General features: G+C 39.8%; 6 protein-coding genes and 2 long non-coding RNA genes across 21 annotated transcripts; 3 read left to right on the forward strand and 5 right to left on the reverse strand.

Moving 5' to 3' along the window:
• Positions 1-5,526: 5,526 nt before the first annotated feature.
• Positions 5,527-181,834, reverse strand: LOC129732089 (anaphase-promoting complex subunit 7). 11 transcript variants are annotated; one of them, XR_008729163.1, is made up of 7 exons: positions 181,702-181,834; positions 180,495-181,649; positions 86,178-86,452; positions 85,442-86,106; positions 82,296-82,330; positions 78,275-81,827; positions 77,040-78,011 (listed from the first exon to the last, which is right to left on the reverse strand). XR_008729163.1 is itself a non-coding variant. In XM_055692601.1 (4 exons), exons 1-4 carry the CDS (start codon positions 181,768-181,770, stop codon positions 85,869-85,871), a joined length of 1,737 nt encoding a protein of 578 aa, XP_055548576.1. In that variant the 5' UTR covers positions 181,771-181,834; the 3' UTR covers positions 77,040-85,868. The 11 variants fall into 11 exon arrangements, 4 of the variants coding, with proteins under 4 accessions (XP_055548578.1, XP_055548579.1, XP_055548580.1 ...); XR_008729165.1 differs by lacking the exon at positions 82,296-82,330 and having other exon boundaries at positions 78,275-78,649; XR_008729164.1 differs by lacking the exon at positions 82,296-82,330.
• LOC129732090 (uncharacterized) lies at positions 12,871-14,370 on the forward strand. 4 transcript variants are annotated; one of them, XR_008729168.1, is made up of 5 exons: positions 12,871-13,071; positions 13,161-13,335; positions 13,761-13,889; positions 13,950-14,141; positions 14,196-14,370. It is a non-coding gene; the product is annotated as an uncharacterized LOC129732090 (long non-coding RNA). The 4 variants fall into 4 exon arrangements; XR_008729169.1 differs by lacking the exon at positions 12,871-13,071 and adding an exon at positions 13,076-13,090 and having other exon boundaries at positions 13,180-13,335; XR_008729170.1 differs by lacking the exons at positions 12,871-13,071; positions 13,161-13,335 and adding an exon at positions 13,072-13,090.
• On the reverse strand, positions 24,445-28,544 carry LOC129728767 (uncharacterized). The gene is made up of 3 exons (XM_055687223.1): positions 27,233-28,544; positions 24,542-27,168; positions 24,445-24,480 (listed from the first exon to the last, which is right to left on the reverse strand). Exons 1-3 carry the CDS (start codon positions 28,542-28,544, stop codon positions 24,445-24,447), a joined length of 3,975 nt encoding a protein of 1,324 aa, XP_055543198.1.
• LOC129732091 (uncharacterized) lies at positions 28,575-29,455 on the reverse strand. Its single transcript, XR_008729171.1, has 3 exons — positions 29,330-29,455; positions 29,187-29,266; positions 28,575-29,006 (listed from the first exon to the last, which is right to left on the reverse strand). It is a non-coding gene; the product is annotated as an uncharacterized LOC129732091 (long non-coding RNA).
• Positions 181,835-188,379: 6,545 nt separating the features above from the next.
• On the reverse strand, positions 188,380-189,878 carry LOC129731803 (uncharacterized). Its single transcript, XM_055692119.1, has 2 exons — positions 189,655-189,878; positions 188,380-189,591 (listed from the first exon to the last, which is right to left on the reverse strand). Exon 2 carries the CDS (start codon positions 189,583-189,585, stop codon positions 188,632-188,634), a length of 954 nt encoding a protein of 317 aa, XP_055548094.1. The 5' UTR covers positions 189,586-189,591; positions 189,655-189,878; the 3' UTR covers positions 188,380-188,631.
• A 24,654-nt stretch (positions 189,879-214,532) lies between these two features.
• On the forward strand, positions 214,533-215,171 carry LOC129728768 (uncharacterized). Its single transcript, XM_055687224.1, has one exon. The coding sequence runs from the start codon at positions 214,533-214,535 to the stop codon at positions 215,169-215,171; it is 639 nt and encodes a 212-aa protein (XP_055543199.1).
• Positions 215,172-223,010: 7,839 nt separating this feature from the next.
• On the forward strand, positions 223,011-224,618 carry LOC129728769 (uncharacterized). The gene has a single exon (XM_055687225.1). It carries the CDS (start codon positions 223,011-223,013, stop codon positions 224,616-224,618), a length of 1,608 nt encoding a protein of 535 aa, XP_055543200.1.
• Positions 224,619-257,069: 32,451 nt separating this feature from the next.
• LOC129728771 (uncharacterized) lies at positions 257,070-263,565 on the reverse strand. Its single transcript, XM_055687226.1, has 3 exons — positions 263,123-263,565; positions 259,253-262,943; positions 257,070-259,193 (listed from the first exon to the last, which is right to left on the reverse strand). Exons 1-3 carry the CDS (start codon positions 263,563-263,565, stop codon positions 257,070-257,072), a joined length of 6,258 nt encoding a protein of 2,085 aa, XP_055543201.1.
• Between the last annotated feature and the right edge of the window lie 24,793 nt (positions 263,566-288,358).

Here is a 288,358-nt window from a genome sequence, read left to right on the forward strand (position 1 = left end):
GTTTTACAGTCTACGCTATAACAGACCGCCAGATGGTCGCTATGAGTGTAGCCATCGTCTACCCTCCAGTTCGTGATCAGTCCTGGACTACAGAACGTCACATCGATGATCGACTCCGCGCCGATTCTACTGAAGGTGCTCTTCATGCCGACGTTGGCCAGATCTATGTTGAGCTTCGCCAAAGCCTCCAACAAGATCCGGCCTCTCTGGTTTGTGCGTCGACTTCCCCACTCAGTTGCCCATGCGTTGAAGTCGCCCGCCACTACCAACGGTGATAGACCGATCAGCTCCCCGGTGGCTCGGTCGATCATCCTTGCGAACTGCTCGGTAGACCAACGAGGCGGAGCATAGCAGCTGCAGTAGTACGCTCCGTTCACCTTGGCAACCGCGTATCCTTCGTTTGAAGTTGACACTATCTCTTGAACCGGGAACCTGCTCGTCGTCCATATTGCCGCCATACCGGACCCGTCCGAAATCCAGTTACCGTTTCCGGAAGGAATTCGGTAGGGGTCCGAGATTATGGCGATGTCCGACAACGACTTAGTGACTGCTTGGTATAGCAGTTGCTGAGCCACGAAGCAGTGGTTCAAATTTAGATGTGTCACTCTCACGCCCGTGGCTTGCTAGTCGGCTTACCGGCCGTGCACCTCGGGCCTCCCATTATGTGCTTTGTGTCACGCTTTCCGGCGCACGCCAAGCACTTTGGGGGCTCTCCGCAGTCTTTGCTTTTGTGGCCTGCAGCGCCGCACCGCCTGCATAGGGAGCTCCTGTCAGGCTCCTTGCATCTAAAGGACTTGTGTCCTTGCTCGAAGCATCGAAAGCAGACCTCCGGCGGCTGGTAGATGCTGAGTGGGCACATCGACCAGCCCACTTCGAGCCTCGCTACCTTTATTGCTTGGTTTGCGTCCACTGACGGAAGCCTGACGGTGGCGGTCTGGGTCCCTACTGGGCCTTTGCGCAGTCGAACTGCCTCTGGTGCCACAACCACTTCGCACTGCTCCTTGAGGGCATCCACGGCTTCGCATGCCTCGGTGACCTCGTCCAGGTATTTAATTTGTAGGGTTACCTGCGACGTGAGTGCCCGAACCTGCACTCTATCTCCAAGCACCTCTTTGGCCAATGCCCGATAGGCTGGGCCCTGGTTTCTGGCTACTTTGCGGAGCTCGACGATCATTTCTCCCTTGCGGGATCGGCGGATGCTACGCACATCTGCCCCCAGATCTTTGAGCTTCACATCGCCTCTCATTGCCTTAAGGACTTCCGAGTACTTTGACTCTTCTGTCTTAAGGATGAGTGCGTCGCCCTTATTTTTAACTTTCTTCGTCGCAGGATTTGTAACCGGGTGCGGTTTTTTTGCCACCACTTTTTGGTTCCTACTCCTTCCCGGAACCGTTACCCACGGGTTACCGGGAGCCTTCTGCTCCTTGGCTGCCACCGTGGGCGTTGCTTGCGCCACTCCTACACCGGTCTGGGGGCTGTTTGCGATTAAACGCTTCTTGGTGCCCCCGGGGGCCGTCTTTTCCGGGGACTGTCGCGTTCGTTTGGCAGCTGGTTCTGCCGCGCAAACCGCCGCAAACGTGCTGGTGTCCGTTCGGACCGACTTCGTCGCCAGCTCGGTCACCTTCGTCTCCTCTTTCTCCGCAGCCGCAGCTTTCATTTCGAGCTCGGCATGCTCCTTTTTCGCAGCATCGACGGAGGACCGAAGCATGTAGAGGGCCTGCTTCAAGTACTTCGTTGTATTGCTGCGTTTTTTCGCAAACTCGATTATAGCATCGAGCTGCTCAGACAGGGCCACTACCCTCGGTAGCGTGTCCCGCTGTCTTCCGGCCGCCTTGAATAGCTGTGGACCAGCCACCGCGATGTCTTGCGTAGATCCGGTAGGCGTACTGCCTTTACCGTCTTCGCAGGCGACCTTCACTGCATCCGTCTCCACTTTTCTCGGCGGCGACCGCTGGATGCCACCTCGCGCAAATGGGTTTTCCAACCCATCTGCGCCCATCTTTAGAGTTTTGTTCTGCTGCATTCTTGTTTATTGGGTCCCCCTACCAGCCGCTATCCTCGTCCATAATGGAGTAGTCGCCTAAATGGTCCCAAGGTAGTCTATGCCGGAGCAGTGAGGCCATGGCTAGGGGCGGCTGCCACAGCGCCTTATGGGCAACTATGACACCTCCGACCGGCACAAGTCAGGAAAAGACATCTGATCATACTCCTGCCTGGTTCCCACCAGGCAATGGACTCGGAACGTACTGGAAGGTCCGCCAGGTTTTACGGGACGGAGACCCCTGCACAGGTTGTAATCTTGCCGTTTCAAGCCGTTATCACACGACATTACTAAGGGAGCTCGGCGCAGGTGCCAACCCAAAATCGTGGTACGAAAACGAAATCCGACTCGTATCCTATAGTGATGCGACCAGTTGCCGTAATTGGGAACATTACTGGCATCAGTCCCAATGGGCGGTATAGTGCATTTGGGTGGTGGGAGCGACACTGCTTCCGGCCAGTGTGGCTTTTGCGAGAATTCAGCGGCCCAATGCCTGAATCTCGCCACGACCGAAGCTAGCTCCCGCTGATGGTCCGGGACTGCTTGCTAGCAGTGAGCACTTCCGTGGCCTTCGGTGATCGCCAATTACCGACCCGTGGTGGCATACAGCTCTGCCAAATATATATATATATATATATATATATATATATATATATATATATATATATATATATATATATATATATATATATATATATATATATATATATATATATATATATATATATATATATATATATATATATATATATATATATATATATATATATATATATATATATATATATATATATATATACATATATATATATGTATATATATATATATATATGTATATGTTTTTCAGAAACCGGAGGTCGCCATTATGGATTTTAAAATGGCATTTGGAGACAATTTTTGGACTCTGAGCGTCATTCTGGTTAAATAAACACCTATATTGTGTGGTATTTGATCATTCTCGGCTGTTTTCCAGACACCGGAGGTCGCCATCTTACAATTTAAAATGTTGTCTGAGGTCGATTTGTGGTTTCAGTGCATCATCACGATTTCGAAAATACCCGTATTGGGTGGCATTTGGTCGTATGCCGCTGTTTTTCAGAAACCGGAAGTCGCCATCTTGGATTTCAAATTGATATTTGGAGACATTTTCCGGATAGAAACCGGAAGTTTCCATCTTGAATTTAACAATGACGTCTGGAGTCGAACATTTTTCTTGCTCTCAAAAACCTGAACATATCAAATTTGGTTCCATTTACTTGATTATTTCTCGAGATGTGCAGAAATTTGTGTGGAACCCCTTCCTTCAGAAATAGAAGTGCCGGAACATTTTGAACATGTTTGTTATCCTTAAAAATATTCACCTGCCGAATTTGGTTCCATTTATTCGGTTAGTTCTCGAAATGTGCAGAAATTTGTGTTGAATTTGTTTGGAACCCCTTCCTCACATAAGAAGGAGGGTGTCGAACCATTATGGACATGTTTGCTACTCCTAAAAACATCCACTTGCCAAATTTGGTTCCATTTGCTTGGTTAGTTTTCGAGTTGTACATGAATTTGTGTTTTATTTGTATGGGACCCCTCCCTTTCAGAAGAGGGAGGGGTCTAGAACTATCTTAGTCACCTTTCTCGGCACCTAAAACCCCTATACAAAATTTCACGCCAATCGATATCTTATATATAAAATAAAGTTACATATGTGCGACCGCCCATAACTTTACAACGGAGCGTCTGATTTGAACTGGCATTGTTTTGTTGTGTTTGTCTTTGTCCAAAGCAAAATGTTACGGCGAGAAAACTGGGAAAATTTGCCTAGTGTGGTTGGTAACGTCTCCGCCAACCACGCTCGACGCCTGGGTTCGAATCCCACCGCCGACATAGGTGTCGATGGTTGTGAGGTGGCGTGATCCACTCACAACCAACCCAACTGGTCTAGATTCAATCCTAGCCGACACCGGGAGATTTTCTGAGGCGAAAAATCTCTGGGATCACGCCTTCCATCGCATGAGGAAGTAAAGCCGTTGGCGCCGGTCCGTTGATCCGCCACTGTTGTGGCCAATCACTGACGCCCAGGGAGGCGACTTCACACCCAGGACCCTAACTCACGACCCGTTTATGGTCGTGAGTTAGGGTCCTGGGTGTGAAGTCGCCTCCCTGGGCGTCGGTGATTGGCCACAACAGTGGCGGAACTAGACCGACGGAAAAAAAGCGAGAATAAAAAAAAAAAAAAAGTACGCTCGACTGATGGCTACCGTCACGGTGATCGGTTGAACTGTCTAAACAAATAAAAATGCAGCTCTGTTTGCCGGTCGATGCAAAGGAGCCAAAACTCGACTCCAGACCCCATTTTTAAATTTAAGATGGAAACTTCCGGTTTCTAATATGGGTATTTCCGGAATCGTAATGGTGCACAAAAACTAGAAATCGATCACAGACACCATTTTGAATTCTAAGATAGCGGTTTCCGGTGTCTGGAAAACTGCCAAAAATGACCAAATACCAACCAATATGGGTGTTTCTTCAACCAGAATCACGCACAGAGGCCAGAAATTTTCTTCAAATGCCATGTTGAAATCCAAGATAGCGACTTCCGGTTTCTGGAAAACAGCCGAAAATGACCAAATACCACCCACTATGAGTATCTCCGGAATCAGAAGCTAAAAATTTACCACAGACACCATTATAAATTGCAAGATGGCGACTTTTGGTTTCAGGAAAACAGCCGAAATGACCAAATACCACCCAATATGGGTGTTTCTTAAATCAGAAATTGTCTCAATTGCCATTTTGATATCCAAGATAGCGACTTCCGGTTTCGGGAAAACCGCCGAAAAAGACCGAATATTATTCAACATGGACATTGGACACTATTTTGAATTCAAAGATGACCACTTTCAGTTTCTGGAAAACAACGAAATTACTTAATACCACCCAATATGGTTATTTCCGAAATCAGATAACAGAAATTGATTTCTCAGGCAATTTTAAAGTCCAAAATGACGACTTTAAGTTTCTGAAAAACAGCCCAAAGTGACCAAATACCACCCAATATTAGTATCTACGGAGCCAGAATGTTGCGAGAAGCTAAAAATTGACCTCAGACACCATTATGAACTGTAGGATTTCAACTTCTGGTTTCTGCAAAACAGCAAAAAATGGCCGATTTCCGTCTAACATGAGTATCTCCGGATAGAATGATACACAGCAGCTGAAATCGATCACAGGCCCAATTTTGAATTGTAGGTTGATGACTGCCGGTTTCTGGGAAACAGCCGAAAATGATCGAATAACACCCAAATGGGTTTTTCTTCAACCAGAATGACGCTCAGATGCCAGAAATTATCTTAAATACCTGCAAAGACTTAGCTTTGCCAGGGACTTGTGATAAGCACGAAGAGTCCCTGTAAGTGCAGGGAATTAAAACATTCGCACTGATTCTACTTTGGAAATCGAATGTTTTATTAATTAACTTCAACTTAATTCTACCCTACCAAAAAGAGTCGGAGAGAAACAATTCTCTTGTCCGATTCTTCGTCCTGTCCTTGTTAATCCTAACACTTTTAATTAGTTAGTTATGCATTTGTATCTTCCGTCTCGCTCAATTTACTCGCGGACAGGCGTCACTTACTCAATCGAAAATCGTTCGGTATTCATTATTATTATTATTATTTTAGGTTATTTGCCATGTGGCCGTCATCGTTTCGTTCTCATCGGAAACGGAGCGTCGCATTTCGACTTCGAATGCTATAGAAAAAAAAATAATAAAGTATCGTTCTCTTGAAATTAATAGAATTGCTGAGTGCTTTAAGAAATGCTTATTAATCATACATGCGCGGTTATTATTTCAGAACCTGTCTGTGAGAACGGAATGTCGCGAATTATTCCTAATTCAAGAAACATGCATGGACAAGAATATTCCTGTCCATGGGAATGTAATGCAAGAGTTTATGAGAATCAAAAATGCTTATTAATTTCTTGGAAGGCCTGTTAATCTCCTCCCACTCAAAGAGCCGTGAGTCATCTAGAAGAGATGACTTACGTCGGTCTGCTGCTGGCATATGTATAATACAAAGATTAAAAGGAATGATTTCGCCATCCTTCCTGGTTTCCCATCATATCGTCGTTTGTGGAGTTCGTGAAAATGCTTGCAGGGTCTCGTCGTCGAATCGATGCATCGAGCCGGGGTGCCGGAGAAATTAAACGGGAGGGGCGTGTCTGGCCTACAAGGTTCTCATCAGCTGGTGGTAGAATCGTCTTATTGCTCCTGGTGGTGAAATCGTCTTATTGCGCCTGGTAGTGGAGTCGTCTTATTTGCTCCTTATATCGTCAAAACCGCACGTTACCGTGTTTCGTCGAATGATCTTCACGAGTGCACTCTTGTATGTTATGAACTTTGTTGGCTGGCGGACTTCTCTCCAAAGTGTATTGGCTATATAATCGTATTACGCCCGCCGAAAAAACAATCTCCTAAACCAAGTGGCAGCAGTCGTTTCGTGATTGCCAATGGTTTCGTTATATGGTGATAGTCAGCTGGCTTGACTTGACCGACTATACAAGGTTGCAAATAACTTGCTTGTAGAATAACTAGCTTGCACCCATGCGCGCATCTTGATTAGCAGCGCGAAAGGAAAAACATTGTCGTTAAAGCGATGCAAAACTGTGTAACGATGTTTTGCTCGTTGGGTTTTTAGTGATTGCGGCCCATGTTTTGATAGGTATGTGCTCGCATTCCACTCATTAGGTTTTCCCTCAAAATTTGGTGTATATCTAGCCCGACCGTGGGCTGTGTTAATTTTGGCCATGTCGTGGTTGACTTCCTTCTCGTCACAATTCGCTTCCTCGATATGCGTCATCCATCTCGGTATTGGTCATCCTTCTCTCCTCGTCATGCTGTTTAAACCGTTCAGCCTTCCACACCCGACCGTCCAACTCCCCTTACCCGACTCCTCGTTCTTTGTGATATATGAGAGTTTTTATAAGGAACCCTCTCGGCTGCTTCCTGGATAACTCGCTCCGTCTCGATTATTGAATTCAGAATGGTATCACTTCTTAATTTCTACTCCTACTAAGCAAGCGGTTATATTTTTTTTGGTGTAAATTCTTTTTTTTTTTTTGTGGGCCAACTTGCTGTTTAATAATAATTGCACTCGCCAACGGGCTTTTACGTTCTATTATTTCTCCTAATCTTCTACTTAAACACTATGCCCGTTTTTCTTTTTCTTCGATTAACATAATTTTCCATTTCCTACTAAAGTGTACTTTTTTTCTATTATATCGGATGCTATTGGTTAATTAACGTTTACATTATTCATTCTCAACGAATTTTTACTTCACAATTCATTTTTTTTCTTTTTTTTTATACTCGAACTCAATCCGATTTACAACAATTCTTTTTCTAATTCTCGTGCGGAGTACATTCCGCTATCAAAAAAACTTATCTTATCTCTTTTTCTTTGTTAGTCTTCGTTGCCCGTCGTGGCTCTTTCCTTTTCATTTAAACATTTCTTTTTTTCTCATTGCGATTATTCTTTTCTGTTATCGGATTCACAACTATTTTATCCGATTTACAAACAATTCTTTAGTCCACTTCAATTATGTCAAACTCCTTTCCTGAATGATTTGCAAATTCTCTTTAGTTATACTGCTGTCTCGGTCCGTGTGTATTCTTGTCATACTTACATTCTACTTACACATCTCTCATTATGCAGTTTGCTGCATATACCTCTCCCCCTTCCGTCCGAAGGTGTGACCACCTGTCCTAGGGATTCTGAAAGATAAGAAGGTTAGATATAGAAGGAAAGTCTCACACACTTAATCATCCTGGGTCGGTTATCCCCTTGTTATTCTTACACTCAGTTTGCATTCTCGAAACTTCCGGTTTCTAATATGGGTATTTCCGGAATCGTAATGGTGCATAAAAACTAGAAATCGATCACAGACACCATTTTGAATTCTAAGATAGCGGTTTCCGGTGTCTGGAAAACTGCCAAAAATGACCAAATACCAACCAATATGGGTGTTTCTTCAACCAGAATGGCACAGAATGGCCAGAAATTTTCTTCAAATACCATGTTGAAATCCAAGATAGCGACTTCCGGTTTCTGGAAAACAGCCGAAAATGACCAAATACCACCCACTATGAGTATCTCCGGAATCAGAAGCTAAAAATTTACCACAGACACCATTATAAATTGCAAGATGGCGACTTTTGGTTTCAGGAAAACAGCCGAAATGACCAAATACCACCCAATATGGGTGTTTCTTAAATCAGAATGACGCTCAGGGGCCAGAAATCGTCTCAAATGCCATTTTGATATCCAAGATGGCGACTTCCGGTTTCGGGAAAACCGCCGAAAAAGACCGAATATTATTCAACATGGACATTGGACACTATTTTGAATTCAAAGATGACCACTTTCAGTTTCTGGAAAACAACGAAATTACTTAATACCCCCAATATGGTTATTTCCGAAATCAGATAACAGAAATTGATTTCTCAGGCAATTTTAAAGTCCAAAATGACGACTTTAAGTTTCTGAAAAACAGCCCAAAGTGACCAAATACCACCCAATATTAGTATCTTCGGAGCCAGAATGTTGCGAGAAGCTAAAAATTGACCTCAGACACCATTATGAACTGTAAGATTTCAACTTCTGGTTTCTACAAAACAGCCAAAAATGGCCGATTTCCGTCTAACATGAGTATTTCCGGATAGAATGATACACAGCAGCTGAAATCGATCACAGGCCCAATTTTGAATTGTAGGTTGATGACTGCCGGTTACTTATTATTTTGTGTAATGAAAAGTGTCGTCCTTCTTCCTCTGCGATGGTGGCTTTTGCTCTAGTCGTCTTGGAGTCTTTAATATTTTCATTTTCCCAAATCACCTTACTAACTGGTGTATTTATTTCCTGGGACATTCCCAATTTTTCCATCACTATTTTGTGAGGCTCTGTTTCCCTTTTAACGCTTTTTCCCCGCTTACTGTGATCGCTACCCTAAATGTCTTGTTTGTTCATTTTAAATATGTCCTGTTTAGTTGTACTTGCACGGTCATTAATTCTTGGCCGTGATACTTTTTCTCTATCTTCCGTTCGTTCATTTGTTTAATTTTCTATCGTTGTTCTGCGTGCGCAGCATGAAATTCTCCCTTTGTATAGGCACAGGATTATAATAAAAGTTGTAGTGATCCCTATCACTACCGGTATACTTGTCCACGGATTTTCCAATGGGGCATAAATCAGATTCTTTAAACCGTAGCCTTTGGTTTTAATGTCTTTTACATCAACCCCGAGGTCAAATAAGGTTTTTTGATTTATATAGGAATATACTTTTTCAATTCCATTCCAAATTGGGACTTCTCTTAAGTCCACGTCCTGTGTTTCTATTCTGTTTATGTTGTCTGGTAGTAATGTAACGTTTGTGTCCCATTCATAATTTGTCTCGTAGTATTCTAGTCGTATAAAATCAGTGTGTACTACCATATGCGGGGTCAATCTTATAATGCCCGCACCGTCTACGGTTTGCTGTGTCATGTTTCCGTTTATTTCAATGGTAATGTTTGTTTTCATTGGTGCAAGGTATTTCCAATTATTTCTAGATCTTGTCGCGAACCACATAGTGTGGTTAGTCACCACTGCTTTTGCTTGGCACCGCACCGTATTTTTCTCTAAAATAATTCCAGTCGCACATTTTTGGGCCCTTTTCAAATTTTCCTGGGCCGTGCTAATGTCACATATTGTGACGCCTTTTAATTTAGTACATTTAGTGTATTCGTCGCTTGTTAGAGTGTACCCCCAATCACTCTCATATTTAAACATGACTATATTTTCCTCTATATGTCTAATGAGGACTGTAAAATTTGTCAATTGAGGCATAATTGCAACTCGGCGTGTTTCGAAATATTCTGTTCCTACAAGCGGTACGTAGAACTTAAAATTTATTTGTTCTTTGTCTATAAGCTCATGCTCATAATTGATATTGTTCAGCATATCAATCGTAATTCGTCCGTCTTTGTCATGCGGAAATGATAATCCTCCGTCTATAGTGGTTTCTAATAATTTTAACTTGTCTATTAGAGCGCCCGGTGGAACTAGACCTCTCAAAATATTATTTGCTGATGTATGCTGTGTTAAAGCCGCAACGAGTGTATCTAACTTTTTCTCCAGCTTGCTGCTGAGACTATTCAACCATAAACCCATTTCTAATAGTCTGGTTTCTAGGTTGATAATATTTTCGATATTTTGGGTGAAGTTTGCGTACTTGACCACTTCAAATTTTAATTTTTCAACTTTATTCTTCATGGCCATCAAATGTGTATCCATGTTCAAAACCGAAGTATTCACAAGATTATATGTGCTTTGCAGCACGTTTGCCTGGTGGATTAAATCGTTTTTTAATTTTTCTTCGTTGCCGCTAAGTTGGTCCATGTCATAGTCTAATCTAATTCTGTCATTTGAGTCCATTGCTCCCAACGCCGACCATATGCTGCGTTTTCGCTCTCTAATATTAAAATATGTTTTTATAAAATTACCCTTATTGTAAATTTCTTCCAACGTTCCTCGGAGATGCTGGGTCGCTCGCATGTACTTAATAGAGGTTATTTTCTCCTCCAGTTCCTTGCACGTCGTACGGAACTTTTGTTCTGCATCTTTCAGGAAGCTTTCTTCTTTATTGATAGTGTTGAGAGATAAAGTTATCTCTATAGTGTATTTGCCTCTTACAATTAGGGTGTTGGGTAGTCTATTGATCTCGACTTCCAGATTGGCCATAATTGGTCCTATCAATACGAGCCCCCTGTAAATTGATTTGATAGAAAGAAAGGATTTTTCTATCGTAAATAGCTCTCGTTCATGTGCCTACATTTAGTTCATTTTTGTGTTTATGTAAGCGATATATTTGTGGTCTTTAAATTATTATCTTTTACTACTGACATAGTAAACAACTGTTACGTGCGCGTTTTGCAAGGTCGGATTGCATATATTTCCTTGAACAGAATCGCAAGGAAAAGTGAATAAAAAAAAAAAGTGGCGTTATATTTCCGTGTGTCGTCGCTGTCGCGGAGTTCCAATTTAGTTTCCCTCTTTATCTTTTCTTCGCTCTAATTTCAATGCATGCATTTTTCATAGAATGCATGCTACTATTAACTACTACAACGAAACAAAGTTTTAAGTTTTAGCCGTGCAATTGTGGTCCGTTTAATTACTTGGTGCAAAATCTAATCATTCTGTTTTTTTTAACTTCAATCAGGTAAGCTCGACCACTTGTGGGTCAGATCTTTTATTTAATTGATGTTTTCTTAATTATTATTTTTTTTTAATTACTGTTGTTTTTTTCTTCTTTATAGGAAAGATTTCTTGTGTTCCAACAATCATGTGCATTCCTGTAATCGAAGATGGTCTGCCGGCGCGTGTGCGTCCCGAATTTCCCGTGCGACCGGCTCTCTTAGTGGATCGTTTAGGTGTATTTGAAGAAGAACCGCTCGCCGACGAAGAGTGGCAACCTTGGGGGATGGGGGAACGAGAACCGCAACTGGATGAAGACCGTCCGGAGTATGTTGAGCCCACGGTTTATGCCGTGGAGCTCATTCGCCCTATCCCACAACCGTTCCTGCCGATCTCGGAGTGGCTGCGGATGCAGCCGTATTTCTACCGCTTTCCGGAGGAGTGGATTTCGGAGCCAAACACCCCAACCGATCAATCGGGCATGACGGCCACCATCGGATTTCTCGGGCGGCTGGTGAGATACCTCTTTTCGGGGTATCTCGATTTTCGCCCGTTCCGGTCCGTGACACGCGAGGACCTCCAGTTCCTGGACATCCGCCTAGGTTAGGAGGTTCGAATAACCAACCTGCGTGAGCCGCCTCGTGGTTTGCGCCGTGTATGGCGCTTCTTATTCCGAAACTGGATAAGCGATATCATTGCTGTGGAGGGGGGTCTCTTTTTGAAGTGCGGCAAACACTATATCGCCGCTAGTGTTTACAAGAAAATCATGTGTGCAGAAAGTTTCGAATAAAATGGTGACTCTTTTTTTTTGTTTAAATTCGTTTTCTTCTGTGTAAATGGACAAAAAAGCAAAAATCCTTTAGTATTCGCGACCGTTGCAGCGCGGCTACGTGTTCTTTTATTTTCGTCGTTTCTTCGATCGTGGTGATTTTTATTTTCATGCTTGCCAGCGGGTTTGTTGCAGATTTGGGTGGCGCTCCCGGGTGACAAAAATTGATTCATATTAACACTGTCACCGATAGTTAAGAACCTCTTTTTAATTAAATATGGAATTCAATTAAATTCGTCTTGCCGGTTGGATTTTTTTTCCTATTGAAAATTTGTTAAAAGAGAATTTTTTTTACGATTAATGTAATTGTCATCATTGTCACATTTAAGTCAGTCGATTCGTCCACTTTATACATCGTTGACAAAATTCCTTGGTCAACGTCATATGAGTTGATTATGCGCGTTTGCGCTTGCAATAAAAAAAAATAGTGTCGAGCGCCCTATGATACTCTGCTGATAGGCGCTCATCGCTTGCGTGTGCGCATCAAATTTCTGTCTTTGTTTTGTTCTCGGCAATGAACTCTAATGGAATCTAATCCTAAACGATGTAAATAAATTCAATGTTGCATCTCGAGTAACTTCAACTCGATATGCATGTTTGACCGACTAAGAATTAATATTATTTTGCAACGTCTGTTCGCGGGTAGTGACGGTAAAATTAATCAAAGTATCGATTCTCGAATCGATACTGGTATCGAGAAAAAAGACTGATACTTTGATAATATCGCTTCCAGAGTATCGATTTTGTTAAGTATCGGATCGTTCGAATAGTTTTTCAAGAACAATGTTTTGAATAACGTTTAAAATAATATTATTGTTTATTGCAACTTAAGTAACATATATTTATTCTAATTAAACCATTCGGACTCATCAATACTTCCCAGAAAACAAAGCTTTTGTAGATATGTCGCCGATAAACGGTTGCATTTTTCCGATATCAATGACCCAGCTTTCGAAAACAGGCGCTCGCACGGAACTGAAGTAATTTAATCACTCAACGGTAATTTACGATAAACCGCTAATTCATCCCCCGCTTGGGTTTGTTTATTTGGCGTATCAAATGTTAATAGCTTGTGATGTTCCCAAAAGTCGTATGGTTTGTCATGTGATTTATGGTGTATCTGCGTATCTACACTCGCGTCAACTTCTTTGGCTCCATCGCTTCGCTCCATGACGTTACGGATTTTACTCAGCGCTTTAGCACAAGCAGCAGAATCCTGAAAATCACGGAGGAAAAACTAACTGGTTTGTTTTCAACATATATTTGGTTGATGTATAAACGAAAAAATATTTTTGCTTCAAATTAGGATTGTATGATTACAAATTATTATTCTAGTTTGAAACTAATCTAATCAGCCGTTTCAAATTAAGTGCACAGTTTTTGTTGAATCGACATAGAATGTTTGTTGTTATTACCTAAGAATTTGTTTATTTTGAATTGAAATTAGTTTCGATACAACAATAAAACGGTGTTTTTCAATCTGTTGTAAATAATATATAAATAAACCGTCATTGTTGTTTGTTTTCACTTGGCTTTGTAAGTTACCGATACTAAAATACTCGATATCTTGAAAAAAAAAAATCGATACCAAAATTTACGATCTTAGTATCGTCCATCTCTATCTGTCATAACTCAACGTGTTTTTCCGGTTTTTCCTGTCTTTTCACAGCGACTTGTGGTGAGTGTAAAAAAATCCTGCCCGGGCTCAATACGACGTAATTTTGCTGGTGTTATTGGTAACTCTAGTGCGTGCCGTTTAACTACACGGATAAAACCAGATATCGACATCATCAGTGGGGTAAGTTTTTTTTTCTCTGCGAGCTTGTTTCTTTTTCTCAAATCATCTACTGTTCTGCAGTTACGCAGTCTTGCACAATGTCAGAATCGTTTCCATCGGATGTTCCAAAACATGATGATATCAGTAACAATCAGAATCTTGACATAGAATATTTGGATGCCGATTCGCGATTCGTTCACTGGGCTGACAATGAAATTATACAATTGCTACAGTCGTCCAAAGTATCAACGGAAGTTATTCAGAAGTTCGTGGGTAAGAGTTTGTAAAAGCATTGTTCCTGCAAAAACTTAATAAATTTTATTACAGTCAACGAATACAGTATTATGTAATATAGAGAAGCATAAATCTAATGTAGCAAACATAAACGTTTTGCACAACAGATCAAACATTACGGAATATTCACGTATGTCTATCATTACAATGTCAATATAGATATGGAAGATGTAATGATTAGGATATGAATAAATAATTTGAAATTGCACGATGAAAATTTTTAATATGAAAAATGTTGAGAAATAAAAATAAGCAAAACTTTGTTCAAAATAATCAAAAATTTTGGTTTTTTTTTCTCATATTTATTTGACACGGCACAAATACAATTTAATGTTTAACGGTGCCAATTATATCTGAAGACTTAAAATCTTAAAGCAAATTTTTTATCCTCGCTGCCGACTACGAGCTGAAATTAAGTCCATCTTAAAACTAGGATGTATTTTTCAATCACTGTTTTGTAGTTTGATGGTCGTCTGATGCTCTTCGAATGGCCATGAATATGCAGCATGTATGTATTTGTTCTGCTGAGCCACGATGTCATGAGCTGGAAGAGGGGCTTGTAATCCTCGGGTCCTGAAGGTATTGTGCGGGGGCTAGTTGCTGGTTATGGTTCGTTGTTGTTGTTCGCTGGTGTTCAAGTGGCCTATGGTATGTGCCGCTGAGCCAAGATATCACTGAAGGCCTCGGGTTCTCAGGTCCTGGTGAATTCGTGTGGGGTGCAGTTGTTGATTCCAAAACCTCTGCTTAAGGTTCAAACGTGTTCTTGTCGTTTTGTTGGGTGTAGACGGAGGGGAACGGAACTAGACTAGGGCATGGATGGATTTTAGGAAAATGTATATAAGGGTCATGTAGGGTATGTCACGGCTCGCCAAGACATCACGAACAGGAACAGCTGGCCGTCTACCTCCGGCCTGAAGGGAAGCTACTAATTTAGACCTGGCGTCACGGTGGACAGGGCATGACCAAACAACGTGCTCTATGTCGTGATAACCTTAACCACAGGCACAGATACCGCTTTCTCCGAGCCCAATACGACGGAGATGCGCATCAAATCTATAGTGATTGGACATAAGCCGGGACATCACGCAAATGAAATCTCGACCTACATCCAACCCCTTGAACCACGGATTCGTCGATACTTTGGGTATAATGGAATGTAACCACCTTTCTAGTTCCCCTCTGGTCCAAGAATTTTGTCAACTGATGATCGTATTCTGACGTACAAATGCAAAAAATTCATTCAAAGCAATTGGTCTTTCATAAATTTCACCGTTTGTAGCGCCCACCTTAGCCAAAGAGTCCGCTTTCTCATTGCCCGGTATCGAGCAGTGAGAAGGGACTCACACTAAGGTAATCTGAAAAGATTTTTCGGATAAAGCACTCAGATGTTCCCGTATTTTCCAGGAAATACGGAGAGTGCTTAACATCTTTCATCGATCGGAGAGCCTCAATGGAACTGAGACTATCCGTAAAGATGAAATAGTGGTCCGTGGGCATTTTTTCGATGATCCCTAGGGTGTACTGAATTGCAGCTAATTCTGCGACGTAAACAGAAGCAGGATTATCGAGCTTATGGGAGACGGTTAAATTGTTATTGAAGATACCGAAGCCAGTGGACCCATCGATAAGTGATCCGTCAGTGTAGAACATATTGTCGCAGTTGATGTTTCGATATTTATTGGAAAAAATTTTGGGGATCTGCTGCACGCGTAAATGATCCGGGATTCCACGAGTTTCTTCTATCATGGATGTATTGAAAAACACAGTAGAATCAGAAGTATTTGATAAGTCGACACGATTTGGAATATTCGGAGAAGGGTTAATATTTTGTGACATGTGATTGAAATACAATGTCATAGATCGGGTTTGAGAATTAAGTTCGATTTCCTTTCAAAATTTTCAATCACGGGACGGTTCAAGACCTCACATTTGATAAGAATGCGAGAAGACAGGCTCCAGAAGCGGTTTTTCAATGGTAGTACTCCAGCTAAGACCTCTAAACTCATCGTATGGGTCGATTGCATGCAACCTAAGGCGATACGCAAACAACGATATTGTATTCGCTCCAGTTTGATCAAATGTGTGTTTGCTGCGGAGCGGAAGCAGAAACACCCGTACTCAATTACCGTCAATATGGTTGTTTGGTAAAGCCTTATAAGGTCTCCCGGGTGTGCTCCCCACCGTGATCCGGTTATTGTACGAAGAAAATTCACTCTTTGTTGGCTTTTTTTCATCAGATACCTAATGTGACAACCCCAGGTGCCTTTAGAGTCGAACCAGATACCAAGATACTTGTGTACCAAAACCTGAGAAATCGTTTTACCCATTAATTGTGGCTGGAGCTGAGCAGGTTCATGCTTCCTAGAAAAAACTACTATCTCAGTCTTCTCCGGAGAGAATTCGATACCTAGCTGTAGAGCCCAAGCAGACAAATTGTCCAAGGTATCTTGCAATGGTCCTTGCAAATCGGCAGCTTTGGCTCCTGTAACAGAAACCACGCTGTCGTCTGCAAGTTGTCTTATCGTGCATAAATTTGCCAGACATTCGTCGATGTCATTTACATAAAAGTTGTAAAGAAGGGGGCTTAAACATGAGCCCTGGGGAAGACCCATGTAGCTAATGCGAAAGGTTGCCAAATCGCCGTGCGTAAAATGCATGTGCTTTTCGGACAGCAAATTGTGCAAAAAATTGTTCAGAATTGGAGAAAATCCTTGTCGGTGAAGTTCGCCAGAAAGAATGTCAATAGAAACGGAATCAAAAGCCCCCTTAATGTCCAAGAACGCAGACGCCATTTGTTCTTTGCGAGCATACGCCAGCTGGATATCTGTTGAAAGCAACGCAAGACAATCATTCGTCCCTTTGGCACGGCGGAAACCAAATTGAGTATCTGACAGTAGACCATTTGATTCGACCCAGTGGTCTAAACGACGGAGTATCATTTTCTCCATCAATTTCCGGATACAGGATAGCATTGCAATCGGCCTATAGGAGTTGTGATCAGAGGCTGGTTATCCCGGTTTTTGGATGGCGATCACCCTCACTTGCCTCCAATCCTGCGGTACAATATTTTGCTCCAGGAACTTATTGAACAAGTTCAACAAGCACCTCTTAGCATTGCCGGGTAGATTCTTCAACAAGTTGAATTTGATTCTATCTAACCCAGGCGCGTTATTGTTACAGGACAGGAGGGCAACTGAAAATTCTGCCATCGTAAAAGGTGATTCTATCGCGTCGTGGCCCGGAGACGCATCGCGATCAAAGTTTTGCGCAGGAACAGAGTCCGGACATACTTTCCTGGCAAAATCAAATATCCACCTACTTGAAGACTCTTCGCTTTCGTTGACCGTTACGCGATTCCGCATTCTTCGGGCTGTGTTCCAAAGAGTGCTCATCGATGTCTCCCTCGACGTCTCGTTCACGAACCGACACCAATATCCGCGTTTCTTTGCTTTAGCCAAGCTTCTAAGCTTAGTATCAAGCTCCGAATACCGTATATAGTCGCCAGGTATACCTTTCTTCTGATAGGCCAAAAACGCGTCGGATCTTTGCGTGTAGACATCGGAGCACTCTTGGTCCCACCACGGAGTGGGAGGCCGTTCTTTGATCGTTACGCCTGGATATTTCTTCGTTTGGGCTTGCAACGCGGCGTCGAGAATCAAGCCCGCGAGGAGGTTGTATTCTTCAAGTGGTGGATGATGTTGACTCGACTCGACAGCTTCTGAAACCATTTCCTCGTATAACTTCCAATCAACATTCCGTGTGAGGTCATACGGAATGTCAATTGGCCGCATGCGAGTTGACCCGTTGGTAATTGAAATAAGAATAGGCAAATGGTCGCTACCGTGAGGATCGAGGATAACCTTCCATGTGCAATCCAACCGTAGCGACGTCGAATATAAAGAGAGATCCAAAGCGCTTGGGCGCGCTGGAGTTTTCGGGACACGTGTCATTTCACCGTTGTTTAGAATAGTCATGTCGAAGTTATCGCAAAGGTTATAAATCAAAGAGGAGCGGTTATCATTAGAAGGGGAACCCCAAGCCACGCCATGAGAGTTGAAGTCTCCCAAAATCAAGCGTGGCGAGGGAAGAAGTTCTATTAAATCAAAGAGCAGCCGTTGCCCAACCTGTGCTCTGGGAGGAATATATATTGAGGCAATACAAAGCTCTTTACCTTGTATTGTCATTTGACATGCGACAGCTTCGATGCCTGGAATCGAGGGGAGGTTAATACGATAGAAAGAATAGCACTTCACAGAATAGTACTCCTCCATATGGGGTGTCTCGATCAAGGCGAATAATATTAAAATCATGGAAGTTTAGATCAGTATTCGAAGTTAGCCAAGTTTCACAAAGGGAAAATGCATCGCATTTGTTTTTATTTATCAAAACTTGAAACGAATCAATTTTTGGTAAAATACTTCTACAATTCCACTGTAAGACAGAGATAGAATCCTTCACATAAGCAGATGAATTAGGCATCGAAGGATACAATCGCTGCAAGGAGGGGCCATTGAGCAGTCAACTGCTTCAAAAATGTTCTAACTGTTGGGAGGAATGCTGTAAGAAAATCTTTTATTGGATCGGGTACATTGAAAGTTTCAAAAATCCAGTCCACAATGTCAGAAAATTTCACCAGTCCAGCATTTGATTTTTCAACTGGATGTGCAAAAGGAACAGCTGGGGTTTTAGATGTTCCAGGAAGTGCTGGGAACTCCTTCTGGGACTTTAAATTTGCCAGCCCAGGAGGGGTTTGCTTCGGTTTTTCCGCTGCACTTTTAGGTTTGTTTGTACCATTCATTTCACTTTGGGAAATCTTAGGACCTTTTCGGGGAAGTTTAGGAGAGGAAATATTTTTCCTCTTTCTAGACTCCCCAGGATTGGCATAAGATGTTCCCGCTGGTGAATCGTCAGAATCGGTTTCATCAGAGGACATCAGATCGAAGCGGTTCGAAGTAACGGGAGAAGTGGTAACGGTCTTCTTCAGCATGTCAGCGTAGGAACGCTTTGAACGCTCTTTGAGAGACCGTTTTATTTTATCCCTGCGCTGCATGTACACCGCACATGTCGAGAGCTCATGCAGATTTTCCCCACAGTGAATACACTTTACAGCGTTAACACTGCAAGAATCTTCCGCATGAGTCTCCCCACACTTGCCACAACGTGCCTTATTGCAGCAGTTGGCGGCTGTATGGCCTAACTGCTTGCAATGAGTGCAGTTCATGACGCGGGGAACGTATAGCCTCACAGGGAGACGAACCCGGTGGATCGAGATGTGGCTTGGTAGTGCAGACCCGGCGAACGTAACTCGAAACGAGTCTGACGGAGTGTAAACTTTTTTGTCACCGACGATCGATACCGACCGCAATTGCTTGCAGTCGAGCACCTTCACATCGGGACATGTGTTGTTTTTAAAGCACCCTTTAGCACTTTTCAATATACACTCGACGGACAGACTCGAATCGGTCACGACACCGTCGATCTCCACATCTCTAGCGGGTACATAGACACGGTATTCCCGTGTAAAAAGCTCGGAGCAAGCTATATCGTTGGCCTCTTTAAGGTCATTGACCACGACACGGAGCTTGCTCGGCCTGATTTTTAAAATTTCAGTCACAGCTTTAAAGTGTGACGTCAGGTCTTTCGAAATCTGTAGAATGTTTAAAGATTTCGATTTCGGCCCCGCTTTAGGCCTGAGGTAAACTGCTACCAGAAGAGTCGATCCATCTGGATACAATCTGACACGTGGGGGAGCTGAGGAATTAATATTAGGAGGGGGGGCAGGAGGGACAGGGTCGAGAGGATTCGAGGATGGAGGTGCGGGAGGTGGGGGGTCTACATCCATCGCGCTAAACCTAGCGCGCCGATGGGACAGACAAGAAGCACGTACCTTCCTTTCTTATTCTCCTTCGTGTTGGAGTGCACTGCACTCACCACCAAATCGTTCGACAGCAGGCAGCTACAAAGCGACACAGTAACACAAAGGTGCTTGACCTTGCGATACAGCAATCTAGACAAAAGACACCGGTCAAAAAATGCCACCACTTGCACACACGTATTGAAATTTATCGGAGCGATTTCGAAGCACAACCGATGCTGATGCGTGTTCGGCACAGAATGAAAAATTTTGGTTATTATAACAAAAAAAAAGTCAATTATAAACAACAAAATTGATTATTTTCAACCAAATTTTGTTTTCTTAAAAAAACACTTTGGTTAAAACTACCATAGTTTTTATTTGTAGTTAACGGTGGTCAAAAATATAAATTTTTTTTGTTTGGATCAACCATGTATTTTGTTGAAACAATCTGCACTTGCTAGTTTATGATAAAACGAATAATTTATTTATTTCAAACAACCGCTATGGTGATGTTACCCAAAAGTTTGTTTGTCGCTGTTTGAAACTAAAAATCTGTTTGAGTTAACATGAAATTTGGTTGTTTTTACCAATTTTTTTTTCCGTGATGAATGTTTTTAAATCTCGGATCTAGGATTGTCGCGAATTTTCTGTTACCGTTAAAAAAACGACACGAAGCTAAAGCATATTATATAGCCTGCTCGCACCTACACGAAACTCTATAATAAACTATGTACTAAAAAGAAGCTAAATGTTTGCCTTCCTTTTTTAACACAAAAGTCAGGAGAACAGCAGAAGTGTTGTAGTCGCGAATTATTTTTTTCAATTCTAACAAAATGTATCGATATCTCAAAATTATCGAGCTCGAGCATCGATACCAATTTGTCGTGTATCGTGAAAAAAGAATCGATTATGGATCGGTATCGGCAGAATCGTAACGTCACTATTCGCGGGCCCGCGCATGATGATATTGCAACTTTTCACTTGCCAGCGGGTTTGCCGCTGAATTGTATGGCGCCCCCAGGGAGGCAAATTAAATTGCGCTCGCTTCTGCTTATCTTGTTCTATTTAAAATTAATGATTATACTTCGCTACAATTTATGCTTTACATAGAAAAAATCTATAAAATAATTCTTTATAAAATTATTATCTCTTTTTTTTTTGAAAATCGTTCTTATAGAGTTAAGTCGTCTTTTCAAACTTCTGTCGGCGTCGTTTATTTACTGTATATCGTATCACGCTGTGGTGCGTTTTTTTTAAAACTCATGTCGTCCGACAAAACATGTTGTCAAATCTATAGTCGGCTGTTATTTCTCTAAAAAAAATACAAATGCAAATTCGTGAATTTAGTCATAGTAACGCTTTAATCGGTTATTATGAACTTTCTCCAGACGATTGCCGTTTTTTATTACTGTGGTCATTTCGCTTGGAATTTCGACCACTTCATAAGGTCCTCTCCACATATTTTGGAGCTTTTGACCTGGACCAGTCGAAACATGTTTTACTAACATCTCCCCACATAGGTTTGAAGTCGTTGGAAGTCTTGTCGTAGATTAGCTTGCGACCTTCTTTACTTTTGATTGAATTGGCCTTCGCATTCACATGCAGGTCATAAAAGATCTTTTCCATCTCTTCAGCATACGTTTTGTAGTTAATGTCATCTAGGTTTTTTCGTTTGTATATGGAGGTCGGTATGCGTGCCGCACGTCCATATAATAGGTGGAATGGAGTATAGCCCGTGGATGAATTCACGGTTGTGTTATACTCGAACATAAAAAATGGGAGAAATTGATCCCATGTGTTAGGCTTTCCGCCGACAAACTGTCTTAAATATGTTTTCAGTTCGCGATTTGATCTTTCTACTAAATTAGCCTGTGGGTGGTACGGACTAGTTGTAATCTTTTTAATCTTCAAAATTTTGCACACGTCTTTCATTAGTGCGCTTACAAAATTTGTGCCGTTGTCTGTAACTAGTTCTAAAGGCGCACCAAATTTACATATATAATTTTTGACAAAAGTTTCCGCTACTGTATAGCTCTCTTGATTTTGCATTGGTGCAACAACTAAGTATCTAGTCAAGTCATCTTGCATGACTAGACCATATCGGTTTCCATTATCGGATTCGGGTAACACCACGATATCCATATATAATTTTTCAAATGGCTCTGACGCAGTCGTAGTGATCTGCATCGGAATCTTGTTTGCTCTGCAAATTTTATTCTTTTGGCAGGAGTCGCACTGCCGGACATAATTCTCAATATCGCGCCTCATATTAGGCCAAGTAAATAATGTGCCAATTCTTTGGCGCATACGCCGTGCTCCAATATGTCCTCCTAAAGGCGCGTCGTGAAATTCTGTCAAAATCGTTTCTACCTGTGTCGCAAATGCAACGAGAAAGACAGTTTCCGATTCAATAACGTTTTATTTAGGTTACTCTAGTATACGGTAACGCAATTCAAATTAGCGTACGTAATGTATCGTACCAAATTGGCGTTAAAAAATTCCTACCGGAGAAACAATCACGGTATAGCATGAGTATTAGGTTAAGTATATATCTAGTTTACATTTTTATATAGTTTACATCGGTTATTATAGTATTAAGTGTATATAATGCATGGTTAAGAATAGTGAGGTTATAAGAAGTGTATATAGTGCATGAATAACGATTAGTTCAGAAAACTCACGTTTAGTGTCCTTTCGTGTACCTATATCAAGCCAATCGGTAGTGGCGATACTACTAGCACTCTTAGGCAGCAGCGTAACGCTATAATTTAGAACTATATTAGATTTTGCTTACTTTTATAAATACCGCATGTTCCAACCGTACTTTAGTTCGTAAGTTCCAACCGTACTTTAATTCATAAGTTCAATTCACAATTTAATCAATGCGCTCACAATTTTATCTGTTTTCACTTAGTTTTAGTTAGGGTAATACAATTTCCAAATAATTTTAAGTAGAAACAGGTTTTCTTATATATAAATATTGTAAGTTTTAATAAGCTTTAGTCGCCGCACGTTTTACTTAGCACCTTCAATCGTCAGTACCTTTTTTTTTTCTTCCGTCCTTCCGTTCACTGACGTTTTGTTGCCCGGTCATTGGCGTGCGAACAGCTGGGGGCACTTCGTGCCGCCAAAGCAAATAGAGTTAAGGTACCTACCGTCGCTGTGCTTGGTTGAGTTGACGCGTCGCAAATAAATGGTTGCGACACTCCCCCGCAGTGCTTCGAGGTCATTGCTCCGAAGTACTCACGCTTGCGCCAACATCCAACACCGCAATCTTCACGGCTGGCCTCTCCAGAATTCCGGTCGCCGTCTGCACCAGTGCACGACGGACTTGCCCGTCCTTGGATCTGATCGCGTGGACAATCCGACCTTTCGGCCAGCAGTTCCTTGGCAACGTCTCGTCTACGATGACAACGATGTCTCCTTCAGCAATCGGTTTGGTTCGGCTGAACCATTTCGTTCTCCGGGTGAGCGTAGGCAGGTACTCGGCTACCCAGCGTCGCCAAAATCGATTAGCGTAGACCTGCGATGTCTTCCAGGTGTGCTTCAGTGCGTAGTTACTATCGTCGTACGCGATCGGGGGCTTAGAACCGTTTGACGACCCCATCAGGAAGTGGTTTGGGGTGAGCGCTTGGGAAAGCTCATCGTCTAGCGGTAATTCAGTCAGAGGCCGAGAGTTAACAATGAGTTCGACTTCTGTCAGGGTGTTTCTAAGGATTTCGTCAGTGGGTGTGCGAGTGAGTTGGAGGTGCTTCAGGGCTTTTTTCACGGATTGAACGAGACGTTCCCAAGCCCCGCCGAAGTGTGGCGACGCGGGCGGGTTGAACGTCCATTTCGTATCAGCGGTGACAAAGTGTTCCATCAGCTTGTCTTGGTTCACCTTCTGCAGGGCTTCTTTTGGCTCGCGACTTGCTCCTATGAAGTTGGTCCCACGATCGCTAACTATCTGAACTGGGGTACCTCTTCTGGCGATGAAATTTCGAATGGCCAGGATGCACGAGTCCGTGTTAAGGCTGTGAGCGACTTCGAGGTGTACCGCTCGGACAGTGAGACATGTTATTAGTACACCCCATCGTTTCTCGGTCCTTCTGCCGACAACCACGTGCATTGGTCCGGAATAATCGATGCCGACATAGGAGAAAGGACGACAGAAGGGTTGTAAACGTCCGAACGATAGACCAGACATCTCCGGGGGCTCTGGCTTCGCACGGCGAATCTTGCAGAGCTGGCAAAGGCCTTGGGCACGCCGATAGACCGATCTCAATCCTGGAACGTGAAATCGACGCCGGATTTCGTTAAGCGTCGTCTGGTGATTCATGTGGCAGAACTTTTCGTGGACACTTGCTATGATGAGATCCGTGACTGAATGTCGCTTGGGAAGTAGTATCGGATGCTTCGTACATTCCTCGACATGAGCGCATTCATCTATGCGACCTTGCATTCGTAGCAGTCCATCTTTCGCTAAGAACGGACTGAGCTTGTACAGCGGACTACGCTTCGGTAAAGCGTTCCTCCACGGTACCGGCATCGGCTTCTGCAGCAAAGCTTTCTCTTCGGCGAACTCAGTATCTTGTACCGACTTTAGGATGAATAACTCCGCGTTTTTTAGTTCTTCTTGCGTTAGGGGTCCGGTGACGAGGGGCTTCTTTGACCGCTTCCGGCGAAAATTCGACGGAAATCGACGGACAAAGGCTGCTAGCCGCAGGAGTCGCTGCCATCTAGAGAAGTTTTCCCAGCGGAATAGAGCGCGTTCGACGAAGTGATGCAGTACATGTGACCGTTCCTCCTCTGCAGTGTGTTCGAACTTAGACACAACGACAGGCCATCCTTCTTTCGGTCCCCACAGGAACTCAGGGCCACGGAACCAGCGGCTGGTAGGAGATAGATCCGGCAGCGTCTGCCATTTCGCGGCGTCGTCAGCGACGTTCAGCTTCGTCGGAACCCAGTTCCACTCCGTCGTCTCCGTCAACACTAGCATCTCGCTGATCCACACCGCTACGAACTGATGGTACTTTCGGTGATCGGAGTTCAACCAACAGAGAACGTTGCGTGAATCCGTCCAGAAAACCCTCTGCGTGGGCCTTATCTTGTGAGTCTCCATAACGTCGTTCGCTAGGCGGGCTCCAATGACTGCGGCTTGTAGTTCTAGTCTGGGAATCGACACAAAACGCAACGGGGCTACTCTTGTCTTTGCACGGACGAGTGCACATTCCACTTTTCCATTTTCTTCGAACCGCAGATAGGCGACAGCAGCGAAGCCGTTCTCCGACGCATCCACGAATACGTGCAGCTGAATCGTATTCCGCTCTCCCGTGCTCGTCTTCAGTCGGTAACACCTTGGCACACTGACCGATTCCACTTGCGGGAGTACCCGTAACCATGTCTGCCATTTCACTAGCTGTTCGCTCTTGACAGACTCGTCCCAGCCTACACCACTCCGCCAAATTTCCTGCAGCAGTATCTTCAGGAACATTAGGAAATGCGCCATTAATCCCAGGGGATCGTAGATCGTCATAAGCGTGCTGAGGATTTGCCTTTTCGTTGGGACGATGTCACCTCGCAGCATTTCACCGTTGATCCTCGGCGATAACTTGAAGGTGAACGTATCGGTCGCTGTACACCACCATAAGCCGAGAACTTTCTCCGTCGCCATCTCGCTCGAAAGGTTCAAACTTTTCTCACCGGGACTCGCCTTCAACTCCAGCAGCACTTGACTCGAATTCGACAGCCAGTTCCGGATCTCGAAACCTGCTTCCGAATGAACGTGTCGCACATCTTTCGCCAACTGTATCGCTTCCTCTTCCGTCTCTACGCTTGAGAGCATGTCGTCGACATAATGCTCCTTCATTATCGCCTCTGCTGCCCTCGGGAATTGGTCTTGGAACCGCTGCGCATTGTAGTTCTTAACATACTGCGCGCTGCTGGGCGAGCATGTCGCTCCGAATGTCATTACTCTCGTAACGTAAACGTCTGGGTTGCGGTCTTGTTCACCGTTTCGCCATAGGAACCTTAAACATTGTTGATCGCGCCGGTTCATCAAGATCTGGAGAAACATTTCTCGAATATCGCCCGTGATGGCAACGCGAAACTCTCGAAAGCGCTGTAGCACAGATACCAAGGAGGTTACTTGATCCGGCCCTGTCAGTAGAAATGAATTCAGGCTGACTCCCAAGACTTTAGCGGCTGCGTCCCACACTAAGCGCATCTTGTTTGGTTTGTTAGGGTTGACCACCGGAAAAATTGGGAGATACCAAACCCGTTCGAATTTCTCGGCTAGTTGGCTTGCCGTCAGTTTTTCGATGTAGCCGGCTCGTTCGTGGTTCCGAATCTTCTCCTTCACCGCCTCAGCCAACACAGGATCTCGCTGCAGACGCTTCTCCAAGCAGATTAGTCGCTTCATTGCCATTGGTTTGCTGTCAGGCAGTCGAACATCGTCACATCGCCAGAGCAGACCGGTTTCTATCCGTTTTCCTTTCACATGCGTCAATGATTTCAGTAACTGTTCCGCTCGCTCGTCGTCTTTCGATAACAACGGCTTGACGGGACTCGTTACCCCGGTGCTGTCCAGAGACATATACGCCTTCACTATATTATGAAGATCTACGTCGCTTCGCTCACAGCATGGGCACACGTGAAGGCTGTGGTGCGCAGTGAAGTTCGTCGTTGGATGAGATGTCTTTGAGCATGGTCCGAACACTATCCACCCTAGACGAGTTCTGGTGGCGATCGGTTCTTCCTTTCCTCCTTCTCTGCTATCCAACGCGTGACCCAAGCGGCAGTTGTCCATGCCGATGAGTATTCGTGGCTGAACATTTCGATAGGAATCGGTTGGCGCGCCTTCCAAGTGCCGATAGGCTGATGCTAGCTCCTCCATCCTCAATGTCTGCCGTGGTAGAGAAAGGCTCTCCACTGTGTGAACTTTCGACATCCGGTACATCTCCGCATCGCGCGTTCCAGAAATCTCCAGCGCTAGCATTATGGATTTCATCTCCTGACGTTGATGATCTCCCGTCCAGCCGAGACACAAGGGGAACGACTCGCCTTCAAGACTTAATTCGTCCAACAAACTGTGTTCCATCAACGTCGCCGACGAGCCTTCGTCCAAGAATGCGAAAGTGCGAACGAACTTGCCTCGTCCATGAAGGATAACTGGAACGTTCGGAAAAGAACTTTGCTGGCGTAACTGACGTGAGTGTTTCTGAGATTGAAGAACTCTCCGCTCGCCGGTATCGGGTATCGTCATGTAGTAGCTCGTGATGCATATACGGGCAGCCGTTTCTCCCGCAAGCTTGCTTAACCGCACACGCTCCGAAATGCTTCGCCAGGCACTTTCGACACAACTTGTTCTGCTTCAGCGCTGTCCATCTTGCTCCGACATCCAATCTTTGGAATTTACTACAGAATCCCACACTGCTACACCCTCCTTGGCACACCACACATTGCTTCGTCGCTGCTGACTTCGACCCATTTTTGGGAAACGCTGTAGAGCTCGACGACTCTGTTGCTACCTGACTGGAACCGGATTGGAGGTGAACGTGAACTTCCTCCTTCCGTACGCGTCTCTCAGATTTGCCGGCATACACGCTGACCGTTGACGGAATCGTTACTATACAGGCTGCTTCCACGAGCGTTTCAAGCCATTTGCTGAAGTCCTCCAAAGTAACCGCCCTTAATGTTTGACGATATTTGGCCCAGTCCAGCTTCACGGTAGGTGGCAGTCTCTCGACAAGTTCTTGAAGAAGTGCCACGTTGTAAAGATGCTCGTTCAATCCACAGGCTACGATCGTTGCACACATGTTCTGGACTGCGACACCAAAATCGATCAGAGTTCCTAACTTCTCTGTCTTCGGCGCTGACATTTCCCGAATCTTGCAAACTAGCGAGTGGACGATAACTTCTGGCCGACCGTACAACGTTCGCAACGTTTTGATAACACCTTCAAGTCCCGCTGGATACAGCAACCTGCTTCGGACGGTCTCGAGAGCTCTCCCCTTCAAGCTGCGCTGAAGGCGAAGTAAATTTTCCTCATCACTGAAGCCACACATCCTAGTGGTGCTCTCATACGTCGAAATGAAAAGCGGCCACTCTTCCGGATTGCCCGAGAATGTAGGCAGCTCCTTTGTCACTGCGTGTCGCGCAGCCAGCTGACTTCGGCTTAGTTCATTGGGTTCGAAAACGGGTAGATTTGGTTCACTTCTGTTGATTTCCATCGCCCGGATTCGCTCCTCTAACGTCCTCGTCTGCTGATCCTGCTTCTTCGACATTTCCGAAAGTTGCCTTTCCATATTCGCCATCACTCTTTGAATCTCATTCGATGAGCGGTTACTTATTCCTCCTACCGTTGTCGAATTTGCTACCGGTAGAGTGGCGCGAATACTGAACTCGTCTCGTATTTCCTGCTCTCTGGCTTCCATACGGCGCTGGAACTTAGTACTGAGCTCTGTAACCACGGACTGCAGTTCGCGATCCTTTTCTTCTAGTAGCTTCTGATACACCCGCTGCTGTTCCTCGAATTGTGCCTGCATATAATCTAACTTTTTCTGGAATTCGCCAAGTTGTTTAGTTTGCTCCTGTTCACCTGTCGACTTTGGATCCGTTTTATTCCGTGCAGAATCTGTGATGATGACCGATGGGTTCTGAGCTGCTCGTTTAGCCACGCACACCGCACAACTCCAATCCTCCTCCTCGATATCCTCATTCACGCCCACACACTCGAAATGAAACCATAATTCACAATCGTCGCAGCAAACCATCCGGTTGTTGTCCGGATTCTGGCACCCACCACAACTGACATTCGGCTTTGCCTTCGGCGGCATAATTCAAGCCTCCCCGATCGCGTAATAAACGAATTTTTTAAAATGTCGCAAATGCAACGAGAAAGACAGTTTCCGATTCAATAACGTTTTATTTAGGTTACTCTAGTATACGGTAACGCAATTCAAATTAGCGTACGTAATGTATCGTACCAAATTGGCGTTAAAAAATTCCTACCGGAGAAACAATCACGGTATAGCATGAGTATTAGGTTAAGTATATATCTAGTTTACATTTTTATATAGTTTACATCGGTTATTATAGTATTAAGTGTATATAATGCATGGTTAAGAATAGTGAGGTTATAAGAAGTGTATATAGTGCATGAATAACGATTAGTTCAGAAAACTCACGTTTAGTGTCCTTTCGTGTACCTATATCAAGCCAATCGGTAGTGGCGATACTACTAGCACTCTTAGGCAGCAGCGTAACGCTATAATTTAGAACTATATAAGATTTTGCTTACTTTTATAAATACCGCATGTTCCAACCGTACTTTAGTTCGTAAGTTCCAACCGTACTTTAATTCATAAGTTCAATTCACAATTTAATCAATGCGCTCACAATTTTATCTGTTTTCACTTAGTTTTAGTTAGGGTAATACAATTTCCAAATAATTTTAAGTAGAAACAGGTTTTCTTATATATAAATATTGTAAGTTTTAATAAGCTTTAGTCGCCACACGTTTTACTTAGCACCTTCAATCGTCAGTACCTTTTTTTTTTTCTTCCGTCCTTCCGTTTCACTGACGTTTTGTTGCCCGGTCATTGGCGTGCGAACAGCTGGGGGCACTTCGTGCCGCCAAAGCAAATAGAGTTAAGGTACCTACCGTCGCTGTGCTTGGTTGAGTTGACGCGTCGCAAATAAATGGTTGCGACAACCTGATCCGGCGCTACTAGTGTACGCTCGCTATCAGCATTGTATAAAATAATTTGCTTTTCTAGCTTACTTGCCAGAAATTGAATCATTTGGAGAATCTCTTGTTGTTTTATTTTTCTAAAAGAAATTAAATGAATAACCCCGGCAGCTTTCACGGCCGTGGGGCTTTTATTGAAACTTTCCAAAAATAATGAAAAGAATTTTCGGCAGTCGATTAATGAATTTCCACTACCAAGGACTTGTGCTAGGTTTTATTATGCCTTGCACCTTCATTTCTTCGATTTCTTTATTTATGTGCCTTTTCGTAGCCTCAGGAAACCGGTATTGCCGCTTATTAATTGGAATCTCAGATGAAGTTTCAATCCTATGTGTCGCGGCGTCAGTAATAGTTAGCCTGTCGCCCTCAAAAAATAAAACATCTGCATAATTTTCCTCAATTGTTTTGATTATTTCGAATTCTGAGTCAGATAAATGGGTCTAACACCTGTCGTAATTTTCTGATACGTTCCATGCCTCTTGACTCCGGTGTCAACTTGTGCTCCAATAGGTCACAATCGAGCCTTGAGTCTAGGTTTACTTCGCGCATTAGTATGTTCTCTGAATTTAATACATTGTCTTCTGGTATTTCGTCACGGCGGGTGAGGTGCTCTTCACAACTCATGTCGTTTGATTCAATTGATTTCTCTCCGTCTATAGTGAAAATGTCTCGCAATTCATTTTGTACTAGCACCCTATTTCGAGCTGCTAAATAAACATGCCGGCTAAGGACTTCTTCCTTTGGCACGCTTCATGGGCTCATATCGTCTGGACCTGTATTTCCATACTTTTTGAAAACGATGTAATCGAAATTATTTCCTACTTGTAGGGTATGCTTCTACAAAAATTCAACGCCGATTATTCCGTCAGATGGCAAATCATTTAATATGTGAAATTCGGTCGGGATTAGAAAATCTCCAACGATTAAATCTAGGATGACGGTTCCTAAAGTCTTTACGACTTCACGTCCGATACCCTCAAAAGTATTAGTGTTTCGCGTGTTAATTGATACATTGAATCGTCTTACTACATGTGCACTTAACATATTCGCACATGCGCCCGTATCTAGGATAAAATTTAATGTTTGCTGCACATTTTGCCGTGCCAGCAATGTAATCATAAGGTGTCGGCTGACATCAAAATAAATTCGTTTAACCACACAGACACTATTGTCTCGTATGTGGTTACACGCTGTCTCCCAGTCGAAAATTTCTATGTTGCTGGGTTCATTGGTACATCTCCGCCAGTCAACATTCTCGCATATTTCTGCAAAATCATCATTAAAATATTCTTTCGCGAATGGATCCATGATACCATGACTTTGTAGTCCGGTGTCAATCTTATTAAAATTACTTATTCCTAATGCTCTTTGGGGCGCTCGGTTTGCATTGCTGACGAGGCCCCCACTATTTAGTTTTTTGGTTGCTGATGTTGATTATAATATTGGCGTAATTATTGCTACCAGATGTTCCTGCTCTGGGACCATTCACATTGTTGCTATTATTATGTTCCCGATTTGATGCGTACCCTGGCTCGTATCGCCAATCCTGTGACGCGCGATTGTTAACTATCCCGTTCCACGGTGGCGACCCGCGTGTGTTGCGGTTCCACCCATTATTTTGTCTTTGATTGTCTCGAGAATAGTTGTCGTTTCTCTGATTATTTTGGTCGTAATTGTCATACCTCGGGCTGTCTCTATTTTGATTTCTGTTATTTCTATTTGCCGGTGGCGGTCCTGGATAATTTTCTGAATTTTGTCTCCAAGAACGCTCATTATTTTCAAAATTTCGTCGCCCACCGTTATCGCGAGCATTTGTTGCGTAATTAGCCCCTTGATAATTTTCGCGGCTAAAATTATTGTCTCGCCGTTGATTGTTATTGTTCTGGCTATTGAAATTGTTTTGATAAGGTCTATTACCATTCGAATTTTCACTTTGGCGAGCGTTATTGTTCGGCGGGCTAGATTGCCACCGTCTTCCTTGCGCGCCTCGCTGCCGCTCGAGTAAATCGAGACCACGCATTCTGTTTTCTATGTCAGCGAGCTGCTCACATTCCTCGCACTGTTCTTCTAAAAATTCCATAAGTCCATCCAAGCTCAAATTTCGCTTGCCACGGGCCATCTGTTTCAAGTGATTATTTCTTAAACCTCCTATGAAGTGCAATCGGAGACTTTTTTCCATGGCGGAGTTACCTCCACCGTCTTCATATACATCTAATAACTCTTTTATATCTGAAGCGCGTCTTTTGTATGAGTTAAATTCTTCGTTTGGCTCCTGTCGTAACGTCTCAATTTGCTTTATCACAACTTCTATCGCCTGCACAGTCCCGAATTCTTTTATCAGATTTCGCTTGACTGCTGGCCAGGTTACTGCCCTAATTCGTGGCAATGCTGCTGCAGCCTTGCCTTTTAATTTTAATAAAACTACATATATTAATGCAGTCTGAGGTTCATTCTCGGGAATCTCGTCTGCGAAATGTTGAACGTGGTAGAGGAACGCCTGTAGCTCGTCCTTAGACCCATTAAATTCGGGGATGCATTGCAATGTATCGGCTTTTGGAAATTCATAAGCCATATCGTCTGGGATGTTTTCGCCAAATTTAAGTTTTCTAAGTGTCTCCTCAAATTCTCGACTCGCTTCTAGAAAGCTTTGTTTTAGTACTTGTAATTGTTCCTGAGCTGCTGTCTCGTTTGGGTCCTCGTCACTGCTATCTGACCCGCTGTCAAAATTTCCTAAACTATTTCTTACGTAAATTAATCTTTGCTGTTCTCTAGAGATCTCTGCCTCCTCTGTCTCGCCAAATCGTGTTGACGATAGCACTTGGTTGGTGCGTGAACTGCTTACCGAACTTGGTGCTCTTAATTCTGCGTTAATGAAAGCTGACGGTACGGTTCTTTGAATCCGTGATTGATTAAGGGTGAGAAAATCAGTATCAGTGACTGAATTTGATCTCCTTTGCAATCCTTCGTAAAATCGGTTCCTACGCACGGCGTCAAATGCCTAATACAAATGCCTGTAAACCTAATCTCACGTCCGCGCAATTGAATCACTCGGTCGGTCATTAATAATGTTATGGTTAATAGCGCATCTGTTTGCTTTTATAGTTGTTATTGTAAAGAAAATGAAACAAAATCACTCGGGAAAATTTCCTATGCCCCTTTGCCTTGCGGACCTGATTCACCAATATGAACGAAGTTCAATACACTCGAACGAGCGGAAACCCACTCAAAATGATATAGTATCCGTGCAATTAAAAGAAAATGCATATGAAAGCGAAATAACATTCGAACAAACGTTGTGGTATCCAAAAAAAAAATTAAGAAAGAAAAACAAAATGCATCTAGAATTTAAAATTTTTTCCTCAATATTCAGGTTTTTGTTTAATTTGATTTATCGGTTATTTAGATTTGTGTTAGTATTCGCGCCTATCTGTGATATTTTAGCGGGTCGCTTACGGATGGTCCGGGCTTGCCGCTGTGCTATTAGTACGGTTTATAAGATTCGACACTAACTGCAAGCGGTGTCGTTTTATTTAAAAAAAAAAGCAGTATAATATAATGTCAAAAAAAAAGGTTAGTATTAAATGCAAGCAATTAGTTTTTTAAAAGCAAGCTGCTAAATGTAATTGACTGAACAATCATGAAAAAAATGAAAACTGCCGAAAAATCAATACCGCTGCCGCTGGCCAACCGCTGTTAGCAAACCAAAAACCAAGAAAAATTGAATCTGCCGTGCGGTTTTAATAAAATTATTTAATATTAGTGTTTCAAATGTTTCATAAATAATCTGAAAATCATGAAAAACATTCACGGCCGTACAACGTTACAACAGCTGACACTGCATAAACGTAGGTACACTTGCACTTGCCGTACGGCGGGTGTTTTGTTGGTTTAGTTTATTCACCGCTACCGTTGGTGAAAAATAACACCTTCGCTCGCGGCGCTGGCATCGCGCTGCGAGGAATAACTCTACGAAATATGCCAACAAACACTCGTCGGAATGTTCGCGCGTAAGATTTCTCTAACATGCCACGGACAAGAAGGCTGCTAGTGATAAATTCAAGCCAAGCAAAAGCAAAACGTTTTCAGTACTCACCAAATTAGCTGCGTCATCTTTTTGTCACTTAGGAATGTCACTCAGTTTATAATTTTTTTATTTGTTTGTTCGTTAAGAAACCACTGATCACTATTATTTAAACACAGAACACTCAACGCGCACACATAATAACAATTGATTAAATAACTGATTGTTGATTGAATAACTGAAATAACTAATTGTTGAACAACTGATGATAAACGTAATTGGCTCCGTAAAACATTAATTTGTATTGTGCCGTGTCAAATAAATGTTATGTGAACTGAGATTAACTTCAGAGAGTGGTTACACCCCACTTCTGACACCATAAAATGCAAAGACTTAGCTTTGCCAGGGACTTGTGATAAGCACGAAGAGTCCCTGTAAGTGCAGGGAATTAAAACATCCGCACTGATTCTACTTTGGAAATCGAATGTTTTATTAATTAACTTCAAACTTAATTCTACCCTACCAAAAAGAGTCAGAGAGAAACAATTCTCTTGTCCGATTCTTCGTCCTGTCCTTGTTAATCCTAACACTTTTAATTAGTTAGTTATGCATTTGTATCTTCCGTCTCGCTCAATTTACTCGCGGACAGGCGTCACTTACTCAATCGAAAATCGTTCGGTATTCATTATTATTATTATTATTTTAGGTTATTTGCCATGTGGCCGTCATCGTTTCGTTCTCATCGGAAACGGAGCGTCGCATTTCGACTTCGAATGCTATAGAAAAAAAATAATAAAGTATCGTAATCTTGAAATTAGTAGAATTGCTGAGTGCTTTAAGAAATGCTTATTAATCATACATGCGCGGCTATTATTTCAGAACCTGTCTGTGAGAACGGAATGTCGCGAATTATTCCTAATTCAAGAAACATGCATGGACAAGAATATTCCTGTCCATGGGAATGTAATGCAAGAGTTTTTGAGAATCAAAAATGCTTATTAATTTCTTGGAAGGCCTGTTCATACCATTTCGAAATCCAAGATGGCGACTTCCGGTTTGTGAAAAATAGTCTACACATTAAAATTTTTTTGCCGGGTCTTGGTAATTTATTGCCGAGAACGGCACCACTGAGTGCTCGGTTAAGAAAAAAATGACCGCTGTCACATTTTTTCGTAAATCTCGGTTCAACCTAACTGAATACTCGGATTTCGAATATTTTGTGCCAAAATTTCAGTTTGGTAAACGGAGATTTACGAAAAAATTTGACAGCTGTCATTTTTTGAAGTAGAATACTTCTCTCAGGAAGTTCGGCTACATAGGTATGTGAAATGAAAATCTAAAACCGAAAAAAGTGAAAAATATGTCCAATTTTAAATGCTAATAAATCGGTTAGTATTCGATTGTTGATAAGATAATTGTAATTTTATTATTCACACTATTGTACTATTGAAAATAGTCAAGCCTTGTCAAAACGAAAAATTCGACCTCTGATTGGTCGTTATATGCTTGCTTCCCAAGCACGGTCGACAGGATCATATACCTTGCAATTGAAAACATGCTATTTGGCCTCTATAAGAGCCTGTTCTAGCCAAAGCCGCTCATAATAGTTCTAAACAGCGACAACAGCAGTCCTTCCTTAGCAGCAGCACATTTGCCTGTGGTTGGTCACCACGTCTCAGGAGCAGCGCGGTTTTTTTCAGCGTGTGTCGCCAGACAGCCATTATTCCCCCGTGTTGGGGCAGCATGAAGATTGCCATCAGGAAATCCAATTTCGGAAATCAAAATCAAGTCATTGAAAGTTAACAATTTTTGTCAACGCAAGCAAGCATTCTGTGTTGCATCCTAGCAATTTAAATTTGTCGCACCCGTCTAATTTACTGAATGTGAAATAGCTTCCACAGTGCATGTTGTCCGTGTATCTTAATTCCACCAGTGTTAGGGCAGCTCAAAGGTTGTAATTAGCAACCGATTCTGAACCGCAACATACTTTTTTCAAGGCAAATAAAATAATAATTGAAGGTTAATAATTTTCTTGCATCAACACAAGCAGACATTCTGTGCGGGATGCAATCAAACTCTGTTGTAGTTGTCTAATTTTCACTTTATTTAGTAAACCCCCCACTGTAGGGGCAGCGCAAAGGCTGCGATCAGCATGACCAACTTTGAATAACAAACTGCCCTGTTAGACCGCATTCACAATGACGAAGATGCAACACGCAACAGCGAGCAAACGAAATCGCTTGATGTTACAAACCGCAATAAGATACGGGTTAAACCCGTCGCGTGTGTGAGAGCACCATCGGTGTTTATTCGCTGGATACAAAAATCATATGCGATTTGTGGAATTATTCGTCTAAAGAACATAAGGAAATGGTAAACCTGAACTGAAAGGCGTGGCCTATTACGTAGCACCCTTCGGCTATAAAAGAGTGTTTCTGGGAAAACTAGCTACATTCATTAGTCGGAAGGTGAACTGGATGGACCGTCCACAACGTTGACAGCAGTAACAGCAGATATCGGCACTCAGCAGTAACAGACCATAGCAGCGGGTCGCGCCTGTGGCTGCCTTCAAATTAAACAAATCACTTGCCCTGTGGTTGGTCATCACGTCTCAGGCCTCTGCCAGGCTGAAAGCCAACGCGAGCGATCACAGTTCGGGTGTTCTTAGACGCGCGTCATTTTTCGTACGATAGCGGCGGTATTAGCGGTAGATGCATTTGTCAACACTTACTCCAGTAAAGCCGTGTCTAATTTTCAATGTGAAAACACCTTTCTATTGTGTTGGCCGTGCGCATTAGGCCTCTGCCAGGCTAAACGCGATAAGCCGCGCGAACCGATACGCCGGCCGTAGGTTAATTTACAGCCGTAAGTAGAGCTGTGTAAAAGTATTCTACTTCAACCTTGCGGTCGTGGCTTTGCACACAAAACTCCTGTGATTTTTTCATCCGAGCACTCATTGGTGCCGTTCTCGGCAATAAATTACCGAGATCCGGCAATGAATTTCAAGTGTGTAAAATAACCAAATACCATCCAATATGAGTATCTCTGAAACCAGAATGATGCATGTAGCTAACAATTGACCTCAGGCACCATTTTAAATTGCTAAATTGCAACTTCTAGGAAACAGTCGAAAATGACCGAATAATGCTCAATATGGATATTTCCGTAATCGAGTAATGATGCATAGAAACCAAACATTGACCTTGGACACCATTTTGAATTTAAAGACGACCACTTTTAGTTTCTGGAAAACAACCAAAATAACTAAATACCTCCCCATATGGGTATTTCCGGTGTCAGATTGATGCCAGAAAATCCAGATTGATGTCTGAAAATGACCGAATACCACCCAATATGAATATATTCAGAAATAAGGCGATGTACAGAAGCCAAAATTCGAGGATGTTGTCATTTCGATAAAACCTATCATTTTAAACGATTTGTTATTTGACTTTGATCATATCTTATGGCCGATTCGTCGTGCATTTGCAAATTTTAAACACATCGCAAGGAATTAATGAGTTTGAAACGTTCAAATAGTACGATACCACATTTAAATTATGTTGAGGCCACATATTTCGATCAAAGCAGGTATAGTTTTAAGTAGTTATTGAATTTCCATAACTTTTAAGCCACATATCACATTGTTATGAAGTTTGTCATTTGTAAGTTTGAGAGATAACTCGTTCGTATGACACTAGTTATGTTCAAATAAGTCATGCAATCTTTGAGATAATAGACTTTTTATTTTTATCAATTTCAGAGCTGGTAGCGACTGAGTGACTCAAAAACAGGAACTTTAGAGACCAAATGACTGAAAAAAGAGACCAAAAAGAGACCAAAAAGAGACCAAAAGGTAACCGAAAAGAGACCAAAAAGTGACCATAAAGAAAATTTATAAGGAGGAAATTCAGACTAAGAATCAAAAACAATCTATTGATTTGTGAAGAGGGCTTGTAAACTTTAGGATAAAAATGATTACATTAAAAAGGCAATACAAACGTATAACAGAATGACCACTCCAAATCAAGTTTTGATTTCTCGCTTTTTCCTGGTTCTCCCAACAATATTTCTTAAATTTTCCCGTTGTTTTATGTTTGAAAATAAGGAAAAGACAATGGTAGAAAACTATGCAAACTATATTCAGCTGTTCGTCGACTCTGACAAGTTTCTACATAGAGTCCAGCACAATTTTCGCTCCTTTTATCTCCAAATCGTTCGCAAACTTCGCCTTATGGCGCTTTCTTGTTTTTTCCACTTCTTTGTTGTTGTTAACTTGCCGGTGAGCTTCCATTGCTTCTGTTATGGGAAAATTCTGACCCTCGAATTTCAAGTTTTAAAGTAGGCAATGTATGTGATTTTTCGAGGATGCGAATAATAAACACGGGCTGAGGATGTGATTTAGACTTAGAAAAAATTTCCCTCGTCCAAACGGGACACGAACCCGCAATCTCCGATGTCGCATTTCGTTTAGCGGTAGGATTCAAAAGCTTTGTCTTCTCGTAAAAAAATCCCCTTGCAAAATTGGACCTCAATCAAATTTTGGGAAGAAGACATCGAACAGTGGTCCTACTTTTACCTACTTGTTTAACCGATGAAAAAATAATGTCTTAGAAATGCACTAACCGTCGATATCTTTTGTTATCTCAAAAAAAATTTTTTTTCGAAAAACTTCGATATCTTGGACATACAAAATTTTTGAGCTATGGCCAATAAAATGTATAAGCAATTTTTTAAGGTCCTTAAATTAAGTTAAACCGACACTTCAAATAAATGATTAAGAAAACATACTGTTCTAAATAATCCAAGTAAAACACGAAGTCGCTCAAAAACACGGTAAAAATTTCATAAAAAGCAAACAAATCATTACGGTTTTTCGAGAATTCGATAAAGATGAGAAGGGTTTCGACTGAGGGGTTGGTAGTAGCTTTTCAGAATTCAAAGGATCTTTGCGGGTTTGTAGGTAATTTTGCATATTTTTTTTAAATTTATATGCATTAACATTTGAAAAGGGCTTAAGTTTTTTTTAATAAATCGATATATCTGAATAAAAACCGAGATAGAGGAAAGTTGCGAAGGGATGACTTTCAAAAAAGTTTAAAATATTGAGATACTTGAATTTGAGATTCTATACTAAAAAACAAGAAGTGATATTCAAAAAATCGATTTCCTCAGATTTTATCTAAATAAGTTTTTTTCAGACAGACAATTTAGTTGGCCAAAGTTCTTCTGAAGAAAAACTTTTTTTTCTCTTAAAGGACCCCTTCTTTCAGAATAATTTTGCAACAAGATGAAACAAGAGCCAACATCTCGGTCGTTGGTGATGTACTGCTATTATTAGTTTTCAATAGTGAATATCAATAAGCGCATCTTTCAACTTTCAAAACCAAGACCTTGGAGTTACTATGCGCAAGCTGTACTTTCGTTTCATGCCCGCTCTTCTTCAATTCAGTGCAAGCACTTTTACAAGAAGATTGTCTCTGTCTTATTAGTTTGTCTCTTTCATTTTCGCCCCTGGGGCAACTTTAAACGAGGATTTGAATCGAATATTTCCACATCGGAATTGGTTATTGTCATATAGAGTTCATCATGGTTCGAATTTGTGTTAGAACGACTCCTACACGTTCAAAAGAATCAGTAGGCAACAAATACCCGTACACCCACCGAGATTATTGTGGCACTAAGTAAAATAGACTCTCACATGTGTCGTTATGCAAGAGCAGGGCCCAGGCCCGTAGCTACCGGGGGGGCTAGGGGAGGCTTAGCCCCCACACGCGTTTGCATTGCCCCACCACGCAGTTTTCTCATATATTTGATTGATACTAGGTACAAAAAACCAAACGAAAAATCTGAAATACGAGCAATAGGCATTATTGAATAGTCTCCAGTAGTAGTTCATTAAATATCAAAAGAACCTTGTTTAAGTCCGAACAATCAAAACGGTCCAGCTCATATGGCAAAAAGGTTAAATTGCTCAATCTTTTGGTGAGCCCGCTTGATTCGCGGCGAAGTTGAAACTGACGGTTCGCTTACTTCCGTTTCGGATGTCGCGTCGGACCAGCGTCTGGGAATGAAAATGTCAGTTTTTTATGTGTCATTTTAATGAAAGAACCAATCATTTTAATGAAAGAACCAATCACAATATGTTTGATTTTATAAAAACAATGCAAAACAAGTTTTGCTGCAAAATTTTACCAGTTTCTCCAGAAGTTTTTATTTCTCACTTTTTGATTTCTTGGATTGAACGAATCGTGGACAAAAAATGACACACAAGACTTTTTTTTTCAAATATTGTGAATTCAGTTCAATACTGGATTCAACCGGTGATATTCTACCAGTTTTTTACATAGGGGTGATGCAACGAATCTCTAACTATAATCGATCACCCGTCGCAATCAGGGCTACCAAGTATACATATTTTTTGACCACGATATAAAAATGATACAGAATACAGAATTCATACAGAATTTTGATTTTTAATACAGATTGGTACAGAATTTCAGCAATCGATTGTTTTCAAGTTATGATGTTATGTTGCGTTCCCCACATTCGCTCTGACGGAGTTACGGCGCTGCCACCTTCAATTTGTTTAGTCTATGAGTGCAGAGGATAGGAATTTCTTCAAGGGTGAATGAAATAGCAAACACTTTGATAATTTTTCCTAAAGTTCGCATACGGTCAGTTCAATGCGTGTGAAGAAGATGATTTACATCCGTCAGGACAAATAGCCTCCAAACTGGCCGATTCGCATAAGGCAATCCACGGGTGGCGTTTCACTGCTTGTACGTTTGTTATTGTTGTTTTTCAAGTTGAAAAACCAAAATACAACCGAACATGACATATTTTAATGTCGGAGATAAAAATCTGAAGTAATATTATATTGTTGTTTAGAAGATTGCCACTTGCAATACTAGAGCAACCGATCGGACAACGTTTGTTTTTTACGTTTTTCGATCCGAATTGCATCCGAGTTGCGATCTCGAATATACCTGAGGCTGTTGAAATTTAAAAACAAACTGAAATCAGCTAATCGCAACTGGCTCGTGAATTGCCTTATTCACAGTATGCAGTGTATGCGTTGCGGATAATTTTGCACGAGAGAAAAAGAGAACAATATTTTTTGTTTTCTCGATTTTAACAAGCAGTCTGATTGTTCTGAATGGAATTTTGTATAGGTGCGAGCAGGCTTAAAAATCTGTTTTTTCGTCCAACGTGGAATATTTGCGCCCTATTGTTTATTGCTTTTAAAGAAAAAAAAACATTGTTATAGCCCAGTTACCCTAAACCCGAGTACTTGTAAGCACGAAAACAAAATACAGAGAATTACAGACTATTTAACGGATGCATTCAGATTCTTCAAAATTAAATCTGGCAGCTCTGCTCGCAACTTTGAATCAAAACAAAAACAAAGTCCAGAACAAAAACATTGCTTGTGAATGCAGCTACTGAAAAGTTTCGTTTCTTTTAAGAAAGTAGTTTCTAGTTTGTAAATTATGTTTCTAGTATCGAGCTTAAACGTTTCAAACCTTTCATTTATAGGATGCCAAATTCTGACAGTGACAGTGAATCGTCGGGCGAGCCATCGGGATTTCCATCGGGTGCAAAAAAAACGCAGGATTCCCGACGACTTTACCAACGTAGAATTTTTGGATATATCTAAAACTGATTTTGAAGACCTGGACAATTTGAACAACTACGATGATCAGGAACAGGAAAGGGACGGAATGTTGTCGCAGAAAAGTGGCTGCTCAACATCGCAGCAGAAGGAAAATGATTACTCCCTTCTGTACATCACCGTGAATGTTTCTGCACGTGAATTCAAAAATTAACAATTTCATTTTATTGGTGTGTTTGACGTGAGATTGTTCCGTTCGCAGCACTTGACGGATGTAGTGTGTTCAAAGGATGTGTACGAAAATTCCGTATCAAGTGTATTGCAGTGCATTTGGGGGATTGCCAAGGACTATGTTGGGCGAGATGTAGGCGTGGACCAAAATGGAAGTGAGCGGCAAATAAGATGGTCTTTCAAGGAAAATCCTGACGAGTCGGATGTGGACAAATACATCATGTTGAGGTACGGAAAAACCAAGAAGTTTTATACCATGGAGGACATTCGTGACAACGCAAAGCTGTTAACGCACTGGCGGGGTAAAATGTACAGGTGCATGTTTTCAAACACTCTTACTGTATCTCGACACAATCTATGTGGGAGAATGTGAACAAGCAGCTGCTTCATCCAGAACGCAAGGATAAAACAGGAGCTCCAGCAACAGAGGAAGTGTTCGATTGTGTTCAGCGATTGATTAAGTTGCATTCGCACTACACCGCTCATTTTTCGTCTTGGGAAAGATGGGCTAATTTTATCCTACCTCCAGATGAGTACATCCACTTGTTTCGTGCAGCACCGATTTCTGAAGCAAATCAGCTGAAAGTCACTCGACAAGGACTGCAGGTGGCGTACAACATCAACGAAAGTGTTTCAACCGCAGTAAATGGATTATGTACTCAAGTAGACTCCATGGCACAAGGTATGAATGACCTTCAACGTCAACTACATTGTCTGAGAGCGCAGGTGAACTCTGCAAGGTCTATGCTGGATGCTATGCAAGAGTCCTTGCCCCCTGAGGAAACTGAGTTCAGCCGTAAGCTGGCATCGTTTGTAACCGACATGCCTGATGTTGACCACGCTGAGTAATTCAACATCATTGTTATTAATATGTTTAATCGATTATAAACTAAAGAAAAATTTGGATTGAAAAGAAGAGAATACACTGGGGTCTGTTTTACGCAGTTGGTTGTACCGCGTTGAAAAAATCCGCGTATAAAACAACCGCGTAATTTTAAAAAATCGCGTAAAAAAACTCCATTCAATAATAAGATCCGATTTAAAATAATGGCACGTAAGTAAATATTAACTTTAAAAATGATATAAAAATGGTAACGAAACACACATAATGTGTTTATAGTGCTTCTAAAATGAAAATTCATTGAAGAACATGACAATAACTTTTTATAATAATTTTGCCACATGTTTAACCTTTCGTTCCTTATTCGGAAGCTAATCGCAACGACCCTGACTCGTATTGTTTTATAATTATTAATGTAGTTTTGTTCCTTCTTCCCGAATCAACGGGAATTGTCTATTTTTCGATAATATATTGAAAATATGCATTATTTAGATTAATAAAACAAAATATCTTGTCATGAACCATACGATTTATTTTTACTCTATTGGATTTACTTATACTAAACTGATTTGATACCGCGTAAAAATAATCTTCCAAATTGCGTGAAAATAATCCGCGTTATTTAAAAAAACGCGTAAAAATAATCCGCGTTATTGCAAAAAAAGTATCCGCACTTCCGGAATACACGAGTACAATTGTAGTGCATAAAATTTGTGAGAGCGCCGCCAACTGTTATTGAGAGTGGAGTAGAATCATTCTCCATATAATGACGTTTCAAATAGCGTTTAACCAACCCGAAGACAACCTCGATAGGATTATAGAAGGGGAAATACGCTGGTAAGAATATTGGAACAATCCCAAGAGACCTTAGATAGTTCACAATATTCTTATCGCAGTGTATACGAGCCCCGTCCATAATCCATATCGAGTGTCTTCCGGGATACCGCTCCACTTGTCCACTATGTAGGGCCATTTTCACACAGCATTCAAAAAAACTTTTGCCTCTTAAATGTACCTTCCGTTTCGATTGATTCGACAATCCCGGACTGTCCCAAGAAGCATAGACGCGAGACCCGCGGCTTGCGTCGGAACTCCCTAAGGCTCTCGCCAACATATCCATAGCCGCGATTCCGGAGCATTGTTTGGTTGGCGAAGGCAACTTCATCCAAAACCAGAAGCTGCTCTAGATCCCAATTGAAGCTTTTCAGTTCGTTGGAAAACCGCTGAATGTCCTTATGACGAATTTGAACGGCTATCCGTTCAAGATCTTTCCACGACATCCCGTGAGCGTGAAGTATGTTGCATATTGAAGATGCACTGATGGTCATACATAAACGATTCGCGAAGAGCTGCCGTGCTTCATCTAAGTATAAAACAGGTTGTTTTCCATACAAATCCAAGATCCATCGTCGTTTGGTCTCGTCAAACTTCCGGAATAGGTTGGTTTTCTGAGTATTAGTCAACGTTCCATCTCGCTTGTATTCGAAAATCCAGGAAGAAAAAGTAGTTTTGGATTTAGTCGATTTAGGTAGAGAGTCGCCAGATGCGTACGAGATAGACCCAAAAAATAGTAGTCATACAAGCAGTAATACTTAGCATTCATACTAGCCTGCTTATGACGAACGTTATGGATAATTATATTCTGCATTTGATGACGAGGTTTAAGCGAAATCTTTGAAATTTGATTCAATCAACGTTCACCGCTTTCAAAATCTGTTTGTATTTATATTTTTGTAGTGAGCGATTTTAGAATTGTCAATGACGAAAGGTCAAACAAGCAAACTGACAGATCTAGTTGTCAAATCTTCGAACGGCGATTTTCAAGGAGCGGTGATTTTGAATCGTCGTGTCCAGTATTGAAATCTCCGTACAATATTAAATATTCAGCCAGTATCTAAATTTCCTGCAGTGTGCTTCTTGTGATTCATGTTTATGTTCAGTTCAATTTATTTTGGCCGGACTTTTTCATACCTCGGAAGCATAACCCAGTCCGTTACCTAGCCCGGACAACTATGTTACAGTTCGGTCCAAAATAAAACCGGACATAAACATTGATCAAACAATGCGAATTGTGAAATTTAGAATTTAGGCTAACGGTTGAATCGCTCCATTCTCTCAGTGTTTCTTCGCGAATAGAATCTCTTAGTATCGTCGATTTTGAATGAGGCGACCCTCGAAGATGGGTTTCTGACGCTGTAATTCCTTCAATGCATTTGTTGCTTCAGATTAGAACTTTCTAGAACTCTCTACTGTTCTTAGTTTCTCGAACGTTATGTAAAAGGCTCTAATAAGTGTCATAGAATCGTCGTATTCCATCACTCATCCTTGTATTGCTTCTCTTGCTGGTTTGATCATTTGTTTAATGAATATTGAATTGGTCGGATAGCGGGTTCGTCACTGTAAGGCAGAAATTATAAAGTGTTTATCCCTGATTCCTTTCAAGGATATACACAATCGCAGTTTGGTTTTTTTTCGGAAACCTGATTTTCGGAAATAAGAAAATCCTCACGAGACACCACTAATGCTGGTTTGAAAATACATAGATGAGCTTCTGAATCTTTTGGTGCTAAAACTATCCACATAGGAGGAAAACTGCAAAACTTATAAGAATTTTGATTTCTGAGTACCTGGGTACTCCGTTGGACGCGTATAGGTACTTTTTTATCGAGCACATAACGGTTTGAATGGCTTTCTCTCCAAAATAACGTTTATTTGAAAAAAATTCTCTGCCCCCCACGTAAAACGGAGTAGCTACGGCTCTGGCAGGGCCTCCCCGATATAATTTTTTGGTCTCAGTTTTGGCACAGACAAACAGACGAGCCACTCGATGACGATTTCTTTGTCCAGCACAGTAACGATTGTTTTGAAGTTTTGTTTATTAGGCAGTAATGCTACTGATGTTGCTAAAAACAAGCGTACACACTTATTAGCAAAAACAAAAGCCGTTTTTACGAAAATTAGTTGCATGGCTGTTTGTCTGTGGCTTTAGTATATGATGCACAATTGGGTAAGTCCAATCGAAAATTTGAAGTAACAGAGGCATGAACGAACATTTAACACTTCAAAATTTAGTGCTTAAACCTACTCCACCTTTAAAGGTAAGTTGAAATGAGTCGTAGTTAAAAAAATCAAAATGATTGACAAGTTTCGAAACTGCAAGGTAAACCTTTTTTCGTTGACCAGTTAATAACCAGCTCAGCTAAAGTTTAGACAAATATTTTAAAAACTGCTTAGTTTCCCCTACTAAACCTACCAACCTACTGCTTGCTACTAAACCGCTGTCTATTTGGTTGAAACCAACAACCAGGTTTTCCATAACAGAGAGGATCAAGCCAATTGGCTCACAGATTTTCATTTTTGACTGTTTCCTAAAAGTTGCAATTTAGCAATTTAAAATGGTGCCTGAGGTCAATTTTTAGCTCATTTCATCATTCTGGTTCCAGAGATACTCATATTGGATGGTATTTGGTTATTTTAGGCTGTTTTTCACAAACCGGAAGTCGCCATCTTAAATTTCAAAATGGTATTTAAGATAAGTTCTGGCCTCTGAGCGACATTCTGGTTGAAGAAATACCCATATAGGGTGTTATTCGATCATTTTCGGCTATTTCCCAGGAACCGGAAGTCGCCAACCTAGAATCCAAAATGGTGTCTGTGGTCGATTTCAGCTGCTGTGTATCATTCTAGATCCGGAGATACTTATATTAGACGGGTATCGGCCATTTTTGCCTGTTTTGCAGGAACCAGAAGTTGCCATCCTACAATTCATAATGGTGTCTGAGGTCAATATTTAGCTTCTTGTAACATTCTGGCTCCGAAGATACTCATATTGGGTGGTTTTTGGTCCCTTTGGGCTGTTTTTCAGAAACCAAAAGTCGTCATTTTGGACTTAAAAATTGCCCGTGAAGTCAACTTCTGTCATCTGGGCGTAATTCTGGTTCCGAAAACATTCATATTAAATGGTATTTGGTCATTTCCGGCTGTTTGCCAGACACCGGAAGTCACCATCTTGAAATTCAAGATTGTGTCTGTGATTAATTTTTAGCTTCTGTCCATCTTTCTGGTTCCGGAGATACTCATATTTAATGGGAACCGTCCATTTCAGGCCGTTTTCCAGAAACCGGAAGTTGCCATCTTACAATTGTTGTCTGAAGTCGATTTTTGGCTCCAGTCCATCATTACGGTTCCGGAAACACCTATATTGAGCGATATTTGGTAGCTTGACGCTGTTTTTCCGAAACCGTATTAGTGGAGGTTGCCCTACACACTAATATCACCAACTGCAAAAGCAGTTGGCTACTCTTCGGGTTGCTTAATTTTGCCCGGCAGACCCTATTTTGCAGGGCGGCGTGTACCTCTATCGGACTTTCGGATCCTTGCTAGAGCACTAAGAGGAAAACAAAATAAATAAACCAAAAACTTATCGCGTTTATTCCTTCCTTCCTCTAGCTGTTGATGGTGGCAGCACTCCTAGGGGGGGGGGGTTGTTGTCCAAGCTGCTCCGGCAGGTCAGACAGCGGCAATATCCAACCACTTCTGCTTCAACGGTCCTCAGCGGGGTGGTGTCTTCTCTGTACCTTTACACTTAGCTGGGGGTAGCTAATCGCTTTGCTCTCCCTGTCCGGCGAGCAAACACCAACACTTGTAGCACTCGAATCCCGGGCCAGTGGAACAACCTTCACTGGACTTGGCAGTGGAACAACCTTCACTGCAAACAACACAAAAACGGGACACCAACTGCAAAAAAATACAGGTAAAACCGCGCCCAAAAATGAACCAGAACAAAACGCGACGTGTGTCCCGTACCGAGATCGAGGCTAAACTGCTTCTTCCCGCGATGGATGCCTCTGTTGCCGACCACAACAAACCCGCCGTGACGTCGAAGTCAGCATTCAGCACACCACTTTTCCACAGCTAGAGGGAAATTCCGACCTATCTAACCCTAAACATTAATTCACAAACATAAAATAAAAATTATCGGCCCTACTAAACGCGACAATATCGTTCACAAACGAAAAAACGAACGAATTTAAACAAATTTACGTGAACGATATTCAGCGAAAGTGGCGAGAACTATATTAGTAAGTAAATTTTCCACTCGATGCTAAAATTGTAACCGCACAGGTTACAATCTCGCCCACACCGAGTGTAAAAAAAATTTTCAGCAATTTTTTTTACTAACCTAACACCTAACACCGATAACAATGATAAACGGGGAATGAATAAGTTAATGAACAAATAAATAAATAAATAAATAAAGAAACAAATAAATAAATAAAGGGTACAAAATCTGCTATCCCTATCATTCCTTCCGTAATTTATAAGCAAACAATTCCAAAAACTAATCGACCGGAGCTCCGAATCGTTGAAATTGTTTGGTTTTGGTGTGAAGTGCTAATTCTGAAAGCATTCGCAAAGCGAGAAGCAGTCAGCTATCATCTGACCCAATCAAGGCCTGACTTGAAATCCAATTCTAATCCATTCTTCAAGACAACTCATCTTTCCAAAATACTGCAAGTCCCAGTACTAATTTTGTACGTTTCTGACTTGCAGGGGAACGGTTGTCGGTTTTTTATCGACTGTCCAACTTTCGTGTTCTTACGGTGCCAACACTAGATTCCTGAGCTAGAGTTAATTTCCGAACCACTCATTCTATTTCCTCCTTCAAACATATCCTTTCATTCCAATCGCCATTTGCAATTCGACTCACATTTTGAATTAACTCTAGAACATTGCTTCTCATTCAACCACACCAACTCTTATTCGTTTACTCATGCATATCCAATCACACATTCACGCACTCCGTCTGGCACCCATCCCACGTCATCGTCAACATTCTGGACCATGTCTTTCTGTCCCTGTTCAACTCAAAAGCATCTCCCATACTGAGACGTTTGAGAGGGACCAAAGAATGTCTCTCGCATAATGCGGTAAATAATAAAAATATTCCCTAAGGAATTCAATTTTATCACCCTGTTGGTTGAAATCTGAAACCCCTGTATTATGCAAGACTCCGAATACACAACATTCGGTTCCGATGACGCACATTCATACATATCCACATTCGGCCGCACCGTACATGCATTACATTGCCTCACCAAAAACGACCAGTTTCTAATCCGAATCCATCTAATCGTTTCTGGCAGCACGGCATCGTTTGGAGACGTCAACCGGCGATGACGTCATTCCTATGCGGAATGATCAATGAATATTCTATGTAAACAAACCGGAATGGAAACTCGCCGTTCACATTCCGGTTTTCGCGATTTTTTAGGTTTTCGCAACGGTTTCCCGTGGCGAAAATGCGTTGCGCGTGTGTGTTTATCCCCATAGAAAAGGGGAAAAGTGTTTTGTGCGAAGAAGAAACGCCCAAACAAGGCAAAAATTTGTAAAAAGTCCCCGCTGAAGAGGGGTGAAAACTAAATCAATGGCACCGAACAAGGTGAAGTGATGTGTTTTTGGTTGTTTGCCTTCTGTTTCCAAGTGCCAGTGCGTGGGTGTTTTTCCAAAAGGCGCGGAATTCTATTCCGGCAAAAAATTGAAATTTACACCGTCACGACTGATTTTGGAACAGAACGCAAAACTTCAGCAGAACGGTTTATTACTCCGCCACTAGTGCGAAGCACGCAAAACGTTAACGAAGGTAATGAAGAACCTTCTAACAGCAGTGTAAGTCTCGCTTTTTACTATTCACTAGAAGAAGGTAGAGTAACGCATAAATGGACCGACAGTCCAAATGTAATCCGGCGGTCGCCTTTGAAATGTTCCCAAATGAACAATCCGTTTAAAGGCAGGCCGCCGGTACAAAATTGTACCAGTTAATGCTGGTTTGAGAAGATTAGCTGGCCAGACACTAAGATTTGTTCCGGTAGGATCAACCAGCTCGTAGGACGAAGACCCCTTTTTGGGGGGCTTTAGCCGGTAAGTATTGTGGTCCAATTTTAGCGTTATAAGGTTCGAGAGCGTTCGACAGCTTCATGTTTCGTCGGTAAACAATTTGACCGACGGCGAATGGCTTCGCAAGTTGGCGATGTCGCCCGTTGTATTGCTGTCGAGCACTCTCGGAGGCCTTACTAAGATTTTTAACCACAATACCCCGAATTGTCTCTAATTGGTCCTATCTTGATTTCAGATCACCCTCCCCGGAAATCCTGGAGTAGTCATCCCCTGATGCCATTTCGCAACCATGAACGACAAAATGAGGACTAAACCTGGTAGAAGAATGAACCGTAGTATGTAGGATGCGCTCCACATCAGAAATGCGGGCATCCCAGTTGCGCTGGTCTGTGCGGGCGTACGCGCGAACTGCCGTATTTATAGAACGATTCGTTCGTTCTACCGGGTTAGCCTGCGAATGATATCGTGAATTCAGCCAATGTGTAACATTTGTTTCTTTTAAGAATCGGCTGAATTCTCTAGAGATGAACGTCGAACCATTATCGCTCAACAGGATTTCCGGACTTCCATGGCGGTTGATCCATTGTTCGCGAAGGGTCGCACAAAGTGAGGTGCTGCAAATTTTGCGAACGGGGGTCAACATTACGTACTTGCTGAAGACATCGAGGACGACTAGCAAGTGTTGATCACCCCGTTTGCTTCGAGGAAGTGGGCCTTTGTAGTCCACCGAAATCATCTGCCACGGTGCACCGGTCGTGCGTGACTGGCCCATTTACGGTTGGACTGAGGTAAATGGTGCTTTTATCTCTTTGCAGGTCCCACATTGGCGAATATATTCGCGAACTTCTGGTCCCATACGAGGCCAAAAATAGCGTTGAGGAACCTCGTGAATCGTTTTATCGTATCCCACATGAAGCAATTCATCGTGAGTACGCTGCACGATTTCTTCTCGACACTCGGGGGTTGGGACCAATTTCCAACTAAACCGAGAGTCGAATGGTACACTTTTCGAGGCCACGTATTTGAAAAGTTTACCATCTTTGACTTTAAAGTCAGGATAATCATCAGGATTTGCTGAAACTTTAGACTTCATGGAACAATACCAGTCTGAAGTGGACAATGCCGAAATAGATGCTACAGCACGGGATAAGGCATCCGGAACGACATTGTCCTTAGCTTTCCGGTGCTCAATGAACATGTCGTAGAGTTGTAGTTCCAAACTCCACCGACTCAGGCGCGAACTGGTTTTCCATTTGGTCTTCAGTATCCAGGTAATGGCTGATGAATCAGCGACAAGTCGAAAATGATAACCTTCCAAGTAACCTCTAAAGTGTTCAACCACCATAATCACCGCCAGACCTTCCTTTTCGGTAGCGTGGTAATTCCGTTGGGGAGTGGTTAGCTTATGTGAAAAATCAGCTACCACTTTTTCCCCCTCTGGATGTTCTTGCACCAAAACAGCCGCGACAGCAGTGTCGCTGTCATCTGTCTGCAAAATGAATTCCTTTGAAAAATCTGGCGCGACAAGCACTGGAGGAGTGACTAAAAGTTCCTTTACCTTCAGGAACGCGAGTTCTGCTTCGGAGTTCCAGCCAATATTCTTGGCCTTTGTTTTCAAGAGGTCGGTCAAAGGTGCTTTTACCTCATTAAACCGATCAATGAAACGCCGGTAGTAACCGCACATTCCAAGGAATCGGCGCAGTTTAGTAACCGTCACCGGCCGCTCGTAATCGAATATCGGCTGAATTTTGTCAGGGTTGACCTTTAGACCTTCCTGATTCAACAAATAGCCAAGAAATTTTAACTCTGGAACCCCAAAACGGGATTTAGCCAGGTTTATCGTCAGATTGGCTCTGGCTAGACATTTGGCCACTTCTTTGAGTAACTGCAGGTGATGCTCGAGCGTTTCGCTTACCACGACGATATCATCGAGGTAAACAAAAACGTACGGTTCCAGCTTTCCTCGTCCTAACACCTGGTCCATCAGACGTGCCAGAGTGGCAGGGCTGTTAACGAGACCGTAGGGTAGACGAGTAAATTGGAGCATACCCCTGCCGGGCACACTGATAGCAGTAAACTTACGACTGCCCTTAGCCAACGGAACCTGGAGAAAAGCCTCCTTTAAGTCTATTGTAGACAGGTACTTGGCTTAGGCAGGCTTCCTAAAATGCGCCCGGGATGGGGCAGAGGGTATGCAACACGTACTGTACGCTCATTAAGAGGCCGGGCATCTAGACAAAGCCGAATAGAGTCGTCTGGTTTGGTCACAGCGACAATATTCAAAGACCAATCGGAATCTGACTCTTCAATAATACCCATAGAACGCCAACGGTCGACTTCTTCCCAGACTTTAGACAGTTTTCTTGGGCTCATTTTATAAGGATATCGGCAAACAGGCGCGGCACTTTGGAATTCTTCCTTAATTACGATCCTGTGCTCTGTTAGCGAGATCGTATTCAATTTTCCGGGCACTACCGCCTGAAAACAGGTCGTAACCTGTTCAATACAGGCCATCTGTTCCGGAGTAAGTATAGACTCACTCGGAGCATCAATCTCTACTTCTTCGTCCCGTTCCGAACCTGAGTTCAACAGAGCACAAGTTTGCAACTCGGGTGTTATTCCAAAGGCGCGCCAAAAGTTCATACCGAGTATTGAAGAAACTGTTAATTGCTCCACTACAAGAGTGCAAATAACCTTTGTCTTGTTTTGGAAAGTGTACGGAAGATATATTTGTCCAAGGATCTGTAAGGTCTGTCCATTTGCTGAACGAAGTTCAACTGGTCTTTCCAAACCTTTCAATGGACTTATGTAAAACTTTCGGTACAAATTTTCGGTGATAATGGTGGCATTACTACCACTGTCGAGCAAAGCCTTGAAGGAATGGCCATATACTGCGACAAAAACGAAAGGACGATTATCGGACGGATCATCGAGGATGATGGTTTCAACGAACAACGGATCACGATAATCCTCATCATGAGCTGGTCGAAAACTGTTGTAAATTTGGGGTCTAATTTTAGGCTTTCTATGGGGCGCACATCCTTACACAACTGCGACTTTAGTTGGTACGAATCCCGTTTTTTAAGCAGTAGGGACAGCGAGAGACATCGAAACCCTTTAATCCACAAAATACAGAAGACTCGTCTTGGATTACTGCACGCCTCATGCTCGTGTCCAGTACCACCGCAGTTGTAACAGACTCCGAGACTAGGAGGTCGATGCTGTTCTACCAGATAGTCGAGACAAATCACCGGTTTTTGTTTGGATTCCGGTTTCGAATTTCTCTCGAAAAGATTCTTTTCCGTCTGAACACCTGGCTTTTTCTTCGTGTTTTCAGACGGCGATTTGGAAGCAAAATTATCCTTTTGGGAACTTTTGCTCCAAAATGTTTTGGTTTCAACGTGGCTGTTATTCGAACCACCTCCCTTTCTGTTTGGTTGGTCCTTTTTCGAGGTGTTAATTGGTGGATTTACCGAATAAGCAGCGACTTCCTTTTGAGAACCGAACACTTTTCGGTAGATCGGTGTTTTGTACGCATCAATCGATTTACCTAAAGTCATCAATTCTGCAAGCGTACTCACTGGCTTTGAAATTAGTATTTGCTTATAGTCCGGCCTGAGGTTCCGCTTGAGCACGTCGAGTTTTTCGCTCGGTGTCATGGGAACCGTCATAGCACGAAATATTTTTTCCATTTCCTGGAAATAGTCCAGGAAACACTCGTTTCGCATCTGCAGGCGCTGGGAAACCTTTGATTTGAGAGCGGCGTAAAGTTCCGGATGAACGAAATTTGCCTTAAGCTCACAAACCAAATGGTTCCAGTTGTAAAGCCTGTTCTGCGATCTCATAGCTCGATACCAAGTAAGAGCATTGTCAGTGAGTAGGTGCATTGCAGAATTGAACAGCTCCTCCTCTGAAATTTGCTCGCACTGAGCATAATTTTCAACGGAGTCCAGAAATTCATTCAGTCCTAGCCCATCATCTGTCCCAGCGTATTTCTCGATTTTCCAATCGGAAACACGCTGTGGTCGACGATTATAATGGTAGCTCGAGCAGGATGGTATTTCATTACCCGTATGATTGGGCAAAGGAAAACGCCCACCTGTCGGGCTAGACCTTCCATTCACATGGTGTTGTGGGGCCTGGGACTGAATGACTGGTAAAGCTGGTTCCGTGTTCTTAATCGGAAGTGACGGACATCGTTCTTTCAGGAAGTCCAGGAGTAGCTTTTCCACCACGGTTTGGTTTAATGTGGGCGCCAGTTAAGGCTGTGCGAGATTTCGAATGATTTCGTATAATTTCGCAAAACTCGAAATTTCCCGAAATTTCGCGAAATTTCGGTTTCGCGAAATTACCGAAAAGTTTCGTTGAATTTCGCTAAACTTCCAATTTCGACGGTTACGAAATTTCGCGAAATTTCGGACCAAATTTCCGATGCACATTATTCCATTATTTTCTGGTTTGTGCTCGTTGCGACTATAAATTTAATTGAATAAATCTCAACAGATATTTGGTTTACTACACCCAACGCAAACGGGGAACATTTTATTACTTTAGGGCAATTTTTTATTACTAATTGTGTCTTATGACTGCGCATTATACACAATTAGTAACAACTAAAAAGTAACAAAAATTATGACGGCCACACGCTTGTATGTGTTTCTGCAGGAGAACATACAGCCAAGCACCGCACTGCATGTGTTAGCAAGACTTCACTCGCTACATTTGTATTGATGCAAAGATCTGGTTTATTTTTGTCCCTTTCATCCATTCATAATCAGAATCTAAACCGTCAACCTCAATTGTCTAATTAGAAACACTTTCGTTTCGTCCCCCAGTGTTTACTTGAAATGGAAATATGTAATACTGTCTGACCAGAGTTGCCGAAGTTGCGAATATTGTTCTGGATGGGCACAAGTTTTGTATTTTCAAACAGGTCCAAATAAGTTTCCATGAACCAACGATTATGTGCTGTAGGTAGCTTGCAAGAAAGCGAATGTTTTTGTTTTTCTCTAACGCAGTTTACAGATCGTGATGTCATTTTAAGGCGCATTTCAAGTCTTTAAAATCATCAACGTTTGCTCACTCTATGACGGGGAAAATGCTGCTTGGCAGCTCTTGTCATATTTTTTCGCTACTCCGTATGCATACAACGAGCGAACTAATACACGCACACCGGATGAATTGGAGATAGAAGAAACTTGAAAGGCCTCTGCCAGGCTGAACGCCAACACGATCGATGGGGCGAGATTTCTGCCGAAGGTTAATGAACAGTTTTACTTACGGCTGTTTATTTACCGACGGCAAGAATCTCGCCCGATCGCTCGCGTTGGCATTCAGCCTGGCAGAGGCCTAACATGTGCAACATATGCGACGGTGTGTGATTTTTTTTTACTTGAAAGGGAGCATTTTGCGATAGAAAAAAATTTGCATGTGGTTGAAACGACCATTATTAGATAGTCGTTCTCCCGTAACACGTGCTAAATATATGACAGTATGTGTTGTTACTTGACTGGGGAAGAATTTTATTGCCTTTTAAGTAATAGGTTTGTTACCCAAAAGGTAATTTTGCGCTATTGCTTCTAAAGTAATAAGGAATAGTTTTGCGTGTAATAAAAGTCAGACATAGAAGACTTTTTTTTTGGATTCAACATTCTTTATTTTTCTTACGGTATTTTCATTATACATTTGTTTTTTTTTTTTTTTGAACATTGTGAGAGATTCAATTTTATCAACTCTGTAGACATAGAAGACGAAAAGACCACGTGGTCTTTTTTCTGACTTATGATTTTTTATTGCCACCAAGAATAAAGCTTTTGCATTTTTTTTTTGATTAATAAATTTACTTGGCACGACTTGATAATTCATAGGTGTCACGGAAAGTTTGCGATTTGTCAGCAATTAGCTGTGATCAAATTTTTGAAACATATTTCAAATTTACCCGAACGAAGAAAATATTTGTTCGGTTTTAAACAGGCTTTGCCTTATATGGCATTTACTTCCACAGAATAATAATTCTATTTTGCAATGCGCGGGGATTTGTGAAATTTTTCCTGAAAGTATATTTCAATACTCAATGACCGGTAAAAAAATCAACGCCTTGGTCTTGGAAACAATATATAAGACCTGGATGCTCGTGAACAGATAGAAGAAAGAAAGATGTTTATATTTTGTTCAACATTCAAAAAAATTGTAAAATTTATCGTAGATGATCAAACTGTTTAAATAAATTTTATTTATTTTTATACTGAACAACAAATTGTATTGAAAATCATTCTGAATATACTCAACAGAATAGCGTATTTTAATTACTTTCAGGTAATGAAATCATTATAGGGTATCGAACGTCTTCGTCAGTGGTTTTCTTCGGCAGTTTTTCTTCAGCAATCTTATGCAAAATGGGGCCGAAGAAAACCACTGACGAAGACGTTCGATACCCTATTTGTTAAAGATAATGAAATATTATTAAAAATTAAACAACCGTTATCTATTTGTTATTTTTGTTTTTGAGAAAATGATATTACCGAAAATTCTATTTACAATTTGCGCAATGACTAATAATCTGTTTTCGTTAACATTTTTTTGATAAATTTTACATACTTTATTATACATATATTTGCAGAATAAGATCATAAATCAATTCTTTTATGAAAATCAAAATGAGTAACATTTTGCTCTTCAAAGTTTCTGATTGTTTTTAATTAGATGTGGCGTTTTCTTTTACTTTATTTATCTTTATTTGTTCTGGAAAATTCAGGATAACGGGCCTATCCACAATTAGTATTAAAATACAATAAAAATAAAAACAACGAGATTTGAAGAATATTTAATTATTCAGTTACGGTAATGAAATAGTGCATTTTTGAAAGGCCCGTTCGTCATACATTTTAGGCAAAAAATTATTAATTCAAGCCCAAGGCAAAATCATTGTTAGTGTAGAATCAGCTAACATACAACCAAAGTTTCACTCGCATCGAGTTTGTCACACAAATATTGTCGTCTTCACTTAATCAATTATTCAATTTTTATCGGTATTGCGAACAGGAACAGTCTGATTAGAATTGCTTTTTCAAAATTTTACCTCACATGTATGTTTAGAGTATTTTTCGTTAGGGCACTTGGCAAATAAAAAGACCACCTGGTTAAAGTTGGAGGGGAACTGGAGGGAGGGGGCTTACCAAACGACCACGGGGGGGTTAGTAGGATTGAAAGGGATCAAAATATGACCACGTAGTTTAGGAATGGCCCCAAATGCATTTTATTATTGGTATCGCTGAAACTCACAGGGCATATTTTTTTAGGACAACATTTTTTTCTGCAACTTTACCAGAGACACTAGTTATGCCAGACAAACAAATCGATTTAGCTGAAAAAATATTTTTAATCTCCAATAGAGCACTCTTATACAATTAAAATATTTTTACAACCGAAACAGTTTGTTTGATTGGCATAGTGTCTCTGGCAAAGTTGTAGAGAAAAATATTGTCCTTCCAAAAATAAACACGCTGTGAAAAAAAATTTTTTTTGAACATATATAACTTTTTTTCTTTATATCTTCATCGTTCCGGTATTTTTCTTGTAATTTTTATACAAAAAAAAAGTGCGCACAAATATTGACAACTTCAAAGTTTACAGAATAGTTAACTTGAAGTTTATTTTCCTCGAATAGATGAAGATGTCACTTGGTCTAATCTGACTAAACGGTGTTAAAAAAAATTCAATAACACTGGTCGACAAAAGCGAAAAAAAGTTTCCCTAAAGCTCAAAATGGTTGCCCTTAAAAGGTGTTACAGCTTTTTAACCATTCCGGTGAATTTTGCTGCTTTTAGAGAATACAGAAATGCATCAAAAGGCGCCGAGTAATTGCTTATCGGATTCGTCGCTTCTACGTTTGCTTAGGGAAAAACTAAGTCAAGTCATTAAAAAAGTTATCTTTGCTAGGGACACCAAAACTCACAGGAATGGTTGAAAACCTACCTACCATCTCTCATGTTTTCCAGTTTGAGCTCTCGGACAAAACTTGGCTTTTGAATAATGAAAGTGCTATTAAGAAGGATTACTATTTTAAACATAGTTTCATTCAAACCAAAAGAATCAGTTCAGAAGTTTATTAAATTATTATTTACAAAGATATTTCAAGTGTGAACTTTAAATCGTTTGTATCTATCGCGCTTTTATTACCTGCAATATAATTAATATAAATGGATAGGTATATCCTTCAAGATAATAGTTTTCCATTTTTGATATTCTTGTCATTGTCGGTTTTTCGATATCTGATACCTACGTTACTCTTCGTCAACCAGGTAAGCACCTTGTGATTCAAATCATTGTAATGCTATGTTTCAAAAACATTTTTTAGATTTTTCGAAATTTCGCGAAATTTGGAGACCAATTTCGTTTCGTCTCGAGAACTCGAAATCCACCTTGATTTCGTTTCGACTAATTTGGCGAAACCGAAATTAAGGGTTAATTTCGTTTCGTTTCGTTTCGACACCAGAAAAGCCAGTTTCGCACACCCTTAGCGCCAGTAGTGGATCAGGTACTTCCGGTTCTTCTGGCTCTTCGATTTCGTGCGTCTCACGTCTTTCGTCCAGATCGGTCTGCAGATCAATCTCGGGAACGCCAGCTGGTTTAGAATGTACCAGCGCCCGAAGTTCACTGACGGATTCACGAAGTGAGACAACTTCTTGAACCGTCTTTCGCAAAACTGAAGCAATGGTGTTCAGTGAAGCAATCCCGCCCATTAGCGTCTGAGTAGCTTCCAAAAGGCTATCAGACCTCTCAGCCGCTAGAGCTTTATCTCGTTGGGATTGCTGACGTAAAAGTCGAATCTCGTCCCTTAACTCGCTCAAGACAGACCCAACATCTTCTCCTACGAGCGGACCAGATCCTACACTTTGCGGGGAAATGGGTGCCGTTTGTGTTGGTGGCACGTTCGTGTCCAGCAAATCACCCAAACATGCTCCACCTTCCCCAGTATTTTAAATTGGAGGAAGCACTGCTGACATATCAAAATATTCTTGATATGTAGCAGCAACTTCCGCCAACAGACCCAAAATTTCTTGATTGACCTCCCCTGCTGTGTTTTTGTGGACTATCTGGAGTCTAGACCCCAGGTGGAGTAACCTTGTTCGGTAGGCCTCCTTGTTTGGGCATCTGTAACGGAGATCTTCCTTAATGGAACTCTACTTCCCAAGGCAGATCTCCATTTCTTCCGCAGCATCCCCATGAAACACGCGCAAGCGTTCCACCGGAGAAGACCGTTCTTCGGCCAACAATCCCTGTAAACGACGCTGCCGCTGAACCCCAGATGGATCCGAATCAGCCGAGATGACAACATTCCGCGAACTTAACTCAAAATCTAGCTCGTCGAAATGCAAATGGTCGACCCGCATCAACCAATAAGCTCTATTGAGCTCTTCCACAATAATCGCCATTCTCTCGATGTTCTTGAAAAAGAACTCAAAGGCACAAAGCATAAATATTGACACGGTATGAAACTTTGTATTTTTTTTTATTTACACACTAACGATTCCCTTTTATTTTAGGAATGAGCGGAATTGGAAAAATGTTTTGAATCGGATTTAATTTTAAAGGTTGGCAACCACCTTGACTGGGAAAGACTCAAGCTTTCCACAACTCGTCTGGCAGTTCCACCAAAACCAACGCAAAATCACCGATTCAGAAAACAAAAATAATAAATAAATGTATATATAAATATTTAATAAATAATATAAATAACAATAAAATTTAAATGAACAATACGACCGTGAACAATATTGCGGAAGAAACCTCACCACTTGCGTAACAAAAATTCTAGCAAAAATTCATTTTTTGATAGGTACCCCACACTCGAAAAGAAAAAAATATTTTTTTCTAAGAAAAATATTTTTTCCAGTGTGGTTTTTGCGCTGTGCGCCAATTTTTAGTGGGGGTTTCCCTACACACTAATATCACCAACTGCAGAAGGCAGTTGGTTACTATTCGGGTTGCTTAATTTTGCCCGGCAGACCCTATTTTGCAGGGCGGCGTGTACCTCTATCGGACTTTCGGATCCTTGCTAGAACACTAAGAGGAAAACAAAATAAATAAACCAAAAACTTATCGCGTTTATTCCTTCCTTCCTCTAGCTGCTGTTGGTGGCAGCACTCCTGGGGTGGTTGTTGTCCAAGCTGCTCCGGCAGGTCAGACAGCGGCAATATCCAACTACTTCTGCTTCAACGGTCCTCAGCGGGGTGGTGTCTTCTCTGCTCCTTTACACTTAGCTGGGGGTAGCTAATCGCTTTGCTCTCCCTGTCCGGCGAACAAACACCAACACTTGTAGCACTCGAATCCCGGGCCAGTGGAACAACCTTCACTGCAAACAACATAAAAACGGGACACCAACTGCAAAAATATACAGTTAAAACCGCGCACAAAAATGAACCAAAACAAAACGCGAAGTGTGTCCCGTACCGAGATCGAGGCTAAACTGCTTCTTCCCGCGATGGATGCCTCTGTTGCCGACCACAACAAACCCGCCGTGACGTCGAAGTCAGCATTCAGCACACCACTTTTCCACAGCTAGAGGGAAATTCCGACCTATCAAACCCTGAACATTAATTCACAAACATAAAATAAAAATTATCGGCCCTACTAAACGCGACAATATCGTTCACAAACGAAAAAACGAACGAATTTAAACAAATTTACGTGAACGATATTCAGCGCAAGTGGCGAGAACTGTCATAACAAGTACACGCTGCTGTGGGAGTGTCCAAATGTAGGTAATTTTCACTTATACACTATCTCGCAGCAGCACCCAAAATTAGGGTAATTTTTACGCGTACACGCTCTTGCAGTGTTACACATAATTAAGTAAATTTTCCACTCGATGCTAAAATTGTAACCGCACAGGTTACAACCGGAAGTCGCCATTTTGGATTTCATAATGGCATTTGAAGACAATTTCGATCGATTTTAGCTACTGTGTATCATTCTAAATCCTGATATTATTATATTGGGTGGAAATCGGCCATTTTTGGCTGTTTTACAGAGACCGGAAGTTGCCATCTTACAATCCAAAATGTTGCCTCAGGTCGATTATGGAACAAATTTGTTTCTACTAAAAACATACACCTGCCAAATATGGTTCCGGGGAGCTCCGTAGCCGCAAGGTTACAGCGTTCGCCTTGGTAAGCGGGTGGTCGTGGGTTCGAATCTTAGTAGAATCAGGCCATTTGGTTGCCAAAGGACTTTAGCATGGGTTTATTCTCAGGCTTCCCACCAAGCACCTTTCCTTCAACCTGAATTCTACAGTACCTCTGTTGACACTCCTTCTAACAAAAATAAGTCCCTGTTATAATAAAACTGGTGTGAGTAACGTATGAAAGTTCTCTCCAAGGAATTAGGAGGGACAAAGGCTCGGTATAGTAGAGTAGTAAGCTTGAAACGGAAAGGTAAAACTTACACACAAGCACGGATATGAATGATAAGCGTATCACTTACCATCAATAGTGACACTGCCAATATTATGAAGTGCGGAGTACAGAAAACACTTGGGCAATATCTCAATAGATCTAATCTCTGGTCGCAGTGATGAGCCCACACAGGAAAAAAATGGTTCCATTTAGTTGGTCTCGAGATGTGCAGAAATTTGTGTTTCATTTCCACTTCCAGAGAAAGGAGGGGCGTCCAACTGTTATGGACATATTTGTTACCCCTTAAAACATCCACATGCCAAATTCGATTTCATTCGCTTGGTTTGTTCTTGAGTTGTGCAGAAATTTATGTTTTATCTGTATGGGACCCCTCCTTTCCAGAAGAGCAAGGGGTTTCAAACTATCATAAGAACCTTTATCGGCACCAAAAACCCCTACATACAAATTTTCACGTCGATCGGTTCGGTAGTTTTCGAGCCTATATGGATCAGACAGACAGACAGATCAAACTGCATTTTTATATGTATAGATTACAACATCAATATTTTAGAACCTAAAGAGTGAATATACATTAATTAGATTGAAGCGTTCATGTAAATCTATTTAAACAAATAAAAGTTTGAATGAGAAAGGCTGGGTCCGACCGCTAGGTTGATTAATTTAGGTTTTTTTTTATAAAAATAATATAACATATCATATCACTACATACATTTTATATTCACATTTTTGTTACACATTATAATAGAAAAGAAATAATAATAATATATACACATACAAGAATTCATTATACAACAAAATTTCATCAGTATTGTAAAGGCGACCAACAAGGCATCTTTTCAACAATTCATACGCATTATTGACAACAATTTCCGAATTTATTACTTGTTTTTAACGTCAGAATGATCGTTCAGATGAACCCTCCCGATCATTCTTGGGGAGGAGGTGTAGCCTGACACTATAAGGTTACCACAATCCCAAATTTCTAACGACTTTCCAACAGACCCGGAAAATATATTCCCACGGGCTGGATCGTCAAAACATCTTCGTTGGCAACAAATGATTTTCGATACAAGTGCTGCATACGATACTGACCATATGCAAAGCACTTAAGAAATCCTACCAAGTCAGTCAAATTCCTAACACCATGTTTCACCACAAATCCTGATTCCCATGCCTCCTTGCCAACCACTTGAGAATTAACCAAGTTGCATGTAGTCATATGAGATACAACCCAAACCTTACTCAACCCGCTTTTTCGTCACCTCATAAATTCCAAAGCGCTGCAAGCAAAGCTAGCAGCGTGCACCTTTTCTCATGACCCATTTTCACTCTCTTTCTATTTCCACACCTAAGCCGGAATCGCATGCAGCTAAGCAGAAAAGCGACTCCGCAATTATATTGAAACAGTGCTGATTGTTATACGCCTACGCGTATGCAATCAGCCGATGCTCGAAAGCTTGTGAGAATTAGACGCTTTCAAGCTATCACTACACAAGTCCATACCATGACAGATTATTGCCGTTGGCCACGCCTAGTTAGATAAAGCAAGATTATACAGACTACTACACTGTAGCAGAAAGTTTAGAATGTTTTAGGTAAAAGTTAGAGATTAAGAATTGACTTAGAGTTAAGTTAAGTTTTAATAAATTAATCCCGTTTGGGACTTAGATGGAACAAGTCTTGTTTTTTTACTAAAGTGAAAAGAAAATATCAGAAAACTATGCAGAAAACCTAAAATTTAAGCGAAAAAGTAAGCATCTTTAGCCGCTTGTCATCGACTTGCCTGCAAATATATGCAAATGGAACCTTTACCAAATGTTTCCAGAGTCCTCAGCCTTTCGTTTGGTGGTAATTTGATGATAGTATCTCGCGCGGATAACATTTAAAAGTTCACATGAATTTCAATATGAGTGGTGCTATCTGACTTTATTACTACGTTCCCTCTCACGACTAATTTTGATAACAGTTTAGCACATACCTATCCAAACAATATCGCAATAGCAAAACATACCTGTTTTCTGAAGGTTCATAATAAAAATAAATAGATGAAGCGACTGAACTTGTTCCTAAGTGGATATATACACAATGTATAAAACACGTACTGTTTAAGCTGATTTTGCAAGTGTCAAACACCATCCCTTATCTCGTGCTCAAAAGTTAACTGTTTATAAAATAGGCCAACAAAAACAGTTTTTCTGCATTCTCAGGTACATAACCGATCCATTAAATCGATAATAAGCAGAAAACCAAAAAACTTTTTTTCTATTTTTGACCTATGGGCGAACCACTGTGCAGCGTTACCGAATTTGTCAGTCTGAACATACTCAATAGAGAAATCGTAGGAGAGCAGCGATAATGCCCACCGCTGGAGTCGATTGGCTGTGTAGACCGGGATCCCTTTTTTCGACCCGAATATCCTCAGCAGTGGCTGATGATCGGTTTGAAGATGAAACCGCCTTCCGAAGATAAACTTGTGAAACTTCGTTACTGCATATATTATTTATTTATTTATTTATTTTTTTATAATACATGGCATAAGACAAAGTCTTTTTAATAACCATTGACGTGAACGATTATGCTTTAAAAACTAAACTGGCGGCACAAATACCTCTATAAACATTCCACTAAATCTTACTGAATATTTATTGATTAAAAAATGTCAAGCAGCCTTTCTTGAACATCGCAAATGAGTTAGTCAGCTTCAATGCAGGAGGTAACATGTTCCAGTATACCACACTTCTCACGAAGAAAGTTTGTCCATATTTTGATGTAGAACGGGAACCACCAAATTGTTTGTTCTAGGACTATGTGATGACATTAGCTTAGTGAAGACGTAGTTTGGAGCTCGTTGTTTTAAAACCTTCTATAAGAACAAACATGATCTCATGGCATAAAAACATCGGAAAGGGCATCCCAATAGCTCCTTCTGCAAATGACGCACTGAAGTTCTCCGATTTAGATTGAAAATGAATCTAGCGCAGTCATTCAAAGCTACCTCCAATTTCCGAGTCATGGCAGCACTCATGTTGAGGTGTACAACATCGCAAAAAATAAAATGTGGAAATATCAAGGACTTAAATAGCTGCATCTTGGTCCATTCAGATAAGTAAACAGATGTTAACCTCAGAGTCCGGAGGCAGGCGTAAATTTTACCACATTGTACAGAGACAGCTTTATCCCATTCAAGGTTGTCTTGAAAAATAAGCCCAAGGTTATTGGACTCACTGCTGAGTTCGATATGGCTACTTTCCACGGTAACTGCTGGAAGTGACGATATAGGCACACACCTTGGACCGAACAGCATTACTCTGGATTTTGCAGGATTTAATTTCAAACTGTTTTTTTTTGCCCAATTAACTACGCGTAGAAGGTCCCGATTGATAAGTCTGATCAACTCTTCTACTGTGACGTTGGGATTGATGCAAATTAGCTGGACATCATCCGCGAACATCTGAATACTGCGGTGCCTTAAAACGTTGGGTAAATCATTGATGTACATTGAAAAGAGCAAAGGACCAAGAACAGAACCCTGTGGAACTCCTGATGTTACAGCTAATTTACTCGAGTGTGCATTACCGCAAAACACATATTGAGTCCTTCCTGTGAGATATGATCGAATGAGTTCTACGGCTGAACGTTGGAGCTGAAAATAGGATGCCAGTTTCCTACACAAACACCTGTGCGAAATCGTGTCGAACTCTTTGGAAAAGTCCAGTAATAGTAAAATCGCATTCTGTTTTTTATCGACTACGACAGCAATATCATCATACACTCTCAATAGTGCGGTGCTAACACCTTGCCCTTCTCTGAAGCCAGCTTGTCGGTCAGAGAGTAAATTACTTTGTTTCAAGTAAGCACACATTTGACCCTTCAAGAGTTTCTCGAATGCTTTCGATAATCCGCTCAACAGACTTATCGGTCTAAGGTTGTCTAAAGAGTTCACACTTTTTTTCTTTTGCAGTGGTATAATCTTGGCATCTTTCCAAGGAGTTGGAAAGACTGACGACGAAATAGCTTTGTTGAACAGGAAGGAGATGTGATCGAGAACGAGTGGAGTTATAATCTTTATAAATTTCATTGATATTCCATCGGAACCGGCAGCGTTTGATTTAACATCAAAAATAGCGTTGATGACTTCAAATGGCTGTACGTCATGAAATGCAAAATGGCCTGCTGACCCTTGTGCGTCCAAACGAATTTCCTCTTCTGAAGCGAAATTTTTAGCAAAGACGGCGTTGATGTCATTAGGATCAAACCGGCAATTATCAGGTAGATTCTGTTTCCCGATACCAGATTTATCAGTTTTTTCCAGAGTACGCTAGATGAATTACAAGTAGCAATTAGCCTGTCCATGCTATGCTGCTTGCTACGTCGGACAAGGAGAGTAACGGACAAGGAGAGTACGTAGCCTGCAGAAAATCAATTTCTTGGCAATTTTCAATTCAACTGGTGCAATTTTCCAATCTTTATATGCCAATTCCTTCTCGACAATCGCTTTACGTATTTCGTCGTTGAACCATGTGTTGTACACTCTATGTTGTCTTACCTGGCGCATCGGAATACATGAATCGTGGGCCGAAGAAATATGGCTATTAAAAAACTCTGTAAGCTCACTTACATCGTCCATATCGTAGAACTGTTGCTAAGGAATAGCTTCAATCGTAGCACTGAGAGCTGTAGCATCAAAGTTGGTGTAGTCGCGATACGTGATCGGAGGGATGTCTTGCTGAACGTTCAGATCGTAGGAACCGAAAATCATATCATGTTTGGAGAGACATGAAACTGACACTTGATTGAAGGCACACACTTTCTCAGGATGATTCGTGGCGAACAGGTCGATCAAGGAGTAACCGTCGTCTGGAAAATGTGTAGGGTCAGTACCAATCACTTGTAAACCGAATGAGTGAAAAACATTATCCACGGTATCACGATGTGAGCCTACTCGTAGCCAATCGACATTGAGGTCACCGGTGAGTATTATGTGCTCATATGCAGGCATAAGGTCAGCGAGTTTATTTTGAATGTATGGTGCGGGGTTAGTATCCGGTGGGTTGTACATTGCAACTAACAAAACTGTCGCCCCGGGCACGCCAACTTCTACGCAAAGACATTCAGTTCGTTACTCATTCGTCGCATTAGAGGCATAAACAATTTTATGACGTAGCTTTCTCCGAATGTATAAAACAATTCCAGGTCACCGGTGAGTATTATGTGCTCATATGCAGGCATAAGGTCAGCGAGTTTATTTTGAATGTATGGTGCGGGGTTAGTATCCGGTGGGTTGTGCATTGCAACTAACAAAACTGTCGCCCCGGGCACGCCAACTTCTACGCAAAGACATTCAGTTCGTTCCTCATTCGTCGCATTAGAGGCATAAACAATTTTATGACGTAGCTTTCTCCGAAAGTATAAAACAATTCCACCACCCCTTTTATGAACACGATCATTCCTCACGATGTTAAATCCATGTATTGATATAGCGTTAAGAGGAATTGATTCATTGAGCCACGATTCACTAAAGCATGCAACAGAAACCGTGGAGTCCGTTAACATAGCCTTAATATCTTCAAACTTGCTAAAACGATGGGCACATAAGCTTTGAACATTGGCGTGACATACATTAAATTTGTCAATCTTCAGCACAGAATTCATCACGATTTTCGGTATACAAAGTTGAGGTAGTGTGGTACTCGCAAAGTCAATCATCGTTTGTATGGGAAGCAATGAACAGAGATAGGCTGCTTTACATAATTACGAGAACATACATTGCATATAATTTTTATACTAAACATTCTAACATTACGCTATTCTCAATAACAAATAATAGTGTACAGCAAAAATAACACACAAAATTTAGCTTCAACATTGATTCAGCATTTCCATGGACGTGACAGCAATTGAGGGTCCTTCTGAGGACGATTTCACATGAACAGCACCAAGCTTTGTTGTGACGGCGGATAACTTGTTTTCCTTTCGCAACTTCAAAGCCGCGCGTTTGATGGCCCGTGCGTTAGTAGTAAGGTTTTCATTAATAAACACGCGTCGGTTGGAATTCATGCCGAAGTGTACCAAACACAGGTCTCTCCTTTCCAAATACCTCGCGTTGAACTCATCTCTCAAACATGCCATAGAAAATTGCAGTAGGATGAAACATTGATCTCCGTCGGACAGATTTCTGGAGCGCAACCGCTTGGAAACGATGTGTGAAGTTTTGCTTTCGTCAAACCCAATAGCCCTAGCCATACTCAAAACACGACTACTAAGGTTCTCACTGGAAATGTACGGTATTCCAACAGCAATTAACTCGGTCCTATGTTCGATGCGACAGACAGTTTCCAATGTCGAATCCATACGACGATGCACCGAATCGACTTCGGAACGAATAGACTGTGATTCGGATGAACAACTTGACTTTAGCTCGCAGATTTCACTCTTAATATTGTCGATCTGTAGCTGAAGGTCCAGTTTAATTCCATCCAACTTCGCGTTCAGTTCGTCCTTCATTGAAGCAATTTTTGCGTTGGTTTCGTCGAAACGTTTGTTCAATGTGTGCACGATAGTGTCCAAAGAAGCCGAGGATTCAACAAGTTCAGCATCTTTCTTGGAAGCAGAAACTGAGCCAAGGGTATTGTTCTTCTTCTGCCGGGAGCTTCGTTCTTCGACAGACATTTTGAAACACAGTTAAACAATAGTGATAGCCTTTCAGCAGCAACGGTACGTCGAACTCAACTGATAAAATTGATGTTTCCTCGTTAAATTCGCGGTATTTATGCAAGATAACAAGCACAGAGCATGGTCACAGGGTACGCTATCCGTGGAATTGAGACCAGTTGGCGAAATCGGCAAAAACTACTAATTATTTGCTATTTTCGAGAGCTACACTACTCAAGGTGTTCGATAGATGGCATGGTTGCCAGTTGCTAATAGCTATAGTCCCTTTAGTTTTGATACCGTCTCACTGAAGCTGAAATCCTTTGGAGCCCTAGGTAGAATGTAACGAAACTGGCTTTTCTGGTGTCGAAACGAAACGAAACGAAATTAACCCTTAATTCCGGTTTTTGCCAAATTAGTCGAAACGAAATCAAGGTGGATTTCGAGTTATCGAGACGAAATGAAATTGGTCTCTAAATTTCGCGAAATTTCGAAAAATAAAATAAATGTTTCTGAAACATAGCATTACAATGATTTGTAACGTTGGAGCGTACGCTAACGAAGTACGAAGAGTAACGTAGGTATTCAGATATCGATAAACCGACAATGACGAGAAAATCAAAAATGTTAAAAACAAAAATCTTGATGCATTCATTTATACAGATTATATTGCAGGTAATACCTCGATAGATACAAATGATATAAATGTCAAACTCGAAATGTCTTTGTAAATAATAATTTAATAAACTTCTGAACTGATTCTTTTGGTTTGAATGCAACTATGTTTAAAATAGTAATCCTTCTTTCATAGCACTTTCATCATTCAAAATCCAAGTTTTGTCCTAGAGCTCGAACTGGAAAACATGAGAGATGGTAGGTAGGTTTTCAACCATTACTGTGAGTTTTGGTGTCCCTAGCAAAGATATCTTTTTCAAAGATTTTTCCCTATGCAAACGTAAAAGCGATGAATCCGATAAGCAATTCCTCGGCGGCCTTCTGAAGCATTTCTGCATTCTCTAAAAGCAGCAAAATTCACAAGAATGGTTAAAAAGCTGTAAAACCTTTGGAGGGCAACTTTTTTTCGCTTTTGTCGACCAGTTATTGAATTTTTTTTAACACCGTTTAGTCAGACTAGACTAAGTGACATCTTTATCAATTCGAGGAAAACAAATTTAAGTTAACTATTCTGTAAACTTTGAAGTTTTCAATATTTTTGCACATTTTTTTATATAACTTAAAATTACTTTTCAACTGAGCAGTTCCACAAAAAATGTCCCAGTTTCAATATTTTTTGTCATTTTAGATTTGGCCCTAACTTTGCATAAACGTTTCTATAGGCTGAGAAGCTATTTAAAATGCTATTTTGGGAGGGTTATTGTGATTATAAATATTTTCAGAGCCAAAAGTTTTTTGATCAGTGTGACGTCTCTGGAAAAGTTTTAGACAGTAATTTTATCTTTCCGATAAAAAAACTCTAAAAAATTCATTTTTTTAATGTAAAAGAAACATTAAAATTAATATAAAAAGGCTTATTTTTCAAAAATCTTTTTTTTTTGTATAAAAATTCAAAAAAATTACCGAAGCGATGAAGGACTCAAAAAAAAAATTATATTTAAAAAAAAATTTACAACATATTTATTTTTGGAAGGACAATATTATTATCTACAACTTTGCCAAAGGCACTATGCCAATCAAACCAACGGTTTCGATTATAAAAATATTTTAATTTACCACAGAGTGTCCAATTGGAGATTAAAATTATTTTTCCAGCTAAATCGGTTTGTTTGACTGGCATAACTAGTGTCTCTGGTAAGGTTGTAGAAAATAATTTTGTCCTAAAAAAATATGCCCTGTGAGTTTCTGCGAGACCAAAAATAATAAAATGCATTTGAGGCCATTCCTAAACTACGTGGTCATATTTTGATCCCTTTTATACCCCCCTACTCCCCCGTGGTCTTTTGTTTTGTGATCTTATTCTGCAAATATATGTACAATAAAGAAAGAAAAATTTATAAAAAAAATTAAGGTTCAAGAAAACTGATTATTAGTTATTGCGCAAATTGTAAATAGAATTTTCAGTAATATCATTTTCTCACAACCAAAATAACAAATAGATAATGGTTGTTTAATTTTTGATAATATTTCATTGTCTTTAACAAATATAATAATTTCCTTACCTGAAAGTGATTTAAAATACGTTTTTAGGTTGAGTATATTCAAAATGATTTTTAATTTGTTGTTGAGTATCAAAATAAATGAAATTTGTTTAAGTAGTTTGATCATCTACGATAAATTTTTCGCTTAGAGTTATGGTAAATTGTGTACTCATCTAGAAAAATATTTAGTTGATAATAAGTGAAACCTTACTTTTAGTGATTTTCAGATATCGAATTTGTAACTTAGTTTTTTTTAAATAAATTACAAAGTTTTTGAATGTCGAACAAAATATAAACATCTTTCTTTCTTTCTTCCTTCAGTTCACGAACATCCAGGTCTTATATATTGTTTTTAAGACCAAAACGTTGATTTGTTTTACCCATCGTTGAGTATCGAAATATACTTTCAGGAAAAATAACATAAATCCCGACGCATTGCAAAATAGAACTATTATTCTAAAGAAGGAAATGCCATATAAGGCAAAGCCTGTTTGAAACAAAAAAAAAAAATCTTCGTTCGGATAAATTTGAAATATGGTTCAAAAATTTGATTACAGTTAATTGCTGACAACTCTCAAACTTTCCGTGACACTTATTAATTAGTCGTGTCAAAAAAATTTATTAATTAAAAAATTGCGAAAGCTTCGTCTTGACTTAGTGGCAATAAAAAATTATAAGTCAGAAAAAAGACTACGTGGTCTATTCGTTAACCCCCACACCCCCCCACCCCCACGTGATTTTTCGTGGTCGCTTGATAACCCCCCCGTCTCCCTATATATGACTACGTGGTTTGGGAACGACCTGTTTGAAACAAACCGAAAATTATTTTTCTTTCAACCAATCAACAGTTAGAATGGAATGTTGTAATGTAACAAACAAATAGTTTTCTCTTTACTCAATTAAGTTATTCGTAATCATCTTCGTTCTCTTATTTCTCGTTCTTTCTAACCTTTCTTTTCTTCTACCTTGTATATTCATCAAGTGCAAAGTCAGAATCACTTTTATGCTATAATCTGAACTTGTTTTTGACATTGTAAAATTTTGTGTCCCCTAAAACAAGAGTTACATTTCTCAGTTATGTGTTCAACGAGAGCGAACCATGTACTTTTTATTCATTCAATGATAAAGTATACTTTTTTGGTACCACGTTTAAAACATTTTTGATAAGGTACCTGGCAATTTTGAAACCTATGCTGACTTTGAAGTCAAAGTGTTTTGAAACAATACTAAAAATTCAGGCAATTACAATTTTTTTTTTTAAGGGGGGATTCGTTAGTAGCTTAAGTATTTATGATAAATATTAGTAAATAATGAGTATGTGTGTCCAATCACAAATGGTGACTTCTCAACACTGTTAGAAATTTGTAATTCTAATTGTTAGGATTTGTTTGCTTTCGCAATTAGGACTTATCATTCGTAGGGATTTAAACCTACTTGTCAGAAAAGGGGAAGTAAACTTACAACTAACTTAATTTCTAACTTATTGGCTATAAAGAGAGCTTATCGTAGCAATTGAGGATTGCAACGATTTTTGTCGAAAATTGTTAATAATTTTATTTGACATAGTTTCTAATGGTCCAACACCAGTAAGTCTATGTAATTCGAGTGTACCAAACCAAGGAGGAAGCTTCAAAATCATTTTCAAAATTTTATTCTGAATCCTTTGGAGCGTTTTCTTCCTTGTTGAACAGCAACTTGACCAGATCGGTACAGCATAAAACATTGCTGGTCTAAAAATTTGTTTGTAAATCAAAAGTTTGTTCTTTAAACAAAGTTTAGAATTCCTGTTAATGAGAGGATATAAACATCTCGTATATTTGATGCACTTGGCTTGTATACTCTCAATGTGCTCTTTGAAAATAAGTTTTTTATCATAAATTAGTCCCAAGTACTTAACCTTGTCGGACCAACTTAAAATAACCCCATTCATCTTGACAACGTGATTATTGTTTGGCTTGAGGAAAGAAGCCCTAGGCTTATGCGGAAAAACTATCATTTGAGTTTTGGAAGCATTGGGAGAGATTTTCCACTTTTGCAAGTAGGAAGAAAAAATATCTAAACTTTTCTGCAATCGACTGCATATGACACGAAGGCTTTTTCCTTTTACGGAAATGCTTGTGTCATCGCAGAACAATGACTTTGTGCATCCTGGAGGCAAATCAGGAAGATCTGAAGTGAATATGTTGTACAGGACTGGACCCAAGACTGAACCTTGAGGTACACCTGCTCTGACAGGAAATCTATCAGATTTTGAATTCTGATAGACAACCTGCAGAGTTCGATCAGTAAGATAATTTTTTAAAATTTTGATTAGGAAAATTGGAAAATTAAAAGTTTGCAATTTCGCAATCAAACCTTTATGCCAAACACTGTCGAATGCTTTTTCTATGTCTAAAAGAGCAGCTCCAGTGGAATAACCTTCAGATTTGTTAGCTCGTATCATATTAGTAACTCTGAGCAATTGATGAGTAGTGGAATGCCCATGGCGAAATCCAAACTGTTCATCTGCAAAAATTGAATTTTCGTTGATGTGTGACATCATTCGGTTAAGAATAATTCTCTCAAACAGTTTACTTATTGAAGAAAGCATAACTCGATAACTTGAAACTTCAGCTGGGTTCTTATCCGGTTTTAAAATGGGAGTAATTTTTGCATTTTTCCATAATTTGGGAAAATATGCAATTTTGAAGCAGCAATTGAAAATTTTCACTAAAAATTCCATTGTGCTCTCAGGGAGATGTTTGATTAGTATATTAAAGATTCCATCGTCACCAGGTGCTTTCATATTTTTGAAATTTTTAATAATTGATTCAATCTCATTCAAGTTAGTTTCAATTATTTCTGCAGGTAAAAAATTCTGGGAAGAAATTAAATCAAATTGACGTGTGACTTCATTTTCAATTGGACTCACAAAATTCAAATTTGAGTTATGAACATTCTCAAACTGCTGAGCAAGTCTTTGAGCCTTTTGTTCATTGGATACAAGATAACGTTCACCATCTTTTAAAACTGGAATAGGCTTTGAAGGTTTCTTAAGAATCTTCGACAGCTTCCAAAATGGTTTTGAATATGGTTTCAGTTTTTCAACTTTAGTCTCAAAATTTTGATTTCTCAGAAGAGTAAATCTATGTTTAATCTCTTTCTGTAATTCTTTATAAATAGTTTTAAAAACAGGGTCACGAGAACGTTGATATTGACGTCTGCGGACATTTTTCAAACGAATTAGAAGTTGAAGATTTTCGTCAATTATTGGTGAATCAAATTTCATTTGAGCCTTTGGAACAGAATAATTCCTGGCATCAACAATTGCACATTTTAATGCTTCCAAAGCGGAATCAATATTCACTTCGTTTTGCAAATCAAGCTCATTATTGAAATTTCTCTCAATATGAGTTTTGTATCTTTCCCAATTAGCCTTGTTATAATTAAAAACAGAGCTCATAGGGTTTAAAACTGATTCATGTGATAAAGAAAAAGTTATTGGAAGATGGTCAGAATCAAAGTCAGCATGTGTGATCAAATCACTACATACATGACTTTGATCTGTTAGCACCAAATCAATTGTTGAAGGGTTTCTTACAGAAGAAAAGCATGTAGGACTATTCGGAGACAAAATAGAATAGTATCCTGAAGAACAATCATTGAATAAAATTTTGCCATTGGAATTACTTTGAGAATTATTCCATGAACGATGTTTAGCGTTAAAATCGCCGATTGTGAAAAATTTCGAACGATTTCTAGTGAGTTTTTGTAAATCACCTTTAAAATAATTTTTGAGCTCGCGTGTGCATTGAAATGGTAAATATGCTGCGGCAATAAATATAATCCCAAGTTCAGTTTGAACTTCAACTCCCAAAGTTTCAATAACTTTCGTCTCAAGATGGGGAAGAGCACGATGTTTGATTCGGCGATGAATAACAATTGCAACTCCACCGCCGGAACCCTGAATCCTATCATATCTATGAACCACGTAATTGGGATCATATTTTAATTTTATGTTAGGTTTCAAAAATGTTTCAGTAATAATTGCAATATGCACATTATTTACTGTTAAAAAGTTAAAAAGCTCATTCTCATTGGCCTTCAATGAGCGAGCATTCCAATTTAATATTTTAATTGTTTTATTTAAAATCATTGCTAAATTTTAAATTAGAAACAATTTTAATAGTAAAATTTGTGCCTATTTGAATGGCTTCAAACATTGATTTTGCCTGCAACATGGCGTTCATAAGATCGAACATTGCCTGTTGCAAAAAAGAAAGTTTACCTGCCGTAATAGGCCCCAGGCAGTTGACATTAGAAAAAATATTTTCGGCATCAATATTAGCTGGAGTGATAGGTGTACAATTATTTTCTAGCGTGTTTTGCTTACCCATATTAACGGTCATTTTCGAACTACCAACACTAGGCGGTATAATGTTCGAACTACCTGTAACCTGTGCATAAGTTAAACGGGTATGCAAAGGAGTAGTTTACTATGCGTCACTGGTACGCTTGGATAATTTTGTTTTGAAGTTGGTTTTAATTGAGAAGCTGAATTTTGTTTACCTTGCCTTGCCTTAACAATTGCTAAACGGACTGGGCATTGATAAAAATTTGACATATGGTTGCCGTTACAATTCGCACAGCGAAAATTTTTACTCTCTTTCACAGGACATGTGTCCTTTTTGTGAGAAGAGTCTCCACAATTAAGACATTTTTGGTCCATGTTACAGAATTGGAACCATGGCCATAACGTTGGAAAGTACGGCATGGGGTGATATGCTTTTCACCTTCACCATACTTCCTATAAATTTCCCACTTTACACGCACATTATACAAAGCATGTGCTTTTTCAAAAAATTTTAAGTTGTTAACCTCATTGCGGTTAAAATGAATTAAATAATTAACAAGGGAAATTCCAGCTCTCTGACTGTTTTCGCCTCGTGATTTTTGTTTCATTAGAAATACTTGAGTAGGGGCTATGCCAAGTAATTCTGTTAAAGTAAGTTTGATCTCATCAACGGTTTGATCGTTGGTGAGACCTTTCAAGACAACCTTGAACGGCTTGGCGTTCTTGGTGTCGTATGTAAAAAATTTGTACATCTTGTCAGTTAAATACTGAACAAGACGATCACGACCCTTTACTGAGTCGGCTAATAAGCGGCATTCACCTCTACGGCCAATCTGATAGGTAACTTTAACGTCAGAAACAAACGTTAAAAGTTCCTTTTTCAATATATTAAATTCAGAAGAAATAGGTACCACAATAGGTGGAACTTTCTCCTTTTTTAAAGATTTTATATTTTGTATAGTTTCAATATTAATAACTTCCATTTCACCAGCGTCTTGCTCAGGCAAAATATCAAAAGGATTGTCACTACAGACACTCGATGTGTCAGAAAGAGATGCCTCTCTTTTCCTCCCCGCAGCGATGCGAGGTTTCTTTTTCCGTCCAGCCATTTCAGGTGATACGAAAATAGTTAAAACAAATGTTAAATTCAAAAGTAGGTAGTCTTGAGAAAGACTGATGGGAAATAACTTTCAGGTAGTCTTTAAAAAACACACTGACAAAACACAAACTTTGAAGCTATAGGCAGTCAAAGACCAGTCCACAAGCAACCGAAAAAACGTCTGATCTGTAGGACAGTTCAAGACGCACTGCAGGCAATTACAACTTTTTCTGCTTGACACATCGATCACTAAGTCTGCACACTATAAGGCATGATATCCCGTCAGCCTAGTGATAGCAATGAACTATCTGAAAAGTACATTTAAATACACTACGGTGTGCGAAGAGGAGTCCTCTAACACAGAGAAATCCGAAAAAACGCTTGAAAATTTTTACAAGCCAAGTAGCTTAGAACATTTGGCCTGTAAGATAGAGCTTCAGAGCTTTAGTTTTGACAGAAATTGCTATGACCTCCTAAACGAAAGACTAAAAGTGACCTCTTTAACCTTGTGGGCTGCAAATATGACCACATTTTGATGTACGTAAAAGATGCGTAAAATTTATTCCTACAAACAAATTACTAGATACCTTGTAGCGCATTTGGACGGCTTCATATTCCTCGAATATGACTTCAGTGATGACATGAATTTTATGTTCTGCGTGAATGAAAAATACCTCCCGCATGATGTTACGGTTTTGTCTTTAAAAACAAAAATTACCGGCTGAGAGTTTATTCTTCTATGTCTGACTTAGTATACCAGATATCTGTTGAGATATATTCAATTTAATTTATAGTCGCAATGAGCACAAACCAAAATAATGTAATAATGTGCATCGGAAATTTGGTCCGGAATTTCGCGAAATTTCGTAATCGTCGAAATTGGAAGGTTAATTTCGCGAAATTTTAGGCGGAGTTTAGCGAAATTATACGAAATCATTCGAAATCTCGCACAGCTTTAGACGTACCTATAGTGCTCGTTTGTCCCCAGCCGTCTGAGAAGTAATCGCACTTTTGCTTCATCGTTGATCCTCTCAGCGTCTTTCGCAAAAAGATCCTGGTATCTGGCATACCATGTAGTGGAGGTAATTTGGTTTTCTGGATCGTATTGAAACTCCCGGATATTTCCGGCCAACGACGCCTCCGTCCACTCAAACGACTATTTCTTGCCTTGGATCATAGTGTGCTAGGACAAGCTCCTGCGACAGAATTTCCTTGAATTTGTTGAACGCCTACTGACATTCATGCGTCCATACGAACGCCGTTGTGTTTTTCAGGAGCTCATCTAGCGGAAACCTGAGAGCTCGCATGTTGGGAACATATTTCCCGTAGTAATTAATGGCTCCCACGAAGGAGCGTACTCCCGTGATGTCCTTCAGCGGCGGTACCCAATCCGCACAAGAGTCACAAATAAAATAAGGCTTTGGTCTCAATATTGTCCCCCAAACGTTTTAGAAAAAAATGGGGCAACAGTTTTTGTAATTGAGTAACTATTACTTTTTATAAAAAAAACTTTTGCGAATTTTCTCACAAGAGTCACTAAAGTTCCATTAAAAAAAAAACTTTTCTGATTGTTGTCTCTGTGATAATTGAAATAGAATTTACAAGTTTTTCTCTAAAGAATCACAGACCAAATTACTTTACTTTGGAAGCAAGGGTATTTTTATCATTAAGTAGTCACGGTGATAATTTGAAGAACAAAAGGCATTTTATCCAGGGAAATAGTTTTCCCAGATAGCCACTGTGACTTTCGAGAGGAAATATACAACAACAGTTTTGTTTGAAAGAAGGTGTGACCTTTTGAAAAACTTATAAGTTATTAGCATTGTCACAGTGATTTTGGTAATGATCTCTTTTGGTATCAGGAAAAGTAAGCATCAAGCTTCGACCGACAAATATCACTGTTTGATCACCGTGACTTTTGTCAGGAAATATATGTCAAATGTTGTTTAAGAATATGTGAACCTTTTGAAAAAAATATATTGTAGTTTCAATAGAGGACTGTAATTTTCACCGAAAGAAAACGCAACTGTTAACGTTTACTTCTAACTTATATTTCGCGATTCGTCTTTCACAAAGGATAAACAATGAATCACTGAATGAATGATGCGCGACGCACCCCTGTATTTATAGCACATTCTTACATTCTTATGTCGTTTTCCTTTTCGCAACTCAGTTACCAGAAAAACGTAGAACGTGTAGCAACTAACTTTTAGAAAAGTGTAGAATATTCGAACATCCTCCCACCGTTGAAATCAACATATTTCAACTATCAATCTCGTCGTCCAATGGAAGCAAGCATATATTTTCAATAGCCCGCTTAATGGTCGAATCCTTGGTCCGTATTGTTACAACACGAACATGGCCGTCTTTTCTAGGATGTAGGTCGGTTATTTTCGTCAGACTCCATTGTAATGGAGGAAGATTATCATCAACCACCAGCACCAGTGCTCCAATCTTGAATTTTGTAATCTTGTAATCTCGGTGTCGCTGCTGAAGCTCTTGTAGAAAATCGTTCGACCAGACACGCCAAAATTTCTGTTTCAAATCCTGAAAAATTTGCCAGCGAGTAAGCCTGCCATATTTTACACTCCCGTGTGAAGGCTCCGCAATCGATTGAAATTCTCTACCAATCATGAAGTGTCCTGGTGTAATAGCAGCAAAATCATTCGGATCATCTGATAATGGAGTCAACGGTCTTGAATTTAATATAGCTTCAATCTGACAAAGCACAGTATTAAATTTTTCGTACGATAGTTTGTGTTCTGCTAATATGGGTCGCAAATGAAATTTGACTGATTTCACACCTGCTTCCCAGTTTATTCCTCTCTGCACACAAAACTCATTCAATCGCTTCTGGTGTACTTCTGATTCAAATAGGTCTGCCAATTTTTTGAGCTCGTTATTAGCACCCACAAAATTTGTAGCATTGCCAGATGTGAAACTCCCGGATATTTCCGGCCAACGAGTCCAGAATCACCTCCTAGTTGAGAGGAACGGTCACCTGGATTCAATGGAATATAGAAAGGTAAGGAGATGGTTTGAGTCTCGGGTTTAAAGGGCTTCTTTTTTGTTAACAGTGATGACGTAGAAATCAAAATACAATGCCCAAAAATCAATGTTCGGTACATTTTTTTCAAAAAATTTTGACAGTTTGCGGCAGAAAATTTCTACCTGCGTCGTTAAACAATGCGGAACACAATTCCGAATGACTTTTTCTTGTTTTTGGAGATCTACGTCACGACCCCAACACGTGCTTCTGTTTACCTGTTTTTCGTTACAAATACAGACAAATGTCTTCTTCTTCCTGACCTTTGTATACCTCATTGACCTGGATTGCCGATGAGGCATTGCGGAACAGTTTCCTGCTGCTGCATGAACTCGTGTTGCTGCTGCTGAAGGAGTTGATTGGTGACGGCCTGTAGTTGGACCTGTTGCAAAATTAGCGTGATGATAGCATCCGTTCGTTGCTCTTGGGTCTGCTGCTGCATTCCGGGATGTTGCTGTTGCACGAACGGTGGCTGCTGCTGCCAATTGTTCTGACCGGGGGGATTTTTCGCTTTTTGAGCGGCGCACATAGGAGTATTTGAACCAAAAAGCTGGCCAGAAGTCCAATTCGCTCTATTTTGGTAGTAATTGGATCTATTTACATCAAAAACGTGTTATTTTCGTATAATCAACCAATAAAACTAGAGAAAGTACAAAACAAGGTGACATCCATTAAGTACGTCACGCAAATTTAGATCAAAATTCATTTTCACGTTTTGTCACACATTATTGACACATTATTGATCTATGACAAAGTATCAACAATTTCCAAATAAATCTTCATTTATCAAAATGTCAACGTTTTAAATATTGCAAAACATTCTCCTTATGTTGTACATTATGTCCCGTGAGAGAAAAAAAACTATTCGATAAAATTTTCCAATTTTACATGCCACCCGAACAATAGCACGTATTTTTCAAACTGATCAATTACCTGTGGAATAACTCTGGAATATAACCGTTTGGTGTATGTGATTAGGCACCGATGGGTTCTGGGATAGCATAAGGGTATGTTTCAACTGAAATCAATAAATTTCAATTTTTCTACTTCTTTGCATGCCCGTTTAACGTATGCACAGGCAACAGGTAGTTCGAACATTATTTTGCCTAATGTAGGTAGTTCGAAAATGACCGTTAATGGGGGGTAAACAGAATACGGAGATAAAAATACATTGATTACCCCAGCTAATATTGCTACCGAAAATATTTTTTCTAATGTCAACTGCCCAAAGCCTTTTACGCCAGGTAAACTTTCTGTTCTGCAACAGGCAATATTCGATCTTATGAACGCCATGTTGCAGGCAAATTCCATGTTTGAAGCTACACTTACACCTAAAATTGTTTCTAATTCAAAATTTAACGATGATTGTGAATAAATCAATCAAAATTTTAAATTGGAATGCTCGCTCATTGAAAGCCAATGAGAATGAGCTTTTTAATTTTTTTTACCAGTTCACATTGCAAATATTACTGAAACATTTTTGATGTCTAACATTAAATTAAAATATGATCCCAATTACGTGGTTCATAGATATGATAGGATTCAGGGTTTCGGCGGTGGAGTTACAAATGTAAGCCATCATCGAATCAAACATCGTGCTCTTTCCCATCTTAAGTTATTGAAACATTGAGAATTGAAGTTCAAACTGAACTTGGGATTCTATTTATTGTTGCAGTATATTCACCTTTCCAATGCACACGCGAGCACAAAAATTATTTTAAAGGGTATTTACAAAAACTCACCAGAAATCGTTCGAAAATTTTCATAATTTTTTCATTCATCATCATGGAATAATTCTCAAAGTAATTCCAATGGCAAAATTTTATTCAATGATTGTTCCTCAGGATACTATTCTATTTTGTCTCCGAATAGTCCTACATGTTTTTCTTCTGTAAGAAATCCATCTACAATTGATTTGGTGCTAACAGATCAAAGTCATGTATGTAGTGAAATGATCACACATGCTGACTTTGATTCTGACCATCTTCCAATAACTTTTTCTTTATCACATGAATCAGTTTTAAACCCTATGAGCTCTGTTTTTTATTATAACAAGGCTAATTGGGAAAGATAAAAACCCATATTGAGAGAAATTTCAGTAATGAGCTTGATTTGCAAAACGAAGCGAATATTGATTCCGCTTTGGAAGCATTAAAATGGGCAATTGTTGATGCCAGAAATTATTCTGTTCCAAAGGCTCAAGTGAAATTTGATTCACCAATAATTGACGAAAATCTTCAATTTCTAATTCGTTTGAAAAATGTCCGCAGACGTCAATATCAACGTTCTTGTGACCCTGTTTTTAAAATTATTTATAAAGATTTACAGAAAGAAATTAAACATAGATTTACTCTTCTGAGAAATCAAAATTTTGAGACTTAAGTTGAAAAATTGAAACCATATTCAAAACCCTTTTGGAAGCTGTCGAAGATTCTTAAGAAACCTTCAAAGCCTATTAATTCCAGTTTTAAAAGATGGTGAACGTTTCCTTGTATCCTTGCATATGAATAAAAGGCTCAAAAACCTGATTAGCAGTTCGAGAGTGTTCATAATTCGAATTCGAATTTTGTGAGTCCAATTGAAAATTACAGTTACACGTCAATTTGATATTTCAAAAATATGAAAGCACCTGGTGACGATAGAATCTTTAACATATTAATCAAAGATCTACCTGATAGTACAATAGAATTTTTAGTAAAAATGTTCAATTGCTGTTTCAAAATTGCATTCTTTCCCAAATTATGGAAAAATGCAAAAAATACTCCAATTTTAAAGACGGATAAGAATCCAGCTGAGGTTTCGAGTTATCGACCAATCAGTTTGCTTTCTTCAATGAGTTAACTGTTTGAGAAAGTTATTCTTAACAGGATGATGTCACACATCAACGAAAATTCAATTTTTGCAGATGAACAGTTTGGAATTCGCCAAGGGCATTCCACTACTCATCAATCGCTCAGAGTTACTAATATGATACGAGTTAACAAATCTAAAGGTATTTCACTGAAGCATTCGACAGTGTTTGGCATGAAGGTTTGATTGCTAAATTGCAAACTTTTAATTTTCCACTTTTCCTAATCAAATTTTTAAAATATAAAAATAATTATTTAAAGAGCTAATTTTTTACTAAATATTTATTTTTTCATGAAAAAATATTATCTAAACATCCAACTAATTGGTATATATGTATTTTATTTTTTGTTCTCGCTTATTTTCCGTCGGTCTAGTTCCGCCACTGTTGTGGCCAATCACCGACGCCCAGGGAGGCGACTCCACACCCAGGACCCTAACTCACGACCCGTTTAATAACGGACCGGCGCCAACGGCTTTACTTTCTCATGCGATGGAAGGCGTGATCCCAGAGATTTTTCGCCTCAGAAAATCTCCCGGTGTCGGCTAGGATTGAATCTAGACCAGTTGGGTTGGTTGTGAGTGGATCACGCCACCTCACAACCATCGACACCTATGTCGGCGGTGGGATTCGAACCCAGGCGTCGAGCGTGGTTGGCGGAGACGTTACCAACCACACTAGGCCCCCGCTCTGGTATATATGTAGTTTGATGGAATATTTTCTATATTAACGGCAATTTGAATAGGATGATGATAAATGAGATGTGATATATCTACTATATAAAAATGGAATTCCGTAACGCTTGATCTTATTGATATTATTCCCTCCGTCTCTGTGGTGTACAGTAATCATCATCATTTGAAATCGTTCTGAATCACAAAAATAGGCGGTGACATAAAGGTTTTTTAACCGGAAAATGTTCGCTGATGTTCAGGAAAGACATTCAAGGAAAAATAATTAGTATCTGATTACTAAACCTTGAGATATTATTCACAAAACTACGTAAAACATGCAAAATTATGACTTTTCAAGCTGAATTTGCCTCTAAATCAAAATTCAAAGCGATGACATGTGATTCTTTTTTCATGAAAATGTTTGTTAATGTTCAGGAATGACATTTGAGGAAAAATAATTAGTATCTGATTACTATAATTTGAGATATTATTCACAAAACTACGTAAAACATGCAAAATTATGACTTTTCAAGCTGAATTTGCCTCTAAATCAAAATTCAAAGCGATGACATGTGATTCTTTTTTCATTAAAATGTTTGTTATGTTCAGGAAAGACATTCGAGAAAAAATAATTGTTATCTGATTACTAAAACTTGAGATATTATTCACAAAACTACGTGAAACATGCAAAATTGTGACTTTTTATACTGAATTTACCTCTAAATCAAAATTCGAAGCGATGACATGTGATTCTTTATTCATTGAAATGTTTGTAATGTTAAGGAAAGACATTCGAGAAAAAAAATAAGTATCTGATTAATAAAACTTGAGATATTATTCACCAAATTACGTAAAACATGCAAAATTGTGACTTTTTGTGCTAAATTTACCTCTAAACCAAAATTCAAAGCGATGACATGAGATCCTTTTTTCATTGAAATGTTTGTTAATGTTCAGGAAACGACATTCGAGGAAAAATAATTAATAGCTAATTACTAAAACTTGGAATATTATTCACAAAACTACGTAAGACATGCAAAATTATGACTTTTTATACTCAATTCGTCTCCGAAACTCAAAGAGAAGACATATAATTTTTTTTCATTAAAAAGTTCGTTGATGTTCAAGAAAAACATTCGAGTAAAAATAACAGGTATTTGATTACTACCATTCGAGATAATAATCACAAAACTACGTGAAACATGCGAAATCATGACTTTTCATACTGAATTTGCTTCTAAATCAAAATTCGAATCTATGATCTGTGATTTTTTAAAAATGAAATTAAGGGAAAATAATAAGTACCTGATCATTTGAAATTAATAATTTTAATAAATCTACGTGAAAAATGCAAAACCAAGATTTTTAGGCTTAATTTGTCTCTAAATCATAATTCAAAGCGATGACATGTGTTTTTTTTTTCAATGAAATGATTGTTAATGTTCAGGAATGAAATTTGAGAAGAAATGTTAGGTATCTGATTACTGAAAATGTAGATATCATTCACAAAACTAAGTAAAACGTGCAAAATCATGAATATTTAATTAATTAATTTAATTTGTCTGCAATTCAAAATTCAAAGCTATGATATGTGATTGTTTTCCAATAAAATGTTAGTTAATGTTCAGGAAAGACATTTGAGAAAAAATAACACGTCTCTTATTGCTAAAAGCTGACATATTACTCAAAAAACTACGTATGTTCGAAGCATTTTTGAAGATGATTTTCTGCATACAAAGAAACACCTTAAAATACTCTCTGTGATTTTTGTTTTTGAAAAACATATAATACATGCAAAACTTTGACTTTTTAGGCATAAGCTCAAGTCGCATCTAAATCAAAATTCAAACGATGACATGTGATTTTTCTTTCAATAAAATGTTCGTTGTTTCTTTAATATTTCCAAGTATTTTTTTGTAGAAAATCCATGTTTTGAATCAGTGCGAGTCGAGCATAGAAAATTTATATTTTTGATATATTCGTAGATTTGTGAATAGTAACACATTACGGGGTTCGATTTACTTTTTTTCCTTTACCCAAACTAGATCTTGGAACATTTAGCTGGAGGAAAGGTCCCATTTCATTGGTTTGAACATAGATTGAGAGGCGACTTAAGCATTGAAAGTCATTTTTGAAGTAGAATACTTCTCTCAGGAAGTTCGGCTACAAAGGGATGTGAAATGAAAATCTAAAACCGAAAAAAGTGAAAAATATGTCCAATTTCAAATGCTAATAAATCGGTTAGTATTCGATGGATTTCCTTCGTTCTGGCAGCAATAGCTTGGAAAATCTTCTAAGATTCTTCCCAAATGAAGAGAATTGTAATTTTATTATTCAAACTATTGTACTATTGAAAATAGTCAAGCCTTGTCTAAACGAAAAATTCGACCTCTGGTTGGTCGTTATATGATTGCTTCCCAAGCACGGTCGACAGAATCATATACCTTGCAATTGAAAATATGCTATTTGGCCTATATAAAAGCCTATTTTAGCCGAAGCCGCTCATAATAGTTCTAGACAGCGACAACAGCAGTCATCCCTTAGCAGCAGCAGTAGCAGAGCAGTGGATATCAGCGTTAGCGGATAGCGACCACAGCACAGCTGTGGAGTAGCAATGGATAGCGCACTAGTTACAGCGGATCTCAGCATCGATAGCAGCTGGACCAGCTGATGCAGGGACAGCGGATACCAATGGCAGCGTATAGCGGCCACAACTGTGGCATGGCTACGAATAGCGTAGCAGTTGCAGCGGGTATATCTGACCATGAAGCATTTATGCAATAATTGAATGAAAATTGCGATTGCAGCAATCGGCCTTTTTCGAGGCTACTAAATGTTTTTGGAAGAGCATAGTGAATGGTTATTGATAAACTGCAACTGAGGTTTGATGCTGCTGCAAATGCACAACAATGTGATGTTTATTACGATTTGTTGATACTGTGCATAACAAGCGGTATATACGAAACAAATCCGATTTCAAACAGAAAAGTTCGGTACGTTCTGCTCACGATGCTGAGTCTGTTTTAGAAAATTCACAACACTTCATTAACAAGGATGTAGCGCCTTGAAGAAGACGGTTATGGTTAGACATCACAGCAGAATTTCGACCTTTATACTCATGTCTACCATCGGCAATATCAAACACGCAACAATTTACTTCCATGCGACACGGGAACGGGAACATTTTCTTCTTCCAAGCCGCACAAAACGACACAATACATATTATAGCTTAATGAATTGCCTTAATGAGAGCTCTATCGGTCCGGCTCGAAATAATGTCCACAAGAAATCGTTTTTGTATATCTGTGTTGCGAAACTGAGAAAATCTGTAGGAACTGAAAATAAACTGAAATGAATGAGATGTATTTTTCGTACATGAGTATTACGCCATAGGAAATAAAATTTTTCGAACGTTGTAGAATGGTATAACTGGAAACAATTTAGCCACACCTATTTTTCCAGTTATATCATGCAACTGAAGTTTGATGCTGCTGCAAATGCACAGCAGTGTGATGTTTATTACGATTTGTTGATACTGTGCTTAACAAGCGGTATATACGAAACAAATCCGATTTCGAAATGACTGACACGCAAGCAGCCAAGTTATATTTCTTGTAAAAGTATTCTACTTCAACCTTGCGGTCGTGGCTTAGCACACAACCCTCCTGTGATTTTTATTTTCTACATAGTTTTGTGGATTAAAGCACAATTGTTAGTTATCAGAAAACTTTCACTTCTTCTCAGACGTGTTCCTTGGACACCAACAAACATTTTCGTTTTTAAAAAAATCACAAGCACCTCTTTAGATTTCATTATAGAGGAGAAATAAGCATGAATGGTCATACTCAATTCTTCTTACTTACTCGAATTTCCTAAACAGAGCTTTTACTGTAAACGATTGTCAAATAGCCCGAATATCACCCAGTATAGGTATATTCGAAACTGGGACGACTCCACACATTTTCCAAAACGGCGGCTTCCGGCTTCAGAAAAATGACCTAAAGTGGTATTTGGCCAACTATTTCAATAATTCCGAAAGTGGAACTCCATACGTCGTTTGGAAATCCGATATGGCGACTTCCAGTTTATGTGTGTTCTGTTCTCAAAATATTGAAGTATTCAAACTGATGATGAACGCATAAGATGTGAAATATTTTTTAAGTAAGTTGTGCTAAAGCAGTAATGAATTATAAAAAATGATTCTTAAATTTAAAACCTTTGATCCCGAGCATCGCCGGGAACGTTCAACTAGTTAACACATAAATTAGATACAAGTTTTTAAAACATGTTCTATTGATTAATTTCAATCTCAACGTCAGACCACATGATATCACTTTCGGATTCTACATCGTTCTGAACGTTTTGATCATCTTCTATTATTTCCAACGGATTATCTGGAACGTCGCTGCCATCGTCGATTATAGTTGAGTTTAGATATGATGAGTTTATGCATCCACTGGACCCCGTAGTATTTACTTGTCCCATTGCGAGCAGTCCTGCCATAGCTTTCCGGTTGTTTGGGTCCAGACTTAAAGTTATAAAAATAGTTATTATTTCAATTGCTAAAATCATAATATTGAATATATAAATTTGTTTTACTTTAACGCTATAGTATAATTGTCCAGAGCTCCAGAATGATCTTTGTTGGTGTTGAGTAGATCTCCTAACATTACATGCAATTTGGAACTTTGTGTCAGCATTGCATGCTTTTTCAATAATTGGGCACAGCTCATAACATCATTTTCTTGTCGATATATCTCAGCTAGAAGGTATATTGCAGGTAAATGATGTTCATTCAAGTCTAATGCTTTCAGCAGAAGTGCTTTTACTTTAGGTTTTGCTGCATCATCTTTCAAATAGGAACGAGAAAGAAGCTGAAAACAATATAATTAATATAATTTAAATGTATTTATATAGTAAATTTTTTACGCGGGGGATGCGTTCTAAATGTCTAGAGAACTGTGTAAAATAAACTAAATTGTGTTGAGAAAAGAAGAAACCGTCACAAAACGTTAATACTTTGACTATATATAATAGTGGTCAGTCTAAAAGTCAAAATGCAATATTATAAATTTTCAGTATTTACACAAAAAATTATGATGTCTTTTGACTTGGGACTACATCTTTGTTTTGTATACTGGGATGCATTCTGTAAAATTAGAAATGAAACTGGAAAATGTTCCGTCAGATTTCAAACAATAATAACAGCATAACCACATGGTGGATAGCAACCAATATGTTGTTGGATTTCCTGTGATATTCTCTGTATCAATTTAAAGGAAAAAATGACAGAGTTTCCCCGTTCCAATAGGTCAAATCATGTTTGCTTCCATGAACTTAGACTAATTTGATGCAACGAAGGTAAAGCTTTTTCGAAAAGTTTGAAACAACCCTCTTTCTTGAAAAAATTCTAAACCTGATTTTAGAGCGTAATTAAACTGATGTTTCGGAAGAAAACATGCTGGTAAAAGCAACAGTATTGTACAGTACATGTTGAGTAGAGCAGCGCACAGTGTGTCCAAATCAAGAAACGGACGGCAAAACTATTTTTTCCAATCCTATGTTATCCATATCTTCTAGAAAGTTGCTTCGTTTACTGCTGTCCTTCATATGCTTTAATGGAATTAGTTATAAATTTCGCCGTATAGAGGGCGCCACACCTAACTTTTAAACGTGACTTGCTAGACGAATAGTTTCTTCTGCAAAGTTGTATAAAATATGATTACAAAACTGTTTGCTGAATACCTCAAACTTCTAGAAATTAAGATTTCAGAGCTACAAGACGTTTTCTAAAAAAACTTTTGAAAAGTAGTGTTTCATTCATATTGTGTGGTATACGCCAGTCTATAATAGAAGGCAGCGAAACAGTACACGCAGCTCCTCAGAATCGATGACACTACGGCTCTCTCTCGCTCTGGTTCGTTTTTATGAGGCTCGCATGACTGTCGGGTTATTCGGTGGCACCGTCGGCATTCATTACGCAGTTAGCTCCCGTACAGGGAAACCAGATGTGCAGATTCGTCTGCAAAACGCAGATTTTCAGAGTCTGTGCGCAGATTTTTGTTCGCAGATCGCAGAAATTTCAGATTTTCCATAGTTTCTGCAGATTTTTGTCAGAGCCTCCTTATATTTGCGCAGGTTTTTTAAAATGTGTGCAGATTTTTGCAGACTTTCGCCTGCGCGAGCGAAATTTTTTCCCATCACAGATAATTTTTTTCCCTTACAGGTAAATCCAGTGTGCGTCTGCTGCACGATGAGTGATCGACGCCAAAATGGCGAACACACATTTGGCAACCGTGACAGGTTTTTAATGCTCCATTTGGGAGTAGTGAATAAAGATAAGGATAAGGAACTAGATAAAAAGAAAATACCGGTATCCAGCCATGTCCAAAACACGTTCTGCACTGAGGGATATATTTAAAACACGAAACAGCGTGCTTAGCAATTGCCACTCAGTGTTGGTGTAAGACAGACGGCACGAAGGGCGAAACTTGAAACACTGAAGCCAGTGGCAGTGTTATAAGATCGGCACTGGTGCCTCAAGCTTCGGCAAACACCGGAAACGAGGGCTTCACTTTCGTGAAAGCACCGAAGCTGAATGTTTGAACTTCGTAGAAACACCTCGATTACTGCCATATGGCTCTGCTAGGCCTAATGCGAAGCGAACCGGCGCCGGTGTTTGCCGAAGCTTAAGGCACTGGTGCCGATCATATAATACTCACACTGGCTTCGGTGTTTCAAGTTTGCCCTTCGCGCCGTCTGTCTAACACTAACACTGAGTGGTGGTAGCGAAACACGTCGTATCGTGTTGCTATGCAAAAACCGCAGCAGTGCAGCACGGTTCAGTGTTTATACCATGACTGCCGGTATCACTCATCGTGTAAGCAGTAACAAAAAGTGAAACGGTGTCGTTTGTGAGGCAGTGATTTTGTGTCGAACATTTGATTTCTTATATTGAATATAAGTGAAATGAAATAGTTCGGGACGAGCATTATTAGAATGTGTTTGTGTGAGCTCGAGATGGGCATATTTTAATAGTAGGCTTTTAAAATAGTTAAGTAAAGCAGCTCGGGACGAGCATAGAAGAATGTCATAGCTCGGGACGAGCGCGAACGTGTTGTGGGAATGATCGGTTCTCTTTTTTTGAGCTCGAAATGGGCACTAGAGTACAATAGCTCGGGACGAGCGTGAGAGAGTGTAATTGCTCGGGACGAGCCGCGATCGGTTTTTGTTTTTTGTAAGCTCGGGACGAGCGCGAATGAAAACCATAGCTCGGGACGAGCACGAAAGAAAGCCATAGCTCGGGACGAGCCAGGGTTGCCAATGTTCCAGTTTAAACTGGATTCCTCCAGTTTTTTTTTAAGTGATCCAGTCAAACAGTTTATTCCCAAAATCTTCCAGTTTTTTCAGATATTTGCCAGTTTCATCCAGTTTTTTATTCACTCAAGCTCCGATTGGTTTTCGGAAATATTTTTAAAACGGAAATTTTGTAGATTGATAAATTATTATGACAATTCTTAACACACGGTGGGGAAAAAATTTTCAAAATAAAATCCCCTGATTTTCCCTGAAATTTAACATCAATTTCCCTGATATTTTTCAGCATTCGGCACAAAAAAGTACAACGCAAATCCGAAATCACAGTGAATAAAGTATTCAATCGGATATTGAACCCAACAGTAGATGTCCCGTATTAACCTTTTGCGCTGAAAAAATCAGTTTTTGCACTAAAGAGCCGCTTTAAAAAAATCGCTTCTTGGTTTGAAAAATTTTCCCTGAATATTTGTCAGTTCCCTGATCGAAAAATTATTTCCCTGATATTCCTTGATTTTTAAGGGTTTTCCGAGGGTTTTTCCAGGTTTTCACACGGTCAAATGGTTGAGATAAAACCAAACAAATAGATTTTACCAGACCATAAAAAACCTTCTATTTATTTTCTGTTGCGTAGCAGTTAAAAAATGTTAGAGGACTTAAATACCAAAAGATAGCGAAGTCAGAAATAATTGAAATTTAAACTTCACTGATGTAACAGAAGGAAATGTTGCGTTAATACTTTTGTTAAATATATAAGTAGATGGAAAAGCTGTATATCTTAATTTTGAGATAGATTGATTGCGTAATTTTAAATTTTGCTGCTGTTCGAGAAATTTTTCAGTCCATAATTTTAACAAAATGTAAGCCCAAAACAAAACAGTATTGATTAAAATGAGTAATAGTTATCACTTTAGTTGCTATGTATCCAAAACTGACACTGGATTCAATCCCCGTAACAGAAAAGCTCTTTCACAATCATTTTTCCTATTTTCTAAATTTAGTTGGGATCCAGTTTTTTCCAGTTTTTTCTTCAGCCTTTTTCCAGTTAAATCGAAAATATTATTGGCAACTCTGGGACGAGCACAAGCAAATGATAGCTCGTGACGAGCGGGAGGGGGAAGCGGAAAGTATGATAGCTAAGGACGAGCAGTGATTGAAGCTTTTTTTTTCTTTCGTTGAGCGAAGAATCGATGTGAAATAGCGCGGAACAGGTTCGATGTTAATGGCGCTCGTGAAAAGGAACCCTCGGGAGAGTTTGTTTTCTTCTTGTGTGTGATTGTAGCTCGAAACAGGCACATGAGAGAATGGAGAGAAATTTAGATATTTTTTTTCTCTTTCCTTATACGTTATTGCAGCGAGAAAGGGATACGCAAACGAACCTATATGTTATAGTGATGCAACTTATTTTCGGATTTGTTTGTTTTGGTAATGCTATCGACATAGTTTATTTCATCACTGTCTCGCAAATGCCTGGACCTCGCTCACTATTGGCACGAATTCCATTTTGCGATTGATGCATACAACAAAATCGACTGCAAAATGTATAGTCCGGGAAAATACAGTCATGGAGAAAATAATAAATACACTTGCAGTTTTGGTTAATTTTCCATATTTTAGGCACTGATTTTAGTTGTTATATGATGTTATGTTACATCATTACGATCTGCAGACACTCTCTTTCAGAGAGGAACAGAGAAATAACTGGAATTTTTCTGTGTCGGTGATTCCGAATTTTTTTGCGTGAGTTAGTGCTTTTTACGGTGGCGATAAAAATAAATACACTATTGAAATATATATACAAAACATTCCAAATAAGCTTTATTTATCTACATATCGTTAGCAAAGTGACCTTTTGCGTTACAAAACTCACTTTCAATGTTTTGTGGTTTGTACTTTGTTTTGTAAAACCATATTCAATCTTCGTGGTATGATTACCCCCAGTTTTTCACGAGTAGAAGCTGGGCTAGCATTTCACGCTGCCTGTACGTCGTTCCATAAGTCTGTTTCATTCTTTAGATGATGCTTTGCAACGTAGAACTTAACAATCTTCCATAGATTTTTGATACGGATAAAGTTAGGAGACTATGCTGGCCAATCCAACAATTTTATATTTTCCTCTGAAAACCATCTTCAAGTTTTCAATGCTGTATGTTTAGGATCGTTACCCTCCAACGGAGAGGCATGTTTTCTTTGGCATACGGAAGCATCACGCTACTTAAAATATCTACATAGTCATTAGTATTCATTGTCTACGTTATAAAATGAATGGGTTCCACACCAGCATCAGAAAACAGCACCACACCATTTTGTGGTCACTTCCAAATTTGACTATTTTTTGGTTGAATGTGCGTTGAAGGCAATATTTACCGGTCTTCCCACCAGCTGCTGACCGTTTGGACCAAAAAGGTTAAATTTCGACTCATCCTACCAAGACACGATGTGCCATTTAGTTGCCACCTAGTCTAAGAACTTTTTAGAAAATTCAGTTCTTGCCAAAATGTGTCGTTTTTGAAGTAGAGTTAAGTTTCCTATGTACCTAGGTGGTCCATTTTGCTGCCGTATACCGAAGATAATATGCCACTTTGCTGGATCTTTAGGCAGTATAACGATCCTAAACATACAGTATTGAAAACACGAAGATGATTTTCAAACGAAAATATAAAATTATTAGTTTGGCCAGCGCGGTCTCTTAATTTAAATTCATTTAGAAATTCTATGGAAAATTGTGAAAGTCTGGGTTGCAAAGCATCATCTAAAACATGAAACAGACTTATGGAACGTCGTACAGGCAGCGGGAATTGCAAGTCTAGCTTCTACTCGTAAAAAACTGGTGGTAATCATACCCGAAGATTGAATATGGTTTTACAAAACAAAGGACAAGCCACAACATATTGAAAGCGAGTTTTGTAACATATAAGGACACATTGCTAAGGATATGTAGATAAATAAAGCTTATTTGGAATGTTTTGTATATATATTTCAATAGTGTATTTATTTTTTTCGCCACCTTAAAAAGCACTAACTCACACAAAAAAATTTCGGAATCACCGATACAGAAAAATTCCAGTTATTTCTCCGTTCCTCTCTGAAAAAGAGTGTCTGCAGATCGTAATGATGTAACATAACATCATATAACAAATAAAACCAGTGCCCAAAATATGGAAAATTACCTAAAACTGCCAGTGTATTTATTATTTTCTCCATGACTGTATGTTCGCGCTCCGGCTAATGAAGAGTTTACAGATAGCTCGGACGATGATTTCTCGTTAAGTCGGGGAAAATATGTTCGTGTTGCCGAGTCACATGATGAACATGTAGTTCAGGGTAATCTGTATAGTCATTATCAGACGGAAATCGATCCTGATAATGAAAACATGGAATTGAGGAAAAGGGTGAGTGAGCTTGAGCAAGCCATTACTGAATTAGCACGTACCAACCAACGAAACAGGGAACAAAATTTGAGCATTGGAGTCATAAATGACAGACAGGACGCGGTTACCTTATCGACCAACAACAACTTACAAAACATAAGATGGGATAGCATCAAACCGTTCCCAAAAGGCATACCGGCTAACAAAATGTGGGAAGCTTGGACGAAGTATATTGAGAATTTTGAAATTGCAGCATCTTTATCCAATGCGCACGATCCGGTTAAGCGATCACAACTATTATTTTTGACGAGCTTCAAGCTATAGTTCGTGCGGCTGAGCTTCGCCCTGTGACAGTCGATTCCGAATGCTACAAAGTTTTTGTGAAGAATGTCGAAGATAATTCAAAAGCAATGACCGATACTTCAACAGAGCATGATGCATTCTCGGGTATGCGACAGCAGAATAGAGAGTCGGCTGTTAATTTTCATGCAAGATTAATGGATAAAGTGTGTTTGTGCGGTTTTAGTCTCTCCGACCAAGACCGATTCGTGAAAACACAACTTGAAAAATCGCGAATTAGCTAAAACAGCACGAACCTATGGTTATGATACATATTTTATTGTGCAGTCGGCAACACGAGACGAAGCGTTTCAAGTCGATTCACTACCATTAGAAAGTACACATTTAGATTCAACAATGGCTATGGCGATTACACATGCGCAATCTCGTGACAGTGTACAACGCAAGCGTATAGCAGCAGATGAAAGAGAGTTTTGTTCTAGGCGGAAACAGGCCCGTAGCACTGGACGAAACTGGGAAATTCCATCGACGCGTCGGCAGGAGCGATGTTCACGGTGTAATCGAGCAGCGCATGGTGATCGGTTGTGTCCAGCGTTGAGCAGAAACTGCAACGCTTGTGGTCTTCAAGGTCACTTCGCTGCAACATGTAGAAGAAGACGGGTTCGCATCGTCGAAGAGCATTCTGGATCTAGTTCTCAGAACAACAGTAACGTTCAGGTATAGACCTATAATATATATATATATATATATATATATATATATATATATATATATATATATATATATATATATATATATATATATATATATATATATATATATATATATATATATATATATATATATATATATATATATATATATATATATATATATATATATATATATATATATGTATATATATATATATATATATATATATATATATATATATATATATATATATATATATATATATATATATATATATATATATATATATATATATATATATATATATATACATATAAAAATGCAGCTCTGTCTGTCTGTCTGTTCCATATAGGCTTGGAAACTACTGAACCGATCGGCGTGAAATTTCGTATATAGGGGTTTTAGGGGCCGAGAAAGGTGACTAAGGTAATTCGAGACCCCTCCCTTTTCTGGAAGGGAGGGATCCCATACAAATGAAACACAAATTCATGCACATCTCGAAAACAAACCAAGCAAGTGGAACCAAATTTGGCAGGTGGATGTTTTTAGTGGTAACAAATATATCCATAATGGTTTGACACCCCTCCCTCTTCTGGAAGGGAGGGATCCCATACAAATGAAGCACAAATTCATGCACATCTCGGAAACAAACCAAGCAAATGGAACCAAATTTGGCAGGTGGATGTTTTTAGTGGTAACAAATATATCCATAATGGTTTGACACCCCTCCCTCTTCTGGAAGGGAGGGATCCCATACAAATGAAACACAAATTCATGCACATCTCGAAAACAAACCAAGCAAATGGAATCAAAATTGGCAGGTGGTTGTTTTCAGGTGTAAAAAATATATCCATAATAGTTTGACACCCCTCCCTCTACTAAAAAGGAGGGGTTCCATGCAAATGAAACACAAATTCATGCACATCTCAAAAACTAACCAAGCAAATGGAACCAAATTTGGCAGGTGGATGTTTTCAGGGGTAACAAATATATCCATAATGGTTTTACACCCCTCCCTCTTCTGGAAGGGAGGGGTCCCATACAAATGAAACACAAATTCATGCACATCTCAAAAACTAACCAAGTAAATGGAACCAAATTGGGCAGGTGGATGTTTTTAGGGGTATCAAATATATCCATAACAAATTGACGCCCCTTTCCCTTTTAAAAGGGTCCCATACAAAAGAAACACAAATTTCGCACAGCTCGAGAACCAATCCACCAAAAAGAACCAAATTTGGCATGTCAATGTTTTTAGAAGTAACAAATATGTTCATAAACTTTCGGCACCCCTCCTTCTTCTGAAAGGAGGGGTTCTACACAAATTTCTGCACATCTCGAGAAATAATCAAGCAAATAGAACCAAATTTGATATGTTGAGGTTACTAAGAGCAAGAAAAATTTTTGACTCCAGACGCCATTGTTAAATTTAAGATGGAAACTTCCGGTTTCTATCCGTAAAATGTCTTCAAATATCATTTACAAATCCAAGATGGTGACTTCCTGTTTCTGAAAAACAGCGGGATATGACCAAATACCACCCAATATGGGTATTTCCGAAATCGTGATGATACACTGAAACCACAAATCGACCTCCGACAACATTTTGATTTGTAAAATGGCAACTTCCGGTGACTGGAAAACTGCCGAAAATGGCCAAATACCACCTAATATGGGTGTTTTTCAACCAGAATGACGTTCAGAGGCCAGAAATTGTCTCCAAATGCCATTTTGAAATCCAAGATGGCGACTTTCGCTCTCTGAAAAACAGCCAAAAATGGCCGATTTCCATCCAATATGAGATGCTTCGATACCAGAATGATACACAGGAGCTTGAATCGACCACAGACACCATTTTGAATTCTAAGATGGTGACTTCCGGTTTCTGGAAAACAGCCGAATATCACTAAATAATACCTATTATGGGTGTTTCTTGAACCAGTATGACGCTCAGGGGCCAGAAATTGTCTCCGAATGCCATTTTAAAATCCAGGATGGTGACTTCCGGTTTCTGAAAAATAGCCTAAAGTGAGCAATTACCACCCAATATGTGCGTTTCTTTAACCAGAATGATGCATAAAGCTAAAAATTGACCTCAGGCACCATTTTAAATTGTAAGATGGCAACTTCTGGAAAACAGCCGAATACTACTACACATGAATATTTCCGTAATCGAAATGATGTATAGAAGACAAGCATTGACCCTGGACACCATCTTGAATTCAAAGATGACCACCTTCAGTTTTTGAAAAACAACGAAAATAACTGAATACCGCCCAATATGACTATTTCTGGAGAGGTGATGTACTAAAAGCAGAAAACGAGGATGTTGTCATTCCGATAAAATCAATAATTTCAAACGATATAAACAAATCGCAAGAAATCAATGAATTTGGAATGTTGAAAATTATTAAATTAAACACAAAAATAGGCGGGACGAAGTTTCAGCAGCGAAGGGTCAGCTAGTATATATATATATATATATATATATATATATATATATATATATATATATATATATATATATATATATATATATATATATATATTTATATTGTGATTTAATATTTAATAGTTATGTTAGTAATAAATCGTATTGGTTTATACTTTTTTTATCTCTTCGTATTGCTATTATGACAGCCCCTCTATCTTTGCATATTTTTTTTCAGAAAATCAACGCATTGTCTCTTAGAGATGTTTTGATTAGTTGCCGCGTAGGTTCATCAAGCGCCTTGAGTTTTTGGTTGATTCAGGGGCTGATGTTAATGTAATTGGTGGAGATGACTGGAGCATGCTGGAAGATCAATGTCGGTCAGGTATAGCTGATGTTGAGAGTATCGACATTCCTCAAAAAGAACTTCGTGGCTATGGGGCCGATACCCCAATCTTTATTGAACGTGCTTTCAGAACCAAAATACAAGCTATAGGACTCGAAAAACCGATCGTTACCGCCGATTTTTTGGTCGTCAAGGAGGGTCGTCGATCTTTACTTGGTAGAAGCCCTGCTAGTGATATGGAGCTTTTGAAAATAGGCTTTGAAGTGAATACCTGTGAGAAATTAGAGCATATGCAAATATTTCCGAAGATGCCTGGGGTGGAAGTTATATTTAGCATAGATAAAACGGTACCCCCCGAAAAGAATGCCTACTATAATGTTCCGGCGGCGCGAAGCAGCAAGACATCGTCAGAGAGAAATGGAAAATCGCGAATCTTTCTATACTTCAGTAACGGTAAACCACGCCTAACTTTTCGACCCTTCATAATCTCTTCTGGCGGCACTTTAATAACTGAATGAAAACCAGCGTTGTATGCATGAACGGCATCTTGTAGCTATTTTAAATAACAAGTCTCCGACGATGTTGCTGCACACATGGCCTTATTGACAACCTTCATAAAGTTTTCCGCCAAGCCATTCTGTTGAGGGAAGATAGGTGTCGAAAAAACTGTTTTAATTCCGCGTTCGGCACAGTACTGTTTATATTCGCTACCGCTGAAAGGAGGCCCATTATCTGTCTTAATACATCTGGGAAAACCTTCATATCCAAATACGTTATCTAAAATTTTTTTCGTATGTTCAAAGACAGTGGATCTTCCAGGGTGAGCGAAAGCATATCTAGATCTTAAATCAATTAAAACTAGAATGGATATCCCGCCAAACTTCGCATAAGGTCCATTGAAATCCATAGGTATAGTCTCCCAAACGGCTTTAGGAGCAAACGTACGTCTCATAGGAGTATGGCGTTCCGGTTTACCAATAATTTCACAGGCAACACATGGTTTCACCCACCGCTCGGGATCTTTAGCCATACCAGGCCACCACGCACGTGCTCGCAAAATGCTTTTAAGTTTTGCCGCTAATGGATGACCTTTATGAGCGACCTCTAGAGTTTTTGATCTTAGTAGTTCCGGAATCACTGCACAACCACTTTTTACTACTATGCCATTCTCGATGGACAAATCATTAGAAATTATTTTATATCTGCGTAATTCATCCGGCCAATCTCCTGACTCCAACGAATCCATCAAGCGTTGGAATAAAATGTCTTTGGAAGTAGCCTGCCTAATAGGGTGGGGAATCGTTATATGGAAAAAACGAAACTTGATAGCAAAAAGCCAGAACCAAGTTTTTTTTGTTCTATTTGGGGCCCCAAACAATCCTAACTTTATCGGAAATCGATTGGTTTAGTCTCCGCTTGGCGCATTGCAATCTAAATTTATATGGAGATTTGTATGGAAAAACCAACGTTTTTGCATTTTCCATTCTAAAGGGCTCAAACCATAGGTTTCATGACTTCAAATGGTAGGTTTTTTTATGCCTAACAACTTGGCCGAAGACATCAAAGAGCTAGGGTGTCCCAAAAAAATACTGGAGCTGTTCAAAGTTGAGTATGTCGAAATTTATGTTGCAAATCATTTTTTCTTCCAACACTGCCACCGTACCGGCGTTAGTCAGATTTCCATCAGAAGTAACCTCTGAAACGCGTTGTAGATTCTACCTACGCCTAGAATATTGACCTGAATTTGTTTGTTTGATTCAGCTGAGTGTATAAACTCGTTACGACAGGTTATTTCTGATGAGAATCCTACTGACGCCGGTGCATTGGTAATGTTGGCAGAAAACAAGATTTTCTGCATTTAAATCGACATACTCAACTTTGAACAGCTATAGCTCTTCTTAGGGACATCCTAGCTCTTCAGTGCCTTCGGCAAAGTTGTTAGGCATCTAAAATACCATACTTTTACATAATGTAGTGCATTATTAGATCATTATTGAGCTCTCTAGAAAGGTAAATGCAAAAAAGTAGGTTTTCCCATATAAATTTTCATACAAATTTGAAATGCAATGCGCCAAGCGGAGACAAAACCAATCGACCTCCGGTAAGTTTAGGGTTATTTGGGGCCCCAAAAGGAACCAAAAAAACTTGGTTCTGGAAAATCGATCATTTTTCCCCACCCTACTGCCTAATCTCTTCATCGATTAGGAACTCTACGTTATTTGCCTGCAAGTGGGTTATTCCCCAAGAACTACTCTTTTCATTAAAGGTATTATCATTCCCGTCGTATAACCTGGAGGACGGATCAGCCAGGTTGTCTCTACCACGCACAAACTCAACGTCGTACCGGTAAGGACTGAGTCTTAGCGCCCATCCATCAGCTCTAGTCAAGGCTCTTTTGGTAGATTCGCGCGACCTGTTCAGTAAAAAGGTAATGCCCTTAGCATCAGTTCGTAGAGTAAACTGTCCTCCCAACAGGTAGTATCCAAAATGCTCGACTGCCCACACAGCACTTAACGCTTCACGTTGATTCTGAGGGTATTTTTTTTTCGGTAGAAGTTAACGCTTTAGATGCGAAACTTATTATTCGAGAGATACCTCGTGCCAACCAAGTGTTACCGTGCAACGTATAATGCGATCTTCAAGGAGTTCGAAAAATTCATTTTGCTCTTTTCCCTAACTTCAAGTTTTTGACGAAACAACAGACCACAAAGGCGATGATATATCAGCAAATTTGGCTATATGCGGACTCACAAAAGTCGCCAAACCCAGAAAACTTTTTAGTTCTGATATTGATGTAGGATGATGGAATATTCTGATATCCTTTATTTTGGTTTCCTCGATATTTATTCCCTTTCCACTGAATCCGTGACCTATAAATGTGATATGAGTTTTATCGAACTCGCATTTAACAAGGTTAAGGGAAGGATTGTTCGCTTTCAGAATTTGCAACACTTTAGCTACTATCGAATGCAGCTTTTCTAGTGTTTCAGCAAACACAAGTATATCATCGATATACACTATCTTGTTTTCTATGCCTTCCAGAATTCGAGAAATTTCCCTCTGGAAGATTTCTGGAGCGCAGTTCACACCAAACATAAGCCGAGTGAATCGACACATCCCATTTTCGGCTAGGAAGGTCGTCAAATCCCTTGATTCACTACTCAGCTCTAAATGGTAAGCGCTGGACAAATCGAATTTCGAGAAATATCTCGCACCATGCAGCTATATATATATATATATATATATATATATATATATATATATATATATATATATATATATATATATATATATATATATATATATATATATATATATATATATATATATATATATATATATATATATATATATATATATATATATATATATATATATATATATATATATATATATATATATATATATATATATATATATATTTATATTGTGATTTAATATTTAATAGTTATGTTAGTAATAAATCGTATTGGTTTATACTTTTTTTATCTCTTCGTATTGCTATTATGACAGCCCCTCTATCTTTGCATATTTTTTTTTTCAGAAAATCAACGCATTGTCTCTTAGAGATGTTTTGATTAGTTGCCGCGTAGGTTCATCAAGCGCCTTGAGTTTTTGGTTGATTCAGGGGCTGATGTTAATGTAATTGGTGGAGATGACTGGAGCATGCTGGAAGATCAATGTCGGTCAGGTATAGCTGATGTTGAGAGTATCGACATTCCTCAAAAAGAACTACGTGGCTATGGGGCCGATACCCCAATCTTTATTGAACGTGCTTTCAGAACCAAAATACAAGCTATAGGACTCGAAAAACCGATCGTTACCGCCGATTTTTTGGTCGTCAAGGAGGGTCGTCGATCTTTACTTGGTAGAAGCACTGCTAGTGATATGGAGCTTTTGAAAATAGGCTTTGAAGTGAATACCTGTGAGAAATTAGAGCATATGCAAATATTTCCGAAGATGCCTGGGGTGAAAGTTATATTTAGCATAGATAAAACGGTACCCCCCGAAAAGAATGCCTACTATAATGTTCCGGCGGCTTACCGCGAAGCAGCAAGAGATCGTCTGAGAGAAATGGAAAATCGCGGAATCATCGAAAAAGTCATCACTGCACCGGAGTGGATCAGTGGCATGTCTGCTGTTCAGAAAGGTAAGAACGACTTTCGCCTCGTTGTGAATATGCGAGCGCCTAACAAGGCTATAAAACGTCATTATTTTCGTTTGTCTGTTCTTGAGGAAATGAAACTGAAGCTGCATGGTGCGAGATATTTCTCGAAATTCGATTTGTCCAGCGCTTACCATTTAGAGCTGAGTAGTGAATCAAGGGATTTGACGACCTTCCTAGCCGAAAATGGGATATGTCGATTCACTCGGCTTATGTTTGGTGTGAACTGCGCTCCAGAAATCTTCCAGAGGGAAATTTCTCGAATTCTGGAAGGCATAGAAAACAAGATAGTGTATATCGATGATATACTTGTGTTTGCTTAACACTAGAAAAGCTGCATTCGATAGTAGCTAAAGTGTTGCAAATTCTGAAAGCGAACAATCCTTCCCTTAACCTTGTTAAATGCGAGTTCGATAAAACTCATATCACATTTATAGGTCACGGATTCAGTGGAAAGGGAATAAATATCGAGGAAACCAAAATAAAGGATATCAGAATATTCCATCATCCTACATCAATATCAGAACTAAAAAGTTTTCTGGGTTTGGCGACTTTTGTGAGTCCGCATATAGCCAAATTTGCCGATATATCATCGCCTTTGTGGTTTGTTGTTTCGTCAAAAACTTGAAGTTAGGGAAAAGAGCAAAATGAATTTTTCGAACTCCTTGAAGATCGCATTATACGTTGCACGGTAACACTTGGTTGGCACGAGGTATCTCTCGAATAATAAGTTTCGCATCTAAAGCGTTAACTTCTACCGAAAAAAAATACCCTCAGAATCAACGTGAAGCGTTAAGTGCTGTGTGGGCAGTCGAGCATTTTGGATACTACCTGTTGGGAGGACAGTTTACTCTACGAACTGATGCTAAGGGCATTACCTTTTTACTGAACAGGTCGCGCGAATCTACCAAAAGAGCCTTGACTAGAGCTGATGGATGGGCGCTAAGACTCAGTCCTTACCGGTACGACGTTGAGTTTGTGCGTGGTAGAGACAACCTGGCTGATCCGTCCTCCAGGTTATACGACGGGAATGATAATACCTTTAATGAAAAGAGTAGTTCTTGGGGAATAACCCATTGCAGGCAAATAACGTAGAGTTCCTAATCGATGAAGAGATTAGGCAGTAGGGTGGGGAAAAATGATCGATTTTCCAGAACCATGTTTTTTTGGTTCCTTTTGGGGCCCCAAATAACCCTAAACTTACCGGAGGTCGATTGGTTTTGTCTCCGCTTGGCGCATTGCATTTCAAATTTGTATGAAAATTTATATGGGAAAACCTACTTTTTTGCATTTACCTTTCTAGAGAGCTCAATAATGATCTAATAATGCACTACATTATGTAAAAGTATGGTATTTTAGATGCCTAACAACTTTGCCGAAGGCACTGAAGAGCTAGGATGTCCCTAAGAAGAGCTATAGCTGTTCAAAGTTGAGTATGTCGATTTAAATGCAGAAAATCTTGTTTTCTGCCAACATTACCAATGCACCGGCGTCAGTAGGATTCTCATCAGAAATAACCTGTCGTAACGAGTTTATACACTCAGCTGAATCAAACAAACAAATTCAGGTCAATATTCTAGGCGTAGGTAGAATCTACAACGTGTTTCAGAGGTTACTTCTGATGGAAATCTGACTAACGCCGGTACGGTGGCAGTGTTGGAAGAAAAAATGATTTGCAACATAAATTTCGACATACTCAACTTTGAACAGCTCCAGTATTTTTTTGGGACACCCTAGCTGTTTGATGTCTTCGGCCAAGTTGTTAGGCATAAAAAAACCTACCATTTGAAGTCATGAAACCTATGGTTTGAGCCACTTTGAGCCCTTTAGAATGGAAAATGCAAAAACGTTGGTTTTTCCATACAAATCTCCATATAAATTTAGATTGCAATGCGCCAAGCGGAGACTAAACCAATCGATTTCCGATAAAGTTAGGATTGTTTGGGGCCCCAAATAGAACAAAAAAAACTTGGTTCTGGCTTTTTGCTATCAAGTTTCGTTTTTTCCATATAACGATTCCCCACCCTATTAGGCAGGCTACTTCCAAAGACATTTTATTCCAACGCTTGATGGATTCGTTGGAGTCAGGAGATTGGCCGGATGAATTACGCAGATATAAAATAATTTCTAATGATTTGTCCATCGAGAATGGCATAGTAGTAAAAAGTGGTTGTGCAGTGATTCCGGAACTACTAAGATCAAAAACTCTAGAGGTCGCTCATAAAGGTCATCCTTTAGCGGCAAAACTTAAAAGCATTTTGCGAGCACGTGCGTGGTGGCCTGGGATGGCTAAAGATCCCGAGCGGTGGGTGAAACCATGTGTTGCCTGTGAAATTATTGGTAAACCGGAACGCCATACTCCTATGAGACGTACGTTTGCTCCTAAAGCCGTTTGGGAGACTATACCTATGGATTTAAATGGACCTTATGCGAAGTTTGACGGGATATCCATTCTAGTTTTAATTGATTTAAGATCTAGATATGCTTTCGCTCACCCTGGAAGATCCACTGTCTTTGAACATACGAAAAAAATTTTAGATAACGTATTTGGATATGAAGGTTTTCCCAGATGTATTAAGACAGATAATGGGCCTCCTTTCAGCGGTAGCGAATATAAACAGTACTGTGCCGAACGCGGAATTAAAACAGTTTTTTCGACACCTATCTTCCCTCAACAGAATGGCTTGGCGGAAAACTTTATGAAGGTTGTCAATAAGGCCATGTGTGCAGCAACATCGTCGGAGACTTGTTATTTAAAATAGCTACAAGATGCCGTTCATGCATACAACGCTGGTTTTCATTCAGTTATTAAAGTGCCGCCAGAAGAGATTATGAAGGGTCGAAAAGTTAGGCGTGGTTTACCGTTACTGAAGTATGGAAAGTCGGTTATTGATGAACAGGTTATAAATACTAGAGATCGTGAGGGCAAGCTTGAGGGAAAGGTTAGGGAAGATCGACGACGAGGAGCGAAACCAAGTGCAATAGGACCAGGAGACCTTGTGAGCGTTACCAGTCTAAAGGAAAGGGTGAATCAAGGATCGGCACCAAAAAGTTCACGGTTCTGAAAGAAGAGAACGGCAATTTATTGCTGACTGATGAAGAAGGGCGTATAACAAAACGACATGTATCTCAAACGAGGAAAGTTAGTCAATGGAGAGATAACTCTGGTTCAAAAGTCGACATGCCGATAGAGGATAACTCATCTAACAGGTCTAAGAGAGTGCCTAAGTTCCCAAAATATTTGTCAGACTATGTTCAAACGTTAGGTGGGGATAAATCTAAATGATTGCGGAATATCAAAAATAAATATTTAAAAAAGTTATGTTTTTCGAGTGAGTTGAAGATTTTCTTCCCTTTTTGTTGAGAGAAGAGGAGAGATGTGTGGTATACGCCAGTCTATAATAGAATTAAGCTCGCATGACTGTCGGGTTATTCGGTGGTACCGTCGGCATTCATTACGCAGTTAGCTCCCGTACAGGTAAGTCCAGTGTGCGTCTGCTGCACGATGAGTGATCGACGCCAAAATGGCGAACACACACATATGTTCAACTCTAAGGCCTTAAACATGACTGTATAAAATTGAGAGTGACGTGGTAAATCAAGATGAACGATTTCTAGTGATATATTGGTTATTATATACAGTATTCATGAATAAAAACTGGAAAAAAGTGTTTTCAAAGGCTTTTTATATTTGAGTTGAAACTCGAAAAGGCGCAAACGAACCCAAGCTTCTATAAAGCCATCCGATAAAGTACCTTTCCGACTGACAGAAAAACACAAAACTACAGTGGGTTATTTGTAGTTGAGGATATATGGCCAACTGAAGTTACCGATTTTTACATGCATTTGCGTGCGCTACGTTTCCGTTTCTATGCCCAACGAACAGACACCACAATGGGGGTAAATCTAGAAACGGGCGGAAATAGGAAATTTTGAAGTCCAATGTTATCAGTATCTTCTAGAAAGTTGTTTCGTACACTGTTGTCCTCTTTTATATCCTCCATGCAACCCGCTTCAATTTTCACCATATAGAGGGCGCCACACCTAACTTTTGAACGTGACTTACTAGACGAATAGTTTCTTCTGCAAAGTTGTGCAGAATTTTATTACAAAACTGTTCGCCAAGTAACTCGAACCTCTAGGAATTAAGATTTTAGAGATACAGCATCTTTTACAAAAAATAATAATTTAAAAACAAATCTCAATATTTAGAGGTTCGAGGTATTCAGCAAACAGTTTTGTAATAAAATTCTGCACAACTGTGCAGAAGGAACTATTCGTCTATCAAGTCACGTTTAAAAGTTAGGTGTGGCGCCTTCTATATGGTGAAAATTGAAGCGGGTTGCATGGAGGATATAAAGGAGGACAACAGTGTACGAAACAACTTTCTAGAAGACACTGATAACATTGGACTTCAAAATTTCCTATTTCCGTCCGTTTCTAGATTTAGCCCCATTGTGGTGTCTGTTCGTTGGGCATAGAAACGGAAACGTAGTGTACGCGCCGGCTTACTTACCAGTCAGCTCCAGGCCGAAGTGTCCCTTGCTGTTCGAAGAAGTCGTCTCCATTCAACTCGGTCCATGGCTGCAGCTCGCCAGCCATGTCGTCTGCGGAGGCCCCGCATGTCGTCTTCCACTTGATCGAGCCACCTTGCTCGCTGCGCGCCCCGTCGCCTTGTTCCAGTCGGGTTGTTATCAAGAACCATTTTCACCGGGTTGTCGTCCGACATCCTAACGACATGCCCAGCCCACCGTAGTCTCCCGATTTTCGCCGTTTGAACGATGAGTGGTTCTCCCAGCAGCTGATGCAACTCGTGGTTCATCCGCCTCCGCCATGATCCATCTTCCATCTGCACTCCACCACAGATGGTACGCAACACCTTTCGTTCGAAAACCCCAAGGGCGCGTTGGTCCTCCACGAGCATAGTCCTGGTTTCGTGGCCGTAGAGGACTACTGGTCTGATCAGTGTTTTGTAGATGGTTAACTTCGTGCGGCGGCGGATTTTATTCGAGCGGAGTGTCCTCCGGAGTCCAAAGTAGGCACGATTTCCTGCCATAAGGCGTCGACGAATTTCTCTGCTGGTGTCGTTGTCAGCAGTCACCAGTGAGCCCAGGTACACGAACTCGTCTACCACCTCGATTTCATCACCGCTAATATGAATTCGTGGCGGGAGTTTGACACTGTCTTCTCTGGAACCTCTTCCTCTCATGTACTTGGTATTCGATGCGTTTATGGCCAGCCCGATTCGTCCGGCTTCAGCCTTCAGTCTGATGTACGTCTCCGTCATCTTTTCAAGGGTTCGTGCTACAATATCAATGTCATCGGCGAAGCCAAAGAGCTGAACAGACCTTCTAAAAATCGTGCCACTCGTGTCGATACCAGCCCTACGTATCACACCTTCCAAAGCGATGTTGAATAGCAAGCACGATAATCCATCACCTTGCCGTAACCCTCTTCGAGATTCGAAGGGACTCGAGAGTGTCCCCGAAACTCGAACTACGCACATCACCCGATCCATCGTCGACTTGACCAACCGTGTCAGTTTATCCGGAAAGCCGTAATCGTGCATAATCTGCCATAGCTGGTCTCGAACGATTGTGTCGTATGCCGATTTAAAATCGATGAACAAGTGATGTGTGGGCACGTTATACTCACGGCACTTCTGTAGGACCTGCCGTACCGCGAATATTTGGTCCGTGGTGGCGCGGGCACCCATAAATCCCGCTTGGTATTGCCCCACGAATTCCCTTGCAAACGGTGATAGTCGACGGCACAGAATTTGTGAGAGTACCTTGTAGGCGGCGTTCAGCAACGTGATTGCGCGGTAGTTGCAGCAATCCATGCAGTACGCGCCGGCCTTTGTGCTATAAAGAGCACACAAATGCATGTAAAAATCGGTAACTTCAGTTGGCCATATATCCGAAACTACGAATAACCCGCTGTAGTTTTGTGTTTTTCTGTTAGTCAGAAAGGTACTCTATCGGATGGCTTCATGGAAGCTTGGATTCGTTTGCGCCTTTTAGAGTTTCAACTCAAATAAAAAAAGCCTTAAAAACATTTTTTTTTCAGTTTTTATTCATGAATACTGTATATAATAACCAATATATCACTAGAAATTGTTCATCTTGATTCACCACGTCACTCTCAATAAAATACAGTCAGGTTATAGGCCTTAGAGTTAAACATATGGATGAAAAACTGCTTTTAAAAAGCCGTTTTAAAAAACGTCTTGTAGCTCTGAAATCTCAATTTCTAGAGGTTTGAGGTATTCAGCAAACAGTATTGTAATCAAATTTTACACAACTTTGCAGAAGAAACTATTCGTCTAGCAAGTCACGTTTAAAAGTTAGGTATGGGGCCCTCTATACGGCGAAATTTGTAACTAATTCCATTAAAGCATATGAAGGACAGCAGTAAACGAAGCAATTTTCTAGAAGATATGGATAACGTAGGACTTGAAAAAATACTTTTGCCGTCCGTTCCTCCATTTGTGCACATAGTGCGGCGCTGGTCTCTCGTCGTCTATCGTTGAAGTGGTACCCGATTTTCATTCGCGTACAATCATAGGAAAAACTGCAATGCTGCTACTGCTGATATTGATTTAAAGTTTTTCTCATGAATATGGTTACGATAAAACCATAAATTACTCAACAAGAGTTAAACATTTTTGCAACTATTATAAGTTATAAATTATTCTTATTTCATTGTATCTTCGATATTCACTCAATAGTCGTGACCGGCATAATATCGAAAGGGTAAACTCCTTAAAATACAAATTTATAGAAGAGTAAAAACCGGCGAAAGCTAGTGAATTTTTTGTCCTTTTACTAAGATTTATTCAGAATCCTTTTTACATTTCAACATTGTTAGATGATATATTTTATGAAATAAAATTATATGATATTTTACGATATATTTTATGAAACGTAGTGTACGCGCCGGCCTTTGTGCTATAGAGAGCACACAAATGCATGTGAAAATCGGTTACTTCAGTTGGCCATATATCAGAAACTACGAATAACCCACTGTACTGTGCCGAACACGCATCAGTACTGGACGTGTTTGGTGATCGGTCCGATAGAGTATAAAACAAAAGACGTGTGAACAAGTGTTGGCATTGTTTGCCTGGTCGAGTGAAATAAATCCGGGTTCAAGGTCGTTCCTTTGTGCAACTGTTTCGCATCGTGACTGCCAGCTGGTGCGTAAGCCGATTTGGCTGCTGGCTGGATTGTGCTACAGCAGTGGACGAGACACAAACGAGGAAAAAGAAGAAGCCATCAGTGTCAGCGAGTCGTATCGCTGTGTGGAGTGATCTCACACCTGGCTCGCTGCTGGTGGCTGTTTGGTGCTGCTGTATTGGTGCTGCTGGCTGTAACGGCTGCTACTTCGAACGATCGGACAACCAACCTTACTGGAAGGGAGAAATAAAAAGGTACGTGTTCTTGTCAGCGCTAGTGCGCTAAACATAGCGCGATGGATGTAGATCCCTCGCCTCCCGCGCCACCATCCCCGAACCCCTCTGACCCTGACCCTTCTGTTACCCCCTCCCCTGTTCATTCTTCAGTCCCCCCTCGCCCCAGGCTTTACCCAGACGGAGCCCAGGGCAGCTATACTGTCTATTTTCGGCCAAAGGCGGGACCGAAATCGAAACAGTTGAACCTCTTGCAGATTTCTAAAGACCTGACGAAGGAGTACAAGGGCGTGACCGAAATTTCCAAGGTCCGGCCTAACAAGCTCCGTGTCGTGGTCGGTAACCTGAAAGAGGCCAACGATATAGCTTGCTCTGAGCTCTTCACACGCGAGTATCGCGTTTACATACCCGCACGAGACGTGGAGATCGACGGTGTCATAACCGATTCGAGTCTGTCCGTCGAGTGTATACTGCAAAGTGCCAAAGGGTGCTTTAAGAACAAAACGTGTCCCGAAGTAAAGGTGCTCGACTGCAAGCAATTGCGGTCAGCATCGATCATCGGTGGCAAAACAGTATACACTCCGTCAGACTCGTTTCGAGTTACGTTCGCCGGGTCTGCACTACCAAGCCACGTCTCGATCCACCGGGTTCGTCTCCCTGTGAGGCTCTACGTGCCCCGCGTCATGAACTGCCTGAATTGCAAGCAGTTAGGCCATACAGCCGCCTACTGCTGCAATAAGGCACGTTGTGGCAAGTGTGGGGAGTCTCATGCGGAAGATTCTTGCAGTGTTAACGCTGAAAAGTGTATTCACTGCGGAGAAAATCTGCATGAGCTCTCGACATGTGCGGTGTACATGCAGCGCAGGGATAAAATAAAACGGTCTCTCAAAGAGCGTTCAAAGCGTTCCTACGCTGACATGCTGAAGAAGACCGTTACCACTTCTCCCGTTACTTCGAACCCCTTCGATCTGTTGCCCTCTGAGGAAACCGATTCTGACGATTCACCAGCGGGAGCATCTTACGCCAATCCTGGGGAGTCTAGAAAGAGGAAAAATATTTCCTCTCCTAAACTTCCCAGAAAAGGTCCTAAGATTTCTCAAAGTGAAATGAAAGTTACAAACAAACCAAACAGTGCTGCGAAAAACCGAAGCAAACTCCTCCTGGGCTGGCAAATTTAAAGTCCCAGAAGGAGTTCCCAGCACTGCCAGGAACATCTAAAACCCCAGTTGCTCCTTTTACACTCCCAGTTGATGAAACAAACTCTGGATTAGTGAAATTTTCTGACATTGTGGACTGGATTTTTGAAACTTTCAATGTACCCGATCCAATTAAAATTTTTCTTACAGCATTCCTCCCAACAGTTAGATCATTTTTGAAGCAGTTGACTGCCCAATGGCCTCTCCTTGCAGCGATTGTATCCTTCGATGCCTAATTCAACTGCGTATATGAAGGATTCTATCTCTGTCTTACAGTGGAATTGTAGAAGTATTTTACCAAAAATTGATTCGTTTAAAGTTTTGATAAATAAAAACAAATGCGATGCATTTTCCCTTTGTGAAACTTGGCTTACTTCAAATATTGATCTCAACTTCCATGATTTTAATATTATTCGCCTTGATCGAGACACCCCATATGGAGGAGTACTTTCAGGGATTAAAAAGTGCTATTCTTTCTATCGTATTAACCTCCCCTCGATTCCAGGCATCGAAGTTGTCGCATGTCAAATGACAATACAAGGTAAAGAGCTTTGTATTGCCTCAATATATATTCCCCCCAGAGCACAGGTTGGGCAACGGCTGCTCTTTGATTTAATAGAACTTCTTCCCTCGCCACGTTTGATTTTGGGAGACTTCAACTCTCATGGCGTGGCTTGGGGTTCCCCATACAATGATAACCGCTCCTCTTTAATCTATAACCTTTGCGATGACTTCGACATGACTATTTTAAACAACGGTGAAATGACACGTATCCCGAAACCTCCAGCGCGCCCAAGCGCTTTGGATCTATCCTTATGTTCGACGTCGCTACGGTTGGATTGCACATGGAAGGTAATCCTCGATCCTCACGGTAGCGACCATCTGCCTATTCTTATTTCAATTACTAACGGGTCAACTCGCATGCGACCAATTGACATTCCGTATGACCTCACACGAAATGTCGATTGGAAGTTATACGAGGAAATGATTTCAAAAGCGGTCGAGTCGATTCAACATCATTCACCACTTGAAGAATACAACCTCCTCGCGGGCTTGATTCTCGACGCCGCGTTGCAAGCCCAAACGAAGAAATATCCCGGCGTAACGATCAAAGAACGGCCTCCCACTCCGTGGTGGGACCAAGAGTGCTCCGATGTCTACACGCAAAGATCCGACGCGTTTAAGGCCTACCAGACGGGAGGTATACCTGGCGACTATTTACGGTATTCGGAGCTTGATACCAAGCTTAAAAGCTTGGCTAAAGCAAAGAAACGTGGAAATTGGCGTCGGTTCGTGAACGAGACGTCGAGGGAGACATCGATGAGCACTCTTTGGAACACAGCCCGAAGAATGCGGAATCGCGTAACGGTCAACGAAAGCGAGGAGTCCTCAAGTAGGTGGATATTTGATTTTGCCAGGAAAGTATGTCCGGACTCTGTTCCTGAGCAAAATATTGTTCGCGATGCGTCTCCGGGCCACGACGCGATAGAATCACCTTTTACGATGGCAGAACTTTCAGTTGCCCTCCTGTCCTGTAACAATAACGCGCCTGGATTAGATAGAATCAAATTCAACTTGTTGAAGAATCTACCCGGCAATGCCAAGAGGCGCTTGTTGAACTTGTTCAATAAGTTCCTGGAGCAAAATATTGTACCGCAGGATTGGAGGCAAGTGAAGGTGATCGCCATCCAAAAACCAGGGAAACCAGCTTCTAATCACAACTCTTATAGGCCGATTGCAATGCTATCCTGTATCCGGAAATTGATGGAAAAAATGATACTCCGTCGTTTAGACCACTGGGTCGAATCAAATGGTCTACTATCAGAAACTCAATTTGGCTTCCGCCGTGCCAAAGGGACGAATGATTGTCTTGCGTTGCTTTCAACAGATATTCAGCTGGCGTATGCTCGTAAAGAACAAATGGCGTCTGCGTTCTTGGACATTAAGGGGGCTTTTGATTCCGTTTCTATTGACATTCTTTCGGGTAAACTTCACCGACAAGGATTTTCTCCAATTTTGAACAATTTTTTGCACAATTTGTTGTCCGAAAAGCACATGCATTTTACGCATGGCGATTTGGCAACTTTTCGCATTAGCTACATGGGTCTTCCCCAGGGCTCATGTTTAAGCCCCCTTCTTTACAACTTTTATGTAAATGACATCGACGAATGTCTGGCAAATTCATGCACGATAAGACAACTTGCAGACGACAGTGTAATCTCTGTTACAGGAGCCAAAGCTGCCGATTTGCAAGGACCATTGCAAGATACCTTGGACAATTTGTCTGCTTGGGCTTTACAGCTAGGTATCGAATTCTCTCCGGAGAAGACTGAGATAGTAGTTTTTTCTAGGAAGCATGAACCTGCTCAGCTTCAAACACAATTAATGGGTAAAACGATTTCTCAGGTTTTGGTACACAAATATCTTGGTGTCTGGTTCGACTCTAAAGGCACCTGGGGTTGTCACGTGAGGTATCTGATGAAAAAATGTCAACAAAGAGTGAATTTTCTTCGTACAATAACCGGACAATGGTGGGGAGCCCATCCAGGAGACCTTATAAGGCTTTACCAAACAACGATATTGTCTGTTATTGAATACGGGTGTTTCTGCTTCCGCTTCGCAGCAAACACACACTTGATCAAACTGGAGCGAATACAATATCGTTGTTTGCGTATCGCCTTAGGTTGCATGCAGTCGACCCATACGATGAGTTTGGAGGTTTTAGCTGGAGTACTACCATTGAAAAACCGCTTCTGGAGCCTGTCTTCTCGTATTCTAATCAAATGTGAGGTCTTGAACCGTCCCGTGATTGAAAATTTTGAAAGGTTAATCGAACTTAATTCTCAAACCCGTTTTATGACATTGTATTTCAATCACATGTCCCAAAATATTAACCCTTCTTCGAATATTCCAAATCGTGTCGACTTATCAAATACTTCTGATTATACTGTGTTTTTCGATACATCCATGATAGAAGAAACTCGTGGAATCCCGGATCATTTACGCGTGCAGCAGATCCCTAAAATTTTTTCCAATAAATATCGAAACATCAACTGCGACAATATGTACTACACTGACGGATCACTTCTTGATGGGTCCACTGGCTTCGGTATCTCCAATAACAATTTAACCGTCTCCCATAAGCTCGATAATCCTGCTTCTGTTTACGTCGCAGAATTAGCTGCAATTCAGTACACCCTAGGGATTATCGAAAAAATGCCCACGGACCATTATTTCATCTTTACGGACAGTCTCAGTTCCATTGAGGCTCTCCGATCGATGAAAGATGTTAAGCACTCTCCGTATTTCCTGGGGAAAATACGGGAACATCTGAGTGCTTTATCCGAAAAATCTACTCAGATTACCTTAGCGTGGGTCCCTTCTCACTGCTCGATACCGGGTAATGAGAAAGCGGACTCTTTGGCTAAGGTGGGCGCAACAAACGGTGATATTTATGAAAGACCAATTGCCTTTAATGAATTTTTCGCACTTGTACGTCAGAATACGATCATCAGTTGGCAAAATGCTTGGACCAGAGGGGAATTGGGAAGGTGGTTACATTCCATAATCCCCAAAGTATCGACGAACCCGTGGTTCAAGGGGTTGGATGTAGGTCGGGATTTCATTTGCGTGATGTCCCGGCTTATGTCCAATCACTATAGATTTGACGCGCTCCTCCGTCGTGTTGGGCTCGGGGAAAGTGGTATCTGTGCCTGTGGTGAAGGTTATCACGACATAGAGCACGTGGTTTGGTCATGCCCTGTACACCGTGACGCCAGGTCTAAATTAATAGCTTCCCTGCAGGCCGAGGGTAGACAGCCGGCTGTTCCTGTTCGTGATGTCTTGGCGAGCCGTGACCTATCCTACATGTCCCTTATATACGTTTTCCTGAAATCCATCCACGCCCCAGTCTAGTCCCGTTCCCCTCCGTCTACACCCAACAAAACGACAAGAGCACGTTTGAACCTTAAGCACAAAACCAGCAACCAGACCCCGCACAACAGAACCAGGACCCAAGGACTACGAGTCTCTGTCCCAACTCACGACATCGTGGCTCAGCAGAACGAATCCATACATGCCATTCGACGATTATCAGACGACCATTGAACAACAAAACACTGATTGGAAATCCCATGCTAGTTTTAAGTTAGACTTAATTTCAGCTCGTAGTCGGCAGCGAGGATAAAAAATTTGCTTTAGTTTTTAAGTCATCAGATATAATTGGCGCCGTTAAACATTAAATTGTATTTGTGCCGTGTCAAATAAATGTTATGTGAAGAAAAAAAAAAAAAACCCACTGTAGTTTTGTGTTTTTCTGTTAGTCAGAAAGGTACTCTATCGGATGGCTTCATGGAAGCTTGGATTCGTTTGCGCCTTTTCGAGTTTCAACTCAAATAAAAAAAGCCTTTGAAAACAATTTTTACCAGTTTTTATTCATGAATACTGTATATAATAACCAATATATCACTAGAAATTGTTCATTTTGATTTACCACGTCACTCTCAATAATATACAGTCATGTTTTAGGCCTTAGAGTTAAACATATGGATGAAAAACTGCTTTTGAAAAGTCGTTTTAGAAAACGTCTTGTAGCTCTGAAATCTCAATTTCTAGAGGTTTGAGGTATTTAACAAACAGTATTGTAATCAAATTTTACACAACTTTGCAGAAGAAACTATTCGTCTAGCAAGTCACGTTTAAAAGTTAGGTATCGCGCCCTCTATACGGCGAAATTTGTAACTAATTCTATTAAAGCATATGAAGGACAGCAGTAAACGAACAACTTTCTAGAATATATGGATAACATAGGACTTGAAAAAATACTTTTGCCGTCCGTTCCTCCATTCGTGCACATCGTGCGGCGCTAGTCTCTCGTCGTCTATCGTTGAAGTGGTACCCGATCTTCATTCGCGTACAATCATAGAAAAAATGTCAAAGTCCCACAAGACGAACAAGCTGGAATTTATAAAATACCGTGCAAAGACTGCGACGCGGTATATATCGGGCAAGCACGAAGAAAAGTTAAAGTGCGGCTTAAAGAGCATAGAAGAGCAGTAGAAATGAACAAAACGAGTGAATCCAGTGTAGCAACACATACAGTGAGTAACCAACACGAGATCGATTGGGATAAGGCGGGTCTGATCAAAAGCATCAATAAAATTGCTATGCCACAGCTGTGGCCACTATCCGCCTGGTATCTACTGCACTGCTACTGCTGCTGCTAAGGGAAGACTGCTGTTGTCGCTGTCTAGAACTATTATGAGCGGCTACGACTGAAACAGGCTCTTATATAGGGATGAAAAACCTATCGATAGTAGTAGGAAATCATCGATAACTATCGATAGCCATTTCAGTCGATAATTCCCATCCTTACTCTTATACAGACGAATAGCAAATTTAAAATGGCAAGGTCTATGATTCTGTCGACCGTGTTTGGGAAGCAATCATATTAACGACTAATCAGATCAGTCAAATTTCGCGCTTCAACAAGGATTGACCATTCTCAATAATATAGTTGCTTGTCATGATTTGGAAATTTTTGAATTTTGATTATGTGAAAAACTAATTTTTATGCGGATAATGAAAGCTTTTCGGGTGTTGTGCTCATGGCTGAAAAAAGATAATTCAGTACGTTCTGAGACACGGAGATGAAGCCGAATATATATCTGTTCCAAATTTCTTGAAAGTGTAAATTGATTTAAGAGAAAATATTAACTATTGAATTAGGTTTTTTTTAATGTTTGTTAAGATGCCGATCACATCTTTGCGTTATCACTGGCAGTGCGAATTAAGTATTCCTTGGGGGAAAATAAACACTGAAAAGCTTCCCAGAACGTTCTTTTCGTTGGATGCATTTGCTAGTGTGCCTGCTATCGCTCAGAGACAGCATTTCACTAAAAAGCCACACTGCATCAGCTGGCCCTGCTTATATAGATGCTGAGACCAACGTCAACCGCTGCGCTATCTCCGTTGCCACAGTAGTGGACGCTTCCGTTGCCATTGGTAACCGCTGCCCTGCATCACCTGGTCCTGCCATCGATGCTGAGACGCGCTCCGCTATCCGTTGCCATACCACAGCTGAGGCCGTTATCCGGTGCACTGCTACTGCTGCTGTATCCACTGCTGCTGCTAAGGGAGGACTGCTCCTGTTGAAGTCTAGAATTATAATGAGCGGCTTCGAGTGAAACAGGCTCTTATATAGGCCAAATTGCACATTTCAAATGGCAAGGTCTATGATTCTGTCGACCAAGCTTGGGGACCAATCAGAGGCTGAATTTTTCGTTTTAACAAGGCTTGACTATTTTCAATAGTACAATAGTTTGAATAATAAAATTACAATTATCTGCATTTGGGAAAAATCTTAGAAGATTTTTCAATCTATTGCTGCAAGAGATTGTATAACAATTCCTCGAAAACCATTTCCCCAGAAAACAAAATCCCAGAATGTGCTACCCAGAAAGTACTAATCCCCAGAAAGTTATTATCCGGAATGAACCAATGCCCAGAAAACTATTTCCCAGAAAATACCGTTTTCCAGAAAACTGTTATCCTGAAACGAAGAAATATGCATTCTTATTTTTTAACATGCAAAAGCTGTTAAAACTAAGTTTTTGTATATCTGAAATGTATACATATGTGCTTAATCATAGAAAACTGAAAATCGAGCTGAAAGCCTGAGAAGTTTTGTGTTTTGCGATTCTATCATTTGAATCAACTTATTGTCAATTTATACATTTGTTCTTTCATGGAATAAATAAGTAAGCGCTTGACACCAGGCCTTAGTCATAAAATCAGAGAACTTTCAGTGATAATTTTTGACTGAAGGAACATCAAAAGTCGACCACAAAAACACAGTAGGGTCATTCCATGTCAAGTGTCCGAGGAAATGCATCGACCATCTCCGATTTCGACCAAAATTTGTGAGTCGATGTATTTTGGGCCGGAACTTATAAGTACAAAGTATTGTACCGATTGGTGGACCCCTCGGCCAACGGGACTGCCTCCACTTTTTGCGAATTTAGCAAACACCTTTTTTATTTTGTGAATATCTCGGGACCCTGAAGAGCTACAGGTGATATTGACATATCATTTTGAAGAGTTTGAGATGTAGAATCGAACTACGTGGTCAATTTTTTCCTGCAGTGTTGCCAACATTGCATTTTTTTGATTCAAAACTTAATTTGCAATTTCCTCGAAATACCCCCCCTTCGATTTTGATTTTGACCACGCCAATGTGTTTAGCAGACGATTTTACATAGGAATCACTTATCAGCAAAAAACAGAATGTAGCGTTCCAGAGATACAGCATTTTCAAAATTTTGGATTTTGTCTACGCACGAAAGCGCTTCTACATAATTTTGCTGCTATCTTAATGGTATCCTAGCAGCCGTTTGTGTAATCGAAGAGATGTACCTTAAAGGAGCATCCGTTGATGATGTAACGCAAAAAAACCCCACTTTAGAATCATTTTCACGAAAGGTTACAGGAGAGTTTTGGCTACACTTTTCGTATTTAAATTCAAACTGTTTTTTGTTAAATGTACACTTTTGTCCATGATTCGAATTTTGAAACCAACTTGTGACATTGTTAATAACGTGGAAAAAAATTTTGATTTCAGATTTCATTTCATAATTTTGCATATTTACAATCAAGACCACATGTTCAAACAAATCTCCGAACGCATCCAAAATATTTTATCATAACCGAATATCATAATTTGCTCATATTATAGCACGTCATAAAGGAAGTAAGCATATCATAACATTCATCATGATCTTTAATCATCATCTGCCTATGTTCTCCTTCTTCTTCTTACCCAGGATTAGAGCGAAGGTGGCTTTTTCTATTCTGTTTATTTGACACAGGCTTCGCAGCCAACTGTTTAGTGTACAGGACAATTGTGAGGCTAGTGCTATGTTCCTACTGATAATAATAGTCTTCTCCCGAGCCGGGACTCGAATATGCAACGACTATCAGTTTTGTGACGAAATTTGACGGGGGGGAGGCTAGGGGGTCAAGCCAAGCTACGTAGCAAATATAAAATTAAAATTTAGATTTATTCTAATTGTTTTTTTTTTCACGGCCTTGTTTGTTCATGGCCAATTTTGATTCTTTGTCTTGTCTTATTCATTATGGAACAATGTATGTTTTTAGTAATAAAATTTGCAAAAAAAGTCATTGGGGTGGGGTGGAAGGGGGTGGGGCGATGGAGTTGGTTATAAAGCTACGTAATTATCTATAGGGGTCTGACTTTGTGACGAAGTGCAACGGTGGGAGAGGGGGAAGGGGGTATAAAAAACCTAAAAAAGTTAGGTCATTTATGCATGCTCCCTTAGTAGCTAGTAAATCTCATCGCGAAAGCTGCTGTGATAACCAATACCGTTTTCCAGTGATACAAATTTGTTTTAAATACAATCCAATTAAACATACCATCTTCAAGAATGAAATAACTGCACACGTGATGAAACACATTGTTTACAATTTTGAAATCATAGCAAACCTTAAATCAGGAAAAAAACATGAAAAATTGTCTGTTAGGAAACGGTTATAAATTGGATGATTTTAACATTATGATGAATCAATAAAATGGAGAATTATGGGAAAAGTGTAATCAAAACTGTCCTGTAACTTTTCGTGAAAATGATTCTAGAACGGGATTTTTGCGTTACATCATTAACGGATGCTCCTCTAAGGAACATCTCTTCGATAACAAAAACGCTTGCTAGGATACCATTAAGATAGCAGCAATTTATGTAGAAGCGCTTTCGTGCGTAGACAAAATCCAAAATCTTACAATTTTGAAAATGCTGTATCTCTGGAACGCTACATTTTGTTTTTTGCTGATAAGTGATTCGAAAAAATCGAAGGGGGGGTATTTCGAGGAAATTGCAAATTAAGTTTTGAATCAAAAAAATGCAATGTTGGCAACACTGCAGGAAAAAATTGACCACGTAGTTCGATTCTACATCTCAAACCCTTTAAAATGATATGCCAAAATCACCTGTAGCTCTTCAGGGTCCCGAGATATTCACAAAATAAAAAAGGTGTTTTGCTAAATTCGCAAAAAGTGGAGGCAGTCCCGTTGGCCGAGGGTTCCACCAATCGGTACAATACTTTGTACTTATAAGTTCCGGCCCAAAATACATCGACTCACAAATTTTGATCGAAATCGGAGATGGTCGATGCATTTCCTCGGACACTTGACATGGAATGACCCAGTAGCGAATTGATTTTTGAGGCTCCTTGACCAGAAATCTAAAATACACCTTCTTATCTTAATTCGGTAAATCTAGTTTATATAGAGGGCAACCCCCCTGCAGAAATTACCTCTGTATAGGTTCGTTCGTTTTTCTGGGTTGAAGCAACATCCACTAGTATATATTAAATGAGCGAAAGGGAATCCGGTTACAATTCCAGAGCTTGTTGAGTATACATTTGCATTGGCGTGCACACCGGAAACTGTAGTGCCTTTGTAATCATGGCAACATGAATCCTTTCCTTCGAGAAGTCAACAAGAGATATCGGAAGAGTTTTCTTTTCTGCTTAACAGTCATACTAGCCATGGAAGTCTTTCATAGAGAGATATGGTTAGACAGGCTGGTAGAGCATGGTATTGAATTGCTGTGTCGATATTCTCTTCTTAAACCTTGAAAATCAAAGACTGGGGCACGCAAACTCTCAACAGCTTGTACCGAATCCGCAGCAGGTCTCCAAGGTTTAGAGTCTCTAGTCGATAGGTCAATGTAGGTAAGGGAAGTCGGAAAATTAGATCCGTAACTTCGGGATAAGGATTGACTCTGAAGACTGGGATGACTCGGGCTACAAGACTGCCGGGTCAGGGGTCTCCGCGTGCTCCCGGTTCGCGCGGGTGTCACGCCGTGGACCTGCCGGCGCTTCTGCCTCAACGCACTCCGGGGGGTCCGGCCGTGTGGTGGTGTGGGCCACCCGTTCGTCCGCTCGCCCGTCGCGCCCGGGTTTATACGCTTCCCGGCTTGGGCTGCAGTCATCGATTAACAGTCAATTCAGAACTGGCACGGCTGAGGGAATCCGACTATCTAATTAAAACAAAGTGGCCAAATACCGATCGTTAATAGTGTTGTTTTTCAAAAACCTAAAGCTTGATATGTTGAATCAAGGTTTCGCTATCGTTTTTAATTTAGCCTGTGTCTCTTAAAGGGTACTTACCCCACGGTTCCCCTCGATAAATCCTGAACAAATGTCCCCTACTGTCCCAAAAAGTATGATAAATTTATGATCTTTTGAGAAAGGTTCGATCAAATTTAGATCTTGCGGAACGGCAGGTAATTTTTTTTCATTTTTTCGGCTCTGGAGTGCGTACCTGATTACGTGCTAATTAAAAATGTCAAGTAATTTAGAAAGTTAACAATATAATAACTGAATACTAATGTTTTTTCTGGTTACGGTGATGCTAGAGAATAGTTTTCTGGGCATTAGTGCATTCTGGGGAACGGTTTTCTTGTAACTAGTACTTTCAGGGGTTTAGAATTCTTGTAACTAGTATATTCTGGGATTCAGTATTCTGGAGAATGGTTCATTCGATTCTGTATCCTGTGTAACTAAACAATCCCTTTCATTACAGTGTTTAGTCCCACGTCACAAATTCTTACAACCCTAGGACTGTATACCTATTTTGAAAACTGATATATACAACGGAACACGTGATTGGAATGAGGTCTTGAGACCGTTTTTAAGTTATTGAAGAATGCAACTCGCCCTTATTGAATAATATTTATTTGCGTTCCTATCTTATACAGTCATCCCAGTATTATGGGCCAGTCGGCCCTTTGTATTGCTTTTTATCGCAGGTCAATAACTTTTAATAGTCAAATTGAAGTTTAATAGACGTGAACAACATTTCTCTATGTGCGTTTTGTGCGAAACCCCTGCGCTAATGAAATCTCTGGTTCGGGTCGGGTTCGGGTTTAACAATTTCGGGTTCGGGTCGGGTTCGGGTTTCAATGAAATAAATTTTCGGGTTCGGGTCGGGTTCGGGTTTGAACAAATAAAAAAGTTTCGGGTTCGGGTTTTGACCGAAAAAAAAATTCGGGTTCGGGTCGGGTTCGGGTCGGGTACGGGTTTGAAAAACATTAAACCCGACCATCTCTAGCGAGTACCAATGCGGTTTTCGAGGGGGACGCTCCACGACGGACCAAATGTTTACCTTGCGACAAATCCTCGATAAATTTCGAGAATACAACTTGCAGACGCACCATCTGTTCATAGACTTCAGGGCAGCGTACGATTCAGTCAAGAGAAATGAGTTATGGCAGATTATGATTGAACATGGCTTCCCAACAAAGCTGATTAGGCTGATTCGTGCCACCCTTGAAGGTTCTACATCAAGCGTCAGGATAGCCGGTGAGATATCGGACTCGTTAGTGACGTTAGATGGTTTGAAGCAGGGTGACTGGCTGTCGAACTTATTGTTCAACATCGCATTGGAAGGTGCTAGTCGGAGGGCTGGTGTGCAGAGAAGCGGCACCATCATTACGAAGTCGCACATGCTTCTCGGTTTTGCGGACGATATCGACATCATTGGTATCAACCGTAGAGCTGTGGAAGAGGCCTTCGGACCTCTCAGGAGGGAAGCTGCGAGATTAGGGCTCGTCATAAACTCTGCCAAAACGAAATACATGGTGGCTGACAGAGTCCGTCGGAGGTTGGTGCTGCGGTGGTGCTAGATGGGGAAACATTTGAAGTAGTCGACGAATTTATTTACCTGGGAACATTAGTGACATGTGACAACGAGGTTAGCCGTGAGATAAAGAGGCGGATAGCAGCCGCAAACAGGGCCTTTTACGGACTACGTAACTAGCTAAGGTCCCGCAGTCTGCAAATCCGTACTAAACTTGCACTCTATAAAACACTGATTCTTCCGGTGGCTCTCTACGGCCATGAATCATGGACGCTGAAAGAGGCTGATCGGCGAGCTCTTGGTGTTTTTGAGCGTAGGATTTTGCGTTCAATCCTTGGCGCAAACTAGAAAATGGTGTTTGGCGCAGACGCATGAACCATGAAGTGTACCAGGCATACAAATCGGCGGATATAGTCAAGCGGATAAAACACGGCAGGCTTCAGTGGGCTGGGCATGTAGCGAGAATACCGGATGAGCGTCAAGCGAAGGCTATATTTAGCAGGGATCCCGATAGAGGTCGTCGACTTCGAGGTAGACCCCGCACTCGGTGGATGTGTGCTGTCGACGATGATGCACGCGAAATAGGTGTTAGGGGCGATTGGAGGATAGCAGCCCAAGACCGAGGGACATGGCGACGTATTCTGGATTCGGCACTGGATCGATAATCGGTCTGTCGCCTTAGAAGTAAGTAAAGTAAAGTAAGTAAGTATTGGCCCATAATACTGGACACGAAATTTGGATTTCCCAGTATTATGGGCCACCCAGTAATATCGGCTAGGCTCTATTTTGTATTGGCTTTTAACGCATGTTAATGACTTTCCATAGTCGAAATGAAGTTTAGTGCACTAATAAGCATAACGCTTGAATATATTTATGTATCGGCATTTTAATTAGTGAAGAAACTGGTACACTATAAACTGGGGTGACTTTGATCATTCTGCCCCGTTTTCGAATTTGTGATAATTCATGCATTTCCTGCTATTTAAAAAGTGTTTTTCATTTTGAGCGATTTCTTTTTGCCTGCAAACAATTGGTTCAAGCAGATACAAAACAACAAGGTGCGATAGGTAAAGTTTTTTAATTTTGTTCCCAGATTAGTTCTCAAAACAAAAAAATATTATCACAGCGATTTTCATTTTTGTTTTGGCAAATTTTTTCTCAAAGGCAATGTTGAGTCTTAATAATCTCAACATCGTATTACATGTTTTTTTCTCAACAACAACCCAAGACGTAAAGTAACATGCAAATTTGGACAATTGCATAAGCCATATTCCACGTAGACTAGTTTTTGATGATTTTAGATCACCTTCCCTCTCCGTGGACAACCGTTCATATATATTCTAAAAATTTTATATGAATCATGGACATTCGTTGAATGTGAACGGCCAAAATTGCTTTACATATTAATAAACCCATTCAAGTCATTTTAGACTGTTCAAATTTGTTAAATCAGCAAAGTTTCACTCCAAATTCATCAAAGTCACCCCGGAATGATGGTTGATGAAAATTGTCAAGAGCATATTTAAGAACATCAGAATCATCGCCAAACTATTGAAGTAGTAACTGGATCGTGCTCAATGCATGGCAGTACTCATTTTAAAAATATCAAACAATTTTGTATTCCGAACCAGTTTAGAAAATTCAGGCTTCTTCTTGGTTTTAAAAGCACTCGCTGATCGTTCAGCCCGCATTTTCACAGTTATCAAATACGCTTAAACTCTAAGACAGCCTGCCGAATTTCCAACTCGAAAAGACAGGTGACTGTACCGGCAATTGAACTCTTGCCTCACAGCTTAGACTTCTGTGCTCTTTCCGACGGAGTTATAAGACCCCTATTGTCAAAACATATGAGTATTCAAAACATGAGAAAGACAAACTTTGAATAATGCCTGAGCAAAATAATGACTTTTTATGCTGAATTTGCCTCTAAATCAAAATTCAAAGCAATGACATGTGATTATTTTTCCATTGAAATGTTTGTTAACGTTCTAGAAAGACATCTACTATATAAAAATGGAATTCCGTAACGCTTAATCTTATTGATATTATTCCCTCCGTCTTTGAGGTGTACAGTAATCATCATCATTTTGAATCGTTCTAAATCAAAAATAATAAGCGGTGTAGGTTTTTTAACATGAAAATGTTCGCTGATGTTCAGGAAAGACAGTTGAGAAAAAATAATAGGTATCTAATTACTGTAACTTGAGATATTATTCACAAAACTGCGTAAAACATGCAAAATTATGACTTTCTGTTCTAAATTTGCCTCTAAATCAAGAGTCGATGACATATGATTGTTTTTTCACTAAAATGTTTGTTTATGTTCAGGAAAGAAATTTGAGGAAAAATAATTAGAATCTGATCACTAAAACTTGAGATATTATTCACAAAACTATGTAAAATATGCAAAATTGACTTTTTATTCTTAATTCGTCTCCAAATCAAAATATTCAAAGCGATGACATATGATTCTTTTTTCACTAAAATGTTTGGTTATGTTCAGGAAAGACATTTGAGGAAAAATAATTAGTATTTAAAACACTAAAACTTGAGATATTATTAAAAAAACTACGTAAAACATGCAAAATTATGACTATTTATACTAAATGCGTCTCCAAATCAAAATTCAAAGCAATGACACGTGATTCTTTTTTCATAAAAATGTGCGCTGATGTTTAAAACAGACATTCGAGAAAAAATAACAGGTATCTGATTACTAAAACTCGAGATATTATTCACAAAACTACGTGAAACATGCAAAATCATTACTTTTATGCTTAATTTGCCTCTAAATCAAAATTCGAAGCAGTGATCTGCGATTTTTACTATAATAAAATGTTCGTTGTGTTTAGGAAAGATATTTGAGGGAAAAAATAATAGGTATCTGATTGTTTGAAATTTAAATATTTAAATATTTGAACTCAATTTGCCTTTAAATCGAAATTCAAAGCTATGATATGTAATTGTTCTTCATTGAAATGTTTGTTAATGTTCAGGAAAGACATTTGAGGAAAAGTAATAGATATCTTATTGCTGAAAGTTGAAATATTACTTTAAAAACTGCGTATGTTTGAAGATAATTTTCTGCATACAGAAAAACACATTAAAATACTCTTTTTGAAATTTATATACATTATACATATAATACAAGCAAAATTTTGGCTTTTTGAGCAAGAGCTCAATTCGCCTGTAAATTAATTTTTTTTTCAATAAAATGTTCGTTGTTCCTTCAACATCTGCAAATATTTTCTTGCAGAAGAATTTATGCTTTAATTTGGCGCGAGTCGGGCAGAAAAAATTACATTTCTGATGTTTTCGTAGTTTTGTGAATAGTAACACATTACGGTATTCGAAATACTTTTTTACTTTTACCAAAACTAGATCTTGGGACATTTGGCTGGAGGAAAGGCCGCATTTCATTGGTTTAATCTTTTTTTTAAATTTCTACGTAGTTATGTGGATTAAAACGTTAACTTCTTCTCAGACCTGTTCCTTGGACACCAACAAACATTTTCGTTATAAAAATTCACATGTTATCTCTTTAGATGTGATTTGGAGAAGAACTAAGCATGAATGGTCACATATCCGGTTATCACCCGAGGGTGATATATTCGGAACTGGAATGACCTCACATAATATTTTCCAAAATACGACTTCTGGTTTCAGGCGACTTCCAGTTTCTGTAAAACATCACCAAATCACAAAATGCAATCCAATTTGGGTATTTCCGTTCTGTGCGTTCTCAGAATGTTAAAGTACTTAAAGTGATGATGGACGTATAAGATGTGAAATATTTTTGAAGTGAGTTGTGCTAATAATGCAATGAATTATAAAAAATGATTTTGAAACTTTTGATCCCGAGCATCGCCGGGAACATTCAACTAGTAATGATAATAATAATAAAAAAAATAATAATAATGATTATAATAATGATAATAATAATAATAATGATAGCAGTACACTGCCGGTACCCGCATAACTGTCCCATACTGATTTTGGTCACTTTTGAGTTATCATCGGGAATCGACTTAATTGTTATCATATTTTCTGGAATAAAATTAAAATTGATACTTTTGTATGGAAAAACATGGAAAAAATACCAAGTTGTTTTTGTCCCATATTGAAAGTACCCGCATTACAGTCCCACTGCATAGTGGTACAAACTGCAAACATGTAATTTTGCTCCAGATTAGTGTATATCGGATTATTTTAGGCATGTTGAAGTATGTCATTTAATTACCTAGACTAATGTTGTTTTTCTGTAGTACAATCTACGTTGCCAAAGATACTGCCGGTTACTGGTTGAATTTATATGTGATGGGACAAAATATGCGAGTACCTTTGAAGTGTACCCGCATATTTTGTCCCATTTTGTCTTTTTTCAAGTTATATAACGTAAAACCATTTTCATCCATGGTTTTTTGTTCTCAACGATAAACTTGTGGTGCCATGAAACTGTTATGGTCATTGGTTCTGGATGTAATTGCTGGAAATCCGAAAATTCACGAATAATATTAAATCGCCGTTTCCTCAACATGTTGTTTTTCATTATGGGACAGTTATCCGGGTACCGGCAGTACAGGTCGGACTCGATTATCCGGAACATCAAAAAATTTCATTCCGGATAATCGACTTTTCCGGATAATCGAATCACAGAAAAAATATTCCAATTTGCTATTAACGAACATAAAATAAATATTTTCTTTTATTTATTTTACTTGTATAATGCAGTGGCGTAACCAGAAATTATTTCTGTGGCGAAAAGGGGTAAAATCTTGAGAAGAGAAAAAAAAACTTTCACTCAATTCGAACATGTCCCAAACATGCAGTGAGTGACATAAATGGTCTCAAATATGCCAGGAGGGATGGTAAAGGTAAAATTTCGAAATAAAAATTAAAAACGAACAAAAAAAAATGTTATAAAATTCCGGGTTATCGAGACTAAAATTCCGGATAATCGAATTCCGGATAATCGAGTCTGCGGAGAATCGAGTCCGACCTGTAACAGTAATTGATGTTAATGATAATGATAATGTTTATACTAACAATAATAATAATGATAACAATAACAATAATAATGGTAATACTGCCAATAGTATTTATATTAATAATAATAGTAATAATAGTAATGATAACAATAGTAATAGTAATAATAGTAATAATAACGATAGTAAGAAATACGTTAGTAATAATAATAATAACAATAGTGATGATAATAATAGTAATAATACCAATAATAAAAATAATAAATAGTTTGCTTATCTGTTCCTCCTTCGGTGCGCAAAAAAGGAAAAAAAGAGATCATCATCAGATCATTATTAGAGATAGTTTGCAGACGTTTTCCAGTTAGGAAGATTGACAGGTAATTGGTAAGTGTCCCTCTGGCTCTCCGTAGTATGTGCTACGGAGAGGGCCGGAAGTTTTGATGAGCTTTCCCCCCAAAGAGACTTCCTAACAGCTCATAGATGCAAAATAGATTACGAGCCATGGCTGCTCACATTATCAATAAATAACCAGGATATTGAAATCCCAATTGAAGACAACTTTCAGCGCAAAATTTTTCTCTCATCTCGACACGAAGTGGTATGCTACATCCCAAAAATGGAACCATTGAAGAACTTTAACCTTTTAGGCACGCACAAACAAACACACTTAGAAAAATGTCAATTTTTTAAAACCGAAGTGACTTACCCAGGCCACGCAATAACAGATGAAGGAATGATACCTGATGATTCAAAATTCGAAACCATCAGAAAATACCCTCTTCCGAAAAACACAGACGATGTGCGCAGATTTGTTGCATTTTGCAACCATTTTCGCAAATTCATTAAAAATTTTGCGCAAATTGCTAACCCCTTGAATCAATTAATGAAAAAAATGCAATTTTTGAGTGGACAGCAGAACGTCAAATCGCTTTTGACACATGACATCAACTAACGTCACCGCACATTTTACAGTACCCAGATTTTACGAAAGAGTTCACGTTGACAACTGACGCATCTAACATCGGATGTGGCGCAGTTTTGTCACAAATTACCAACAACGAGGATAAAGCAATAGCATTTGCTAGTAGAAGTTTTACCAAGGCAGAGAAGAAAAAACCAACAATTCTTAAAGAATTGTTAGCCATACAATGAATTATTTTAAGGCATATTTTTTGTTGTACTTTCTTCTTGTTTTTAAGGCATATTTATCACACTAAATTTTTATTGCTGGAAACCAGCAAAATGTTGCTGATATTCTACAAGCTGGAAAATCAGCTATGATATCAGCAAACTTTCTCGCTGAAACGATCAGCAAATCGAAACGTCAAATTTTTGACACCATTTTGCTGAAAATCAGTTGTTTGAATTAATTGCTGCCTGTTCAGCATTTGAGCATTTGACATGAATTTGCTGATGTATCTCAGCAAAAGTTAGACAACACACAGAATGTTCTTTTGTTTTTTGTTATTTTATTAAAACAAATGTTTTACATTGCGAATATTTATTTTAAAGTTATCTGACTTTAAATCTGAATTATCAGTATGAACTTTTAAATGTCTTTGTAACCCATCGACATAACCTTCCACTAATTGGTAGCAGAAATTATTCAATTTAAGCGCATGCAAGGCATTTTTAAATTCCTTATCCATGATACAAACGCTTATAAGCTCATTTTTATTTCTCTATAGTTTTGTTAACTTTTTACGCACAAAATGGCGATTGTTCTGACAGTTTGACGAATGGAGTTGCCAGAAATTCAGCAATTACCAGCAATTTGCTGATTTCCGGCAAACAGAATTCTGAATGCTGATAATCAGCAAGAATATTTTTACTGATTTTTTTCAGTGTTTTTTCTTTGCTAAAAATTCTTTTCAGATTTTGGTGTGTAGGGTAACGGGGGTATTTTGGCCCACATGCATATTTTGGCCCACCCGGGTACATTTTAGGTATTTTATCTGATAAATTCAATGAATATTAGAAAACTATGCATGCAACATTGAATAACACACCTAAGAATCATACTACACTATAATTTTCGGCGAAAAACTGGCTCTAGGTAGTGTTATTTTGGAATTAGTTCATACATATTCAAAGCCATGGCTGAGTCAACCCAAAGTCAAGAGGAAGTGGTAATATACAAGTCAACGTCCGGAAGCTATTGTAACAAATATGTATGCTTATGAAACAATTCGTTGTTGTAGTAACATCAATAAAATGTCCTGGAATCAGTTTTTATACTCTAACATGTTGGAAAAAGTTAAAAAGTGGTTAAACGCATGGCCGAAATATGTTTGCCTCTTTCTGAAGCAAACATATTTTGGCCATGCCAAGTTTTGACATCTCTTTGATTACCGATCGGCCGTTGCACGTGAACAAAGAAGCAGCTTGTGACAATTTACAGGTAATTACTTCTTAATTTATCACATTTAACGATATAAAATTAGATGAGAATGCTTGTCAAACCGCTATAAGCCAAATCATTTCATTTTTAGATACCTTAAATTTACAAAAATTCACAGCAGAAGGATGTTCTCCTCAAACCCACTATTTTTGCTCTAAAAATACCGATGATGATCTTTAATATAATTAGTCCGAACGATTTCCATACACGTCTGTAGATATAAAGGTGGGCCAAAGTAAAAATTTGGTGGACCAAAATATGTTTTTAGTACTTCGTAGAAATTTTGATATTTCTAGGATATTTTTCAATATATTGCATTGTTGAACGGTGTATATTAAAATAGACACTTAGCTTTTGACAATGGTATAATAGAGTAGGTATTTATGTTGAAAAATTGTGTTTGTTTTTATTGAACTGTGCGAACACTTCCCAAAGTTGGCCAAAATACCCCCGTTACCCTATATGGTAAGAAATTTACTGTAAGAATGGACCATAGGCCGTTAGTTTATCTTTTTTTTTTGATGAAAAATCCCACTTCTAACTTAACAAGAGTTCGTATCGACTTAGAAGAATTCGATTACGACGTTGCATATATTAAAGGTAGGGAAAATATAGCAGCCGACGCACTGTCGCATATAGTTACTACATCGGAAGAGTTAAAAGGTAAAAATATATTTCTGGTTAACACTAGATCAATGACAAATAAAGCGCCTGATCAACTCTTGTGCTACGAAACAAATAATCCTACGGAAATAAAAAAGGTAATGAAACTGTCGATAGCCGGAGGGAAACACGTAATCGAATACATGATTTCGAAAAGGAACAAACCCCTTCTTGCATTAGTGCACCAAGAGGTTAGAAATGGAAGTCAAGCATTAGAGCTTGCTCTTCCAGAAAATGAAAACAAATCAAAAGGAAAATGCGCAAATAATGTAGCAAAATCAAAAAATGATATAATGAACAAAACCCTTCATGCATTAGTGCAACAAGAGGTTAGAAATGGAGTTCAGGCATTAGAGCTTGCACTTTCAGAAATTTAAGCCAAATTAAAAGGAATATGCGCAAATAAAATAGCAATATCAGAAGATGGTATAATTTTTAAACTAGTGCCAGTCAACCTATTTAAAAAGATTGCAAACGAAACATTAAAGAAACTAAAAATAATTATATACAAAGAACCAATCCTTATAAATAATACGGAAGATATCCAAACCATGGTTGGCAAATGGCTGGACACGTGTAGCTTGAGACCCTAATGTGACCTTTCACCTCTGTCCAGCAACTCCTATCCCAACCTCCACGTGGTGCATACCGGAATACGAGTAACATTGGCGGAGATCAGGTAACCAACCCAGGGTGGAAACTATGGTCGTATGCTGACTGGGAAGGGGGTCGTACGCGGCTGTATCCCCATATTAGGGGCGGCGCATAACAGCGTCTGACCCGGAGCGGGCGGCTGAACTATGGAATGCTGTATTTCGCCAGCTACACCTAAGATGGCAGCCCCATCAGCAGGATGTAGGTATCGCGACCCTGGTAAGGTAGCATACCGAAACCTTTCTTCAACCACGAACAACGAATTTAAAAATACGGAACGGATCAATCGGCAAAGACCTAGGCTACGAACACGAAAAAAGATTAAGGTAAACGATTGGAAATTGGGTACTTGGTGCGTCCGATCTCTCAATGAACCGGCGCGGGCTGGCTTGCTTGCTCGAGAACTACAGCGGCAGGGAGTCGAAATCCCAGCCAGGGTGGCCACTCAAAACCCGAAATTATATTCCCGGTTTTTCCCGGTTCGTTGAAATATTTTTCCTGGTTAATTGTACTTTTGAATTCTGTAGTTTTCCATGCAGTTAAGGAATAAAAAAGCGTGACTTTCGATTTACATCTCAATATGCTCTATGTCACTTTTTGACGTGTTCAGCCTTATTGAAATCAAGAGATATAGTCGTAAAAAATCGAAAAATGCGACGGGTGTCACCTTTCCGAGAGGAGATGTCTACAAATATCTTATAAACAACGCATATAATACTCATTACCGAGGAATTCTAGGCCAAATTAGGTTTGAAGGAATCGTTTTTACCTCAACCAGATAGGATTCAATATATAAAAGAGCAATATATAAGAGTGTTCGAAATGTGGTCCCCGTGGCTCTGTGGTTAGCGATGTCGGTCGGCTAGCTCTCCCACACGGTTGTGATATCGGGTTCGATTCCCGATCGAGTCGAGGATTTTTTCGAGCTGGAAATTTTCTCGACTCAGTACTGGGGCACGGTGTATCGTTGTACTTATCCTACACATGCAAAATGTGCCAAAAAACAATATCGATAACGAATTCTCTCAACTAATCTAGTTGATCGAGACCGCTATCAGCCCCAAGGCTAAGCGTGCGATATTGTTTTATATAAAAGAGTATTTTCATAACACCTAAAACACGTTACTTCAGCAGCTCACGCATCTCCTCATCAATATCAATTTCGTGTCCTCCTCCGGCAACCTGTACTGTATTGTACACCAAGCGCTGCGCTACAAGTCTGTCTTTTTCCAAATTGATGACTACGCACTCCTTGTTCACGGAGAAATCTCTCTCCAACGTGGCATTGCCATGCGATAGAATCTGAATCTTCTTAATAAACACAGTAAACTTGCCTGAAGCAGCTATCAGATCTCTACAAAAAGTATCAAGGTAGGAAGTCAGTAATGTCTTCGTCGAATGCATACTCAATAGTTGTGAGTATTCTTGGCGACATCTATCAGCTACAGTTCCCGCGAGATTATCGTTGTGAACCATTTGCTCTAGGCTAAATTCGAGCCATTTGAATGCTACTTCCGGGGAGCTTACCTTGGTCAAGTTAACTTCCAAGAGAAAGATGAATAAAAATAAAAACTGTTTTATGCACTGTAAGATATGTCAGCCATCTTTTCCGGGTCACAGGACTAGTCTGTTTTTGGTTAAGTATTCGAGGAAACTTACTTAAGAAATTTTGGTCTTCTGATCGCCATGAGATGGCTGACAAAAAATGGGTTTGTATGGCACAATCCCACCCCACTGACACAATCTCACCCCGGCTTGTAATGTTCAGTGAAATTCCCGGTTTTTCCCGGTTTTTTTCCGGTTTCAAACGATTCCAGGTTTTTTCCCGGTTCTCCGGTTTTCCCGGTTGGGTGGCCACCCTGCGCAGCGGTTCAGGAGGTTCGGTGGCCAAATTCCGGAGAAAAGGAATTCCGTGCAGTGGACCCTATTGCATGCACTTCTCTCACGTACCACATCTACTACAGTGGCGGCAAAGCAGCGGAACGGGGCGTCGGTTTCGTAGTGCTGGGAAATCAGAAAACAAGAGTCATCCGGTAGAGACTCGTAGATGACTGTATATGCGTGTTGAGGATTAAGGGCAAATTCTTCAACTACAGCTTAGTCAACACCTACGCACCGACAAACGACAAATCCGATGAAGTCAAAGATGAGCTCTATGACGAGTGCCCAAAACACGACGTGAAAGTCGTCATCGGAGACGCAAACGCACAGGTTGGGAGGGAGGAATTCTTCCGTCCGGTCGTTGGAAGGCATAGCCTCCACTCGTCAACCAATGAAAACAACCTGAGGCTGATGAGCTTTGCCGCGGCCAGAGGAATGGCCATATGTAGCTCCTATTTTCCTCGTTTGAATGTTCGGAAGCACACCTGAGTCCATCCTAATGGAGAAGCCTGCTCCCAGATCGATCACGTAGTGATTGACGGTCAGCACTTTTCGGATGTCACTGATGTTAGGTCTTTTCGGGGGCCAAACATTGACTCTGACCATTATCTCGTCGTTTGTAAGATCCGCGCACGTTTGTCGCACAGAGAGGACGACGCGTTTCAACATTCAACGGTTGAAAGCTGATGGCGTGGCAGCAGAATACGCCAGAGAGCTGGATCAACGGATCGCAGAACAGCAGGAGGAAGGAGTGGAAGACACAAATGGGCTGTGAAGCAGTATCCACGGCGCCATTGAAACGACTGCGAGAGGTGGTAGGTACGACGCGTGGAAGACAGCCTAATGGCCAAGAGCGACAGATAAGTAGAACGGTGAGGAGCCGGATGAGCAGAGCAGGGACAGGATTACGATTATAAGTGACGAACAAGCTGTGGAGCCACCAACACAGGAGGAGGTGAAAAAGGCGATTAGAGAGCTGAAAAACGGCAAGGCCGCTGGGAAGGGCGGTATCTCGGCCGAACTTCTAAAAGCGGGAAGCGAGCGGCTGTACTATGCGATCCACCTGATAATACTAAAGATCTGGGCGGATGAACAAATGCCGAACGACTGGTTGGAAGGCCCCATATGCCCTATCTATAAGGGCCATCGATTGGATTGTGGCAACTATCGAGGCATAACGTTGCTCAGCTCCGCATATAAAGTGCTCTCCCGTATCCTGTTCTTCAGATTGAGACCGTTAACGAAATCCTTTGTTGGCGAATACCAGGCTGGTTTTCGACCTGGGCGTTTTTCACCCTGCGACAGATTCTCGATAAGTTCCGGGAGTACAACTTACCGACTCACTACCTGTTTGTGGACTTCAGGGCGGCATACGACTCAGTGAAAAGAAACGACCTGTGGCAGATCATGCTGGAACACGGTCCCCCTACGAAAATAATTAAGCTGAGTCGTATAACGCTGGAGGGATCAAAATCGTGCGAAAGCTGGCGAGACATCAGCCGCGTTCGTAACGTTGGATGGACTGAAGTGCATCCCCTCTCCAACTTACTGTTCAACATCGCTCTTGAGGGTGCATTACGAAGAGCAAACGTGGAAAGAAACGGCACGATCAGCACGAAATCTCACATGCTTCTTGGCTTTGCGGACGACATCGATATCATTGGTATCAAACGTAAGGCCGTGGAGGAGGCCTTCGTACCTTTTGAGAGAGAAGCAGCGAGATTGGGACTTGTCATTAACTCTGCCAAAACGAAGTACATGGTAGCTGGCAGAGAGCGTGGGAGTGTGCCCGTGGTGTTGGTGCTGAGGTGGAGATAGATGTGGAACGATTTGAAGTGGTTGACGAATTCGTTTATGTACGCTTGTGACATGTGACAGCGATATGAGCCGTGAAGTGAAACGACGAGTTGCAGCTGCGAACAGGGCTTTCTACGGACTGCGTAACCAGCTAAGGTCCCGTAGTTTGCAAACTCGCACAAAACTAGCGCTGTATAGGACGCTGATACTGCCGGTGGCCCTTTACGGACATGAAGCATGGACGCTGAAGGAAGCTGATCGACGAGTGCTCGGAGTTTTTGAGCGTAAAGTTTTGCGATCGATACTTGGCGGTAAACTGGAAGATGGAGTGTGGCGCAGACGCATGAATCACGAGTTGTACCAGGTATACAAATATGCTGATATAGTGAAGGTAATACATCGCCAATTGCTGTCTCGTCTGGAGTCCCTCAAGGCAGCAATCTCGGTCCTTTCCTTTTCCTGCTATATATGAACGATGTTCACAGCACCATCAAATGCTTCAAGCTATCGTACGCTGACGACCTTAAGCTATACTTCGTCATAAAGGACCACGCTGACGCTTCCTTCCTCCATCAGCAACTGGAGCTGTTTGAAACTTGGTGCTGCATCAACCGGATGTCCCTGAACGTGTCTAAATGCTCAGCAATCTCGTTTGGCCGTAAGCGTGCTCTATGCCATCACAACTACTCGCTTTTTGGTACTGAGTTGAAGCGTGAAACGACAGTAAAAGATCTAGGATTGCTACTTGACTCGAAGCTAAACTTTAAAGAACACGTTTCATTCCTCGTTTCGAAGGCTTTTTCTCAGTTACGGTTTTTCTTAAGAGCAACTGGAGCTGTTTGGAACTTGGTGCTGCATCAACCGGATGTCCCTGCTTTTACCCATGCTGAGCAACCTAAGCTGAACAGCTAAAGCCCTTGGTCTCCCCGGGACCGCCGTTAGGCATTACTTCAGGGAGAGGGCCCGTCGTGCTTTTTCGCACTTACCTCTATGGGTAGCAGAGCAGCCTATACAGGCCAGTTAGTTAACCGTTAACTAACTGGGGCACGTCGATGGTTTCCCGTCGATTGGTGCCCTGCAAAATACTAACGATCTGTGATGCTGCCGTGATGACCGCATCCCAGATTTCCCTATTTTCGCACATCCTACGCACTAAGGCTGTGCGAGATTTCGAATGATTTCGTATAATTTCGCAAAACTCGAAATTTCCCGAAATTTCGCGAAATTTCGGTTTCGCGAAATTGCCGAAAAATTTCGTTGAATTTCGCTAAATTACGCCTAAAATTTCGCGAAATTAAAGTTCCAATTTCGACGATTACGAAATTTCGCGAAATTTCGGACCAAATTTCCGATGCACATTATTACATTATTTTGGTTTGTGCTCATTGCGACTATAAATTAAATTGAATATATCTCAACAGATATCTGGTATACTAAGTCAGTTATAGAAGAATAAACTCTCAGCCGGTAATTTTTGTTTTTAAAGACAAAACCGTAACATCATGCGGGAGGTATTTTTTATTCACGCAGAGCATAAAATTCATGTCATCACTGAAGTCAAATTCGAGGAATATGAAGCCGTCCAAATGCGCTACAAGGTATCTAGTAATTTGTTTGTAGGAATAAATTTTACGCATCTTTTACGTACATCAAAATGTGGTTATATTTGCAGCCCACAAGGTTAAAGAGGTCACTTTTTGTCTTTCGTTTAGGAGGGCATAGCAATTTCTGTCAAAACTAAAGCTCTGAAGCTCTATCTTACAGGCCAAATGTTCTATGCTACTCGACTTGTAAAAATTTTCAAGCGTTTTTTCGGATTTCTCTGTGTTAGAGGACTCCTCTTCGCACACCGTAGTGTATTTAAATGTGTTTTATCAGATAGTTCATTGCTATCACTAGGCTGACCAGATATCATGCCTTATAGTGTGCAGACAGAGTGATCGATGTGTTAAGCAGAAAAAGTTGTAATTGCCTGAATTTTTAGTATTGTTTCAAAACACTCTGACTTCAAAGTCAGCATAAGTTTCAAAATTGCCAGGTACCTTATCAAAAATATTTTAAACGTGTTATCAAAAGAGTATACTTGATCAATGAATGAATAAAAAGTAAATGGTTCGCTATCGTTGAACACATAATTGAGAAATGTTACTCTTGTTTAGGGGACACACAATTTTACAATGTCAAAAACAAGTTCAGATTATGGCATAGAAGTGATTCTGACTTTGCACTTGACGAATATACAAGGTAGAAGAAAAGAAAGGTTAGAAAGAACGAGAAATAAGAGAACGAGGATGATTTCGAATAACTTGATTGAGTAAAGAGAAAACTATTTGTTTGTTGCATTACAACATTCCATTCTAACTGTTGATTGGTTGAAAGAAAAATAATTTTTGGTTTGTTTCAAAGGGGCCGTTCCCAAACACGTAGTCATATATAGGGAGACGGGGGGTGGCTTATCAAAAGACCACGAAAAATCCCCCCGCGTGCGGGTTAACGAATAGACCACGTAGTCTTTTTTCTGACTTATAATTTATTATTGCCACTAAGTCAAGTCGAAGCTTTCGCAATTTTTTAATTAATATATTTATTTGACACGACTAATTAATAAGTGTCACGGAAAGTTTGAGAGTTGTCAGCAATTAACTGTAATCAAATTTTTGAAACATATTTCAAATTTATCCGAACGAAGATTTTTTTTTTTTGTTTTAAACAGGCTTTGCCTTATATGGCATTTACTTCTTTAGAATAATAGTTCTATTTTGCATTGCGTCGGGATTTATGTTATTTTTCCTGAAAGTATATTTCAATACTCAACGACCGGTAAAAAATCAACGTTTTGGTCTTAAAAACAATATATAAGACCTGGATGTTCGTGAACTGAAGGAAGAAAGAAAGATGTTTATATTTTGTTCGACATTCAAAAACTTTGTAATTTATTTCAAGGGAAATACGGCTTTTTCAGTCTTAGGGGTGTATCAAAACGCTACTAGGTTTTATGTCCGACGTTTCGGCCTTTGAGCTTGGCCTTCCTAAGGGGATCTACAAGTTTATTAAAAACATTTTATAAAAATAGTACATTTTTTTTTTCTTCAAAAACTCTGACATTGTTTTTTTCAAAAAACTTACATATAGTTGTACCGTTTTTCGTACAAAGCTTTACGATAGGTTGTCATAGCTGTCTATAGGATCTCTTTCAAAGTACCTATATTGAAACGTTAGAGTTAGTTTGAGCTTTACTGCCGCTCATGGCAAGTCCGTCCCAATTGCATTTTTATCAATTTTGAGTTTATTTATGGAATCAATTCCTTTTTATATCTACTTTCGATAAAACAAATATTTTTGAATACTTTGTTCTGAGGAACTATGAAAAAAATAGCAAGTTGGTTTGTCCCATAGCAAAAGTGATCGCTAGTCGGTCCCATTGAAAAAATCTTCGCAATTTAACCCCACAGCCAATAATGATTATGAAAAATGTGATATTTACCAAAACTAATGGTCTTCAGGTTTAGAATTGGATGTACCAAGTGATATTCGATAGGAGGTTTGATTAAATTTTACGCGTTCTACATCGTGTGGCTCTAGCTGATAGTACAATGTTTTCTTCAAGACAAAGTATCCACCAGTAGCTTCTTTCAGCTGTTGTTTGTTGACAGTGAACGCTTTAGGTGTGTCACTGTATTGTTAGTTGAAGCATTCTTGAGTAAATACTACTTTTCGTATTTTATCCGTATTTTATGTAACGACGTGCTTAAGAATTGTTCAATTATTGTCGTGAATTTCGTTTTGAAGAATTTGTCAGTCATATTAAATACTTCGGTACGCTACTTAGCTGTTTTTTAACGGAGCAAACATTTTCCTAAGCTATAGGTATTCTTTCATATTTGTTTCCACTGCTACGTGAAAGCTGTCCGCCGTCACGAACGTGTGTCCGCTCTCAGGAAAATTTAGAACAAGTTCCTACACCTAAACTGACTTTGAATTTATCAGTATGTAAAAACAAAATCTAATTTTATTTTGAGCGGCGCAGTTGGTAGGTATATTGTGTTATGCTTCTCACAAAAAACTTGTTTAATAAAGCACGAAAGAAGGTCATTTATGAATTGACCAGCGATAGATTCATTCCAAACGCACGGTATAGCACCGCCATCGATTTGCAGTAGTTTGTTTTTCATCACCGGTCGTAGCTGGCTATGGGACTGACTTGCTATCATTCTGGCTACGTACCGTAAAAGTAATCGCATGTGAGTCCCAGCTTATGATTTTCAACAAATTTTAATCAAATTTCGGTGTTCATGCAAGTTTTATGATGCAAAAGTGTTAGATTGTCATTGCAGTACTAAATTCTGTTGATGGTATTGATTGAAAAAGCATTTGAGTGCAAAATTTCACCTAAAGCGTTACGATTTTCAATTGCTGTTTTCTCGTCAGCACCAAAACGCAAATGGGACGGACTTGCTATGAGCGGCAGTTTAGAGATTACCTACAAACTTTTACCACATCACAAAGCACGATGCGTTGGTGGATTCAATTTCTTTTTCTCGGGCTTTTTAGCGCATCACTCCCCTACGTCCCAGGTTTAAGTAATGCTATCGTCAGGTGCCTAAAAGATGATTACCCGTTGATCACTATGGGGCCGTGTCGACTGGTGTGCCCCAAGGTAGTAACTTGGGGCCAATTCTTTTTCTGCTGTTTATTAATGACCTGGCCAAGTTAGAGCTGCATGGAAAGTTACGTCTCTTTGCTGACGACACGTCAGTCTTCTATCAAGAAACAGAATGCACTGCTATCCAGCTTCAAACTAATTTGATGTCAATGAATCTATCGAAAAACCAAGTATATGCTCATTCACTCGTTCCGCAGAGAACTCCCGGCTCGCGAGCCAATTGAAATCGCCAAGCGTGTCATCGAAGAAGTATTTGAATACCCATTTCTCGGCCTAACGCTAGACAATAGAATGAACTGGAAGGCCCATCTTGAGTCTCTCAAGCGAAAGCTAACATCACTCTGTGGTATATTAAGGAAGGTTTCATCATTTTTGCCTTTGGCGACTATGAAAACACTATACTTCTCACTTATCCATTCTCGGCTCCAGTACCTAGTTGCAACGTGGGGACTGGCTTGCAAATCTTCTTTGAGAGAGCTACAGGTGATACAAAACAGAAGCTTGAAAGCCGTGTTCCGGAAACCTCATCTGTATCCCACTCATCTACTATACGAAGATCCCAGGGACTCAACCCTACCAATCCGTGTACCCCAGGAGTATCAAATGTTGATCCACTTGCGAAATAACATCACTTCAACCGTCCTTGTCACAAGAAGAATGCACGAAAACCGCTCAAGCAGACAAACTGGTCACCTGTATTTGCCACGATTCAACACGGAATACGGTCGCAAAAAATGTCGTACATTGGTAGCAAACTGTTTAACGACCTCCCCCCATCATGTAAAAATGCCCCCACAACATATATCTTCAAGCGTCGTTTGCGAGCTATCATGAAAACGAAAATACCACAGTATCTAGCCCAATTCTGGATTACACCCGAATACCACAAAACACTACTCACCAATGCCTCTGCCGTACGCCGTAACCAGAGCAACGCCATCAACGCGCGAACCACCAGCACCACCCCACAATTGTCGACAAGTATCATCACCAGCTTCAACTTATAGTTAACAACATCGTATCACACTTCCTTAAAAGAGCAGATGCTCACTGGAAGTGCAAACTTGTTCTAGCGATTCAAGTGTAAAAAATATATCGGAAATAAATTAAATTAAAATTAAATTAAAAGGTTTCACTTATTATCAACTAAATATTTTTCTAGATGATTTCTAGATGAGTATACAATTTACCATAACTATAAGCGAAAAATTTATCGTAGATGATCAATTTGCTTAAACAAATTTTATTTATTTTGATACTCAACAACAAATTAAAAATCATTTTGAATATACTCAACAGAAAAGCGTATTTTAAAATACTTTCAGGTAAGGAAATTATTATATTTGTTAAAGACAATGAAATATTATCAATAATTAAACAACCATTATCTGTTTGTTATTTTGGTTTTGAGAAAATGATATTACTGAAAATTCTATTTACAATTTGCGCAATATCTAATAATCAGTTTTCTTGAACCTTCATTTTTTTCATAAATTTTTCATACTTTATTGTACATATATTTGCAGAATAAGATCACAAAACAAAAGACCACGAAAGACCACGGAGGAGAAGGGGGGTATGAAAGGGATCAAAATATGACCACGTAGTTTAGGAATGGTCCCGAATGCATTTTATTATTTTGGGTGTCGCAGAAACTCACAGGGCATATTTTTTTAGGACAAAATTATTTTCTACAACCTTACCAGAGACACTAGTTATGCCAGTCAAACAAACCGATTTAGCTGAAAAAATAATTTTAATCTCCAATTGGACACTCTGTGGGTAATTAAAATATTTTTATAATCGAAACAGTTGGTTTGATTGGCATAGTGCCTTTGGCAAAGTTATAGATAATAATATTGTCCTTCCAAAAATAAACATGTTGTAAATTTTTCTTTGATTTCTTCATCGCTTCGGTATTTTTTTTTGTAATTTTTACACAAAAAAAGATTTTTGAAAAATAAGCTTTTTTATGTTAATTTTAATGTTTCTTTTACATTAAAAAAATCAATTTTTCAGAGTTTTTTTTATCGGAAAGATAAAATTACTGTCTAAAACTTTTCCAGAGACGTCACACTGATCAAAAAACTTTTGGCTCTGAAAATATTTATAATCACAATAACCCTCCCAAAATAGCATTTTAACTAGCTTCTCAGCCTATAGAAACGTTTATGCAAAGTTTAGGCCAAATCTAAAATGACAAAAAATATTGAAACTGAGACATTTTTTGTGGAACTGCTCAGTTAAAAAGTAATTTTAAGTTATATTAAAAAATGTGCAAAAATATTGAAAACTTCAAAGTTTACAGAATAGTTAACTTAAATTTTATTTTCCTCGATTTGATAAAAATGTCACTTAGTCTAGTCTGACTAAACGGTGTTAAAAAAAATTCAATAACACTGGTCGACAAAAGCGAAAAAAAAGTTGCCCTCCAAAGGTTTTACAGCTTTTCAACCATTCCTGTGAATTTTGCTGCTTTTAGAGAATGCAGAAATGCATCAGAAGGCCGCCGAGGAATTGCTTATCGGATTCGTCGCTTTTACGTTTGCATAGGGAACAACTCTTTGGAAAAGTTATCTTTGCTAGGGACACCAAAACTCACAGGAATGGTTGAAAACCTACCTACCATCTCTCATTTTTTCCAGTTCGAGCTCTAGGACAAAACTTGGATTTTGAATGATGAAAGTGCTATGAAAGAAGGATTACTATTTTAAACATAGTTGCATTCAAACCAAAAGAATCAGTTCAGAAGTTCATTAAATTATTATTTACAAAGACATTTCGAGTTTGACCTTTATATCATTTGTATCTATCGCGCTACTATTACCTGCAATATAATCTGTATAAATGAATGCATCAAGATTTTAGTTTTTAACATTTTTGATTTTCTCGTCATTGTCGGTTTATCGATAACTGAATACCTACGTTACTCTTCGTCGACCAGGTAAGCACCTTGCGATCAGCTGTTGAAGGGTACTTCGTAAGCGTACGCTCCAACGTTACAAATCATTGTAATGCTATGTTTCAGAAACATTTATTTTATTTTTCGAAATTTCGCGAAATTTAGAGACCAATTTCGTTTCGTCTCGAGAACTCGAAATCCACCTTGATTTCGTTTCGACTAATTTGGCGAAATCGAAATTAAGGGTTAATTTCGTTTCGTTTCGTTTCAACACCAGAGAAGCCAGTTTCGCACACCCCTACTACGCACTATATTCTCTGGCGTGGTGTCCATCCCACTTATTGCCAGCATTTCGTACCGTACCCGCTCGAAGCGCAGACATGTGAAGAACATATGCTCTGCGCTTTCTTCCGCACCCGTACAAGCGGGGCACATAGGGGACTCGGCGTACCCGAACCTATGCAGGTACTGCCTAAAGCAGCCATGGCCTGACAGGATCTGTGTCAGATGGAAGGTTACTTCCCCATGACGCCTATTAATCCAGCCTGCTAACTCTGGAATGAGTCGGTGTGTCCATCTACCTTTTGTAGTGTTGGACCACTCCCGCTGCCACCTGGCCATTGAGGATGACCGTATGGTGTTGCGAATACCCCTCGTGTCGCGTTGGTCAAAGCACTCTACATCCTCTTTGACGATGATGCTGATGGGCATCATGCCAGCCAGGACGCAAACCGCCTCGTACGACACTGTTCGGTATGCGCACGCGACCCTTAGGCACATTAGCCTGTACGTACTCTCGAGTTTGCCGCGATGGCACGAGGTACTCAATACCTTGGACCACACTGGTCCTCCATACCTGAGTATGGACGTGATAACGCTAGCAAGGACTTTGCGCCTGCTGCTACGAACCGCCGAGCTGTTTGCCATCATGCGAGATAGCGCTGCCACAGCCATGGAAGCTTTCTTGCAGGTATAATCGACGTGGCTCCCGAACGTGAGCTTGTCGTCGATCATAACCCCCAGAAGCTTCAACGAGCGTTTTGAGGCGATAGTGCATGTACCGGCACTAATCGATGCCTCCTGCTCAGACTTTCTGTTATTTACAACAATAACTTCAGTCTTATGGTGCGCTAGCTCCAGTTTCCTGGAGTGCATCCAGTCTTCCACTACGCGTATTGATAGCGCGGCCTTTAACTCTACCTCTCTAATAGACTCGCCATAGACCTCAAGAGTTATGTCATCGGCGAAGCCCACGATCACCACCCCTGGAGGGAGTGTTAGTTTTAACACGCCGTCATACATAGCGTTCCACAGTACCGGACCCAGGATGGAACCTTGCGGTACACCTGCGGTAACCGGAACGCTTTTCTGACCCTCGTTTGTGTTATACACTAGCACTCGATTCTGAAAGTAGTTGCCCAGAATCTTGTACAGCGGCGTCGGCACTCTGAGACTCTGTAGCGCTAAGGCTATGGAGTCCCAGCTGGCACTGTTAAACGCGTTCTTCACGTCAAGCGTGACGATCGCGCAGTAACGAATGCCCCTCCTCTTGCGTTGGATTGCAACCTCAGCCGTTCTGGTGACGGAGAGAATTGCATCCACCGTGGACCTACCTTTTCGAAAACCGAACTGGTTGCTTGATAGACCGTTCTCACTTTCTGTATATTTCACGAGTCTATTGAGTATTACCCTCTCAAGCACCTTGCCCGCCGTGTCCAGCAGGCAGATTGGTCTGTATGCCGATGGGTCACCTGGTGGTTTCCCAACCTTCGGCAACAGCACCAGCCTCTGGCGCTTCCACACGTCCGGGAAGAGGCAGTCGTCGAGGCATTTCTGCATGACCGCCCTGAACAACCCGGGGGCTTCTTTGATGGCCGTCTTGATGGCCAAGTTCGGGATTCCGTCTGGTCCCGGAGCCTTGCCTACCTTCAGGGAGTTTGCGATCTCGATCAATTCATCTTCCGTCACCCTTACCGCATCGTCAGCCTCTGCACGGCTGCCGTCACTCACGGTAGGTGGTGACTCGTCAGCCGGAGGCCAGGGACTTGGTTCGTGGCTTGGGAAGAGGCCCTGAATGATCGTTTCTAGCATCGCTGGTGATTGTTCGGCCGGGGCTAGCGCACCTCTAGTCTTGGTCATAACGATCCTGTAGGCGTCACCCCACGGGTTCGAATTGGCACTGGCGCAGAGTCGTTCGAAACAGGCTCGTTTGCTGGCTCTGATTGCGCTCTTAAGCGTTGCCTTAGCGGATCTGAATGCGACACCGCGTTCCGCTCTTTGCTCGTCGGAACGTGCGCGTTGCATCCTCCGTCTTGCACGGAGGCATGCATTGCGCAGGCCTGCTATCGTATCGCTCCACCAGTATGTCGGTGGCCCACCCTCTCTAGGCGGACGAGACCTAGGCATCGTGGCGTCGCACGCCCATGACAGCATCGAATTTAGATGGTCCACATCCGGGAGCAGTTCACCCCCTTCGTGCTTCCATCTAATTGCCTGCCCAAAAACATCTGCATCGAAATGCAATGTTTTCCAGCCGTAGAAGGATGGAATATTGGCCCTACTCGCTGCTTGCTTCCGCACGCCTACCTCATAGCGGATCGATTGGTGATCGCTATTCGTGTAGCTGTCGTCTACCCTCCAGTTCGTGATCAGTCCCGGGCTGCAGAACGTCACATCGATAATCGATTCGGCACCGTTTCTACTGTAGGTGCGTTTTGTACCAACGTTAGCCAAGTCTAAGTTGAGCTTTGCCAAAGCTTCCAACAAGACCTGGCCCCTCTGGTTTGTACAGCGACTCCCCCACTCGACAGCCCAAGCGTTGAAGTCACCCGCAACCACCAACGGCCATAGGCCCGTCAGTTCCACGGTTGCTTGATCGACCATCTGCGCGAACGTTTCGGTAGACCAACTTGGCGGAGCGTAGCAACTGCAGTAGAATACTCCATCCACTTTGGCAATAACGTACCCCTCTCTGGAGATCGACACAATCTCCTGAACCGGGGACCTGCCTGTCGTGCAAATGGCCGTCTTCCCAGACTTGTCCGATACCCAGTTACCGTTTCCGGTTGGGATACGGTATGGGTCCGAGACGATGGCCACGTCTGACAACGACTCAGCAGCCGCTTGGTGTAGCAACTGCTGCGCCGCATAGCAGTGGTTCAGGTTTAACTGTATCACCCTCAGGCCTGCGGCTTAGTAGCCGGCCGTGCAGCCGGTCACTTGGGGCCTCCCATGGCGTGTTTGGCGTCCTGTTTACCGGTGCATACCAGACACTTGGGAGGTGCACCGCAGTCCCGTGCCTTGTGGCCTGCGCCACCGCAGCGGCGGCATAAATTGGACCTGTCGGGCCCTTTGCACGACCAGGATTTATGCCCCCGCTCAAAGCACCTGAAGCAAACGTCAGGCTGTTGGAAGGTGCCCAGAGGGCAGACCGACCAACCCACCTTCAACGTGGCCTTCTTCAGGGCCTTGTTACCCTCCGCTAGTGGAAGCTTTATGGTAGCATGGTATGGTGCCGGCCGGGCCCCTGCGGAGACGAACTGCCTCTGCGGTCACTACCACTCCACACTCTCGTTCGAAGGCTTGTGCTATGTCGCACCCTTCGGTGATCTCGTCCAGGTTTTTAAGCTGGAGAGTCACTTCAGGAGTGAGGGCTCGGATTTGAACCTCCTCGCCTAGCACTTCCTGGGCCGTCTTTTTATAGGCACAGCCCTTACCCTTCGCCTCTTTACGGAGTTCGAGGATCATCTCGCCGGTGCGTGACCGACGAATTGACCCGACGTCCGTGCCGAGGTCTTTGAGCTTGGGTTCGCCTCTCATGGCCCTTAAGACTTCGGCGTCACCCTTGCTCCGCCTACTCGCCCCTTGCGGCTTCTTATTGCGGTCGCCGCGCTTCACGCGTCGTTCCCGCTTCTGCCGCTTCTTATTCACCACGGTGGTCCAATCCGTGGCTTCGCCGTTTGCCGGTTCTTTGCTCGGCTGGACCGACGAGCCAGCTTCCTGGCTGTCACCGAACAACCGCCTTCGTTGCGTCCTGGGGGCCGTTTCCCCCGGAGAGCCCCTCGCAAGTTTGCCAGTCGGTTCAGTTGAACAGACTTCGGCAAACGATGCTGCAGCTGTTTGTGTGTATTTAGACACAGCTGCAGCACTCCCTTTTTTAGGCTGGTTGAGCCTCGCCTCTAGCGCGAGTGCCTTGCTTTCGGCATCGTTAGCCCGTTTAAGGGCTTGCGAAAGCTCGAACTTCGCGCTGCAAACGTTCATACGTAACAACAGAAGACATTGTTTCAGGTCTTTTGAAATGTTGCTACGTTCGTCCGTGAACTTGAGTATTTCATCAAGTTGTACGGACACCGCCTCCACGCTTGGGAACTTATTCATGTGGCTTTCTACCGCAGAGAGTAGCATAGCCCCAGATATCTGTTCCCGCTCCTTGGCGGTTTTAGGTGTTTCCACCTTGCCACCAGTCTTCGCCGTTCCGGTTGGTGCTGGCTTAGGCGTGCCCGCCTTTTCCCCAACTCGGAACTCCCCTGTCGGTGTCGCAAAAGGTGTACCAACCTGTGCGCCGCCTTTACCGGCATCGGCCAGTCTCGGTGGAGACCGGGCGATGCCCCGCCTGGCAAACGGGTTTACTAACCTGTCCGCCCCATCCACTACCTTCGCCTCTTCGTCGATTTTAATGGAAAACATTTTGGTTAAAAGGGTCCCCCTTCCAGCCGCTATCCTTGGTCATGGTGGAGTGGTCGCCTATATGGTCCCATGGTGGCCTATGCCGGAGCAGTGAGGTCATGGCTAGTGAAGGTCGCCATAGCCCCTCATGAGCAACTATGACGCCTCCCGACCGGCGTAAGTCAGGAAAGGGCATCTGATCCCACTCCTGCCTGATTCCCATCAGGCAATGACCGCGGAACGTACTGGAAGGCCTGCCAGGTTTTACGGGACGGAGACCCCTGCAGCCGTATGCCACCTCGCCGTTTCAAGCCGTTGTCACACGACTTTACTAAGGGAGCTCGATGCAGGTGCCAGCCCTACGTCGTGGTATAAAATCGTATTCCCTCTCAAAAACCTAAAAACACAGCGACCAGTACACCATAATTGGGACCTTACTGGTATCAGTCCCAATAGGCAGGTTAGTGCATTTGGATGATGGGAGCGGCACTACTCGCTCCGTCGAAGCTGTTTACGGGTGGCCGTGGCTTTTACGGGGAATCGACTGCCCAATGCCCGAAACCCCACCACTCCCTAGGCAAGCTCCCGTTGCCGGTCCAGGACTAATTGATGCTATCACACACCTATCGGTGGTCACGCACGCGTGCATGGCCTCGACGGTCGCCAGGCGTCGACCCGTGGTGGCCTGCAGCTCGGCCAACAACCGGATGTCCCTGAACGTGTCTAAATGCTCAGCAATCTCGTTTGGCTGTAAGCGTGCTTTATACCATCACAACTACTCGCTTTTTGGTACTGAGTTGAAGCGTGAAACGACAGTAAAAGATCTAGGATTGCTACTTGATTCGAAGCTTACTTTATAAAACACGTTTCATTCATCGTTTCGAAGGTTTCTTCCCAATTAGGGTTTATCTTAAGATTTTGTAAGAAATTCCGCGACATTTATTGCCTAAAGGCTCTATTCTGTGCTCTGGTACGTCCAATACTGGTGTATGCTGCAATAATTTGGTGTCCTTTTTATCAAAAATGACACACAGAGGATTAAAGCCGTTCAGCGGAAGTTTGTTCGCTTTGCCCTGCGTAGGCTTCCATGGCGGGACCCCCTCAACTTACCTGGGTATGCCGATCGGTGCAAGCTTATCAATTTAGAGTTGCTAGAAGCGAGGCGATATGTGGCTAAAGCTTGCTTTGTAGGCGATCTGCTGCAAAGAAACATTGACTGTTATGCTCTACTGGGTCTTCTTGACATAAACACACGACGTCGCAATACTCGCTCTCATACATTCCTTCACATCCAGCCTTCGAGAAACAATTACGGGTTAAATGAACCGATGCGTAGTATGACTCGTGTGTTCAATCGTTGCTATTTTGTGTTTGATTTTAATGTCTCTCGTGCTAGGAATAAGAATAACTTTAAGAGTATTTTCTGTTAATTAATATTTAGTAATCTTAACTTTAATCTGTCATTGGGGTAGTTATTTTATCTGTTGACATATAAAAAAATTAATAAATAAATCCAGCGGGGCAGGCTTCAGTGGGCTGGACATGTAGCCAGAATGCCTGTCGAGAGAGCCGCCAAAACTTTTTTCAGTAGAGAACCAGGAAGAGGCCGTCGACTCCGTGGTAGGCCTCGCACGCGGTGGATGTGCGTGGTGGAAGAATATGCACGATCTGCTGGTGTACGAGGACACTGGAGAACGGCTGCCCAAGACAGAGTTCGGCCCTAGACCGGTGAACGGTCCGTTAGCCAACAAAGTTAAAAGAAAAAGTAAGTATCCAAACCATTTTATACAACCATCATAATACACCAATAGGAGTTCATATAGGACAAAATTGCCTGTACCTTAGACTCCGAGAAAAGTACAGATGGTATAAATGAAACAAACTATAGCCCAGTTCGTAAACGCGTGCGAATTGTGCAAGAAAAATAATATAATTAGACACACAAAGCAACCAATGACAATAACGACGACACCCTCAACAGCTTTTGAAATGATTTCCATAGACACAGTAGGACCTTTACCCAGAACAATTACCAAAATCGATACTGTATCACCATTCCGTGCGATTTAACAAAATTCATATCTTTGATTCCAATTGAAAACAAGAAAGCTAAGACTATAGCAAAAGCATTAATAGAAAAATGTATCTTGATTTACGGAAATTTCATAGGTTTGCGATCTGATCAAGGCACTAAGTATAACAACGAGGTGCTTGAACAAATCTGCAAACTTAAATAAAACAAACATTCTCAACTCCATATCACGCGAAGTCGATTGGGGCATTGGAGAGAAATCACAGATTTCTTAATGAATGTCTGAGATCTTTAACCAATGAGCACCAAACAGACTGGGATGATTGAACAAAATATTACGAATTTACATATAACACGACACCACATACGGACCATAAATATACACCATTCGAACTAAATCTTTGGAAGGCGGGCCAATCTAAAGCAAGATTTATCCAAAACCAACAACGGACCAATATATAAATTCGACTCATACAAGATCGAACTACAATACAAGCTCAAGACATCCCATCAATCAGCAAGACAAAAACTAACTTGGCAAAAAAAATGTGAAGAAAATTTCTATGTAAATATAAATCCGATCTAAATAGCAATAAACGACAAGGTATATGTAACTAACGAAGCAAGAAAGAAACTAGATGCATACTATTTGGAACCATACATAGTAACTTCAATAGAAGAGCCAAATTGCAAAGTGACGAACATAACCACAGGAAAAGCAATGACAGTCCATATGAACAGGATAATAAAAACTTATATAACAATTGTCACGCACATTATCATGCCTTTTATAAATTCACAAACATCCTTATAAATAATATATTGTAAAAAGACCCCTATCACAAAATATCAAAAAAAAAAATGACCTATGTAAGAAGCAATTAGAGAGAGACATTCGAATAATTTCATTATTCTTTCTAAAGGGGGAAGAGGAGGTGACTCTTAACATGAGCGTCACTGTACCGACTTCAACTTTACAACAAAAATATAAACATACAAGATATCCGATTATGCAACACAGCTGGTTGCAATTTAACTAGACCCTTTCGCACTCTCGCTTTCACACCTACAGTGTGAGGTCCAAGCCGTACAGCGCGAGTGCGAAGGAGGCATTCAATTACCCAAGGCGTTCGAGCTCATAAGTGCAGAAGATGAATATTTCCGCGTTTGACACTCTAATTGTTTCAACTACCCGTCTCCGTCTTATACATATCAATAATATCAAATCAATGTGTAGACTTAATATTTTGGAGACATTTGTAAATACTTCTTAAGCATTTGAAAAAGGTTCAAAAAACGAGGCCAAGTCAGTTGACTTCTAGTATCGACCCCGCTTCCACTGGACTTCTCTAGTTGGAACACCGGGTACTCAAAACCTATAGTCTTTTCACATCATATCAATAATGTCATCAGGTCCCCGTATAACGCGGATCTTACACGGGTCAGTAGAGAAGCCCATTAACGCACAACAACTGAAGCCGCTTCTTTCACAAGGAAGATTTTCCATACATAAGTGGTGCTCCAACTCCCAGATGTTCCTGGAACGCATCCTAGTGGAAGAGCAAGAGAAAGAAATAACCTTGGAAGAGCGTGGAGTAAATGAAGGTATCAAAGTGTTGGGATTACTTTGGGATCCGTCTGCCGATACTCTATGCATTGCTGCACATCCAAATCAATCAGCTTCGCGACCATCTACGAAACGAGTCATATACTCAGAAATTGCCAAATTTTTTGATCCTCTTGACATGGTATCACCGGTTATAGTTTTAGCCAAACTCCTAACACAGAAACTGTGAAAACCTAAAATTGGATGGGATGATATAGTGGACGATGAAACAGCACGTCAGTGGCAAGAATTGCAAGCCTCACTTGTGTACCTAACCGACATTCAGATTCCAAGGTGTGTAATATTCGACAACGCGGTTGCCTACGAGCTTCATGGGTTTTCAGACGCTTCTACCGTAGCATATGGTGCATGCGTATATTTACAAAGCATTTTTGTCGATGGCTCGGCTAAACTTTGCATAGTTCCTAGCAAATCGAAGCTGGCTCCATTGAGCGAGCTTTTCATTCCACGGAAGGAATTATGCGCCGCGCATTTGTTATCCAAACTAGTACAAAAGGTGCTACCAGCTCTGCAAATAACAATTCAAAGGTCCGTATTGTGGTGTGACAGAAATCATCTTGGCTTGGATTAAAAAATCACTTAGCCAGCTACAGCTTTTCGTACGAAACAAAATTTCTGTAATCCAAAAGCAAACCGGCGAGCATCAGTGGCAACACGTCCGATCTCCGCAAAATCCAGCCGACGTTATGTCCCGAGGTCAGCTTCCCGAACTCCTCAAAAATAACAGTCTCTGGTGGAACGGCACGGAGTTCCTACAAATAGAGAATTCTGAAATGGATGCTGCAGATGAAATACCAGATGATGAGCTGCCTGAACTCAAGGCCATGGTGACAAAAGAAATCCAGAACATCGAGAACTTCAAAATCATTTGACCGTTTGTGAACTTCGTCACTCAGCCAATATGATCGTTCGTCTCATATAACAGCAGCATTTCGCCCATAAAATCAAGCGAGTTCGTGCCAACATACCTTGTAGGAGACTTGGAAATTTACGTCCTGTATACATCGATGGACGAGTAGGAGGTCGATTGGATCACTCGCAGTTACCGCAGTTATAGTGCGATTATTAGTTCGACAAATGCACATCGAGATGCTCCACGTAGGCCAGACTGGTCTGATGAATGCCATGGGACAAAGATATTGGCTTCTGAATGCTAGATCTACTATTCGATTGATAACACGTTGCTGTGTAAGATGTTTCCGAATCAACCCAACATCCACCAGTTGACGGGTAACCTGCCGGTACCAAGAGTTGTTCCTTCACCTCCATTTTCTGTAATTGGTGTTTACTACGCCAGTCCCTTTTGGACTAGACAAGGTTCGCGTCATCCTGCGATAGTAAAATCATACGTGGCTGTATGTCAACCAAAGCAGTACACTTGGAAGCTGTATCCGACCTGAGCACCGATGCCTTTTAGCATCTCTTCGACGATTGATAGCTCGACGCCACTGATTTCCGAGGTGCCAACCATGAACTACACGTGTTGTACCAGCAGTTTCGCAATCAGCAGACTGAAGAGGCCATAAAATCGTTTTGTCGTAGTCGTGAGATCGAGTGGCATTTCATCCCACCGGATGCACCCGAATTCAGAGGCCTATGGGAGGCCGCCGTTAAGGCGTGTAAAACTCATTTTAAGCGTGTCGCAGGCAACGTGAAGCTAACCTTCGAAGAACTGGCTACTGTTCTGGCTGAAATCGAGGCAGTCATGAACTCTCGACCCCTTTTTGCAATCTCTAATGATCCCGCAGATCCACAAGTGATTACGCCAGCACATTACCTCATGAATCGTCCGCTTACTTCTCCTGTCGAACCTTCTTTAGAGAACGTTAAGGCATCCAGGGTTGCCACATTTATTTCTGTATTTTTAAAGTAGAAAGTTCGGCTACATAGGGATGTGAAATGAAAATTAAAATCGAAAAAAGTGAAAAATATGTCCAATTTCAAATGCTAATAAATCGGTTAGTATCTGATGGATTTCCTTGGATTGGTCGTTATATGATTGCTTCCCAAGCACGGTCGACAGAATCATATACCTTGCAATTGAAAACATGCTATTTAGCCTATATAAGAGCCAGTTTCAGCCGAAGCCGCTCATAATAGTTCTAGACAGTGACAACAGCAGTCGTCCTTCCTTAGCAGCAGCACTAGCCCTGTGGTTGGTCACCACGTCTCAGAAGCAGCGCGGTTTTTCTCAGCGTGTGTCGCCAGACTGCCATTATTCCCCCCGTGTTGGGGCAGCATGAAGATTGCCATCAGGAAGTCCAATTTTGGAAATCAAAATGCCTTTTTCAAGGCAAATAAACAAGTCATTGAAAGTTAATAATTTTTGACAACGCAAGCAAGATTCTGTGTTGGATCCTAGCAATTTAAATTTGTCACACCCGTCTAATTTACTGAATGTGAAATAGCTTCTACAGGGCATGTTGTCCGTGTATCTTAATTCCCCCACTGTTAGGACAGCTCAAAGGTTGTGATCAGCAACCGATTTTAAACCGCAAAATGCCTTTTTCACGGCAAATAAACAAATAATTGAAGGTTAATAATTTTCTGGCATCAACACAAGCAGACATTCTGTGCAGGATGCAATCAAATTCTGTTGTAGTTGTCTAATTTTTACTTTTACTTTATTTAGTAAACCCTCCACTGTAGGGGCAGCGCAAAGGCTGCGATCAGCATGACCGACTTTGAATAACAAACTGCCCTGTTAGACCGCATTCACAAAGACAGTTGGTTCGACTATGCAGAGCTATAATGAAGTCGATTCAATCAATCAGCATTAACAGAATTTCGTCGTCTCCCTGCTGCCAAGTTGCAACACGATGCAACACGCAACAGCGAGCAAACGAAATCGCTTGATGTTACAAACCGCAATAAGATACGGGTTAAAACCGTTGCGTGTGTGAGAGCACCATCGGTGTTTATTCGCTGGATACAAAAATCAAATGCGAATTGTGGAACAATTCGTGTAAAGAACATTAGGAAATGGTAAAACTGAACTGAAAGGCGTGGCCTATTACGTAGCACTCTTCGGCTATAAAAGAGTGTTTCTGGGAAATCTAGCTTCATTCATTAGTCGGAAGGTGAACTGGATGGACCGTCCACAACGTTGACAGCAGTAGCAGCAGATATCGGCACTCAGCAGTAACAGACCATAGCAGCGGGTCGCGCCTGTGGCTGCCTTCAAATTAAACACTTGCCCTGTGGTTGGTCACCACGTCTCAGAAGCAGCGCGATTCTTCTCAGTGTGTGTCGCCATACTATCATTATTCCCCCACTGTTGGGGCAACATGAATTTTTATTTGCTGGTGAACGGCTGGGCAGAGCGTACCTGCAGTACAAATCGTACTAGTTGGCATAAAATAGACCCCATTGTGGTCCATAGCATCCTGCCCAGCAACTCATATCCCTACCTCCCCTTGGTACCAGCCGGGATACGAGTAACCAACCGAAGATCGTGGTAACCAACCCGTGGTGGGACCTTGGTCGTATGCTGACAAGGAAGGGGGAGGTGGGCTGACCTCCTCGGAGGAAAGCTCAACCTTTCCGAGCGTCTGTTCCCCAGGTTAGGGGCGGCTCATAACAGCGTCTGACCCGGAGCGGGCGGCTGAATAAAGAAACGAGTTGTCTCGAACGCTACACCTAAGATGGCAGCCCCATCACGAGACTCGGTAGCGTAGCCCTAGTAAGGCAACCTACCAAAACAATTACACTACGAATATTCAAGAAAATATAACTCGGAACATTCGGTATGGACCTAGGCAACGAAAAACGGACCACGAGTGGAAACTCGGTACCTGGAACTGCAAGTCGCTAAATTTTGTGGGCGGAGACAGGGTGCTGCTCGAGCAGCTAGAACCCCGCAAATTCGGCATCGTGGCTCTGCAGGAGATCTGTCGCAAAGGTGAGAAAGTGTGGAAAGTCCGTGGAGGCAAGGCCCAGTTCTACCAGAGCGGTGGAGCAACCAACGAGCTGGGAACGGGTTTCTGTGTATTAGGCAGAATGCAGGATCGCGTGATCAATTGGAAGGCGATCAACGAGAGGATGTGTCTGTTGAGGATTAAAGGTCGTTTCTTCAACTACAGCATCATCAACGTGCACTGCCCGCACGAAGGTAGACCTGACGACGAGAAGGAATCGTTCTACGCGCAGTTGGAGGCAACTTACGACAGCTGCTCGTCACGGGACATCAAAATCGTCATCGGGGATATGAACGCCCAGGTTGGTAGGGAAGCGATGTATAGACCGGTGATAGGGCCTCACAGCCTACACACCGACACGAACGACAACGGCCAACGATGCATCAACTTCGCAGCACCTTCTTTCCACGCAAAGATATCCACAAAGTCACCTGGAGATCACCTGACCACCGTACAACAAATCAAATTGACCACGTTCTCATTGATGGCCGATTTTTCTCAAACATTACAAACATACGCTCCCTCCGGGGTGCGGATATCGACTCAGACCACCACCTAGTAGCAGTACATGTGCGCTCAAAACTATCCACGGTATTTCACACACGTCAGAACCGTCCTCCCCGGCCAAACATCCGGCAGTTGACCAACCCGCAGGCTGCAGAGAACTACGCGCGCTTACTTGAGGAGGCACTACCTTCCACGGAAGAGCTATGTGCTTCGACTCTCGACGATGGATGGGGGAAGCTACGCTCGGCCATTGGAGAGGCCGCATCCGCGGCACTAGGTGTGGTATCGTCGAGCCGACAAAATGACTGGTTTGACGGGGAATGCCAGCAAGCGATGGAGAGGAAGAAAAGAGCTTGGAAAAATTATCTAAGCATCGCCACAAGAGAGAACGCGGCCACATACCGACGAGCACGAAATGAGTTGACCACGATTCTGCGGAGGAAGAAGCGCCAGCAGGAGGACAGAGATCGTGAAGAGCTGGAGCAACTGTTTCGGGCTAACGATACACGCAAGTTTTTTGAAATACTACAAGGTATACAGCCCTAGGGGTTGTATGAAATGGTGATGTAGGACTAAATATTTAATATATACTTTTACGAACTAATTTCATTTTTTGTCATATTGACTTACATTTTAAGTTTTAGTAAAGCGGGCAATGTATGTAGTTTCGCGGGAATGCGAAGATGAACGGGAATAGAAGGTGTGACTAGAATTAGAAAAAAATTTCCCTCGTCCAGACAGGTCCCGTCTGGACGAGGGAAATTTTTTTCTAATTCTAGTCACACCTTCTATTCCCGTTCATCTTCGCATTCCCGCGAAACTACATACATTGCCCGCTTTACTAATTTTTAATATATGCTAAACTAAATATTATTATATGCTGCGCTTAACTGTTCATAGGTAACACTACCGTTTATTTTTGATAGTCGTTATTTTAAAACTAACGATGCATGAATACATGAAAATTTTACACTAGTACTGCCCCTCATGGCAAGTCCGTCCCAATTGCATTTTTATCAATTTTGACTTTATTGGTGGAATCATCGCCTTTTTACATCTACTTTCGATAGAACACATAATTTTGAATACATTGTTCTGAGGAACTATGAAAAAAATAGCAAGTCGGTTTGTCCCATAGCAAAAATGATCGCAAGTCGGTCCCATAAAACAAATCATCACAATCATCAGTCCCACAGTCAAAAATATATCATGAAACATGTTATGTTTAACATAGTTCATGGTCTTCAGGTTCAGAATTCGATGTACCAGTTGACCAAGTAAAATTCAATAGGCGGTTCGATCGAATTTTACTATAGTTTCGCATTTAAAACTGGAAAAATAGAACATTTCGTTTTCTATAAGAGAAACCTGATTTCTAGAATCTGCTGGAATCGTTAGTTGTTGTGCCGATATCTTGTTATAGGTAATCACGAGGGAACAAAGCTTATTGCATTCCGCGTCGAACACTCGACAGAAACGGACGTGCAAAGTGGTCGTTCTATTACAATCCGGTCCGTGTGTACGAATAGCCAAACAAAAGAGTGTATTATTCGCGCTAAAGGCCAACTAGATTGTGAGTTGTGTCGATACGTTCTGTACCCGGCTCACAACTTTGGCTGTATTGGTGCAAAATACCAGCTGCAGTTTTGATCTGTGCACCGTGAATAGATCTTTTTAATCCAAGCCCATCAGTTGACAGTCGAGTCCGTGTCGCTGTGCTGAGTGATCTCACACCCGGCTCACTGCTGGTGGCTGTATTGGTGCTGCTGTACTGGTGCTGCTGGCTGCTTTGGGTGCAGCTTCGAACGATCGGACAACCACTGCTGGAAGGAAGAAGTAAAGAGGTACGTGTTCTTGTCGGCGCTAGTGCGCTACATTTAGCGCAATGGATATAGATCCCTCGCCTCCCGTGCCACCATCCCCGAACCCCCCTGACCCTGATCCTTCTGTTACCCCCTCCCCTGTTCATTCTCCAGTCCCCCCTCGTCCCAGGCTTTACCCGGACGGATCTCAACAGGGCAGCTATACTGTTTATTTTCGTCCAAAGGCAGGAGTGAATTCAAAGCGTTTAAACATACTGCAAATTGCTAAAGACCTGACGAAGGGGTACAAGGCCGTGACCGAAATTTCCAAGGTCTGACCTAACAAGCTCCGTGTCGTGGTCAGTGATCTGGCACAGGCCAATGCTATCGCTTGCTCTGAGCTCTTCACACGCGAGTATCGCGTCTACATACCCGCACGAGACGTGGAGATCGACGGTGTCATAACCGATTCGAGTCTGTCTGTCGAGTGTATCCTAAAAAGCGCAACCGGTTGCTTCAAAAATACCGAAACACAGGCGAAGATTTTGGATTGTAAGCAATTGCGGTCCATGTCTCTCGTCGGCGGTAAAAAAGTTTACACTCCGTCAGACTCGTTTCGCGTTACGTTTGCCGGATCTGCACTCCCTAGCCACGTCTCGATCGACCGGGTTCGTCTGCCTGTGCGATTGTATGTACCCCGTGTGATGAATTGCACCAATTGCAAGCAGTTAGGCCACACAGCCGCCTACTGCTGCAATAAGGCACGATGTAGCAAGTGTGGGGAGACTCATGCGGAAGATTCTTGCAGTGTTAATGCTGAAAAATGTATTCACTGTGGGGAAAACCAGCATGAGCTCTCCACATGCCCGGTGTACATGCAGCGCAGAGATAAAATCAAGCGGTCACTTAAGGAGCGTTCAAAGCGTTCTTACGCTGAGATGCTGAAGAAGACCGTGACCACTTCTACCATAACATCGAACCCCTTTGATCTGTTGCCCTCTGATGAAACCGATTCTGACGATTCATCAGCGGGAACATCTTATGCCAATCCTGGGGAGTCTAGGAAGGGGAAAAATGTTTCTTCTCCTAAACTTCCCCGTAAAGGTCCTAAGATTTCCCAAAGTGTAATGAAAAGTACGAACAAACCAAACAGTGCTGCGGAAAAACCGAAGCAAACTCCTCCTGGGCTTGCAAATTTAAAGTCCCAGAAGGAGTTTCCAGCACTGCCAGGAACATCTAAAACCCCAGTTGTTCCTTTTGCACATCCAGTTGATGAAACAAACTCTGGATTAGTGAAATTTTCTGACATTGTGGACTGGATTTTTGAAAATTTCAATGTACCCGATCCAATTAAAATTTTTCTTACAGCATTCCTCCCAACAGTTAGATCATTTTTGAAGCAGTTGACTGCCCCTCCTTGCAGCGATTGTATCCTTCGATGCCTAATTCAACTGCGTATATGAAGGATTCTATCTCTGTGTTACAGTGGAATTGTAGAAGTATTTTACCAAAAATTGATTCGTTTAAAGTTTTGATAAATAAAAACAAATGCGATGCATTTTCCCTTTGTGAAACTTGGCTTACTTCAAATATTGATCTCAACTTCCATGATTTTAATATTATTCGCCTTGATCGAGACACCCCATATGGAGGAGTACTTTTAGGGATTAAAAAGTGCTATTCTTTCTATCGTATTAACCTCCCCTCGATTCCAGGCATCGAAGTTGTCGCATGTCAAATGACAATACAAGGTAAAGAGCTTTGTATTGCCTCAATATATATTCCTCCCAGAGCACAGGTTGGGCAACGGCTGCTCTTTGATTTAATAGAACTTCTTCCCTCGCCACGTTTGATTTTGGGAGACTTCAACTCTCATGGCGTGGCTTGGGGTTCCCCATACAATGATAACCGCTCCTCTTTAATCTATAACCTTTGCGATGACTTCGACATGACTTTTAAACAACGGTGAAATGACACGTATCCCGAAACCTCCAGCGCGCCCAAGCGCTTTGGATCTATCCTTATGTTCGACGTCGCTACGGTTGGATTGCACATGGAAGGTAATCCTTGATCCTCACGGTAGCGACCATTTGCCTATTCTTATTTCAATTAATAACGGGTCAACTCGCATGCGACCAATTGACATTCCGTATGTCCTCACACGGAATGTCGATTGGAAGTTATACGAGGAAATGATTTCAAAAGCGGTCGAGTCGATTCAACATCATCCACCACTTAAAGAATACAACCTCCTCGCGGGCTTGATTCTCGACGCCGCGTTGCAAGCCCAAACGAAGAAATATCCCGGCGTAACGATCAAAGAACGGCCTCCCACTCCGTGGTGGGACCAAGAGTGCTCCGATTTCTACACGCAAAGATCCGACGCGTATCTGACCTTCCGGGATACAGACGATGCCGACGACTTTAAACGTTATTCGGAGCTTGATACCAAGTTTAAAAGCTTGACTAAGGTAAAGAAACGCGGATACTGGCGTCGGTTCGTAAACGAGACGTCGAGGGAGACATCAATGAGCACTCTTTGGAACACAGCCCGAAGAATGCGGAATCGCGTAACGGTCAACGAAAGCGAGGAGTCTTCAAGTAGGTGGATATTTGATTTTGCCAGGAAAGTATGTCCGGACTCTGTTCCTGAGCAAAACATTGTTCGCGATGCGTCTCCGGGCCACGACGCGATTGAATCACCTTTTACGATGGCAGAATTTTCAGTTTCCCTCCTGTCCTGTAACAATAACGCGCCTGGGTTAGATAGAATCAAATTCAACTTGTTGAAGAATCTACCCGGCAATGCCAAGAGGCGCTTGTTGAACTTGTTCAATAAGTTCCTGGAGCAAAATATTGTACCGCAGGATTGGAGGCAAGTGAAGGTGATCGCCATCCAAAAACCAGGGAAACCAGCTTCTGATCACAACTCTTATAGGCCGATTGCAATGCTATCCTGTATCCGGAAATTGATGGAAAAAATGATACTCCGTCGTTTAGACCATTGGGTCGAATCAAATGGTCTACTATCAGATACTCAATTTGGCTTCCGCCGTGCCAAAGGGACGAATGATTGTCTTGCGTTGCTTTCAACAGATATTCAGCTGGCGTATGCTCGCAAAGAACAAATGGCGTCTGCGTTCTTGAATACATTAAGGGGGCTTTTGATTCCGTTTCTATTGACATTCTTTCGGGTAAACTTCACCGACAAGGATTTTCTCCAATTTTGAACAATTTTTTGCACAATTTGTTGTCCGAAAAGCACATGCATTTTACGCACGGCGATTTGGCAACTTTTCGCATTAGCTACATGGGTCTTCCCCAGGGCTCATGTTTAAGCCCCCTTCTTTACAACTTTTATGTAAATGACATCGACGAATGTCTGGCAAACTCATGCACGATAAGACAACTTGCAGACGACAGTGTAATCTCTGTTACAGGAGCCAAAGCTGCCGATTTGCAAGGACCATTGCAAGATACCTTGGACAATTTGTCTGCTTGGGCTTTACAGCTAGGTATCGAATTCTCTCCGGAGAAGACTGAGATAGTAGTTTTTTCTAGGAAGCATTAACCTGCTCAGCTTCAAACACAATTAATGGGTAAAACGATTTCTCAGGTTTTGGTACACAAATATCTTGGTGTCTGGTTCGACTCTAAAGGCACCTGGGGTTGTCACGTGAGGTATCTGATGAAAAAATGTCAGCAAAGAGTGAATTTTCTTCGTACAATAACCGGACAATGGTGGGGAGCCCACCCAGGAGACCTTATAAGGCTTTACCAAACAACGATATTGTCTGTTATTGAATACGGGTGTTTCTGCTTCCGCTCCGCAGCAAACACACATTTGATCAAACTGGAGCGAATACAATATCGTTGTTTGCGTATCGCCTTAGGTTGCATGCAGTCGACCCATACGATGAGTTTGGAGGTCTTAGCTGGAGTACTACCATTGAAAAACCGCTTCTGGAGCCTGTCTTCTGAAAGGTTAATCGAACTTAATTCTCAAACCCGTTTTATGACATTGTATTTCAATCACATGTCCCAAAATATTAACCCTTCTTCGAATATTCCAAATCGTGTCGACTTATCAAATACTTCTGATTCTACTGTGTTTTTCGATACATCCATGATAGAAGAAACTCGTGGAATCCCGGATCATTTACGCGTGCAGCAGATCCCCAAAATTTTTTCCAATAAATATCGAAACATCAACTGCGACAATATGTACTACACTGACGGATCACTTCTTGATGGGTCCACTGGCTTCGGTATCTTCAATAACAATTTAACCGTCTCCCATAAGCTCGATAATCCTGCTTCTGTTTACGTCGCAGAATTAGCTGCAATTCAGTACACCCTAGGGATTATCGAAAAAATGCCCACGGACCATTATTTCATCTTTACGGACAGTCTCAGTTCCATTGAGGCTCTCCGATCGATGAAAGATGTTAAGCACTCTCCGTATTTCCTGGGGAAAATACGGGAACATCTGAGTGCTTTATCCGAAAAATCGTTTCAGATTACCTTAGCGTGGGTCCCTTCTCACTGCTCGATACCGGGTAATGAGAAAGCGGACTTTTTGGCTAAGGTGGGCGCAACAAACGGTGATATTGACCATGACGGTGATATTGAAAGACCAATTGCCTTTAATGAATTTTTCGCATTTGTACGTCAGAATACGATCATCAGTTGGCAAAATTCTTGGACCAAGGGGGAACTGGGAAGGTGGTTACATTCCATAATCCCCAAGGTATCGACGAACCCGTGGTTCAAGGGGTTGGATGTAGGTCGGGATTTCATTTGCGTGATGTCCCGGCTTATGTCCAATCACTATAGATTTGACGCGCATCTCCGTCGTGTTGGGCTCGGGGAGAGTGGTATCTGTGCCTCTGGTGAAGGTTATCACGACATAGAGCACGTTGTTTGGTCATGCCCTGTACACCGTGACGCCAGGTCTAGATTAGTAGCTTCCCTGCAGGCCGAAGGTAGGCAGCCGGCTGTTCCTGTTCGTGATGTCTTGGCGAGCCGTGACCTATCCTACATGTCCCTTATATACGTTTTCCTGAAATCCATCCACGCCCCAGTTTAGTCCTATCCCCTTCCGCCTACATCCAACCAAACGACAAGAACACGTTAAGACCCCGGATCCGGAAACAGCAACTAGACCCGCACGATACTCTCAGGCCCCGAAGGAGACAACCCCATATGCCAGTCCGTAATATCTTGGCCCAGCAGCGGAACATATTCAATATGCTGCTTACCTATGGCGATGGAAAACCATCAAACAACAAATCAGTGCTTTTCATGCAAAACATTCTAGCTTAAGTTAGATTTAGTTTCAGCTCGTAGTCGGCAGCGAGGATAAAAAATTTGCTTTTAGTTATTAAGATACTTTAGAAAGTAAGCTACCAGATATAATTGGCGCCGTTAAACATTGAATTGTATTTGTGCCGTGTCAAATAAATTATAGATGAGGAAAAAAAAAAGCTTATTGCATATGTGTGTTTTTGAGGATGGGATAAAAATTAAAACCTTATTGTTTGACAGTTGATTGGTAATGTCTTTGTATAATTTTAAAAGTAAAACTACAAATATTTATCAATGCTAAGTTTCTTTCACCTTTTTTTTTTGAATGAACAGCATTTCTGCCGTCGCCGTTAGGCGTGTCACTGTACTGTTAATTAGAGCATCCAATCAATATAAAATAATACTACCCTCGTATTTTATCCATGTTGGGCCGTGGATAACAATTGATAAACGGTGGTTTATTTTTTGAACAACGTGTCAACAGTCATACCGGATACTTCAGCATACTTCTTAGCTTTTTCACAACGTAGTAAAAATCTAAATTAGTAATAAGAGGGTCTTTGTTATATTGGTTTCCCTGTCTAATGCGTGGAAGCTGTCCGCCGCCGTCACACATTGACCGCTTTCGAAAAATTTTAGAACAAGTTCCTCCACCTGAACTGATTGAGAATTAAATCATAGTATTAGATACATTTCTCATTACAAAATCGTTTAATGATTCTGTGGAAGCACGCGAGAAGGTGATCGTCCAGCAGCTGATTCGTTTCAAATGCAAGCTATAACCGGAATCGCTTTGCAGTAGTTTGCTTTTCATCACCAGTCGTAGGTGGCTATGGGACTGGTTTGCTATCATTCTGGCTAGGTATCGAAAAGGTAATCGCATATGGGTCCCAGCTTATGGTTTGCAACATAACTCAATCGAATTTTAGTGTTTATGAACGGGTTATAATGCTAAAGTAATAAATTAACATCGTAGTAACAATTTCTGTCGATGGCCTTGTTTAAAACAGCATAAGATTGCAATATTTCTCCCAAAGTGTTACAATATTTAATCGCTGTTTTCTCATCAGCACAAAAACGCAAATGGGACGGACTTGCTATGAGCGGCAGAGTAGTAGTTGCGAAAATTCTCATAACTCTTATCTTCAAGCATCTATAGTTCTGAAAAGAACCGATTCCATAATATTCAGTTGAAAATTCGTGCTACAGAACGCTGATAATCGCACCATGAATATTTTGAGTTGACTCGTATGCAGCTCTCGTTTCTCAATGTCGCGTACCTTTAACAGCTGCACTGCTCTCGCTTATGTGTAACAAACTAAACTGAAGCTGAATTTTCTACACGCAGTCTTTTGTATCGAGTTCAGAGCAGATTTTTGCAATTAAGGCGTGGCTACGTAGCTTCGAGAAAGAGAAACAAACCAAAACACCTTCGATACTACTGAGTGATTTTCATAAACATCAAAAGAAAGGTTTTGCTTTCCCGATGCGCAAATCACTCTGGTTCTTAGATTAACTAATTTTTGTTTCTAACATTTGACTGATAACGGTGTTCGAGTGAACACAAGCAAACAATTAAACCGGAAAATCACTCAATTTAGCAGTGCAAATTCTTGAAATGAGGGTTATATCTTGTTGTGATAAACTATTCATAGGTAACACTACCGTTTATATTTGGTGCGTCCTACTCGTTATTGTAAAAATGATTATTTAGAAATAGATAAAAATTTCACACTAGTAGTAGTTGTGAAAATTCTCATAACTCTTATCTTCATCATCTTATAGTTCTGAAAAGAACCGATTTCATAATCTTCAGCTCGAAATGTAGCTACAGAATGCTGATGATCACACCACCACCAGTAGCATAGATTATTTTGTTGGCCGCGTATAAAATTTGCTCTCCGCTGTGCCCTCCAGCAGCTGTGCCAGCAAAATATCCTGCAGCGTACGATGGTTATTGTTGCTGCCGTGTGCAGAATACAGGTAACATGCTCCGCGGTGCCTGGAAGTTGACTCGTATGCAGCTCTCGTTTCTCAATGTCGCAAAGCTTTAACAGCTGCACCGCACTCGCTATTGTGGAACAAACTAAACTGAAGCTGAATTTTCCACACGCAATCTTTTGTATCGAGTTCAGCGTAGATTTTTACCATTAAGGCGTGGCCACGTAGCTTATAGAAAGAAAGAGAAACAAACCAATACATCTTCAATACTACTGAGTGATTTTCATAAGCATCAAAAGAAAGTTTTTGCTTTCCCGCTGCGAAAATCACTCTGGTTCTTAGATTAACTAATTTTCGTTTCTTATGTTTGACTGATAACGGTGTTCGAGTGGGCACAAACATACAATTAAACCGGAAAATCACTCAATTTAGCAGTGAAAATTCTTGAAATGAGGGTTATGTCTTGTTGTGATAAACTATTCATAAGCAACACTACCGTTTATTTTTGGTGCGCCCTGGTCGTTATTGTAAAAATGATTATTGAGAAATAGATGGACATTTCACACTAGGAGTAGTTGTGAAAATTCTCGTAACTCTTATCTTCAAGCATTTATAGTTCTAAAAAGAACCGATTCGATAATCTTCAGCTCGAAATGTAGCTACAGAATGCTGATAATCACACCACCACCGGTAGCATCGATTATTTTGTTGGCCGCGTATAAAATTTGCTCTCCGCTGTGCCCTCCAGCAGCTGTGCCAGCAAAATATCCTGCAGCGTACGATGGTTATTGTTGCTGCCGTGTGCAGAATACAGGTAACATGCTCCGCGGTGCCTGGAAGTTGACTCGTATGCAGCTCTCGTTTCTCAATGTCGCAAAGCTTTAACAGCTGCACCGCACTCGCTATTGTGGAACAAACTAAACTGAAGCTGCATTTTCCACACGCAGTCTTTTGTATCGAGTCCAGCGTAGATTTTTGCCATTAAGGCGTGGCCACGTAGCTTATAGAAAGAAAGAGAAACAAACCAATACATCTTCAATACTACTGAGTGATTTTCATAAGCATCAAAAGAATGTTTTTGCTTTCCCGCTGCGAAAATCACTCTGGTTCTTAGATTAACTAATTTTCGTTGCTAATATTTGACTGATAACGGTGTTCGAGTGAACACAAACGAACAATTAAACCGGAAAATCACTCAATTTAGCAGTGAAAATTCTTCAAATGAGGGTTATGTTTTGTTGTGATAAACTATTCATAGGCAACACTACCGTTTATCTTTGGTGCGCCCTGGTCGTTATTGTAAAAATGATTATTGAGAAATAGATGGACATTTCACACTAGGAGTAGTTGTGAAAATTCTCGTAACTCTTATCTTCAAGCATTTATAGTTCTGAAAAGAACCGATTCGACAATCTTCAGCTCGAAATGTATGCTACAGAATGCTGATAATCACACCCCCACCGGTAGCATCGATTATTTTGTTGGCCGCGTATAAAATTTGCTCTCCGCTGTGCCCTCCAGCAGCTGTGCCAGCAAAATATCCTGCAGCGTACAATGGTTATTATTGCTGCCGTGTGCAGAATACAGGTAACATGCTCCGCGGTGCCTGGAAGTTGACTCGTATGCAGCTCTCGTTTCTCAATGTCGCAAAGCTTCAACAGCTGCACCGCACTCGCTATTGTGGAACAAACTAAACTGAAGCTGAATTTTCTACACACAATCTTTTGTATCGAGTTCAGCGTCGATTTTTACCATTAAGGCGTGGCCACGTAGCTTATAGAAAGAAAGAGAAACAAACCAATACATCTTCAATACTACTGAGTGATTTTCTTAAGCATCAAAAGAAAGTTTTTGCTTTCCCGCTGCGAAAATCACTCTGGTTCTTAGATTAACTAATTTTCGTTTCTTATGTTTGACTGATAACGGTGTTCGAGTGGGCACAAACATACAATTAAACCGGAAAATCACTCAATTTAGCAGTGAAAATTCTTGAAATGAGGGTTATGTCTTGTTGTGATAAACTATTCATAGGCAACACTACCGTTTATTTTTGGTGCGCCCTGGTCGTTATTGTAAAAATGATTATTGAGAAATAGATGGACATTTCACACTAGGAGTAGTTGTGAAAATTCTCGTAACTCTTATCTTCAAGCATTTATAGTTCTAAAAAGAACCGATTCGATAATCTTCAGCTCGAAATGTAGCTACAGAATGCTGATAATCACACCACCACCGGTAGCATCGATTATTTTGTTGGCCGCGTATAAAATTTGCTCTCCGCTGTGCCCTCCAGCAGCTGTGCCAGCAAAATATCCTGCAGCGTACGATGGTTATTGTTGCTGCCGTGTGCAGAATACAGGTAACATGCTCCGCGGTGCCTGGAAGTTGACTCGTATGCAGCTCTCGTTTCTCAATGTCGCAAAGCTTTAACAGCTGCACCGCACTCGCTATTGTGGAACAAACTAAACTGAAGCTGAATTTTCCACACGCACTCTTTTGTATCGAGTTCAGCGTAGATTTTTGCCATTAAGGCGTGGCCACGTAGCTTATAGAAAGAAAGAGAAACAAACCAATACATCTTCAATACTACTGAGTGATTTTCATAAGCATCAAAAGAAAGTTTTTGCTTTCCCGCTGCGAAAATTACTCTGGTTCTTAGATTAACTAATTTTCGTTGCTAATATTTGACTGATAACGGTGTTCGAGTGAACACAAACAAACAATTAAACCGGAAAATCACTCAATTTAGCAGTGAAAATTCTTGAAATGAGGGTTATGTCTTGTTGTGATAAGCTATTCATAGGCAACACTACCGTTTATCTTTGGTGCGCCCTGGTCGTTATTGTAAAAATGATTATTGAGAAATAGATGGACATTTCACACTAGGAGTAGTTGTGAAAATTCTCGTAACTCTTATCTTCAAGCATTTATAGTTCTAAAAAGAACCGATTCGATAACCTTCAGCTCGAAATGTATGCTACAGAATGCTGATAATCACACCACCACCGGTAGCATCGATAAAATATAAAATTTGCTCTCCGCTGTGCCCTCCAGCAGCTGTGCCAGCAAAATATCCTGCAGCGTACAATGGTTATTATTGCTGCCGTGTGCAGAATACAGGTAACATGCTCCGCGGTGCCTGGAAGTTGACTCGTATGCAGCTCTCGTTTCTCAATGTCGCAAAGCTTGAACGGCTGCAACGCACTCGCTATTGTGGAACAAACTAAACTGAAGCTAAATTTTCCACACGCAGTCTTTTGTATCGAGTTCAGCGTAGATTTTTACCATTAAGGCGGGGCCACGCAGCTTAGACAAAGACAAACAAACCAAAACACTTTGTTGTGTCAAAATATGTAGGCAGTGGAATTTATTTCGTCCATGTTATTGTTATCTGTGCTTGGGAAGCAAGCCAAGAACAAGGAAATGTATGGGAAAGCTTGACCTTGGAACTTTTCACCTTTTTCCACCATTAAGCAGTAAAGCAACAATGTTGAACATAATATCAAAAAATTGTTACACATTTTATCTATCCACCGAAATATAAATGACTAAGATGCATTAAGTCGTTCGCTTGCTATAACCGTTTGAAATCTGACGCAACATTTGCCAGTTTCATTTTCATTTTCACAAAGTGTAATCTAGTATAGAAAACAAAGACGTAGTCCTACGTCAAAAGTGAACCAATCCCGTAAGGGCTACACACCGAGTCCAGATATGTGTAGGGACGTGGAGGGGAACCTGATCACAAGCGAGCGCGAGGTGGTTGATAGGTGGCAGCAGTTCTTCGATGAGCACCTCAATAGCGGAGCAACGGAAGGAGGCGGAAGGGAAGTTATCCTTGGAGTGCCTACATACGACAGTAGTGTCCCAGTTCCTGATATCCTGGAGATCGAACGGGAAATTGGGTCACTTAAGAACAACAGAGCCGCCGGTAAGGACAGGCTCCCGGCAGAGCTCTATAAACACGGAAAAGAGGCTCTAGCAACGGCACTCCACTGGGTAATCTCTAGGATTTGGGAGGAAGAGAGACTACCGGAGGAATGGATGGAAGGAGTTGTATGCCCCATCTATAAAAAAGGCGATCGGCTACAATACAGCAACTACCGCGGCATTACGCTGATCAACGCTGCCTACAAAGTCCTCTCCCAGATCCTACTCCGCCGTCTATCTCCTTTAGCGTAAGAATTCATAGGGCAGTATCAAGCGGGCTTCACACAAGCTCGCGCTACTACGGATCAAATTTTCACTCTCCGGCAGATCCTTCAGAAATGCCGGGAGTACAACGTGCCCACACATCATGTTTTCGTGGACTTCAAGGCAGCGTATGATACAGTCGATCGAGACCAGCTATGGCAAATAATGCACGACTACGGTTTTCCGGATAAACTTACACGACTTATCAAAGCTACCTTAGACCGAGTGATGTGTTACGTGTGCGTGTCGGGGACACTATCGAACCCCTTCGGAGCGCGCAGAGGGTTGAGACAAGGAGATGGATTATCCTGCACACTGTTCAACATCGCCCTTGAGGGTGTAATCCGACGGGCGGGCATCGAAACGAGAGGCACGATTTTCAGCAAAAGTAGTCAACTCATAGGCTTCGCAGACGACCTGGACATTATTACAAGCAACTCAGCGACGGCGGAGGCAATCTACGCCAGACTAAAAGTGGAAGCTAGAAGAGTTGGACTAGAAATAAATGCGTCGAAAACCAAGTATATGATAGGAAGAGGCTCGAAAGAAACTAACATTCGCCTCCCACGGACGGTGGTCATGGACGGCGACGAACTCGAAGTGGTAGAGGAGTTCGTATACTTGGGATCTCTGGTAACCGCCGACAATAACACAAGCAAGGAGGTCCAACGACGTATTCAAGCTGGAAATCGAGCCTACTTTGCCCTTCGCAGGACGCTTCGATCCAGGAGCATACGCCGCCGCACGAAACTGACGATGTACAAAACCCTAATTAGACCCGTAGTTCTCTATGGACTCGAAACCGTGACGCTGCTCACAGAGGACATACGCGCACTGGCCGTATTCGAACGGAAAGTGTTGCGGACAATATTTGGTGGAGTACAAACCGAAAGCGGAGAGTGGCGTAGGCGTATGAACCACGAGCTACAGACACTACTTGGAGAGATTCCCATTGCACACCTGACAAAGGTCGGGAGGCTACGATGGGCCGGGCATGTCGTGAGGATGCCGGATGACTGCGCGGTAAAATCGGTTCTCTTCAAGGACCCCACCGGCACCAGGAATAGAGGGGCCCAACGTGCTAGATGGCTTGACCAGGTTGAAGCGGATCTGCGAGTATCGAAACGTCTAGGAAATTGGCGACGAGTAGCCCAGGACCGAGTAGAATGGAGGAAAATTCTTGATACGGCACGAGCCACCCCGGCTCTAGGCTGCTGAAGTAAGTGAAGTGGGGCAACATGAAGATTGCCATCAGGAAATCCAATTTTGGAAATCAAAATGCCTTTTTCAAGGCAAATAAACAAGTCATTGAAAGTTAATAATTTTTAACAACGCAAGCAAGCATTCTGTGTTGGGTCCTAGCAATTTAAATTTGTCGCACCCGTCTAATTTACTGAATGTGAAATAGCTTCCACAGGGGATGTTGTCCGTGTATCTTAATTCCCCCACTGTTAGGGCAGCTCAAAGGTTGTGATCAGCAACCGATTTTGAACCGCAAAAGGCCTTTTTCAAGGCAAATAAACAAATATTTGAAGAGTAATAATTTTCTGGCATCAACACAAGCAGATATTCTGTGCGGGATGCAATCAAATTCTGTTGTAGTTGTCTAATTTTTACTTTATTTAGTAAACCCCCCACTGTAAGGGCAGCGCAAAGGCTGCGATCAGCATAACCAACTTTGAATAACAAACTGCCCTGTTAGAACGCATTCACAAAAACAGTTTGTTCGACTTTGCAGAGCTAATATGAAGTCGATTCAATCAATCAGCATTAACAGAATTTCGTCGTCTCCCTGCTGCCAAGTTGCAACATGATGCAACACGCAACAGCGAGCAAACGAAATCGCTTGATGTTACAAGCCGCAATACGGTTAGGGGTTAAATCGTTGCGTGTGTGAGAGCACCATCGGTGTTTATTCGCTGGATACAAAAATCAAATGCGAATTGTGGAATAATTCGTCTAAAGAACATTAGAAAATGATACAACTGAAAAGAAAGGCGTGGTCTATTTCGTAGCACCCTTCGGCTATAAAAGAGTGTTTCTGGGAAAACTAGCTACATTCATTAATCGGAAGGTGAGCTGGATGGACCTCCACAACGCTGACAGCAGTAGCAGCAGATATCAGCACTCAGCAGTAACAGACAATATCAGCGGGTTGCGCCTGTGGCTGCCTTCAAATTAAATAAATCACTTGCCCTGTGGTTGGTCACCACGTCTCAGGCCTCTGCCAAGCTGAATGCCAACGCGAGCGATCGGGCGAGATTTTTGCGGTACATCAGCCGGCACTTCCTCTAATGGAAAAGTTGGATCATTTTGTTCAGAAGAATATTACTGTCGGTAATATTACACAGATGCGATTGCATCATATCCGATATGGAATTGAACAATTGTTCTTCTGAGGACAAATAAAACACTAAATTTAAAGAGTTATAGGTTTGGGTAGCAGTAGCAGTATGGTAACAGCCTCAGCGGTAGGTGCAGCTGGTACTTCCATGAGGCCGATGTTATAAGGAAGTAAATGGAAGCGGCACGGCGAAACAGTTCGGGTGTGCTTAGACGCGCGTCATTTTTCGTTGAGGATATTATTCCCCACATGAAACGACGCGCTTTCGTACGATAGCGGCGGTATTAGCGGTAGATGCATTTGTCAACACTTACTCCAGTAAAGCCGTGTCTAATTTTCAATGTGAAAACACCTTTCTATTGTGTTGGCCGTGCGCATTAGGCCTCTGCCAGGCTAAACGCGAAAAGCGGCGCGAACCGATTCGCCGACCGTAGGTTAATGTACAACCGGTAAGTAGAGCTATGTAAAAGTATTCTACTTCAATCTTGCGGTCGTGGCTTTGCACACAACCCTCCTGCGATTTTTATCGAAAATATCTGTATATCTGCATCACGGGCCAAAAAATCTGTATTTAAAATCTGTATCAAGCAAACTAACAACGTTGAATGGAAAAAATCTTCCTTGCATATATTGAAACAAATCATTATTTTTTGCTTTAGCTTTATTTTTCATGGTTTCAAACTTATGATTAGGCGATACCGTAAAACGGGGCGAATAGAAACAGTCTGTGTTATATCTTGCAGTGTACAAAAAATACTATTATGTATAGAATGGATATAAAAGTTTTAAAACATGGGTCTTGCCTCCCTTTATTAAGGGTGTAACGTCCATTTTGATAGAATAAGTAATTAATTGTTTTATTGAAAAAAAATGTTGCGTGTTTCTATTCACCCCGCAATGGGGCGAATAGAAACACTCGCCAATAAAATACGTTTTCCTTGTTCTGATAGAAAATTCTAGTTTTAATTTGAAGAAAACAGAACAATTGCATCATATTTATTGATATGAGAGGCAAGAAAACGATATAAAATATCAATATAGTGGAAATGTTCGGTTTATTACTTCATGTTGGTTATCTTATGAATGAATATGTTCTATTAGAGTCCTGATTAGGAACAGAAGGACTTGGGGTTGGGTCAAGCATTTCCACCGGTCTGGCATCTTCCGGTGTTTCATCTAGGACACGACATCCGGGAACATTTTGTCTTGGTGGATCTGAAACCTTGATTCATACCTCTCGGGTCACTCCATGTTGAGCATCATGCAGCAGATAAATCAGACTCATCACGTTTTTGGAAACTAGCGTGGTTGTCTACTGGATTGAAGTCTAAAGGTAACATCTGATTTATCACAGAGTAGTTGATTCTTTATTTCGTAACCGCTTGACAAGGAAACAGTTTTTTTTGCGTAAAATCTCAACAGCAACAGGCGGAGCGAATACGTTTTTGGACTTTATTGTTAGTAAGTCCTGACCATGATGGGCTGAAAATGCACAAAACATGTTCCAGACATCATTTTACATATAAAACATTATAGCATTTTTCAAATCCACATGTTTTGGTACAAAAAATAGCCGCTACGGCGTTGTTTCTATTCGCCCCGTTAATCTGAGAACCGCGAGTTTTCCATGAAACATAGGTAACGTGATGATTAATACCTTACAGCAATCTTTTAATTCGCCGTAAAAACTTGAAATGTTTAACTACCGACCCAGTATATCACACGAACAAGTTCTAAGTGAAGCAGAATGGCTTCCACAGACAAAGTTTTTTGGTACTCGAAAACGTTCAGAATTTGAGCCCCCACTTTGCATTTTTTTAAGCAAACCGACAGTAGTGCTGCTAACCCAAAAATGGGTTTGCAGGACTTGTTTACTATTGAACTATCGAAGAAAACATTTTTTGCATGGTTTTTAAATGTAATCGAAGACTTAAAATCGCATTTTTCAAGTTCGGAAGTTTTGTTTCTATTCGCCCCACTGTTTCTATTCGCCCCGTTTTACGGTAATCAAATGTGTTAACTGAGCAAGGTATTATTCATTTCTACGGGATATTTATACATGTTTTTGTAAAATTTATTTTCTTAAGTTTTCGTCAATTTAATATTAGTAGCTCCACCTTGGTCTGCAGAGTTGCTTTTAGCTTTCAAAATTGAGCTCATTAGCTTAGATGCAATGCGATTCCTGGCTTTCGATTTGCTGCATTATCGGTCTTGTGGTGTTCAACTACTCGAAACAAGTTAAGTCGTCTGTTTCAATGAATCTTCTGGTCAAAAGTTTGTTTGTAATCGAATTCAACATTTGAAATTTAGTTTTTTCCTCGATCCCCACGGTAGTGACCATTTGCCTATTCTTATTTCGATTACTAACGGGTCAACTCGCATGCGGCCAGTTGATATTCCGTATGACCTCACACGGAATATCGATTGGAAGTTGGTTTCAGAAGCACTCCGTGGTGGGACAGAGTGCTCTGATGTCTACACGAAGAGATCCGACGCGTATTTAGCTTTTCGGGATACAGGTGATGCCAAGGAATATGTACGGTATTCGGAGCTCGAAACCAAGTTTAAAAGCTTGGTCCGAGCAAAGAAACGCGGGTATTGGCGTCGGTTCGTGAACGAAACATCGATGAGCACTCTTTAGAACACAGCCCGAAGAATGCGAAATCGTTTACCGGTCAACGAAAGCGAGGAGTCTTCAAGTCGGTGGATATTTGATTTTGCCAGGAAAGTATGTCCGGACTCTGTTCCTGCGCAAAACTTTGTTCGCGATACGTCTCCGGGCCATGACGCGATAGAATCACCTTTTATGAGGCAGAATTTTCAGTTGCCCTCCTGTCCTGTAACAATAACGCGCCTGGGTTAGATAGAATCGAATTCAACTTGTTGAAGAATCTACTCGGCACTGCCAAGAAGCGGTTGTTGAACTTGTTCAATAAGTTTCTGGAGCAAAACATTGTACCGCAGGATTGGAGGCAAGTGAACGTGATCGCCATCCAAAAACCAGGGAAACCAGCTTCTGATCACAACTCTTATAGGCCGATTGCAATGCTATCCTGTATACAGAAATTGATGGAAAAAATGATACTCCGTCGTTTAGACCACTGGGCTGTCAGATACTCAGTTTGGCTTCCGCCGTGCCAAAGGGACGAATGATTGTCTTGCGTTGCTTTCAGCTAGCGTATGTCGCAAAGAACAAATGGCGTCTGCGTTCTTGGACATTAAGGGGGCTTTTGATTCCGTTTCTATTGACATTCTTTCGGGTAAACTTCACCGACAAGGATTTTCTCCAATTTTAAACAATTTTGCACAATTTGTTGTCCGAAAAGCACATGCATTTTACGCATGGCGATTTGGCAACTTTTCGCATCAGCTTTACAATTACAATTTTTATGTAAATGACATCGACGAATGCCTGGCAAATTCATGCACGATAAGACAACTTGCGGACGACAGCGTGGTTTCTGTTACAAGAGCCAGAGTTGCCGATTTGCAATTCTCTCCGGAAAAGACTGAGATTGTAGTTTTTTCTAGGAAGCATGAACCTGCTCAGCTCCAATCACAATCAATGGGTAAAACGATCTCTCAGGTTTTGGTGCATAAGAATCTTGATGTCTGGTTCGACTCTAAAGGCACCTGGGGTTGTCACATTAGGTATCTGATGAAAAAATGTCAACAAAGAGTGAATTTTCTTCGTTCAATAACGGGATCGTGGTGGGGAGCCCACCCAGGAGACCTCATAAGGCTTTACCAAACAACGATATTGTCTGTAATTGAGTACGGGTGTTTCTGCTTCCGCTCCGCAGCAAACACACATTTGATCAAACTGGAGCGAATACAATATCGTTGTTTGCGTGTCGCCTTAGGTTGCATGCAGTCGACCCATACGATGAGTATGGAAGTTCTGGCTGGGGTTCTTCCGTTAAAAGATTGCTTTTGGAGGCTATCTTCTCGTGTTCTTATCAAATGTGAGGTTTTGAACCGTCCTGTGATTGACAATTTTGAAAGGCTAGTCGAATTAAAATTCCCAAACCCGTTTCATGACATTGTATTTCAACCACATGTCCCAGAATATTAATCCTTCCTCGTATTTTTCAAATCGTGTCAGCTTATCTAATACTTTTGATCCCACTGTGTTTTTCGACACTTCCATGATAGAAGAAACTCGTGGAATCCCGGATCATTTACGCGAGCAGCAGATCCCCAAAATTTTTAATAATAAATATCAAAACATCAACTGCGATAATATGTTCTACACTGATGGATCACTTCTCGATGGGTCCACTGGCTTCGGTATCTTCAATAACAATTTAACCGTCTCCCATAAGCTCGATAATCCTATGCTTCTGTTTACGCAAGTTAGCTGCAATTCAATACACCCTAGGGACTACCGAAAAAATGCCCACGGACCATTACTTCATCTTTACGGACAGTCTCAGTCCTATTGAGGCTCTCCGTTCGATGAAGGATGTTAAGCACTCTCCGTATTTCTTGGGGAAAATACGGGAACACCTGAGTGCTTTATCCGAAAAATCGTTTCAGATTACTTTAGTGTGGGTCCCTTCTCACTGCTGGATACCGGGCAATAAGAAAGCGGACTCTTTGGCTAAGATGGCCGCAACAAACGGTGAAATTTATGAAAGACCAATTGCTTTTAATGAATTTTTCGCATTTGTACGTCAGAATACCATCATCAATTGGCAAAGTCCTTGGACCAAAGGGGAACTGGGAAGGTGGTTACATTCCATTATACCCAAGGTATCGACGAACCTGTGGTTCAAGGGGTTGGATGTAGGTCGAGATTTGGGTAGGTCGTATTGGGTCAGCGAAAGCGGTATCTGGCCTGTGGTGAAGGTTATCACGACATAGAGCATATTGTTTGGTCATGTCTTGTACATCGTGACGCTAGGTCTAAATTGATAGATTCCCTCCGGGCTGGAGGTAGACTACTAGCTGTTCCTAATCGTGATGTCTTGGCGAGCCGTGACTTACCCTACATGTCCCTCATATACGTTTTCCTAAATCCATCCATGCCCAGTCTAGTCCCACTCCCTTCCGTCTACATTCAACAAAAAGACAAGAACACGTTGGACCTCGATATTGGAATTATCATCTGAACCCCACACGAATTCGTCAGGACCGAGAACCCGAGGCCTTCCATGATATAGTGACTCAGTGACACACACCATATGGCTACTTGAACACCAACGAACAAAAACATAGAACCACTGATCAGAAACAAAATGTTGACATGATTTAATTAGATTTAATTTTAGCTCGTAGTCGGCAGCAAGGATAAAAAATTTGCTCTTAGTTTATAAAATACTTCGTAAAGTAAGACACTAGAAATAATTGGCTCCGTAAAACATAAATATGTATTGTGCCGTGTCAAATAAATGCTAATTGATTAAAAAAAATTTAGTTTTGTTCGGGATAGCAAAAAAATCTGTAAAATCTGTATTTTTGGCAATATTCTGTAATTCTGTAACACAGATTCATTGCTTTTTCAGTTCAAAAATCAGTAAAATACAGAAAAATCTGTATATGTGGCATCCCTGAAGGCACCCCGTTTGACACGATGGCAACATTTACAGCTCCTTCGTGAACATTTTTGGCGTGCTTGGAGTCGAGATTATTTGAACACCCTGCAGCCACGGAGGAAGAATCTACGACAGATCTCTAATGTTAGAGTTGGTATGATCGTCCTACTCCATGAGCGAAATCAACCGCCTCTCAACTGGAAACTTGGTCGTATTGAAGCAGTTTATCCTGGGAATGATGGATTAATACGAGCAGTTGATGTCTTCTCCAATTATACCCGCTATCGACGCCCGATCAACAAGGTATCCGTTCTGTCGTATACTAACTCTTTCGTACGGCACCGTAAACTATAAACAAATAAAATTAAATTAAATCATTGACCCGCGCAGGTAAGTTCCGTTACACACTCAGCTGTGTTTAACTGAACGCCTGTTGCCTAAGCGTTACATTACACTCCGCAAGGTAGCGAGTGTACTGCAACGCTTGGTGCCCGATTCAAACAGCACGCAAAATGCAGCGTTGCGTTGGTTCTGATGCTCGTCACTCCAGCTGTTTTCAGTAGGAGCCCAAGTTGGCCATACATGTACACTCATAGAGTTGAGCATTTCGGCAATTGCATTTGCCTATAAAAGCAATAAATTTTCAATAAAGAAGTAATTATTATTTAGCATTCCGAAGCGACTGGTCTACTTCAGTTCGGCTCACCGGATTAGCTTAAAGGACAACTCAACTCCGTCACCACTAAATGAGAAAACTCCCGTCCTAGTTCTCCAGGGCTAGTAGCGAACTTGGAGCAAAATAATGGTGACTTTAGCGACTTTTTTCACTAAATAGTGACCAAATAGAGACTACATCGTGACCAAATAGTGACCAAAAATATACAAGAGGGTTTTGAAATTTATTGTTGAACCATAAATGAATTAAATTTAATCTGAAATTTATGTCTTTAGAACATAGGATGTGCAATGATTTGTTCTCATAGAAAAAAGTCTAACTAAAATTTGTATCATAATTTCACATTGAAATGGTTGTAATAACACCTTGTTCAATATATTCGAATACAAGTTTTCGAGTTATAAGTGTTAATGAAAGTACGTGAACGAATGTATGCACTCTCGAATACGCATTGGTGTGTTGGTGGTCTGTCAGTTGTATTTAGCTAGGCGAGATTTCGTTTATTAAACCATCGAAAAAAACAAGGAAACATTCTCTTTGGGGGATCGTTGAAAATTCTGTCGGCCACGATCAGCAAGGATAACGCAAGTCGTAAAATTGTGACTGTTATAAAGAAGTGTGTCCGGCGAAATGATAACGTTCGGTTTGTAATTCCCACCCATCTGAGTATATCTATTGAATCGGTCCACAATATTTTGGCCGATTCTTTTAGAAAAAGAGGCTCGATAGAGTGAAAATGATACTTTCACAACTCGCTGTTCGCGAGTTCATTGTTTCTGATGAGAAACTATTTGGCCTGGAGTGTGACTGGTTACACAAAACAATCGAATGTGGGCAGCAGCCAGAGACATTTCAGAGTTCTAAAGGAGTGTTCCTCGATTGCAGAGTACAGCTTTAGTGATGGTCTCGGGAGCAATTTGCAAGCGAGTAAACTTCCTCTGATTTTCATTAACAAAGACGCCGAATTTAATACTGTTTATTATAAAACGGTAGTTTTGAAAAAACCCGTGTCTTCGAAAACTCTTCAGAGCTAATTACTATATGTTCTAGCTAAGCCTGTTTGTCCCATCAATGATATTCCACGCATATTTAACCCACTTGACATTTTCTAATCAAATTCGTCCCACTAAACACTCGTTTGTTTGATCTGGAGCATGGGACAAATATGCGTAGAACGGGTTATCATTACGGAATTTCGAAATGGTATCTGGTAAACACAGGTAGGTTTGGATGATTGAAAGCAAAATCCTACGAATTGAGACCTCAACACGACTATGCACAATATAAGCTCGAAATTTTTGAATCCACTTCAACCAGGAGGAACAGTTGATTTGAGACAAGCAAACCAAACTACAAACGGAATTTCACGCACAACACTGGTTTAAGACGCGAGTAGCTTGTAGAATAAACCTTTACATTCCTTTGTACTGCCGTTTCAAGCATAGTTGTCCCAGCGTACATAAGGTTTGTGTAGAACATGGGACAACTATGCTTGGAACGGCAGTGTAGCTCTTAGACAATTCGCTCGTAACTATTCAGCACTGTTCACTTCGATGAGAAATTTGAAAACATTGCCTGGCATGAAACTTCTATGATTGAAAAGTTAACAAAAAATGCCTTACAAACCGAACTGTCCAAATATCCTGTAAATGAGAGGCAAGCTTTCTAAAGTATGTTGCAATACAACAATAGTTAATTTATACATTCAAAGCAAAAAAGTGACTTTAGTGACCAATTTGTCGTAAAATAGTGACTTTAGTGACTTTTTAGCGTGAATAGTGACTTTTTAGTGACTAGGCTCAAAATAGTGACAAAGTCACTAAAAAGTGACTCGCTACTAGCCCTGTAGTTCTCCCAAAAATCCGCCGGTTGTTTTAAAAGTCCAGAACATCGTTCTTAAATAGTACAGTGCATCGTTTTCAAATAGTACAATAGTACTTTTCAATAGTACAGTTTTACCCATCGACGGCAACGAGTGAAACCCGTGGTGAGGATTGGAAAGTGTCAGTCATCAGTTTTGTTTTGATTGCCCAATGCCCAGTTGTTCACTTCGTAGAAGAAGCAGAAGAAGTAGAAAATCATAGAAGCAGAGAGAAACAGGAAAATACAAGTTTGATAGCGAGCATTGGAGTTTAATTCCAATATATTCCACCGTCTAACCAGAGTGGAGGCAACCCACCCAGTTCTATTTAGAACTAATTGAGTTAACAAATCTTCCACCAAAATTTGCCTTGCCGCCTCGCTCGGACAATTTAGTTCCCCATTGCCGTCCTCCAGTTCGAAAAAAAATATTTTCTCTAATGCCAACTGCCTAGGACCCATTACGCCAGGTAAACTTTTTTTTCTGCAACAGGCAATGTTCGATCTTATGAACGCCATATTGCAGGTAAATTCCATGTTTGAAGCAATTCAAATTGGAACAAATTTAAAACTTAAAATTGTTTCTTATTTAAAATGGAATGCTCGCTCATTGAAAGCCAATGATAATGAACTTCCTAATTTTTTAACAGTAAATCATGTGCACATTGCAATGATTACTGAAACATTTTTGAAGCCTAACATTAAATTAAAATATGATCTCAATTACGTGGAGATGCAATTGTAATCCATCGCCGAATCAAACATCGCGCTCTTCCCCATATTGAGACGAAAGTTATTGAAACTTTGGGAATTGAAGTTCAAACTGAACTTGGGATTTTATTTATTGCCACAGCATATTTACCATTCCAGTGGACACGCACGCGCTGAGTTCCTCAGGATACTATTCTATTTTGTCTCCGAATAGTCCTACATGTTTTTCTTCTGTAAGAAATCCATCAACAATCGATTTAGTACTAACAGATCAAAGTCATGTATGTAGTGAATTGATGTAGTGAAGGTTAATTGGGAAAGATATAAAACCCATATTGAGAGTAATTTCAATAATGAGCTAGTTTTGAAACGAAGTGAATACTGATTCCGCTTTAAAAGCATTGAAATGTGCAATTATTGATGCCAGGAATTACTCTGTTCTAAAGGCTCAAGTGAAATTTGATTCACCAATAATTGACGAAAATCTTCAACTACTAATTCGCTTGAGAAATGTCCGCAGACGTCAATATCAACGTCCTCGTGACCCTGTTTTTTAAACTATTTATAAAGGTGTACAAAAAGAGATTGAACATAGATTTACTTCTCTGAGAAATCAAAATTTTGAGGCTAAGGTTGAAAAATTGAAACCATATTCAAAACCCTTTTTGGAAGTTGTCGAAGATCCTTAAGAAACCTTCAAAGATTATTCCAGTTTTACAAGATGGTGAACGTTTTCTTGTATACACACAATGAATAAAAAGCTCAAAAACTTGCTCAGCAGTTCGAGAGTGTTCAAAATTCAAATTTGAATTTTGTGAGTCCAATTGAAAATAAAGTCACCACCACTAATTTAATTTCTTCCCAGAATATTTTATCTGCAGGAATAATTGGAACTAACTTGAATGAGGTTAAATCGATTATTGAAGATTTCAAAAATTTGAAAGCACTTGGTGACGATGGAGTTTTTGTAATTGTAATTGTAATTGTGTAGTACAGAAGGGGGCCTAGGGCCAGGTCTCCAGTGTATACACCGTCCATGCTATACTAGTAGAATAGTGGAGATGAAACATAAAAGCGATCAGGCGGATCAAAACAGTATTGTCCAACTTACTGATTTAAGACAGAACGGCAATACTAGATTTTTGCACGAATCATTGTAATTGAGCATGATATCGTGCAACCCTCAAGCACTTCCACTATCTCATTTCCAGTAAATCACTAGCCATACATAATAAGACATTGGTTGGGATGTATGCACTTGTAATGCATTTAAAAAATTTGATATAAATAATAATAATATTAAAATAACAATAATAATAATAATAATAATAATAATAATAATAATAATAATAATAATAATAATGTCTGGCTCATTATTGTATAGAAGAGAAAAGAGAAAAAAGGATATAATAAATAATGGTACACTAAGGCCTCTGCCAGGCCGAACGCCAACGTGAGCGATCGGGCGAAACTCCTGCCGTAGGCCAATAAACAGCTCTACTTACGGCTGTTTATTTACCCGCGGCTAGAAACCCGCCCGACCGCCCGGATCGGCATCCAGCATGGCAGAGGCATAATGTTTCCCCTTACACCGTTTTTCTACGCTTTTTTACGCGGTTTCCGGAATTTATGCGGTTTTACGCGCTATTCCCTGTATAAAGACTTCAGTAATGTCAGTATGAAATCAACAACATATATTTTGTATATTTTTATGAACTCAACAACTCAAAACTCACAGCTTCGAGTAAACCGTTTTTGAGAATCAACGTCGAAAACTTTTTTCATTTCCGTGAAAACTTTAAATTTTAAGACTTCCTATTTTAATTGAACCTGTTCAGGTCGATAATGAGCAAGTTATACGAGCTGTAATCTCATTTTGTGGTCTTTTTAGAACATTTTAAATTTGAGCTATAAAGGCACATCTCCTTAAAACTCTGGATTTTTTGTGAATTTTGAAACGGGTCTTTGTGAGATAAAATTTAATCGTATTTAGCATCGTTTGCCATCGAAAACTCAAAATTGCAAAATTTTAAGCCGCGCCAACACCAAATCTAACCGACGATTTATTTCTAAGGAAAAGTAGAAAAAAAAGAAAGAGAATATAGAAAGAAAAAAAAAGAGAGAAAAAAAGAAAAAAAAAACAAAAACAACACAACGGTGGTTTGGTCCACGTGTGAGATCCATTCTTTAAAACTAGCCTTTTGTAAAATAAAAGCATATTTTAATGAGTAGAGGAATTCTCCCACATAGGAGATAACCAAGAGAAGTCATAATAGGAAAAAGGAAAAGTAACAGATGGCCAACTCTCTTCATCTCCCACTCCCATCCGCCACCCGGGAGTACGCGCCCTATAGGCTAACCACCAAGCTCAGGGTTCAAAAATTTGAAAGCACCTGGTAACGATGGAATTTTCAACATATTAATCAAACATCTTCCTGATAGTACAATAGATTTTTTAGTAAAAATTTTCAATTTTTGTTTCAAAATTGCATATTTTCCCAAATTATGGAAAAATGCAAAAATTGCTCCAATTTTAAAGCCGGATAAGAATCCAGCTAAAGTTTCTAGTTATCAAACAATCAGTTTGCTTTCTTCAATAAACAAACTGTTATTCTTAACAGGATGATGTTACACATCAACGAAAATTCAATTTTTGCAGATGAACAGTTTGGTTTTTGCCATGGGCATTCCACTACTCATCAATTGCTCAGAGTTACTAATGTAATACGAGCTAACAAATCTGAAGATAATTCCATTGGAGCAGCTCTTTTAGACATAGAAAAAGCATTCGACAGTTTTTGGGATAAAGGTTTGGTTGCGAAATTGCAAACTTTTAATTTTCCAATTTTCATACTCATTATTTACTAATATTTATCATAAATACTTAAGTTACTAACAACCCCCCTTTAAAAAAAAAATACTTTAATATAGTGACAATGGTCAACACATAAGAAACGAAAAACTCACCACCAACAATCTAGGTGTTTCTCCTATGGTTTTTAATGCCTTTAACGCTTGAGTTTGAGCTTCACGAAAACGGTTCATGTTGATGTATGTTTCAACTAACACTTTGTGTACTTCGTACCGATAAGGCGCAAATTGTTGTGCAAATCGTAAATGAGCTATTGCTTCTTGATGTTTCTTGAGTTGAAGCAGAATTTCCGCTTTTAGTATTAAAGCTTCAGCGTTTTTGGGATTCAAAAAACACGCTTTTTGCACAAAATAAACTGCTTTGTCATACTTGGTAGTGGCGTATAAATATTGTGCCATCACAAACCACATTTCTGATGAATATTCATAAGGGAAGGTAGAAGTTGGTGCTATCATCTTTTCCAATTCATTTACTTTCTTTTTTTTTGTTATGAGAACAGCCAGAATTTGTATTCCATTTTTCATATACGGATACTGATTATGAGCTCTTTTCAAATAACTGTATGCGTTATCGTATTCTCCATTAAAATAATAACACTCTCCTATTAACACTAACAATTGATGATAATTTGACAAAACAGTATTTGATTCAATCCAGCACAGCGTTTGAACAGCTTCTGAGTACTTCCTGCTATGAATATGAGCATGTGCCTTAATCCAATAACTTAGCCAATCGTTACACTGAGGTGCAAGAGTTGCATTTAGTACTAACGTGTTAACTTCTATCCCGTTAGTTCCAAGCGCAAGCAGACCTTCAATAGCCTCAAAAGCTAGAGGACAATCTTTCAATACCTCTTTATAGGTTCCGATGGCAGTTCTTTCATGTCCATGATTATGACATAACCGACTGAGAAGCATATTGATTTTAGGAGTACGCTGCTTAATAGAAAGCGATTGTAAGGTAGCTATTGCATCGCGAAATCGTTTTATCTCAATCATGCATTTCGCTGTTTTGAACTTGATTTCCACTTCCGAAAAAACATCTGAACAATTTCCTTCAGTTTTGTTTCCAAGTGATTTTGGTTTTGGTAAAATGCGTCTTGCTTGCAATGCTTGTTTAAATATTCCTTCTGCTTCTCGATATTGATGTTCATGAAAAAGAGATTCGGCGTAATATATAAGCACGCAGAAATACTCTTGCGGAGTTAGTATTCCTCTGTTGTTTTCATAAACAGCTAGTATCAGATTTGCCTATAAGTAGATTGAGATAATTTTAAACCAAACATCACACATTTTTGTTTACCAAAATTTTCACATTAGAAAACAATTCATAATCAAAAAGACTTTTAAGATGTTCAAATAAATTTCCCATGGCAAGAGCTGCTTACACACGTTAACTTTGACTTAGCACTGGGCGATATTGTACACGCTCGTCAAATTTATCTCTAAACTGAGTAAGATGTCACTCACTTTCGTTAAAAGTAAACCTACCCTGAACAGAGTTTTTATGATATCACTCATTTGTGGGTAAAGTCACCATGTGTCAGAAATTGAGTAGGAATCACCCTCTTCTTAGAAAACCGCTCTAAAATGAAACTGAGTGAAGGCTACTCAGTTTGCTCGTTTTGAGTTTTGAGCCCTTTGATGAATGAAATTGCCAGAGGATTGTTGCATACAATTATAACAAAATCACAAGTTTTTTTTTCAAATCTTTGTATTTTGCATATACATATATTTAATAAAAAAACATACCTTATTAAATCATAAGTGTATCTTCTGCCTTAGCAGCTTCATTAAAAACCGCAGCAATACGGTTCACTGTTACCCGGGAACTGTGCCTTGAGGTTTTGAATAGTACACATGCCAAAAAATCCATAACCATTCTCAATGAGCATAAAAGAGAGGTGAGGAGGAGAGTGCATTTTCCTAGTATTAGTAAATGCTTCAAATGTAAACAACTAGACGAACTCAATGGTAAACTCAAATAGCTACGTCACTATTTGGCATCATCTTTTGGCAGAAGGGGGCAAGCAGAGGGGCGCGTGCAAGTGTTAGTAGGTTTTCTCCTCACCTCTCTTTTATACTCATTGAACCATTCTCATATCTGGAGGAACTCAAAAACACAAATAAAAAACACTTTTTTCAAACAACAATACAACACGTTTTTCCAAACAACGACTTATTTTTAACGAAACGTTTTTAAATGTTTTCAATACCACTCAAAAAAAAGAGTAAAGCAGAAAATTATGACAATCTGAGTAACTGTTACTCAGTTCGGTAAACGGGAACTTACTCAATTTTTGACGTTTTAAAAGACATTGTAAAACTGAGTCAAAGTTGCTCAATTTAGAGTAAAATTAAAGGAGCGTGTATCTGTCGGTACGCGACTTTGTGAGCCGTGCACGCTCGTCAAATTTAACTCTAAACTGAGTGAGATGTCACTCACTTTCGTTAAAAGTGAACCTACTCTGAACAGAGTTTTTATGATATTACTCATTTATGGCATAGACTAAAGAGACATAGATATCCAAGTTGGGCTTCGCTGCATATAATATCAAGGCAACACTATGAACTTGCCATCTGTAGGCCGTTGGGTGAACTAAAGCATATCCACTGGGAAAAATATCATGGTATTCCTTATCATATCAGCAGAGTCTATGTTTATAATAAGAGTCCCGCAAAGATGAAACCAAAGGAACCAAATCAGTGTCAAACGAGGGTACCAATCGAGCAATGTAAATAAACAAGGTGATAATGTTAGGAGTGGATGAAAAGTGTTGTAATTTAGCGTAATAAAGAATATGTGTTTTTCCGAAGCTTTACTTACACATTTTAATCCAACATTAAACCTGTACACTGGTTCACTTAAATTTAACAAAACATCACCGGTGTAATCTTTCAAAACTGTGTACCTTGTGAAGAATTTAAAAAAATGATATTCGCTAATGCATGGTGAAAACAGTTCTTGCCAACAAACGGCACAAAAACTGTGTTGCCGAAACGATAGATTTTCTCTTCGCGCGACTTTATATACACATAGACTCTGCATTTCAGTAGTGAGCTTGACCTAATTCTCACACCCAGAAAAATATCATGTTACTTTCAATCAGATTTGTACGGCGGTTTTCAATCGACTTTACAACACAGAGAACAGACGTCTTGTTTTCAAAAGATGTGTAAAAACTTGCAACCGTCATTTACCAGCAAGTGGCGCTCTCGTCACTTACAAACCAAGCACTGATATCGATAAAATATCGATACGGCAATATTTATGAAGTGCAACTGGGGCGCCACAAGACAGATGTCGTTAGTGTATTAACGTATTTTGACTCAAATTTTTACACACGGTTTTTAAATTTCTTTATATGTACATGAATGTCTGTTCTCTGTGTTTACAATATAATCTAGATGATTTGCAATTTCAATTTATTACAACAACACTGCAAAGAAACCTCGCCTAATTTTATAAATTAGCATGAGTCACAAAATGTAAACATCTCATAGATACTCTCATCGAATTGTCGAAGGTGACGAGAGCTTCACATTCACTTAATTTTTTTTAACATTGTTTATGTTGTACTTGACGTTCGTGAACTTTGACGAAATAAGTTATGCTATGCTTTGATACTCGTTGTAAGTGAATTTTGAGGATATTAGGAGACGTATATAACAACGATTTTCAACGTTTAGCGGTATTCACCAAAATAAATATTGTATCGTTTTTAAATAGAACTTAAAAGGATGAGTGAAAATTTTCAAATTTGATTTTCTCAGTTCTTTGCAAATATTAATAAATCGATTTAAACATTCAAGCAAAGAATAGTGAAATTGATAATGAATGAGATCACAAACAATAATCTGCAACGGAAGCTACAAACCGAATGGGAGAACATTCTACAGCATTATTTGACGGCTGAGGCAGAATTATTAACCCAATCTGTTCCGCAAAGGGATTGAAGCTGTATAGTGGTTCTCAAGCGACTATTAAAATTGGTACAAACAACAAATGAGTTATGCTAATGATGACTAGAGCAAGATACCTGACTTTATACATTTTGCTCGTAATACCTTTATAACGGTGCCATCTGATGACCTTAAAACTGTGGTTATTGGCAAAATCGATTTATCATGCTCAATCCGCTAGATGAAAACGAAAACAAGATGGCAATACCGTATAAGGATATTGAAAATTAGATGATAGGACCATACAATGATATTGAAAAACATGCATCACCTTTCACCACCTTGTCGTCATCACCAAATTAACAGTATACAAATTAGTTAAGTTTTCGTTCACGCGTGGCGAAACTCGTGTCCGCTGCATACTGCAAGAGTAACGTATTGTGTACTACACGCTCGGCCGTTTTTACTCTAAATTGGGTAAATTTTGACTCAATTTCGTTAAAAGTGGATCTACCCTAAACAGAGTTGTAATATCCCGGACATTATTCGTGCTTTTCTCTTAAATAACAACAGTCACTTGTATGTTCAACCCATCCATTTATTTGCTCTCTCTACACTGACTCAAAACCATCTCTGGGTTCCCACATCCTCCCAGTATACGAGAATATGGCATATTACTTCAAAACGAGACGATAAAGACTCAGTAGCAGTCTTCAACCTCTATATTGTCAAAGTATCGCTTTGGGCGTCTTATTTGTCGTGGATTCTGGCGCCTAGGTGATTCGCTCTCTTGGATCGGTTTTTCAAGTTGATTGCGACATCTGTTCGTTGATTTTTCTCCTAAGATATCCGAAGGTGGCTGATGCCCACGTGGGAGAGGACTCAATTGTTTTGATGCGTTATCCCTAGTATCCGGCTGAGACAGAGTTCCTCCAATATCTTCTTTAACCTCCTCTGCCGCTCGCTCAACAAATTTTTTTAGTAGTTTAACATTCCGATCATACACTCGGTTTGTTGACATATCCATTACTGTAACTCGACCAGCCCCAGTGATTTTAACGACTTTGTGCAATGCATTTTTATACGTGGAATCAGCTTTGTCTTTCTTCTGTTGGCTCACCAGTACTATATCTCCAACCTTGATCTGTAATTCCTGAGCATGACGGCTAGAGTCTGCTTGTGTGTTTCGATTGAATTTAGTCAACTGATCCCGGTCGCGCAGCTCTCCATCAAAGTTGAGCTTTCCGTCTGTTCGCATATCTGGTAAAAGGCTTCTAAAAGCTCTGCCAAACATCAATTCCGCTGGTGGAATCTTTTTTACATGATGAGGCCACGAGTTGTAAGCTGCCACATAGTCAGCCAAAGCTTCTTTCCAGTTTAGCTGTTCAAGTTTTGCGATCGCAGTTATTTTATTTATTCCCTGCATGCTCCTTTCAACAAGTCCATTTTCCGTAGGATTTAAGGGTGTACTATGGATGAGTTTGATCCCCCATCTTTGTTTAAGCCATGTCTCAAGTTCTGCACTGTTGAAAGGCGGAAAGGCGGCGTTATCTGCCTTTAATGTCTTCGGGACGCAATAAGTATTAAATACCCTTTTGAGTGCCGTCTTAACGGCATCAGCATCAGTTTTTCTCATTGGGATAGCAACTGAAAACCGGGAATAGTTGTCCGTAAGAACCAAAGCCTTCCAGTTGTTAGCTTCGGACGCAGTTGCAAAATCCATTGAAACATAATCCCAAGGATTGTTTGGAAGCTTCGTCATTGTTATAGGCAGTGGCGTACTGTATAAGGTTACCAACTGGCATTCTGGGCAACTCCTTACATACTCTTCGACTTCCCTATCCACACCAGGCCACTACAACCCTTGTCGTAGAAAATTCTTCATTGTTGACATTCCAGGGTGGCTACGGTGAGCCAGATGTAGAGCTCTGTTGCGTAAGACTGACGGGAGGACTACTTCTTCTTCTTTCATTAGAATATCTCCTTGTGTATATAGATTTCTCTGGAAAGCTTGATATCTCATGATCTCAGGAGGCCATTTTTCATTTCTGTTAAGCCATTTGATGACTGTTTGGAATTCCACATCTCTCCTCGATTCTTCTCTCACTTGCCCGTTAGTTAAAGCCAAGAGCTCATTGCTAATTTCTTCAGGATTGGCGGTAACGGAATATAGCTCGTGAGGTTCTTGCTTTACTCCAAACTGTGGATCATCACGTGTGGTTCCAATTCTCTAAGCAGCGTCAGCAATGTTCTCACTAATCGAAACGTGTTCGAAATCATAGCAGTAATGGTCCATCCGGAGATGCCAACCCTCTGCTCTTGACATGATTCGCTTTCCGACATCTTTCCGGTTCTTTTTCTTAGTCATGAACATCAAAGCTTCGCAATCTGATCGTAGTATGAAGCGTCGTCCAAGCAGGTAATAAGCAAATCGTTCCATGGTCCAAACGATTGCAAGTGGTGTAACTGTGGATACCTACACTCAGCATTTGTCAGGCTTTTAGATGCGCAAACAATGATCCGATGGTCCTTAGTGTCCTTATCTTCCTGTACCAACACGGCTCCTAGACCCCAAGGTGACGCGTCTGTATACACTATTGTAGTATCGTTTTTATCGAAATATCCCCGCTTTATCAAATCATTTTCAGCCGCGTTTTTGAGTTCATCAAAAGCTTTCTGATGGTTTTCCTCCCAAATAAACTTGGACTTTGATGCGAGAAGGTCACGTAATGGCTTAGTTTTGTGCGAGAAATGTTTAATAAAAGGGATTATAAACGTTAACATGCCTAGGAAACTGCGAACTTCAGATACATCTTTTGGATTCTTATTTGATATCCGAGATCTTATCTGCCATCGGTAGGATACCAGATCCATCGATGGTGAAACCAAGAAAATCAACACAGGATTGATTGTATACAGATTTTTTCTCATTGATAGTCAGGTTATTGGTAATCAGTACTCTTTTTACATCAGCCACATAATGTTCTAATTCCTCCAAAGTTCGTCCGTAAATCAAAACATCATCGAGGTAAACGACAATATTTTTACAATTGACCAAAAGCTTCTCCATTACCCGTTGAAATAACTCGGGAGCACAGGTTAATCCGAATGGCAATTTTTTGAACCTCATGAGCCCATTTGCTGTCATGAATGTCGTTAGATGCCGTGCATCTTCATGAAGCTCCACATGAAAGTACGCATCTCTAGTTTTGTAAAAAATAATGTACCTTTACCGTTCGGGATGTCGCTCCAAATCTTCTCTAGAGATGGCATTGGGTACGGCTCTCGAATTATTGATTTGTTAACTTCTCGATAATCTACGACGATTCGAAAGTCATTAGTTCCCTTTGGTACTAGTACAAGAGGAGAAACATGAGTAATAATTTCATGCTCTTTGTCAGCTCGTTTTATAATCCCTTTGTCTTCCATGATTCGCAATCTTTTATTGTATGGCACTCAGAGGCTTTTGGTATGTTATACCTAATAATTTGCTTTGACGGTATAGAGTTATCGACCTTGAATCGAACACCTCCGATCGGTATTTTACGAAATTCTTTGCCGTCATTTTGTTCTAGAAAAAATGTCGGAAGTTCATCGTGTCCGCTTGCGGCCTCGTTAGACTCGATGCAGTTTATAAACCTGTCATTTTCCTGCGCGAGTCCAATGCGGATTAAATTAAAGTTCGATGCTGTCTCATACCCAAGAAGCGATAAGTTAGCCCCTTTCACCACGAATAATTTGGCTAATTGCACCGGTTGATTGTGACCAGCAACCCCTACGTAGGCTCTGAAGGAACATATAACATCAAGTGGGCTATTGTTTGTATAACTTTTGAGCACCTCTTCAGGATGGATCACTACGTCGTGAATAACAGTCCGGCAATTACGTTCGAGCTCCTTCCACTGATAGCTCGTGATTGTGTAAACAGTCGCTCCCGAGTCTACCAGAAACATCAGGCTCTCGGTACCAATAGTACAGCGCACGAATCTTCGATTTGTGGTTTCTTGTGTAGGTTTTGTGTTCTTGGTAATCAACTGTAATTTACTAAACGAAAAAGGAAAGGAAAAAAAAAATGAAAAAAAAAATAAAACAGATAATTTTATTGTACAACACTTCACAAAACATTAATTTATTGACCTTCGCTGACAAATAACAAAACAAGTTTACTCGAAAGATTGATCATTATCTACCTGGTTAATCCGTCCAGCCTCCTTCCTCAATTTCTCTTCGCGGTCTGCGTTCATTCGTTTCCTCGGGTTTGAATTTGAATAGTTTTTCAACGACTGACAGTATTGAGCAAAATGGCCTACTTTAGCGCAGTTGTAGCACTTTATACGATAAGCCTTGCATGCACGCGGGCCATGCAAATTACCACAGTTTTTACAACTCGAGACTGACTGCTCCCAAGCGCTCCCTCCACGGTAACGTGTGTCCAATTTATATGGCTCAAAACGCCTCTTGGTGTCCTACGCGATCCATCATCCCGTGTATTCCGGCGTTCAAACTTCCGGAAATATAATGCATTCACCGGTTTTATCAATGTTGCAGAGGATGCATCCGGCTCTGGATCGTTAGTTCCTTCATCTTCTTCCTTGAACTTTTTCGCCTCGTTTATCTCTGATCTAATGTAGTCTAGGTGCTTGCCATGGTTGATGATGCGTTTAAGATCGTTGCTGAGAAAGTCGGACATCTCGAACAACTTTTCCCTGATGCCCATTACAGATCGTCGCACCAAAGCCTGAATAAATTCTTCCTCTCGCTGTCCGTGGTCGAAGTCGCAGAATTTGGCTTGATTTTCCAAACGCAGCACCCAGTCCGAAAACGCTTCTGTGATTCTCATTTTCATGTCCCGGAACTTCATACGTTCCTTTGACGCATCACAAGTCTGATTCAAAAAGCAATTGAGTGCCGCTATAGTTGCTTGGTAAACATCCTCAACCGAATCTGGCACTGACTTTTGCTGCATCTCAATAATACTCAACAGATAATCTTCGGCAAAGATTTTCAGTCCGGTAAGTTTAGTAGCAGCATCGACCGGCGGCTTACAAGAAGTTATACGTTCAAATTGGTCCCGGTATCTAACCCATTCTGCCTTTCTCTTGTTAGTCGGTAACGATCCGTCAAAACTCGTCAAGGGCCATGAACCTGAAAGCCATTCAGCTTTACCTCTTTCGCGTTTCAATTTATGCCCTGCCTTAGCGTTTCTTGGCGGCTTCGCCACCACATTTGGTTCATCCGAGTCATCGGTTGACAAAATGTCGGATTCGGTCCAAAATCCACTCATCTGAAACTATGAAGAGCAATACTTTTCATTGAAGCTGAGTAATAATAGTTTTTCTTGTTTGTTTTTTACATTACTGTACGCCAAAACTAAGTTTCTTATCTCGTAAATCGAAAGACGCCTTTCTTTTAGTTGCGGACTGCACTCTGAGAACTTTTTTTTATTCGCTTCGTAGCTTAATTTCAAGGTTGTGTTTAGCAAGAAATTTTTTGTCGAGTCGACACGCGAGAATGAGAAAATAGACAACAGATCGTATTATTATAACACAACCGAGGAAACATATAGCAAGAGTAGACGTTTCCCTCCTTTTTCCAACTCGAGTCAATTGACTTAAGTATAAACCCTGTCTAAGACGCACCCAGTGTAAAATCTATACATTGTTTATTGACAGTGATGTCAGTTTTACTATTACCAGTTTGAATTCTTTTTGTTTTTGTTTCAACATCTCGCTTGGATCTAAGCTATAGCTTCTGTATAACTTAGCTGTGAGCTGAAACTCAACGTAAGTTATTACAACAATACTCAACCTGGCTATGAGCTAAAACTCAGCTCAAGTAATTTGTTTGTTTGTTGTACGGAATGACTCTTGGCTTTGAGCTTAACTCAGCGCAAGTTTTATGTATATACTCTTCTCCTCATGGCTTTGAGCTAAACTCAGCGCATGATCTTGTTCTGCTACCGAACTTGGCTTGGAGCTGCACTCAGCGCAAGTTCTTATCGTATTTAGAAAAATCAGCTGACAACCGTGCCCACTCTTAACTGACGACGCCTAACTTTTATTTTTTTATTTTTTCCTCTTTTTTTCCTTTTTCGTTTACATACATATATATATATATCTTACCCGAGATAACCTTGGTTATCCATTTAGACAGTTTTAGCAAAATTATGAACTTTCTCCACTTCCTGAAAACAACTATGACACGTCTGCCAGAGGAACGACTATGTAGGCAGGATCGCCAATGTAATATCCCGGACATTATTCGTGCTTTTTTTTTTCTTTAATAACAACAGTCACTTGTATGTTCAACCCATCTATTTATTTGCTCTCCCTACACTGACTCAAAACCATCTCTGGGATCCCACAAAAGTAACCATATAGTTACTCGTTTTTGAGTACACGCTCGTAAATAATAACTCATAAACTGAGCAACTCTGGCTCAGTTTAGAACGATGTTCGTAGACGTCAAAAACTGAGTAGAAGTCCTATTTTGAGTAACTTTGACTCAATTTTTGAGTTCCCTTCATATAACTTCTTTCTGAGTAACGTCGCATATAACGACGTCCATTTTGAAAGGAGATTATGATGTGCTTCAGTTTGTAACATATGTTTTTTAATTGTGTGCGCCTCAGAAGGCATTATAACTGTTTACTTTTTTTACAAGGTATAATTATTGATAAATATGTGGTGTTGTTTATTGGTCGTGGCGGATTTCTAGCCAAAAATGAAACTGAACTGTACCCAAAAAATGAGTAATATCGTACTCAAATTTTGAGTAATAATGACTCATTTTTAAAGACGCCTGGTGTTACTCAGTTTTGAGTATTTGTGAAGTTACTCAATTTTAGAGTTGTTCCACTTTTTACGAAAATGCGTCAAATGTTACTCATTTTAGAGTTATTATTTACGAGCGTGTAGATATTTAAATGTCAAAAACTGAGTACTAGTAGTTTTAAATGAGTAGTACTCATTTAAAAAAAAAGCATGAATTAGCCAAACTGAGTAACTGTTACTCAGTTTCGTTAATTTGACTTCCCTACGCAAAAAAAAACAATAGGAGATTCGGAAATTAAAATTTGAAAACAACATAAGAAAAATTGTTAATATATTGTAGATTTATTTCCCATCAAGTTACCTAATTATTTATATTTTATATCATTACCATCTTTCGGATTACTTCGCGTAAAAAAGCTACAACTCGGTACAAGTATCATGGAGACAAAGCCCAGCACTAGGGAGAGCCCAAATGTGTATAAATTAAGGCTGTGCGAGATTTCGAATGATTTCGTATAATTTCGCAAAACTCGAAATTTCCCGAAATTTCGCGAAATTTCGGTTTCGCGAAATTGCCGAAAAATCTCGTTGAATTTCGCTAAATTCCGCCTAAAATTTCGCGAAATTAAAGTTCCAATTTCGACGATTACGAAATTTCGCGAAATTTCGGACCAAATTTCCGATGCACATTATTACATTATTTTGGTTTGTGCTCATTGCGACTATAAATTAAATTGAATATATCTCAACAGATATCTGGTATACTAAGTCAGTTATAGAAGAATAAACTCTCAGCCGGTAATTTTTGTTTTTAAAGACAAAACCGTAACATCATGCGGGAGGTATTTTTTATTCACGCAGAGCATAAAATTCATGTCATCACTGAAGTCAAATTCGAGGAATATGAAGCCGTCCAAATGCGCTACAAGGTATCTAGTAATTTGTTTGTAGGAATAAATTTTACGCATCTTTTACGTACATCAAAATGTGGTTATATTTGCAGCCCACAAGGTTAAAGAGGTCACTTTTTGTCTTTCGTTTAGGAGGGCATAGCAATTTCTGTCAAAACTAAAGCTCTGAAGCTCTATCTTACAGGCCAAATGTTCTATGCTACTCGACTTGTAAAAATTTTCAAGCGTTTTTTCGGATTTCTCTGTGTTAGAGGACTCTTCTTCGCACACCGTAGTGTATTTAAATGTGTTTTATCAGATAGTTCATTGCTATCACTAGGCTGACCAGATATCATGCCTTATAGTGTGCAGACAGAGTGATCGATGTGTTAAGCAGAAAAAGTTGTAATTGCCTGAATTTTTAGTATTGTTTCAAAACACTCTGACTTCAAAGTCAGCATCAGTTTCAAAATTGCCAGGTACCTTATCAAAAATATTTTAAACGTGTTATCAAAAGAGTATACTTGATCAATGAATGAATAAAAAGTAAATGGTTCGTTATCGTTGAACACATAATTGAGATATGTTACTCTTGTTTAGGGGACACACAATTTTACAATGTCAAAAACAAGTTCAGATTATGGCATAGAAGTGATTCTGACTTTGCACTTGACGAATATACAAGGTAGAAGAAAAGAAAGGTTAGAAAGAACGAGAAATAAGAGAACGAGGATGATTTCGAATAACTTGATTGAGTAAAGAGAAAACTATTTGTTTGTTGCATTACAACATTCCATTCTAACTGTTGATTGGTTGAAAGAAAAATAATTTTTGGTTTGTTTCAAAGGGGCCGTTCCCAAACACGTAGTCATATATAGGGAGACGGGGGGTGGCTTATCAAAAGACCACGAAAAATCCCCCCGCGTGTGGGTTAACGAATAGACCACGTAGTCTTTTTTCTGACTTATAATTTATTATTGCCACTAAGTCAAGTCGAAGCTTTCGCAATTTTTTAATTAATATATTTATTTGACACGACTAATTAATAAGTGTCACGGAAAGTTTGAGAGTTGTCAGCAATTAACTGTAATCAAATTTTTGAAACATATTTCAAATTTATCCGAACGAAGAAAATTTTTTTTTGTTTTAAACAGGCTTTGCCTTATATGGCATTTACTTCTTTAGAATAATAGTTCTATTTTGCAATGCGTCGGGATTTATGTTACTTTTCCTGAAAGTATATTTCAATACTCAACGACCGGTAAAAAAATCAACGTTTTGGTCTTAAAAACAATATAGAAGACCTGGATGTTCGTCAACTGAAGGAAGAAAGAAAGATGTTTATATTTTGTTCGACATTCAAAAACTTTGTAATTTATTTCAAGGGAAATACGGCTTTTTCAGTCTTAGGGGTGTATCAAAACACTACTAGGTTTTATGTCCGACGTTTCGGCCTTTGAACTTGGCCTTCCTAAGGGGATCTACAAGTTTATTAAAAACATTTTATAAAAATAGTACATTTTTTTTTCTTCAAAAACTCTGACATTGTTTTTTTCAAAAAACTTACATAGAGTTGTACCGTTTTTCGTACAAAGCTTTACGATAGGTTGTCATAGCTGTCTATAGGATCTCTTTCAAAGTACCTATATTGAAACGTTAGAGTTAGTTTGAGCTTTACTGCCGCTCATGGCAAGTCCGTCCCAATTGCATTTTTATCAATTTTGAGTTTATTTATGGAATCAATTCCTTTTTATATCTACTTTCGATAAAACAATACTTTGTTCTGAGGAACTATGAAAAAAATAGCAAGTTGGTTTGTCCCATAGCAAAAGTGATCGCTAGTCGGTCCCATTGAAAAAATCTTCGCAATTTAACCCCACAGCCAATAATGATTATGAAAAATGTGATATTTACCAAAACTAATGGTCTTCAGGTTTAGAATTGGATGTACCAAGTGATATTCGATAGGAGGTTTGATTAAATTTTACGCGTTCTACATCGTGTGGCTCTAGCTGATAGTACAATGTTTTCTTCAAGACAAAGTTTCCACCAGTAGCTTCTTTCAGCTGTTGTTTGTTGACAGTGAACGCTTTAGGTGTGTCACTGTATTGTTAGTTGAAGCATTCTTGAGTAAATACTACTTTTCGTATTTTATCCGTATTTTATGTAACGACGTGCTTAAGAATTGTTCAATTTTTGTCGTGAATTTCGTTTTGAAGAATTTGTCAGTCATATTAAATACTTCGGTACGCTACTTAGCTGTTTTTTAACGGAGCAAACATTTTCCTAAGCTATAGGTATTCTTTCATATTTGTTTCCACTGCTACGTGAAAGCTGTCCGCCGTCACGAACGTGTGTCCGCTCTCAGGAAAATTTAGAACAAGTTCCTACACCTAAACTGACTTTGAATTTATCAGTATGTAAAAACAAAATCTAATTTTATTTTGAGCGGCGCAGTTGGTAGGTATATTGTGTTATGCTTCTCATAAAAAACTTGTTTAATAAAGCACGAAAGAAGGTCATTTATGAATTGACCAGCGATAGATTCATTCCAAACGCACGGTATAGCACCGCCATCGATTTGCAGTAGTTTGTTTTTCATCACCGGTCGTAGCTGGCTATGGGACTGACTTGCTATCATTCTGGCTACGTACCGTAAAAGTAATCGCATGTGAGTCCCAGCTTATGATTTTCAACAAATTTTAATCAAATTTCGGTGTTCATGCAAGTTTTATGATGCAAAAGTGTTAGATTGTCATTGCAGTACTAAATTCTGTTGATGGTATTGATTGAAAAAGCATTTGAGTGCAAAATTTCACCTAAAGCGTTACGATTTTCAATTGCTGTTTTCTCGTCAGCACCAAAACGCAAATGGGACGGACTTGCTATGAGCGGCAGTTTAGAGATTACCTACAAACTTTTACCACATCACAAAGCACGATGCGTTGGTGGATTCAATTTCTTTTTCTCGGGCTTTTTATCGCATCACTCCCATACGTCCCAGGTTTAAGTAATGCTATCGTCAGGTGCCTAAAAGATGATTACCCGTTGATCACTATGGGGCCGTGTCGACTGGTGTGCCCCAAGGTAGTAACTTGGGGCCAATTCTTTTTCTGCTGTTTATTAATGACCTGGCCAAGTTAGAGCTGCATGGAAAGTTACGTCTCTTTGCTGACGACACGTCAGTCTTCTATCAAGAAACAGAATGCACTGCTATCCAGCTTCAAACTAATTTGATGTCAATGAATCTATCAAAAACCAAGTATATGCTAATTCACTCGTTCCGCAGAGAACTCCCGGCTCGCGAGCCAATTGAAATCGCCAATCGTGTCATCGAAGAAGTATTTGAATACCCATTTCTCGGCCTAACGCTAGACAATAGAATGAACTGGAAGGCCCATCTTGAGTCTCTCAAGCGAAAGCTAACATCACTCTGTGGTATATTAAGGAAGGTTTCATCATTTTTGCCTTTGGCGACTATGAAAACACTATACTTCTCACTTATCCATTCTCGGCTCCAGTACCTAGTTGCAACGTGGGGACTGGCTTGCAAATCTTCTTTGAGAGAGCTACAGGTGATACAAAACAGAAGCTTGAAAGCCGTGTTCCGGAAACCTCATCTGTATCCCACTCATCTACTATACGAAGATCCCAGGGACTCAACCCTACCAATCCGTGTACCCCAGGAGTATCAAATGTTGATCCACTTGCGAAATAACATCACTTCAACCGTCCTTGTCACAAGAAGAATGCACGAAAACCGCTCAAGCAGACAAACTGGTCACCTGTATTTGCCACGATTCAACACGGAATACGGTCGCAAAAAATGTCGTACATTGGTAGCAAACTGTTTAACGACCTCCCCCCATCATGTAAAAATGCCCCCACAACATATATGTTCAAGCGTCGTTTGCGAGCTATCATGAAAACGAAAATACCACAGTATCTAGCCCAATTCTGGATTACACCCGAATACCACAAAACACTACTCACCAATGCCTCTGCCGTACGCCGTAACCAGAGCAACGCCATCAACGCGCGAACCACCAGCACCACCCCACAATTGTCGACAAGTATCATCACCAGCTTCAACTTATAGTTAACAACATCGTATCACACTTCCTTAAAAGAGCAGATGCTCACTGGAAGTGCAAACTTGTTCTAGCGATTCAAGTGTAAAAAATATATCGGAAATAAATTAAATTAAAATTAAATTAAAAGGTTTCACTTATTATCAACTAAATATTTTTCTAGATGATTCCTAGATGAGTATACAATTTACCATAACTATAAGCGAAAAATTTATCGTAGATGATCAATTTGCTTAAACAAATTTTATTTATTTTGATACTCAACAACAAATTAAAAATCATTTTGAATATACTCAACAGAAAAGCGTATTTTAAATTACTTCCAGGTAAGGAAATTATTATATTTGTTAAAGACAATGAAATATAATCAATAATTAAACAACCATTATCTGTTTGTTATTTTGGTTTTGAGAAAATGATATTACTGAAAATTCTATTTACAATTTGCGCAATATCTAATAATCAGTTTTCTTGAACCTTCATTTTTTTCATAAATTTTTCATACTTTATTGTACATATATTTGCAGAATAAGATCACAAAACAAAAGACCACGAAAGACCACGGAGGAGAAGGGGGGTATGAAAGGGATCAAAATATGACCACGTAGTTTAGGAATGGTCCCGAATGCATTTTATTATTTTGGGTGTCGCAGAAACTCACAGGGCATATTTTTTTAGGACAAAATTATTTTCTACAACCTTACCAGAGACACTAGTTATGCCAGTCAAACAAAAATATTTATAATCACAATAACCCTCCCAAAATAGCATTTTAACTAGCTTCTCAGCCTATAGAAACGTTTATGCAAAGTTTAGGCCAAATCTAAAATGACAAAAAATATTGAAACTGAGACATTTTTTGTGGAACTGCTCAGTTAAAAAGTAATTTTAAGTTATATTAAAAAATGTGCAAAAATATTGAAAACTTCAAAGTTTACAGAATAGTTAACTTAAATTTTATTTTCCTCGATTTGATAAAAATGTCACTTAGTCTAGTCTGACTAAACGGTGTTAAAAAAAATTCAATAACACTGGTCGACAAAAGCGAAAAAAAAGTTGCCCTCCAAAGGTTTTACAGCTTTTCAACCATTCCTGTGAATTTTGCTGCTTTTAGAGAATGCAGAAATGCATCAGAAGGCCGCCGAGGAATTGCTTATCGGATTCGTCGCTTTTACGTTTGCATAGGGAACAACTCTTTGGAAAAGTTATGTTTGCTAGGGACACCAAAACTCACAGGAATGGTTGAAAACCTACCTACCATCTCTCATTTTTTCCAATTCGAGCTCTAGGACAAAACTTGGATTTTGAATGATGAAAGTGATATGAAAGAAGGTTTACTATTTTAAACATAGTTGCATTCAAACCAAAAGAATCAGTTCAGAAGTTCATTAAATTATTATTTACAAAGACATTTCGAGTTTGACCTTTATATCATTTGTATCTATCGCGCTACTATTACCTGCAATATAATCTGTATAAATGAATGCATCAAGATTTTAGTTTTTAACATTTTTGAATTTCTCGTCATTGTCGGTTTATCGATAACTGAATACCTACGTTACTCTTCGTCGACCAGGTAAGCACCTTGCGATCAGCTGTTGAAGGGTACTTCGTTAGCGTACGCTCCAACGTTACAAATCATTGTAATGCTATGTTTCAGAAACATTTATTTTATTTTTCGAAATTTCGCGAAATTTCGCGAAATTTAGAGACCAATTTCGTTTCGTCTCGAGAACTCGAAATCCACCTTGATTTCGTTTCGACTAATTTGGCGAAATCGAAATTAAGGGTTAATTTCGTTTCGTTTCGTTTCGACACCAGAAAAGCCAGTTTCGCACACCCCTAGTATAAATCAGCGCTGTGTTTTTTTGTCCGGTGTTAGAGAGGTGCCCACGTATTTAACTTCAAGATTGCTTCCATCCGAGCTTGTATCGTACAAGGAACGAATTCCTTCTGGTATTACTACTGCAGCACATACTTATTTGACTTGTGGCTCATATTTCAAAGAGCGGATTATTATTTGATTGTAAACTATTCGTTGCAGTACTTTCAAAACTAAATCCATGTACGAATAAGCGAAACAAACAGGGAACTGTTAAATGCCTAGCTTTTGTTTACAGCAAACTGATATAAAATGAACGGTTACCCAAAAGTGAGCAAAACAAAAAAATACGAAAACTGGGTGAAAGTTACTCAGTTTCGTTATTCAATATTACTCATTTTTTGACATTTTGAATCAAAATACGAAAGTGAGTACTTTCTAACCAATTTAGAGTAAAATTGAACGAGCGTGTAGTCATCTTTGGTTATGCTTAAAAACATATTGTTGAAACGACTATGAACGATTAGTCATACTATCATCAAAATAAATAATTCATATCATGGTCATCTCACACATTGACATTTATTTTAGTCCTGTTGCATTAAATTATTGTTATTATCTAAACCATAAAGATTAGTCTGTTAAAAACACCGCACAAATCTGACCAAGCCTAAAAAGATAGCATTTACCTCAATATTTTTCTGTGTGTGCTCATTATTGAGTTGGGTATCTATGTTTCAATAATTTAAGTTTATGGGTAGAGTCACCATGGGTCAGAAATTGAGTAGGAATCACCCTCTTCTTAGAAAACCGCTTTGAAATGAAACTGAGTAAAAGCTACTCAGTTGAATGAATGAAATTGCCAGAGGATTGTTGCATACAATTTTAACAAAATCACCAGTTTTTTTTTAAATCTTTGTACCTGTATATACATATTTGTAATAAAATAACAAACCTTATTAAATCATTAGTGTATCTTCTGCCTTAGCAGCTTCATTAAAAACCGCAGCAATACGGTTCACTGTTACCCGAGAACTGTGACTTGAGGTTTTGAATAGTACACATGCCAAAAAATCCATAACCATTCTCATATCTGGAGGAACTCTAAAACACAAATAAAAAAAAACACTTTTTTCAAACAAAAATACAACACGTTTTTCCAAACAACAACTTATTTTTAGCGAAACGTTTTAAAAAGTTTTCAATACAACTCAAAAAAAAAGTAAAGCAGAAAATTATGACAATCTGAGTAACTGTTACTCAGTTCGGTAAACGAAACTTACTCAATTTTTGACGTTTCAATAGACATTGTAAAACTGAGTCAAAGTTGCTCAATTTAGAGTAAAATTAATGGAGCGTGATGGGTCGGTATATACACGCTCGTCAAATTTAACTTTAAGTCACTCACTTTCGTTAAAAGTGAACCTACTCTCACGCTCATTATTTGTTACTCTAAAGTGAGTTAGATATGACCCATTTTTGAAAAAAGTGGAGGTACCCTAATTTGAGTACTTTTACGGTTACTCACTTCTGAGTAAGGGCGTCATACGTCAAAAACTGATTAGAATCTACTCTGTTCATGCAAACCAGGAATTAACGAAAATGAGTACAAGTTACCCAGTTTGCCTAAATTTGGGAATTTGATGATTTCTGGTTTTTGTAAATCTAACTCAATAAATAAAATAAATTCAGAACAATCAAAATCATAGATTTATTTTTCATCTTTATATAATGCGGCAACCAACCGGTTCACAGTTGCCCGTGAACTGTGGCTCATGTTTTTGTACAGTACGCACACCAGAAAATCCGTCATCATCCGTCACCAAACACTGCGAAGGATTTAAATTGTATCGATTGCAGGTATTGGGCACTGTACATCGATACAAATGTTTCCGTTCATTATCACGAATAAAAGCCCGACTTAAAAACGGCATCGCAGGACACACAACATGCGGTTGTTCATTTTGAAGAGATGTTTTATGTTTTCAAATCCTCTGCAATAATTATGTTGGGCTGAAATTGTTATGGAATATTGTTACATGTTGTTTGTAATGTAATTGATTAGGAAATTATTGATTTGATGAAAGATCAAATACTTACTGATAGCAAACGAATAAAGAGCGACACCAATTGTTCTTCGGAAACAGATAATATCGCTGTTGAAAACTTTTGACATATACATATACTCAGGGGTGAGTAAACATCATGGATAATAACTCAAAACTGAGTAAACATGGTAATTATGAAAATTTGGGTAAATGTTACTCAATTATCCAGTACCCGATAACTCACTTTTTGACATTTTGCATAAAAATACCAAACTGAGTAGATCCTAATCAAATTAGAGTTAAAATAAAGCAGCGTGGCTGAACAGAGTTTTTATGATATTACTCATTTATGAATAGAGTCACCATGTGTCAGAAATTGAGTAGGAATCACCCTCTTCTTAGAAAACCGCTTTGAAATGAAACTGAGTAAAAGCTACTCAGTTTGCTCGTTTTGACTTTTGATCTCTTTGATGAATGAAATTGCCAGAGGATTGTTGCATACAATTATAACAAAATCACAAGTTTTTTTTCAAATCTTTGTTTGCATATACATATATGTAATAAAAAAAAAAAAACAAACCTTATTAAATCATTAGTGTACACACTCAATCAGATAATAAATGTTCGGTAATTATTATTACAATTTCGATCGGTAAGTTTGAGAAAATACAGAGTAGTTTGTAAAATTGATATAACTTTACATATTTTCTGTGTTCAGCAAATGATTTTACTGAATACTGCTATATTTTCTACTGAACTGTTCGGTAAATTAAACTTTTACCGAATATTGGTAAAAAACTACTGGACCAACTATAGAGCTGTCAAATTTTTTTTATTCGTTGTTCTCGTTCTGGTTGTCAAGTCATATTCTCGGTTCCGTTTGAATATTGAAGTTCCTACGAAAAAATGGAGGACTTTCTCCAGCAACTTCGGCTAAAAGATTATCGCATAGTACAAATTTTTCGTAAGTATATAATAACAAAATTTGTAAATATTTTAGGCATCAAACCATCACATAATTTGCCTCTACTTCCGAGCATCTGTTGCATGCTCCCAAGCAGCACTTGCAACATGTTTTCAAATAAGACTACTCAATTGTTGTTGATTTAAAACCTTTTTAACGGTGCAAGAAGCTTTTTCGGTTACTCCGAAGAAATATAAAAGAACTGAGCAACATTTTGTTATTTACGTGTATCATTCTCGTAACTGAAAACTAGAAATTGCTTAATACACTAAGGTCGCTTTTTACGCGGGGGATGCGTTCCAAATTTGTATGGACCCGCGTAAAAAACGACTTTTTTGAGTTGCAAATATAACAAAGAAAACCGTCCGAAAACGTTCAAATCTCGTTTGAATATGATAGTGGCCAAACTAGAGACCAAAATGCAATATTTTAAATTTTGAGTATTTACACCAAAAATTGTGATTTGTTTTTGAAAAATGATATATGATCACTCGTGGCCTAAAACGGAAAACGTGATTGAAATGAGGTCGATATTTTGTATCGTTTTTGAATAATGGAGGAAAGCAAGCCGCGTAAAAAAAACCGCGTAAAAAGCGACCTTACTGTAGTTTTCTGCAATCTATTTCCAACTGCATATTTCATGATGCTTTTGAATAACGATAATGTCACATTATGTTGCATATTGTTGTTTCACAAACGTTTTCTTCTAAGGAAAGCAAACTAGTGATGAAAATGTATAGCAACATCTTGTTGAACCATATATTTGCTAAAATTACTGTGTAGTAAAACAGCCATCTCTAATATAAACGAATGATAAATGATTATTGTTGGAAATATGGTTTTGTTATTCCATATTACGCATGATTAACCCTGCAAATCCACTGAGCAAGGTTTGCTGAACTATCGTTTCTCAAAACATTGTTTATAATTTGGCGAGTTTGAATCATAAAGTTTCTTTTACAACACTTTATAAAAGGCGCGTGAATAATTACGAAGTAAAAACATTTTTTGCACGGTAAATTTTGAATCGCAGGTAGAATTACATACCTATCAGAAGCGTAAGTAGAGAAAAAGTTCGATATATTTGAGGTGTTTTATAATGTATGTAGTTATATCAAACTTCGCGACACCATCACCGAAGAGTAATAACAGTAAAGGTAAACAAACTTAACTTTATTTCTCCTCTCTTTTCTTCCTATACTGCAGCGGCTATCGATGCAGATGATGGTTCACATAGCACTGTTAGTTGCATATAGGCTCCACCTCCTGCGTTTTTTCGGTTATTTACAAGTTGAATAAAAGTAACGGATGCGATTTATTACAATCATTGAATGCTGCATTTGCTTCATTGCAACAATGCGTGCTGCTTGGGCTTCCAAATATCTTAAATACCAATATAGTTCACTTACGTGAAATTATGAAGACAAATTGAAAATGACAGAAGCGTTAGTCATCTTTTCAACCGCTAGGTGCGCCACTTCTGATTTTGTTCTACATGACATACGAAAAAAAGTAACTTTTGAAAATAATATTACCCTAATGGGTACACTGAAAAAAATGCACATTTTATTGTGAAGTGAACTCGGCCGAATATTTTATAATAATAAAGTTCGCCTACACACTTAGATCGACACCGAGAACTCAACAGCTGATAAATTCAGCGAAATGTTCTACAAATTTATGGCAGAATTTTCAAGAACTTCGGCAAACGAAATGTCAATACATGCTGGTTTTCGGTAGATCGATATATTTACTGAATGTTCGTCGAAATATATTGCTGACATTTGTTAAAAACTTCGCCGAGCACGATCAGCTGTTGAGAAGTTTGCCGAGATAAATTAGGTGTGTATGTATGCGGAAATCCATGGGTGGTGTTCCACGGTTTGTACGTTTGTCGACCTCCGACAATATTTTGAGTTGTAAAATGGCGACTTCCGGTGACTGGAAAACTGCCGAAAATGACCAAATACCACCTAATTTGGATGTTTCTTTATCCAGAATGACGCTCAGAGGCCAGAAATTTTCGCTGAATACCATTTTAAAATCCAAGAGAGCGACTTCCGGTTTCTGAGAAACAGCGAGATATGACCAAATACCACCCAATATGGGTATTTCTGAAATCGTGATGATGCACTGAAACCACAAATCGACCTCAGACAACATTTTGAGTTGTAAAATGGCGACTATTGGTGACTGGAAAACTGCCGAAAATGATCCAAAACAACCAAATATGGGCGTTTCTTTAACCAGAATGATGCTCAGAGGCCAGAAATTGTCTCCAAATGCCATTTTGAAATCCAATATGGCAATTTCCGGTTCCTAAACAACAGTGGCAAAAGACCAAATAACATCCCGAAAAAAAATAACATTACCAAAACATTAAAAAAAACCTTGAAAATTGCTGTAACTGTACATAGTTATACCACAATTTAACTATGTTATTCCTTGTAGATACATCAATTTTACATTAAATATCACTGTCCAGAACAATAAAAAACATCGTTTTTGCCATTTTTACAATGAAAAAGGGGGGTCGTTATGTATCTTAACAGCATTTTTTCAAGCATTTTCCCCATACATTTAGAAGTCACTGACAATGTTTTTCATGGTAAAATTATTGTCGTGGTAGATTCAACAACAAAAAACGTTGTTAAAACATGGTAATGTTAACAATCGTTTACAAGCTTACAGTAAAAATACCATGTTTTTATGGTTCATAAAAAACACGGTATTTTTACTGTATAAGCTTGTAAACGATTGTTGTCATAACCATGTTTTAACAACGTTTTTTGTTGTTGAATCTACCACGACAATAATTTTACCATGAAAAACATTGTCAGTGACTTCTAAATGAATGGGAAAAATGCTTGAAAAAATGCTGTTAAGATACATAACGACCCCCCTTTTTCATTGTAAAAATGGCAAAAACGATGTTTTTTATTGTTCTGGACAATGATATTTAATGTAAAATTGATGTATCTACAATGAAAAACATAGTTAAATTATGGTATAACTATGTACAGTTACAGCAATTTTTAAGGTTTTTTTAATGTTTTGTCAATGTTATTTTTTTTCGGGATTCATTATGGGTATTTCCGGGATTGTTATGATGCACTGAAGCTACAAATCGACCTCAGACAACATTATGAAATGTAAGATGACGACTTCCGGTGAATGGGAAACTGCCGGAAATGACCAAATACCACCCAATATGGGTATTTCTTCAACCGGCCGATTCCCATTCAATATGAGATGCTTCGATACCAGAATGATACACAGGAGCTAGAATCGACCACAGACACCATTTTGAATTCTAATATGGTGACTTCCGGTTTCTGGAAAACAGCCGAAAATGCCTAAATAACACCTATTATTGGTGTTTCTTAAACCAGAATGACGCTCAGGGGCCAGAAATTGTCTCCAAATGCCATTTTCAAATCCAGGGTGGTGACTTCCGGTTCCGGTTCCGGTTAAATAATAGTTTTTGCATAACAGTTGTTATCACTAATTATGTTTGTTTTGTTGAATATTTTTTGTATATAACATAAAATAAAGCTTTAAACCAACTACAACATTATATGTATCCATACTTAAATTGTTATATTGATAGAACATTCAAGTGTTATTTATGAATGTTTCAGTTGAAAACCGAAATAATGACTCGCGACTTTCGATTTTTTAACCTTATACACAATGCGTATAATGTCGCATCTAGTGCGCTGTATAGCGCATCTGACGAGCAATACAGCGCACTAGATGCGACACTATGCGCATTGTGCATTAGGTAAAAAAATCGAAAGTCGCGAGTCGATATTTCGATTTTCAACTGGAAAAATAATATTTAACTCCCGGAATGGCGTTAGTTTTACATACACTGTAAAAAAATTTCACGTCGAAGTGAAGTGATTTGCTGTTGAATTCGCACTACTTGCCGAACATTTCAAAGTGAAAAGAAAATCCTTCGAAACATGTTAATGCAAAGAACGGTGAAATCAACAGCAAATCACTTGATTTTCTGTTGTTATGTTAATCTTTTTTGATATTCTTATGTTTGAGATACAAAATGTTGGTCATTTGGATATTATCTGCTAATCACAATAAATTTAAAAGGTTTCTGTTTATTTTAGATTTTTCAATTTTATTTTATTCTAGGTTTTCAATTTGATTACAAAATGACCACTGTCGCTGTGTCGGTGTATTCGAATTCAGGATCTGTAAAAGGGTTGTTTTATTATTATTTTATAAATATCAAAGATTCAATAGAACTTACTTCCAAACAAATTTTAAATCTCCGGGGAAAATGTGCTGCTTGCGCCTTTCGCCACCGCGACTATTTTTGTTTCGTTTTATGTTTTTGACGTTTGTCAATTGGAATCGCAGCTGTAATTCAATTGATTTGAACAGTGGTGCAAATTCTTGAGTAAATTCAGTTTCGTGTGTGAGAATGGCGGTTACACACTCACAGAAATTCAACAACAATGCCCAGTGGTACAGTAAGGCAATGTAGGCGGACATGAGTTTTTCGACGCGATTTTGTGGTTTTAGAGTAAAATTTTTTTCTAAGAACTTGTTTCTTATATTTAGTCTTTTTTTTATGTGCAAATGAAAATTAGAGTGGTCCTGAAATCGACTAAATAAAAAACTAACTTTTTTATTTGCAGAAATAAATGTATGCATTCATCGGCACATTTGTAGATCAACTAATTTTAAGCAACTTTTCGGTATTTCTTTACAATATTTGTACAATATTTGGTCTTTCAAATGATACCAAAAATATTATTTATGTTTGCCCTAAACGGAGACATCAATATATCAAAAGGGCCTATTTTTAAAATAGAAATAGTGAAAACTCTTCATCTGTACAATATATCGACAATGTTTTTTCGTCAAAATTGGCGTATTTTTGATTAAAGTTACCGAAGAAAACTTTGTTTTTAAATTTGAATTGAAAAAAAAAGAGCGAAAAGGCTGTTTTTGGAAACCAAATTCTATGTCTACGAAATAGTTTTTACAAAGTTACTTAGAATTAGTTGGTCTACAAGTTTGCCAAAGAATGTTTACAATTATTTATGCAAATAAAAACAAGTTAGTTTGTTTCTATTTCGTTGAGTTTAGAACCACCCTAATTTTCATTCGCACATAAATAGAGGACTATGTATAAGATACAACTTTTTACAAAAACTATGGCTTTAAACCGCAAACCAAAATCGCAACGAAAAGCTTATGTCCGCCTAAATTGCCTTACTGTACCACTGTGCAATGAGTTTAGTTACCTTTTTCATCACAAGAGGGGGTGTTCCCTGTCTGTCTTCAATGAAATATATGGGAAATTAGAGAGTGAACTATATTGTTATTTTAAGATATTTGATGCTACGTAAATAGTTTACACCGCCTTGTAAATGGACACACCCGGATAGGGATACCATCCGTCCTGATTGAGCAGGACATATCCTAATTTTGAAGTCCTGTTTGGGCGTCTTGATTTATTTTTCATATTTTAGCATTTGTCCTGATTTTCTTGAGATATTTTACTTTCTGGTGTGGCAAGGAGCAGAATTTTTCAAAATTGCTCAAGAAGTGTTTTCGATTCCAGGTCACAACGCTCACTGCGATTGAAATTTTTCATTGGTTGAATCTCACTAGAGTAATAAGACGAGTCTCTCACGCGTTGACCGTTACAATTAAGCATGTGGCATTTGTTAAGTTTAAGTTGAAACATTTTACGTGTGTTGAATTTTTGAAGTATCTACTAATGCGTAATAATTCAAAGTGGTTTGATAAAAGTGGATCGTCAGAGATACACTCAGATTTTTTACTAGGTATTTTTATACACGGATTTTCGGATTAACGGTTTTTTCACGCGGATTTTTAAATCGAAGGATATTCAAATTACGCGTTTTTATACGTTGATTTTTTTTTATTAACTCGTTTTTCCGCGAGGTACGTACTCCCGCGTAAAAAAAAACTGAGTAAATCAAATATTACGAGTTATATTTGCTCATACTTCGAAGAATAGAATAACTTATACAAATTTGGGTCTAGAAAAGGTGACCTGATTTCTAACTTCGTCCAGATAGTATCTCTACACCCGGAAGATATTCGGCTTTGAAACTATAAGCACAACTGGCATGAAGGTTAATTGATTTTCACCCTGACAAATTCGGTGCGACGAGCGTCGATTTTTTTTTATTTTTAATAGCTAAAATTTTTAATAATATTTGAATAAAAATATTTTTTTATCAAAACAATGTTACATCATATTTCTGGTTTACTTAAACAATTAAAAGTGAACAAAAAACAAATATCACAGATCTTTCGGTATTGTCTTACACAACTTACAGATTTGATCGGTGGTTTTGGCAACTAATTGCCTTTGCCGTTTTCACAAATTAGGTCGGTAATAATGACAGAAAGCAACGAAAAATTGATAACTGATCGGTCGGTAGTGGTTTATATAACCGAACGTTTTACCGAGCGCTCAGCTGTTGAAAAGTCGGTGAAAAAAAGACGAATTCGGTGATTTAATATAAGCAGTGGTGGGCACCATTCCGCTAATTCGCTAATTAGCGACGCTAAAATTCAGTTAGCGATTTCGCTAATTTTTGAGCTGGTTAGCGAAACTGATTGCGTTAGCGAAACTAGATTGAATTTTTGGCACACCAAGAACTTTGGTAAATTGCAATGCGCTTGAAATTATGACAACTTTGGTTCTACTTTTTCGATTCAGATAATAATTGAATTTTCATGAAAACATTCCTAAGAGTATCTATTTTCAATGCAAGCTAAATAACTTTTGTTATTCTTGTTTTTACAAAATCAAATATGAATACCGTTTCGTGAACCTCTTATTGTAAATAGCTTTAAAAAGTAATTGTTTTCGTTTGTTTAACCAAAACAGATCAAAGTGGTCCAAATCTTACAAAACACGAGCAATAAATATAGCGATATGACTATTTACATATTAAAAAGTTAGCGATTAGCGATTAGCGAAAGTTCCGCTAATGTGGGTTTTATGCGTTTAGCGTTTAGCGATTATCGAGCTAAATTTTCCGGTTAGCGACTTAGCGATTAGCGTCGCTAAGTTTTCGGTTAGCGGTGCCCACCACTGAATATAAGGTGTATCTTCTGCCTTACACACTTAACTGCATAATGTTTTCTCGGTTAAGTAAAATACCGAACTACTTGAAAACATTTACGTTTACCGTTGTTCCGTAACAAAATTACTGAGAAATCGGAAACCGAATGTGTTTACCGGAATACCGCAAATTTGTTAGCCGAAAAAATCCGTAAAACAGCAAATTTCCGAGCTCAGTAAACTAAAATACCGAATCTCGGAAGCTTGACACCATTTAACCGAGATTTCGTTGAAGCAAAAAAGCTCTTACCGTGATTCCGAAAAATAGAACTGTCAAAATAACGAAAGCTTCACTATCAGTTTTGTTCGTGTTTCGGTTTGGATGTAAAAGGAACAGGTTTCGCGGTTAATCATCATTCTGGAGAAATCTGTAATATTCAGACTAACCTAAAATGTTGAGTAAGTATACAATATTATGTCTCAGATCTTGTTTGTGTTTTTAATGCAAACATAATACTAAAAGAAAACAATTAATTCTTTCCTTACTCAATTTTGTAGGTTAATGACTCGCTTCGCAGGATGGAAGTTGCAGTGATGGATAAGGTTTTATTTCCAGGAAGCAACACAACTCTCCTGTTTCTACCAATGCTGTAATAAGTTGAATAATTTGACATAAAAATTAATAAAATTATACGGATAATTAATCATTTTCATCATTTCCTGGATTTATCTTAGAAATCGCAAAATGCGTACTTCAGTAATTTTTACCGAAATATTCGTAATAATTCGACAGTCGAAATTTCCGAGTCCCGGTAAAATATTACCGAGAATCTCGTTGAAGTTTGACAAGTTGTCAATTGTTGATTTTACAGAATCTCGGTATTTTGATGTATTACCGAGATTTTTACCGAGATCTCAGCTGTTGAAATCTCGGTATTTCATTTTACCGTACTCGGTGATATTATCTAAGTGTGTGTGTATAGGGATACAATCTGTCCTGATTTAGCAGGACATGCCCTGATTTTGAAACCCATTTGGAACGTCCTGATTTATTTTTCATATTTTAGCATCTGTCCTGATTTTTCTGGCTGATGCCGGATATCCAAAAAGTGGCAAATTGTTCAGTATTATCATCTTGACTCCGGGAAAAAAACGAACTTATTTCGAAAGAATTTTTTCTTTGGTTGAATCGCAGACAGACGTCCAAGCTGAGTTCCAAACTTGTGGAAAGTTTTTTGTAGTAGCAATACGTAACCAGATAGCGCTACCAGTACCACCAGCCTCGTACACCAGCGAAAAAATTTTTATTGTAGCGATAAGGTCACCAGGCAGCGCTAGTGTACAAGTGATTTATAACGCAATTTACTTTGAAAATTTACACGGAAATTTTGATCAATGTTGTTCTTGCTTGGACGTCTGTCTGTGGTTGAATCTTAACGAGAGAAATCGTCTAGTCGTTGAAACCGTTAAACGTTTTTTGACAATTGCTCGTTAGCATGGTCCTTCGAGCCGGATCGTGGACCAGTGTGCTAGTGCCGAATAAACTCTAGTGTCGAAAAATTCGCGGCTGGCCATTGGCCATGATATGGAACAATTGTCTTTTCGACAATAGTGAGACTATGGAAACCAAGCGGCCTGAGCGCGCCAAAAAATTGTGAATAAACGTTGAAAAAACTCGATAAACACTGTATGAAATTAAAAACTGAAACTCCTGGACAAAGTGCATGAAGAAGAAAAGTTAAAATAGAATTTTGTGATATATTGGATTATTGCTATTTGACACGGAGAAACAATTGTGCTAGATAAAAGTGCTTGCTGCTAGTTTTGGCGGAATCTTGATACATCTACGCGTGCCGGATCAGGAGCTGCTTCTGCTGCTGGAGGAAGCCTGAGAGTGTGCTGGCGGCGCCATTGTAAAGTCATCATTCTCTAGTATAGAGGTGGGTTCGTTCCATTTCTTTTGTGCAGTAAAGTAGCAAAGAGATTGAGTTGGCAGGATAATGGCTGAAAGTGATGTTCCCGTCGTAGATCCGTTTGCGACACAAAGGCGGGAACATCATATTCGCGCAGATAACATTAAACGCTCGATAGCTGCAATTGAATCGTTTCTTGAGTCAAATGAGTCGTCAAAACAAGCGGATCAGGTGCAAGTTAGGTTAGAGAAGCTAGAAGTGTTCTATAGCCAGTACGTAGAGCAAATAGTTCAGCTGCAATTGCTCCCCCCTTCAGAACCCGCGATAGATTACGAGAAAGTACTAGGTAGACTCGAAACGAAATATTTTCTGTTAAAGGCGAAGTTGAATAAATTGATCCCGCCTAAGCCGTCCGTTTCTACATTGCCGTCGAACGGATTTAATCCGCATATCTCGCATATAATTTATCCCGAATTAAAACTTCCAGAGTTTTCTGGCAACCCACTCGAATGGCGGTCGTTTCATGATAGGTTCACCGCTGCTGCGCATTCATCAGAAGAATTAAGTGCTTCGGAAAAGTTTCAATACCTGAAAGGCCTACTAAAGAGCGAAGCGGCAGGGTTGATCACCGAGATTCCAATTTGCGATGAAAATTATTCAGAAGCTTGGAAACGTTTAGTTGAAAGATATGATGATATGCGACTGCTAGTGAAATGCCACCTCGCTGAGCTTTTTGATACGCCAGCCATAAAGCACGAGTCTACAGATGAGCTTTTAAATCTCGTTGATCGCTTCGACCGAAATATCGCTGTCCTTAAAAAACTCGGGGAGCCCACAGAAAGCTGGAGCTCAATTCTAGTATACCAGCTTTGCTTACGTTTAGACAATAATACGCTTCGTGAGTGGGAAAATTACGTTAGTCGTAATAGTATGAGAACAGATGAATCGCAGGTGGCATCCTCTCCCAAGTTTAGTGAAATGGTTACGTTCTTACAAAGCCATGCCCGCGTTCTCCAGGCTCTCGCTCCATCTCAATCGCATTCTCGTGAGATAAAATGCAAATCGGCACCTAGATTCTCCACTCTTCACGTTAGCCATCCATCGGGTAATGACTCAACAGCCGGTCGAACATGTTTACAATGCGGTGGTGATCATTTTTTGTACCAATGCTTCAAGTTTCGGGTAATGGCTCAACAGCCGGTCGAAAATGTTTACAATGCGGTGGTGATCATTTTTTGTACCAATGCTTCAAGTTTAAACTCTCGCCTAAGCAACGTTTTGATTTCATAAAGCAACATCATTTGTGTTTAAACTGCATGAAGAGCTCAAGTCATAGTTGCAGGGACTGTTCAGCGGAAGGGTGTCGCAAATATAAAAGGCGTCATCACACCCTCATTCATTTACCTCCACTAGAGACTGGTCCTTCACAATCTTCGACAGATGTAAGTAATCCGCAGAGAAAAATTCCTTCAGCTTCTACCTATTCACCTGATCTCGCTCAACATGCCAACACTGTACCGCAAGCCTCAAGCAGCATCAGTAACTCAAACACGACTCTCGTAGCGGTCACTCAATCTCAGTTCACGCCAGTGCTGCCGTCGCGTGCTTTATCTCAGCCCATCGTGAACCCACCACCAGTAGTTCTCACAGCCCACTCAGCAAAGCTTCCCAGCGGAACAGTTACTTTGTCAACGGCCCTGATTTACATCGAAGATAATTGTGGAACTAAGATCACTGCTCGTGTCTTATTGGACAATTGTTCGCAATTCAATCTCACCACGGAAACATTGTACCAAAAATTAAAATTGACTGCCATTCCAGCACACGTCAACCTTGGCGGCGTGGCACAAACGGTTACATCGATTTCGAAGGCCGTTCAAACAAATATATTTTCTCGAGCGTCCTGCTTTTCTCAGCTTTTGAAGTTTTTAGTACTACCCAGTATATCATCAAACCAACCTGCACAGGTTATATCGACAGTTGACTGGGAAATCCTCAGCAGATCTCTCTAGCAGATCCAACATTTGGCACACCTGGACCAGTTGACGCTCTCCTAGGAGCCGGAATATTTTTCGTTCTTCTTCGTTATGGCAAGTTAACAATTGGAAGACACCTGCCTCTCCTGCAGAACACTGTGCTGGGCTGGATTGTTTCCGGCGAATGTTTGGAGTGAGAACCTAGCCCACCGAAAACGTCTAGTTGCCACTTGGCCTCATAATCAACGACTCGAAAAAATGGTGGCACGATTTTGGGAGCTGGAACAATGTTATTCTAATATTTGCTGGTCCCCTCCGGAAAAATCTGTGAGCAGCATTTTAAATCGAATGTGCCTCGAAATAAGGAGGGAAGGTATATTGTGCGTCTGCCAATAAAGCTGGAACTGCTTCCACGTCTTCGGGATAATCGCTTTAATGCCCAGCGTCGTTTTTTTAGAGCGGAAGCTTGAGGCAAATCCTAGCTTACGATGTCAATATATTGAATCTTCTGGCGAGAAATTACTTCCAAACCGTTACAAACATACCAACTTTTCACCGTCACATATGGTACGAGTTCTGTCCCATTTCACGCTACCCGAGTCCTGCAGCAGCTCGCGGAGGATGGTATCAATGAATATCCTCTGGCAGCGGCAGTAGTTCGAAAAGATATGTATATGGACGATTTACTTACCGGTTGTGATGATTTGAAAACAATGTTCCAGCTTTGTGCCCAATTGATGCAAATTTTCGGGAATGCTGGAATGCAGCTGCGTAAAATCTCCAAAAAAAATCAGGAAATTTTAAATATGATTCCAAATGACTGCCGAGAAACGAAAACGTTAGTTGAATTCGATTCAGAAACGCCGGTGAAGGCTCTTGGCTTGCTTTGGGAGCCATCATCCGATTCGATACGCTACAAATTACCAAAACTTTCGCGCTGTGAACGTTATACTAAACGAATTGTTCTGGCTCAAACATCGAGTTTTTCTCGATCCTTTGGGGTTGATAGGTCCCGCCATCGTGAAAGCAAAATAGTTCTTCAGACGCTCTGGAAATTAGAATATGACTGGGACCAGCCGTTACCGGAAGCATTCGCGACTGACTGGGAGCAGTATCGGAGTCAATTTAGCCGCCTAGGTAAATTTCGCTTAAACTTCCTGAGCAGGTAGAAATACATGGCTTCAGCGACGCATCCGAGCACGCATATGGCGCGTGTATTTATTTGAGATCCATATCCTCCGATGGGTACGTTACTATCCGCCTTCTAGTTGCTAAATCTCGTGTCACTCCGGTGAATAACAAATCTATCGCTCGCTTAGAGCTCTGTGCAGCGAAGCTTCTCGCACGACTGTTAATGTCTGTACTCGCAAGCATTGGAAAACACGAGAACGTGTACTTGTGGAGCGATTCCACTATTGTGTTACATTGGCTGTCCGCTAGTCCATCGACATGGCAAACATTTGTCGCCAATCGCGTGGCGGAAATTCAAGAAATTACGGAAAATTGCACTTGGAACCATGTTCTTGGCGAACAGAATCCCGCAGACTTAATATCAAGAGGTGTGCATCTAAACGAACTTATCGACAGTTCTTTGTGGTGGAATGGCCCACCTTGGTTAGCTGCAGTGGATCTACCATGGCCCCAGCTACCGGAAGAACTTCGTAATGTGAAACAGAAGGACTTGGAAACACGAAAGGGAGTTTCATTGTCGATTGTTGTCCAAAATGAACCGAATCTGTACACTTAATATTCATCCTTCACCACACTGCTACGAATGAGTGCTCTTTGTAAACGATTTGCTGATAACTATCGAACACGTAGGCGCCGAAAGCAGCAAGCCGACTCGTGGCTACATGAGTGTCGTATTGGACCGCTCTCGGTAGACGAGTTAAATGAAACACTATTACTTATTATTGGGCAAGTTCAACAAGAACAGTTCGCTACAGAACTCAGAGCTTTGAAAGAGCATAAGTCGGTTCCCAATCAATCACGTTTACGCTTTCTCAATCCAGAGCTGCATAACAATTTAATTCGTGTTGGTGGTCGGCTCAAGCATGCTGGTATTATTTCAGACGCAAAAAACCCTCTCGTTCTACCAGCAAAGCACACGCTTACCCGGCTTATCGCTGAAACCACGCACCAGCAACAATTGAATTGTGGGCCCCAACTGCTACTGGCCACGCTACATCAACGATTCTGGCCGTCGAAATCTAGTTCGGGATGTTGTGCATGCGTGTGTAACCTGTGCTAAGGCACGACCTCGCAACCTGTCGCAACTAATGGGGTCCCTACCAGCAGTTAGAGTCACACGGTCTTACGTCTTCGAAAACGTTGGAATTGATTTTGCTGAGCCATTTTATCTACGACGTTCCAGCCCGCGTGCATCACCAATCAAGTCATACGAAAGCCACACATTTAGAACTTGTGAGTGAGCTATCATCAGCAGCTTTCATAGCTTGTCTTCGTCGCTTTGTTGCAAGACGCGGTCGGCCACAGAATATATACTGCGACAACGCGACCAACTTTGTGGGGGCCAAACGGGAAATTCGCAACCTTTTTCGATCGTCGGAGCATCGACATTCTGTAAACATGGAAGCAGCTACTCAACAAATAAAATTCCATTCCATCCCCGCTCGATCACCCAACTTTGGTGGGTTGTGAGAAGCATGTGTCAAATCGATGAAACATCACCTCCGTCGCATCATCGGAAATGCGTTCCTGTGTCACGAAGCTTTCATCACCGTGCTAGCTCAAATTGAGAGCTGCCTCAACTCGAGGCCAATTACACCTCTATCTAGCGATCCCAACGACATGCAGGTTTTGACACCCGGCCATTTTCTCATCGGTCGGCCGCTTAATGCTCTACCCGATCATGACTACACTGGCATTCCAGAGAATCGTCTCAAGTTATGGGAACGCATTCAACGATGCACGCAGCACTTCTGGCAGCGATGGCATCGGGAATACCTTTCTGGTCTACAAAAGCGCTACAAATGGTCGAAGTTCACCGCTAATTTGGTTGTCGGCTCTATCGTCCTGCTGCAGGAAGATTCGGTACCAGTGCTGAAATGGCCTATGGGGCGAGTATTAGAGGTACACCCGGACGATGGGGGAGTCGTACGAGTAGCCTCCATTCGGTTGCCGTCCGGCAATATCACTAGGCGAGCCGTTTCCAAAATATGTGTCCTGCCTGTGGAAGTGAATTCCGAGCAACTTCCATCCACCGCCCAATCGTCGGACGCTATTCGTTCATCCACAGGGTCATCAGGCGACTCTGGTAACCACATTGATGCCGAGGAAAGCCGTAATATGTGTTAACATCGCTGGGTATCAATCGTGGGCCAGCCAAACTCAGCCACAGGGATAACGAGAGTGACAGTGAGCGTCAACCAACCAGAGAGATAGCGAGGCGACAGCCGATGTCAGAGTGGATTAAACAAATAATAAAAGAAGAACGATAGCGAGCGTGGATTAAGATTAAAAATATTGCTTAAAATTTAAGAAAAATATTGTATTGATTATAGTAGTGGTTATAAATTTTAAGAAAGGTATGTGCAAATTGTATAACATTTAAAAAAATCTAGCCCCAAGTTTGCTTACAGTATACATCTAGCACGGTGCAAATACTTATTATCGCATAACCTGAAAAATATATGGTGTAATAGAAAAGTTGTAAGTGGGGAAAAACTGAAGGTGTATAAAGATTAATTATTATGTTTACCAGGAAAAGGAAAGGAAGAGAAAGGCAGGAAAAAAAGGAAACGAAGGTCCGAGTGAAAAGGACCTATAGTGTGCAGGAAGACCAGGAAGGAAACTAATTGTTGTAAGAATTTTGAGCTATGAATTATGCAAAATCACTTTATAAAAACCTTTACAGTTTGAGCTTCACTAATAAAAGGCTGCTTCAAAAAAATAGTTATCGGTTCCGTCAAAACATTCTCAAAAACAATTAACGAGAAATAGGATTCTGCTTCAAAACGCTATGGCTGAGAATACCGAAATGAATTTCACGCAAACTCCTTGCGCAGCCTGCGAACAAATTTCAACTACTAATGAGAGTATGATTGGCAGTGATGGATGTGAAAGCTGGTACCACTGCCGTTGTGTCGGAATAACCGCCGAAATGAGGCTGGAAGAAAAGTGGTTTCGCGACAGAGAAACCTGCAAAGCCCTGGCTTACAAGAATGAAAAAGAGAAGGGTGCTAAAAGAAAAAATACTAGTAAGAAAATTGCTAGCGATTCCGATCGGGCCGTTCAGCAGAGACTAAAGGAGATGGAAGAAAACCAAAAACGATTGGAAGAGGCTATGGAAGCAGAAATGATGCTGGAAAACGGTAGCATTGGCCGCGAAGGGCTGGGGCAGCTGCAATTGAGACCAACTTAGGCACAACTGGCTGCGAAAAGTGGTATATCGAAGAAACTTCCTAATTTCTCTGGGAGGCCGGAGGAATGGCCCTTATTCTACGGAGCATATCAGGCCTCGAATAAAGCATGTGGTTTCTCCGCCGTTGAAAATTTAGTTCGACTGCAAGAATGTATTAAAGGTCCAGCGCTAGAAATGGTACGAGGGCAACTTCTTTTACCTAAATCCGTACCGAAGGTAATTGAAAAACTGCGCAGCTTATACGGTCGCCCGGAACAGTTGCTACAAAGCTACTTTTTTTTTCTAATATATGCCTGAAGGACACTGGGTACGCAAAAAGCCACTGCGACATTATTGCTGATTGTCTTTTGTGGCGGCCCCGATTGCTGTGCACAGGTTACGGATTGCTCGTACTCATTGATGGAGTAGAGCTGTTTTGTTGTAAACCTGTACCCCAATTAGAACTATGAAACTAATTACCTGTTTGGGATTAGAGCTCCACACTTGGTATGGAGTTAAACGGTAACTTCCTAAGAAGTTGTACCTAGAAGAAGCAAGAGTTTCGCAAGAGCAAAGCAAATGCTCTGAACTCTCTGGTTCAGATTTGCAGAATCGGCAGGTGTCGTTCAACACTACACCGATTTTCTTTAAATGATAAAAAGCGGGACCACGTCCGGTAAGGAGTCCCGTGATTATCCGTAGGTCACTACGATTTAGACTAAGTAGCTTTCTGGCGGTTCCAGGGTTCGGATAGATAAACTGTTTAGCTTGTCTACAACCCTGTGCCTGTTGCCATTGGGATACTATTTCTAGCCTTTCCCAAGTTAGTAGTTCGCTTTTGATAGCGGAAATGGACGTACCCAGAAACGGCTCGGGGCCAATAAACCGCTGAGCTGATCCCTGTCTTGCTAGGTAGTCAGCGTGTTCATTACCCTCGACTCCGCAGTGTCCGGGCACCCAAAACAGAAAAACTGAATTCTGTCGGGAAAGTTCCCGTAGAGTTTCAATGCATTCCCAAACAAGTTTGGAAGCGCATTTGACGGACTTAAGTGCTAGTAGTGCTACTTGACTGTCCGAGAATACACCGATTTTCGCATGTCTTTAGTTGCGTTACAGACATATTTTTGCGCAGATATATATGGCATATACCTCTGCTTGAAAAACGGTGGGCCATTTTCTCAGGGAAAACGTTTCCCTAATACCGGGTCCGTATATACCAGATCCCGTTAGGGATCCCATTTTCGAGCCAAACGTATAAAAACTGACGATGCCAGGTGGAAGATTAGGCTCTCCATTGTTCCACATAGAGCGGTTTGTTTCAATCACTCTATATGGAATATCCATGTTGGTCCTAACGTCCATCCAGTCGGAGACTGTGGTTAATAGCGGAGTTAGTTTGAACTCCCTAAGTATGCGAAGGTGGCCGATTTGGTCCCCTTCAAGTATAGTTTTCCACCTTTGCAACCTTAGAGCGCCAAGCTCTGCTTCCTTTTTCACATGAAGATGTAGAGGTAGTAGGCATAGCATAGCATGGCTGCAGTTGGAGTTGTTCGCATAGCGCTGGTAACCGAATGACATGCAAGTCTTTGAAGTTTTTCGAGATTGGCTTGCGCAGTCACTTCGTTCACCTTAGGCCACCACACTAGGGCAGCATAGGTGATTCTTGGTGGGGCAATGGTCTTGAAAGACCAGAGTGCCAAGTTTGGTTTCGGTCCCCAGGTTTTACCGAACAGAGTTCTGCAGGCCCAGGTCGCTGAGATCGCTTTCTTAGCGGCATGATCCAGTTGTGCAGACCAATTCAGTTTCTTGTCCAGAATAATTCCGAGGTATTTGACTTCATTGCTGAAGCCCAGTCTAACTCCATTCAGTATTGGAGGAGTGATGGAGATCTTCCTTCGTCTGCCGAATGGAATTAGGACTGTTTTTAAGGGGTTAATGTTTAGACCCTCCTGTAAACACCATGACATGGTGGTATTCAGAGCCGTTTGCATTCGGCTTGACAGAGTTGCGTCATCTTTACCTCTGACGATGAAGACGATGTCATCGGCGTATCCAATGATCTCGTAACCAAGCTGTGAAAGCTTGTTGAGAAGTGCGTCGACAACTAGTGACCATAACAAGGGGGAGAGAACTCCTTCTTGCGGGCATCCCTTGATCACTGACATTGTTACAGACGAATCCCCCAAGGTTGCTGTAATCACTTTGCTAGAGAGCATTGCGTGTATCCAGCTCCTTGAAGTGTGGTTGATTCCCTTATTGGAGAGAGCCGTATTAATTGATGCAAAGGACGTGTTATCGAAGGCCCCTTCAATATCAAGAAAGGCACATAGCGCCGTCTCCTGATAACTCAGGGACTTTTCAATCAACGTCACTAAGCTGTGAAGAGCAGTTTCTGTTGATTTGCCGCTCTAATAGGCATGTTGGTTCCTATTCAGCGGGGAGTCTTTAAGAAACTCATCGGGAATATATTTATCCATTATTTTCTCCATCAACTTGAGAAGTGATGAAGTCAGACTTATGGGTCTGAAAGTTTTAGGTAGGGTTTTGTCCTTTCTTCCAACTTTGGGGATAAACACTACCTTCATCTTCAGCCAGTTATCCGGAATATGGGCCAGGATAAAGCTGGGGTTGGTGAGTTCGGACATGATAACTGCGGCCGATTTTTGTAGAAAGATGGGTAGTATGCCGTCTGGACCTGAAGACTTCATAGGGTCGAATGAGCTTAGAGCCCAACCTATTGAAGCTCCCGTGAACAGTCGACGGGCCAGCAGGATGGACTCCCGAGACGCCATATGTCTCGAATTGTCCTGCCGCGACCCATCACTATACAGTCCTTCGGTCTCTGTCGATCAAGGAAAGTGGGTGTTCATAAGAACCTCCAGCGTTTCCTTAGCAGTGACAGTGAGGCATCCATCCTCTTTCCTCACTTGTCCTAAACCGTTAGTATGGTCTTTGGACATCGCCTTTTGGAGCCGCGTAGCTTCCGGCAGAGTTTGGATTCTTTCACAGAAACTAACTCTGGATTTCCGTTTAGCCTTGCGTAGCTCGGCGTTGTACTTAGTGAGGGACGCCGTGTAGTCGTCCCAGTTAAACGTGACTTTTGCCCTGTTGAACAATCGCCTAGTTTCCCGACGAAGGTCACTAAGTTGATCATTCCACCAGGGTACGTCACGGCATACTGACCGCTGTGTCAGTGGACAGTTAGCGTCGAAAGCATCCATGATTCTGTTTTGTAGATCATTTGCTGCCGAATTCAGGTCAACTGAATTTCGAATGTTGCTGTAACTGAAAGTTCGTGAATCGATCAGGTGTTCCCTAAAAGATTCCCAATCTGTATTCTTAGGATATCTAAACAGCTCTCTTTTCAGAGGGTTAGCCTCTATATTAAAAACGATGTGTCTGCGGTCCGACAACCTAGGTTCATCGGAGACATGCCAATTTTTAATCCTTTCAGAAATAGAGGCGCTACACAGAGTGAGATCAAGGACCTCCTGTCTGATAGCGTTAATAAACGTGGGGTTATTCCCTACATTACATACATTGACATCGTTAGAAGTAAGGTATTCAAGTAGGTACTCACCCCTAGTGTTGTTGTCCGAGCTGCCCCAGATCGTGTGGTGGGCGTTGGCATCGCAGCCGATCAGAAACGGCTTGTTGATGGCCTTGCAGTACCGCACGAGCGCAGCAACTTCGGGTGGCGGTATATCACCTTGGTCGCCCGGGAAGTAAGCCAACGCGACAACCATCTCCTGCTTTCCTCTGGTTGTCGGTACTTCAACCGTGACGGCAACGATGTTGCGTTGGATAAATTCTGTAATAGGTAAAAATTTTAGTTCTATATTTAGCAGAATTGCAGTCCTTGGTTTGGACTGCGTCTCACAGTAGATTAACCTACCGTTAGGAGCGTTAAGTCCGAGAACTTGGGATTCGTTGATCCACGGCACCTGGATGAATGCAGCCGCTAGCTGTTCTTTGGCGAATCTCCTGCAAAGAACACCCGAGGCACCTTTTGCGTGATGGAGATTCGCTTGCACGCAGCGAAGGCTGCTCACTTTGCAGTGAAGTTGCCGTCTTTGTCCGGATCGGAAGATGATCCGGGTATTGGCTGACGGCTGCCAACAGCGGTTTGGCTGGTTGATGGAAGTTGCTCTTCCTCACTGTTCGGCTTCGGTTGCAGCAGTCGATTGGCAACAGAAGGTCGTCGCGCACACTGTGACAAAGCTACTTAGAAAAAGTCAGAAAACTTGAGCCACCAAAAGCTGGAAAGCTGGCCAGTTTTATTCCCTTCGGGACTGTAGTTGAACAGCTCTGTGAGCATTTAGAGGCTGCTAGTTTAAAATCACATCTCATTAATCCACTCCTGATACAAGCGTGAGTGGGTCCGCTACAAACGCGGAAAGAAGCGAGTCACGCTACGGACATTCACCGATTTAATTTCCGAAATAGTAGAAGAAGCTTGCGAGGCAAATGTGACGCTAGAGTATAAGCCCATCATCGAGTTCCGAACGGGCAAAGACCGACAGAAGGAGAAAGGCGGATTGTTTAACCATAGCATCAGCGAGGACACGAGAGCTAGCAATGAAGAACGGAAGAGGCAAAAATCTTGCAGAGCATGTCAGCGCACTGATCATCGACTGCGTTACTGCCAGGATTTTAGAAACCTCTCGTACGCAGATCGAATGGAAATAGTAGATCAGTGGGGTTTGTGCTCAGTGTGCCTGAAGGAACACGGTATGGCTTAATGTAAATTCAAATTGCGATGCAATGTTGGCGAATGCAGAGAACCTCATAATCCTTTACTACACCCCTTTACAGACGTTGTTGGTACGAGTGCCCATATTCGAACCAACAACGTGACATTTTTCCCAATGATTCCAGTTAATCTCCACTGGGAGGATCGTACAATCACAGCTCTTGCGTTTTTGGATGAAGGTGCTTCCGTGACCGTGGTGTTTGGAGACCGCTTCGAAACCGGGCTTCTGTGGAAAAATAACGATCCGCATTTCTCGGATAGTTATCCGAGAAAAGACTGAAGCAGTTGGAGGAAAAACTGGAGAAGAATCCAGAGTTGTACGAGAACGTATGCCGACAAATCGATGAGTACCAGGAGAAGGGGTACGCGCATTTAGCAACTCCTAAAGAGCTTGCTAATACAGAACCAAGAAAAATATGGTACATCCCTTTAAATGTCGTCTTGAATCCCAGGAAACCAGGAAAAGTACGGCTCATCTGGGATGCTGCAGCTGCCGTACAGAACGTATCACTCAACTCTCAGTTATTAACGGGTCCTGACATGCTTGTTCCGTTGGTTACAGTGAATTATCACTGATTCCGAGAGCGCAGAATTGCCTTTGGAGGCGATCTGCGTGAAATGTATCACCAAGTAAAAATAATCGACGCTGACAAGCAGGTCCAACGTTTTCTTTTCCGAAAAAAACCCCAAGACCCGCCAAATATTTTCGTTATGGATGTTGCCACATTTGGATCCACATGTTCTCCCTGCTCAGCTCAATACGGAAAAACTGTAATGCACTGAAGTATGCCGGACAATATCCAGAAGCAGTGGAAGCAATTATAAATCGCCACTACGTCGACGATTATTTTGATAATGTCGATACCGTTAAGAAAGCAATTACCAGAACGAATCAAGTAAAGTTCATTCATAAATGTGCCGGATTCGAGATTCGCAATTTGGTATCGAACTCGTCTGAAGTACTGCAGAGTCTGGGAGAGGAAATTTCAGCTACGAAGGTCCATTTCAATCAGGACAAGATTACGTTACAAGAGCGTATGTTGGGTTTGATATGGAATCCAGAACATGACGAGTTTTCCTTCTCCACACAGCATCGAGAAGCAACTCTTCCGTACCTTCGGGGGGACAAATGGCCAACAAAACGAATAGTGTTGAGTTGTGTAATGTTTTTTTTTACCCCTTGGGCCTGCTGGCACCTTTAACAATACACGGAAAAATTATCGTTCAGCATCTTTGGCGTAGCGGTTACGACTGGGATGATGTAATTTCCGACAGCTGCTGGGAGATGTGGAAACGATGGATCGGTTTACTGGTGGACGTAGAAAACGTACGCGTCCCACGATGCTACTTAGGCGATTCAGTAGCGGCGGACGCTGAGTCAATAGAGATCCAAATTTTCACCGACGCCAGTGAAAACGCCTACGGAAGCGTTGCATATCTCCGGGCGGTTTTCAAAGGCGAGGTGCGGTGCTGCCTGATTATGTCTCGAGCGAAAGTAGCTCCGCTGAAACGCCAATCGATACCTCGATTGAAATTGATGGCTGCTGTTCTAGGGGCTCGAGTGAGCCAGACCATACTAGCAAAACATACGTTGAAGATTGACCGTTGTATTCTGTGGACAGATCCCAGGACAGTGTGCAGCTGGATAAGCTCTGACCAGCACAAATTTAAGCAGTGCGTGGCTTTCAACGTTGGGGAAATTCTGGAGCTAACTGTAACAGACCAGTGTAACAGATTGGCGATGGATTCCGACAAAGTTGAATGTGGCTGACTTACTAACTAAATGGGGTCGAACTCCGTTTTTGCACAGGGACTGAGAATGGTTCAAAGGTGCATGTTTTCTTTACAATTCGGAAAACCAATGGCCGTCTACGAGTATACCAATTGAAGATACCGACGAAGAAACTTGAGCTCACGTGCTGTATCATGAAGTCATCGTTGATAATGCTCGCGATGGACCACATTACTTCGAGGTACAGCATACGTGTTAAGGTTCCTGAACAACTGCAAGCGAAAGAAAATCAAACTTTCCATCATCACTATGAAAGCAACGGAAACTCAGCGGAAGTTGATCAAAGCGAAACATGAGACGATTCAGCTGCCACTAAGCAAAGAAGAGTTCCAGAAGGCAGAAAGTGTTCTTTGGAAACAAGCACAGTTTGATGGGCTTCCAGACGAGATGAGCGCGCTGATGACCAGCATAACGCTCAAACCAGGACAAGAACCCGAGAGGATTACGAAATCCAGTTGTATTTACAAACTAACACCGGTCCTCGACGAAAACGGGGTACTGCGCGTTGGCGGTCGAATGGAAACATCAGCCGATATTCCGTTTGACAAACGATTTCCGATTATTCTGCCGCGGAAGCACGGCCTGACAAGAAAAATAATTCAATTTTACCACGAAAAGTTTGGTCACGCTAACCGCGAAACTGTGGTTAATGAGCTTCGCCAACGTTTTTGGATTCCAAATATTCGAGCAGCGATTATACAGATCATGCGCCAATGTATATGGTGTAAGGTGAATCGTTGTCGTCCATTGGCTCCGATGATGGCTCCACTACCCGTTCAGAGAGTGACCCCTCATCTTCGACCATTTAGCTCGATAGGCATCGACTATCTGGGTCCCATTGAAGTGGCAGTCAACAGAAGGAAAGAGAAAAGGTGGGTCTGCGTATTCACTTGTCTTGCGATTCGTGCCGTACATCTTGAGGTTGTACATAGCCTCTCAACACAATCATGTTTAATGGCCATATGGAGATTTAATAAGGAGCATGGCATACCAACAGAATTTTTTTCGGACAACGCAACTTGTTTCAAGGGCGCAGACCGCGAGATGCGTAGAATCTACAGTGAGTACGCGAATACAGTAGTGACAGCGTGGCATTTTAATCCTCCAGCAGCGCCGCACTTGGGTGGCATCTGGGAGAGAATGGTAAGAACCGTGAAGGAATGTATGAAAACGCTTGATGATGGAAGAATCCTAACCGATGAAGTTTTGCTAACGGTCCTTGCGGAAGCAGAGGATATGATCAATGCGCGTCTCCTAACGTGCATACCACAAGAGTCAGCTGAAGAAGAAGCAATCACCCCGCATCATTTCCTTCGTGGAAATGTGACGATTGCAGACATGAAGGTAGACGAGAAAGTTAATGTTGCAGGCGCTCTACGAGACGCTTACAAGCGATCGCAAGTTGTTGCGAACCGAATGTGGGAGCGCTGGTCCAAAGAATATTTTCCAACTATAAACAGGCGAACCAAATGGTATGGAGACCAGAAACCATTAGAAGTAAATGACCTAGTATTCATTGTCGACGGAAAGAACAGGAAGTGCTGGACTAGAGGTATAGTAGAACAAGTGTTTCAGGGACCGGATGGGCGAATCAGGCAAGCAAATGTGAGAACAGCTGGCGGCGTACCGAGACGTGCTGTAGCCAACTTAGCGGTGCTGGAGATAGGAGACTGTAAATCCGAAACTTCCGGAAAAGTTACCGGATGTTACGAGCTGGGGCATGTTAACACCGCTGGGCCAGCCAAACTAAGCCACAGGGATAACGGGAGTGACAGTGAGCGTCAACCAACCAGAGAGATAGCGAGGCGACAGCCGATGTCAGAGGGGATTAAACAAATAATAAAAGAAGAACGATAACGAGCGTGGATTAAGACTAAAAATATTGCTTAAAATTTAAAAAAAATATTGTATTGATTATAGTAGTGGTTATAAATTTTAAGAAAGGTATGTGCAAATTGTATAACATTAAAAAAAATCTAGCCCCAAGGTTGCTTGGGGAGGATTACGAAATCCAGTTGTATTTACAAACTAACACCGGTCCTCGACGAAAACGGGGTACTGCGCGTTGGCGGTCGAATGGAAACATCAGCCGATATTCCGTTTGACAAACGATTTCCGATTATTCTGCTGCGGAAGCACGGCTTGACAAGAAAAATAATTCAATTTTACCACGAAAAGTTTGGTCACGCTAACCGCGAAACTGTGGTTAATGAGCTATTGCTTAAAATTTAAGAAAAATATTGTATTGATTATAGTAGTGGTTATAAATTTTAAGAAAGGTATGTGCAAATTATATAACATTAAAAAAAATCTAGCCCCAAGGTTGCTTACAGTATACATCTAGCACGGTGCAAATACTTATTATCGCATAACCTGAAAAATATATGGTGTAATAGAAAAGTTGTAAGTAGGGAAAAACTGAAGGTATATAAAGATTAATTATTATGTTTACCAGGAAAAGGAAAGGAAGAGAAAGGCAGGAAAAAAAGGAAACGAAGGTTCGAGTGAAAAGGACCTATAGTGTGCAGGAAGACCAGGAAGGAAACTAATTATTGTAAGAATTTTGAGCTATGAACTATGCAAAATCACTTTATAAAAACCTTTACAGTTTGAGCTTTACTAATAAAAGGCTGCTTCAAAAAAAAAAAAGTTATCGGTTCCGTCAGAACAATATGTAAAAAAATACTGGAATTTGAAATTTGTTATGAATTGTCATTCATGGTGGCCGGAATGTTTAATAAGTAGTTTAGTGTAAGATAAAAATTAGAATTCGTTTCAATTTTTCGCCTCCTTGTATTCAACCCTAATTAAACGTCTGAAATTAATTATATATTGTGAGATACACCACAGAGAACAGACATTCATGTTCATTTAAAGAAATTTGAAAATCATGTGTAAAGATTCTAATCCAAATACATTAATACACTAACGACATCTGTCTTGTGGTGCCCCAGTAGCACTGCATAAATATCGCTGTATCGATATTTTATCGATATCCGTGCTTGGTTTGTAAGTGACACGAGCGCCACATAGCGGGAGCATTACCACTTACTGTTGAATGACGGTTGCAAGTTTTTACACATCTTTTGAAAATAAGATGAACGTCTGTTCTCTGTGGATACACCCTGGCCTGGAATTCTCTGCACTTCGCGCCAAAAGAAGTATATAATAAAAACAATAGGTATTAATGCCCGAGATTCCTATAAATTCAGAGTCGATTAGAGAGATCAGTTTTATTCCACCCGGTCACCAAGCAGAAGCTCTGTCGGTCAAATAAATAATAATTATTGTGATTAATACAAGTGTTTAACAGTGAAAAGAAAGCCACTTGGTCGTTCTACCGTCCACTGTATTGTCGTCTCGGCGGATCGTGATCGTATACATCATCGCGAGTGTCCGCGTTCGTTATTCAAGTCTCGCTCGTTAACACAAGGCAACAAGAGCAATGGGATTAGGATAGAGATGTCAGTTAGGCGTCGTACACAAATTACGTAACGCTAAAAATCTAGATTTCAGACCCCCTCCCCCCTATGTAAGGATAGGTAACGTTCGACATGACTCCCCCCCCCCTAAAATTACGTAACGCTGATCAGCCTGACCTCCTCCGAAATTTTCAATTTCAAGCAAACATCACAGTTACGTAACTGTCTCTACTACCCCCCCCCCTCCCCCTACGTAACAATAAGTAACGCAGACTCAACCCCCCTCCCTCCCCTTCATGCGTTACGTAATTTGTGTACGACGCCTTAGTTGGCTCGCACCAACGCGAACTCTCATATGCAATTGTCAAAATGTGCGGGATGAAAATAGCAAAAATATTTCCTTCCTTTTTCTTTTTATTTTTTTATTTTTTTTTTAATAGGGGGATTTGTTAGTAGCTTAAGTATTTATGATAAATATTAGTGAATAATGAGTATGTGTGTCCAATCACAAATGGTAACTTCTCAACACTGTTAGAAATTTGTAATTTTAATTGTTAGGATTTGTTTGCTTTCGCAATTAGGACTTATCATTCGTAGGGATTTAAACCTACTTCAGAAAAGGGGAAGTAAACTTACAACTAACTTAATTGCTAACTTATTGGCTATAAAAAGAGCTTATCGTAGGTAGCAATTGAGGATTGCAACGATTTTTGTCGAAAATTGTTAATAATTTTATTTGACATAGCTTCTAATGGTTCAACACCAGTAAGTCTATGTAATTCGAGTGTACCAAACCAAGGAGGACGCTTCAAAATCATTTTCAGAATTTTATTCTGAATCCTTTGGAGCGTTTTCTTCCTTGTTGAACAGCAACTTGACCAGATCGGTACAGCATAAAGCATTGCTGGTCTAAAAATTTGTTTGTAAATCAAAAGTTTGTTCTTTAAACAAAGTTTAGAGTTCCTGTTAATGAGAGGATATCAACATCTCGTATATTTGATGCACTTGGCTTGTATACTCTCAATGTGCTCTTTGAAAATTAGTTTTTTATCGTAAATTAGTCCCAAATACTTAACCCTGTCAGACCAACTTAAAATAACCCCATTCATCTTGACAACGTGATTATTGTTTGGCTTGAGGAAAGAAGCCCTAGGCTTATGAGGAAAAATTATCATTTGAGTTTTAGAAGCATTGGGAGAGATTTTCCACTTTTGCAAGTAGGAAGAAAAAATATCTAAACTTTTCTGCAATCGACTGCATATGACACGAAGGCTTTTCTTTTGCGGAAATGCTTGTGTCATCGCAGAACAATGACTTTGTGCATCCTGGAGGCAAATCAGGAAGATCTGAAGTGATTATGTTATACAGGACTGGGCCCAAGACAGAACCTTGAGGCACACCTGCTCTGACAGGAAATCTATCAGATTTTGATTTCTGATAGACAACCTGCAGAGTTCGATCAGTAAGATAATTTTTCAAAATTTTGATTAGGAAAATTGGAAAATTAAAAGTTTGCAATTTCGCAATCCAACCTTTATGCCAAACACTGTCGAATGCTTTTTCTATGTCTAAAAGAGCAGCTCCAGTGAAATAACCTTCAGATTTGTTAGCTCGTATCATATAAGTAACTCTGAGCAATTGATGAGTAGTGGAATGTCCATGGCGAAAACCAAACTGTTCATCTGCAAAAATTGAATTTTCGTTAATGTGTGACATCATTCTGTGTAGAGTCAATCCTACCAGGGACTTCTTCTTCTAGGTATCCCTGTACGCGCAATTGGCGCGGAATTAAGACACCAGATTAGAGCTGATGATAATTAACTTTTATTTTGTACATCACTACTTAAACATACCCTGCAGGTAACTCAGAGCGAAAGGCTTTTCCCCTTCGATCCGGTCACCACATACCTAGCCGTTCTATACTGGCCTATGGCATTTCTTGGCATGTCTCTTTCTTGTGCTTAATTTTTAGTACATTTTGGGCATTCTGATTGAGAGCGCCATAACATGTGTTTCCAAACACGTGCGCCAGCGTAAGCGCTAAGAACCCGCGCGTGAGCATGGGCGACGCTGAGCGACACTACCGTTTGTCGAGTTCTTTTTGTTTATTCAACGCCTCGGTGGCTTTAGTGACTATTCATCGCGGAAGGCAAAGTGTTTTCGCCAACGCTTGCATAGCAGAACCGTTCGCGGACTTTCTTCAAGATTTTTCCTGTTTTCTTTACAAATGATCTTGTTTTGGTGGACAACGGCGGACGGCCGTGTCCCGGTTTACACTCTACCTGTTTTCATTTCATTCAACAGAAGGCTTACTTTCTTTCGGACTAAGCTAAAACTGTACCGTATGACAAAATCCTACGTGACGGAACATAAGGTATTTCTGTGCGGGGTGTGACGTCACATCTGCCACCCCGCCTAGTTGGCCATTATCTAGAAGAGATAATGGTCACATGGTCCGTTCTGACGGCCAATAGGTGTGTTTTTCATAACAATTATTTTTCGCGTACTTATGCTACTATATACATATTCGTTTTCATGATATTCCTTCTTTCCTTTGCACGTAAAATTCAATTAATTGCAATGGTGCTACATATCATTTATACAAAAATAACGTTTTCAGACATGGATTTTCTTCATAACAAATTGACAAATGTTCGCTCGCCTGGTGCGCTGCGCCTTGTAGATATCCGCTGCTTGGCTGTCGTATTCAAGCGACGGGTTACAGGAGGTTTGAAACGGGAGGGTGCGTCTAGCAGTAGAGGTTCTCATCGGTTGGTTGTGGTGTTATCCTCGCGAACTCATCCCTAAGGCTTCATCGGGTTATTTACAATAGTTCAATGGTTACCATTGCATTTTAATTTAGGCTGCAGTTCAGCTGGTTGTTTTACGATTGTTCAGAGTGTGTTGTTGAACTTCAATGTTGGGTTAGCCGTGTCTTTTTGACATAGATCGGCTGTATTTTTGTTTGGCTTATAGTATTGTTACGCGCCGTGTGGCGAAAAGATTTGCGATTGCCACTGGCTCTGTTACACAATGCAGTCACTTGGTTTATCATCTTTAACTGTCTGCGCGGGGTGTCCAATTTTCCGCTATCATATGTGCGCACACTTTCAAATCGTAGTGCGGAAAGAACATAGTTGATTAAACACGAGCAAAATTTTATTGCGTCATTTTGCTTGTTTGGCTTTGACCTCGAATCCTTATTTGTAGAAGTCAATAACTCTCTATGAGTAATATATATTTGGAGCAAATTATTACTCCCTTCGCTGCATAGTTTGATGTATTCGTCTTCGCGCTGAAGTTTTAATTCAGGCTCGACCATGAGCCGCTTTGATTGAGTTCTGTTGCACATCTGGCCTCTTCAGGGGTCTAAAACTGGATACTGCTCGTCTCCTCTTGGTAATAGCGTTTGGCTTTACCTACATCTCGACCATAGACACCCGCCGTTCAACTCCCCTCGCAACCGCCTGCTTTCCTTTTCGCGCTGTACTGGGCATCAGGGTATGCCCCACCTTAGCATCCGTTGTAATCACCTCGGTCGTCTTCGATGATCCGGAACTCGTCTCGCTGTTAATTCTTAGATGCTAGTTGCCCTACTTAGCAAGTGGTGCATTTATTTTTTTGCCATTATTTCATCAATTCTTTTTTTTTTGTTATTTTTTCTATTATCCACCCTACGCTTCTACTTACATTCTAGGCCCGTAATTTTTTTATTTTCGGATAACATAATTCGGTTTTTCTTCCCCTACTAAGATGTACATCATTTGTTTTATCCGATTTTACAAACATAACATGTCAAATGTGCATTGTTTACTAATTTTTTTGATTATACATTCGGTACTTTGGTATTCAATTTTTTTTTGTTTTACAATAAAAATCATTTCGACACGTATCAATTCGTTTATCTTTAGTAGGCTTTTACTTTCCGCTATAAAATATCAGTTTAACTTGTCTTGTGGCCCATTATTAACTTTTTTTCATCAAATGTTCTTCAAATAACTTTCTTCTTTATTAAGTAGCTTAAATGCTTTGCTTTAATTGCATATTTTTTCATCTCATTGCTTTTTCTCGTTAAATATCTTCTTTCATTTTCTTAAAACATTTTCGATTTACATAAAATGAGTCTGTTTCGACATGATAGATTATTCTTTCATCTCTTTATCTTTGTTTCATCATGTTTTCTTTGAACAAACCGCATTGGTTCAATCTTTCTTTTCCTTTGTCAGGTATTTTCTGTCCGTTTCATAAATAAATCTTTTCATTGTACAAACCGCGTTGATTAAATATTCATCGTTTTCTTCTGTCTTCATATACAATGTTCGTCTAATACCTGGCGTTTTTTTCAACATCTTTCTATTTGCACTAAAATATCTCGTCACTCTCTCGTCTGCTTTATTCTTTAATCTTTTTAATCTCTTTTTGAATCTGTAAGCATTTAATTTTCGAATTGTCTCTTGCTACTGTCGTACTTACACGCTACTTACTCTTCTCCTGATATGCAGTAGACCGCATACTGCCTCTCCCCCTTCCGTCCGAAGGTGCGACTACCCGCTCTAGTGATTCCTGAAAGATAAGAAGGTTAGGAAATAAAAGAAAAATCTCGCACACTCACTCACTCTGGGTTAATTACTCCCTTGTTTACTCTTTTAGTCAGCATTCACCTCAACCATTCCGGGTTAATTACTCCCGATGTATACACTCACACAACCTTAACTAATGAAAGAATAGTTGGTATCCCTTAAAGTCAGTAGTCTTTTCGTCTGGAAAGTCAGCCCTCTTTTTAAATGTTTTTTCTAGTTCTATTGTTGTCCGTCATTTAAGTCATCTCCATCACAAAAAAAAATTCCCAATACAGCATCCATCGATTTTCTTCTTCGTTTTCTTTTTGAGCCATTAGCTATCAAACCTCGTTTTCATGAGGTCTTTTGTTCACTATAATTTCTTTCCCATATTAACATTTGCATTTTACAAAAGAAAACAAATGCTGTTCTAAATTCTTTTAACTCTTTCTTTCCATTACAACCATCCAGATCATTCTAGTAATTTGAATTCCCCAAGTTTTTTGTTTATTTAACTTTTATCGGCGGGGTTCCTCGTTCCTCGTCCCTCACGCCTTCATTCGTATTTGAATTTTTCCAACTGTGTCATTCCATTTGACCGCTATCCTCAAAGGCTGTATATCTCTTTCGGCGACTTTTCGTATTTTTTCACGCCATTTCCTTCTTTAAACCCTGTCATGCTTTTTGATTCCTGTCATTGGAAGGTTCTTGATATTTTCGGTGACTTTTTCTATTTCTTCACGCCCTTACTTCAGTATACTTTTTTCCGTTTGGTTCTGCCTATTGATTCCCGTCAATAAAATCATTCATCTTTTTCGGCGACTTTTCGTATTTCTTCACGCCTATATTTTACTTCCTCCTTACTTTTTCATACAGCTTTAGGTGCTTGCTATTATAACTTATGCCATCCAATATCGTATTCCATTAAATATATTCTGTCCGTTAACCTTGAAAGCATAGTTTAAGTTCAAATAATCAGTCATAATAACGCTTAAGCCGGTTATTATGAACTTTTTCTAAACGATTGCCGTTTCATATTACTGTGGTCATTTCGCTTGGAATGTCCACTACTTCATATGGTCCCCTCCATATGTTCTGAAGCTTTTGGCCCGCACCAGTCGCTACGGCCTTCACTAATACTTGTTCACCCCACATGGGTTTGTAATCATTAGATGATCTGTCGTAAATTTGTTTACGGTTCTCTTTACTCTTTTTCAGGTTGGCTTGGGCGTTTGCATGTAAATCGTAAAATATTTTCTTCATTTCATGTGTGTACGCGTCGTATGTCATCTTTTCCACTCCGTTTCGTTATAGATCGAAGTCGGGATTCGAGCTATCCGTCCGTACAATAATTCGAACGGCGTATATCCTGTGGACGAGTTTTTTTTCCTGTATGGACTTCCTCACTGCGACCAGAATCGTAGATCTATTGTGAGATATGCCCGGGTGTCTGCTGTATCCCGCACTTCTGTTAATAGCAATACCGCTATTGAGAAGTGGCATGCTTATTATTATTGTTCATCAGTGCTTGTGTGTGATGTGATACTCTTCCTTACACGCTTACTGTTCTACTATACCGATACTCGTTCCTCTTGCCAAATATCACCAATTATAATTCCCTGGAGAAGTTTCGTCGTGCGTCCTTCTGGCCAGTTTTATTGATAAAAGGGACTTATTTTTTGTTAAGAGGAAGTCACGCAAAGGTATTGTAGATTTCAGCGTGAAGGAAGGGTAACTGGAGGGGAGCCTGAGAATAAACCCATGCTTGAGTCCTTTTTGACATCGGATGGCCTAGTTCTACTAAGATTCGAACCCACGACCATCCGCCTGACAAAGCGGACTCTGTAACCTTGCGGCTACGCAGCTCCCTGTGGACGAGTTCACTAATGTATTGTATTCGAACGTGAAAAACGGTAACAACTCGTCCCATGTGTGCGGCTTTCCGCCAATAAATTGTCTCAAATATGTTTTTAACTCGCGGTTTGATCTCTTTACCAAGTTAGCTTGTGGATGATACGGGCTAGTAGTAATTTTCTTGATCTTTAAAATTTTGCACACCTCTTTCATCAGTGAGCTCACAAAATTTGCGCCGTTGTCTGTGACTAGTTCCAACGGGGCACCGAATTTACAAATATAATTCTCAACGAAGGTCTTGGCTACCGTCTGGCTTTCTTGATTCTCCATTGGAGCGACAATTAGGTATCTGGTCAAGTCATCCTGTATGACTAGACCATAACGGTTTCCCATATCGGACTCAGGTAACACCACGATATCCATGTATAATTTTTCAAATGGCTCCGATGCGGTCGTGGTGATCTGCATCGGTATCTTGTTTGATCTTCTAATTTTGTTCTTTTGACAGGAATCACACTGCCGAACGTAGTTCTCGATATCCCGTTTCGTTGTAGCCCACGTAAAAAGTGTGCCAATCCTCTGGCGCATCCGTCGCGCTCCGACGTGCCCTCCTAAGGGTGCATCGTGAAATTCCCTTAAAATTGTTTCCACTTGATCTGGCGCAATTACTGTACGTTCACTATTAGCATTATATAATACTATTTGTTTTTCTAGCTTACCCGCTAGGAACTGAATCATTTGGGCTCTTATTGAAGCTATTCAAAAATTGTGAAAAAAAATTCCGGCAATCGATTAACGAATTTTCGCTGCCGTCTATTATGAAATCGCCTACTTTCTTGTCTTTAAATTTGAGTACACCATCCTCTACGTAGTCTTTCAGTCCTTGTGACAGCTGATACAGTGTCTGAAGTTCTCTGTACGCCGTCCGACTGTTCAAAATGACAAGACGAGCTTCGATAATCCTCTCGTCCAATATTCTCTTCGAGACTTCCACCGTCTCGCTTGGTATCAGGTCATTTGATAATGCCTGTGAAAAGTCATCATATGAAATTTTGAACTCGTTGCTCATCCTCGTCCTCAGCGATGTCCGCAATGTCTATGGCACTCAAATCTTGTATTGTGCTGTTCAAATCATCTGAAGTGTTTTTCTGCTGCTCTAGCAGGCGTTTCTGCTGGCGCGTAATCATTGCTATCTGCCTGTGGGGAGCACTTTCTTGCCCCTGACATGTCCCATCTGACAAACGTGACAAAAAATCTGCGACTACATTCTCGCTTCCTTGTTTATACCTGATGCTGCATTCCAAACCCTGCAGCTTCAATCGAAATCTTGTCAGCGTTGGAGATGTCTCTTTGAGCCTCCAAATCGCTATAAGTGGTCTGTGGTCCGTGTAAACGATAAACTTTTGACCAAAAATGTAATGTTTGAAGTATTCCACTGCCCATACAATTGCCAATAGTTCCGTTTCTATAATCAGTGCGTCTTGAACTGTCCTACAGATCAGACGTTTTTTCGGTTGCTTGTGGACTGGTCTTTGACTGTCTATAGCTTCAAAGTTTGTGTTTTGTCAGTGTGTCTTTCAAAGACTACCTGAAAGTTATTTCCCATCAGTCTTTCTCAAGACTACCTACTTTTGAATTTAACATTTGTTTTAACTATTTTCGTATCACCTGAAATGGCTGGACGAAAAAAGAAACCACGCATCGCTGCGGGGAGGAAAAGAGAGGCATCTCTTTCTGACACTTCGAGTGTCTGTAGTGACAATCCTTTTGATATTTTGCCTGAGCAAGAAGCTGGTGAAATGGAAGTTATGAGTAATGAAACTATACAAAATGTCAATTCTTTAAAAAAGGAAAAAGTTCCACCTATTGTGGTAACTATTTCTTTTGAATTCAATATTTTCAAAAAGGAACTTTCAACGTTTGTTTCTGACGTTAAAGTTACCTATCAAATTGGTCGTAGAGGCGAATGCCGCTTATTAGCCGACTCTATAAAGGGTCGTAATCGTCTTATTCAGTATTTAACTGAAAAGATATATAACTTTTTTACATATGACACGAAGAGCGCCAAGCCGTTCAAGGTCGTATTGAAAGGTCTCACCAACGATCAAACCGTTGATGAGATCAAACTTACTTTAACAGAATTACTTGGCATAGGCCCTACCCAAGTAATTCTAATGAAACAAAAATCACGAGGCGAAAACAGTCAGCGAACTGGAATTTGCCTTGTTAATTATTTAATTCGTTTTAACCGCAATGAGGGTAACAACTTAAATTTTTTTGAAAAAGCACATGTTTTGTATAATGTGCGTGTAAAGTGGGAAATTTATAGGAAGTATGGCGGAGGTGAAAAGCATATCACCCAATGCCGTACTTGCCAACGTTATGGCCATGGTTCCAAATTCTGTAACATGGAGCAAAAATGTCTTAATGACAAACTTTCTTTTACTTTCTTTTCTACTTTCTTTTCTTTTTTTGCAACACTTAAACTTTCTTTTTTTTGCAACAGGCAATGTTCGATCTTATGAACGCCATGTTGCAGGCAAAATCAATGTTTGAAGCCATTCAAATAGGTACAAATTTTACTATTAAAATTGTTTCTAATTTAAAATTTAGCAATGATTTTAAATAAAACAATTAAAATATTGAATTGGAATGCTCGCTCATTGAAGGCCAATGAGAATGAGCTTTTTAATTTTTTAACAGTATATAATGTGCATATTGCAATTATTACTGAAACATTTTTGAAACCTAACATAAAATTAAAATATGATCCCAATTACGTGGTTCATAGATATGATAGGATTCAAGGTTCCGGCGGTGGAGTTGCAATTGTTATTCATCGCCGAATCAAACATCGTGCTCTTCCCCATCTTGAGACGAAAGTTATTGAAACTTTGGGAATTGAAGTTCAAACTTAACTTGGGATTTTATTTATTGCCGCAGCATATTTACCATTTCAATGCACACGCGAGCACAAAAATTATTTTAAAGGTGATTTACAAAAACTCACCAGAAATCGTTCGAAATTTTTTATAATCGGCGATTTTAACGCTAAACATCGTTCATGGAATAATTCTCAAAGTAATTCCAATGGCAAAACTTTATTCAATGATTGTTCTTCAGGATACTATTCTATTTTGTCTCCGAATAGTTCTACATGCTTTTCTTCTGTAAGAAACCCTTCAACAATTGATTTGGTGCTAACAGATCAAAGTCATGTATGTAGTGATTTGATCACACATGCTGGCTTTGATTCTGACCATCTTCCAATAACTTTTTCTTTATCACATGAATCAGTTTTAAACCCTATGAGCTCTGTTTTTAATTATAACAAGGCTAATTGGGAAAGATACAAAACTTATATTGAGAGAAATTTCAATAATGAGCTTGATTTGCAAAACGAAGTGAATATTGATTCCGCTTTGGAAGCATTAAAATGAGCAATTGTTGATGCCAGGAATTATTCTGTTCCAAAGGCTCAAGTGAAATTTGATTCACCAATAATTGACGAAAATCTTCAACTTCTAATTCGTTTGAAAAATGTCCGCAGACGTCAATATCAACGTTCTCGTGACCCTGTTTTCAAAACTATTTATAAAGATTTACAAAAAGAGGTTAAACATAGATTTACTCTTCTGAGAAATCAATATTTTGAGACTAAAGTTGAAAAATTTAAACCATATTCAAAACCTTTTTAGAAGCTGTCGAAGATTTTTAAGAAACCTTCAAAGTCTATTCCAGTTTTAAAAGATGGTGAACGTTTTCTTGTATCCAATTAACAAAAGGCTCAAAGACTTGCTCAGCAGTTTGAGAGTGTTCATAACTCAAATTTGAATTTTGTAAGTCCAATTGAAAATGAAGTCACACGTCAATTTGATTTAATGTCTTCCCAGAGTTTTTTACCTGCAGAAATAATTGAAACTAACTTGAATGAGATTAAATCAATTATTTAAAATTTCAAATATATAAAAGCACCTGGTGACGATGGAATCTTTAATATACTAATCAAACATCTCATTGAGAGCACAATGGATTTTTTAGTGAAAATTTTCAATTGCTGCTTCAAAATTGCATATTTTCCCAAATTATGGAAAAATGCAAAAATTACTCCAATTTTAAAACCGGATAAGAACCCAGCTGAAGTTTCAAGTTATCGACCAATCAGTTTGCTTTCTTCAATAAGTAAACTGTTTGAGAGAATTATTCTTAACAGAATGATGTCACACATCAACGAAAATTCAATTTTTGCAAATGAACAGTTTGGATTTCGCCATGGGAATTCCACAACTCATCAATTGCTCAGAGTTACTAATATGATACGAGCTTACAAATCTGAAGGTTATTCCACTGGAGCTGCTCTTTTAGACATAGAAAAAGCATTCGACAGTGTTTGGCATAAAGGTTTGATTGCGGAATTGCAAACGTTTGATTTTCCAATTTTTCTAATCAAAATTTTGAAAAATTATCTTACTGATCGAACTCTGCAGGTTGTCTATCAGAATTCAAAATCTGATAGATTTCCTGTCAGAGCAGGTGTACCTCAAGGTTCAGTCTTGGGTCCAGTCCTGTACAACATATTCACTTCAGATCTAGGGATGGGAAACCTATAGATAATTATCGATAGTATCGATAGTTGCCGGCTATCGATAGAATCGTGAAGCTTTCCGCGTTATCGATAGTTATTGATATTTTCCTCGCATTGGCATTTATACTCCACAATGATGCCAGAACAGAAAAAATACATTGGCCTAGACTTTGTTTAAAGAGAATTCGATGATTGTTTGCTTTCACATGAAATCCTCTTTAAAATTGTTAGAAAATTGAGGGATACTCATTTTCGCTCACTCTACCTTATACGGATAACGACAAGATTTCGCCTAAGTGCGAATTATGTGTGCGAATAAACTTTTAAATATTGTTCCTGTCCACAACGGGAGCAACATTTTGTTGTTTTTCTTCATCTGGTTCTAGTTGTCAAACCATCGATAATTATCGATAGTTATCGATGGTATTAGGGAATTTATCGATAATTATCGATAGCCATTTTAGTCGATATTTCCCATCCCTATTCAGATCTTCCTGATTTGCCTCCAGGATGCACAAAGTCATTGTTCTGCGATGACACAAGCATTTCCGCAAAAGGAAAAAGTCTTCGTGTCATATGCAGTCGATTGCAGAAAAGTTTAGATATTTTTTCTTCCTACTTGCAAAAGTGGAAAATCTCTCCCAATGCTTCTAAAACTCAAATGATAATTTTTCCGCATAAGCCTAGGGCTTCTTTCCTCAAGCCAAACAATAATCACGTTGTCAAGATGAATAAGGTTATTTTAAGTTGGTCTGACAAGGTTAAGTACTTGGGACTAATTTATGATAAAAAACTTATTTTCAAAGAGCACATTGAGAGTATACAAGCCAAGTGCATCAAATATACGAGATGTTTATATCCTCTCATTAACGGGAATTCTAAACTTTGTTTAAAGAACAAACTTTTGATTTACAAACAAATTTTTAGACCAGCAATGCTTTATGCTGTACCGATCTGGTCAAGTTGCTGTTCAACAAGGAAGAAAACGCTCCAAAGGATTCAGAATAAAATTCTGAAAATGATTTTGAAGCGTCCTCCTTGGTTTGGTACACTCGAATTACATAGACTTACTGGTGTTGAACCATTAGAAGCTATGTCAAATAAAATTATTAACAATTTTCGACAAAAATCGTTGCAATCCTCAATTGCTACCTACGATAAGCTCTTTTTATAGCCAATAAGTTAGCAATTAAGTTAGTTGTAAGTTTACTTCCCCTTTTCTGAAGTAGGTTTAAATCCCTACGAATGATAAGTCCTAATTGCGAAAGCAAACAAATCCTAACAATTAAAATTACAAATTTCTAACAGTGTTGAGAAGTTACCATTTGTGATTGGACACACATACTCATTATTCACTAAAATTTATCATAAATACTTAAGCTACTAACAAATCCCCACGTATCTTTTCTCTCCTTTTCTATAATATGATACCTGGTCTCTGCACCTACAAGCGCACGACTCGCGAATGCGATCGGCCGGTGCATGGATTTCTCATTCGACAGGACGGCTCCAATAGCATAACTGCTAGCGTCTGTCGTAATAACAAAAGTGTCTTGATAATCTGGCCGGACCAAAACTGGCTCTGTAATCAGCGCGTTTCTAAGGAATTCGAACGCCTCCTGACATTCTTTTCCTCACACAAATTTAGCGTCTTTCTTCAACAAATCATTCAGCGGCTTGCGCTTCTCCGCGATGTTGGGGATAAACTTCCCGTAAAAATTTACTGTTCCCAAAAATGACCTTATACCTTTCACGTTTGTGGGTGGCTTAAGGCTCTGAATGGCCTTATTATTTGCATTGGTGGGTTTTATGCCTTCTTCACTAACGACATGACCCAAATAATCCAGTTCCTTTTTCAAAAACTGACACTTAGACGGCTCTATTTTTAAATTATGTGTACGCAAAGCTTGTAACACTTTTCGCAAGCTATCATTATGGTCGGTGATAGTGTCACCGAAAACTATAATATCATCGAGGTAGACAAATGCTTTCACGTCCCCTATCTCAAAAAGAACAGTATTCATAAGTTTTTGGAATGTTGAGGGACTGTTCATTAACCCCATCGGCATTCGTGTAAATTCGAAGTGGCCTTTGGGAGTGGAAAGCGCCGTTTTAGCCGCATCTCGGCGGTCGATCGGGACTTGATAGAATCCCGATTTTAAATCAATTGAGGAGAAATATTTTGCTCCTCCAACATTATCCAATATCTCATTTATAAGAGGTATTGGGTATACAAACGGCTTGGTAACTTCGTTCAGTGACCTGAAGTTATCCACCCTACGCTTCTACCTACATTCTAGGCCCGTATTTTTTTATTTTCGGATAACATAATTCGGTTTTTCTTCCCCTACTAAGATGTACATCATTTGTTTTATCCGATTTTACAAACATAACATGTCAAATGTGCATTGTTTACTAATTTTTTTGATTACACATTCGGTACTTTGGTATTCGATGTTTTTTTTGTTTTACAATAAAAATCATTTCGACACGTATCAATTCGTTTATCTTTAGTAGGCTTTTACTTTCCGCTATAAAATATCAGTTTAACTTGTCTTGTGGCCCATTATTAACTTTTTTTCATCAAATGTTCTTCAAATAACTTTCTTCTTTATTAAGTAGCTTAAATGCTTTGCTTTAATTGCATATTTTTTCATCTCATTGCTTTTTCTCGTTAAATATCTTCTTTCATTTTCTTAAAACATTTTCGATTTACATAAAATGAGTCTGTTTCGACATGATAGATTATTCTTTCATCTCTTTATCTTTGTTTCATCATGTTTTCTTTGAACAAACCGCATTGGTTCAATCTTTCTTTTCCTTTGTCAGGTATTTTCTGTCCGTTTCATAAATAAATCTTTTCATTGTACAAACCGCGTTGATTAAATATTCATCGTTTTCTTCTGTCTTCATATACAATGTTCGTCTAATATCTGGCATTTTTTTCAACATCTTTCTATTTGCACTAAAATATCTCGTCACTCTCTCGTCTGCTTTATTCTTTATTCTTTTTAATCTCTTTTTGAATCTGTAAGCATTTAATTTTCGAATTGTCTCCTGCTACTGTCGTACTTACACGCTACTTACTCTTCTCCTGGTATGCAGTAGACCGCATACTGCCTTCCGTCCGAAGGTGCGACTACCCGCTCTAGTGATTCCTGAAAGATTCCTCACTCATTCTGGGTTAATTACTCCCTTGTTTACTCTTTTAGTCAGCATTCACCTCAACCATTCCGGGTTAATTACTCCCGATGTATACACCCACACAACCTTAACTAATGAAAGAATAGTTGGAATCCCTTAAAGTCAGTAGTCTTTTCGTCTGGAAAGTCAGCCCTCTTTTTAAATGTTTTTTCTAGTTCTATTGTTGTCCGTCATTTAAGTCATCTCCATCACAAAAAAAAATTCCCAATACAGCATCCATCGATTTTCTTCTTCGTTTTCTTTTTGAGCCATTAGCTATCAAACCTCGTTTTCATGAGGTCTTTTGTTCACTATAATTTCTTTCCCATGTTAACATTTGCATTTTACAAAAGAAAACAAATGCTGTTCTAAATTCTTTTAACTCTTTCTTTCCATTACAACCATCCAGATCATTCTAGTAATTTGAATTCCCCAAGTTTTTTGTTTATTTAACTTTTATCGGCGGGGTTCCTCGTTCCTCGTCCCTCACGCCTTCATTCGTATTTGAATTTTTCCAACTGTGTCATTCCATTTGACCGCTATCCTCAAAGGCTGTATATCTCTTTCGGCGACTTTTCGTATTTTTTCACGCCATTTCCTTCTTTAAACCCTGTCATGCTTTTTGATTCCTGTCATTGAAAGGCTCTTGATATTTTTGGTGACTTTTTCTATTTCTTCACGCCCTTACTTCAGTATACTTTTCTCCGTTTGGTTCTGCCTATTGATTCCCGTCAATAAAATCATTCATCTTTTTCGGCGACTTTTCGTATTTCTTCACGCCTATATTTCACTTCCTCCTTACTTTTTCATACAGCTTTAGGTGCTTGCTATTATAACTTATGCCATCCAATATCGTATTCCATTAAATATATTCTGTCCGTTAACCTTGAAAGCATAGTTTAGGTTCAAATAATCAGTCATAATAACGCTTAAGCCGGTTATTATGAACTTTTTCTAAACGATTGCCGTTTCATATTACTGTGGTCATTTCGCTTGGAATGTCCACTACTTCATATGGTCCCCTCCATATGTTCTGAAGCTTTTGGCCCGCACCAGTCGCTACGGCCTTCACTAATACTTGTTCACCCCACATGGGTTTGTAATCATTAGATGATCTGTCGTAAATTTGTTTACGGTTCTCTTTACTCTTTTTCAGGTTGGCTTGGGCGTTTGCATGTAAATCGTAAAATATTTTCTTCATTACATGTTCGTACGCGTCATATGTCATCTTTTCCACTTCGTTTCGTTATAGATCGAAGTCGGGATTCGAGCTATCCGTCCGTACAATAATTCGAACGGCGTATATCCTGTGGACGAGTTTTTTTTTCTGTATGGACTTCCTCACTGCGACCAGAATCGTAGATCTATTGTGAGATATGCCCGGGTGTCTGTTGTATCCCGCACTTCTGTTAATAGCAATACCGCTATTGAGAAGTGGCATGCTTATTATTATTGTTCATCAGTGCTTGTGTGTGATGTGATACTCTTCCTTACACGCTTACTGTTCTACTATACCGATACTCGTTCCTCTTGCCAAATATCACCAATTATAATTCCCTGGAGAAGTTTCGTCGTGCGTCCTTCTGGCCAGTTTTATTGATAAAAGGGACTTATTTTTTGTTAAGAGGAAGTCACGCAAAGGTATTGTAGATTTCAGCGTGAAGGAAGGGTAACTGGAGGGGAGCTTGAGAATAAACCCATGCTTGAGTCCTTTTTGACATCGGATGGCCTAGTTCTACTAAGATTCGAACCCACGACCATCCGCCTGACAAAGCGGACTCTGTAACCTTGCGGCTACGCAGCTCCCCTGTGGACGAGTTCACTAATGTATTGTATTCGAACGTGAAAAACGGTAACAACTTGCCCATGTGTGCGGCTTTCTGCCAATAAATTGTCTCAAATATGTTTTTAACTCGCGGTTTGATCTCTCTACCAATTTAGCTTGTGGATGATACGGGCTAGTAGTAATTTTCTTGATCTTTAAAATTTTGCACACCTCTTTCATCAGTGAGCTCACAAAATTTGCGCCGTTGTCTGTGACTAGTTCCAACGGGGCACCGAATTTACAAATATAATTCTCAACGAAGGTCTTGGCTACCATCTGGCTTTCTTGATTCTCCATTGGAGCGACAATTAGGTATCTGGTCAAGTCATCCTGCATGACTAGACCATAACGGTTTCCCATATCGGACTTAGGTAACACCACGATATCCATGTATAATTTTTCAAATGGCTCCGATGCGGTCGTGGTGATCTGCATCGGTATCTTGTTTGATCTTCCAATTTTGTTCTTTTGACAGGAATCACACTGCCGAACGTAGTTCTCGATATCCCGTTTCGTTGTAGCCCACGTAAAAAGTGTGCCAATCCTCTGGCGCATCCGTCGCGCTCCGACGTGCCCTCCTAAAGGTGCATCGTGAAATTCCCTTAAAATTGTTTCCACTTGATCTGGCGCAATTACTGTACGTTCACTACTAGCATTATATAATACTACTTGTTTTTCTAGCTTACCCGCTAGGAACTGAATCATTTGCAGAATTCCTGTTGCTCGATTTTTCTGAATGATATTAGGTGAATGACCCCGGCTGCCTTTACTGCCGCGGGGCTCTTATTGAAGCTATCCAAAAATTGTGAAAAAAATTTCCGGCAATCGATTAACGAATTTTCGCTGCCGTCTATTATGAAACCGCCTACTTTCTTGTCTTTAAATTTGAGTACACCATCCTCTACGTAGTCTTTCAGTCCTTGTGACAGCTGATACAGTGTCTGAAGTTCTCTGTACGCCGTCCGACTGTTCAAAATGACAAGACGAGCTTCGATAATCCTCTCGTCCAATATTCTCTTCGAGACTTCGACCGTCTCGCTTGGTATCAGGTCATTTGATAATGCCTGTGAAAAGTCATCATACGAAATTTTGAACTCGTTGCTCATCCTCGTCCTCAGCGATGTCCGCAATGTCTATGGCACTCAAATCTTGTATTGTGCTGTTCAAATCATCTGAAGTGTTTTTCTGCTGCTCTAGCAGGCGTTTCTGCTGGCGCGTAATCATTGCTATCTGCCTGTGGGGAGCACTTTCTTGCCCCTGACATGTCCCATCTGACAAACGTGACAAAAAATCTGCGACTACATTCTCGCTTCCTTGTTTATACCTGATGCTGCATTCCAAACCCTGCAGCTTCAATCGAAATCTTGTCAGCGTTGGAGATGTCTCTTTGAGCCTCCAAATCGCTATAAGTGGTCTGTGGTCCGTGTAAACGATAAACTTTTGACCAAAAATGTAATGTTTGAAGTATTCCACTGCCCATACAATTGCCAATAGTTCCTTTTCTATAATCAGTGCGTCTTGAACTGTCCTACAGATCAGACGTTTTTTCGGTTGCTTGTGGATTGGTCTTTGACTGTCTATAGCTTCAAAGTTTGTGTTTTGTCAGTGTGTCTTTCAAAGACTACCTGAAAGTTATTTCCCATCAGTCTTTCTCAAGACTACCTACTTTTGAATTTAACATTTGTTTTAACTATTTTCGTATCACCTGAAATGACTGGACGAAAAAAGAAACCACGCATCGCTGCGGGGAGGAAAAGAGAGGCATCTCTTTCTGACACTTCGAGTGTCTGTAGTGACAATCCTTTTCATATTTTGCCTGAGCAAGAAGCTGGTGAAATGGAAGTTATGAGTAATGAAACTATACAAAATGTCAATTCTTTAAAAAAGGAAAAAGTTCCACCTATTGTGGTAACTATTTCTTCTGAATTCAATATTTTCAAAAAGGAACTTTCAACGTTTGTTTCTGACGTTAAAGTTACCTATCAAATTGGTCGTAGAGGCGAATGCCGCTTATTAGCCGACTCTATAAAGGGTCGTAATCGTCTTATTCAGTATTTAACTGAAAAGATGTATAAATTTTTTAGATCAAACTTACTTTAACAGAATTACTTGGCATAGCCCCTACCCAAGTAATTCTAATGAAACAAAAATCACGAGGCAAAAACAGTCAGCGAACTGTAATTTCCCTTGTTAATTATTTAATTCATTTTAACCGCAATGAGGGTAACAACTTAAAAATTTTTGAAAAAGCTTTGTATAATGTGCGTGTAAAGTGGGAAATTTATAGGAAGTATGGCGGAGGTGAAAAGCATATCACCCAATGCCGTACTTGCCAACGTTATGGCCATGGTTCCAAATTCTGTAACATGGACCAAAATTGTCTTAATTGTGGAGACTCTGCTCACAAAAAGGACACATGTCCTGTGAAAGAGAGTAAAAATTTCGCTGTGCAAATTGTAACGGCAACCATTTGTCAAATTTTTATCAATGCCCAGTCCGTTTAGCAATTGTTAAGGCAAGGCAAGGTAAAAAAGTTCAATTTCTCAATTAAAACCAACTTCAAAACAAAATTTTCCAAACGTACCAGTGACGCATAGTCTACCTACTCCTTTGCATACCCGTTTAACTTATGCACAGGTTACAGGTAGTTCGAACACTATACCGCCTAGTGCTGGTAGTTCGGAAATGACCGTTAATATGGGTAAGCAAAACACGCTAGAAAATAATTGTACACCTATTACTCCAGCTAATTTTGCTGCCGAAAATTTTTTTTCTAATGTCAACTGCCTGGGGCCTATTACGGCAGGTAAACTTTCTTTTTTTGCAACAGGCAATGTTCGATCTTATGAACGCCATGCTGCAGGCAAAATCAATGTTTGAAGCCATTCAAATAGGCACAAATTTTACTATTAAAATTGTTTCTAATTTAAAATTTAGCAATGATTTTAAATAAAACAATTAAAATATTGAATTGGAATGCTCGCTCATTGAAGGCCAATGAGAATGAGCTTTTTAATTTTTTAACAGTAAATAATGTGCATATTGCAATTATTACTGAAACATTTTTGAAACCTAACATAAAATTAAAATATGATCCCAATTACGTGGTTCATAGATATGATAGGATTCAAGGTTCCGGCGGTGGAGTTGCAATTGTTATTCATCGCCGAATCAAACATCGTGCTCTTCCCCATCTTGAGACGAAAGTTCTTGAAACTTTGGGAATTGAAGTTCAAACTGAACTTGGGATTTTATTTATTGCCGCAGCATATTTACCATTTCAATGCACACGCGAGCACAAAAATTATTTTAAAGGTGATTTACAAAAACTCACCAGAAATCGTTCGAAATTTTTTATAATCGGCGATTTTAACGCTAAACATCGTTCATGGAATAATTCTCAAAGTAATTTCAATGGCAAAACTTTATTCAATGATTGTTCTTCAGGATACTATTCTATTTTGTCTCCGAATAGTCCTACATGCTTTTCTTCTGTAAGAAACCCTTCAACAATTGATTTGGTGCTAACAGATCAAAGTCATGTATGTAGTGATTTGATCACACATGCTGACTTTGATTCTGACCATCTTCCAATAACTTTTTCTTTATCACATGAATCAGTTTTAAACCCTATGAGCTCTGTTTTTAATTATAACAAGGCTAATTGGGAAAGACACAAAACTTATATTGAGAGAAATTTCAATAATGAGCTTGATTTGCAAAACGAAGTGAATATTGATTCCGCTTTGGAAGCATTAAAATGTGCAATTGTTGATGCCAGGAATTATTCTGTTCCAAAGGCTCAAGTGAAATTTGATTCACCAATAATTGACGAAAATCTTCAACTTCTAATTCGTTTGAAAAATGTCCGCAGACGTCAATATCAACGTTCTCGTGACCCTGTTTTTAAAACTATTTATAGAGATTTACAGAAAGAGATTAAACATAGATTTACTCTTCTGAGAAATCAAAATTTTGAGACTAAAGTTGAAAAATTGAAACCATATTCAAAACCTTTTTAGAAGCTGTCGAAGATTCTTAAGAAACCTTCAAAGCCTATTCCAGTTTTAAAAGATGGTGAACGTTTTCTTGTATCCAATGAACAAAAGGCTCAAAGACTTGCTCAGCAGTTTGAGAGTGTTCATAACTCAAATTTGAATTTTGTAAGTCCAATTGAAAATGAAGTCACACGTCAATTTGATTTAATGTCTTCTCAGAGTTTTTGAAGTAGAATACTTCTCTCAGGAAGTTCGGCTACATAGGGATGTGAAATGAAAATCTAAAACCGAAAAAATTGAAAAATATGTCCAATTTCAAATGCTAATAAATCGGTTAGTATTCGATGGATTCTCTTCGTTCTTGAAGCAATAGATTGAAAAATCTTCTAAGATTCTTCCCAAATGAAGATAATTGTGATTTAATTATTCAAACTATTGTACTATTGAAAATAGTCAAGCCTTGTCAAAACGAGAAATTCGACCTCTCATTGGTCGTTATATGACGGTCGACAGAATCATATACCTTGCAATTTAAAACATGCTATTTGGCCTATATAAAAGCCTGTTTCAGTCGAAGCCGCTCATAATAGTTCTAGACAGCGACAACAGCAGTCGTCCTCCCTTAGCAGCAGCACTAGCAGTGCAGTGGATACCAGCGATGGCGGAAAGCGGCCACAGCTGTGGCGTAGCAATGGATAGCGCACTAGTTGCAGCGGATTCCAGCAACGATAGCAGCTGGGCCAGCTGATGCAGGGACAGTGGATACCAATGGCAGCGTATAGCGGCCACAACTGTGGCATGGCTTTGGATAGCGAACTAGTTGCAGCGAATCTCAGCATCGATAGCGGCTGATGCAGTGAGGCACTTTAGTGAAATGCAGTCTCTGTGCGATAGTGGGCACTAGTAAATGCATTCAATGAAAAGTTGACTCATTTTGACAACACGTGAGCCGTCTAGTTTTGAGTGTTATATCAGCATTTCATTGTTTACTTCATCACAAGAAATACTTTATTCGCCCTGTCAGTGATAACGCAAAGATGTGATCGGCATCTTATCCGATACTAAAATGAACAACAAATTGTCCTTTTCAGGATGAAATAAAAACTTGATTGAAGAGTTAATATTTTCTAATGAGTTAATTCACGTTTTCAAATCTGTAAAAGTTATAAATATTACTGCATCTCCGTGTCTTAAACGTACTGAATTATCTTTCCGTCAGTCATGTCCACGACATCCGAAAAAATTCCATCTCAAAATTTCAAAATTGTCAAGCTCCAACCATGACAAGCAACTTACTATATTATTGAAAATGGTCAATGTTGAAGCGCAAAATTCGATTGATCTGATTAGTCAACGTTTATTTACTAGAAAAAATGCCTGACACGCAAGCAGCCGGGTTATCTTTCTTGTAAAAGTATTCTACTTCAACCTTGCGGTCGTGGCTTTGCACACAACGCTCCTGTTATTTTTTACCTGCAGAAATAATTGAAACTAACTTGAATGAGATTAAATCAATTATTAAAAATTTCAAAAATATGAAAGCACCTGGTGACGATGGAATCTTTAATATACTAATCAAACATCTCCCTGAGAGCACAATGGAATTTTTAGTGAAAATTTTCAATTGCTGCTTCAAAATTGCATATTTTCCCAAATTATGGAAAAATGCAAAAATTACTCCAATTTTAAAACCGGATAAGAACCCAGCTGAAGTTTCAAGTTATCGACCAATCAGTTTGCTTTCTTCAATAAGTAAACTGTTTGAGAGAATTATGCTTAACAGAATGATGTCACACATCAACGAAAATTCAATTTTTGCAAATGAACAGTTTGGATTTCGCCATGGGCATTCCACAACTTATCAATGGCTCAGAGTTACTAATATGATACGAGCTAACAAATCTGAAGGTTATTCCACTGGAGCTGCTCTTTTAGACATAGAAAAAGCATTCGACAGTGTTTGGCACAAAGGTTTGATTGCGAAATTGCAAACATTACTTTTCCAATTTTTCTAATCAAAATTTTGAAAAATTCACTACACTTTTCACTTTTTATTCACTTTCACTATTTAATTCTATCACTTTTCACTTTTCACTTGCAAATACGTATTTCGGCTCTGACATAGTGCCTTCGTCAGTGCTTATTTGGACTGTGGAGAAAATAGCGAAACCCCAAGAATTTTATACCTAATTAGGTAAACGACTGGGGCAAATTTTAACTCAGAAAACGTAAACAACTTGAGTTAGGTAGAGAAATGTGCGGCCGGGGATCCATGCCTTGTCGGGGAATTTTCGGTAGAAATTTAAAAAGCCAAGAGAAATGATTACCCTGATCTCTGTTAAGGAGGGTAGCTGGGTTTTGTTTGAAAATTTCTAAACTTTCTGCGACATCTAATTTCCAAGGGGATGTTACTGATCGAACTAGACTAATGTTGTCGGTAGTCATAGCGTGATCTTCATGAAATATATGTTCGGCTATTTTGGATCTGAAATGGTGAGTTATTCCTTTTTCTGAGTCTTTCCTAGCCTTTACAAGTTCTGAAGTATGTTCCTTAAACCGGATGTCTGAATTTCTTTTTGTTTGGCCAATGTAAACTTTATCACAATGTGGACATGCAACTTTATAAACGCCCGCCCTATGTAATTTGTCAATAGTGTCTTTAGTAGACCCCAACTTTGTTTTCGTTTGATTATTTCTACTACTGTAGATAATATCGATACCAAATTTCTAAATTTTTTACGAAGTTGACGAGTGAAACTGACGTCATATTCAACCACTACTCTTTTCCGATCTTCTGTTAGCGGAGTGAGTGTTGTGTGGAATTTCCTATGTTGGATTCGTTTCTATTTGTCATAAATGGCTTGTATGGTTCTTCTGTTATATCCATTCTGCTCATCAACATCAAAAATATATTCCATTTCGTTTTTCTTACCTTCATTACTGAGAGGCAAAGATTCCATACGGTGGATCATATGGTGGAAAGAAGCCATTTTATGCTGGGAGAAGTGGTTAGAGGTGTTAGGTATTACCCGCTTAGTATGTGTGGGTTTCCTAAAGATTTCGAATTCAAAGTGGTTGGAGTTTTTAACAACGACTACATCTAAAATAGAAGCCTGTTGTTTTGTTCAATTTCCAAAGTGAACTGGATATTTTTATGAAGACCATTCAAAATTCCCAAAAGACTTTCCAAGTCCCCCTGTTGTAAAATACAAAAAATATCACCAACATACCTCCACCAACGATCTGGTAAGCAGTCTTTTTCATTTAGTTTATTTTCCACATGTGCCATAAAAAGCTCACATAAGAAAGGTGAAAGAGGATTCCCCATCGGTGCTCTTTTTGTTCGTTTGTAAAATTTCCCACGAAATGAAAAATAATTGTCTTCCATGCAAAGTCGAGTTAACTTCAAGTAACTGCGTACTTTAGTTTTCCAAGGGTTGTCACATTGTTGGGAAAGAAGCCAATCTTCCAAAAGATTTATAGCTTCTTTCACTGGAACACTCGGAAAAAGTGCTGTGAAAAATATCACAATAGCATAACTGCTAGCGTCTGTCGTAATAACAAAAGTGTCTTGATAATCTGGCCGGACCAAAACTGGCTCTGTAATCAGCGCGTTTCTAAGGAATTCGAACGCCTCCTGACATTCTTTTCCTCACACAAATTTAGCGTCTTTCTTCAACAAATCATTCAGCGGCTTGCGCTTCTCTGCGATGTTGGGGATAAACTTCCCGTAAAAATTTACTGTTCCCAAAAATGACCTTATACCTTTCACGTTTGTGGGTGGCTTAAGGCTCTGAATGGCCTTAATATTTGCATTGGTGGGTTTTATGCCTTCTTCACTAACGACATGACCCAAATAATCCAGTTCATTTTTCAAAAACTGACACTTAGACGGCTTTATTTTTAAGTTATGTGTACGCAAAGCTTGTAATATCATTATGGTCGGTGATAGTGTCACCGAAAACTATAATATCATCGAGGTAGACAAATGCTTTCACGTCCCCTATCACAAAAAGAACAGTATTCATAAGTTTACGTAAACAACTTGAGTTAGGTAGAGAAATGTGCGGCCGGGGATCCATGCCTTGTCGGGGAATTTTCGGTAGAAATTTAAAAAGCCAAGAGAAATGATTACCCTGATCTCTGTTAAGGAGGGTAGCTGGGTTTTGTTTGAAAATTTCTAAACTTTCTGCGACATCTAATTTCCAAGGGGATGTTACTGATCGAACTAGACTAATGTTGTCGGTAGTCATAGCGTGATCTTCATGATATATATGTTCGGCTATTTTGCATCTGAAATGGTGAGTTATTCCTTTTTCTGAGTCTTTCTTAGCCTTTACAAGTTCTGAAGTATGTTCCTTAAACCGGATGTCTAAATTTCTTTTTGTTCGGCCAATGTAAACTTTATCACAATGTGGACATGCAACTTTATGAACACCCGCCCTATGTAATTTGTCAATAGTGTCTTTAGTAGACCCCAACTTTGTTTTCATTTGATTATTTCTACTACTGTAGATAATATCGATACCAAATTTCTAAATTTTTTACGAAGTTGACGAGTGAAACTGACGTCATATTCAACCACTACTCTTTTCCGATCTTCTGTTAGCGGAGTGAGTGTTGTGTGGAATTTCCTATGTTGGATTCGTTTCTATTTGTCATAAATGGCTTGTATGGTTCTTCTGTTATATCCATTCTGCTCATCAACATCAAAAATATATTCCATTTCGTTTTTCTTACCTTCATTACTGAGAGGCAAAGATTCCATACGGTGGATCATATGGTGGAAAGAAGCCATTTTATGCTGGGAGAAGTGGTTAGAGGTGTTAGGTATTACCCGCTTAGTATGTGTGGGTTTCCTAAAGATTTCGAATTCAAAGTGGTTGGAGTTTTTAACAACGACTACATCTAAAATAGAAGCCTGTTGTTTTGTTCAATTTCCAAAGTGAACTGGATATTTTTATGAAGACCATTCAAAATTCCCAAAAGACTTTCCAAGTCCCCCTGTTGTAAAATACAAAAAATATCACCAACATACCTCCACCAACGATCTGGTAAGCAGTCTTTTTCATTTAGTTTATTTACCATCTAGTATTTAGTATCATTTAGTTTATTTAACCAAAGTAAAAGTTGCAGAACAGTGTGAGGGGGAAAGAAAACGAAAATTGGGTGCAAAAAAGATTAACCAGTTGTTTTTACGAAATAAGAGTAGTAAAATGACAACTAAGATAAAATATATAGAAAATTTTGTGGTCAATCGATCTTCGTGTGAATTCTCACAACAGCAACAAAATCTTTTGAACAAAGGCCTCAACTTTGCTGTTTCTTCTAAACCAAATGTTGAACAGGCAATCATTGATATTGAAAGTGGGATGGGCAGTTGCAATTTTTCCACCGCACAAATTCGTGAAGTGCGCACATCCTTCTTGGATAATTTAAAAAATGACCACGTCTTGTAAATAATAGCACAGACTTACAGACAATCAAAGAATTATGTAATAAACCTGTCTTTTATTTAAAAGCTGATAAGGGAAATAAAATTGTTATTTTGAACAAAAATGATTACGATCAACAAATGTTGGAGAAAATTAATAATGGCCCATACAGGCAACAGAGAGTCAACCCCCTTACCGACATGGTGAAAAACTTTGAAAAAATGGTGACGCTTTGAAAAATCTTCGTGTTTCGAACCCTTCTCTTCCTAGAATAAAGGGTCTCTCTAAAGTACATAAACCTGGTAATGAAATGAGAGAAATCGTTTCTGCGGTGGGGGCACCAACAGAAAAATTGGCAAAATGGTTAGTCAAGGAATTTCAATCAATGCCGAAAAAATTTCCTAGTCGATCTGTTAAGAGCACAGGAGTTTTTGTTGAAAATTTAAAATCATCGGGGGGCATCAACACTGGCGAGATAATGGTTTCTTTTGATGTCACAGCACTTTTTCCGAGTGTTCCAGTGAAAGAAGCTATAAATCTTTTGGAAGATTGGCTTCTTTCCCAACAATGTGACAACCCTTGGAAAACTAAAGTACGCAGTTACTTGAAGTTAACTCGACTTTGCATGGAAGACAATTATTTTTCATTTCGTGGGAAATTTTACAAACGAACAAAAAGAGCACCGATGGGGAATCCTCTTTCACCTTTCTTATGTGAGCTTTTTATGGCACATGTGGAAAATAAACTAAATGAAAAAGACTGCTTACCAGATCGTTGGTGGAGGTATGTTGATGATATTTTTTGTATTTTACAACAGGGGGACTTGGAAAGTCTTTTGGGAATTTTGAATGGTCTTCATAAAAATATCCAGTTCACTTTGGAAATTGAACAAAACAACAGGCTTCCATTTTTAGATGTAGTCGTTGTTAAAAACTCCAACCACTTTGAATTCGAAATATTTAGGAAACCCACACATACTAAGCGGGTAATACCTAACACTTCTAACCACTCCTCCCAGCATAAAATGGCTTCTTTCCACCATATGATCCACCGTATGGAATCTTTGCCTCTCAGTAATGAAGGTAAGAAAAACGAAATGGAATATATTTTTTATATTGGAGAGCAGAATGGATATAACAGAAGAACCATACAAGCCATTTATGACAAATAGAAACGAATCCAACATAGGAAATTCCACACAACACTCACTCCGCTAACAGAAGATCGGAAAAGAGTAGTGGTTGAATATGACGTCAGTTTCACTCGTCAACTTCGTAAAAAATTTAGAAAATTTGGTATCGATATTATCTACAGTAGTAGAAATAATCAAACGAAAACAAAGTTGGGGTCTACTAAAGACACTATTGACAAATTACATAGGGCGGGCGTTTATAAAGTTGCATGTCCACATTGTGATAAAGTTTACATTGGCCAAACAAAAAGAAATTCAGACATCCGGTTTAAGGAACATACTTCAGAACTTGTAAAGGCTAGGAAAGACTCAGAAAAAGGAATAACTCACCATTTCAGATCCAAAATAGCCGAACATATATTTCATGAAGATCACGCTATGACTACCGACAACATTAGTCTAGTTCGATCAGTAACATCCCCTTGGAAATTAGATGTCGCAGAAAGTTTAGAAATTTTCAAACAAAACCCAGCTACCCTCCTTAACAGAGATCAGGGTAATCATTTCTCTTGGCTTTTTAAATTTCTACCGAAAACTCCCCGACAAGGCATGGATCACCAGGCCGCACATTTCTCTACCTAACTCAAGTTGTTTACGTTTTCCGAGTTAAAATTTGCCCCAGTCGTTTACCTAATTAGGTACAAAATTCTTGGGGTTTCACTATTTTCTCCACAGTCCAAATAAGCACTGACGAAGGTACTATGTCAGTGCCGAAATACGAATTTGCAAGTGAAAAGTGAAAAGTGATAGAATTAAATAGTGAAAGTGAATAAAAAGTGAAAAGTGTAGTAAAAATTTTTCTATCAAGACGCTCGAACATAAGTGAATAAATTTGAAAAATTATCTTACTGATCGAACGTTGGTCTGACAAGGCTAAGTACTTGGGACTAATTAATGATAAAAAACTTATTTTCAAAGAGCACATTGAGAGTATACAAGCCAAGTGCATCGAATATACGAGATGTTTATATCCTCTCATTAACAGGAATTCTAAACTTTGTTTAAAGAGCAAACTTTTGATTTAAAAACAAATTTTTAGACCAGCAATGCTTTATGCTGTACCGATCTGGTCAAGTTGCTGTTCAACAAGGAAGAAAACGCTCCAAAGGATTCAAAATAAAATTCTGAAAATGATTTTGAAGCGTCCTCCTTGGTTTGGTACACTCGAATTACATAGACTTACTGGTGTTGAACCATTAGAAGCTATGTCAAATAAAATTATTAACAATTTTCGACAAAAATCGTTGCAATCCTCAATTGCTACCTACAATAAGCTCTCTTTATAGCCAATAAGTTAGCAATTAAGTTAGTTGTAAGTTTACTTCCCCTTTTCTGACAAGTAGGTTTAAATCCCTACGAATGATAAGTCCTAATTGCGAAAGCAAACAAATCCTAACAATTAAAATTACAAATTTCTAACAGTGTTGAGAAGTCACCATTTGTGATTGGACACACACACTCATTATTCATTAAAAATTATCATAAATACTTAAGCTACTAACAAATCCCCACGTATCTTTTCTCTCCTTTTCTATAATATGATACCTGGTCTCTGCACCTACAAGCGCACGACTCGCGAATGCGATCGGCCGGTGCATGGATTTCTCATTCGACAGGACGGCTCCAATAGCATAACTGCTAGCGTCTGTCGTAATAACAAAAGTGTCTTGATAATCTGGCCGGACCAAAACTGGCTCTGTAATCAGCGCGTTTCTAAGGAATTCGAACGCCTCCTGACATTCTTTTCCTCACACAAATTTAGCGTCTTTCTTCAACAAATCATTCAGCGGCTTGCGCTTCTCTGCGATGTTGGGGATAAACTTCCCGTAAAAATTTACTGTTCCCAAAAATGACCTTATACCTTTCACGTTTGTGGGTGGCTTAAGGCTCTGAATGGCCTTAATATTTGCATTGGTGGGTTTTATGCCTTCTTCACTAACGACATGACCCAAATAATCCAGTTCATTTTTCAAAAACTGACACTTAGACGGCTTTATTTTTAAGTTATGTGTACGCAAAGCTTGTAATATCATTATGGTCGGTGATAGTGTCACCGAAAACTATAATATCATCGAGGTAGACAAATGCTTTCACGTCCCCTATCACAAAAAGAACAGTATTCATAAGTTTTTGGAATGTTGAGGGACTGTTCTTTAACCCCATCGGCATTCGTGTAAATTCGAAGTGGCCTTTGGGAGTGGAAAACGCCGTTTTAGCCGCATCTCGGCGGTCGATCGGGACTTGATAGAATCCCGATTTTAAATCCATTGAGGAGAAATATTTTGCTCCTCCAACATTATCCAACATCTCATTTATAAGAGGTATTGGGTATACAAACGGCTTGGTAACTTCGTTCAGCGACCTGAAGTCCACCACAATTCTGTATCTTTCATTACCGTCAGCATCCGGTTTCTTTAGTACACATAACACCGGTGCATTCCAGGGACTAGTGCTGGGTCTAATAATACCCTGCGCCCTCATTTCATCGATTTCCTTATTAATGTGCCGTTTCGTGGCCTCCGGAAATCTATATTGCTGCTTATTGATAGGCACCTCCGATGAAGTTTCTATCGTGTGTACGGCGGCGTCAGTAGTGGTTAACCTGTCGCCTTCGAAAAAGAAAATATCTGCATAGCTTTCAACCATATTCTTTACTGTCTTGAATTCCCTCTCAGGCAAGTGCGCCAAATTTAACACTTGCCGTATTTTTTCAATTCTTGCAATACCTTTTGACTCTGGTGTCAGCTTGTGCTCCAACAGGTCATAGTCAAGTTTCGAGTCTAGGTCTAACTCGGGCATTATAGTATTCTTCGAGTCAAGCAAATTGTTCTTCGGCTCTTCATCCCGTATGTTTGGTACTCTCTATTTATTCCGTTTTTGTCTACGTCAGCCTCATTTCGGGTTGTGTTGCTAGTATCTCGCAACTAGTTCTGCACCATAACTCTATCTCTGGCTGCCACATTAACATGTCGACTAAGGACTTCCTCTTTGGGCATACTCCACGGACTCAAGTCGTCCGGACTTCTGTTTCCGTGTTTTTTGAACACTATATAATCAAAATTATTTCCTATTTGAAGCGTATGCTTCTTTAAGAATTTTGCTCCGATTAATCCGTCGCTTGGCAAATTTTATAATATAAGAAATTGCGTCGGGATCAAAAAGTCTCCGACTATTAAATCCAACTTAATTGTACCTGAGGTTCGCACAATGTTTCGGCCGATACCTCCAAAAGTGGTTACATCCTGTGTATTTACCGGTACATTCAAAAGGTTTACAATGCGTGCATTAATTATATTCGCACATGCACCCGTATCTAAGATCAGGTTCAACGTAAATTTGACATTCTGCCTAGCCTGTAGGGTTAACATAAAGTACCCTCTGACATCGTAATATACTCGCTTAGCCACACAAGCACTGTTGTCTCTTATGTGATTGCATGCGGTCCTCCAATTGGCTATTTCTATGTTGCTGGGCTCATCGGTACATCTCCGCCAGTCAACATCTTCGCAAATTTCTGCTAAATCCTCGTTAAAATACTCCTGTGCAACAGGATCCAAAATACCTTCATTTTGAAAATTACCACTTCTTTCATCAATGCTGGCTACCATAAGCATTTTCTGAAGCATCCGGGTATACGAATTCCTGTACCTCCTATCAGTTGGTCCATTTTGACCATAATAATTATATTTCCAACCATGGGCGTAGTCCCCTTGGCTCCGCCGGTATGAACGCGCTGTGCGATAATTGTATTTAGATCGATTACCGTCGCTAGATCCACATATATTGTTATAATTGTGTTGCGGGACGAATAGGTAAAACGCACTAATTCTGTTTAGCGTAATGCTTTAAGCTGCAAATATTATTTTATTAATTCGATTAATAGGATTTTTCAGAAATATACGTACAAATTCAGTGGATTAAGGTTTACTTATCCCACGAACAAAGTTAGGGTTAGGGTTAGCGATTACCTTCTACTTTAAGTTTAGTTCTGTAAGGATAGTATATTTATTAATTACTAGATATTATTATTTTATATGTTTTACCTTTTTTATCTAGTAGGCAACAAAGATTTAGTTTCATAAATGGAATTTTGTGATTAATTTCGCATACACGTTGCGAATGTTCCTACCACTAAAGAATTAACTTTATCTCTTTTACTTCCTTTTTCTTCTTCTAATGATTCTTAGTTTTTTAATATTTTATCTAAATTATCTGACGTCTAAAGTAGCTTGTCATTATTTTACCACAGTATCCTTTAGGTTGGTGTACCATGGGAAGAGTTGCCAGTGGTAACATCCCCCTCCCCGTAAAGATGGGTATTTGCCTCAGCTTTATCGCTTCTGTTCACTTCCAGTACCGCCAACTTGGATACTGGCCTGCGGAACACTCCGTCGGATGTCTGGACCGCAGCTTGTCTTACCCTGCCATCTTTCGCTGTAATTACCTCTAGTACTTTTCCTCGGACCCATCCATTTCGTTTCGAGTCATCGATAATTAAAACCAAATCCCCTGGCTGAACTGGTTTCGCCTCTCCGAACCACTTGGTTCGTTTAGTCAGTGTAGGCAGGTACTCTCTTACCCAGCGTTTCCAGAATAGGTCAAGGTTGTGTTGGATTAGGTTCCATGAACTACGAACTGAATGGTTTGAATCGGTCATGTTAACCGCTGGCTGTTTCACTCCATTAGAAGACCCGAGCAAAAAGTGATTAGGTGTGATGGCTTCCTGCTCGGCAGCGTCAAGAGGCAGATAGGTCAGCGGGCGAGAATTGACTATAGCTTCAGCTTCCACGACTATGGTACACAGGGCCTCGTCATCTAGCTTGCGCTCTTGGGGTAGATTAGTCATTGCAATTTTCACCGACCGAACCAAGCGCTCCCAGGAGCCGCCCATGTGTGGGGTAGAAGGTGGTGTGAATAACCATTTCGCGTTGGTATTGGTGAAAGTGGCGGCCGAGCCTCCATGAATGCGCTGGATTTGTTCTTTCAGGATACGATCAGCTCCGATGAAGTTCCTACCGTTATCGGAATAGATTTCGATCGGGGCACCTCGTCGAGCAACAAAACGACGTATACAGGAGATGCAACTTTTTGTAGTTAAATCGAATGCTACCTCTACATGTACAGCACGTATAGTGAGGAAGGTGAAAAGGGCAATCCACCTCTTAGCATTTGCACGCCCAACTTTCACAGTGATCGGGCCAAAATAGTCCAAGCCGACATAACTAAAGGGACGAATGAAGGGGGACAGTCTCGCCGCCGGTAGTGGTGCCATTCTAGGCACGGACGGATGTGATTTTTTTATTTTACACCACTGACAGCGATTTGATACCGTTTTCACTAAAACTCGCAATCGTGGTACATAAAAGCGTTGACGCACTTCATTAACCACCGTCTCATAGTTGGCATGTAGGTACTTCCGGTGGTAACTGTCTATAACCAAAAGGGTCACGCGATGGTGTTTTGGCAGTATGATTGGGCACTTTTGGTCCGCCGAAACTAACTGCAAGGCACCTATGCGACCGTCAACACGCAGGACGCCTTGATCATCTAGAGCTGGTGTAAGTTTAAATAGCAAACTAGATTTTTCGAGCGATTCATGTTCATGAAATGGCAAGCTCTCATTTTTTCGAATGACGGTAATCTCGTCTGCATATGCGTCTAACTGCACAATCCTCCAAATCAAGTTTTCAGCATCATGTAATTCTTGTTGGGTCAGAATTTCCCTCGTGAAAGGTTCCTGCGTCTTCTTTCTGCACGCGTTCACAAAACGCCTCACGTACGCTACTGCTCTTAGCAAGCGATACCAATTCGAAAAGCGTTCAAATTTTATTAGTGATACTGGAACTATTTGATGGACAAAACAGGCACGTAACTCCTCGCTGGTAGAGTTTTCCTCTGTCATTTGTGGCCAATGTTTTTCATCCGAGTACAAGAACTCTGGCCCTTGAAACCAGCGGCTGGTGGAATCAAAACACGGTCCTTTGCCCCATTTTGTGGCTTCATCTGCCACGTTAAGTTTACTCGCCACCCACCTCCAATCGTTAGCATTCGTTGATGACAGAATCTCGCTGACTCGACAAGCAACAAATTGTCTATAACGGCGGTGTTCGGATTCAATCCAAGCCAAAACTGTTCTCGAATCGGACCAGAAAACTTCCCGACGAACAGTTACAGAATGGCCATTGATGATGAAATTTGCAAGCCGCACCCCCAATGCAGCGGCCATCAATTCTAGTCGAGGTACGGTGGCGTGCCGAATAGGTGCAACTTTCGTTTTCGCGGCTACCAGCGTGCACTGAGCGGTTCCATCCGGCATCTCAACACGGAAATATACCACAGCGGAATAAGCATCCTCGCTTGCATCAACAAACACATGGACCTGTAAAGTGTCGTAAACACTGGTGCTTGCGTTCATAAAATAAAGCGTCGAATGTGGACCTTCTGAACGAGGTGAAATAGTGCGATCCATTTCTTCCATCGATCGTATATGTGATCGTTAACTCGCTCATCCCACTGGATTTTTGTTCGCCACACTTCTTGCATCATGATCTTACCGTGAACCAGGAATGATGCCAAAAGTCCGAGTGGGTCAAATAGGCTCATGACACATTTTAGAATCTGTCGTTTCGTTGGTCTCGCTCCCGAATCGATAAGCGAAGCAATCTCTTTCCGAAATGATGTCGAAAAACGTAGTTCGTCTTCTATAGACTGCCAGAGCATACCTAGCACTCGCTCAGTGTCAACACTACGCATCAAATTTAATTTTTTCACGCTTTCTGCTGACGCTCCGCCTAAGTAATCCAACACAGTCCTACTATTAGAGGCCCAATTCCGGATTTCAAATCCACCTTTTGAGTGTACTAGTTTTACCTCTTCTGCTACCTTTTTTGCTTCCTCGACCGTTTCAAAACTACTGAGATAGTCGTCCACATAGTGTGATTTTATAATATCGTTTACCGCTCTAGGGTACAATTTCGCAAATTCTTCCGCATTTTTGTTTTTTACGAATTGTGCGGAAGATGGGGAGCAAGTAGCTCCAAAAGTCGCAACGTCCATAAGAAATATCTGAGGCTCTTGCTCAGGACTGTCACGCCATAGAAACCGTTGAGAATGGCGGTCTGGCTCGATGATGCGGATCTGGTGAAACATCTCTCTGATGTCACCAGAAACCGCTACAGGAAATTGGCGGAAGCGGAACAAGACGTAGGGTAGCGGTATCAGCAGATCTGGGCCAGGCAGAAGAAGGCTATTGAGTGAGATGCCGCGAACTTTCGCTGCCGCATCCCACACCAAGCGAAATTTTCCTGGCTTGTTCGGGTTAGTCACAGCACTAACGGGAAGATACCACACTCGGTTTGGATTGGCCATGAGTAATTCTTCCTCCGTCGCTCTATGAGCGTAGCTCTTCTCTTGATATTCGCGAACCTGACGATGTACGTTCTCATTTAGAGCACTATCCTTTTGCATGCGGCGTTCCAGACATTTAAGACGCTGTAGAGCCATTGGAAAGCTATCCGGCAGATCAATTTCATCGTATCGCCATAGCAAACCAGTTTGGTATCGTTCACCGACTCTAGAAGTTGTTTCTTCCATAATCCGACGTGCTCTTTTATTTTCTTCGGAATCGAGCAGAGGCGTTGTCTTCACACCCTCGTAATCTGCATTAAAATATTCTCTAATCATGACACTGAGCTTTTCGTTCATGTCACACTCGCATATATGGTAGTTGCTTTCTTCTGATTGAAACTGATGGCCGAGACTTCCGTAAAGGCACCAACCTAACCGCGTTCTAGTTGCAATCGGTCCATGATCTCCTTCTATCGTTTCCAGTGGTACAGCGAGACTAAGGTCACGAAGTCCTATTAATAGACGTGGTGTCACATTCTCGTAGCTCTGAATGGCCAGACCTTGTAGGTGACGAAATTTATTTTGCAACTCTCCGACATGTAGTGTCTGTGAAGGCAAGTTGAGACTTTCAACAGTTCTCACATTTGCCAGATTATAGCGATTTTTCCCACCCACTGCAGATATGTCTAAAGAAATAAGCTGCGATTCCGACTCTAATCGAGACATGTTTGCTGTCCACTTTAAGCACAACGGAGCATTTGGCCCTTCGATTCCCAGACATTTTGCAAGGCTATGTTCCATGAGGGTCGCCGAAGAACCTTCGTCGAGAAAGGCAAATACTTTCAAAGACTTAGATGTGCCATGCAGCATCACTGACACAATCCGAAACAACACCGACTGTCCGTTGTGATGGTAAGTGTGGTTTTCGAAATACTGATTAGTAGTTGAAATTCTTGCGGGTAAAGAAGGCGTAGAATGAAGTAACGCATGGTGACGTAGTTCACATCCGTTAACACCACAGCGGGAGGTTTTCCTACATGCCCGGCGACCATGAAAATTCAGGCAACTACGGCACAGCTTCAGCGTAGTAACAGTTTTCCATCGATTTTCAGTGCTACCCCTTTTGAAAGCAGCACAATCTGCTACACGATGGCCATCTTTATTACAAACAGGACAACTTTTAACTACTGCACGCACTCCTTCTTTCTCACCCGTTTCAATGTGAGCATGAACAAATCCTCTCTCCCGCGCTCTTGACATCTCATTCCCCTGTATCGGTTTGCCAACATACATCACAACTTTACTGACGGAGTCAATAACCGTCGTCATAAATTCGCTTAAATTTTGCAACGTTACTACTTGGCAATTCTGAAGATGCTGAGCCCACTGCAGCTTAATACTGGCAGGAAGTTTGTCTACTATTTCCTGTAAAAGAATAGGATTGGAAAGGTGCGATATCTGATCTACGGCGATTAGATGCTGGGTTAGGTTTCGTATAGCCATTCCGAATTCGATCAGTGTTTCCAGCTTCTCCGCTCTCGGAGCGGGAGTTTCACGAACGTTTTTGATGAGCTTATTGATTATCATCTCAGGACGGCCAAAAAGTGTCTCTAGGGTTCTCATAACATCTGGAACTGTTTCTGGTACCATCAGGAAGTATCTAACCGCCCTCAGTGCGGGTCCTTTTAAACAACGTTGCAGTCGAGAGAGATTTTCGGCATTATTGTAACCACAGGCCGAAGTAGTATTATTATAGCTGCAGAAGAACAGCGGCCATTCTTCGGGATCACCAGTGAATTCTGGTAAATCTCGAGGCATTACTTGCCGAGCAGCTAGCTGCTCTGGGGACGGGCCTTGTGAAAAAGGTGTAGTCGAATTAGTAGTTGGAATTGAACCTATCATTTGCGGCGGAGTTGGAAACGCGTGCGGATTTCGCTGCTGCTCAACTGAGAAGTGATCGGCTTGTTGTTCCTGATCAAGTACATTTCGATTCTGTCTAGGGACGGAAGTATTGTTTTTCACTGGAAGCACTTTAGTACCTGCTCCATTCGTGGTAACTGCTGGGCGCGAAGAAATATAGGTACATTGTTGTTGCATCTGCAGCTGACATAACCGCAGCTGCTCTTTCAGTTCATTTAGCTGCATCAAGGTTGATTGCTCAGTCGGTCGCTGAGTATTGTAACCACAGGCCGAAGTAGTATTATTATAGCTGCAGAAGAACAGCGGCCATTCTTCGGGATCACCAGTGAATTCTGGTGAATCTCGAGGCATTACTTGCCGAGCAGCTAGCTGCTCTGGGGACGGGCCTTGTGAAAAAGGTGTAGTCGAATTAGCAGTTGGAATTGAACCTATCATTTGCGGCGGAGTTGGAAACGCGTGCGGATTTCGCTGCTGCTCAACTGAGAAGTGATCGGCTTGTTGTTCCTGATCAAGTACATTTCGATTCTGTCTAGGGACGGACGGCTCTTGTTGCCGCTCGTTACTGATCACCCCCGGTATCGCTGTAGGATTATGGCCGGTCGTATGAGACCGTAGTGTGGGTCGACCGCTTCCAATCATCGATGGTGAATTAAAATTTTTCACTGGAAGCACTTTAGTACCTGCTCCATTCGTGGTAACTGCTGGGCGCGAAGAGATAGAGGTGCATTGTTGTTGCATCTGCAGCTGACATAACCGCAGCTGCTCTTTCAGTTCATTTAGCTGCTTCAAGGTTGATTGCTCAGTCGGTCGCTGAGTATTGTGGCAATCTTTGAGCGTTTGTTTGGGTGAACGATTGACAACACTTTCGGAAATGAGTGGCGGAACTCTATTCTCACCGCTTATCCCTCTTACTGTGCCTTCTTTGGTGCTCGTGACGTGTACGGCTGGGATTAATTTAGATGTGGTTGCATTGTTGTGTGGCGGATTGACAGCGCTTCGCTCATCCGAATTGGTTGCACTGCTGCTTGTCCATCCACCCACTCAGCGACTTGTTTCGTTCGACTCTCGAAATCGTAGATCCGACTACGTACGCTGCGAGTTTCGAAATCTTCGAGCAGCGTATCTTCCATCAACTGATATTTTTCCTTCACATATTTTTTCTCCAGTTCCAGCTCTAACAGTTTCTTGTCAAGCTCTCGTTGCTCTTCCAGGCGCTTCAAATGCAGTTCTAAGCGAGCTTTTCGTGAAGCTGCTGACGAGGCGATAGACACTGATTTTGCTGGTTGTGGGAAACAAGAAGCACAATACCATTTTGTATTTTCAACGGAGTCGGTCACTCCGGCACACGAGTAGTGCCACCACTTATCGCACATATCACAAGCAACGAGATCATCGGCAGAGTCCGGCCTTTGACAGGCAGTACAGCTAAAAACGTTGCTGTTGTCCACCGTTTTCTCCTGAACGCTTTCATTCTGATCATTCATCTTGAATGAATTTCTTAAAGTTTTGTTGCGGGACGAATAGGTAAAACGCACTAATTCTGTTTAGCGTAATGCTTTAAGCTGCAAATATTATTTTATTAATTCGATTAATAGGATTTTTCGTAATATACGTACGAATTCAGTGGATTACGGTTTACTTATCCCACGAACAAAGTTAGGGTTAGGGTTAGCGATTACCTTCTACTTTAAGTTTAGTTCTGTAAGGATAGTATATTTATTAATTACTAGATATTATTATTTTATATGTTTTACCTTTTTTATCTAGTAGGCAACAAAGATTTAGTTTCATAAATGGAATTTTGTGATTAATTTCGCATACACGTTGCGAATGTTCCTACCACTAAAGAATTAACTTTATCTCTTTTACTTCCTTTTTCTTCTTCTAATGATTCTTAGTTTTTTATTATTTTATCTAAATTATCTGACGTCTAAAGTAGCTTGTCATTATTTTACCACAGTATCCTTTAGGTTGGTGTACAATGGGAAGAGTTGCCAGTGGTAACAAATTGTTTTGCTTGTAAATTATTCTATCCCTATTTTTGCAATTATAATATTCATTTCTCCCAAGACGACTGTTACTATAATCAGCATTTGTGTAATTTATCGAGAAAATATTTCTGTTACTTTATATTGTCTAAGCGCATCGCGCTGTTTTTCGACCCATTCTAGGCCCTGTATTCTATTTTCTATTTCCGAAATGTGATTACGCTCATGGTTGTAATCCTCTAAGTCGTCTAGCAGCTCTTCTAACTTCAATACTCGTTCACCTTGAGCAGCTTCTTTCAATGCGGTGTCACACAAACCCGTCATAAAATGTAATCGAAGGCTAACTGTCATGCATGACTTCGTACAATTAGTTTCGTAGGAGTCGATTCGCTCCTTAGTTTTCAATATTCTCTTTTTATAATCAGGAAAGGTCTCATTCGCTTCCTGTTTCAATGTTTCTACTTGATTTATAACTGCCTCGATGCGTATAATATCCCCAAGTTCCTTTAATAAATTCTGCTTAACCTGTTGCGTTAATTCTATGTATTGCGGCAGCAGCTCTGCCTTTTAATTTTAATAGTGTAATATAAACCAGTGGAGCGTGTGATACTCCTTCTGGTATCTCCCGAGCAAAATGCTCGATATGATAAACAAACGCTTCTAGCTCGTCTAGCGATCCATCAAATTCTGGGATGCACTGCATGGCATCTGCTTTTGGAAACGTGTACTCCATTATGAATATAAAATTTTATACATATTTCTTAAAAAACATTAAAAGGTACTGCGGAATAAATACTATATGACTATACAAGGCTTATGTAGCCTTCTTCCTCTTTTTCCTAGGTATCACTAACGATTCTGTTGACCAGATGTGATAACGTAGCGTGACCGACTCTAATTTCTTCGTCGCGCCATCAAAAAATCTGAATACCAATGTTCGAACCATTTGGTGTCAAAGCTTCAACGTTTATCTCTATTAATTAACTAAACTACTATTATTATAAAGTTTTTACCTGATATTTCTGAACTAAAATAATCATTGTTGTATAGTGTAATTGAACCAATTTTACAATTAATCAAAAATTGTAAATGTTTAAATTAGATGGGTTAGATGGTCAATTAGATTCTCATCCATAATATTGTAACTTCTGTCTCCTTACGACAACATTCATCATAACGTATCTTTGCAGTCTGTTAACATTATCCCCCCGGCGGATGTTCAAATTTGTTGCTGCGTGCGTTGCGCTTATTGATCCACTTTATTCTTTGACCAACTTAACATTTCATCGCTACTGGACTCGTTTTACTTATGCTAGCAGAACGTTCTACCATCGGCCATTAAAATAGATGCTTACAAAATACGACCTTGGCCGTGGCTGGCACAGCTGATCGCAAAATTCATAAACAGAGACAGTGTACCCGAAAATTAGAACAACTGACTAGCTTTTGTAAGCAACGTGTGTGCGCGCTATTCGTAGTTACGCTCTCACGCTTTTTTTATATTTCTTTATTTTTGATAGCGATAACGTAGCCGTACTTAAGTATGGTCACTCGTATGCTAGAACTCTCACTTTAAATAAGTATGAGCGCAACTCTGCGAGTGTCCGTTTTCGTTCGATAATTCGTTTTGCCAGCGGTGTTGCCGTCCGTTTGCTCCCCGCTTTGCCGCTTTAATTATTTTGTCGGGTAACAAAAAAAAGAAGTCTCTAGCGTGCGCTCATGCGTGCCGAGAGCTTCAATGCTTGTCGTTAGTGGAATGAAATCTTCTTCAGCGCATTAGCGGCGCGATATGATTATTTATGAAAATTGGCCTTTCGACCCAAGTAGACTTGATAGAACCAGTAAATCAAAATAATTATGAACCAAGGAGGAACCCTGTTGTAATTATGGGGAATAATCTGACACGATGTATTCCACCTAATGTAGTGTCCGAGGTCACTTGTGCTTCTTAATGTGTGTCTTTCAGTCGTTCTCGTCTATCGTCAATAGCTCCTGAATGGCTTAAACTTGGTTATATTTATCGCTCCCTTCGTCTAAAATGTAAATTCCTAAATTTTACTGCGTCGAACGATATATCCCTTGTTCAAGCTGTCCAAGCTATTCAATTCGAATATTGCACGTCATGTGAAAAAAATTTCTCCCGTTTAAAATTTGAGCTGCTTCTGATGTACCACGATTATTATTAATAATTATGTGCGATACTATTTACCCAAATTTTCCTTATTATCTGTTTCTGGCTTTTGCAATGTGCTGGGTGTCAAAAAGGAAAAGACTCACTCACCCGAGTATCTTTGGAACAGTGCCGGTCATCGTCATTAACATCTCACCTTTAATTCTTACTATGTAACTTCGGTACTCCACAGTTGTCTGGCCGATTGTTCCTATTTGATTGTTAATAAGACACTTACTGCCTGTGTTTATATTTTTTCTTGTGTTCTTTTTGAATTGCACAACTTTAAAAGTGTCTTCTAATGTACGATCTCACTCACTTCATAGCTGTTTAGCTAATTAGTATTAAATCGCAGATTGCAGGTTCTTTCTTCTTTTTAATTTTTTTTCACACCTCCGTGATCCTTTTCGAGGGGTCACGTGACACTATGACGGTTTATAAGTTCTGTAAATTCACATCATTTTGAGTTCTACTTTTTTTTACCTTTTTTTTCAACTTTTTACTGCATATACACAAACTTTCACTCGTTCTTGCCACTGGCCTACCAAACTAAATGGCGTAAGTTCTTTTTTACGCTGTCACCAATTAATGTAGAGTCTATCCTACCAGGGACTTCTTCTTCTAGGTATCCCTGTACGCGAAATTGGCGCGGAATTAATACACCAGATTAGAGCTGATGATAATTAACTTTTATTTTGTACATCACTACTTAAATATACCCTGCAGGTAACTCAGAGCGAAAGGCTTTTCCCCTTCGATCCGGTCACAACATACCTAGCTGTTCTATACTGGCCTATGGCATTTCTTGGCATGTCTCTTCCTTGTGCTTAATTTTCAGTACATTTTGGGCATTCTGATTGAGAGCGCCATAACATGTGTTTCCAAACACGTGCGCCAGCGTAAGCGCTAAGAACCCGCGCGTGAGCATGGGCGACGCTGAGCGACACTACCGTTTGTCGAGTTCTTTTTGTTTATTCAACGCCTCGGTGGCTTTAGTGACTATTCATCGCGGAAGGCAAAGCGTCACGGTTTACACTCTACCTGTTTTCATTTCATTCAACAGAAGGCTTACTTTCTTTCGGACTAAGCTAAAACTGTACCGTATGACAAAATCCTACGTGACGGAACATAAGGTATTTCTGCGCGGGGTGTGACGTCACATCTGTTAAGAATAATTTTCTCAAACAGTTTACTTATTGAAGAAAGCAAACTGATTGGTCGATAACTTGAAACTTCAGCTGGATTCTTATCCGGTTTTAAAATTGGAGTAATTTTTCATTTTTCCATAATTTGGGAAAATATGCAATTTTGAAGCAGCAATTGAAAATTTTCACTAAATATTCCATTGTGCTCTTAGGGAGATGTTTGATTAGTAGGTGCTTTCATATTTTTGAAATTTTTAATAATTGATTTAATCTCATTCAAGTTAGTTTCAATTATTTCTGCAGGTAAAAAATTCTGGAAAGAAAATTAATCAAATTGACGTGTGACTTCATTTTCAATTGGACTCACAAAATTCAAATTTGAGTTATGAACACTCTCAAACTGCTGAGCAAGTCTTTGAGCCTTTTGTTCATTGGATACAAGAAAACGTTCACCATCTTTTAAAACTGGAATAGGCTTTGAAGGTTTCTTAAGAATCTTCGACAGCTTCCAAAAGGGTTTTGAATATGGTTTCAATTTTTCAACTTTAGTCTCAAAATTTTGATTTCTCAGAAGAGTAAATCTATGTTTAATCTCTTTCTGTAAATCTTTATAGTTTTAAAAACAGGGTCACGAGAACGTTGATATTGACGTCTGCGGACATTTTTCTAACGAATTAGAAGTTGAAGATTTTCGTCAATTATTGGTGAATCAAATTTCACTTGAGCCTTTGGAACAGAATAATTCCTGGCATCAACAATTGCACATTTTAATGCTTCCAAAGCGGAATCAATATTCGCTTCGTTTTGCAAATCAAGCTCATTATTGAAATTTCTCTCAATATAAGTTTTGTATCTTTCCCAATTAGCCTTGTTATAATTAAAAACAGAGCTCATAGGGTTTAAAACTGATTCATGTGATAAAGAAAAAGTTATTGGAAGATGGTCAGAATCAAAGTCAGCATGTGTGATCAAATCACTACATACGTGACTTTGATCTGTTAGCACCAAATCAATTGTTGAAGGGTTTCTTCCAGAAGAAAAGCAAGTAGGACTATTCGGAGACAAAATAGAATAGTATCCTGAAGAACAATCATTGAATAAAATTTTGCCATTGGAATTACTTTGAGAATTATTCCATGATCGATGTTTAGCGTTAAAATCGCCGAATAAAAAATTTCGAACGATTTCTGGTGAGTTTTTGTAAATCACCTTTAAAATAATTTTTGTGCTCGCGTGTGCATTGAAATGGTAAATATGCTGCGGCAATAAATAAAATCCCAAGTTAAGTTTGAACTTCAATTCCCAAAGTTTCAATAACTTTCGTCTCAAGATGGGGAAGAGCACGGTGTTTGATTCGGCGATGAATAACAATCGCAACTCCACCGCCAGAACCCTGAATCCTATCATATCTATGAACCACGTAATTGGGATCATATTTTAATTTCATGTTAGGTTTCAAAAATGTTTCAGTAATAATTGCAATATGCACATTATTTACTGTTAAAAAATTAAAAAGCTCATTCTCATTGGCCTTCAACGAGCGAGCATTCCAATTAAAAATTTTGATCGGTTTATTTAAAATCAATGCTAAATTTTAAATTAGAAACAATTTTAATTGTAAAATTGGTACCTATTTGAATGGCTTCAAACATTGATTTTGCCTGCAACATGGCATTCATGAGATCGAATATTGCCTGTTGCAGAAAAGAAAGTTTACCTGCCGTAATAGGCCCCAGGCAGTTGACATTAGAAAAAAGATTTTCGGTAGTAATATTAGCTGGGGTAATAGGTGTACAATTATTTTCTAGCGTGTTTTGCTTACCCATATTAACGGTCATTTTCAAACTACCAACATTAGGCGGTAGAATGTTCGAACTACCTGTAACCTGTGCATATGTTCAACGGGTATGCAAAGGAGTAGGTAAACTTTGCGTCACTGGTACGCTTGGAGAATTTTGTTTTGAAGCTTGTTTTAACTGGGAAATTGAATTTTGTTTACCTTGCCTTGCCTTAATAATTGCTAAACGAACTGGGCATTGATAAAAATTCGACATATGGTCGCCGTTACAATTCGCACAGCGAAAATTTTTACTCTCTTTCACAGGACATGTGTCCTTTTTGTGAGAAGAGTCTCCACAAATCAGGCATTTTTGGTCCATGTTACAGAACTTTGAACCATGGCCATAACGTTGGCAAATACGGCATCGGGTGATATGCTTTTCACCTCCGCCAAACTTCCTATAAGCTTCTCACTTTACACACACGTTATATAAAGCATGTGCTTTTCCAAAAAAAAATAAGTTATTAACCTCACTGCGGTTAAAATGAATTTAATAGTTTACAAGGGAAATTCCAGTTCGCTGACTGTTTTCGCCTCGTGATTTTTGTTTCATTAGAATTACTTGGGTAGGGGCTATGCCAAGTAATTCTGTTAAAGTAAGTTTTATCTCATCAACGGTTTGGATCGTTGGTGAGACCTTTCAAGACAACCTTGAACGGCTTGGCGTTCTTGGTGTCATATGTAAAAAAATTGTACATCTTATCAGTTAAATACGGTCTACATCTACATCTTGTCAGTTATATACGGTAGAATGTTCGAACTACCTGTAACCTGTGCATATGTTCAACGGGTATGCAAAGGAGTAGGTAAACTATGCGTCACTGGTACGCTTGGAGAATTTTGTTTTGAAGCTTGTTTTAACTGGGAAATTGAATTTTGTTTACCTTGCCTTGCCTTAACAATTGCTAAACGAACTGGGCATTGATAAAAATTCGACATATGGTCGCCGTTACAATTCGCACAGCGAAAATTTTTACTCTCTTTCACAGGACATGTGTCCTTTTTGTGAGAAGAGTCTCCACAAATCAGGCATTTTTGGTCCATGTTACAGAACTTTGAACCATGGCCATAACGTTGGCAAATACGGCATCGGGTGATATGCTTTTCACCTCCGCCAAACTTCCTATAAGCTTCTCACTTTACACACACGTTATATAAAGCATGTGCTTTTCCAAAAAAATTAAGTTATTAACCTCACTGCGGTTAAAATGAATTTAATAGTTTACAAGGGAAATTCCAGTTCGCTGACTGTTTTCTCCTCGTGATTTTTGTTTCATTAGAATTACTTGGGTAGGGGCTATGCCAAGTAATTCTGTTAAAGTAAGTTTTATCTCATCAACGGTTTGGATCGTTGGTGAGACCTTTCAAGACAACCTTGAACGGCTTGGCGTTCTTGGTGTCATATGTAAAAAATTTGTACATCTTGTCAGTTAAATACTGAACAAGACGATCACGACCCTTTATAGAGTCGGCTAATAAGCGGCATTCACCTCTATGGCCAATTTGATAGGTAACTTTAACGTCAGAAACAAACGTTGAAAGTTCCTTTTTGGATATATTAAATTCAGAAGAAATAGTTACCACAATAGGTGGAACTTTCTCCTATTTTAAAGATTTTACATTTTGTATAGTTTCATTATTAATAACTTCCATTTCACCAGCTTCTTGCTCAGGCAAAATATCAAACACTCGAAGTGTCAGAAAGAGATGCCTCTCTTTTCCTCCCCGCAGCGATGCGTGGTTTCTTTTTTCGTCCAGCCATTTCAGGTGATAAAAAAAAGTTAAAACAAATGTTAAATTCAAAAGTAGGTAGTCTTGAGAAAGACTGATGGGAAATAATTTTCAGGTAGTCTTTAAAAGACACACTGACAAAACACAAACTTTGAAGCTATTTGCAGTCAAAGACCAGTCCACAAGCAACCGAAAACTCGTCAGATCTGTAGGACAGTTCAAGACGCACTCAATATATTATTTCCTTCCTTTTTTCTCGCATGCAACCACGGGTGTTGTTGAGTTGTAATTTGGTTTTTTACTTGCTGAAAGATTTTTTCATCAATTATTGATTCAAATAATTTTTGAATGCATGAAATAATGGCGATTCCACGATAATTACGAATGTCAGATTTAGCGCCAGATTTGAAAATTGGCACTAAATATGAGGTTTTCCAGAGTTCTGGAAAAAATCCATTCTTCAGAGACATATTAAAAAGGTATAGTAAAGGTGTAGATAGTTCTGCCAAGTTTTTGAGAAAAATTGGAGCTATTCTGTCAGGTCCAGGACCTTTCGTAGCATCTGAATTTCCAAGTGCGTTCTGAATTTCGAATTCAGATATTTGATTGACAGATAAAGAATTCGAATATTCAGGAAAATACGAGAAATATTCGCGGTCGCTGTCTGTTTCTTCAAATGTGGTGTATATTTCTTGAAAAAAGTGGCAAAAAGACTACACATTTCACTGCCGTTCTACGCATAGTTGTCTCAAGTTACTTTTGGTCGATTTTTGTTTTTTATCACCAATTAGTCTATTTTTATGTATATTTTTGAAAACTTTTCAAAAATAACATTGTTTGTTCCGAAAGTCTTGAAAAACCATACCAAATATGTTTGTCCCATCGATGATTTTCTACACATATTTGTCCCACTACATTTTTTTTCTATTCTAATCGATCCTACTAATCACCAATTCCCATATTTACAACTTAGGAAGTGCTACAGAGTAAGAAAAACTTCTCCTTATAACGTTTGGCTACATTACGGGTGTCAGAAATTCGGTACCGAGAAAAGTGATTCTTGATTATTTAAATGCGGTACGTTCATATCTTTGTTCGAAATACTTAAACATTGTTCGGAATACTTAAACCTTGTGTCCTGGTTTGTAATCAAAATGCCTTTCCTTTTCGAGCATAATAAGATAAACGCATGAGATTCATACTAATTGAAAGTTATAAAAACTCTCTTTTGTGTGTAGCCAAAATGGTGAAAGCCTAACAACGTTCAAATATGGGCAATCTGAAAAAATAATTCCCCTTTGTAATTGCAAGTCATCTGATGCTTATTCAATTAACTAAACTTTCATCTCGACTATCATCATCTGCTTATAAAGACAACACGATTAGCGTGATCATTTTCTTGAAAGATTAAACAGCCTTGTATCCCCAAAACAAACTTTGTATTGGGAACATTTAACATCGTTTTTCTCGTTTGCATGATTTGGAACATGGGACGAATATGCGTAGAACGACAGTACATTACTGTCAAGATGCATTTGTGATGGAAAGTTGATACTTTTTAGTGTGGTTTTCACGTAATTGAAGAAGTTCTTAGGGCAAGACTTGATTTGATATTCGATTTTACGGTTATGTTCTTCATGTGCAATTTTAACCCTCTAGTGCCCAATGCCGCCATTTGGCGGGCTTCAGTCAAACCTCTAAAAAGCTTCAATAAATACTCAAAAAGTGTTTATAATGATTCATAGTGATTTTACCGAAGCCCGTCTAGAAATTAACTTGGACACTAGAGGGTTAATGGCTGCGTCAAGTTGACAGCAAATTTCTTGTAATTTTGTAGATTTTCGCTATTGTTGTCTTTTTTGTATATTTTATGTGCTTTTTGTTTTCTATATTTTAGGTTCTTCAATTCCACAATTAAACCACACTGGATATTTGTTGGTGCTCGTACGTCTTTTTTTTTTTAGTGGTACATTTTCTGATATAATTTGATTAATTATTTCATAATATTTTGGTATTTCTTCGTTTAAATTTGCTTCTGTACAAATTATACTACGCCAATTTATTATGCGTAGTCTACGTTTGACTTGTTCGAAGTCAGTTTTATGGTATTCCGGTACATCCTCGTACTCGCAGTCGCTAGGGTACGAAGTGTTATTCATTACTATTGAATATTCAATTGCTGTGTGAAATGCTATATTTTTCCAGATGGGAATCAATGATGCATCTACACAGAAGTCCTCAGTACAGTTTGTGAATAATAGGTCTAAATATGCATTTTGTTTGTTTTTGACATGATTGATTTGATATAGACCGAGTTCTGAGGATTTGCCAAAAAGATACTGCAGTGTTTCGTTTTCGCCCACGACTGGGAGTAAGATAGATTCAATTTCAATGTCTACAATAAAGACTGCATTACGTTGGTTGAAGTCGCCATAGACATGCAGGTTTACTTATGGTTTAATGTTAGACATAATAGATTCTAAAGTTTTGGAAAATAATTCATATGAATGTATATGAGCATGTTCCAGTGGAAAGTACACGGAACAGAAGATATGTTCTTCACCAGCAATAAATGCTTTGGCCCATACATGTTCAAATTCTTTATATTTGTCGGATATTATTTCTTCAAAAGTAAAGTCTGCATTAATGGCAATGAGGACTCCACCGCCTGACTTTTTTCTACTGGTAGACAAGTTCCGGTCGTGCCGGAATACATTATAATTGTTTCCAAATACTTCTTCGCTTCTTACGCTTTCGTCCCATCTACTTTCAGTTCCTAAAATTTTAAAAGATGACAATAGTTTTTGCTGAATTTCTTTTATTTTGCTTGGGCTTTTCATGCGATTGAAATTCTGACAGTAAATAAGAATTTCAGTCGCATTCTGTCGAGGAAGCTGTTGTGAATTTGAAGAAGTTTTTGGAAAAATATTACGATTACAATAAAAAATTTCTTCTTCAGCAGAGGATGTCAGTCTAATTGAAAGTTCAGCATTCTGTTCAGAATGCGAAAAATGTCCAGGTGTGCTTACGTTAATACTTGCCAGATGGGGCGTCCTTACTTGTAAAATTTTTTGGTGCTTTCACGTAATTGCTGTAGACGCTTGGTTCGTTCGCTTGTCAGAAAGTTCTTATATGACAGCTAGTCGGCTTCGGCTTCGAGTGGTGTGAGTCCATATTCCTAATGAACTTCGATGAAAATGTTCCGTAGATGGTCGGGAGATGTGGGAAGACCTTCCGATGCTAGGAGCACTCTGATGCTGGTTGGCGTTAGCCCTTCTACACATACTGATGACGGTTGGTCGTTCATGAATGCCAGGTACAAGCACACTATTGTCATTATATGCGGGTCGCGAAATCTTGCTTTCAAAAAGCGCCCGTTGCAGTTTGTTGATTGCTGCGTTAAACGCACTATAGGAGGCCGCATTGGATCTAGCTCGAATTGGCTGTCGTGCGGTGATGATAACGATAGAGGTGTACTGTTGTTGTTGATGCTGCTGTTTTTTTTTCTGTCTGGTCATTAAAAGTCTTTTCAGTTCGGTACGGGCTGCGGCCAATAATTCCTTGTCAAGAGGCAAAAGTGAAGGTGGTGTGTTGCGCTGATGGTTCCAGTTTCGTTGCTGTTGCTGTTACTGTAGGTGATGATATTGTTGTTGCTACTGTTGTTGTTATTTATGCGGATGTTACCGTTGTTTCTGCTACCAATAATGTTATTATTGTTGTTGGTACTAGAGTTGTGATTGAAAGGTTGGTTGTGCTGCTTCCGTTGCTTTCGCCTTTGCTATGTTTTTCTCCCACTAGTTCGTAGTACTAGAATTAAGCAGCGTAAACTTAGCTGTAAGAACCAACCTGTAAACCTAAAAAGAAAATAAAGATTATTCAATGTTTTAACATCAAAGTGAATGGAGTTGATCTAACTTATTATATGGCGACCGTCAGAGTGATCTGCAAATCGTCGGATTGCAGAAGTTCGTGGCCGTGAAGTGAAAAGTGAAGCAAATACGGAAAAGTTAAATCCTCGAAAATTGAAAAACAAAGAGACTTAGTGACCCGCTCAGAAATGCAGAGTGAAGAGTGTTGGGACGACGCAGACGCCCCTGCGTATACCCCAAACGTAGAACAGAAGAAAATTATAAAAAAAACGCCACCCCGTATGACGAAGGCACAGAAAAAAGCCTTCTACGCGGGTCAGCGTAAAAGGTGGGAGTTGTTGCGGCAACAATCTGAGTGAAAGTGCAAAGAACTAACATTCGAGAAAATTATGAACAAAATTTTAAAAACTATAGACTAAAAAGTGACACTAAAAATAGTAACGATGGGGAAAACGCAGTCGAAGTCCGCGACGGTACATAATGCGGACCCCCAAGTGAAAATCATTAACAATCAGGAGCTGCATAGCGAATCATTGCAGACTCACGAAGTGATGTTATGGGTGATTATGTGTGTATCTTCAACTATTGCTAACCGCGTATGAAATGTTGAAACGGCGCATTAATAAGCGCGCGCTGAAAATCGCGAAAAGTCTCCACGACATCAGCCACGTGTAGTGAACTTTCAAAAGACTTTATGCCACCGAAAGATGGCTGTTAAGTGTTTAAATAAACAATAATTAAAAACAGTCATGGGCAACTACCTCGCCTGAAGAAGGTAAACAGTGTTAAAAAAAAAAAAAAATTTGAAACATTTTTGATAAAAAACTTAACGGTAGCTACCTCGCCCGAAGCAGGTAAACAGTGTTTAAAAAATATATTTAAAAATAAACCAAACAAACCGTCACCATCAATGGATTCACTAGTGTACAGTTATCGAAATGTTCGCATCAGCAGCAGAGGTCAAGCTTCATCACCGATTGTCAACCAGCCTGTACGACAAGACAGCAGCAGTAATGCCAGATAAGTGATACTTGTGTTTGTATAATAAATATAATAATTTAAAATTAAAAAAAAAAACTCTGCTAGAATTTTGTGTTTGCATAATCAATATAATAATTTAAAATTAAAAATCTGTTCATGCTAAAATTTAAGCAAATGATTTTGCATCATATCGAATTTAGTTGGTAGTAGGTGGAACGGTTGAAAGAGATTGAAGCTTTCATAAACAGAGAATATCTTAATTTATATAAAAATAAAACTAGAGGAAGAACATTATCGGGCATACAAACCAAAACAATTCAACTTCAGGAATTGTTTACAGAATATAAATTCTTATTACAATCCCTACGGTATAGAATCAGAACTGAAAACTGGAATGAGGAAGTAGAAGTCTATACTAAATTAAAGGAAACATATAACAAATGCATAAATATTCTGGACAACACCCCAGTGACTCAAAGAGGGTATGATAGTGAGCCTGAAGTTACTAATAAAAAACTTCTTCTGAAACCCGACATTAATGATTCGCTTTCAAGAGCAAACAGCGATAATAAATTAGCAACACCGAGTACCACTAACTCGTTCTCGAGAACGAACAGTGATATGCACTTAATAAAAAGAAAATTTAAATTAAAAATTTTAGCCAAATTAATCATTTGGTGTAAACGTGCTCATACCGCAGTATCAATGGCACTTAATATAAAAACAGCAGCCGAACTGGCTACCTTAATTCCTGCGTATGATGGAAACTCCGGAGGAGTTAAATCCTTCGTGGACGCAGTAAATTTAGTTAAGACAATAGTACCCGCTGAAAACAAAGCAGCGGCTATTCAAGTTATTTTAACTAAACTAAGTGGGAAAGCGAGAAATCTATTCGCTACAATTCCGGATGATTATGACGGAATTACTCAAGCTTTGATCAGCAATTGCAGTGAGAAAAGTACGTCAGATTCAGCTAAAAGTAATCTGAATAACTTAAAGTTAAAATCTCCAAGCGATTTGCAAAATTTTACTAAGCAAGTAGATTCACTTGCTGAAAAATTGACTGAAACCTATATTACCGAAAAAATTCCGAGCGAAGTCGCAAAGAAAATGTCTCAAAAAGCTGCTATCCAAACATTGGTAGCGAATGCTTCAAACTCAGAGACAAAAATAATGTTAAAAGTAGGTAAATTCACCAATCTCCAGGAAGCCATTAATATAATGGTGGAGAATGAAAATGTTACTACGTCAACATCGAACGCAGTGGTACTAAACGCCACGAGTAACAGAAATAGATATCAAAACAATAACGTGAACAGGATACCGCAGAGGAATAATAATCAAAGAACTAATTTCAACAATCGATATCAACCACGATTCCCACTTAATAACTATAGAAATCATAGCAATCATAACAACCAATACAATCAACAGCAGAACAATAGAAACTTTAATCGGTTTAATAGAGGTTTTAATCAAAATTACAACCAAAACCGTCAGTTTAACCCGAATAGAAATTTCAAAGCTGCAAGAATGTTTTTCGCAAGACAGCAAAACATTCCGCAACTACCGAGCAATATTCCGACTCAACATCATGAACGCTTAGTTAATCCCTGCTACGCGCAAGTAGCAACGGAATCCAATCAACCAAACAGTCAGCAAAACGCTAATAACCAACAGTTAGCAATACCACAAAATGGATTTTCCAATCCAAATTATTTTTTTGGCCAACAGTAACAATTGATCCTAGATGTCGACTAACTAGTCAGTTGTTACCAACCGCCACACCGATATTGACAATTAATTTAAATGCATCAAACTTTATCCAGGTCAAAGTGCACATGACCGGGAATACAATTTGTAATTTAATCATTGATACTGGAGCTGATATATCGTTATTTAAAGCGCGTAATATCAACCCAGATCAATCTGTAAATATTAATAATAGAATAAAATTAGTTGGTATTACAGAAAATAGCGTAGAGACTTTAGGCTTAGTTAACACCGCACTATGCTTTAACAATAGCTTAGTTTTGAACCATAGTTTTCATTTAGTTACGCCCGATTTACCTATTCAAGCGGATGGTATTTTAGGACGTGACTTTTTAGCTAATTATAAATGTGTTTTAGATTACGAATATTGGTTGCTTACATTTAATATAGGAAATGTACAGATAGCAATACCAATCGAAGATAACTTAAATGAAGGCTTCATAATACCGAGTCGTAGTGAAGTCGTTAGAAGAGTCCCACATTTAAGAATCTCAGAAGACATGGTAGTTCATTCTGAAGAGATTTATCCAGGAGTATTTTGTGGAAACTCCATTATTTCAGCAATAGAACCTTACGTTAAGTTTATAAATACTAATAATGAACCATTGTATATATCTTATTCTCAATTTAAACCTACGTTAAGTCGTTTAACTGACTATGTTATTCTTAACGTGAATAAAAACAAACGTCAGCATGAAAGAAGATGTGAACAAATTTTAAATAACATTAACATGGAAAAAATTCCGCAATATGCTAAAGAAAAATTTATGAACTTAATTAATAACTACCAAGATATTTTCTGTTTGCCAGAGGAAGTGGTTACGCAGAATAATTTTTATTCACAGAACATTGTTCTTAATGACAATGTTCCAGTATACATTCCTAATTATAAGACAATTCATGCACAGCATGACGAGATTGACAAACAGGTGAACAAAATGTTAGAGAGCAACATAATTGAGCCCTCAGTATCTTCATATAACTCTCCAATTTTACTGGTGCCAAAGAAGTCTAATGACAATGAAAATAAATGGCGCTTAGTGGTCGATTTTAGACAACTCAACAAAAAGATTTTAGCGGATAAATTCCCGCTACCGAGAATTGATGACATCTTAGATCAACTCGGTAGAGCAAAGTATTTTTCAACTCTAGATCTCATGTCAGGTTTTCATCAAATACCGCTAGACAATGAATCTAGAAAATTCACCGCCTTTTCAACAAAAAATGGTCATTATCAGTTCACAAGATTACCTTTCGGACTAAATATAAGCCCGAATAGTTTTCAAAGAATGATGACAATAGCCATGGCAGGTTTGACGCCAGAGTTAGCATTCATTTATATTGATGATATTGTAATTATTGGTTGTTCAGTTAATCATCATCCTTCAAACCCAACTCAAGTTTTTGAACGTTTGAGATACTATAATCTGAAACTTAATGCACAAAAATGTAATTTTTTCAGTACAGAAGTGACATATTTAGGTCATAAGATTACTGATCAAGGTATGTTACCTGATGATTCCAAATTTAAAGCTGTGTTGAATTACCCAGTACCAACAAATGCAAACGAAGTTAGAAGATTCGTTGCATTCTGTAATTATTATAGGAAATTTGTGCCAAATTTCGCAACGTTGGCATATCCTTTAAATCAGTTGTTAAAGAAAAACACGAATTGCATTTGACAGTTTGAGAAATATTTTAATATCACCAACATTGTTGCAATATCCCGATTTTTCAAAGGAATTTATACTGACGACAGATGCTTCAGACGTTGGATGTGGAGCAGTTCTGTCTCAACAAACACAAAATGGAAATTTACTAATCGCTTTTGCAAGTAAAGTATTTATTCAAGCAGAGAAAAATAAACCTGTTATTCTGAAAAAATTAACGGCTATTCATTGGGCCATTAATTATTTCAAGCCTTACTTGTATGGAAGAAAATTCACAGTTCGGACAGATCATAGACCTTTGATTTATCTGTTTGGAATGAAAAACCCTACTTCTAAATTGACCAGAATGCGTCTCGATTTAGAAGAATATGACTTCACAATAGAATACATTCCAGGCAAAGGAAATGTAGGAGCTGATGCGTTGTCTAGAATAATTACAACCTCAGACGAGTTAAAGAATATAAATATATTAAAAGTAAATACGAGATCTATGACTAGAGAGACTCGAAAGAATAAAATAAATGATATTATTACGGGTGAACGGGAGTCGACGCCAGAAGAGATTGATCACCTCTCTGCGTACTCGACTAATAACCCCTCTGAAACAAATAAATTACTTAAGTTAGAAACAATTGTAGTCGCAAATGAATTAAAGTTTATAATCAAGAAAAATAGTAAAATTGTTGCACAAGTGCATCAACAGTTAAATGACGGAAGTCAAATTTTAGAATCTGCTCTTCTGAAATTAGAGGATATCATGGTAAAAATGAATCAAGGAAAAATAGCGCTGTCGACTAACGACGAAATATTCAAAATGATTACTGTCGAAAATTTCAAAAATATAGCCAATACACTAGCGTATTCTATACAAATTATAATTTATAAACCACCAATGATGGTTACAAAAAAGGAAGTAATACAGAAAATATTACACGATTATCATTACACACCTACAGGAGGACACGTAGGACAACATAGACTATATCTTCAAATAAGGGAAGTTTACAAATGGTATAATATGATTCTATTCAATGCGATCTAACAAAATACGTTATATTAATACCAGTACCAACCAAAGAAGCAAATGTTATCGCTAAAGCGTTAGTTAATGATTTCATACTAACATATGGAACATTTTTAACTTTAAGATCCGATCAAGGAATGTAATGAAGTCTTTGATCAGATCTGCAAAATATTACATATCAAACAAAAATTTAGTACAGCTTATCATCCTCAGACAATCGGAGCGCTCGAGAGAAATCACAGATGTTTAAATGAATACCTGAGATCTTTCGTTAACGAGCATCAATCTGATTGGGATGAATGGTTGAAATTTTACGCTTTTAACTACAATACTACTCCACACACAGATCATGGATTTTCTCCACATGAACTTGTTTTTGGAGTTAAAGCTAAATTACCACAAGAAATTTTCAAACAAGGAATAGAACCAGTTTACAACTTAAAACAATATAGTAAAGAATTAAAGTATAAAATTCAAAAATCGAACGAAATTGCAAAAAATAAATTGATTGAACAGAAAGTAAAACGAACAATTTCAACAGAAATAGGTACAAACCCGATCCAATTAAAAATAAATGATACGGTTTATCTAAAAATTGAAAACAGAAGAAAACTGGATCCATTTTATGAAGGTCCATATATAGTAGAAGAACTTTTAGATCCAAATTGCAAAATAAAAAACATTAATTCAAACCATTCAATACTAGTTCACAAAAACCGTTTAATAAAAACTTAAATTTCATATTACATTTCAAATCACATGTATTCAAATATTTCCAAGATATTATATACTCAGATAGCATATATAAATCAAAATCATTTTCATGTATTTTAATTCAAATAAGTAATCAAACGATGTCAAAAGCACAGTATTAATGATCATTCAATGTAATAAAATTCAAATACCGTTTATAAGAGAAAACATAGCACATCCTATTTTTCAATTTACTCCAAAGTGTTGACAACAATAAATGGTTTCATTTCAATTTCACCATTTATGTTCCTCTTGGAGGGATGGTATGGTATATCCCAGATTATGAATTTTTTGAATTTGTGAATTTCCCACAACTTCAAGATAATTTTCCCAAGACCATAAATTAATAACGAAATCCACCTTTTTCCCATATGTTCCCAAGAAACCTTTTTCCCATATGCTTTCAAGAAAAGCCAAAGCAAAGTATTGCTTTGTTTCCCACTCACAAACCATAATTTCCAAACCACTCATGATTCCCACAAGTCCCAAAACGATTAACAAATCCTTTAATTTTCTCACCAGTCTGAAGTACATGTCCAGCAGTTATTCTGGGTTACGTTCCTTCCCAGCCAATAAATTATTTCCAACCTCACAAGTTGCATAACTAAGCTAATGCACTTGAGTTGCATAATGCCTTACTGCCACAGTGAGAGTATCCAATGTCACTATCCCATGTCTTGTCCAGACCTATCCCAAGCCCAATGCGATGTGCGCATATGGCTGCAAAATAAACAAACAAACTCACAGGCTATCTGCGCCTGCCGCGCACGCCTGTATGTTTGTATGTTATGTATTCAAATTACCAATCGTAGCGGCGTCATCAAGCTAGCCCACGATTGGATGACAAGTAAATGAGGTAGCTATGTTTTTCTCCCACTAGTTCGTAGTACTAGAATTAAGCAGCGTAAACTTAGCTGTAAGAACCAACCTGTAAACCTAAAAAGAAAATAAAGATTATTCAATGTTTTAACATCAAAGTGAATGGAGTTGATCTAACTTATTATAGCTTGGTCTTCCTTTTTTTCCTTGCAGACGACGTAAACGCTGCTTTGCGTCGTATTGTGACCAGTCACATTTCCATATTTTTTTGCTTCCAATGAAGCGCCAGCCAGAAATTGATTCATTATTGCTGACAAAGTTCTGATGAGCTTGCAGTGGGATAGACGATGAGTGCGTTTCCAGCGGGACATTGACGGGTGCAGGTATTCTTTTTGCCATTTCTTCCATGTGAGACTTAACGTCACGCGTAAGGGCAGCACGGTTTTATTTATCGCTCCCTTCGTCTAAAATGTAAATTCCTAAATTTTACTGCGTCGAACGATATATCCCTTGTTCAAGCTGTCCAAGCTATTCAATTCGAATATTGCACGTCATGTAAAAAAAATTTCTCCCGTTTAAAATTTGCGCTGCTTCTGATGTACCACGATTATTATTAATAATTATGTGCGATACTATTTACCCAAATTTTTCTTATTATCTGTTTCTGGAGGAATTACACCCGCTTTTTAATTAAAAAAAAACCTCAACTCCAGCTTTTGCAATGTGCTGGGTGTCAAAAAGGAAAAGACTCACTCACCCGAGTATCTTTGGAACAGTGCCGGTCATCGTCATTAACATCTCACCTTTAATTCTTACTATGTAACTTCGGTACTCCACAGTTGTCTGGCCGATTGTTCCTATTTGATTGTTAATAAGACACTTACTGCCTGTGTTTATATTTTTTCTTGTGTTCTTTTTGAATAGCACAACTTTAAAAGTGTCTTCTAATGTACGATCTCACTCACTTCATAGCTGTTTAGCTAATTAAAATTAAATCACAGATTGCAGGTTCTTTCTTCTTTTTAATTTTTTTTCACACCTCCGTGATCCTTTTCGAGGGGTCACGTGACACTACGACGGTTTATAAGTTCTGTAAATTCACACCATTTTGAGTTCTACTTTTTTTACCTTTTTTTTAAACTTTTTACTGCATATACACAAACTTTCACTCGTTCTTGCCACTGGCCTACCAAACTAAATGGCGTAAGTTCTTTTTTACGCTGTCACCAATTAATGTAGAGTCTATCCTACCAGGGACTTCTTCTTCTAGGTATCCCTGTACGTGAAATTGGCGCGGAATTAATACACCAGATTAGAGCTGATGATAATTAACTTTTATTTTGTACATCACTACTTAAATATACCCTGCAGGTAACTCAGAGCGAAAGGCTTTTCCCCTTCGATCCGGTCACAACATACCTAGCTGTTCTATACTGGCCTATGGCATTTCTTGGCATGTCTCTTCCTTGTGCTTAATTTTTAGTACATTTTGGGCATTTTGATTGAGAGCGCCATAACATGTGTTTCCAAACACGTGCGCCAGCGTAAGCGCTAAGAACCCGCGCGTGAGCATGGGCGACGCTGAGCGACACTACCGTTTGTCGAGTTCTTTTTGTTTATTCAACGCCTCGGTGGCTTTAGTGACTATTCATCGCGGAAGGCAAAGTGTCCCGGTTTACACTCTACCTGTTTTCATTTCATTCAACAGAAGGCTTACTTTCTTTCGGACTAAGCTAAAACTGTACCGTATGACAAAATCCTACGTGACGGAACATAAGGTATTTCTGCGCGGGGTGTGACGTCACATCTGTTAAGAATAATTTTCTCAAACAGTTTACTTATTGAAGAAAGCAAACTGATTGGTCGATAACTTGAAACTTCAGCTGGATTCTTATCCGGTTTTAAAATTGGAGTAATTTTTGCATTTTTCCATATTTGGGAAAATATGCAATTTTGAAGCAGCAATTGAAAATTTTCACTAAATATTCCATTGTGCTCTTAGGGAGATGTTTGATTAGTAGGTGCTTTCATATTTTTGAAATTTTTAATAATTGATTTAATCTCATTCAAGTTAGTTTCAATTATTTCTGCAGGTAAAAAATTCTGGAAAGAAAATTAATCAAATTGACGTGTGACTTCATTTTCAATTGGACTCACAAAATTCAAATTTGAGTTATGAACACTCTCAAACTGCTGAGCAAGTCTTTGAGCCTTTTGTTCATTGGATACAAGAAAACGTTCACCATCTTTTAAAACTGGAATAGGCTTTGAAGGTTTCTTAAGAATCTTCGACAGCTTCCACAAGGGTTTTGAATATGGTTTCAATTTTTCAACTTTAGTCTCAAAATTTTGATTTCTCAGAAGAGTAAATCTATGTTTAATCTCTTTCTGTAAATCTTTATAGTTTTAAAAACAGGGTCACGAGAACGTTGATATTGACGTCTGCGGACATTTTTCTAACGAATTAGAAGTTGAAGATTTTCGTCAATTATTGGTGAATCAAATTTCACTTGAGCCTTTGGAACAGAATAATTCCTGGCATCAACAATTGCACATTTTAATGCTTCCAAAGCGGAATCAATATTCGCTTCGTTTTGCAAATCAAGCTCATTATTGAAATTTCTCTCAATATAAGTTTTGTATCTTTCCCAATTAGCCTTGTTATAATTAAAAACAGATTCATGTGATAAAGAAAAAGTTATTGGAAGATGGTCAGAATCAAAGTCAGCATGTGTGATCAAATCACTACATACGTGACTTTGATCTGTTAGCACCAAATCAATTGTTGAAGGGTTTCTTCCAGAAGAAAAGCAAGTAGGACTACTCGGAGACAAAATAGAATAGTATCCTGAAGAACATTCATTGAATAAAATTTTGCCATTGGAATTACTTTGAGAATTATTCCATGATCGATGTTTAGCGTTAAAATCGCCGAGTAAAAAATTTCGAACGATTTCTGGTGAGTTTTTGTAAATCACCTTTAAAATAATTTTTGTGCTCGCGTGTGCATTGAAATGGTAAATATGCTGCGGCAATAAATAAAATCCCAAGTTAAGTTTGAACTTCAATTCCCAAAGTTTCAATAACTTTCGTCTCAAGATGGGGAAGAGCACGGTGTTTGATTCGGCGATGAATAACAATTGCAACTCCACCGCCAGAACCCTGAATCCTATCATATCTATGAACCACGTAATTGGGATCATATTTTAATTTCATGTTAGGTTTCAAAAATGTTTCAGTAATAATTGCAATATGCACATTATTTACTGTTAAAAAATTAAAAAGCTCATTCTCATTGGCCTTCAACGAGCGAGCATTCCAATTAAAAATTTTGATCGGTTTATTTAAAATCATTGCTAAATTTTAAATTAGAAACAATTTTAATTGTAAAATTGGTACCTATTTGAATGGCTTCAAACATTGATTTTGCCTGCAACATGGCATTCATGAGATCGAATATTGCCTGTTGCAGAAAAGAAAGTTTACCTGCCGTAATAGGCCCCAGGCAGTTGACATTAGAAAAAAATAGTACGAGGGTGGTATCCAAGATACGACCGCATGTTTGACGTAGGACTACGATAGTTTTATATTTTATTTAGAGAATTTAGACTTTGTTCGATTTGACCACGTTTCACTCTCGACACGGCACACAAAAGCCAAAAACGAGCGGTTATGTTTAATCATAATTTATAGTTTTCTTGTTTTGGTTTTAAACAATTCAAACTCAACAACCACCAAGAGAAAGGCATTTTGTCCATTATGTTGCCGAAACCGAAACCAAAATAGACATGATCAAAGCAATGCCGTGCTATACCTCTAATTACTCGGAAGGGTCATATCAAGTGTCTAGGTCGTTGAAGGCTTCATGCGGACGTTGCGTTCCGAATACTTTCAGATTATTGAGCCTTAATCCATCAAACGACACCTCTAACAACTTACAATCCTAAAACTAGTTCATTGGTGGCCACATATTGTTAAGGTCATATGCCACCAGAAAATCATAAAAAGAAAAGCGTTTATTTTTAAAAATAATTTAGATTATTTGTTTGCAGACATCTATTTAAGAAGAAATAAACACTGTTTTTAACATTGATGAATACCTTTCATCCTAATGCAGTCAAATTACTTCAACACGCGAAAAGGCAATTTTTTATATAGGTCTTAATTAAGAACGATTTAGTAGAAAGCAAACTTACTTTCATCTTCAATTGCGCCTGTAAAAGATAGCTCACTCACCGATTTCGAAGCAGTATCATTGTCAGTTTCATGCAACTGCTTAGCAAAGAAGTAACATAAAAAAATCCTGTATTTACAAGTTCGTTGGAAAAGTGACGATAAAGAGTTGCAGTTTTTAGTAGAAAATCTATATTCACAAAAATTTTGAAATTGACATTGGAATTTATGAGGATGTAACATGTCACAGTCATTTTTTTTCATTTTTGGCCAATTGAAACATTTATTCATTAGGCAGAACCAGAAAAAAATTAATCAGTTTTATGATACCAATGAAAAAACAAACAACAAAATGCCATATTTAAAAGTCATCCGGCTGTTTCCTTCAAGAATAAACCTAGCTCGGTTTGATAAACAACATTAACCTCTCCAACTGATGTTTGCATAATGTTGTTCAATTACAAGTCTGGCAATGACAGGTTGTGTTCATATGTTTAGTATCTTTACACGGTTGTGTTTATATGTTGTGTTGTGCGACAGGTTGTCTTTATATGTTTAGTAATATTTTCTTGCAGATGCTGATGTAATATTTTTGTAATTGAAAAATACGAATATGAATGTTTGAAACCTAACGTCAAGATGCATATAATTTGGGTTTTCTCTATACCACAACCGCGTAATGCAACTAGGATTGTCATATTGAATTAATTTTATTTAACTGGAAAAATAAAACCATCAGTACAGCTTAAACGAGCTATCTGAACTATCTGTTTAAAAATCTTTACGAAGCATATTGGTTTTCTGTTGTCTTGCAAATAGACTATAGTTGGTCATTTAAATAAATCTGAGAAAAACAGAGTGTAGAATTCAAAAAGACAGCAACCCAATGCAACTTCGAATTTTAGGAATTTGAAAGAAGTTTTTATCATTAAACATGTATAAGAAAATCACTACGGTTGCAGTTCAAATGCCATCTACTCGTCACGACAACCAAAAGGAAACGAGCAACGGGGTAGCAAGCTTCTGATTAGTAGAATGTTAACACAACTTTTGTTGAAGAGATATTTTAATTATTATATAACAATCTTTCGCAATATTCTACCTGTCGATTAAGACATCGGTGTTTGAAATCTGTTCAGGGGTAGTAACACAATAAGCACTTTAAAACGATGACAAAACATCTGTTGCAGCTATATAAAGCGAGCTCGTGATTGGTTGAAAGGTGCGAAACTAAACTAGAAGAAGTGGATTTCAACTGAACTTTTTACTAATTTATGTTCATCGTACAATATACAATGATATGCCAATTATTGTATCACATGCTTTGGCAACCGTCGTCGTTCGATCAAGGTCAAAATCCGTTCAGTTGTAATCACATATTGGATGCAACATCCAATATCGTGATATACTGTTGCGTACAGAATTATTTTATCCCCGGTCGCACAGCGTAGTGTGCGAACACGCACCACTGTACGTCGACAGCAGCTACATTGTTTCCACTTGGCTTGACTGCACACAAATGGCAATCGAGTGCTACTGCACTGACGACGAGCGACCGTCTTCTCATACATGGCTCGGTGCAGTACTGTTGCCTGTGTATGAACTTTCCGAAAGAGCTTTACTTTCAAGACATCAAAATAGTCTAGGTTCATAGAAGCAAATATCAGTTGACCTGTTGGGACGGGGAGGTTCTGTCCAATTTTTTTTTGCCATTGAATAGAGGTTGTCATAGCAAGCAGTTGGTGTCCACTCATGAAGTCTGTGCCAGGAGTGCTCGCATGTGATTGGTACATTGTTCGTAAAAATACGACCTTGAAACTTTTCATCAATTTTCACTGTTTAACAATTAAGTAACAATGATATATGAAGAATCACAAAATTGTCCATCATTTTATCAATCCAACGACATATTGATTATTGTGATCCATCATGTGGTTACATCAGTATTACCGTTTGAAATCTTTCATTCCGACGTTACATCTTGGTTTTTAGTTTCCTCAGAATGTATCTCGATATAGTGCGGTTAGACGTAGTCCTACGTCAAAAGATTTTCGGTAGTAATATTAGCTGGGGTAATAGGTGTACAATTATTTTCTAGCGTGTTTTGCTTACCCATATTAACGGTCATTTTCAAACTACCAACATTAGGCGGTAGAATGTTCGAACTACCTGTAACCTGTGCATATGTTCAACGGGTATGCAAAGGAGTAGGTAAACTATGCGTCACTGGTACGCTTGGAGAATTTTGTTTTGAAGCTTGTTTTAACTGGGAAATTGAATTTTGTTTACCTTGCCTTGCCTTAACAATTGCTAAACGAACTGGGCATTGATAAAAATTCGA

This window comes from Wyeomyia smithii, chromosome 3 (genome assembly GCF_029784165.1).
Source record: "Wyeomyia smithii strain HCP4-BCI-WySm-NY-G18 chromosome 3, ASM2978416v1, whole genome shotgun sequence".
In the NCBI taxonomy this organism is placed as follows: Eukaryota; Metazoa; Arthropoda; class Insecta; order Diptera; family Culicidae; genus Wyeomyia; species Wyeomyia smithii.

Bases quoted from the DNA above. Each gene is read 5' to 3' on its own strand.
- LOC129732089 (XM_055692601.1), bottom strand. From the start codon at position 181,770: ATGGGAAATTTATTTGAACATCTTAAAAGTCTTTTTGATTATGAATTG. The intron at 181,650-181,701 runs GTAAACAAAAAT...ATCTACTTATAG, and splicing joins TTTCTAATGTGAAAATTTTG to GCAAATCTGATACTAGCTGT. The intron at 86,453-180,494 runs GTGAGTTTTTCG...TATTGTTTTCAG, and splicing joins AAACACCTAGATTGTTGGTG to CTTCTTTCTCGTTCCTATTT.
- LOC129728771 (XM_055687226.1), bottom strand. From the start codon at position 263,565: ATGAATGATCAGAATGAAAGCGTTCAGGAGAAAACGGTGGACAACAGC. The intron at 262,944-263,122 runs GTGGGTGGATGG...CATTTCCGAAAG, and splicing joins CGAACGAAACAAGTCGCTGA to TGTTGTCAATCGTTCACCCA. The intron at 259,194-259,252 runs GTCCACATTCGA...GACACTTTACAG, and splicing joins TATTTCACCTCGTTCAGAAG to GTCCATGTGTTTGTTGATGC.
- LOC129728769 (XM_055687225.1), top strand. From the start codon at position 223,011: ATGAAAGCAACGGAAACTCAGCGGAAGTTGATCAAAGCGAAACATGAG.
- LOC129728768 (XM_055687224.1), top strand. From the start codon at position 214,533: ATGAAACATCACCTCCGTCGCATCATCGGAAATGCGTTCCTGTGTCAC.
- LOC129731803 (XM_055692119.1), bottom strand. From the start codon at position 189,585: ATGAGTGGATTTTGGACCGAATCCGACATTTTGTCAACCGATGACTCG.
- LOC129728767 (XM_055687223.1), bottom strand. From the start codon at position 28,544: ATGCAGGCACAATTCGAGGAACAGCAGCGGGTGTATCAGAAGCTACTA. The intron at 27,169-27,232 runs GTTCTTCAATCT...CGAACGTTCCAG, and splicing joins CCGATACCGGCGAGCGGAGA to TTATCCTTCATGGACGAGGC. The intron at 24,481-24,541 runs GTACCGTGGAGG...GTCCGTTCTTAG, and splicing joins TGCTGCAGAAGCCGATGCCG to CGAAAGATGGACTGCTACGA.